A 221,190-nucleotide genomic window follows, 5' to 3' on the forward strand; every position below is an offset into this window, starting at 1 on the left:
CTGCTGGATGAGGAACAGAGGAGAAGTGAAATCGACAAGACAAGGGTTATTTTACTGTGTGTATATGTGTACAGAATTTTCAATCCAAAGGGAAGGCACTTTGCGTCTCCTTCACTTCCTACCGACCAAGTAAAGTTTTGTTTCCCCTAAATTTTGATAAGTGGCTCCTTTTTCGTTTTGCTGAATCGTGTTTTAGTTCTACTTCATATATAACAATATTACTGCGTTGTGTAGACTTTCCTGAAAACGTTTTCAGAATCATAGAAACGGTGAATTTTCGGATACGCGTGCCGAATAGCTTCAAGAAAGAGAGGTCGCATCAAATCAAGAGAATTGTCTTCACAAATATTAATCTAATTGCTCGATATTATTGTTGGGAAAGAAATATAATCAATGATGAACAGTGAAGACAAAAATAAGCCCGCTGCTGATCTGATAGAATGTATCTTTTAGCCCCTATGTGATAGTTTAGATTGAACAGAGAGAAAATATTGTAGTCGAGGGAGAGTCTGATATGAAATACGACTTAAACGCAAACTTCAAGCTAAATCTTTGTTATTCCTATTTCAGTTATGACTCTAGAAAACCGGTGGATGAATTTAGTTTATTTCATCCCTTTTGATTAATTCCTTTTCCCTTTTGATTAATTCCTTTTGATCGATTGCAACTAAGTTCAAGCGAAGTAGTGCCTCGCAATGACACCATAGATGCAAGGATAAACATGAGAATGGTTTTGGTGATTTGCAGCGCTCACCAAATTATTTTTTCACCCGGTGAACTGACATTTTAAAGCGCCTTGCAAACCCGATCAAACTCCTCGCGCCTACTAAGCAGCTATGAACATGTTACTTAGCTATGAGAATTCTTCATTCTTCTCACAACACATCTCCTATACAATTCGCTCTTTGAAGAGGCGCCATCCATTCAGTGCTTTTATGCTTTAACTTGTCACCTTGAGCGGGAACAATGCAGAAAATGCTGAATATTTGCATCTCTTTATATACACAGCAACGAAGTCTTTTACTCACACAGATAACTGCATAAGATGGAAACTTTTCCCTTTCCACCCTGTTTCACAGAACTTTGACAACTCAGCACTGACCCTTCTCAAAATCCACTTCACAAGCCACCTTCAGTCATTCTGGGCGGCCCTAGGGGAGAATCAGTGATCGCGGCAGAAACATCTTATGATCAGAACCCGATATCACAGTGCTGAGAATTATGCGAATCATCGCTTGACATTTCATGTCATGTAGACCGCGCAGGGAAATTCCATTCGCATTTAATATTTCTAGTTCTTAGGGGCCGGATCCTGCGGCCCTCAGTGAGGCAAAACTCTCCTGGATTTCAGCAATGAAAACTGAAGGGTGGACCCCATTATTAGTTATAGAAATTATTTTTCCCAGGGCCAACTGTTCAGGACTAGCTAGATCAGAAAGGCTTGTCACTAAAGCCCTGGCAGTCTGTGGTGCATTGTAAAGTATCTGAGGAAGAGGTTTGGATCATTTTAGCTCTCATATATTCCCCATGGAATTTCCTCCTTCGGCATGCAAAAGCGTTGTTCAACAACTGGATTCATTTGTAATCATTTTCTTTAATGAAGGAGTGACGCCAGTAGGGTGACCAGATGTCCCGATTTTATAGGGACAGTCCCAATATTTGGGGCTTTTTCTTATATATGCTCCTGTTACCCCCCACCCCCTGTCCCAATTTTTCACACTTGCTGTCTAGTCACCCAAGACGCCAGGGACTTGTGAACAGTGGAGTTCAGATGTGATGCACCCCTTGTTCGAGATCTTTTTTATGAGCTGGAATATATCCCCTTCACTAGCGAGCGAGCTTGGTGGACATATTTGCACTCTGTCCCCATGCAGTGTCTCTATGCATTTTCTGTAGCTAGCGCGGACACAGGCTGTACGTGGAAACCGTCCATATAGCACAGTTTAAAACACTGCTGGTATTTTATATGCAGCAACATTGTACAGCTGTAATATGAACGTACGGAGCACAAGAAATCCACTGGCTCGGGGGCTGATTTGTTTCCCTGGTGTCAGTTTGATGGCACAGTGCCAACATGAAAGAGAGAAAAGGGGGTTGGAGAATTCTTTAAAAGCCCAGCGCTCCTAATGCCAAAGGCTTAAACACACCTCTGAAAAAGGCTGCATCCTTCAGCGTAATCTCCTGCCCCGATAAGCACTAACAAAGCACATCGAGGAGTATGCGAATTTGATGAAGCAATAAACCGAAAACAGGGTCATTAAACTGACAAAGCTCTGAACATATTGGATCCCAAAACGCACAACAGCCCCTGGCCCTCGAGCTCTGCGGGAACGCACGCTGTCTCCACGGCGAGCAGATTTCATCCCCCAAAGCGCCGACAACACGCGCTTCCCTGGAGGACTGGTACTTTGGATCCAGTTTGTGCCTCGACTTTGGGGGACAGGGGCGGGTAGAACTGTGCTCAGCCAAAAGAGGGGAAGGCAGCGATCTCCACGCCCGCTCAGGAGGGATAGGGGAATAATACTCGCTGTATCTCCTGCCTTGCTATAAAGCGGGACAGGTAATACCAAGCCACTGAGGATGGGAGAGGGTGGAAAAACCTCGTGGCCTCCTCGAGGAAAACGCACACACCGTGACGTTTAAAATAAAGCCCAGGGTATGACTTTACTCAGTACAATCAAAGGTATGGACTAGTTATGAGGGATCAATGTGCTGAATCCAGCCAGCACCTGGGTTTAGGGGGCGAACAGCTGTTAGCCCGACAGGGCGAGCTAGGATACCTTTACAATTTCTTGTTCTTGGGGGAATTTCGTAGTCAGGTTATTCAAAGGCATTTTGGTGTGGTTTTATTTTATCTTGCGTTTGACTCTCAGAATGAAATCCAGGGTGTGCTCGCTGAGCTATTCCTTTAATCCACACATCACCTCCAACAACAGCATTCAACAGCTCTAGAGGACTAGCCCGTCAATCGCAATCGTTAGGGACCTGTAAGCCACCAAGCTAGAGTCGTCTATTGTGTGAATGGGTCAAAAACGCGACAATGTATAGGGCGGAGGAACAGGAAGTGGGGGTACCCAGAACTCTTGCGAGAAGTAATTCACTGGCCAAGAACTGTAGTCAATGGTCGCATTGTAGCTATTTTGGGTTTATGGTTTTATTAATGGTTGCATTGCATCGGAATAGCTGCAAACGTGGTATTCAACCCTTGCCAAAGCAAGGGACTCCTTCTGAGGCTAGCAGCCCCCTTAACTTTGTGGGGGGCAACTTGCGTGAGTAGGGATTACGCGAACGAATAAGGGTTTGCAGGCTCAGATCCGTTCTCCTTAAAACCCCTGCATTTGCCAAGTCCTGCAGCAGGTTTGACCAAGGTACAAAGAAGTCACGTTAGTGCCTCAAGGTGACAGGGAGTCAGTGTCCCATCTTGTCTCAGGACCCGAGGTCTTCTCGGCTCACTGGATCATGTGGCCTCAGTCAGGCGCAAACGTGTTACTGATCTATTTTAACCACTTACCCCCCTTCCAGGAACTGGGGTTCTTAATGGAGATGCTGCACAGCGAATGGAGCCATAATAGCCCGATGCCAAAAATGAAACCGGAGACAAAGGGACTGAAAAGATTTCTGTAGCTAAATTCGGTTACACAGCCTGGGCCAAATCCAGCCCTGGTGTAAATCAGTGTAGGGCTGAATGCGATCTCTCACTAGCACTCACGGGACGCAATGGCACTGGGGGGGAGCAGGCGACCCTCAGTCCTGTGTGGTGATCTCCCTCATCTCCCAGGACTCTCTGCAACATCTTTCAGGATCGGGCCCGCACCTGCTACTTCCCCCCCCCCCCGTCACCCTTCTGCTTTTACCTTTGACTCTTCCCTTACCCTGACGTGGACACCTTTCCAGTGGACAAGCGTTAAACAAACACACACGTGTCTCTCTAACCCGAGCGAGTAAATTTGCAGCTGCCCAGCTCCTCTCAGCAAGTAGCGTTTCGGCGCTTCCTGCCTATTTGGTCCTGTCTGATGTTATTTGCTCGATCTCTGAAAACATCGAGGGGCGAAATAAAGGATCCCTGGCTGCCAGGGGCCGCTCAAACCCGGCCTCTCAGGTTAGCCTGCTCTGGGCTTTAATCAACATCATTCCAGGGCAGAAATGAAGCAGAATCCGCTGCGTGATCTTGCTGGAGTTGCCTGGGATGCCCCAGTCACCCGAGCCAGAATGAGAGCGCCCCACTGAAAACAAACCCCAGGTGTGCCGAGGGCCCAGCGGATGCTATCTATGGGACATTCCGATTGGGGTGGTGCGGCATCGGAGCTACATAATCGGAGGGGTCGCTTGCACATCTCTTCTGATACCCCACCATTACAATGAATTGTATTTATCTTTGTTGGGAGGCAAATCAGGAACGGGTTTTAACACTCGTGTAATAGACCTACAGTTTGTATGCCTGCAAATTGGAAATAAATGCAATCGAGAACGAATCCCCGCACCCCTTTCCCCTGTGGGCTTCCCATGGTACAACAAATAGACATGAAGGTGGGCAGGGGAATTCGTATGTATTTTAATACAAAGTTTTCCTTGTCAAATCCTGGCCATGTTGTTAATTGTATAAATAAGGTTATTTATTACTGGACCGCTCCTAGTTTGCTAGGCGATCTTGCTATATGCTTCAACACAAGACACTCGGGAGTACAACCAGAGACATGTCTTGGGGGCTTTACCGCAAATAACCTAAACAGGACCCCAGTGAGTACCATGATGTGGGATTTGTGTCGGCTTATAACTCCCAGTTATCAGTGCGCATTCTCCCTGTCTCTCTCTTTGCGCACATCACCATTGTGAGCAAGCTGCACAACCCACACACACCAATACACACATCACAAAGACCCTCCTTTCAAACTTTTCGCGCCTGTCAAAGAGACATTCCCGTTTGGTTTCAATGCAGCGTTCCCCAGGGACAAAATTGAAGCATTATTAGCGCCGGATTATTTATTACGATCCCCCCCCCCCCAGGCTGAGCAAGTCCCGAGTTTATTAATGACTAGATCGAGCGAGGTGCCGAGCTCCGAAGCCGCATCGCAGAACTCGGGGAGCCCAACGCGCTCAGGATCGGGCCCAAGTGCAAAGCCTTTTTCTCTTCGGAGCCTTTCACGTGCGAGGCTGGACAAACAGTTTGACCGAAAAGTTGCAAAACGCTGATTGCGGGTGGAACGAAATCCTCGTTTGCTTCTCTTGGTTGTGGCGCGTCTTCAGACTTCTTGCTATATTTCCTACTCAGGGCAAAGTTGATCCCACTGGAATCAACTGGAATTTCACCCTAAAGGTCTGTGGTTATAAGATGTGACAACTGATCTTTGCACGGCTCAGCCAAGGGGTTCAGATCAAAAATACAGGATTGGGTAAAAGCAAGAAGGATTCATTTAACCCGCAGCCTGACACCGGCGTGAACTGACTGGACCAACAAGCCGCTGTCTTCTCTCCTGCATTGATAAGAAAAACAAAATGTTATTAGCAAATCCTGCTCTGTGCCTCGGGCTAACGAGCACAGAATACAAAAGCAGACTTTGGCTCCGATTGTGTTCGGAAAATGAGATCTGTGCTCACGCTGGAGAGCTAGCTGAACGGAGCCTGACATTACCAAATAGCTCTGCCCCGCAGGAGTCAAACAAACCACCTTCCGCCAGGCTGAACTGCGGCTGTGGGGAGCCGGGGGGGGGGGTATGTTAGCGATGGAATAGCGGACGGTGTGGGAGGCTCGCCTTGCCTCTGTCCCCTGCAGTGCGGGGGGCCAGGGCTTGCCACCTCCCCAGAGCTATTGGGAGTAGATCCCAGGGGCCTGCTCTGAAATTCTGGGCCAGATCCTGGGCTCGTTCTTCAGCCCGCAGGGGGAATTTCCACTGATGAGCTGGGGTGTGATCTCGGCCAAGGGGAGACTGGTTTGACCGAGGAAGGGCTGCAGCGCCGAGCCCCCTCACCTCAAGGGAGGATCTGGCTCTCGCCCCTCATTCTGGCGGAGGGGAGGGAGGGGAAGCAGAATTGAGCTGCCTGCCAGAAGTGCAGCCGGGTCAGCCTTGGGCTTGGGGAGCTGCTCTGGTTGGGACTCCCACTCCCCAGCCCCTCCAAGCCAGGGGGTCGTCTCAAGACCCTCTCCTTACCTGCAACACCCCACCGCCGATGCCTGTGATCCCTGGGTGTGAAACCCGGCAGGCTGCTCCCGGGTTAGCTAGTGATCTAGGCTGTTGGCCATTACCACGCGCTTCGATAGCTGGATTTCTGGGCGGTGGAATCATGTATTCATTGCCACGAATGGGACTGGTGGGGGCAGGGGACCCACCCCCGGGACTCTCTCGGAGATGCTCCGTTCTGCCCCCCCCCCCTCCCCCGCCCCCTAGGCTTTGTTTGCAAGGTAAAAATAACTGTTTTAAAGCCCTCGGTGGTCAAGCCGGAGAAGAAAAGGAGGAACCGTGGGTTAGCCGGCCCTGTGGAATTTATGGCTCCCCCTCAAGCACAGACACGATAAGGAGTTAAAATAACATCTTGGAGCTTTTCAAGCTGGCTGCCCCCGGGGCTTTGATGTAGATTAAGTTGCAGAATAAGCCAATACTTTTATCCTTGGGTTTAGGGTTGTTTAAATACACGCCGCTAGGAGCGGAGCAGAAGGCGAGCGTTTGCTCGCAGTGGGCTCGGTTGCAAATGTGTGCACACGAAATACTTAATGAGAATGTGGCTGAGTTTCACTTCGCTAAAATCACGCAGAGTGGCAGGCAGCATAAGCTCCGACATCAGCTTTTCATTGTCCTTACAGAGAAGTACACACGTCCCCGCTCCCCTTTTCTTCAGTCAGCCCAAATGCCAGTGTTTTGCTCGCTCGGCCCTACAGTAAAATGTGGGGTTACTTGAGATGCCCGTCGTCTCTGGAGGGAATTTGCCAGGCTACGCATTAAATAACTTCTCTTTCCACGGGGGTGGCCAAGGGGGGCGCTTGCTCGGTGGAGATGAAAGGTGTGTTCTCTAGACTCTCTGTGAGTGCATAGGAAGCAAAAACATCAGTCACAGGGGTTGCTCCCAAATAAGAAGGCACTGCCCATGAATTTAGTCCTAAAGCCAGACTGTCGTCCCCTTTAATCAGCCCTCCACTGCACGTTTGGCTTAATAAGGCGTCATGCTCTGCTCCAGTTTGCACCCTAAGTCGATCGACTTCAGTGGAATCCCTTCGGATTTACACCAGGATTCGGAGGCCCGCTCCCATTGAAATCATTGGCACAAACCCCACTGATTCCGCTGGTGCAGAGCCCGGCTCCAACCTGGTCGAAGCGGGCTCTTGCTCTGGGCTGAGAGTGTGGTCTGGTGAAACTGCCGGGAGCGGGTGAGAATGAAACGAGCGAACCTGCTCTTCCCTGTGGCAGTTTGACGAAAGCCGGTCAGTTTCACACCCCGAAAGAGGGACTCCTGAAATGCAGGACAAGTTGGGCCCCCAAGCCCTCTCTTTAGGGATTGCTAGAGCAATTCACAACAGCAGTGACTAGCCCCCAGGATCGCCCACCCGCCTGTCGTCCGCAGACCTGTGCCTACAGCCCAAGGCCCGCTGCCCAGACCGTCTTCACCTCCATGCAAAGGGCCACTCCACCCTCCTTCCGATCCGGCAGGACTGGGGTCAAAGGGAAGCCATGGCTTCCTATGTTAGCAAAGCACCCAAGTCAGGGGACCCGAACCCCCGGACTCCGGGAACGACACAGTGTTCGGTATTACCATGGTGCTGTTCATCCCTATGGCACGGCTTTACAAAGGTGTCGAGAACGTTTTCACCCCCCTTTTACGCATGGGGAAACCGAGGCACGGAGAGACGATATAACTCGTAGGGCATCGCTAGCGGTAGGGCTGACAGTACAGCTCCTAATGAAGCCCCACTCCGCGGCGAACGGGAAGTGCAGGGGCTCTCTGGTGACTGGCGCGCAGGGTACTTTTGCTAGTGGCTTTATATTGACTCCATTCCTCAGGAAAAAGTGAAATTCCAGCTCTAAAGTGGTTTGTAAGCACCTAGAGCACTATCCTCTGCAAACTGCCAGGGTAGCCTTCTCTCGGACGAATTGAATCATTATGACTCAATTAATTAACTGTTGTCTTTAGTATGCATCCGATGAAGTGAGCTGTAGCTCACGAAAGCTCATGCTCAAATAAACTGGCTAGTCTCTAAGGTGCCACAAGTCCTCCTTTTCTATTTTCCACACTGCCTTCCATAGCAAGAGACTTTGCGGTGCCTTCTCTGCAACCGCATCTTGCTTGGCAGCATCTCCCGCTATGTCCAGCTAAAGACCAGAGGCGCTGGAACTAGGGGTGTTGGAGCACCCCCCGGCTTGAAGCGGTTGCCATCATATACAGGGCTCATAGTCTGGTTCAATGGGGCCACTGTACAAATTGTTCCAGCATCCCTGCTAAAGACCCAGTTCTACAACTCCTTACTCGAAGGGAAGGAATAAACCTACTCCCATGAGTATGGATTGCGGGCTTGAGTAAAGGTTTGTAGGACTGGGGCTTGTATAAGACCATGATTTTATTTGTCATTTAAACACCATTGCACTGCCCAGGTACTGTAGGAATAATAATTAGAACCACTACTAGTACCAGAAATTATTCCTATTAAGACAGTATCCTAATTCTTATGTGACTTTAATGGGAACAGGCTCAGGCTCACTAAGAATTATAGCAGTAGCTAATAGTGGATGCTATAGCCAAAGTAGTAACATGTTTAAATTACAACCTCTTGATTTAACTGGCTCATAATGATCCAGAATCATCTTCTAGGATGAAATTTTCCATGCTTCCTCTCTCCTCCCAAGTCTTTCTTTCTTTCTTTCTTTCTTTCTTTCTTTCTTTCTTTCTTTCTTTCTTTCTTTCTTTCTTTCTTTCTTGGCTACATGAAGATGAAAATAAACAAAATCAAACCCTTCTTATGGGGTCCAAACCTGCTCTCACTGGAACCAAAGGAAACTTTCCCATTGACTTCAATGGGAGCAGGGTCAGACCTCTGTTTCCTTTTCTAAACAGGGGATTTCCAGGCAGTTCTATCATCTGAGGTAATGTGCCCATCTAGGCACGAGCACACCTGTGAGGTAGGTAAAGCAGTTATTTCTCCATTTTACACATCTGGAGAACTGAGGCAGAGACTCTTATCCAAGGCCCCAGAAAGAGTGAGGGGCACAACTAACCTTAGAATTCAGATGTATTGAATCCAAGGGGCTGGTTCTGTCTCTGGCCCATGCTGCCCTCCTCAGGCTAAGTTGGCTGAACTCTACATTCAGACAAAGCAGGGCCTCAGCCCTCAGTAAAATATGGTTTTAGATCCCAGAGTATGACAATTTGAAAATGCCGTTTGGAGAGTCCTGGGCTTGATCCTGCACTTTGTGTGCATCTAACTTAGAATAAGAGTTACTTATATCCTGTAAGGGGAGAGTAAGGTCCTGACAAATCAAGTAAGAAAGAATTCCCAGCCCTTATTTAGCCTGTGAAAAAACTGGGAAAACAGATTGTGCAAGTGACTTGCTCAAGTTCTCACAGTGGCAGAGCAAAAAACCCCAGACCCAGGGAGTTCCAGTCCCCCAGTCCACTGTCCATACCACTGAGACAAGGCTGGTTCTATGCAGAAAACTCAGCTGAATAATCACAGAATCATAGAATATCAGGGTTGGAAGAGACCTCAGGAGATCATCTAGTTCAACCCCCTGCTCAAAGTAGGACCAATCCCCAACTAAATCATCCCAGCCAGGGCTTTGCAAGCCTGACCTTAATAAACCTATAGAGCCAAATACTGTCCAGAGTTACCCCCGAGATAGGTATAAGTGGGACTGAGGGCAGAATTTGTCCCATATCAATTAATCATAGCAAAGAGAGTGAAGCAAATGGGCCATCTTGACTATCACATTAAGTAGCCATGTTGAATTTGGACAAAAAGCCCCAAGGCAGAGCTATTTAAAATCATTCTTTTTTCTTTTATTGCATTCAGTTACAGGATTTTAAAATACCAATATTGATTATTGAGGCCAATGGACCTTACTTGGGTAGGGATAGGGGGAGCAGGATGCCAGGTTTTTGTGAGGATTAACTGTTAAGTTTGTACAAAACTTTAGATATGCAAAATGCTGTATAAACCATATATACATGACTACAACTATACCGTTTTGCAGGGCTATCCCGGGACAGAAAAACTAAAAAAGTGATCTTAGGGCGCCACCTACTGTCCAACATTAAAACAATGCCTGGGGGGTGCCCTGGCTTTTCCTCTGCTTTAACCCTAGCATAGAATAAAAGCGTAACTATAATTAACTGCGACTCCTCATGGACATTTCATGTCGTTTGACAGTATTTTAACATTCACAAGCTATGAATTTAGCCCATCATTTTAGGCTTGATGTAGATTCTGAAATGCCTTGCCTCTGGTATAGATGCCATGACTTTTTTCTTCATGGCTATGTCAAAAAGGGAGGTATATCCATTTGAGGGGTGAGTGGACCCTCTCTTGTGGATGATGATTTTACAACTGTCTACAAAAGTAGGCAAAAGTCTGGCTAATTTGACCAGGGTCACTTGGTACTGCCCCCTAGCAGAAAAATAAAAACAAATCAATTGGATCACAGCAGCACCTAGGAGCCTCAGTCATGAAGGTTGGGGGTAGTGTTGAGTGTATCTTGCACTTCAGTTTAGTTTGTTATCCTATTTTCTATTTTGTTCTTTGCTTCATAATGGTTTTTTAAACCTTGGGGGGAACATATGATGTTTTTTATGGTAGCAGATCCAATTAATTTTTAAGCCTTTGTTATCATTCTTTTGGCTGCGGCAGGATCACTGCTGTTCAAATGCTTTCTTAGTTTAATGGTTCTTCTAAAGTTTTCAGTGCGCTCTCTCTCATCTTTCTAGCAGGGACTTTCACTAGAATGATGGTTCCATATGCTTTATTGGTGTCCCATAATCCTCTGGGCAGCTCCACTGATCCTTATTTAAAGATATAAAGCCCATTCTGTATAAAACTTAGCCATTTCAGGTACTTATATGACCCTCTTCACATCAGTAGCCGAGAGCCTCACAATCCTTAATGTATTCATCCTCATAACAACCTTGTGATGTAGGGAAGTGATATCCTTATTTAACACATGGGGAACTGAGGCACAGAGGGGTTACAACCAACTAGCTCCAGGTCACACAGGAAAGCTGTGGAAGAGCAAGAAAGTGAATCGTGATCTCCTAAGTGCTAGGCTAGTGTCCTAATTATTGGACCAGTTTACCTCTCATCCCTGGCATTTTATTTTGTTTTCCCTTATTAAGGAGAAATTTCTTTGCCATTCTATTATCTTCTGAGGTGAAATGCAGGAAAAATGCACTAGAAACAAAATCATATATTACTCCCTCCTCATCCCAGAAGCCCCGAGAGGCATTAGGAATTATTCCACTAACATTTTAGCTGCACACAGTACCTGTCTCCGTATCAGATTTCAGTGTTTTGACACTCATGTAATGAATCTTCTCTGGTCAATGTTGTGCACCTCCATGTCGCTGTATAACACCCAACATGTTTAACACCAAGGTTAACATTATTTTGAGAGAGAGAGAGAGAGAATTGTAAAACAGCCATTTAAAAGGGGCTATATTGTGGTTTTGCACAAGCCTGTGAATGGGCTGGCATTTTGCTGTGCTGAACCAGGAACATCCAGGGAAGGAATTTTGACTCTAAGAGCCATTATTCCCTTTCGAAGCCCCCTTACTCCAGCTCTGCTCCTCTCCAGCCATTCCTCACATCTGGAGGTGGGAATAGCAAATACACAACACCAACTTACTGCTGTGTGCCCAGATCTCAGATTCAGGTAGCCCAAGATTTGTAAGGGAGGTTCTAAATTGCCCTATCTTCAGTGGAGGACAGAATCTTACCCGGTATCTTTGTACACACACATGTGTGCTATATGCTGCAGGCAACATGAATGGCATGCGCGACATGTACAGTTCATCCATAGAGCTCTAAAACTCAGAATGGCCAAAAACCCTGTCCAAATGGCCCCTCTCTCTGTGGAAGGCTCACAACCCTTTCTTTTCATCTGCTTTTAAGATGTGTGTTCAACCATGCTAAACAGTGCCGTCCCTTTTCTGAGTATTTTGAAATTATTCATATTTCCATATACGGGGTAAAAAAGCCCGTTTGAAAGACACCAAGCATGTTTGTTTTTTCCAGAAACAAAAGAAAAATATACTTGAAGAAAGTTTATTGCTACATTTGCATTTCAAAGGTAGGATTTTATATCTGGTATACAACATTGCCATCTGATAATTCAGTAATAAATGTTAACCAAGATATGTAATGCATTATTGCTGTACAAGAACAGATTTATTAATCATTGTCAGGAGTTTGTTAGTAAATAGCAGCTTAATTTATGGGATACCATTTAATCAAAATAATGATACACCTACTGAAGTTACCAAAGAAAGTGCTGAATGTGGTTAACAACTCCTGTAGGGCAGAAAGAGAAAAATGGTTAAAAAAGCATATTCTCCTCTTGATTCACTGGGAGTTATGCACACATCTCTGGTTAGCATTCCTAGAAGTTGCGCCAACACATCTCATATCATCAACAGGAAAATAATATATCTCCAAATCTATATGAAGAACAATCACCTCAGGATTTTTCTCATAGCAAATCTGGAAAGGAGATAGAGAGGTATATTCTCATCTCAGTGTAGTGGGATTTGTACATGTAACTCTCATTAAAACTCCTGGGAGTTGAATGGTTGCTGAATCACAGAGATGAGATTATGCCCCTAAAATAGCCTCATTAAAAATGAAGTGTGTCCATCTGGCCAAGGTATAAGAACCCAAGCTGTACGTCTAACACGAAATGTAAAGGAATGAAAAGATTCAAAATTAAATGATCCGAAATACTCAAAACCATATTAGGTTCTTGGCAATAACGACCAACATTTTCCAACACAGGTGCTTAAAGTTAGATCTTTAAATCAAGTGGCCTGATTGGCAAAGGTGCTGTGTACTCTCAATCCTCATTAACTTCAGTGGGAGCTGTGTGTGAGAAACACTGCTGAAAAACCAGAGCGCTAGGATTTAGATGCCTGACTTTAAAGCACGCAAGTTTGAAAATGCCTTAAGATTTTCATGTTTGCTTACAATGCAGCATATAGTAGTTTGAATGCAATGCCTTGATTAAACACAGCTTCCATAAAGCTGTTACTGGAAGGTTTTCAGTTGTAGATGCGTCAAAAAGTCATGGATCAAAAATACATACTGCTTCTGGCTTGTGATAAATGCATTTTCTGGATTTAAAATGATGAATTTGAATAAAGGTTCCCTTCACGGTATGAGATGATGGAATTGCCTGTAAGAAATGCTAATATAGCAGCAGCTAATAATCTGTTTACTTATAGTGGTGACATAAAACATTAATCATATACAGAGCTTATATGAATTTCTAGGTAAAGTCCAGAAACTGGATTATTTTTTGAACTGAGAATCTTCATCCTGGGATGGATCAGTGGATGGAAGGCATTCATTTTCCCTGCTCACAGGTGGTCTGGTTTTGGAATTGGAAGGGCGTGTAAAAATATTGCTCTCCATATTTTGATAGACCTATATATTAGGAAGGGAAAGTAAGTTATATAAGTTATTGGTTGCTCTAAACACCACAGAGTACATTAGCATCCGGTTTTCCCTCACAATACTGAATTTGCATGTCTAAATTCAGTTTAACAATACTGGCAAAATAGCAAGTACTACAGTACTGAATACCAGCTGTAAAGTTGAATGCAGTGCAGCTACAGTACAGGAGAGTAAATCTTTGCTAAGCACTCTCTTGTAAAGTTAATAACCATCTAAGACCATATTTTTAAAACTAGTTGTCTAAGTTGTGCCTGCCAAATGTGTGCAACTGCATTTATTAATTTACTGCAGTTACTAAAGAACTAGTTATAATAAAGCCACATGTGAATTTTGTGCATGAAAATGGATGCGTGCTCATGTTTGAGCAGATGCAGCTTAGCTGCCAGCATCTTGAACATTTTGCTCTCAATAACGTTAAATTGTTTGGGGGAAAAAAATCCATTTTCCAAACCCTGAGGTCAAATTCAAATCCTGCGGAGAAAGTGATCTGACCCCCATCTGACAAACAGGAGCATTTAGCCCCAAATTCAGCAAAACACTGAAGCATGTACTTAAGGATGTCCTTAAGTCCTATTGACATGAGAAACTTGAAGAAAATCAGTCTCTGGGAATGCAGAGATCTAGTAATACAATTAAATATTTCAAGGGGCTGTGCGTAAGAGCTGGGTTTGGGTATTCCCTTGCACAAACACATTGGCCTCCGTGACCATGATCCATTACATACCTTCCTGACTTTTGTTTTGGAGGTAAGGCAGAATAGATTCTCCATGACCGTTTAGCAGAGCTAGGCCTGGACTGGAGATCTGCCATGCCCCATATTAAAGGTTCAATCCCACAAGGTGCTGAGGACTTTGGCCTCAGTGCAGAAAACCACTTCAGCATGTGATTAATTTTAAGCACCTGAATGGTCCCATTGGCTTCAACAGGACTAGTTACATGCTTAAAGTTAAGCATGTGCTGATGTATTTTGCTGGATCAGAGCTAGAATGCTCAACTCCGGATTGAGTTGCAGGATTGATCCCTACTACATGCTTTCCCTTCAGATTTTCCAATGAGGCCATAGGAATAGGACAGAACTTGGCCTCATAGTTGTACACAATAAACAGGTCAAGCATACGCAGTGTTGTTGTAGCCATGTTGGCCCCAGGATATCAGAGAAAGAAGCTTGAAAGCTGGTCTCTCTCACCAATGGAAGCTGGTCTAATAAAATATATTTCCTCGCCCATCTTGTCTCATGGGCCAGGTGTACATTTATTTGATATTACTGGCTTTTCTTTACCTTTGACCCTGGCACCTGTGAAGACTGAGGCCAGATCTACTCTCACAGCACCTCCTGCATCTCTGGAGGGGTGAAGTCAGCCCACAAGTGGTCTTCCAAAAACCCCTGCTTTCAATGGAGGAGGACTGGGTCATGACTGACCTCTCACCCCGCATCCCCACTGCTCTGGTGGAAGGCAGAAGGGGGTTGCCCTTTGAATCACCTCCTCCTTAACTTCACCCAACACACAGAGGAGAGGATCCCTGCTGCAACCGTGCTAGTAGCATGCATTACCTTATAAGATGAGTGCACTGGTGATTCACATGGTGTGAACACTGAAAATGATTAGTGATTACATGTAATTCTCGAGGTTTAATCTCTAGTAATGGTCATTTATAACAGTGTTACCTATTGCACACAGTTTCCTAGCAATCAGTATCACACAGGTTATCTATAATTCTATTCAAGTTCTTATAGTACCCTCATCGCTGCAGAATCTGAGCACCTTCCAGAAGTGCCGTAAGTGACACGAGTAGCATTTGTCACATGTATAAGACAACAAACACATCAAGAAAATACTGGGGAAGCCACAACACATTGAGGGCTTGCTCATAACAGCCAGAAAATATGCTAGATGGTCTGTAACAGTGTTGAACCTTGCTGCCATCTGAATTCAGCCTGTGAGAGCGCATCCAGGCTATTTTTCAGCAAAAATGTGGAATAGGAGAATAAACATTCAGCCCCTGTGGGAAATTCTTCCCCAGAAGGAAAAATATCTCAGCTGATAAAAGGTGTGAGGGCAAAAAATGTCTTTTTTAGTTCAACAGTGGATTTTTGTCTCTGGACTTCAATGCAACCCTCCTTCAAAAGCTCATGTGCAACATACAAACCCCAGCCCCTTTGTACAGTTCATCCCCATTTGGAAGCTGGCCCTCAGTGATGACAGTATGCGCACTCTACTGAGCATGCTCAGTGAGTCTACTGAGAACTACAAAAGGAGAAGGGACACTATTGGGTTAAATTAACGACTACTGTCAGCCTACTGCTCCAGGAAGGCTTAAGGCAGAAGCAGCAAGGTTAATTTATAATCAGTATAAAGCTTATCAAGGACATGTCATCCTTGAAATTTGTTTGGCCTGCTAAGTGCAGGAAGCCAGCTGGGAACCTATGGCTTTGAAAGGCGTTAGTTCGTCTTTTCACTGGGATAACTTTTTTGGTAGGGAAAATAAGCTCCACTAGGATCCTCCATATTCCTATTTGTCAGCGTCAGGATGACACATCTCCATCTAAGGAGGGTGGACTATTGCTCCATCCAGACCCTGTCAACATTAGTTCTACTGGCAGAGGGGGGGTCATTTGAGAATGACATAAGGCTCTCCCTCCTCCAGGACTTTAAGCATGTTGCACCCACAACACTCCTAGCCCCTGACAGACCCTGCAATATGTCCCAACTCAGATCCCCACATAGAGCAGCCATCAGCATCACCAGTAGACCACAAAGCCAGCTGCATTAGCTTTTACAAAAGGGGAACTAGTTTCTGTGGGCACAGAGAGACAGTTAGTGACCTTCCTGCATTGAACTGGAGAAACAGGCAGGAAAGAGGAAGTCCCTATGCCCCAGGCGGGCACACAAAATGTCCCTGTGTCCCAGAGCAACACACAAAAAATTCTGCAAAATGGATTCCTCCTACATCTCAGCTCAGCCCTCTGTGAATGGCTCAGCTAAAGGAAGAAACCAGCTCCATGACATGATGGGGTGTCCCTGGGGATCATTTCTAATTAAGTGGGTAAGCAATAGGAGCCATCATTTCCAAACACCTTATTATGGACTCTAAAGATACATTTAAAATTCAGAGCTGCAAAACAGAGCATTTTCTGTGTTTGCATGATTGCATACCGCTCCTTCTGCATCAGCCAGCTGCCGTGCTAAAAGGGAACGCAGCTGTGAAAAGGAAGGTCTTTTTCTAGCATCTAGAGCCCAACAGGACTGCATTACAAAGTATCTGCAGGAACAAAAGAAGAAATATGTGACAGTTTCCAAAGAAAATGTATCAATGGTTAAATACTATGATAATTGACGTTACAGAAATGCCAAAGATCAACAGACTGTATTATGGAGTATCAGAAAGATATTGATAAAGAATTAAGGCTTGATTTATCTGTTCAGAAAGATAAATAAAAAGAATGAGAGTGCACACATTAAACTCTGTAGTTCACCCCTTGAAGTCAATGTCAAATCTCCTGGTGGACTTCACGGGGGCCAGGATTTCACCCTGGGTTGTTAGTTACTTATCATGTTACATATCACTTATCATGTGAGATCTTAGCAATGTTAACATGATTCAATAGGTCTACCCTCCACATTGGGAATAGTAGGAGAACATTTCCCCCCTAAGAAATGGTGGACAGTGTCTATGGGGCTGATCCTGCCCCCACTTTAAGTGAATGTCATAGTCATATAATCTCCATAGGGATCTTTATGGAGCATAACCGTGCAAAAGTCTTTGTGGAATTTATATGAAATCCACACAGAGTCTTCACAGGAGTCCATGAAGTGTTTATAATCTCTGCAGAAGTCCTTTGAGAATTTATAAGGTCAACATAAATCCTTGTGGGGCTTACAAGTTCCGCAGAAATCCCTGCTGGGCTCATAAACATTGTAATGTATATATGCAACTTCCCAGGCATTACAATATCTACAGGCAGAGCCTGAAGACATTGCAATGCCCATAGCTTTGCAATACGTGTACCTGGCCTCATGGATATCAACATGTCTACAGGCTTTTCCTGGTAAATGTCAAAAGGTCTGCAACGGGGTGCCCAGAGAAACCAAAATCCTTCCCTTTCTTTCTGCTCAATGTCTTGCAGCCCCTCTGCCTTCTCCCCTCTCTCCATTTTTGTCCCCTAGGACTCCTCCCCTTTGGCAGAGCACACAGACACAGGTATTTGCAGGGTGTAATCTCCATGGAATTTGAATATCCACACCAGACTCCATGTTGATTGTAATGCTCACACTGAGAAGCACAAGAGTTACAATGCCCCTGCATCTCCTGTCTCCTGCTCCCACCCAAACCCTTTTGTGTTATCACTCGCCTCTTCTAAAGGCACCAACATCTCCCTGGAATTGAATTGGACACAGCTGGGTTCAGTAAAAAAAAGAAGAGAAAGTTCATGAGATCTTTATTTAGTATCTAACATGGATTTTGTGTAACCCTTCATATAGAAAATAAACGCTCCTGCATGAATGGAGCTGAAGATGCTGAAATACCAACCCAAGGGAAGTTTTATGAGAATGTAAGGACCAAATGAAAACAGGTAGTAAACTGGTCTTTTCAAACAAGTGCAATGTTCACTGCTGATCATGATACTATAATAATTTCTGCTTCTGGACAAACGCTACATTAACAAATATCCTGCACCAGAGTTAGAGAAAGATGTGGTTTTGCCTGGAATACCTCTGTTAGGCAGGGTAGAGGGCAAAGGAGTGGAATAAATATAAATATAGCATTAAGAAAAATAACTACTTGATTAACAATTAATCCCCACCCTACACAGTACCTAGAACATACACTTACATTTCTTCTGTAGCATAAAATGGCTGGTCCATTTTAAATCCACTTTGAATGAGTTTGTAGAAGTTTGAATCAACCTGAATTCCAGGATAAGGATTCACACCTATGAAAAATATTGTGGAAATATTAGCATACAGGAGGCTAGGGAAAAGTGGTGCTCTTCTGTTGTGATATAGAACATACCGAGAGAGAATATTTCCCACAGTAATATTCCATAAGACCAGACATCACTCTTAATTGTGTATATCCTGTCAAATAAGCTTTCAGGAGCCATCCATTTGACTGGTAACCGAGCCTGTACAAAGAGATGGAAAAGGAGCTTGATTATTATTTTCTACACACAGTATGGCCGACTCCTTAGAGCGCTCACTGCCCACGTACAATCAAAGTCAGACTGTAGACAGAAAAATAGAGACTCATTTTAAATAGCTGCTGCAAACAGCTCATCGAGCTGTAGGTGAGGCTTCTGTATGACAGGTTCTAAGATTGTTTGCCTTCCGTGGGCTACATTGTCAGAGTCCTTACTTTGCTATGCAGGAGATTAAGGCCCCCTCTTACTCCTCTTCTTGGTCTTGCTTACTGTGATGCTGGCCATGAAGAGGAGAGATGGGGCTACTCACTATGAGCAAGCTGAAAGATGGGGAGTGGAGAAGGCAGGAAGTGGGAGGAGCTCTGGTTTGACAGACTACTCACTGACCTGAGTAGCCAGTGGGGCACACATATGGACTGGGGTGAAGTAACTTGCTCCAGCCCCAGAACAATGGGGAATCAGGAGGGGAGCTGTGAGTCTCTGACACAGTTTGTTCCCTGGCCTGCTCCTGGGCTAGTGCAGCTGTGTGCTGCCCCTCACTCAGGGCAGGTTGTAAGGTTACAATCTAGCTCCATATAAATAGAAAGCTGATCAACAAAGTCCTGTGAGTGGTTTGCTTGGCATCCTCCATGCCTGGTGTCACGGGGTCATCGGGTCAATGCTCTGGAACTACTCCACACGAAGCCAGTCAGGACTCTGGGGGAGCATGCCTCCACTCTCTGAGCATATTGTCACCAGGGCAAGAAGCTTACACAGCTTCGACCTTCCAGGATCTGACCTCGGAGCATTCACCATCCCCTTTCTCCCCGTGTGCTTCCCGCAGCGAGTCTGCCCAGGTGGGGCTCCTAGGGAAGCCAGAAGGCCCTGCACCCCAACTCCGCAGTCAGCAGTGACTCTCAGCCACCATGTAGAACAGAATGGTTTATTAGTTGAAAGGAACACAGTGTAGAACAGAACTTGCTATCAAAGAAATCAATGACTTTCAGCCAAGTCCATCTTGGGGAGTCCTCGGCCAGATGCCCTGTACTCCCCCTCTTCCAGTCCTCCAAGCAGACTGCCCAGCTTCCAGTGATCCGACCTCTGACACCCCCGTTGCTCCTCCTCCTTCTCTTTGTTCTGCTTCCCAGGCAAAAGGTGTCACCTGGTCACACACCCTCCTGGGTCTGAGGTTACGAAGGGCACTGCCATAGCATATGTGCAGACCACTGAGCAGCCTCACCTGCCCTGAGGGCCTCAGCAAAAATCACACACCCAATTCCCACCACCGAAGCATTGGTGCAGTACACAGGGAAACGGAGGTACACACCGTATCAGTATAGGACAGTATACTATCACATGCAACGTAACAAGATGAGTAAGACCCCACTCATCACACCTGGCAAACCTCATCCAAGTCCTCCTTCTCACACAGATCAAAGGAATCACCCTGGGTGCCCCTACGAATTCGTAAGTGTGGCCTCAGAACTTTTGTTTTCTACCCTTACTCATCCCTGTCCCCAAAAGCCTCCCCAAGCCTTTACATTAGTCTAAAATAATACATTCATTAACAGAGCAGGCTCTAATTATCCCCCCCACTCCCCAAAAATTCCTACTTCGGAGCTCATGCTGAAATCAACGGTAACACAGCCTGAATTCTGTTCTAAGATCTTGCTTCCCTCTCTCTGGTCACCCTTCTTCTCTAGTATATGAAACTGAATGGGTTTTATAAAGTGCTGGTTATGCCACAGTGACTTAGATACAGTGACTTCCCTGGAGCTATTCTGTTTCGCACCAGCCGAGGATCTGCCCCACAGTGTCATATTCTTAAATTAACTAAAAAGAAAAGGAGTACTTGTGGCACCTTAGAGACTAACCAATTTATTTGAGCATAAGCTTTCGTGAGCTACAGCTCACTTCATCGGATGCATACTGTGGAAAGTATAGAAGATCTTTTTATACACACAAAGCATGAAAAAATGGATGTTTACCACTACAAAAGGTTTTCTCTCTCCCCACCCCACTCTCCTGCTGGTAATAGCTTATCTAAAGTGATCACTCTCCTTACAATGTGTATGATAATCAAGGTGGGCCATTTCCAGCACAAATCCAGGGTTTAACAAGAGCGTCGGGGGGGGGGGGGGTAGGAAAAAACAAGGGGAAATAGGTTACCTTGCATAATGACTTAGCCACTCCCAGTCTCTATTCAAGCCTAAGTTAATTGTATCCAGTTTGCAAATGAATTCCAATTCAACAGTCTCTCGCTGGAGTCTGGTTTTGAAGTTTTTTTGTTGTAATATCGCAACTTTCATGTCTGTAATTGCGTGACCAGAGAGATTGAAGTGTTCTCTGACTGGTTTATGAATGTTATAATTCTTGACATCTGATTTGTGTCCATTTATTCTTTTATGTAGAGACTGTCCAGTTTGACCAATGTACATGGCAGAGGGGCATTGCTGGCACATGAAGGCATATATCACATTGGTGGATGTGCAGGTGAACGAGCCTCTGATAGTGTGGCTGATGTTATTAGGCCCTGTGATGGTGTCCCCTGAATAGATATGTGGGCACAGTTGGCAACGGGCTTTGTTGCAAGGATAGGTTCCTGGGTTAGTGGTTCTGTTGTGTGGTATGTGGTTGTTGGTGAGTATTTGCTTCAGGTTGGGGGGCTGTCTGTAGGCAAGGACTGGCCTGTCTCCCAAGATTTGTGAGAGTGTTGGGTCATCCTTCAGGATAGGTTGTAGATCCTTAATAATGCGTTGGAGGGGTTTTAGTTGGGGGCTGAAGGTGACGGCTAGTGGCGTTCTGTTATTTTCTTTGTTAGGCCTGTCCTGTAGTAGGTGACTTCTGGGAACTCTTCTGGCTCTATCAATCTGTTTCTTCACTTCCACAGGTGGGTATTGTAGTTGTAAGAATGCTTGATAGAGATCTTGTAGGTGTTTGTCTCTGTCTGAGGGATTAACCTATCCTGAAGGATGACCCAACACTCTTAGAAAAATAGTGTTCTAATAAGAACACTTCAATCTCTCTGGTCACGCAATCACAGACATGAAGGTCGCTATCTTAAAACAAAAAAACTTCAAATCCAGACTCCAGCGAGAAACTGCTGAATTGGAATTCATTTGCAAATTGGATACTATTAATTTAGGCTTAAATAGAGACTGGGAGTGGCTAAGTCATTATGCAAGGTAGCCTGTTTCCCTTTGTTTTTTCCTACAAACCCACCCCCCAGACGCTCTTGTTAAACCCTGGATTTGTGCTGGAAATGGCCCACCTTGATTATCATACACATTGTAAGGAGAGTGATCACTTTAGATAAGCTATTACCAGCAGAAGAGTGGGGTGGGGGGAGAGAAAACCTTTTGTAGTGGTAAACACCCATTTTTTCATGCTTTGTGCGTATAAAAAGATCTTCTACACTTTTCACGGCATGCATCCGATGAAGTGAGCTGTAGCTCACGAAAGCTCATGCTCAAATAAATGGGTTAGTCTCTAAGGTGCCACAAGTCCTCCTTTTCTTTTTGCGAATACAGACTAACACGGCTGTTACTCTGAAACCTTAAATTAACTAATGTTTAGATTACGATACAAACATTTGCAGGGTCCAGCCCAAATCTGAGTAGGCTAATACCAAATCTACTATCTTCATTTGCCAAGGCTAGGAAACTCTTTCAGTGACACCGTGAGGTTACACTCCTGTACGTCCAGCTACACGTATAACTACCAGCTAGTACAGCGATCCCGCTGTATATGCATTTATCAGCTCAGCAGGTCCGTATAGTTTTTACAATTATGTGAAAAAACGTAAAGTAGGCGTGAGCTTACGTTGCCTCTGATGACGTAGTTAGAATCATTCATTATATCTCTAGCTAGGCCAAAGTCACATATTTTCACTACTTTTCCACAGGTCACTAATACATTTCTGGCAGCCAGGTCTCTGTGAATGCACTGTAAAAAAAGAACCGGTTAGTGCCGTGCATTGTTTTACAACAGATGGAAGTTGTTATTCATTGTTTTTGGCTTCATCTGCAAAATCTTGCACCTTTCCCTGCTCAAACAACTTTATCTGCATTCATGGGAAAGTGAAATAACTTGGTTTTGCAAGGCTAATATGTGTAGTGGAAGACAGGATGTCAGAACTAACGTCATAGTTACTAGCTGTTTATGGAATAATATTACTTGTTTATTATGAGGAATAGGAGAAGGCTGAGATTAGACTGAATGGCTTATTTGGATCTCTCCCTAGCAACTATCATTTCAGAGGGAAAAAAAACAACAGCAGAAATACAGTTTGCTTATACACTGGATAAACCTAAACCTTCAAAGGGCACCAGAATGCTAATACATAGCTTGAGCCACAGACATTTTCTGTTTGATAGCTAGAGCCCACCCCCCACTCCTCTTCACTTCTGCAAACAGAAGAAACTGTAGCCTGTATATCTGGGCTGGGAGTGGGAGAGGGGACTGTGGTAAGGGGTGAGCATTGGAAACTAGCTATTCTCCACGGCATAATCCACTACTCCCCACAGACCCAATCTGTAGTAGTGTGGATAGGTTCATTCTCTATGCTGTGGAGACACAGACACAACCTGAGGTTTGGTTTTATAGTCAGAAGTATAACATGGCAACATGGCTTCTATAGAAGTGGTCAGGCTGAAGTCTGCAAGGTGCCCTAGTGGCTGGGGAACAACGAGTAGGCTTAGGTCCTCACAACAAAGGTCTTTGTTGCTCCAGCAGATCTCCCAGGATATCTGTATGGTTCATCAAGAATTCATGGGTTTAAGAAGCTGAATCCCTGACCCCTTCCACTGATGCAAACTTTGCCCTGTGACAGGAGAATGAGGCATTTCCAATCTCCCTTAGGAAGGAGGACATAGCCCTTTAAACTCTACTTAATCTTATTGGAGATCAGTAGTGGATTAATGTACAGGCCTATGGGGCCCGTGCCCAGGGTCCCCAGGCAATTTGGGGCCCTCTGCAGGAGTGGGAGAACCTGTGTAGAAGTGGGGGGTGCACCAGTGCCAGAACTGTGTCCCTGCTCCTCCTCTTTCCCCATGTCCCCACCCCCTGGCCAGGCCAGAAGCCAGAGCCAGGTGGGAGGCTGGGGTGCCCAAGAGCAGCCCCTGGCCTGTGTCCCCACCCTCTGGGGTGCACCAATCAGGACTGGAGGAGGATCTGGGGCTCCCCACAGTGGCCCAAAGCTCCCTGGGTGGCTTTTACCATAGCCTGGCTCTGGCTTCTGCCCTAGCCAGGGGGTGGAGCCTCAGGGGGAAGAGGAGGAGCAGGGGTCAGGGCCCCATGATGAGGAGGCTCTGGGGGCAAATTTTCTTTGTGCCCAGGACCCAGTAAATCATGATGGATCATGCCCAGAGTACAGGGGTGCTGGAACAATTTGTATAGTGGGGGGTGCTGAAAGCCACTGGACCAAACCATTAACCCTGCATATGATGGAAACCACTTCAAGCCAGGGGGTGCAGCAGGACCCCCAGCACCCCTAGTTCAAGCACCTATGCCAGAGTCTGCTATCTAGTTTCTTAGAGAGGAGAGATTGAACTGCAGTAAGTAGAGAGAGGGTGTGTTTAATGACAGAGAGCAACGTATTGCTATTCAGGACCTATTCTATATCCTGAGATCAAGGGGATTTCATTGAAAACACAGCAAAAGCATCAAACCTCACATTCTTACAATGAAGATCCTCCTTGGAGTTTACTGAACTGGAGGTGGGGCCAGTACAATGACAATTTAAACAGTTTATTTGCTTATATCCCTAAATCAGGCACTTTTGAACCAATGTTAAAAGGCAGAGGAAATTTGGAACTATAGTTCTAAATGATCTGTTGATGTAAATTGGTGCCTCTCCAGATTTCAGTGGAGCCACACTGGCCTACATCAGCACAGAACTAGGCCCACAGTTTGCTACCTCAAATTGAATTATATTTACTGAGGGTCCAGTTCTGCCATATTTATTCACACTGAGTAGTACCTTATTTCTCAAGTATTCCCATTGGTCACTGAATTTAAGTGATCATGCTCTCCTAGATGAGACCAACAGGTTTACTCAAGGATTAAGACTACTCCTTGTGAGATGAATTGGGCCCTAATTGGTTTTTTTTCTTAAAATACAGAACTCAGAGATTCAAGAAATGATTTTCAATTGACTTTAATTTGGCCAAAAAGCAGAGGTGGCTGGGATTGCCTAAGCTGAATTTGTAAATTAAGAGCTAAAGTGGAAGATTATAGTTGTGTATAGGTTGATTATACTGATTGCAAAAACAAAAGCAGATAGACACAGTGAGTGAGATCCTGCACTGGCCAAAGAAATATACACACTGAGCAAGTGGCAACACCCTTGCCTACTGCTGGCTGCCTGTGGGGAGTATCTTCTGTTATTCCTACAAGCACGCAGATGTAGTTATATTTAGACTTTGAATTCTAGGAGACATGTCATGGCTACCTCCACCCTCCTCCCATGGCTACCTCCGCCCTTCCCTCTTACTCCCATACAAGGCATGGCCAAACCTTGAGGGACAGAGAGGGTGGGTTGAGCATGTGTGTTTCGCGTTAGCACGGACAGGATACAGACTGATATTTCTGCACCTGCAATAGCACCTTGTGTCTTGGGAGAAGAGGGGCAGAGGGCAAGAAAATCTTGCATTGTCCTGAGGGAAGCAGAAGAAGGGAGAAGAAAGGCGTTGTGCAGTACAGTGCTAAAGAGACTGTAGGTGCGAAACCAGCAGTGTGCATCCAGCGCAAATCGCTGCAGGGTGGGCAAATATCTGGTTCACCCCACCTTGTGAAATGGTGAACAAGCAGAAAAAGGGGCCATGGTGTGAGCAGAGAGTGAATGTTACAACTTCTTTTAATCAGATTCCAGACCCCAACCTCAAGTGCACAATTGCCATCTTGTTAATTAACAGTTAACTCCTCCAATCTCAGGCACCACTGGGAACTTGTCTTAAATTGGCGATGTTGATGAATAGGATAGAGAACAGACCTAACACTTGTTTAGGGGCATATTTCTTTTCCTTCTGCGAATGCTCATCTTCCTCTCCATTTAACCAGAGCAAAGATTTAGCTCCTGGGGTGAGTGACAAACTACCTTCACACCTGCTTTTGCTCCATGTGGAATGATGCAGGACGGGCCCCAAAAGGGAGCTGTGAAGCCATAATTGTTCCTGGGAGAGGGAGGAGTGATTCTCGTTTCCATACTTTCCCTTGACTGATTAGCTTACATAGCTATATATTGCTACTGTATAGTGTAGGACTTATAATTTGCTACTTTAAGTAGGGCTAGATTGTACCCTGAGACAATGTGCTCATGGAGGTGAATAAGGAGGAGTAAGAACTCCCTTTTATGCCCCTATATGGCCTTCTCTGACCTGGGGTCCAGATGCACAGGACCGTGGGTGCTGTATGTCAGCTATTGCCCTCCCAAAGCAGGTGGGCAGGGAGTAGGTGGAGAGTAGGCAGAGCCCTGGCTCTGCCCCATAACACACCAGCCATCTAGCTGAACCCCTAACACACAGCTGAGGATATTATAATCTGCTGCCAGTACAGATCAGCAGCAAATCCATACTCCTCCAGAGCAAGGGGGAAGCAAGGAGAAATTGTGCCTCAGGAGGGTGTCTCTGGGTCACAACGTACTCCTGGGCTACCCCTGAGGAAGTGTCACACACCGTGGCACATTAGATACTGGGCCAATGGGGCCCGTGCCCAGGGGCCCTGGCCAACTAGGGTCCCCCTGAAAAATGTGCGCTCCTGTGCCCCAACCCACTCGCCTCACTCCCCAGCAGAAGCGCCAGGCGGACGGAGTGGGGCAAGCCCCCACTCCCCAGAAAGAGTGGTGGGAGGGAGGGCTGGGGGGACTGCAGGCAGAAGGAGTGTGGAGGGGCCCCCATTTGCTCTGGTCCAGGGCCCCACAAAACAGTAATCTGCCTCTAATCACACATGCATCAGCCCTGGCTCACACACAGTCAAGCCTTAAAGCATAATCTAGGAGTATTTTATTTTGGTTATTTAAAAACCTGTAATAAAGATATGGTTTAAACCTCTCACTTCACAGCTCTCTATCTCAGACAGCCTGCTGCTAATTTGATCTGTCTTTCTATTCTTTACACTCTAAACATTGTTCACAGGTTAAACATACCGATTTTGACTCAAGAAACTCCATTCCTTTGGCAACTTGATACGAGAAGCAGAGAAGATCCTCAAAGGTGAGCATATTGAAGTCCTCCTCTTCATACACTTCATACACCCTTCCATTGATATATTTAATTTCTTCTGTAAAACATAAGCAGACCTTGGGCTTGTGACTACCTGGGGACACTCGGGAAAGTGAAGATGAATTAACTGAAGGTGTGAAGCTAAAGTGCAGGAGTTCAAGTGCAGTAAACCTCTGGGTGGACACATTCATTCAGAAGTAAAGTAAGGCAAAGTTTCTGAAGCTTAATCCCCTTCTCCATTTATCTCAATAAATCATTACAATTGGCTTGTCTGATACAGTATCAAGAAGCATAATCAGTGCATTGTGCACTTATTCTTCTCACACAGATTAGGGGAAAGAGTCACGTGTAGATGTCTTCAAAGTCCAGTACCACTTTTATTGCTATTATTTCTATAACTGCTAATAAATACATAAAATAATTGTAAGCAAAATCCTGAGATCCTTACTAAACATTGGCTTAGTCCCTATACTAGCAAATTCCTATTGACTTCGATAAGAGCAGATCAAGAGCTAAGGCTTCAGTCAAAACTACAGCTAAACTAATGCATGTAAAATACAATTTGTGACTTTACTTTTATTGTTACTGGCAAAATTATGAGCTCCTCTCTCTTTCTCACTCTCATGCACATATGCACACACACACTTACACTTACAGAGGTGATACTGGTGTGATAGATGTGCAGCTTATGTGATAAAATGCATTTTTCTTACATCTATTACCATTTTACCTGTTCTCTGCCAACTAGTCCATCTCTGCTGGAACTATAGGCCTTGTCTATAGGAGAAGGCTGCACTCGATTAAATTAAGTAATTTTTTAAACCAATTTAGTTAAGCCAGTGCAATACCCTGGGTGGACTCTTCATTTGGTTAAAGTATGGCTTACTTCTGATTAGTTTAAACTGATTCCTAATCAATTTAAAAATAAACTCAAATAAGAGTGGCAATCCAGTCTTTTGCAGCAGTTTATGTAATTTTCCTGCAGAAAAGAACCTGGGGATTACAGAGGACGAGAAGCTGGATATGAGTCAGCAGTGTGCCCTTGTTGCCAAGAAGGCTAATGGCATATAGGGCTGCTTTAATAGGAGCATCGCCAGCAGATCAAGGGAAGTGATTATTCCCCTCTATTCTGCACTGGTGAGGCCACATTCGGAATATTGCGTCCAGTTTTTGTCCCCCCACTACAGAAGGGATGTGGACAAATTGGAGAGAGAGTCCAGCAGAGGGCAACAAAAATTATTAGGGGGCTGGGGCACATGACTTATGAGGAGAGGCTGAGGGAACTGGGGTTATTTAGTCTGCAGAAGAGAAGAGTGAGGGGGGATTTGATAGCAGCCTTCAACTACCTGAAGGGGGGTTCCAAAGAGGATGGAGCTTGGCAGTTTTCAGTGGTGGCAGATGGCAAAACAAGGAGCAATGGTCTCAAGTTGCAGTGGGAGAGGTCTAGGTTGGATATTAGGAAACACTATTTCACTAGGAGGGTGGTGAAGCACTGGAATGGGTTACCTAGGGAGGTGGTGAAATCTCCATCCTTAGAGGTTTCTAAGGCCTGCCTTGACAAAGCCCTGGCTGGGATGATTTAGTTGGTGTTGGTCCTGCTTCGAGCAGGGGATTGGACCAGATGACCTCCTGAGGTCTCTTCCAACCCTGATATTCTATGATTCTAAGTCAGTTTTCACACCTTTAGTTAAACCTATGCAACTTTCTCACATTCATGAGGCCAAATTCCAATATTCCAAATCTCTGAAACAGGCCTTTAAAAAAAAATCAATCTGCCATAAAAATGTTTCCGTCTTTCCAACCATGTATGGAATTGCTGTTCCCACTCCAAAAATAAAGTAAAATAAAGTAAAATAAAATAAAATAAAATAAAATAAAAATCTGTCCCTACATTTTTACTATAATCTAGATCTATTGATTTCTCTCTATTTATATACACATCTCTAATACAAAGAAAGCAACTTTGCTTTTTTACAATTGTTACTCAGAAGAAAATGCTTAATTTCTCACCTTCCTCTGAATATAATGTAATCCTGTTTGATCCAGAGGTCAAATCTGAGTCTTGCCTCAGTTGCATTCCTCCAAAGTCATCCATTCTACATAATGAAATATATGACACATTTGTTAATGTAGTCCCCTGTCTGGAGTAGGGGGCATATTTAAAAAATTTGCATACTTCAAATAAAATCATAATCTAAATGTGAACTGCTTTGTAATGAAAAGGGCATCAGTTACTGCCATTACAACCTTTGGCACGGAATCATTACTTATTGTACATCTAGCATGACCCTTTAAAATGCCAAAATCCACAGAAGGGGTTTCATGATGCTTGCAGTGCAATCAGAAGACCTGCAGCAGAAAGAGGACCGTTTTTTAGCCAATTCCCAGTGGGTTTCTTCCTGCAGAGAACCAAAGATTGGCGTGTGATGAGCCTAGAACTCACTGGTGTTCTTTGTTCAAGGACACTCCTCAATTCACTCCTTAAGCGAGATTTGTTTTGTTTACATACTGGCCCCCATCCATAGCTCTTCAAAGGAATTACGTGAGTTTACAGCAGTTGAGGATCAGGCTCAACATTTCGCTTTGCAAAGTGTTCCGGGACACGAGCTTGCAGGGTGTTGTATCAGTGCACACGCTTAACTGATAATAGGTTACTTATCATTCAACCTGTTACTGAACATTTTACCTGGGGTTTCGATCCAAGTGGAAATTGTGGTAAAAGCTGAAATTGTGCTGTTTGAAGATATCTGTCCACGTCCGGTGAAATATTTCTCTTTTGTTCCTTAAGTAGTTCAGCAGGTCACCATAGCAACAGTATTCAAAAATCAAGTAAACTGGTCCTGAGATAGTTTATAGAATGAATATCTATTACTGTCCAGGTACTGGATGTACTGAAGCAATCTTTCTGGGGGGAAGGAGCACCTCTATATCCCTGATGAAGCCCTAAGGAACCCACATTTTCTCCCAGTGTATGGTCTATATTAAATGCCTGAACCTTCTACAGTTTCCATATAAATAATGGATACTGATGGATATGAGGCAAACATCTCAGAAAATTTGCCTGGCTGACATTGCCAGATGTGTATCATCAAAGGTGGACTGGGGAGCACTGAAGGGGAACAAAGATCCCTCCCAAAAATGTTACCAGAGGAGCACTAGCACTAGTGACTAAAGGCCAGATTTTTAAAGGTATGTAGGCACCTAGTGGGATTTTCAAAGGCATGTGGGCACCTAACACCCATTGAAATCAATGAGTTTTAGGCACCTCAGTTTTAGGCAACAATGAGTTTTAGGCATCTTTAAAAATCTGTCCCTTAGTGTACAGGACTGGAAGGTGCCATCCATGAAGCTTATCATCCACACAAGGCGGAGTAGGCACAAAAGATGAGGTAGAGTCCATCTGTTTTTGGGAAATGACATAGTGGATTTTGGGGGGATGGCAAAGAACCTGGTTTTCCCCTAAAGCCCAGACCCCTTCCTCTGAGAGTTTGAGAGACTTCCTGGGACTTTGGACATATACACTTCTCCCTCAAACTGCCTGCTGGAGAGAAAAGAGAAAAATCTGCAGCTTTTCATATTACTTTACCCACACGTTTGGGGCCCTGCTTAACAGTATTTTTTGTTTTGGCAAACTGAGTTACTGTTGTTTGATTTAAGCCGTTTTCATTCATAGTATTTTATTATTTTGTCCGTACACTCTAGTAATCAACTCTGTTCTAAGACAATCTAGAACGAAGGTGCCGACATATGTGGGCATACTCATTGGTGGGGCATTTAGAGTATATTTACACAGCACTTGGGAGCAAGCCGCTTGACCTGGGTTGACAGACTTGGGCTAGCAGGGCTTGCTCTCAAAATAGCTGTGTAGACAGTGCTTTGAAGTTGCAGCTCGGGCTGGACTCAGGCTCTGAATCCCCCCTATCCTCCCAGGCTCAGTCTCAAAGCTAATCGCAGTGATCTATTTAACTGCCCTCCTTTTCTTTTCACGACAGAATTATTGTTCCTATGACCTGGGGAAATTAAATTTCATTGTTATTATTATTATTTCTGCCTTAAAATACCACCCATGGCTCAAATCTTTCCTATTTTTCAGTGTGATGGATGTAACAAATCAATTACAAATACAAACACCAGGTAGAATCTTGGCCCTGCTCACACTATATAGCTTCCTTATCCTCTCTGTGTTCACTAGTACGACTACATTACTTAAATTGTAAGCTATCTGGGGGCAGGGATCATCTTTTGATTCTGTGTTTGTACAACAGCTAGCACAATGGGATCCTGGTCTATGACTGGAGCTCCTGGGCACCACCACAATACAAACAATAAAGAACAACAGTAAACCACAATCTCTGCCCTCTTATTTTTTCCATCCTCACTCTTTTCTTCTGTTCACTCCCCTCTTTACTTTTTCTTTCTCTTCCCTTCTCTGTTTCACTCACTCCTCATCCTTCATTCCACTCTCTTATTTTCATTTCATTTTTTTACCCCCTCCACTTTCTTTCCTTTCCTGTCAGTCCATCAGGCTACCTAGTCTTCTTTGCCTCTGAGTGTTGGTCTTCAAACAGTTTTTGTACCAATGTAACTATTTTGGTGATTTTCTACTGCAAAAAATAAATAGGTACAACCCCCCAGTGTGGACATAGTTATATTGATATAAAGGTGCCTTATGCCATATTTGCTTCTTCCCCTTTCCTTACAGGAATTAACTGTTCCAGTATAAACACATTCATCCCAGTATAACTGCATCCACAGGAGGTGGGCTGTGCTATTTTAATTATACCAACTGTACCAGTATAGTTAAAGTAGTACAATTTTTGCGTGTAGACAAGCCCTTAGATTCTCTTTCGTTTTACCCTCACTTTATTTTCTGCATCTGGGCCACTGCATAGCACAACACTGGAAATAACAAACTAACCATGGGATTTGGGATTTATCAGTGTTCACAGATGCTTCATATTGCTGCTAATGGCCGATTTTTGAGGTATTTGTATTCCATTCAGAAGTCTTCTTTACATTGATTTAGGTTAGTATATTTCAATGTGGTGTTTATTACCTGACATGGTGCAAGCCCCTAATAGATTCACAATGTTTTCATGGCTTCCAATATGAGTCATCATTTTGAGCTCTGACATTAGAGCATCTTCTTCAGAAGGGTCAGATTTTTCTGTAAATACAACAGCAACACAAACTTAGAAAAATATTTACAGGCTAGACTTTGAAACCTAAAAAGTTTCGGTTCTGTGCGGCATAGAAAGCTTTCCTTTTAGATTAATCCCATTGATATAAAGCTGTGACTGTGTAGAAAATTGTTCTAAAGAGTAATACTTTAAGATAAATAGATATTCTATCTGCTATCTATCACAGCTGGAACTCTCTCTCTCTCTCTCTGTGTTTGTGTTCTAGCTACAAGCTTTGTGAGATGATTTTGTGGTCTTGAAAAACAGATATTATGAAAGTGATAAAATAAAGAACGGTTGGCAGGTTCTGAGAAGTAGCCAGAATTTGCTTTAAATATGAGACAGGGAGACAGATATAGAACCAAATTCCTTTCTAAGTTTATATTGCTATAACATTGAAACACGTTCAGTAGGGGTACTTTGGATTTAAACTGTTGTAACTGTGAGCAGAATTTGGCCCATAATTTTTCCATATTGTCTCTCCTGATTCAAAACTGGATCATGCAATTTCGAGGAAACCATAGCTTACAACTTAAACTGATATGGAATTGTCTCAGTTACAATATAGAGAAGCAGTACAACTACTGACTCATAACTTATTTCTCATTTATGCAATTCCCTGCACTCAGATTGGGTGAGGGAGTCTGTGTCTATGATTTCTCATCCACCATAAAGTGTACCAATAATTGCATTCCGATTCCAATAATTGTTAGCAAATTAGTGTACCATCATTTCAATAATGACTTTATGTCTGTTTTTCAATAAATGCAGAATCATTATGCAAACTCACCTCACCTAACTCTAGATAATAAATAAATTTTAATTTATTAATTTAATTACTCTTAGTTGGAGAGAGAGGAACTAATAACTCCTCATTTTGCAAGAGAAGGGGAGGTATTGGATGGGTAAGAAACTGAGGCAGACATGTCTGTTTTGAAGGCAGTAGTCCGTGGAGATGAGGGAACCATAGTAGCCAATCAGAGAGTAAGGGTGAGAAAATGGAAAGTATATTTCAGTGTAACAACAAAATGAAGGTGTTTTCTGTTCACTCAGTAAAAATGGTACCCTGTGCTGATAAACATCTCCTTTGCATCAGAGTTCATTTAGCCCAAAATAATGTCCCATTACCTCATGAACAGGAAGCACTCTCTCTATATCAATCAAATATAGAAAGAACTTTAAAAAAGTTACTAGAGCTAAAACTTTGCCCTACCACAGCATGAAGGGGGATGAATTGCATGGCAGAGCTGGTTTCTCCAGTGGGAGAGCCCTCCTAGAATTCAAAGGTGGGAAGCGCTCTCAGGACTGGCCTTGTGGGAAGCCCTCTCAGGGCTGACACTACCTGTCAGTTAAGCCCTGCCTTCTTTTCTGGATGGAGTACATGTTTCCACCTCTGAATGCCATATATGGCAGTTGGGGTACTGGGTGACCATATCACAGGAGGCAGGACCTCACTACATCCCACTGGTTTGATGGGGACAAGTTCTTTACAGCTGTGGAACAGCTGAGAAACTAAATGGCCTGCAGAGCAGGGAAGACAAGACCCAGCTGGGTAATGCAGACTAAGACAGCATCTGTGAGTAGCAGGTCCAAAACAGAGCTGTTAACTAAGCTGCCTCCAAATCCCCAAGTCACCAGAGCTGGCCAGCCGCATTGGGAAGAAAAGGATGTAACCTATGAAAGGATGCTGCAGCAGGTATGCAACCTTTGCCATGTGGGAGGCCCAGGAGTCCTTCCCTGGAGGGTGAATGCCTCCCAGTGCCTCCCTGGAGTGGCAGAGTTCTACCCTTTCCCATACTATTGGTTGTGCCTTAGAGACACACTCTAGAACTTAGTTAATACATGGAATAAACTACAAAATGCAGCAATAAGAATATGCAAAAGGAATAATTTTTAGAGCTAAGTAAGTATTGAAGTATAGAAGGATTTAAGGGAATTGATTTAGAGGGGCTTCTGGTGCTGTTTCTACTTTAAAACACAAACAGTAAATCACTGCTTGTGAGAGTAGTATCTTTCTTTTGATTTACTGTACCTTTTAGCATTTTGACTGCAACTTGGACTGAAACTCCAGTTTTACTAATTCCATAAGCCGTAGCATTCACCACTTTTCCAAAGGCACCAGAGCCAAGTGCCTGCCCTACAAGACAAAATTAGTTAAGGTGATTTCTAGTTTAGTGCAATGCAAACTAATACGGTGATTTCATGGTTTACATAGCAGATTGCTCACCAAATTCCAGATTTTCCCTTGGAAACTCCCACTTGAGATCATATTCAAATTCACTGAAATCAATGTAGATGTACTCATTATCTGAAGGACCAACTATCTGTATCATTTGCATTTGGCTTTCATATCTAAATTGCTTCAGAAATGGAAAAATTGTATTAGTCCAACAGAGAAATAGATTTCCAAGAGAGGGGAGTGGAGAGCATTCATTTAAGTTTTTTGCTTTTACCTTTCTGTATTTATGAAAAATAAATATAAGCAAAACAGTTATAAATGGAAGGCAAAATCCAGTAGTTGCATAGAATGAAACATTATCTTGGAGGGAAAAAACAGCTCCTGTAATTTAAAAAGATACATGTTATTAAACAATGAATCAGAACTGGAATGTAATGTCAAGTTACGAGGAACAGAGTGAAATCTGTCGTGTGTGTATTATCTCCACTATTTTCCATTCCCTTTTGGCCTGAGAATTGCCAATGGGAATTACAGGTGGTCAACATCTCTCAGGGAGCCAGATCATGCCCTTCAAAACTTGGTACATGAGTAAGATCCTCTGTATGTGGATCGACCAACTCCCATATGAAGGAGGGTTCAGTTGCCTCTGCAATAGAGGTGACCCAAGGTGCAAAGATGTATGCAGAGGGAGGGGCAGGGTCTAGGTGGCCCAGAACTGGGTGAGGGTGGAGCTGGGAGAATACACATTCTTCCCCCTTTCCACCACACAGCTTATCATGTCTGTGATGGGAAGATACTTTTAATGAGGCCCCCTGCAGCCTGGGGAGTCCCTGGTAATGTCGCTATGCTGCCAGGTAGCAAAGAAAATGCTGGGGACTAGGAGCCAGAGTGAAGGCAAAAGATCTCCACATAGATGCACCTGATCTCCTTTGGATCCCTGGTCGGCACCATGATCCATTCCACATGGGACAGACTGACAGCCCAAAGTGGAATGAACTGGGAGGAAGCCCTAAGAGGATAGTCATAAATATTTCTTCCCCTGAGCCCCCTCTTGTTGATTCTACTGCAGGAAGAGGTGTTTAATGGAAGTACCCCCATTGACTTCAACTGTCTTTGGGTCAGGCCTCAATTGGCACTGTAAATGAGTTGTATTCTTAACAAAACAAGATGGGCAATACTTATAAACTGGATAAGTCTGAAACTTATTTTCATTCAAAAAGTGAATGTTATATGACTCTTTAACCCCTTGGGCATCATTGTTCAACCAGATGCCATCATGGCATGTTGCCCAGATTCCTGTGAATCTAAAGACAAGCAGCCAAACAAATAAGAAGTCATTCCAAGGTTCACTGCATAACCCCTGCCTCAATGCAGATATAATAGAGCCACCAGTTAACTGAGGACCAATTACACCAAACCTGCTTAGAGTATTGCTCTGCTATTGCCCAGTTAACAACATAATGCCAAAATGACCAAGTCTAAGTTTTTCATCATACAGATAAATACATCCTTGCCCATTCAGAAAATTAACACCAGCATACAGTGTGTGCCATCCATACAGTATACTCCAGTGTAAACTAGTTATGTTTGACACATGCTTACATAAATTCATTGTTCATTAAATTCAAAATATTAGACCTTAGAAGACTGGATTCATAATCCTTAAATGTATTCTACACATGTTCTCATAGACAGTCCAGCCTACGTACACCACTAATCAGTGCAGATGTTATCACTACCAGGCTGGGTGTCACAAAGACAAATTAAAATGACTCAGTAACTAATGGTATTAAAATCGGAATTCCCTGCCTTTTCCTTGTTATATTTTTATGGTTTTAAGACACTCAAGGTGAAAGTATGTGACCTTCTCTCACAAAAGCAGGCTGACTCTGCTACCTTCTACTCTTTCTTCTATGTCTACTTCCTTTTTTACTATAGCTGCACAATGCCTTCTGAAGGTCAAAATTGAGCAACTTTAATATCCTTTATGACACTATGTAGTGTGTATGTGAAATGGTACCAGGTAATATCTATCACTCATGGTCAATACATGTACTGAATTAAGACAATATCTTGTCTCTTCAAGTCAAAGGAAATCTTTATGTTCAAACTGAATAAATTAAAAATTTGCCCTCTTCCTAAATAACACTGCATGTTATTTTCTGTAGCTCAAATATTTTTCCTTATGCAATACCTATGGGCTGTAGATCTTTAGTCTCAGAGAAGACATCTGAACAGAACATGACCTGATAGCCACATTGCTTCTTCTTTGAAATCATACATAAAAGGAGGATCTCATATATTTCCATAAGCAAAAGGGACTGCACATCAATTTGTAACTTAATTTCCCGGTATAGCTTACTCATAGGAATAAAAAGCAGGCCTCTAGATTCACAGGGCGTGATTCTGCAGCTGACTTTAATGGAGGAGTAGTCTGCTTTGGGACTGCTAGATTTGATCCCAAACGTTATATCACTGAACTTAAGAAAAAGATCATGCCAGAAGAGACACAAATTTTACCCACAATTCCACTCACAGCCTGTGTGGAATCCTATATTTTATTTGCAAAGAATGTTCAGATATGAACTAAAAATATAGACGATGACACAGTTTTCTCTTTGTAGTCTTTAATTAACTTGAGATGGCCTGCACTGTCTCAGTAGCGGTACAGTACCTTGTTGGTTAATGAATCTCTTTGCACAGGATGAGCCAACAGAATTGTTTGCACAGCACTCAACAGAAAAGCCTATCACTTTGTCCTGTATAACTAAAATGCTGCTGGAATGCCAGGACCCGAAGGTTTCCCTCTCATGTGTGTCACTCCAAATCCCTTCTGTGATTTCTTCTGTACAACTAAAAAGAAATGAGGTCCAGTTATGATTGTTACAACTTGCACAGGGTTTTGGGGAGGCCAAATCATGAGAGGTGGCTGATGTTCATGCTAGAGAGGAGAGTATTGCTCGGCTTGATTTTCACTATATTATTATACATGATGATATATACAGCTACATACATTATACATGTGTACATTAGGTAGATAGATAGATAGATAGATAGATAGATAGATAGATAGATAGATAGATTAGATAGTCCAAAGCATACTGCGAAGAGTTACAAAGTGATCTCACTAAACTGGGTGACTAGGCAACAAAATGGCAGATGAAATTCAATGTCAATCAATGCAAAGTAATGCACCTTGGAAAACATAATCCCAACTATACATATAAAATGATGGGTCTAAATTAGCTGTTACAACTCAAGAAAGAGATCTTGGAGTCATTGTGGATAGTTCCCTGAAAACATCCACTCAGTGTCCAGTGGCAGTCAAAAAAGCCAACAGAATGTTGGGAATCATAAGGAAAGGGATTGCTAATAAGACAGAAAATATCGTATTGCCGCTATATAAATCCACAGTACGCCCACATCTTGAATACCGGGTGCAGATCTGGTCGCCTCATATCAAAAAAGATCTATTGGAACTGGAAAAGGTACAAAAAGGGCAACAAAAATGATTGGGGTATGGAACAACTTCCATATGAGGAGAGATTAATAAGAGTGTAGTAGTACATACACAACTTTCTTCCTGGGTATCTACCAGTCACTTTAACATCTGAGAGTTAGCAATTCTTGAATTGGCAGAGGGCTAGTCAGATCACAAAACAAAATTTATAATGGGACTTTGATGTTTTCCCTGGCAAATCCACTGCTCCTGATACTTTGATTCATTAGGATCACTAAATGCACCAAGGGAAGCTTATATGGAATCCAGTATTCATACTGGGACAATGTGCAATTAAATTAATGTCTAACTATTGCTATAGACACATCTGTGTTTATTTCAATATAAAGAGCTTCAGATACACATGCTTATGGGCCTGATGTTGCTTCTATTAAAATCAAGGAAAAACTCTAATTTAGTCTGATTCATCCCTGTACTAGACTATTATTTTACATGTACCCAGTGGTGAGCTGGAGCCAGTTCACACCGGTCCACTAGAACCGGTTGTTAAATTTAGAAGCCCTTTTAGAACCGGTTGTTCCGTGAGGGACAAAAGTGGCACCTTAGACACTGACTCCATGGGTGCTCCAGGGCTGGAGAAGCCAAGGGGAAAATTTGGTGGGTGCAGAGCACCCACCTGCAGCTCCCCGCCCCACCCCTGGCCCCAGCTCACCTCCACTCCGCCTCCGCCTCCTCCCCTGAACGCGCCGCCCCGCTCTGCTTCTCCGCCCCCCCCAGGCTTCCCGCGAATCGGCTGTTCGTGCGGGAAGCTGGGGCGGGTTGAGAAGCAGGCAGCGGCTTCACACTTGGGCCCAGGGAGGCGGAAGCAGAGCGGAGGTGAGCTGGGGCGGGGGGTGCGAGGAGGGCTGGCCGCGCCGCAGCAGGTAACTGGGGGGGGGAGGGGGGCTGTGCAGGGGAACCGCTCCCTGCCCCAGCTCACCTCCGCCTCCTTGGGCCTGAGCGCGAAGCCGCCACCTGCTTCTCAGCCCTCCCCGGCTTCCTGCCGAACAGCTGATTCACAGGAAGCCGGTGGTGGTGGGGGGGGGGCAGAGAAGCAGAGTGGGGCGGTGTGTTTAGGGGCGGAGGTGGAGCGGAGGTGAGCTGGGGCCAGGCGCGGGGTGGGGAGCTGCCGGTGGGTGCTCTGCACCCACCAAATTTTCCCCGTGGGTGCTCCAGCCCCGGAGCGCCCACGGAGTCAGCACCTACGGCGCCACTTTTGATGTGATCAGTGGGGGGAGCGGCCGCTCCCCCACTCCACTCTAGCTACGCTCCCCCACCCCTAGGAGCCGGAGGGACCTGCCAGATGCTTCCTGGGAGCTGCCCCAGGTAAGCACAGCCAGGACTTCCCACCTCGCCCCCCGGCAGGTCCCTCTGGCTCTTAGGGGTGGGGTGGGTACCCACTACGGTGGCCCACGAGACCCTCCCGCCCGGTTCTGGGGGCAGTCAGGGGACAGGGGAGGGGGTGGATGGGGCAGGGGTCCTGCGGGAGGCATCAAGGAACACGGGTGGTTGGATGGGTCAGGAGTCCCGGGGGGGCTGGGGTGGGCCATGACCCCCTCGTGGGGTGAGGAGGGAACCGGTTGTTAAGATTTTGGCAGCTCATCACTGCATGTACCTCAAAGTTCATCTTACAGTATCCTAGTCACTGGCTAGTCTTTTTTAGGCAAAGAAACATCACAGATAAGATCATAGAAATTTTTAAAAAGGACAGAAAATGTCTGTATTTACTTAGAAGAATCGGGTCCTAGACATTTCCTCCAGGTCCAAGATGGTGCAGGGTAACTATCACAGAAGCAAGAAATATCTTTTGATGTTGACTGTATTGTTACTTCAGGTCTCCCTGTAACAAACATAGCACAATACTTTAGTCAATAATACAGTTATGTCTATAGGGTTACACCCAGGGGGGCTGGAACAATTTGTATAGTGGGGCTGCTGAGAGCCACTGAACCAAACTCTAAACCCTGTATATGATGGAAACCACTTCAAGCCAGGCAGTGCAGCAGCGCCCCCAACGCCCCTAGTTCCAACCCCTATGGTTACACCACACCCAAAATGATTAAAATCTACTGCGGTATTTATAAAGCATCCCATCACCGGGGGCCACGTTTATCTCCACAGCACCCCTGTGAGGTAGGTGAGTACTGTTATTTCCTTTGTATGTATAACGGAATGGAGACAGAGGTCTTGAAGTAATTGACCCAAGGTCTCACAGTGAATCAGTGGTAGAGCGAGGATTAAAACTCAGAACTTCCTGACTGCCAACCCCAACACGATCATTCCTCCAAACTATGCTCCACATGAAAAGGCAAATTCTGATGGCCTGGCTCCCAGTGAAGAGCATTTCTTTTGTTGACAGTTAATGTAAAGCACTGACATGACATGACTAACACGTAGCAAAGCTGAGATGACTGAGAATGTTCAGCAAAAGATATTGGATGCAGCACATAACTCATGACAGTGCAGCACTGACAGGTACTAAATGTTCATGGGTTTGTGATGGTCAGCGCTTGTTGGAAGTGTCACGGGATAAGTCCCTTCTTAATGCAGAGGGGGGCGGGGTAGGGGAGCCCAGGCCCTGTCACTCCACTGGGATCTGGCACCCAAGAGCACCTTAACGCTGCCTTCCTTGGGCCACTTCTTACCCTTTACTCTACTGGCCAAGTTTTGCAGTTTGTAGCAAATAGGTATTGGAAAAATGGTACTAACTGCCCCTCCTGTCTGTCTGGGTGCAACCAGTAGGCACCCCTTTTTCAAGAATGGCTTTTGCAGCATCCTGTCTCAGGAGCTCCCTGCCTTGTTAGTCCCCTTCTAAGCTGTCTGCCTTTCTTTTAAGCTCCACCTCCATCTGGAGCATGCTCTGCAGGTGAGGCTGGGAGGGGGTCATCTGGACCCAGAGTTGCTCTTTAACATCTTTAGTTCTAGGGCAGGGTTATATACCCCATCACAGGGTTCTGGGATGAATTTCGTGAACTCGTGAATTGCATAAAGAAGCCACAAGCAGGGCATCTAACAGCCAAGGCTGGCATCAAGGGCTATTCACACCCCCACAGTCTAAACTGCGAGGCAATGTCGACATACCAGAAGCACATGATAGCAGCTGCTACATGACGAGCGTGAAAAAATTCTGACAAGAGTTTATGTTATTTTACCCCTCCCACTTTTTTAAACCTTTCCCATTTTGATTACCTCTATCATTGCAGTAATATTTTCAGGACAGGTAGCAAGTTTTCAGTATTTCACTGGGACTCAAACTATCTGAGGGTCGGTCTACACTGCAATCCGAGGTGTGCATGTGGCTCAAGTAGGCCTACCCGTGCTAGCTTTGATCTAGCTAGCCTGACGAAAAATTGTAGTGAAGAGCTGGGGTCCGTGCCACTGTGTCTTCATTGTTCTTTTTCGCCGCGCTGGCTAGCACAGGTATGCCCACCTGAGCTGTATTCACACCTCCAATTGCAATGTAGATGTACCCTTACTGTACTCCAAAATCTGCAATATGCAAGTAAAAAAAAAAATCTCCCAAATAGGTGGTAGAAAGAAAAACAGGCTTGTTTATGAGATGCACAAATAAAAACAGTTACATGGGAGACATTAGGAAACAGAAGACATTAGCAAGCCACCTTACTATTGGTTAAATCTCAAAATTCCCACTTACCCACCCTTTTTCCCGCTTAAAAAGTTTGCTTTTTTGTATTGTCTAATGTATTTGACATCTAGTTATAGTTCACTCTTACTATCTGAAAAATTCCTGATCTACAAGGTGATAAATTGTAACTTTTTTTTTTAGGAGGATGAAAGAGGGGTGGGAAAGAAACAACATATTGCGTGAATTCCTGGCCCCATTGAAGTTAATGGCAAAAATTCAACTGATTGATTTCAAAGGGATCAGGATTTCTCACCCATAGATTTAATCAAACCTGTGCATTTTTTACTTACGTTTCACATACAACATCATTGTTTTATTCACATACGTATCATCATTTTCTGCATAGAATACATATTCCCCAGACTGATACTTATGATCACAGAACCTTGAAGAAATGCTGTTGAGAAAAGGAGGTAAAATGCTTAAGCACATTTACAGATTAAATGTAGTCAAGATTCAAATATTTTTTTAAAAATCAAGTTGTTAACAAAGAATCCAAAATAAAAATTTTCTGAATAAAGAAATGTAAAACCAATCTCCAGACATAACACTATGTCTCCAGACATAACTCCATTCACTATGTGCTGTAATGAAAGGAAATGGGAGTGATTCCCAAATCTGTTCATTTGATTGTTTTATTTTTGTCTGGATTGTTGCCAGATTTGAGAGGGAACTTTTGCTGGTTCATCAGTGTTAGAAGAGTGCTTAAGGGAGATGCTTGAGAACCCCTGCTTTAGGGTACAGATGTCCTGACTTAAGGGAATAAGGTTTGTTGGCTAGAAGAGTTTCAATCAGTGAATAGGGGTAAAGAGGGCAGGCATATGAGGAAAATCTGTAACAGTCAGAAGAGAAGAAACAGCCAGAATCAGCAGGTAGGTGTACAGGAGAAAGAGACAGTCAGCCCTGAAAAAGAAACCTAGAGAGGGGGAAAAAACTAAGTAGCTTTTATTAGACAAGACACATAACACAGAGTTATGAAGCCAGCCCATCCATATGTGGTTCTAAAGCAAGAAAATTCACACTGAAGAGAAGTGTCATTTTGCCTGCTTACTGAGACCAAGATTTCCAGTAGTGATTATTGATTTTGAGTGCCTCAGTTGTAGAGTGCTCAACTGGGACACCTTCAAGACCGTATAGGTGGTAGAAAGAAAAACAGATTTGTTTATGAGATGTCTAGGTGCTCAGCACTTTCTAAAAATCAAGCCCTCTTTAGAGTGTCTCCAGTTGGGCACCCAAACATCGATGCATCAAGAATCACTAGTCACTGGAAAGAAAGAAGAAGAGCCTTTTAAGAGTCATTTCTTTGGTGTCCGCATGTAAGTACAAGGAAAGGTGAGAGAACGAGATGTACATGAGAGCATTTGCCTTCATGGAATTGATTCACAAGGAAGTGAAAGGCAGCAGTGTGCTAAGCACAGAGATATGGTTTGTTTTATAAAGAGAGAACAGAAAATGGAAAGTCTGAAAGAACCTGTTGTTGCTCTTAGCACTTAGAGGAACTAAAGATGGTGCCAAATTTTTTATAGCTTGAAATTAAATGTTAAGGAGCAAAGTTCATAGTACAAATTTACTATAAAATGCAATAAGGAGGAACAACTTGAAAAGGAAATAACAGAAATCAAAAAAGGAAATAAAATCAATAAAAAGGATATGAAAGGAGCAAAGTAGAAGTGATGGGAAAGATGATTACTCAACCATAAACCAAAACATGCAAAGCTGAAAAAAGAAATCAAACAGGGTGCTATAGAAGGTGAGTGCATATTTATTTTTTAATATATTTACTTTTCTGTCCATTGAACCCATCTGCAAAATGGGTACAATAATAATACTTAACTACCTGCCTTCCTACAGGGGCATTGTGTTGGCTGAAATCTGTACAGTGCTTTGAAAATCTAAAGCACTAAGTATAACTATCTGGGACACTGTAAATGAAAACTTTTTAAAAACAACATTTAAACAAAACTGATTCCCTGGGTTCTGTGCATGGAGCACCTGGGCAGCTATGTCCTGTAATTGATAAAGCTTGACTAGGACTCAGTTACAAGAATCTTGCCTGAGGTGACTACGGGGTGAACAAGCAAAGACAGGCCTGCAAAAGACAGAAAAGGGTGGGCTTTTCACAGAACTTGGAGATGGTGGTCACCACTCTGGATTATGATAGCAACATGCATTTCCATGCTGAAAAAGCAATCTAGAGTGACTTCTATATTCCTGAGATTAAGTGGTGACTTCACCCTCCTGTATATCGGAGTTACCCAAACCATCTCACAGTTCCTCAAAAATCCTATTTTTGGCCCTTTACTCTTATCTGGGTTGAACCAACTGTCTGTCCTCCAAACACAACAGTCTGCCAGACAATCAGACAGCTAGGAGACAGTCTGCAATAGCTGGAAAGTAAATAAGCTGAGTATCATCAGCATGTAAGTGGTATCTCTTGGACAAGGATGAGTAAATGCTCATGACTACCTTTAGCAAGCTCATCTCCAGAAATTATCTTAACCACTGATCAGATCAGATCAGAAGAACAGATCAGCCTACTCACACCAGGGACTGCAGATTAGTCACCAAGACCCAGTAAACAACTCTACCAAAGTCTGCTGACAAAATGAACGCTATCAACAAAAACAGATCTCTTGCCTCCATTGCCAGGACAAGATCATTTACCAGGCTGATCTGTGCTGTCTCTGCACCATATGAAGGTCTGACTCCAAATAACCAACCTGATTCAGATGAATAGCCAAGTCTGTTACAAAATAGGACCAAAAAGGCTTAAGACTAAAGTGAAGTGTAACAAAATGATAAAGAAAGCAAAGCTAAAAAGTGAAAGCAAGATTGCAACAGAGTTTTAAGCAAAAAATTAAATGTTTTAAGAATATGAGGAACAAGAAATCAGCACAGGAGCATTATGTCCTCAGACCTGGCAGAGGCCATGCATAGACAAGAGTAGTTAACATTGCTAAAACGTTAACTTTTTGCCTGACTTTTCACAAAGTTAGAGGTTAGACTGCTGTATGACTTTAGTTTGCAATGTTGAAAGGAAACACAGAAGGAAATTAGATAATGATATCAAGAAATTAGCCTGGAGAATGGATACATCGTTAGGACTAGACAGAATCCATGCCAGAACTTTATTATAGGAAGTAGCAGAAAAAATAGTTAACAAATTTTTTTCAAAACCTCTTTTGTAACATGGGAAAAATCTGTGAATTGGACAGCTAGTAAAATGTCTGTAATGTAGTCAAGACCTAAGGGATCTATTAATGGTCTAGGAAATTACATGCCAATAAGCTTGGCTTTAGCTGCCTGAAAGATACTGGGAACACGAGCTAAGAATGGAATAAGACTAAGGGAACACCTAAAAGGTTATAATTTAGTCATGGATGATTGGAATGGGTTCATAAAAAGAGAATTATGTCTAAGATCAAGAAACTGAGTTTTCCGTGGATATAACAAAATAATTGAAAGAGGTATGTTATGTGCATAATTTAGGAAAGGATTTGTTATAACACACAAGACTAATCAAATGGATAACACTAGATATTTACCCGAGTTGCTCTTGAAGACTCAAGTAATATTCCAGAACACTTTGGTAACACTGCTTTACCACTATATCGGTCTATTTATATTTAAAAAATAACAGTTAACTTAAAAACAAAAACCACACTCTACACGTTAAAAGAAAAAAATGAACAAATACTTCTGTTTAAGAGATAAAAAATAAAATAAGTATTTGTACAAATTATAACAGACAAATATTCAGAATAGTTAAGTACCTGTATCCATCCGCATTGTATCTTTGCTCACAAGGAAATGATTTTTGGGAAAAAATCCATATACATCTAATTGGTGGGTATGCTTTCAGTTTAATTTCAAAACAAAACTTTTCCAACAGATCAATCTCAAAATCTTCTCTTGAGTCAGTCACATTTATAAATCCCTTTTCTGTAAACAAAATATTAAAATTCTATTATAAAAGCTGCCATCTAATGAAGGAATTTTGAAAATGTGCACATTTTTATTCTCATTTATTATTGCAAATTATAAATGCATTGGTCATAAAATCACTCTGTTTATCTACAAAAAGATTAGGTGTGATACTGGGTGATAACATGCAGGTTTTGTCCTGATGTTCCACTCCAGTCTATGTGTAAATGCTCTGTCTTTGAATGAACCAATCTGATTGGCTTGGTTAATAAAAGACTCAAAGACCTTTAAAAATACAGGAACTCATCCATCTTTCTGCCTCGCACCTCATTTTGAATCAATTACAGTGATCATCCCATGTAAATTTCTTTCACTCAATTGCAAATACTTATTCCAAATGTTAATAACTTAAGATTTATAAAATATAAAGTAATACATCACTGCTAGTTTAAGCATCTCTTGATGGCTGCTGTCATTTCTTACCTGCAGAGGGTTGACTTTGAAAAGATAAAACAAAATATATATCTACTTCTTTGTTTGTTCATTAATACAGTATATATATAAAATGAAAAATAGAAAAGGAACCTTAAAATGTATTAAAATCATCAATTTTAAAAAAAAATCTACATCTCACAGGGCCTGCTCCAAAGTTCACAGAAATCAATGGAAGCCTTTCTAGTGACATCAGTGGGCTTAGGATCAGGTCCATAAAGATTAAAAAAAAATGTGACTTGTAGTAAATAGTGCTGGTTTGGGCTTTTCTTTTTAAATAGTTTTCTTCTGGCCAAATCCACATGCTCTGTAAAGCACAGTTTTCTCTAGATGAAGTCCTCATTTAGCAAATAATATGGTGGAAATTCCCACATAAACCATAAAAATGGACAATGCTTTAAAACAAGAAATGCTTCCTTTTGTGTGAATTCTCCAATTTTTGCGAGCTATACACGTCTTGGCTGTACAAATGGGACCAAGGGAAGTATTTTTCATCTTTTCAGGTGGAAAGTCATTTAAAGTTATGTTGTGAGCACCATTCAAAGAGATTGGGTCTAACGGCTAATTCCATACTGTCCACAAGTACCTTGAAATAAAGTGATGCCATTTCTCTACAAAAGAACATAAACAAAACAGTTTTTCCTATTACAGCTGAAAGAAAGGAGTGCAAGAGTGAGTGATCTGATCTTCACAGCAGGTTTTGGATTTCTATTCAAAATGTATTAAGAGTAATTATATTATTTAGGGGCCGTGGGAGTCAAGTTGAAACTCCTAAGTCTGAATCTGATTTTTTTCTTGTTTCTGTAATTATTTTTCCTTTGAACCTGGTATTCAGCAGCTAGAACCATTTATTTGAAAATAGCTCCTCTCTCCTTGTACAAAGACTGGATAATGCGCAGAATTCTTTATCCAATGCCAATAAAACAAAATAGCATCAGTGTCAGGTAAAATCCAGAAACTGGATGTGAGAATAACAGACATGAAGAACTCTGTGGCTTTGGTGAATGGCCTGGTTTCTGCTGTGTTTAAAAACCCCTCTACCACACTTGACAATCTGAGAATAAGGATAAAATTAAAAGTGAGATTAGCAGGCGTACTTGAAAAGGAGCAGAGAGATGGCAATTTATGCTGTTTGGCTGAAGTATTTTCTTCTTACAATAATACTGCGCATATCTACTTTGAGACTACCAGGAAGGAAATCTATCCACCTCATTCGTCTACAAATTGAATCAGTCAGGGATGACTCTCCAGTGTGAAGAATGGGAACATTACATTTAAACAAGCTCCATAGTTTAAATTTGGGCTCCAAGGATGCAGTCTTTCTAGGCTATCCCCCAGCCTTGAAGAAGACGAAGAGAGACTTATCTCATCTGAAAGCAGCAGCTTCAGAAGCTGGGTTTGAATTTTGACTTCCTTTACTCAGAAACTTTGTGTACAACAAAGTGGCCAGTCTATTGTATTTAGTTACCATGATATAGGAAAATGTTCTGCTCAGTAAAAGACTGAAGCTGAATGTGAGCATTTCGGAAATTGAGAACTTCCATTTCAATGACTCCTTATTTCTCATCTCAGGATCATAGGCTTGTTTCATTTGTTATAGTATCTTCCTTTTGGGGGAAAGGATTGCTGATGATGGCATTTGGGATTAATTGCTAACTTTTGAAATTACTAATTTTGAAATGATTATGGTTTTTTCATTGGCCTGAAGGCATGCAAGCCTCGTTGGAAGCCACACAAACTGAACGGGCTGATGTGCCTTTGCTTTGCCTTGGATTTTCTTTTCTTTCTTTTTTTTTATTGTCAAGTTTTATGTGCAATTTTATATGATATTCCCCTATAATACCCTGAAGGTGGGAGTTAACTAGCCCAAGCAAGAACCTAGCAGCTAGAGCTGGGCAAATGATGGAGTTTTTTTTGATTCACTGGCAATTTCAAAGAATAAGAAATAAAATAAATTTCAAATTGAACCATGAATAACATTTTTCAATAGTTTTGGTAAATTGAAATGGAAAAAAAAATTGTTTTAGGTCAAGCAACACATTTTTCCTTCCCAAACCAAAACGTTCTGTTTCAATTTTAAGCATTTTTTTTCTACATTTTAAATTAAGAAAAAATAAAATTAAAGAAAATTTGAAAACAAGTCATTTCCAATAGGAAAATACACACATTTCATTTTGAAAACCTCAAACTGAAACATTTCAGGTTTTCCTGACTTTGATTTGATTTATTTATTTTACTTTTATTTTCGTTGCTTGAAACAATTTGACAGAATCAATAGGAACCCACAACATGTTTCAGTGTTGCCAAATCTGCATTTTTCTGCTGAAAAAAAGTTTTGGTCAAAAAAATATCATCCAGTTCTACTAGCAGCATCTAGCTACTACCGTAGGGTTTTCCATGGTGTCCATTACTGTAGTATCTAAGGGTATTTCTGCACTTTAAAGAAAAACCTGCAGCAGCGAGTTTCAGAGCTCAATTGATTTGGGCTTGTGGGCCTCAGGCTACGGGGCTAAAAATTGTCATGTAGACATTCCCACTTGGCTTGGATCCCATGCTCCAAGGCTTCCCCCCTCACCAGGTTTCAGAGCCCTGGGCTCCATCCCCAGTGGACATGTTTACACTGCTAGTTTTAGCCCTTTAGCCCGAGCCCTTCAAGCCCAAGTCAATTGAGCAGGGCTCTGAAACTCAGTGCTGAAGGTTTTTCTTTGCAGTGGAGACATGCCCTAAGCCCTCTAGTATGTCACTCTGGCCAGTTATATCATGGCTAGCTAGTCATAATCACATTGTAGTTAATTTAATAAGAAGAAAATTTGGATTTTACCTAAAAGTTAGTATTTGTTTTCTGTGACATAACTGGGGCATGTTTATTAAACTATAAAGAAGAAGGTTCAATTCTTTCCCAGATTTACTCTTTCACAAATCATTTTATCCACCATTTTACTCATAATTTTCATTCTGTAGTCAGTCCCTTCAAGCAAGGCTCTATGAGGGAAAGCCGTCAACCTCATGCCTTTGTTAATGGGTTCTGTGAGAGAGTCCACCACTGTATGCTTGTAATAACTGGATTTCATTCCTGTGCATGTAGATTATACTTGGTACGGATTCGAGTAAACTAAGTTATGTATTAGGGCAACTAGTATGTAAAATAAATGATAACTGGCTAGTGCTCTGGAGCAGGACGTAAGGGGACATGAGGGCTCCTGAGCTGGCTATCTGCATCATGAGTAGCAGTGTGGGAGGGAGAGCAGGCTCCACATACATGACATGTCCCTCCCTTGCATGGGGGAGCAAAAAGGGACAGGCAGTGGGTGGTAAAGGCCCAGCTCACTTTACTCCCTCCCCAAAGCAACAGGGACTCACTCTCTCTGGATCACAGTCTCCCCCTGGGCTTCTCCAGAGTGAGCACAACAATGCATTGCTCCTTACTGTGGGCTCATGGGAAAGCCACCATTCAGCCCAATAAAATGACCTGATGTTTGAAGAGCATCACTTAAAAGCACTTTATAATGTTTACGAACTATGGGCAAAATGTTGTATATTATGTATATTTGCTAGCACAAATTATTACATATTAAGCTACATATTTAACAAGAAAAACAGGAATAAAATATTGCATAAATACAATGTGACCAAGTTACTGTTGCTTTAGAAACCTTAACTTTTGCATATTCTGGCTTTTTAAATTTTAACTGGACAACCTGAATTTTAATTTAAAATTTATCTCCTGTATTTGTTAGAAGGTCAACAGCATAATTCCAAAGGATGGTTGGCCAAATGTGCACAGAAAGCTTTATTTACAGGAAACTTTGGGTATCTAGAAACCCTCTGGATATGTCCAATATTTTACATCCCCAGCCTCCCTTTGAAATGGTTGCAGTTGCCATCTTGAATTATTTTGTTTCTGGAAATACTGTTGCAAGGATGACAACACTGTGTAGGCTAGACTTCAAATTAATGTTATGGTGGTGTCACTCCCAGAAGTACTGGCCTTGAGGAGTAATGCAAATAACCTGGGAGCAGGTGTGATTGTGGGGTCCCTGCAGGGATATGGATAAAATCTCCATTTTCAACTTTAACTTCAAGTAGAAACAGGATTTTTCATAATAATTGTAAACATACTGTATACACATGCAAGCAAACAACTGAATGACTAAAAGAAAAATATGGCACAAAGTTAACAACATGAATCTGAATTACCTAAGACTGTAACCAAAGTTGTTTTATTTGGATGTTCTGTGGAAGAACAGGTGTAATGTCCACTATCACTTCTTCCCATTGATGAGGCAAATGCATAGACAATCCGTACCATAGAGGAGTCTTCTTGATAGTCTGTTTCTTCAAACCAGTGCCCCTAGTTTTTAATAAAGTTTGTATTTAATATTGCGTGGCACTCTCCATTATGACTTATGTGAAAAGAATCGTGCTCTATTACCTGCTGTAATTCTCTGTTTTCAAAATGCCATTTCAATCTGAAACTATAGATTTTATAAAAAGCTCTACATCTTATCAGAAATGGTTCCCCAACTTTAAGAAGGAGTTCTGGTGAAGATCCTCCAAGTTTTTCATTTAGATCTGCAAAATGAAAACACACCAGTGAAACAACAAATGAAATAATTTTCCCCAGAGTAAACTGTAATTTATTTCAACTTTTCCTTCCTTCCCACACCCCATTTTCACATTTGTAAGCATCCATAGTTTTTGCATCTATTATTGTATTGGTAATGATAGCAGACTATTTTTCCAGATTTATAACTAACATTCAAATGAATTATAATAGTCTAACATTTAAATAAATAAAACCAAATTCTGTCCTGACTTTCAAATCCAGCAATAAGCCGGTATTCACACAGGGTGCAATTCAGCAAAGAATTAAGCCAATCAAAGTAAGTTTATTAAAAAAACCCTGAATATCAGTATTACAAAAAAAAATTAAAATGATTTTTTATTAAAAGTAGATGTTAAAGATTTGTGTGAAAAAATAGCAGTTACTGATGAAATGTAAAATAACACAACAATTTGTTTTTAAATGTACTATGAATAGGGCCCTACCAAATTCACAGCCATGACAAACACGTCATGGGCTGTGAAATCTGGTCTCCCCCTGTGAAATCTGTATAGTATAGGGTAAAAGCACACAAAAGACCAGATTTCACAGGAGAGACCAGCGTTTCTCAAACTGGGGGTACTGACCCAAAAGGGAATTGCAAGGGGGTTGCAAGGTTATTTTAGGGGCCTGGGTAGAGGGTGGAGTCCCCCTTCAGGGAGGCTAGCCCCCAGCTCCACCCCTTCTGCCCCCGACCCCCCGCAGCTGGAGCCCCAAGACCCCCTGCCCCCTCCCCCATGGCTGGAGCTACAAGCCACACCTCCACCTGCCTGGAAGAGCCCCGAGGTCCCCACTGCCCGGATGAGGCCCGAGTCCTTCCCCTTTCCCCGCTTGCCTGGAGAAGACCCGGGCCAGCCACAGCCACACATCCCCTCTCCTCCCCAGGCCCCAAGCCACCCAGGAAAAACCACAGCATCTCTTCCCGAAGAAGAACCTGTGCTTTCATTACGCCCCATGCAGGTTCCGGGATGGCTGAAGAGGAGGTATCTGCTACTTAGCTTCCTGGCTTCATCAGTAATCTCTCTGGTGTCCAGGAAGATTACTGATGAACCTGGGAAGCTGAATAGCACATACTGCCTCCTTAGCCACCCCAGAACCTGCATGGGGCATACTAAAGCAAAAACATCACCCGCCAAACCTGCAATCGGGTGTCCGGCGGCAGCATCCCCTGGTCTATTATACCTGCTGCCCATCTTGAGGGAGGTTGTGGTATTGCCACCCTTACTTCTGTGCTGCTTTTAGAGCTGGGTGGCCAGAGAGCAGTGACTGCTGGCCAGGTTCCCAGCTCTGAAGGCAGCGCCCTGCCAGCAGCGGCGTAGAAGTAAGGGTGGCAATACCAGACCATACCCTCCTTACTTCTGCATGGCTGCTGGCAGTGGCTCTGCCTTCAGAGCTGGGCTTCCTGCCAGCAGCCGCCGATCTCCAGCTGCCCAGCCACGCAGCTGGAGATCGGCGGCTGCTGGCAGGAAGCCCAGCTCTGAAGGCAGAGCCACTGCCACTGGGCAGCTGGAGATCGGCGGCTGCTGGCAGGAAGCCCAGCTCTGAAGGCAGAGCCACTGCCAGCAGCCATGCAGAAGTAAGGAGGGTATGGTCTGGTATTGCCACCCTTACTTCTACGCCGCTGCCCAGCAGCAGCACAGAAGTAAAGGCAGCAGCACCGCAACCCCCCCGACAATAACCTTGCGACCCCCCCAACTCCTTTTTGGGTCAGGACCCCTACAATTACAACACTGTGAAATCTGAGATTTAAATAGCTGGAATCATGAAATTTATTATTTTTAAAATCCCATGACCATGAAATTGACCAAAATGGACTGTGAATTTGCTAGGGCCCCAACTATAAATAAGCATTATAATTTAGGAGATAAATATGAGACAGAAATATAGCAGCATTACATTAGTTTTGCCCAGTAATGTACCTCTAAACATATTTATTCCAGTGGTGACAAATTTACAGCCCAGTCTTGCAAACCTTACTGAAGTGAATAGTGCAATTAACATCAATGGCAGGATTAGGCCCCTATTTAAATAAATCTTACAGTTATGTTACCTATTGTATACAGCTTGGTGCATTCTCTGCCCAGCTCATTAGTTGCGCAGCACTGTATGTCTGTTTGAAATAATGTATTTGCTGAAAATCCACGTGGCACCTCCTGTACTCCATATACTTCCCCACTTCTTTTACTGTCTTTATGATTTGTACTGGTGCAACTGTAATTACACATACATCTATTTACTGAATCATTTGGTTAATCTCAAACAGATATCCAAGTCGTAAGAAAATGTGAACAATAGTAGGGAAACTGGCATATTCTGTAGTTGAATAAAAGGAACTAGAAAATGTGGAGATTATAAACCAAACACAAGGGCAATGGAACTAGGGAAATTATAAGCAGAATGAGCTGATATTACCTAAATACCCTATTCGTGCTTATACTGGTAGATGTAAACATTTGTAATTTTCTGAGTGAAATTCTGGCTCCTTTGAAGTTAATGGCAAAACTCAATGAGCCCAGGATTTCACCCTACATCTCTGGAACTGCACTGAACCCAGAATGTTGGACTATGAGCAGGGCCGGCCCACAACATTTTGGTACCTGAAGCAGGGAGCTTAAATGATGCCCCCTTGCCCCCTCGCTTGGACAAAACTTTGAAAGGTCTCAGTTTTGCCTTCTTCCTGTTCTACTCCTCTCATGGTACTGCTCTGCTACCTACCCCAATAAAGGAGAACTAACAACTTAAAATGCCTTGTTCAAAAATTTTAAGTAACATTTAACTTTCAAACACCTGAACAGCAAATGTAACTTTTCTTGTCTGCATAGTAAACACTGGCATTTTTATCTGTTTGAATAATCAAAGTGGTGCTTTCCCTGCCTTCTTGATTGCAAAGATTTGAACTGCTTCCCGAAGGTCCACAGTCTGGGCCAGCTCATGCTCTATTGAGATGGTTGCAAGGCCAACCAGCCTCTCCTGTGTCATTGTGGAGCATAGATGTGTTTTTATTAACTTCAGCATGGAGAATCTGTGTTCTCCGCTGGCAACTGTTCCAGGAAGTGTGAGAAGTATGCGCAGAGCAACAAAAGCATTTGGAAAGAGGGTGGTCATCTTATTTGTGCACATATATTCCAGAACAGCCTTTGGAGTTGATCCTGCTGAAATGTATCTTGAAAGGGCTTTCAGTTCATCACCTAAATCACTCGCATCAATATCGCGCATGTCATCATGTGTCAACACTGTCTCTAGTGCCCTGCATTGCTGGTGTGGGTCTTCAGGTACAGTGAGGAGTTTTGGAATATCATACAACATCCCAAATATACTGCTGTGTTCTTTGAGCTGCATGAAACGTTCTTCAACTGACTGTATTGCACAATCTAGCATCTGGTTAAAGAATTCAACTTTGAATTGTTGTTTGGGGTCTCTTATGGGATTATCCCGAGCCAAGTAATCAAAATGTCTTCTTCTTCGGTGACTCTTGTACTCTTGAATGGGTGGGAAAATAGCTTCAGTGTGAAGTTCCTCTGCTAACTTCTGTGCACTCTTCAGAACATTTTGAAATCCCTCATCTGACCGGTAAGACTGTAGGTATGACTTTGCTTTGTCCAGTTGTTCCATTCCAGATATATCAAGGTCAACACCTTGGAGTATCTTGCTCACAACATTTATTTCAAACAGTGTGCCATGCCAGAACACTAAGCCACAGAAATTTGAAGTTATCTATGTTTCTGGTGATTCCATTTCCCTCTGCCACTGTTCTCCCATGAACAGTTCCTGTCATAGCATTATCCTCCATAATGGCAACTATGGCATCATCTATCTTCCCAATTTGGAATTTGATAGGCTTCATCGCCTCCACTCGACTTTCCCATCGTGTGGCACTCAGTGGTTTCAGTGTCAGAGAGGATATTCTCAGATGTCGCTTCAAAATTTGCCATCAATGAGTTGATGCAGAGAAAAATACATAGATGCTTTGAATTACATTAAAAAATTCAGCAGCCTCACTAGAAGCTGATGCTGCATCACTGACCACCAAGTTCAATGAATGAGAACTGAATGGGACAAAAAAAGCTCGAGGGTTTAACTCTCGTATCCGTGTCTGCACTCCTTTGTTCTTTCTTCTCATGTTGGCACTTGTATCTTAGCCCTGACCTCTCATGTCAGCTATCACAATTCCCGTATCTTCCAGCTTTTTAAGAAGCACGTTTGTCATACCCGTTCCTGTAGTATCACCAATGTCAATAAATTCTAGAAAATGCTCTCTGACAGTCACCATTGCAGGGACATTTTCACTAGGTTCTGTTGTTGTTACAAAACCCACCATTAAATCATTTGTTCCGTATGGATGATGTCAGGTGTGCAGTCCAAAATAATAGAGTAATATCTTGCTGACTTCAGATCTGCCACAATCTTGTTTGACTTTTGTTGCCAGTAATGGTATGATCTCATTTTGAATTGTTTTTCCAAGGTAGTGGTGTGTATACATTTCTTGGGTGGTGACTCTTCTTAGATGCTCCTGGAGTACAGCATCAAACTCAGCCATCAGCTCCACAATTTTAAGGAAGCTTCCATTGTTTGGCACATACAGCTGATCTGAAGTGCCACGCAGTGCTAGGTTTTGGGTAGCAAGCATTCTCACAATGGCAATGAGCCTTTTCAGAACATTTTGCCAGTAAAGAGATTCTGATGCAATCTTCTCTTGATGCTGATCATCTATGGTGGCCTTTAATCTTAGTCTCATCTCAAGCTCTTTCCACCCGTGGAATGCTCTCTGGTGATTTGCTGCCTTCTCATGACATACCAGATTTCTAGCCAGATTTTTCCAGTCCTTTGTTCCTGTAGTACTCAATGTGGCTGGAACATTAGACTCGAAGAGTTTGCAACAAAAACAGTATGCAGCATTCTGGGGTTTTGAGTACATAAGCCATGGCCTCTCGTCACCATTGGGGATTTCACGCCAGTAATGTGTTGAATGGAAACTTCTATTTTCATGGTCTTTGGGGAACATGAAGTTTTTCACTTGCTGTGGCCCATGCAGTACAAGGAAGTCCATCAGGCTACTGCTCAAGTGGGCCCACAGTCCTGGATTATCTAGACTTAAGGAACTAAACTCAGCAGCAGCTGTTTCTTGTGCCTCCACCACACTCTTCTCTGATCTACACTTTTCTTCAGGAATGTGCATGGTTCCATCCATTTGAGATGGAGATATGGACGCTGCAGTAGCTGCCAGGTCACCTGCACTCTGACTAACTGGAAGATCAGTCATCTTCTCACCACTCACATCCTCACTGGGGCCGGAAGGCTCACTGTGAACATTTGTGTCTATGTATCTCAGGAGAGCTCCTTCCTGCTCAGATAGAAAAGCTGCCTTTGCTTTCTTTCTTTTTCTGAATGCTGCCCCAGAGGGGCGTTTTCTTCTTTCGCTCATGACGGCTGTTATGTGCCAGCTATAGTGGCTCTCAACACTCAATTAAAGGAGAGAAATAAGCAGGCTGGTAGCAGGGCCTGAGTGAGGGAAGATATCAGCACCTTAAGGGCCTAACTGGCTCCTACTACTTCAGTTGACTGCCTGTTCTTCTCAAGTGGGTTCAGGGAAGCAGCAGGAAACAGGAAGCTCCCTGAGAAGCTGGTGTTAATCAGTCCAGGCTCCTGGGGGTGCTAGAGAGGTACATAAGAGGCTCCTCCTCCTCCTCTCTCTCCCTGCAGCTCCTGCTGCTTTCTGTTATTCCCTCTCACCTTTTCTCCTGCCTGCCTGCCATGTCTCTTGTGCCTCCTTCCTCCAGCACAGCACTCCACCATCTCTGTGCATCTAGAGCAGAGAGAATACATATGCACCAACAGCAGACACAATTTTCTACACTCTGGGTCCTAGTGGCACGCCCCACAGTCTGGCATCTGAGGCGGCCTCCTCAGTTCGCCTCATGGTAAAGCCAGCCCTGACTATGAGCCTCTACGACTTGAGCTAGAAGACACAGTCCTGGTAGTCTGAAGGCTGCTGAAGACTCATAAATCCCTGTGTGGTTCAGGCACTCGAGAGGGAGAGAAATCCACACTATCACACGTGCACCCTGTATGAAAACATACTGAATGTTGAATTTACTTATGCATGACCTGATATGTTTCTTGGAACATATTCATGTTGCCAGTAGAACCATGTATCATACATAAAACTTAAAGCTACAAGGAAAGGCAAACTTAGATATAAAATTTCTAATTACACTCTTCCCACCTTCAACCCCCATTCATTCTCAAAATAGCTAGGTTTTAGTGAAATGGAAAATAGAGGGCTATGGGGTATAAATATATTTAACTCATTAGCTATGTCAAGTGAAAATGCTTAGATTTGGGCCAAAATTTTCCAACTAGGGTGCCTAAAGTTTCGAAAAGTATACATTGGCCCAATTTTCCAAGAATACACCGCAACTCATACAAAAATGTGAATTCACCTATTGCACTCATATGCACTTAGTTTTTGCATGTAGTTTTTTAAGGACACTGTGTGTGTGTGAAATTTTATGGGAGCATCCACTACATTCTCTTTTGAAAATCTGACTCCACAATTCTCCTTCAGTTGTTCAGGTTCAATCACAGCAAAAATAAATACATCATGCTGTATAAAGCCTATTGGCTTAGGAAGACATCAAGACTTACACCTTAAAATTCAGTAAACAAAAAAAAAGGTAGCATTATATGCACGATACCTGTCATCAGGTGTTCTGCAAAATAACCATTCAATATCTGATTTAGGGTAGCTTTCGGATATGCAGTTTATAATGGTCAAGTTTTCACTTTTTATGAAATAGGGCTTCCTTGGTTTACCTATTAAAAGTAATGCAAATATTTTCAGACATGCTGCAATATTTTGAAAACATCATTATCCATCTTTCTAATGTGTAGGACACTTTGAGCACTTGTGAACTGGGAGGCTATATGCTTTGTGTCTGAGTTATAGATTTATAAAACAAACCAGTCTGTCACTTTAAATAATCTTGACAGACTTCCTGACATAAGAATCCAACACTGATTTAGACATATATGTAAGCAGTAGCCAGTCAACTTTTCTTGTTAGGAGCAGAAAAATGACAGCAGGTGTCAGACTGAGATGGCTGATTGTATTACGCATAAACAAAGTACAAGAAGAAACCAGAAGGCAAAAAATCTACCCTCGGATACCTATACTTCCAACAACAGCAATAACTTCAATGAGAGCAATGCGCAGGCATTCAAGAACAAAATTTGGTCTTCGGATATTTGAGCTTTGCCACACCACATATTTAGGATGTTAACAACATTAGGCCAAATTGTTTTGCTCAGTTCATAATATATTACGTCACTTTGTTTGTTATAATATTTTTTCAAGTGGTTTTAACGCTTGAGGAAAGTAAAGAACTGTTTGTCTAAGGTCCTCGTTTGTATAAGCTCTTCAACCTTGACCTGGTAAATGTGTCACCTCTCTGACTTCAAGGAATTGCCTGTAGGAATCAGAGAGTAATCTGGGGCCTGATTTTCAGAGGTGTTGAACACCTTTATCTTTCATTCACTTCATCTGGAGTTATGAGTCCTCGTACCTCTGAAAATCAGCTCCTGAGTCTATTTTCCTGAAACCCTTGAAGAATCGACTGAGACTGCACGGAGGAGTGCCACTTCTCACCAACTCATTTCATATACACAGTGGAAAAGCAATAAATGATAATGACTTTCAGTCATTAATGACTTCACCACCATAAATCTGTAACCTAGAAGTGTAAAGTTCCATAAACCATTACCAATCCCCTGAGCCCACCAGCTTCCCAATTTGGACTATGCTTGAAAGTTTATTGCACCAAAACTGATATTGACTTCACTTAAAACTGAAAACACTGATTTTGTTTTAAATTCAACTGTGATTATGAAGTTAACTTTTCTGACGAGAAGACTGACTGTTGCTCCTGATTCGTACTTTAGGTATCTTAAAGGCAATGTGCAAAGGGAAAAATTGGGCTCACGCATTTTGTTGTTGTTCGCTTGTGTCTTTATAATCTGTACAGAAGGCCTGGATGGTTTTTTAGCTGCATGATTTTAATATTAGAAACGTAAGTTCTGTTTAGCGTGGAAAACTCTGACGACTGGAGAACAAGTGAAATTACAACAAAAGTCTGACAACAAAACTAGGGAAGAATGGAGTTGATATTCCTGCTATTTCTATGACAAAAAACCAAGCAGAAAAAAATTCTTAAAAACAACAGCAAAACCTGTTAGATCCTCTTTCTTGTAGACAGAGCTGTTAGTGCCACCTATTATAAAGGTTGCCTGACACTACCGATTATAAGATCCTGTTGCTTGTAAGGCTATGTCTACACTACTGCCTATGCTGGCAAAGTGTATGTCGCTCAGGGCTGGGAATATTCCACCCTTCTGAGCAACGTGAATTACGCAGACATAAGCGCTAGTGCGCACAACGCTACGTTGGCGGGAGAGCTTTTTACGTCGATGGGAGAATTCTGCCCCAGGCTGATTTTTTTTATTTCAGCCCGAACAGTTTGGTCATTTCTAAGAACGAGGCCAGGGAACTCTACACTGGGGGTTTGTCCATTTTTGTTAAAAAGTGACTTTTTAAAAAAAAGCTTTAATGCCCCGACGCCTGGGAGTCTTGACTTGAAATTTGGTGGGTGTGCCAGGGGTCTGCCTTTTGCCACTCCTGTGAAAATCTACCTATATTTGGCCAAGTTATAATCCTATGAAAAATCCCAGTTCACACAAGCTGAGTGGAGACTACAGTTTACAGTTAAAATCTCTGAAGATTCTGTCTTCACTGAGCACGCTTCAGCCTCTCACAGTTCCTTGTGAGTGCACATGGACCATCCTCACAGAGTGACTGAGCATGCTGCAGGCCAGGGTTACAGGGGTGAAGCCAGTCTTTCCCTATAATGGCTCCTGCGAGGTGCTGAGAGTACTGAAAATGAGAGCCGGGAACCTGTCTCTCTAGTTCTCTTAGTGACCCCTCTGCTGCACCCAGGAAACACAGAGTAGGAAAGAATCTGACCTGAATATAAAGGGGGCCAAGAGCCCACCCAGGGAGTAGGGAAAGGAGTAGATTGAGACAAGGAGCCTGGTGAGACTGGGGCAAGTCATTTAAACCAAACTTTTCACAGGTGGTCACTAAACTGTGTGTTTCTGGGTGCCCATCTGTTGGATCATATTAAAGAAGTTCTGTATTAAAATCACAAATGAGTTTGATTCCCCATAGTTTAAATTCCAGGGTATTACTAATTAAGAGGTCTCTTGGGTTTTGGTACTGTTTCTCTCCCTCTATGTGTGAAACTTGCAAGCTGCTAATTGTGTTTGTACATCCTAAGATAGAGTCTGTTCTCAAAGCAATTCTTTGTAACCACAACTACTCGCACAGAGAGAGACTCAAAGCAATACTCTGTAACAACAGAAACAGCACCCAGAGACTCCCCGCCCTTTTGTTATATTCATCTCACTTTGTAAACAATTGTGATTAAAATAGAGATAGAGGATCTATGTGGATGGATGCTTGGTGTGGATAATAACTGAATGATCAGGGAGGTGCCAGCCTAAGAATCCAGTGTCCATCGGCTGAAGAAGGCGTCAAGTGGAAATAACCAGAGGACCCCCAGAGGGCAGACTGGAATCCACCCAACAGCCTCAAGAATGGGAGAACCAAAGAACAAGATAACATCTGGCAGCACGGAGCTATCAGGAATGTGCCATCTGCTGATTGATTCAGCAACAGCATGACGAAGCAATTCCCAAAGACTGGCATAGGAAGAAATTCCTATAAAAATGTACTCTAGAAAGTGAGAACTTTGGGGTCTGATTCTGCAAACCAACTTCCAGGAGCATCAGATGTACATCTGACAAGGCCCTGATCCCTCCTCATGTCCAGGCCACCTGGCCAGTGGCTTGGCATGAGCAACTCTAAGGCTGGTAACTATGATAACAACCTTGCAGAACCTGTGTGTGTATGAATGAATGTGTGAATAAATATGAGATTGAATGGAATGTTATAGCTATAACTAACTGCTTACTATGATTCTTTCTGTATTCACAATAAATGTGCCTTTTCCCCTTTAATAAGATCCTGCTGGTTTTTATTTTTTTATTTTATTGGTATAACACATCTTGAGAGCCTGGGATCTGACTTGCAGAAGTGTGGAGCACTCACAGTTGCAAATGAAATCAGTGGGAGCTATATTTTGAACATGTAAAGCACCATGTAATGTTGAGAACCCTGAAAAATCAGGTTGTAAATTTCTCAAATTAGGCACCCAAAATTAGTGGATGCTTTTGATCTTGATCTTTCTGTGCCTCTGTTCCCCGTCTGTGAAATGCGGATAATACTCCCCCAACTCACAGGGGTGTTGTGAAAATAAATTAACATTTGTTACTCACTCAGATACTATAGTGAAGACAGAAAAGCCCATGCGGAAATTAGTAATTCTATATTCAGAGCAGCATTTGAATAGTATAAATAAAGCCTGGGGCCACTTTTACAATGAGAATAACAAATACTGAATAGCTGTTCATTAAGTGAGCACTATCCATCTTGGGTACTGAATGAGGAAGGGGACCTATAGAAAAATAGGGGATCATGTAATTAAGGACTGTACCATAGTGCATTTGCACAGGGGGGGCAAATTAAGGTTATACAGGCAACTTTCAAACTGGCATTTCCTAACTTTTGAGTGCTTGATTTTGCAATCTTAATAATGTTCTTTTAATATAGTTTGTTTGTTTGGGGTTTGTGTGTGTGGGTGTGCGAGCGCGCACATGTGCGTAATACGTAACAAAGAATGAGAAATGAGCACAAGCCCCATTTAAAAATAATCTTTTGCATGTCATCTTTAACAACACGTAGTGACTCAGAACCGTTTTAACCTTCACAATGAACCAAGGAAAACAAGGCAGCCATACATGAAATAAGTGACAAGAAAAATAGCCCACAATACAAGAACTGAAAGAGAGGGAGGAGAGGCAATTGAGGAAGGGAGAAGTCTCATGGAGTGTAGAATTGACAGAATTTTACTGCTTAAAGAGGGTTTGGTCATATACAGGCTTCAGCCTCCCCCTTCTCACGCTATGGATAGATTGATTCCCTTGGTTTGACACATACTTACTTCTTATGAGAACTGTAAACATTATTGTGCAGTTATTGTTTTCACTATGCACTGCAAGGGTGTATTTTCCAGCTTGAGTTTCTTTTATTTTTGAAAAGGCCAGCGAAACAACATATCTGTAAAACAGAAAATACATTAGAGAACATTCATGTCAGATGAAGCAGCAGCTCTCAGCCAGGGGTCCAAGGCCCCCTGGGGGGCTTTGAGCAAGTTTCAGGGAGTCCGCCAAGTAAGGCTGGTATTAGATTCATTGGGGTCCAGGGCAGAAAGCCAAAGCCACACTGCCCTCAGCCCCGCCACCTGGGGCTAAAGCTGAAGCCTGAGCAGCTTAGCTTTGGGGGGCCCCCCTGGGACATGGGGCTCTGTGCAATTGCCCTGCTTGCTATCCCCTAATGCAGGCCCTGGCTTTTATATGCAGAAAAACAACTATTGTGGCACAGGTGGCTGTGGAGTTTTTATGGCATGTTGGGGTGGGGCTCAGAAAGGAAAAGGTTGAGAACCCCTGAAACAGAGGGGAGTGGGCTGAAGAATACACTGGCATTACGCTTAACCCATACAACCAGAATTCTAGGCTCGTGGTACTTAACACACATGCAGTACATTCAATCTCCAAAGTGCTTTCATAGACAATGGCCCTGATTCATGTAATCATCCCTATTCAGGACTGCACTTAAGCACTCATCCCAAGTGGGATTCAAAGTTCTGCTTAAGTACTGTCCTGAATAGGATAGACTAGTGTGTGCTCAAGTACTTTCCTGAATCGGGGCCCACGCAACAGGATTCCCATGGAGATTTCCTCGCCAAGAGGCCACCCCATGGGTTTCACCCTGCAGGGGAATCATCTACACTAGGCCTCTGGTCCTACCCCAGCTATTCTCAACTCTCTGGGTGGAAGTATGGACTTGTGGCTAGAACACAGTCAAGAGAATTAGGGTGGTATTCTGGCTCTGATGATGATCTGCAGTGTAACCTTGGGCAAGGCATTGCATTAACCTTTTTATGCCTTGGTTTCTTTGACTTGAGCACTGTGATGCTTGAACTGATGAATGTTTGTAAAGTCTGTTGTGATCCTCAGATGTAACGTGCTATACAAATGCAAAGAATCACTATATTGTAAACTATAAAGCCAGAGTTCATTGCTTTCCTCATGCATATTTGTATAAACAGCTATAATTAACATGCAGTTTAGTGATGATGATAATAATTAAGATAGATAGGTTTAGGAATATAACAAGTAATGTGAAAAGAAATGATAAATAAGCTCTCTCATATGGAAAATATCCCATTTGCATGCTCTAATGGAAGTATCCCATTTAGGTTTTTTGATTCAGTACAGCCCTTTACCTACCGGTTTTCTGAATCCAGTGAGGGTTTGCAGTCAGCCTGGTTCTCTTTGAAGACCCAAAGGCATGAAATGGTCTCTGAAATATTCATGATCACTTTTAATTCAATGTCTCCAAACACGTCAACTTCCACACTTTTTGCTGTTTCATAGACATTCTCTGTGCTTTGAGAACTCAAATCACAACCAAGATCTTCCGAAATACTAGGCATCTGCATTGCAATAAAACAGATTGCTATGTCTAATGGTGGTAACTGGGTTTTTCAGATTTAAACATTTAAAAGGACGCTCACCTATTAAAAAATACTTCACTCTATTAAAAATATGCCTACACCTATTGATAACACATACCTATGCATAGTAATTATAAACAAAAGTAATCTTAATACTATACTTTCATTCTTGTTTCCCTCTTCAATTTAGCTCTGATACCTAGTCATCAAATATGTTTAATTCTGCCGAAAGAACAAATGCAGGAAGATCTGTGCTATACTAACAAGTTTTACTTTCTGGGCTGACAGCATAGTTAGTAGCAGTTCAATCAGTAATGTGCTACTTTCTCCTAATGATTAAGGCCATGTCTACACTACAAGCTTTGGTTGAGACAAGTCACATTGGCATAAAGCTGCCAGAGCTTATCAGTCATATGTGCGCACACTTGGATCCTTGTATAATGCTGGGCACGTTCACCAGGAGTGCTTGTGTTGATGCACAGTGCAGTGCACCATGGGCAGGTATCCCAGTGTGCAAACTGCCACCAACCAGTGCACTCTTTTGGGGTATTTTGGCAATGCACGGTGGGGCAGAAATGAGTTGTGCAGGGCTAACTGTGAGCAAAGGGTCAACTTCCCAGCATGCAACTGTCTGTATCACATAATGTCATCTATAGCCCATAAGTTTTGTGTCTTTTTTTAAAAGTCCGATGAACCCGCATAGCCCTCCTCGCTGTCCTTCATCTCTGATGGAAGCATGGAGCCTGCACAGCTCTGCAGTATTGTCATAAGCATTGAAAGCACAAGATACATGATCCTTCAGTATTTGCAGAGCCGTAAAAGGAACGGAATCAGCGTGGAACCTGACAATTTCTTGGAGGACACAGAGCGAGAGCCAATTCAAGGTTATTGGTGGTGTTCATGAAGCAGCTGTAGATTGTGGAATCTTGGGCTTCTGGGCCCAAGAAATGAGCACTGACTAGTGGGATCGCATTGTGATGCAGGTTTCGGATGATGAGCAGTGGCTGCAGAACTTCCGGATGTGCAAGGCTACGTTCCCAGACCTGTGTGCCAAGCTCGCCCCAGCCTTCCAGTGCATGAACACCTGAACGAGAGCTGCACTGACAGTGGAGAAGCAAGTGGTGATCATACTGTGGAAACTTGCAGTGCCAGATTGCTACTGGTCAGTGAGAAATCATTTTGAGTAGGAAAATCCACTATGGGGGCCATTGTCATGCAAGTGCGGAGGTTCATTCAATCTTCTACTGCTATGCAGGACTGTAACTCTTGACAATGTTCAAAACATAGTGGATGGATTTGTAGTAATGGGGTTTCCAAACCGTAATGGAGCAATAGGCAACACATATTTTTTGCACCAGACCACCTTGCCACAGAATACATCAACAGAAAGGGCTACTTTTCTATGGTTATGCAAGCACTGGTGGATCACCAAGGATGCTTCACTGACATCAGTGTTGGCTGGTCAGAGATGGTGCATGATGCTTGCATCTTTAAGAATACAGGACTATTTAGAAAGCTACAAGCAGAAACTTTCTTTCCCGACCAACAGATTACAACTGGCAATATTGAAATGCAAATAGTGATCTTGGGGAATCCAGCCTGCACCTCTGTCCCCTGGTACAATGGCCACCTTGACAGCACCAAAGAACAATTCAACTTCCAGCTCAGCAGGTGCAGAATGACAATTGAATGAGCTTTTGGTAGACCGAAGGGACACAGTGTTGTTTACTCACAAGATAGGATCTCAGGGAAAAAAACATCCCAATGGTTATAGCTGCCTGATGTGACCTGCATAATATTTATGAAGCAAAGGGGGAAAAGTTGCCACCAGAGTGGAGGGCAGAGGTGGAACAGCTGTCTGCTGAGTTTGAACAGAAAGACGCGAGGGCTATTAGAAGAGCTCAACGCGGAGCTATATAGATCAGGGCGGCTTTGAAAGACCAGTTTAACAGTGAGCCACAGTAATACATTGTGGTGTATTGTGCACTACCTGGCCCTTATGGTTTGGGGCCTGTTAAGAACTGTGTGGTGCTTGATGTACATCTGTGAATATAACACTGACAATGCACCCATTAATCTGACAGTACACTGATTAGTATACTGTGTTTATCACTGATCCTATGAGTTGGGTCACACTGTACAGTAACAAGGAAGTGGGTGCTTTCAAAACTGCTGGGTGCTCAGCAGCATACGTTGAGCACTAATAAAGATAAATTATTTTCCAGATAATATAATTTTATTCAGTAACAAAACCAGGGCAAAGCAAAATCTGTGCAATGTAAAAGCAAATACATTAAAAACTTAATAAAATAATGGAACAGAACTTAAAAAGGGAATGAACATTCATGTCCATTTTACCTACACATACAGCAACTGTGGCTTTCACAGGTCAGTGTATGTGAAGCGGTGGTTGTCCTTCATGTCCCGCTGGAAGGCATGCTAGGGGTAGGGCAGCAGCCCGTGAAGCCACATGGAAAGTTGAGGGGGCTGTAGGGAGGTGCTGTAATGGAGTTTTTCATGGGCTGCGAAGGGAGTCGAGCCTGTGATTTTTGAACCTGTAGCTCCACAAGAGCCTGCAGCATCTGTCTTTGCTGCTGGAGAAGCCCCATTATGTCCTGGTGCATCTCCCTCTCCTTTTCACGCTGGGACTCCTGGGCCTTTCTCCTGTCCACACTTTCCTTCCTCAGGCTGTCTGCCATGTTCACCCTCCAGGCCTTTTGCTCACAGTCTGATGCAGCATTGGCTTGCAGGATCTCACTGAACATGTCATCCCAAGTCCTCTTCTTTCTCCTTATCTGGCTCAATCATTCTGCGGATGAGTGTGGGGAATTCCTCAAGGCCACAATGGCAGCAGCTGCAGATAAAAGAGGTACAGTCACAATGTAAATTGAAAGTTAAGATTCAGAACTCCCTTCCCTTGCTCCCCTAAAGCTTTAAACAAGACAGGCTTATTGACTCTTCTGCTTGGGATTGATTGTGCACAGCACCATGCACAGCACCACCCATGGTGACTGTGGTCCACCAAGGGTGAGGGAAATGAAGAGGGAATTGCTTGATTGAGTGAAACTATGAATACAGGGCACTGGCACTGAATACTGGCACCATTTTCCACAGGCGGTGGTGATTTTAGCTGATATCTCACCCCTGAGGGTAACAAAGGCACAGAGAGGACAGCTGCTGCCCATTTTCCGCTAGCCTGTGTATTGCAATGGTGCCTGCTGAGGTTATCGCTGACTGGTGTAGGAAAGTGTCCTATCGGGGAGGAAGAAATAAGGCTGCCATCCCTGGAAACCTTTGGCAGAGGACTGCAGAGTACCTCCATGAAAGTTTCATCGAGATCTCTCAGGAGAATGCAAGGGACACCTCTCTGTACCTAAACAAACTGCTGCACACACACCGCCCCCCGGCTTAACTCTGGAGGGGAATAAAAAGCAGATAACATGCTACCCATGAGTGGTGGGTATAGAGGCTTGGAAGAAATGCCGGTATAAGAAGCACCCCCTTTGGAGGTGCATCAGCCTGCCACCTTTGGAGTGCCGCTAGAAATTCCTGAGAAGTGGAGGGCCACAGGCATCTGGACTGTGGCCCATCCTGCACTCTGCCCCGAGGCCCCGCTGCCACTCAGCCTCTTCCCCCGTGGCCCCTCCCATGCTGCGCCTCTTCCCCTCGAGGCCTCACCCACCCTCCGCCTCTTCCCACCCTTGCTTTGCCTCTCTCCCTGTCACTTGCCCTTAAGACAAGAGAGGGCAAAAAGAAACAAGCAGCAGGCGGCTCTAGGAGGGGCCGGAGAGAAGTGAGCAGCAGGTAGGGGAAGGGGACCTCGAGGGAAGAGGCAGAGTGGGGGTGGGGCCCTGAGGGAAGAGGCGGAATGGGGGCAGGAAGAGGCCAAGCAGGAGCAGGGCCTCAGAGCAAAGTGAGGATGGAGTGTGAGCGGGGTCTCGGGGTGGAGTGGTGAGCGGGGCCAATCCCACCTCTAGGGAACTTCTGGCACTTGTGCCCCCCTTCACCAAATGCAAGAGTCACGCGCTGCCTCTCTCAGTTTGTACTGCTACCTCTCCTAGTACACGTAAATTCATGAAAAGTTGATAGCTGTGTCCTGTTAAGTTGTGGGTACCATCACCGTAATGGGAAATAAATGTACACACCTACCCGAGGATCTGCCTTTGCATCAGGCTCGCCCAAGCTCGACTGCTAGGACTGACTGGACTGCGGTACAGAGTCTCAAACAGGTCCTGGCTCGCAGCATAGCTGGACTCGCCGGTTGCACGTCCCCCATACTCCTCTTCCTCCTCCACCTGCTCCTTGTCCTCACTGTTCATGCCAGGGGCCTGTGACTTGGGCTCCTTGGAAGTATTCATGGTGGTGTGTGGGACAGTAGTGGGGTCTCTGCCAAGTACAGCATGCAGCTCTTTGTAAAAGTGGTAGGTCTGTGTCTCGGCATCAGATTGACTGTTGGTCTCCCTGGACTTCTGATATGCCTGACACAGTTCCTTGGCTTTCACGTGGCACTGCTGCTGATCCCTGTCATACCCCTTCTCCAGCATCCCCTGTGCAATCTGCTCAGACCTGTCCATGTTTCTGTAGCTGTGCTTGCAAAGCCTCTTTTCCCCACAGGCCTAGGAGATCCAATATCTCCTATCTACTCTAGGCAAGAGCACGTCTGACATGTGTAGCCAGCATGGCCAGCTGGGCAGTTGCGCACAACAGTGAAGAGCTACTAGGTGTGCTTGCCACGCTGGACCACCAGGAGAAAGCATTTAAAAAAATTCACAGAGTTTTAAAGGGATAGGGGCCTTATGGTCTCCGTGACCCCGGGGCAGTAAAGTTCACAATTGTGGCTGGAGCGGTCAGCATCGGGCAGTGTGGGAAAGCTACCGAGGACGGTTAGGATCCACACAGGTAACACAGTGTCTACATTCGTTCTGCGCCATCCTCAGTACATCAACCATGGCTCAGTGCTTCTGGAGAAGGTGGTGTTACTGCATTGCTGTAACGTGGCACTTACATCGGTGGGAGACAAATTGAAGTGTAGACACATGCACAACAACTAGGTCAACACAAGGTGGCTTACTTCGACCTTACTTTGTAGTGTAACCCAAGGCTAAGATCACACATCACTCAAGCTTTCACTCCAGATTTCACCTACCTTTAGGTATTTCCATGGATAAAAGCACTGCACGACCATCCTTTTCCTTCAGGCCTCTACTGCAAACCCAAGGCAAGGAAATCTCTTAGCACCATGCTGTGTGTCATTCTGTATATTGCTGGAGTTCTGTTCCACGCTTTGTACCGTACCAAGGAACAGACTATACACTATGACCTTCCTTATCATGCATTTACTCACTTTTGTCTATCGGGAAAGGTGCCAGGACTCAAGCAATTTTTTTACATTCATAACTGACGTGGCAAGCCCAGAGGTGCCGGGGCTACAAACTGCCAAGCCTGGAGGTGCTGGGGCTCAGTCTTGGCAAGCCCCAGCACAAATTAAGCCCTGACTAAAGGAGTACCTCAAATGGAAAAACAAATATTCTACACTGGTTCAGAAAGCCAGTGAAGAATAGTTGAGCCTTTAGGCTCAGCCTGAGTAAAAGGGTGGCATGTAACTACTCCATTCTAAGAGCAGCCCTAAGATTTCTTTCTGCTTGGGGTGGGGTGGGGTGGAGTGTGTGTGAAAGTAAATAACTCACTGCAGCACATCGAAGGGTGCATGTTATGTCCTTCCATTGTGCCTGACCAATTACTGTTCCCAGTGAGGGATGGAGGGGAACAGGGGGTGAAGCCAAGTTTCCATCCAAATGCCTGTCCATCTCTTCCACTTCCCTGCCCATTTGCCAGTGGGGAGTAGCTAGAGAAACCTCCTTATTCTGCTCAGCAAAATAAAATGGCACAGTCTAGCCCTACAAGACTTGAATTTACTAAATGGGATTATCACATTAACAATTAGCTGACTGATATGGAAAAGTATGTGACATAAGCAGCAGAACATGAATACCGATGGGATATTGTAGAAAGCACCATGTATACAGTTGAGAACATACAATTACAGAAATTGGATTACCATCCCAGAGAAACCCTTGGTAATCTTCATAAAAATGTGTGCTATCTGATTTCCTTGTGGCAGGAGGAAGTGGACATTCTTCATGTTCTCGCATTCAGAAGGACATGTTGCTGCAATTTTGAGTGTTCCGTTTTTGGTACCCAGCACTGGAAAATCATGGACCTTCTTGTTTGTGTACTTCTGGGTGTGGCACAACTATCCATTTATTTGTCCAAGAATTAAAAGAGTGTATAGGATTGTCTCTGTAATTAAGTCTCTAAAAGAAATAATAGGTTTCAGTTGCACAGGGTCTGTTGTTGACCTTCAAGCCCTCCAATAACTCAGCACTGGAAGGGAAAATTGAGCTTTGATTCACACATCGACCTTTGATGCCGTAGTCCCTGTCCAAATTATTTGCCTTTCTAACTGTACACTTCCTTTTCTTTATACATTTCAAAATATACTCAGAGGTGAATAATTTAGGCCAAATTATGTGAGACAATCTCATAGTAATGATCAAAAGTTACATTTTAGATATTTATCTTATTTCTAGTTCAAAAATATTAAACTCAGCATGGATTTCAAAGCTTCTTTCTCTACTAATATTTTTCCTAATCTCGGATAAGGAATTTTTATTTTATTTTATTTTATTTTTTGTGGTTGGCTATTCATTCACTGTTAGCTTACCTCCGGAAATTCTGATGACTCCAGTGTTCTTGAATCTTTACTCTGCTGGTTGATTAACATGCACGTAATCTCCGATATATGTTGTCTTGTGGCAGAAGTGAGAGTCATTGCTGTAACAGCAAGAACTGCAAAACCAAAATGGAAAACAAATACTGTCATCTACATGGGGATAATCATGATTTTAATGAAAACAGGATGCAACAAAACCTATAGAGAGAGGCAAAAGTCCATGTACTTACCTGCACTTGCACAATCTGATTTTATACTTGCGAACTGGGTGGCTGCCTGACTGCCTCCTATGGATCATGTGCCACATCTTCTAGTTCTCTTAGATGTCAGAATCTCTTAAAGGGTCATGCTGTCTATGCCTCAGCAGCATCAGGTCAGAATCTCTCAGCTGCCAGCTAATGTTCCAACTTGCCTGTTGTCACCAAGATGCTTTGTCTGTCACCCAGGAACCCAGGGTGCTCCTGCTCAGAGCAGCAGCAAAGTGCAGCCCCATACATGTCCTCATCCCACTCCCAGCTCACCCATAGAATCCTGCCCAGCAATTCTCATTCTTGCTGCACTAGCCAGGGCAGTACTTAGCCCTACATAGAAAGTGAGGAATTTCCTTACTCTTTATGACTTACATTTCTACTTATAATATTAAAGATAGGATAAAATGATCATAAGCCACATTATGTCCCAGTCTGTGAGCAACCCCTGGGCAGCCATGCCAAGGCAGAGGGGAGAGCAAGAAGCTTCCCCTACTTACACAGCCTCTCCCAGTAGCTGTCCCTGTGCTCCCTGCATTCTGGGGAGTAAAGGGACCATTGCTTCTGCTTTTCCTGGGTTCCGGATGCTGGAAAGGGGGCAGGGAATGGTGAGAAGGAGGTAAGGCCCTGGTTTTCCCCTCCCCAACCTCACAGTGGCCCATAGAGTCTGGCAATGGCACTAAGGGTTAACATCCTGATTCATTCCAATGGATCGAGCAAATTATACTCTCCATGTGCCCAAGGAGTAGCATGGGAAAGATTCTGCTTGCTGTGAGGTATAATCTCTTTCGTGCTCTTGCTGGTGTGGTGTGGCTCTGCACTCGCCCCATGCCCGGTCATGGCTTTAAAAAACCACAATCTAGCCCTATAGGTGTAATACAGTAACCCAAGACCTAAGCATGCACAGAAACAAGAAAAAGAGAAGTAAAAATAAGGAACTAACTCAGAGGAGTGATCTGTGTGTGATTTTGATAAGCTCCTCAAGTCAGCCTTCAACTGTATAAATAAGAATGGGATCCCAAAATAACATCATAGAGCTGTTCTTTCAAAATACTTAAAAAGCTTCGGCCACATTGTTTACATTGCTTCTTAAGGTGGTGGGACTTGAAGCAAGAGTCTAAAGATAAAGAAGGAAAAATTTAGGCTCGATATTAGGAAAATGCAGTCAGAGTAAGAATAACTGAGCAGTGAAACAGAAAATCAAGGCAGGTGATGGAGGCACCAAAATTGCAGATAGTCCAAGACAGATTAGATCAGTGGTTCTCAATCTTTCCAGACTATGTACCCCTTTCAGGAGTCTGATTTGCCTTGCATACCCCAATTTCACCTCACTTAAGAACTATGTGCTTACAAAACCAGACATAAAAATACAGAAGTGTCACAGCACACTATTACTGGAAAATGGCTTCCTTTCTCATTTTTACCATAACATTATAAATCGATTCAAATATAAACATTGTACTTACATTTCAGTGTTTAGTATACCGAGCAGTTCAAACAAGTCATTGTCTGTATGAAATTTTAGTTTGTACTGACAGCAGTATTGCTTTTGAGGTATCCTGTTGTAAAACTAGGCAAATATCTTGAGGAGTTGATGTACCCCCTGGGACAGTCCTGATATTTGGGGCTTTTTCTTATATAGTCACCTATGACCCCCCACCCTGTCCCGATTTTGCACACTTGCTGTCCGGTAACCCTACCTCTGCATACCCTGTGGGGTACACATATCTCTGAGAACCACTGGTTTAGATAAGGCATTAATGGGAATTTATAATTTTTTTCTCCTTTGTCATTTTCATTTACGTGTTTATAAATTCTGTTTGGTCATGCTGGTAACCTCATGTGATAACCTATGTCCATCTATCTTGGAAATGTGATACCTGTACAACTTCCTCAGGTGCTTTGCTATTTCAGGATCTCTCATTGGCAGTTTCCACAAAATTCCTCTCTATCATCCTTGCTCTGCACTTGTTTTTTGTATGTTCTTTCTTTTCATTTCATATCAGGGATCCTCCTTACAGACCTAAAGCTGGATCCTCAACATAAACCAACATTACTTCATTGACTTCAAGGGAGCTACACCAGTTTATACTAGCTGGGAATCTGACCCCAAATGCTCAACCCATCCATCCTTCTAATCACTTTCTTGGTTCAGCTGTTTAATCCAAACAATGGCCATTCACCTTCTAAGGTTGAGCCAAATTCATCCCTTGACTTTGAAGAGTTTGCTCACAGCAATAAACGCTGGTAGGGTATAGCCCCTTGAATAATAGCAAATATTTAGAGATTTAAGCAGGGCTGGCTTAATCTTTTGTGGACCCTGACACCCAGATCATGGCCCTGCCCCCTGCTTCACCCACACTCTGCCCTGCCTGCCACTCACATGGGAGTGGGGGTGGGGGTGGAGAACAGCAAGCAGAGGGAAGAGGAGACAGGGCAGAGAGGAGGGAGCAGTGAGTGGGGGCTCAGGGGGAAGAGTAGGAGCAAGGGTGGGGCCTTGGGAGGAAGAGACTGAGCTGAGGAGGGGCCTCAGGGTGGAGCTCAGGTGGAGTGGGGTGCTGCAGCCCCTTCTGCATGTGGGCTCAGACCCATGGTGCCGTTGGCACCATTTTAAACTGGATTTAAGCAATGGAGAAAATACTTTCAGCTGAGATTTACACAGAAATGGAGGTATACAATGGCCCAAATTCAAGCAGAGACAGAGGGAAACCAAATGCTAGATGAGCAGAGACAGACCAGGTCTGTGAAGTAGAATAGGCAGGAGCAAGTCCAAAAAGATTTAAAAAAAATAAGGAAGGCAATTTTGAACTGGATCTTGAAATCAATGGGGAGTAAATGCAGTTGTTTTGAGATGAGAAGAAACATAGCCTATACATGTGAAAAGGCAGCCAACAGTTTTCTACAAAGTCTGGAACATGGAAAGAAAATGAAGGTGCTGAGGTGGAGACAAGGCAGGAAATAACGCTTGCAATCACATTTTCAACTTTCCTCCAACTCTCTTCTTCACTCCTAGTTTGCCTACACTGTTCGTAGTTTGGCATTGTGGTATCTGGCAACTACAATACCGGATAATGATCGCTTTCCGCTAGTCATTCACACTCCCAATATCCCAGAGTAGGAACTGTAGAGAGAGAAAACACTCATCTGGAACTTTGTGTAAAGAATCCTGAGTAAGGATAATCATACCTGGTAAAGCTGAATTGTAATGGTATAAAGAACAGAATGGAAATAAAACACTGTCCCAGAAACTATGCCTGTGTTATTTATTTATTCATTTCCATTCAAAACTGTGTAAGAATAAATGCAGAGGGTGAAATCCTAGTCTCATTGAAGTCCATGGTAAAACTTTCATTAATTTCAGTGCGGTCAAGATTTCACCCAACATTTAAATTGCAATCCTGCAATGTGGTTCTTAAAGTACATACCTGGGAAAATGCTGCTAAAAGTCAAGTACCAGGTAGCAAATTAAACTGCTAATATCCAGGGCAAAGACCTTGCTTTTTGGGGCAGATATTGAATTGAGAAGCTACTTTTCTGCTAGTTAAGCATTAAGCAGATTGTTGATCCACAAGAATTATATGTTAGATTTTATTTTCAAACCAGGAGTGGGTTTAGCTAAAGTAACAGAGGAAAAATTATTATATTCCCAGACAAAGTCATTCTGAAGTTTGCAAACTACACTAGTGTCATATCCAGGAAGAACAGCCATGAAACTCAAGCTTTCTAGAGAATGAAGGGGTAATAGCTTCATAGACTCATAGGTCAGAAGGGAACACTGATCATTTAGTCTGACTTCCTGCACATTGCAGGCCACAGAACCTCACCCACCCACTCCTGAAATAGACCCCTAACCTCTGGCTGAGTTACTGAAGACCTCAAATCATGGTTTAAAGACTTCAAGTTACAGAGAATTCATCATTTACACTAATGTTCCTATTCAAAGTGAGAGGAATGCACCTTATGTTTATATGTAACTAAAACAGAGATTGTGGATTATAAAGTGACATCAGATCTTGCCCCTGAAACATAGGATTTGTTTTTTTCAGTGGTAGCAGAAAGAAGAATTTTATTGAGTTAGGTTTGACATACGTTTGCCAGAAGATGGTACTGCCTTATAAATCTGAATGTTTGTACAGATTCTTGTCAATGAAATAATAATAATTAATAAAGTGACAGCTATGATCTCACAGATGGTCATCTGGCACTTCGAATTCCAGGGTCTACGCACTATGCTACCTGACAAAAACTGAAATGTCATACACAGATAAAGCAGCCTTAAGTTTAATGTTAGGAATTACTTATTGAATGTGAATTTCAGGAATAGCACACTGTTTCTGGTTCATTGACCATAAAATATTATTCAAGGTCTTAGGACACAAGACTTCTCTATTTTACTTTCTTTATCAGTTGCTAGCCTGCAGCGATTGTTTTTGCAGTTTTCAATATATTATAGGTGGTGGTGGTAGTGGTGACTCCTATATTTAAATTATCTAACATTTTCCATTATAAAGAATTCTTACCAGGAGCAGATGGTATTCACCCAAGAGTTCTGAAAGAACTCAGATATAAAATTGCAGAACTACTAACTGTGATATGTAAACTATCGCTCAAATCAGCGTCTGTACCAGATGACTGGAGGATAGCTAACATTATACCAATTTTTTAAAAAGGCTCCAGAGGCTATCCTGGCAATTACAGGCCAGTAAAACTAGCTTCAGTACTAGGCAAACTGGTTGAAACTGTAGTAAAGAACAGAATTATCAGATATATAGATGAACGTGATATGTTGGGGAAGAATCAACATGGCTTTTGTAAAGGAAAGTCATGCCTCACAAAACTATTAACATTCTTTGAGGGGGTCAACAAACATGTGGAGAAGGGTAATTCAGTGGATCTCTAGTGTACTTTCAGAAAGCCTTTGACAAGGTCCCTCACCAAATGCTCTTACGCAAAGTAAGCTGTCTTGAGATAAGAGGGAAGGTCCTCTTATGGATCAGTAACTGCTTGAAAGACAGGAAACAAAGGGTACGAATAAATGGTCAGTTTTCAGAATGGAGAGCGGTAAATAGTGGTGTCCCCCAGGTATCTGTACTGGGACCAATGCTGTTCAACATATTCATAAATGATCTGGGAAAAGGGGTAAATAGTGAGGTGGCAAAATTTGGAGAGGATACAAAATTTCTCAGAATAGTTAAGTACAAAGCAGATTGCAAGGAATTACAGAGAGAGCTGGCAAAACTGGATGACTGGGTAACAAAATGGCAGATGAAATTTATTGTTGATAAATGCAAAATAATGCACATTGGAAAACATAACCCCAACAATATATCTACAAAATGATGGAGTCTAAATTATCTGTTACCACTCAAGAAAAAGGTCTTGGAATCACTGTGGATAGTTCTCTGAAAATATCCACTCAATATGCAGCAGTGGCCAAAAAAGCTAACAGAATGTTAGGAACCATTAGGAAATGGATAGTTAATAAGACAGTAAAAATAGCTTAATGACACTATATAAATCCATAGTACACCCACACCTGGAATACTGCATGCAGTTCTGGTCAACACATCTCAGAATGGTATCTTAGAATTGGAATAGGTACAGAGAAGGACAACAAAAATGATTAAGGGTATGGAACAGCTTCCATATAAAGAAGGATTAAAAAGACTGGGTCCGTTCAGTTTAGAAAAGAGATAACAAAAAGGGGATATAATAGAGATGTGTAAAATGATGAATGATGTGGAGAAAGTGAATAGGGAAGTGCTATTTACTCCTTTATATAACACAAGAACCAGGGGTCACCCAATGAAACTAATAAGAAGCAGATTTAAATCAAACACAAGGAAGTACTTCTTCACATAGTCAAACTGAGGAACTCGTTGTCAGGGGATGTTGTGAAGGCCAGAACTATAACTGGTTTAAAAAAAGAACTGGGTAAGTTCCATCAACGGCTATTAGCCAAGATGATCAGAGATGCAACCTCATGCTCGGGGTGTCCCTAGCATCTGACTATCAGAAGCTGGAAGTGGACAAGAGGGGATGGCTCAATCAATAATTGCCCTGATCTGTTCATTCCCTCTGAAGCATCTAACATTGGCCACTGTCTGAAGACAGGATACAGGCTAGATGGGCCATTGGTGACCTTTCTTTGAGAAGCTCTATAATTGTCATTGTTTGCAACAGGCTTTGATTGTCAGCAGGGGGAATGCCCTTGGGTTAACAAAGTGCCTTTTCTTTGTCCCATGAAATTCTAGTTATCTTTTGCTGAGGCATAAACTGTTAAAAATTGCCCTTTCCCATCTCTTGCTTGTGTCCTTCAGGAAAAAACTGGAAGCTTGCCAAAATAATAACAGAACACACAAACATTCTAAAGTGCCAGGCTCACACCACTGCCAAAGCAGCAGCAGTCACTGGACTGGGGACACCTGGGAGCTGCCCAACCAGCTGTAGCAGGGGAGGAGGAGCAGATAAAAGAAAAGAAAAGAACCCTGTCGCAGATACACTATGGTGCAGTCATGACCACATAATATTTTTCCCACAGGACACTTGCCCCATTCAGCGCACAGGATGAATGCACCAGGGGGCTGAATTAAGGCTGCATGGGCCACCCTAGATGTGGCATTTTCTAACTTTTCAGTGCTTGACCTTGCAACCCAAGTAACATTTTAAAAACATTTTAAAACCCAGTTTGCTGTATGTAGATTAATATGGATCCTCTTAGTAATGCGGACACTCTTTCAAGGCTGCCTACATAAGCCTACCTATAGACTGGAATTACACTAAACATTCTTTCCAGCACAACCTGCACCCATAAAGAGTACAGAAGCAGAGAAGTTAGAGGAAGGTGGTTACAGGGAATTGTCAAAAAAAGTCTTTGGTCCAGTAACACACTTAATGGAAGTATACGTGGGAGGCAAAGACTCGTGCAGCTTAGTTACACTCTAGTTACTTTGAAAACTAAAAGGTGTGCAGTGAAAATAGATGGGTGGGAAGTTTCAAACTTTTCCAGTAATGACACAGTACTGGCAACCTCAAACATTCAAAAATCAGGAGTCAGGCTGGGGCTTTAAGAAAAATACCAAATATCCTATCAGAGTTAGCTATACTGATAACCCAATCAATCATAGATTCATAGATTCCAAGGCCAGAAGGGACTATTGTACTACAGGTCAGACTAGATGATCACACAGACCATAGAACTTCCCCAAAATAATTTGTGCAGCCAATCTCATGATTTTTTGAGACCTGATTCATGAGGTGGTCTGGCTCATTCTTTTTGATCTTTTGCGTTGGCAGTACTGATATGGTCTCCTATCTAATGGCCAGGTACTATTATTGGCTCTGTATTCTGAGCACAGGAACTGCTCCTCCTACTGTCTCTCGAGGTGCAAGCCACCCAGAGCGATGGTGAGGAAGGGTCCATTGCCCCTTGTCTTAAACTCAAGCCAGTGTAGCTGCCCAGCTTCAGAGAGCGGTGCACATGATATCATTAATAGTTCAGTGCATATGCTTCCCCGGGGGCAATATACCTCTAACGCCCCCTCTCTCCACCGATGCATGGCCGTGCTTGTGTGTGGCTCCTTTGAATTTTCTTCTCAGATCCATTTAACTACCCATCTCTCTTGGTTCTTATACCACACCCATCAATGTAATGTTATTTAAATAGCTCCATTGTTCCAGAGGAATATATCTGTCTCCACGGATACCTTCATATTAGGATATTTTTTACATTACAGAATTATATTGTGTTTGAACATTATTGTAAATAATCAGGTTAGATGACATGAGTATGATGCTGCTGACCACAACTTTGCCGATCACTGTAGGCCAGGACAAATCACGTTTAGCACTGTAGTAGCCCCAGGGTTTAAATCATGATAATTAATCATGGTTAGTTGACATGACAGCGAGCATGATTATTTTTGGTGTACACTGACAAGTCTGTCATGGGCAACACCATGTCATTTAACTCAATTGATTATAATCATGTTCAAACATGATCAACTTTTGAAATGTAGACAAGCCCATAGAGTGAAGTAGTCCTTGAGGTAAATTGGAACAATCCCATGGAGAGCTTTGCAAAGGAGCACTGAAACTTTGAATCTGAATCAGGATTTAACAGGAAGCCAGTGAAAAGCGGAGCGCATGCGGTAATATCATCTGAGGAGCCTATGCTACTGAATCAATAGGCTGCTGTGTCCTGAACAAAAACAGAATTAAACTCTGAAACCAAACAAAAAGATTGGCAGTTTCATTCCTCGAAACAGTGTATTGAAACTTCATTTATTTTCTTTCAACCAAAATAATTCTTTGCATTTGCTTAGGCTTTTTTTTCAGTTGGGACCAGTCTCCACATAACACATATTATTTGGGACATTCATTCTAGACTAGGCAATATATTGTCAAGTCTTCTCAGTGCTCTTGGTGCCTCTCGCTATTTTAGCTCTGTGAGACCTTCCCCAGACACTTAGATTATACCTGAAACAAAATGCCCAGCTTCTAGAAAATGTATGATCTATCTCCTAGCTCTTTGGCATGCAAACTTCACTCTGCTTCATTTTACTTCCCTACTTTACCCTTTACTACTGGGAGAAGCAAAGAAGAGGGAAAGCAAGGGAGTAGGGCTTGCTCAACTATATATGCAGAGCCATCCTCCAATTGCAGAGAAGATTAGCTCACAGTTTCTTTGGTGGTGAGGAGAGAGAGGCAGGTGGATGCACCCTATTACTGCTTCATAAAAGCAGCAGTCTGCATCCACAGCATTTTTGCTGAAGATCTTCCCCAATTCCTTGGTGTAATGGTGGAACTAGTGGCAGTACCCCCTCTTACCACTAGGTGGAGATCCTGCCCTGCTTCTTGGAGGTATTGAGGCAGAAGGAAGGCTTCCTTCCTCCATCTTCTTCCTGCACCAACCTACCCATTGAATTCTCAGCAGGATTTGGTCCATGCTGTTCAATGTGAGACTATTTCGCTGCAGTCACAGATCTGTACACGCAACAAGGTTCAGAACATAAAACAATAAATAACGAAAACAAGCTAGCATACATGTAATTCTGTACAGGAGGACTCCCAAGTCACAAATTTGATAGAACAAATGATGGTTCAGATTGTGAAGACAAGAAATGATAAAAGTCTTAGATAAGCATCTCACCTTCATGAACAGTACAAGTTAGGTCTGGTAAGCATGAACTCCCTTTTGAAGCTTCTGAAGTGCTGAGCTTGGAGTCTGAACAGAAATAATTCAGCCCCCTTTCCCGAATGGGTGTCAAAATAAATCCAATAATGTGGTGTCCTTTTTATTTGGTAAAAACAATGAGGAGTCCTTGTGGCACCTTAGAGATTAACAAATTTATTTGGGCATAAGCGTTCATGGGCTAAAATCCACTTCATCATCAATTTACATCTTTGCACTCCTTTAGCATGCAAGTAAAACCTACTTGGACTGTCTTACACACTATGGGCTAAATTCAGCCCTGGAGAAAGCAGGCACAACAGTCATTGAAAGATACACCCACTTACTCTCAGGCTGACACATTGGGTAAAACCCTAGCCCCTTTGCAGTGAATGGGAGTTTTGCCCTCAGTTTTAGTGGGTCCAGGATTTCACCTATTACATTTTTCCCCATGCTAACTTTGATCTCTTTCAATTAAGTTGTTTATGTAACATGCAAACTATTCCTTACACCCTATAATCAAATTCCCTTTCCATATTTCCTTTATGGGATTTGCTTCAGACAGAGCAATGTGTATTGAATATATATGAATTCATTTGATGTCTTTGAATTTATGGGTAGTTTCACAGCTCACAACTAGTTTAACTAGTTCTCTCTCTAATTACAAGCTAAGGATTTGCATTCCATTTTTCTTAACAAAAATTACTTGTAAATGCTTTCTTAAGCCTCGTCTATGCAAAATTTATGCACCAAATTAACTAAATCACTGATTACACAAATAACTAAAAACTAGTTAAATAGGTGCACAAACTGTGTAGACATGCTCATCGACTATAAATTCTTCTGGGCAGCATCTTGAACAACAGGGCCTCTGGACACTACAATAATATAAATATTACATCACCAGAATATTGATTTAAAACCTGGAAACCAGACCCATTTCTAATTTTCTCTTTCACATTGGTGTTTTTGGTTAACAGCTCTATTTCAATCATCCTCTGGTTTTTATTCAAAGATATCAATCTTAAACTATTATCCCTTTTTGGAAGGATCCCCAAGGCTGAAAGAAAATTCCAGATTAGCACTATAATTTCTGAAGAAACAAAAAATGTTATTTTTGGAGCCAGGATAAATAAACTAAGTGCAGCAGCAATAAATATTCAGCAAGTGCATTCATCTTCTTGCCTATTCTGTTGGACTTTACTATCCCATTCTTGAAGAGGTACTACATCAGTCTGATAAACAAAGTAACAAATCTCTCTTGGCTGTTCTGATAATAAACATCTCCAGTTTGTCCAATCCATTGTGCCTTCATCTAGGCCTGAATCTAAAAGATCTCTCCTTAGGATACATGAAGGAGAAGCAACAGCTTCTGTCCAGCCTACTTCAGGAACACCATTTTCAGCCCTCCCCACAACACCTGCTCAGAGAAAATGACTGTCACACCTGTAACAAGTATATCAAAGCTCTGCTCACCAATCAGTTTTCAATCTTCCTAAAATTTCTTCTCATCCTCCATTGTGCATCATCAGCTGTGGGGGAAGAGGAATGTACTCCTTCACCTCCCCATCCTACGACATCACTTCTAACTCATTATCAGTCTCCTCTTCCTGATCACCATTTGCAAGAATTTGGCCTCCACCTACTGAGCCTTACCTTTTCTTAGCACCCTGGGAATAGATTTCATCAATTTTTATTTCTCGTTTTTTACTTTTTACTGTTGTACCTTCCTTAGTTAGAAAAGGCTGGTTAATGGTCATGTATAAGCTTAATCATAGCCAGATTCATAGGGATTTTAGATAAGTGATCCCATTTTGGGATTTGCATTATATTCTTTTGTCAGTGGCACCTGTTTTCTAAATTTTTTTGTTTCAATTGTACACCTGGCTTGGTGCCAGGACACCTGGATCCTTTGTCTGCTCTGCCATTGACTCACTGTGAATCCATGGGCAAGTCACTTTGCCTCTCTGTGCCTCAGTTTTCCTCTCTGGGACAATGAGAATAATGATGACACAAAGATCAATAGTGTTTCTCTTGTGATACCACTGCATATGCTGCTGAAACTCTTACTGGCTTTTTTTGCTGTCATCTTGCATTACAAATGTGTATCTAATTTGCTGTTTGTCACTCCTATTCCTGTTTCATCATTTATGCTGTCCAGGTTTCTTTTTCCCATTGAATGAATTTATGTGTTGGATTATTTTGTATCTATTAATTAGCTTTCCATTTTTCTGCCTCTCTTTCCAATATTTCCAGCTACATAGGATTTGCCATAGCTCTGGTAACAGTAGCTGATTTTCATGAGCGAATGTATGCCTTTGTGATCAGCTCAGCCACTTCTTTCTTAAATTCTTTCAGAACTCTTGGACAAATACATAGATTCCTAGGCCAGAAGGGATTATTGTGCTCATCTAGTCTGACCTCCTGTATAACACGGGCCATAGAACTTCCCCACAATAATTCCTGGTGCAGATCTTTTAGCAAAACATCCAATCTGGATTTAAAACATTGCCTGTGATAGAGAATCCACCCCGAGCCTTGGTCATTTGTTCCAATGGTTAATTACCCTCACTGATAAAAATGTACACTTTATTTCCAATCTGATGTTCTTTTTATCCAAACTTTCATTTACCTTTCACCTTGCTAAGATACTTGTCCTTCAGTCCCTGTGATTCTGCATCTTAAATATTATGAAGTACATTTCTCAAACTACCATACTGTTATTTTCCTTGTGGGAGTTGAGTGCATATCATGCTCCTATTTAAATAAATGGCAAAACTTCTCTTGACTACAGTGGAAGCATGTTGGACGCATGGGCCCCGATACTGCAATGAGCTCTGTGCAGGTAGACTCCTGTGCCCACATGAAGCCCTGTTGCTGTCAGTGCTCTTCCAGCAGCACTCTATGGCTTGACAACTATTTTCAATTCACTTTAATTTATAAACATTTGGACTGCTGAAAAGTTCCTTGTTTGGAAAGTAGGTTAAACGTGGCAGAAAGGGCCACCAACCAGTCCTGAAGTAGTTCAACATTTTGTCTCTTTCACCAACAAAAAATAGTCAAATAAAAGATATTACCTCACCCACCTTCTCTCTCTAATATCCTGGGACCGACACAGCTACAACAACACTGCAAACAAGAAATAGTAACTTGCCAGTTGGTGGAAGGATTTAAAGAGTGACTTTTTCTTCTTTAGACACTTACTCTCCATAACCCCATAACTGCTGCCATTCATATTCCATCCTCACAGGATTCCTTATTTTTGTCCCCCATATTAACCAGTCCCTTACTGCACCTTGATCCAGGGACCTAGAGTATTGTGTGTGTGGGTGTGCGCGTGCTGAAGTCCCAGATGGGACTGGGAGTTGGTAAATGGCTGTGACAGACATAACCAAAAAAGGCCAACTAGCCAATCATCATGTGGCTTTGGACCATCAGTGTTCTTGGCTATATACAGTGATTTGCTTATGGAAATTGAACATGTGACCATTCCATGAAAACCATGCAATTTATTCAGTTAAAAACCAAAGTATGTTTATAAACCCACTAGCTTCACCTGATAATACGAGAATTTTTGCACTGTTTATTAAAAGGATATCAAAAATACCCTTCAGGTTTACACACTGAGGGCTCAGTCCTGTTACAAGAATAGTTCCACTGTTGTTAATGGAGCTACTAACTTCTTGTGAGTATGAAGTACTCAGATGAGGAAGCGCTGCAGGGTCTGGGCCATAATAACTTGCCTCCAAAGAGAAAAGTTTCCATGAAATAGAGAAATGAAAACACAAGAATGTATATGTCACTGACAGCTACTGAAGAAATGATACTCTTTGTCACCCTAGTACCGTATACATTTCCCGTCTGAATTAAAACATAATTTCCACTACAGCTGGTTTCCTTGTGTTCTGGTTGTTGGGGGGAGGAGGAGCCTGTCGGCAAGTTAAGAAGAGCTATGCTAAAAAGTGTAAAAGAGGTAAAAATGAATCAATAAAATATTTAAAATAATAATAGGTTTTGTGCTAATGTACCACTGCATGCCATGTATGGTAATGAGCCAGATAACTGTGAAAAAAATTGCAACTATAAAATAATTTTATAAATGTAAAATTAAATGTGTTCACACCATAAAGGAACACACTGTAACCCAATCAGTATTTGTCCAAAACATACTTATATCTCATATATCACAAAAATCTTACTTACACAATTAAACCTATACTGTAAAAATAAGTGTAATTACTGTTCTACTTTACAACACATACAAATCAATTGGGTGGGGGGTGTTTGCTTTTTTAAGCAGCGTGATTTCCAAGGATGTACCCTAGAAAAGGCAACAGATATTTCTTTACTATCCTAGCTGGACCTGAACTGGGTGGAAGACATCCACACATTAGCTATCCTGTCTTTTTTAACCTTTTGGCTTCCATGAAGTGTGTCAGGAAGAAGAAGATTCTATCCTTCAAACATAATGTCCCTGTTAGATCTTAGGGTTACAGAGACCAACAGTCCCTAGTCCAGTATTTTGCATTGTGCTTCTATTTTGATTCCTGTAGCACCTCTGTGGGAGGATATGTCAAGGAACTGAGGAACAGTGTTAAACACAAAGTGAATCAAAAGCTGGGTCTTCCTTGCCCACTCAGAAATACAAGAGATGTTCTTGGCGGTGGCCTAGTTTTGCTGAGTCCTGCTTTCCTCTTAATTTTGATCACTGCAACTGAAAAGTCCTTGATCTCTTCCATTGCTGTTTTGTGAGCCTGCAATTGGTTGTTAGTCTTCTTTGTTACCCTCTACAGCTCTTCCATTTTTTTTTTTGTTCTGGAAATTCTTTTTCACAACCTGGCTCTCCCATTTAATTATCTCTGACATTAGCATTACTCTCATGTCCATGGATTTTTGAGTGAACATTTCCACGAGGTGTTTGAGAGAGTTTTCTTAGTTACTGGTTGCTTCAACTTGGTAGAGCAAAATGGCAGCAAAGACAACAGTAACTGAGTGAATGGGTCTAAATGATACTGCTCTTGCTATTTTATATTCAGCTCTTTTGAAAGTTATATTCTGCATATACATACAGATCTCTACATACCCTAAATAAGAGTAGACTAGGATAGTTTATTAATCCTGTGCCTTGATTCAGCCCTGGATATACCATCTCCCTTTGGTAGTAGAAAGTCCACTCAGTGCACCAGTGCAAGGAACCTGCAATCTCTCCCATTGAGGTCTCCACTGTTGATGAGCACAGATCCAGAACATAAGGCCAGTGGCCAGGGACAGGAGCCTGTCGATGGTAGCTAGTTATATGCTGAATTAGTGCATCCCCTGACTATCTTCCAAATGACTATCTGCTTGAAAGTTGGGCAAACTTTGGTACCCCAAAATGAAAATGCTAGGGTCCATCTTCAAAAGAAATACAGCATGGACAGACCAAGCTCGGTTTTATTCAGTTGCAAAAATCCAAATAATCCTTTTTACACTCAGGAATCTTCATCTCAGAAATAATATTTCTTAAATTTTTGATCCATAAAATATTTGATAATATATGACAAAGCAAAGATACATTGTGATCCTGTAGATCCCACTGTGTTTCACCATGTAAGCAGAGCATGTACTAGTCTTGTACAAAGAATTTGCTTGGCTTGTGTAAAGGTTTAACATGCTTCAGGAGAGAATGTAGTCAGGATAAAACATGATTCTGCCTCTTGGATGTTCACTCATTTACCATGTCTGGCAGTGGCATGGGTCTGTGTCTGAACATGCTCTGGAGTGTTTTATCCGTTGGTTTATAAGAAGGTAATCTTTGCGTTGCAGTGAGACTGACAAATTCTGGAGAAAACTAGGTCCCAAATAATTCTGTTATCTGTTTAAAAAATAGAAATGAAATCTCCAGTCTCAGACTTCTCTGGTAATCCCGTACAGGAATGTTACACACTTCAGTTTTGTTTTCTATAGGTTTCATGATATGTATGTCAGTGTTATTGTCTTTTAGCTTTTGCAGAATCAGAGAAACTGCTGTCCCACCTGGAGCTTTTTAGGGCCTGAATTTGCAGTTCTTACTCATGCAAAATGTCCATTAACATCATTGCAAGACTGGGAACTAAATCAGTAACTCACTTGCCTGGATTTGTGCAAATGAAGCTAATTTCACCCCAGATAATATTACCTTTAACCACATGTGTCTAATCTGGTTGCGATTGCCAAAAAAGCAGTAAGGGGAGGAGCTTTTATTTGTCATAAAACAAACAAGTTTTGGTTCATAATGCTCCCAGGCTTCCTTTCCAAATTCTTGCTGCCTGGTTATTGCAGCAACGAACACACATAGGACACTCTTTGTTCAGAGATTTCTGCAACTGCAGATATATGAAGTAAAGATAGAGTGGGAGTCTTAACTTTATATTTTCCTTTTCATCTTAGTTTTAGAGAGTCTCTGTTGGGTAAATACAGCTGGGTAAATACAGTTTTATGATAACATTTTTATATCAGCCGGATAAAGTCTGTCAGACCTGGACCTGCTACGTTATTGGTTTTCAGTTCAAACTTCTGAGTAATAATGAAGAACCTTTACAAAGTCTTGGGAAATGGCTACTTCAATTTTAAGAATCTCATTATCACTCACTAACGTCATAATTCCTACTCTAAAAATGACATCTTTTTTAAAAAAACCCACATTTTTATATGTATGGAGATAACGATCCCCAGTGAAAATCCTGCTGTACTTCTGAACCGACAAATCATATATCTGCACAATTAGTCATGGTACACAATAGAGATAATGACAGGTTTCAGAGTAGTAGCCGTGTTAGTCTGTATTCGCAAAAAGAAAAGGAGTACTTGTGGCACCTTATAGACGAACAAATTTATTTGAGCATAAGCTTTCGTGAGCTACAGCTCACTTCATCAGATGCATTCAGAAAATACACTGAATGCATCCGACGAAGTGAGCTGTAGCTCACGAAAGCTTATGCTCAAATAAATTTGTTAGTCTCTAAGGTACCACAAGTACTCCTTTTCTTCATAGAGATAATAATACTCCCATTCTCTTACCCTTTGTCCATCTTGTTTTCAGGGCACAGAATGTCTCTCACTATCTGTTTGTACAGCACCTAACTCAATGGGACCCTGATCCCAGTGGGGGTCTGTAGGTGTTACAGTAATACAGATAATAACAATTAATAGTAACACTGTGGTTAGTTTTTAAAGCGCTGTGTAAGACTAACAGCCCAGAATTGGATGCTATGCTAACTCTGATTCCCACAAAGATTACTGTACTTTGTTTACATCCTTTGCTTTTCTAGAATAAAATGCACCAAAATCTAAGCCTGACAGGTTTTGCTTAGTGCTCATTTCATTAGAGTCATTTGCAGCAGGAGGTCATAAAATAATCCTTTTCATTTCTATTGTGCCTTCCCTTGGCAGATCTCAAATAGGTTTACAAACATTAATGAACCATCCCTAATAACAGCTCTGGAAGGCAGGTAAGTTTTATTATCCACTTTTTACAGTTGGGGAAACAAAATCATGAAATGACTTTCCCAGTCATACAGCAGGGCTGTGGCAGAGCCAGAAAAAAAAAGCACACCTCTCTCATGATTCACAATCCTGAATTTTGTAACAACTAGATCAAGCTCACCTCAAGCAAGGAAAGTTTATTTCAGAGACAAAGGAAAGTAGCTTGGAAGCATCTCACCTACAGTAAATGTGGTCTCCACTTCTCCTAACATTAAAACATTTGGAATAATTTTTTAAAATGGGAAACCAAGTCTTTAAAAACTAAAAGCTTTGCAATAGCAATGAATCAGGCAGAAGTTGCTACATTTTAATATGATGTATTCTTCCATTTACACCCTAGAACAAAAATGCGAAACAACACAATTTACTCTAAAACACCACCAAGTAACCCACAAATGCAATATTAAGTCTTACTCTGCCATGGTATTCCATACAAGGTTTAGCTAAGAAATTGCCCCATATTGCTTAAAACAATCCAAATAAGTCAGTATTAGCATTCTTTACACTGGAAAACAACCACTTTGTCATTAAGTCTGAAATCTTTCCTTGTATATGAGATGAATTTGGGTGCACTGAGAGTAAAAGCTGAAAGATGGGGAAAGGGGAGATTGTGAAGGTGGAGAGGACAGGGAGAGAGAACAGTATTCAAGGAATAGAAGAAAGGAGGGAAAGAGAATGAGAGGGAGGTCAAAGGAGGTGGGCAGGAAAGAATGAGTGAAAGAGCCATGGAAGGGGAAAGAGAAGAGAAGCAGGAGGGGATAGACGGAGGGAGAGAGTGGTCATGCAGCAGTGAGAGAAAAAAAGGAGAAAGGAATCAGATAATAGTAAGGGAGGACTGGAGGAGGCTTTGTGCTGTGTGTGCCCTTACCAAGCAGCTGAAGAGGGCTGCCGCTGGAGCAGGTGCTGGGTTGGTGTGGTCTCATGGTTGCTGGTGCCGGAGACTCTCCTGCCTGACTGGAGCCTGCAGTCCCCAGGCCCAACTGAGTGAAACTGAGCGCAGCAGGTGGCTCTCTTAAGGGTGCGCGTCAGTGACCACAAACCTTTACACCATGAAACCACTTCTTCAAAAGCTGAGGGCCCAAGAACGTATACAACTGAGACCTGCACCCAAAGGAAATGGCTGTGAGAGGGGGAATAAAGGGCCTCTTTGAGGGACAGGGAGCCTCTTCCTTCTGTTGCAAGGATCATTGCAGAAGGAGCTGTATTATGTGAACCAGACTAGATATCTGTTAGTGCCACTGTATTTCTCTCTCTTGTGTTCCCTTAAACCTTAGCTCACAAGTGTTGATAAAAAATATACCAGGGCAGGTTGGACAGAGCTGACTTTTGGCCATTTAATTACAATCCAATTTTTGAAGCAAATGCAGTTTCTGCTGCTCAGTCTATGGCTGAAAGTCCGCGTAATTTGTTGGTATCTTTAGGGAGGTGCATCATTCAAGCTGTGATAACAATCCGAAAGAGGAAGATTCAAAGCAAAAATCCGAGCAAGATTCTAAATGTCTCATGGAAATACACAGCAACATATGTCATCACAAGAGGGAGAAAACTTTAAAACTGAGTGAGAGCAGCCCTCTCCTGATGATTAAGACTTTGTTCGTCAGAATCTATCAGCTGACCTGCTCAGTTTAAAACTCTTAATGAGAAGTTTCTGGTCTTGTGTTTCTGTCATAAATATAAAGGGAAGGGTAACCACCTTTCTGTATACAGTGCTATAAAATCCCTCCTGGCCAGAGGCAATGTCCTGTTACCTGTAAAGGGTTAAGAAGCTCAGCTAACCTGGCTGGCACCTGACCCAAAGGACCAATAAGGGAACAAGATACTTTCAAATCTTGGCAGGGGAGGAAGGCTTTTGTTTGTGCTCTTTGTTTACGTGTTTGTTCTCTCTTGGGACTGAGAGAGGTCAGACAGAAATCCATCTTCTCCAACCCATCCTAATCCAAGTCTCCAATATTGCAACCAGTATAGGTAAGCCAGGCAAGGTGGATTAGTTTATCTTTTGTTTTATGTGAATTTTCCCTGTGTTAAGAGGGAGGTTTATTCCTGTTTTCTGTAACTTTAAGGTTTTGCCCAGAGGGGAATCCTCTGTGTTTGGAATCTGAATACCCTGTAATGTATTTTCCATCCTGATTTTACGGAGGTGATTCCTTTACCTTTTCTATAATTAAAATTCTTCTTTTTAGAACCTGACTGATTTTTCATTGTTCTTAAGATCCAAGGGTTTGGGTCTGTGTTCGCCTGTACAAATTGGTGAGGATTATTATCAAAACTGCCCCAGGAAAGGGGGTGTAGAGGTTGGGGGGATATTTTGTGGGAAGACGTCTCCAAGTGGTCTCTTTCCCTGTTCTTTTTTAAAACGCTTGGTGGTGGCAGCATACTGTTCAAGGCCAAGGCAAAGTTTGTACTTTGGGGAAGTTTTTAACCTAAGCTGGTAAGAATAAGCTTAGGCGGGTCTTTCATGCAGGTCCCCACATCTATACCCTAGAGTTCAGAGTGGGGAAGGAACCCTGACAGTTTCTAATAGCTGGAACAGGAGTAAAGCAGCAGTTTGTGTGGGTGGGTATAGGAAGCTATTAATTTCCACAGGAAAGCTCAAACATAGCTACAGCAGCTGTGAGGACCTAGTGTGGCTTGCTTTACAGCTTGTTTGTCTAGACTACAAAAAAAGATCACCTGACTTGCCCACTCTCACAGTGAGTTAGTGAGTCATTCTATATAAAAGTGGAGGGCCCTCACTGTTAGCCTATCCTGGTCCTCTGCTCTAGTCTCTAAATTACACCCCCATATCTTTCTTCACATATGCATTTGATGTTGTAGCTCAATTATTCCTGTAATTTTTCACATCCATTGGCAATGGCTGGAAAGATGGAGTTTGGCTCATTAAAGCTGCTTGCCTCAGGTAGGGTGCCCATATCATCACTCATTGGAGTGAGAGGGGGTGGTGTAGTTCCAGAACTTCTCATTATTCTTCATTTTATTCTTCGTATTTTATTGATTATTTATGAAGCACTAACAATATGTTTGGCACTGTACAAGAAACAAAATACAGACAATCCCTGCCCCAAAGAGCTTGCAGTCTAAGCAAGACAGACTCAGTGTAGTTAGGATGCTCTATGAAACCCAGCAGAAGCAATGACTAGGATTTTTTGTTATTAATATTGGTTGAATAATTTCTTATGGGCATCATGGAAAATGAACCTTTAGGAAGGATTTAAATGAAAAGAGTGTAGTAGCTTGATGGACCAAATCTGGGAAGGCATTTTACACATTGAGGATTGCATAGAAAATGTCACAAAGACAATTGCAGAAGTGAATGAATAGAGCATTGAGGTTGATGTCACTGGCAAAGCAGAGCCAGCAATGTGATAAAAAGACTAGCTTGGAGATGTAGGCCAGGCCAGTTATGTTGGGTTTTGATGTTGAAATGAAAACAAGTTTAAACACGATGTGATGGGAAATGGGAAGCTGCAGAGATCTGAAGAGGAGTGAAGGAGATAATCAGATGAGTGTGAAAGAAAAAGTTCCCTAAAGCAGGAAAGAAAATATAGGATTCCTGGGAACTTAAAGAAGGTATTGCAAACTGAGGAACACCACTATGGATTATGACTAAGGCCATGAGTTTCTCACAGAGGTCACAGATTCCATGACTTTCCGTGACCTCTGTGATTTCTGCAGTGGCCAGTGCGCCTGGCTCAGGGGCAGCTCAGGCAGCCCCTGCACCAGGCACACTGGCCACTGCTGAGGAAGTCTTGGGCCACCGCGCCCTCGCGCCCAGCAGAGAGTTTGGGTGTGGGAAGGGGCTGAGGCTGGGGGTTGGGACACAGGACTGGGTGAGACGGGCTCTGGGCGGCGGTCCCCGGAAGTGGTGACATTCCCCTTGCTCAGCTGCTAGGCAGAGGCATGGCCAGGCAGCTCCGCATGCTACCTCTACCCAGAGCGCTAGCTTCGCAGCTCCCATTGGCCAGGAACCGTGGCCAATGGGAGGGGCAGAAGCGGTGCCTGCAGGTGGAGGCAGCGCGCAGCAAAGCTGCCTGGCCACGCCTCCGCCTAGCAGCTAAGTGTGGGGGATGTCGCCGCTTATGGGGAGCCCCCCCCAGGTAAACACTGCCCAGAGCCTGCCTCACCCCATCCCATGCCCCACCCCCCTACCCCCTCCTACAGCCAAACTCTGCTGCTGCTGCAGGGAAGGCGCAGAGCCAGGTAGGGAGCCTGCCGGTCCTGCCAATCCCACCTCCAGCACCAGCGGGGGTCCCGGGCCACGCACCACCGCCCGCACTCCTCAAGCAGCCGGGCCGTCCTCCCCCAGCACCCACGGGGTCCCCAGGCAGCCCCCCCCCAAGTTTTATTCACTGGTATTTTTAGTAAAAGACATGGACTAAAACGTAGCCTTAATTATGACAACAAACTTTTATGGTGTTCACCTCCTCTACCCCAACACATTCATAGAATCATAGAACTGTAGGACTAGAAGGGACCTCAATAGGTCATCTAGTCCGGTTCCCTACACTGAGGCAGGACTAAGTATTATTTTCTAGACCATCCCAGACCTTCAAAGACAGAGATTCCACACTTTCCCTAAGACTGTAATTTGTTCCAGTGCTTAACTGCACTTACAGGTAGGGTGTTCTTCCTAAATTTTCCTTGATGCAATTTAAGCCCATTGCTTCTTGTCCCACCCTCATTGGATAAGGAGAACAATTTGTCATGCTCCTTTTTATAACAACCTTTCATGTATCTGAGTCTATCATCATTCCTCCCGCCTTTATTTGAAGACTATCATCATTCCTCCCACTCCTTTATTCTTCTCTAGACTAAACCACTCCAGTTTTTTCAATCTCTCCTCATAGGTAATGTTTTCTAGAACTTTAATCATATTTGTTGCTCTCCTCTGGACTTTCTCCAATTTGTCCACATCTTTCCTGAAGTGTGGTTCCCAGAACTGGACAGAATACTCCAATTGAGGCCTTATTAGTGCTGAGTAGAGTGGAAGGATTACTTCTCATGTCTTGCTTACAACACTTGTGCTAATACATCCCAGAATGATGTCCGTTCTTTCTGCAACTGTATTACGTTGTCGACTCACATTTAGTTTGTGATCCACTGTAACCCGCAGATCCTTTTCTGCAGTACTCCTTCCTAGGCAGTCATTTCCCATTTTGTATTTGTGCAATTGATTATTCCTTCCTAAGTAGAGTACTTTGCATTTGTCCTTATTGAATTTCTCCCGTATTTATTTCAGACAATTTCTTCAGTGAGTCAAGATCAATTTGAATTCTAATCTTGTCCTCCAAAGCAATTGCAACCCCTCCCAGCTTGGTATTGTCTGCAGACTTTATAAGTATACTCTCTAAGCCAGTGGTTTTAAACCTTTTTTCATTTGCGGACCCCTAAAAAACTTTGAATGGAGGTGTGGACCCCTTTGGAAACCTTAGACAATCTGCGGACCCTCAGGAATCCAACAGTTGAAAACCACTGTTTTGTGGGTAATGACAACCTTTTGCAGACTTTTAGACATAGTCTGCAGATCCCCAGGGGTCCGCGGACCACAAGTGAAAACCACTGCTCTAAGCCATTATCCAAATCATTCATGAAGCTATTCAGAGAACTGGACCCAGGACAGATACTGTGGGACCCCACTTGATATGTCCTTCCAATTTGACTGTGAACCACTGATAACTACTCTCTGTTTTCCAGCCACTTGTGTACTCATCATATAGAAGGTTTGTCGAGGCCAGGGGTTCTCACAACACATTTTTGGTAGCTGCTCTGACAATTTTTTCTTAAATACTTAATTAACTTTAGGAAAAACAAATAAATATGCACATATCCATGCCCAAATCATAGCAATTTATTTATGTAGGGGTTTTTTACAGATTCAATAATAAAAAGAATGTACAGTTGTCTTTAATCTTTATTGGATGTAAACAGAATAGAAACACAAATAAGGTGCTTTGCATGTTTTGCTCTTCTTGGTTGATTTTTTAAAAAAATTTGCTAGCTAGTAAGTCTGCTACGGTGAAAAGTGATATTTGTTAATATCACTTTTCACAGCAGACTTACTCATCCCTGGCAAGCTGGGAGACAAATTAAACCCTGGATGGGAAAGTAGGTAAGGAGGGCCGGGGCAATGAGGGGCTGGAAGAGGTAGCGGGGGATGTGGGGGGTGAGTCTGGGGCTGGATCCTGGGGTCCTGCTGCACAACTGAGGGATGGAAGATGCAGCAGGGACCAGGGATGATGTGGTGGGAATGAGCCCAGGGCCCAAAGCCCTGGGGCTGGGGGATGAAGCCAACTGTCGCATGGCCAGATCCTGCTGCCCACCACCCCAGGGCTGAAGCCCAAAATCCAAGCCCCACTGCCCCTAGGAAGGTGGGGAGCTCACAGTGGTCACCTGCTCCTACAGTGTTTGTGGCTCCAGAAGGGGGCAGGGACCAACCCCCACTGGTGGCTCCAGGGGAGAGGCCGCTGCTTCCCCCCCGCACCTCACAATCACCACCCAGGAGCCTGAGGCTGTAAGAAAAGTACCTGGTGGCCACATGAGGCCACTGTGGCCGCATTTGAGAAATACTGGTCTAGGCTTTTACTCCAGTTTGCTTATGAGAAGGTCAAGTGAGACAGGATCAAGAACCTTACTGAAGTCAAGATACTTCACATCTACTGCTTCCCCACATCCAGAAGACTTGTTACCCTGTTGAAGAAGGATATTAGGTTGGTTTGACATGATTTGTTCTTGACAAATCCATGTTGACTGTTATCACCTTATTATATTCTATGTGCTTACACATTGATTATTTGTTCCATTGTCTTTCTGGGTACCAAAGTTAAACTGATTGATTACTGGGTTGTCCTGATTTCCTTTTTATAAGCAGGAGCTATATTTGTCCTTTCCCAGTCTTCTGGGACCTCTCCTGTCCTCCGCTATTTCTACCGTCTTACACAAATTCTCAAAGATAATTGCTAATGGCTCAGAGATCTCTTCAGCCAGGTCCCAGTGTATTTTGTCAGGCCCTACTGAGTTGAAGACATCTAACTCTTAACTTGTTCTTTCCCTATTTTAGCCTCAGATCATACCCCATTTACACTGATGTTCACTATGTTAGTTATCCAGCCACTGCTAACCTTTTTGGTGTAAACTGATACAAAAACGGTGTTTTTAAAACTTCAGCCATTGCTGTGTTTTCTGTTATTGACTTTCCCTTCTCATTGACTAATGGGCCTAGTCTGTCCTTGGTTCTAATGTATTTCTAAAATGTTTTCTTGGTACCCTTTTTGTCCCTATTAGTTTAATTTCATTTTGTGTCTTGGCGTGTCTAATTTTGTCCCTACATGCTTGGGCAAGATGCAGAGGATTTTATTGATTCCTCGCCTTTTTGTGGTTGGCTTATCAGTTTATGAAGAATCAGACTTCATGGCTGGTGATTCAGTTGCTTGTTTATCAGAAGTCTCAGTGTGTATGTTTATGAGTAAACCATATTCTGGAAGGTTTTTCTTTTGTCAGGTTAGTTCATATTTAATGACTAAAAATGAATAAATAAAAACCCAGTTCATTTGGCTTATGTACATGTAGATGTATTGAACAGGAGACAGAGGACTTCCATCCTAATATGTCCAATAGTAAAGCACTTTCCTGAGTGAACTAGTAAATGGTATCTGTTTTTTGAACACATACATGCTAGAACTAAAATTGGATTTTTCATTGGGAAAACTGATTTTGTTACCACATCACACAATCACTCTATTTCTTTTATATCAGAGTATGGCTTCTCTTCACTGCAACAGCTAACTGGAGTTAGCCTTGCTTGAGTGAGAGCAGCCAAACTGCAAAACAACACTCAAGATACACAGAATGATGTAGTTAGCAGCATAGAGTGGATTAGCAGCTGACAAGTTGTGCTATCTCAAAGTGTAACCTGAAGCTGCACCTCCATTGCATTACTAGCTTAAGCATCAGGTGCACTCGAGTGCCGAGTGTTTTTGTCTTTTCCCGAGGTGGTTAGGGGCCTCCTGGAGACAGGAGTCCTGTGCAAGTACACTTAGCACACATTTGTTAATCTGGGCCTGGGACAGCTTGCTCAAGTTTAAAGCATCACTTAACTCAAACTAAAGATATTTATGTGTGGACTGGAGATAGGTAAGGGGTAACACTCAAGCTAATATTTCAGTGAAGGGAAGCCCTTAGGGATAACCCCCATCCCCTCCAAAAACCCCATAGGAACCTGTTACAGCAGATTGTAACCAGTCATCTATCTAGTCCAGTATCCTGCCTGTGATGGTGGTCAGTATCAGATTCTTTAGAATATACAAGATTCCCTCTAACAGAATAACTAGTCCATAGCAGAAATTTCTCCCAAACTTCAGGCAATTAGTTGTTTATACCCTGAAGGAAGAGGGTATATACCTCTCATTACAAAAATAAATAAAAAGTTTGTTAAAATCCTGTCTAACATAAGTGTGGATGTTCTCATTATCCATATAAATGTCCAATCTTCTTTTAACCCTACAAAATTATTGAGCTTGATTGTACTTTGTAATGGTATAACCCCAGGTTAAACACACGTTGTGTAAAAAAATATTTCCTTTTATCGGTTAAAAAGGTTTTGTCATTCATTTTTAGTGTGTGTCCCTTGATATTGTGTTGTAAGAAAGAGTACAAATGAGTGCTTGATTTACTTTCTCCATACCATTAATTATATTGTAAATAATATATCTATGATGTCCCTTCTATCATGTACTGTTTCTGCTAAACTAAGCAGTCTTGATCTTTTCAACCCTCTCATTATTTTAGATGCCTGTATTTGGACACCCTTTGATTTGGTGATCTCTTTTTTGAGATCTGGGTCACCTGAGCTGAATACAGTAGTTAGGATTTTGAATCACAGATGTAGATGTATTCAGCCAGGTGGATACTGATGTAGTAATTTTATACTTAACTAAAAAAAGATACCAAATGGCCTGTGTGCAAATGTTATCAGACTCTCTAATCAGACCTATCACCAAATCACACTCTTCCACTGCTTCAGTGAGATGTTGGGCGGCGAAGTCACCACATGAGCCTATAAGAGATTGATCCCTAAATGTCAATGCCATTTAGAGGTGACATTGGTAACAGAACGTAGCAATGTGAAATACCCAATCCAAAATATTTGCTAGAACATTTTAAGAGGTTGGAGTCCTTTCCCAGCACTGAATAAAAGCTACACTGTCATTGTAGAGTCAAAATGACACTCCTCCTGGAGCCTGGCTTTAACAACAAAATTGTAAACCCAAAATAACACAACACAATCCCCAACCTGTGCCTTCTCCTTAAGTTGGTAGGTCTGTCTAAGCTTTCTCCTTGGGTTCTTTCCCTTAGGTCCTGTCTGTCATAAACCCGAGCTAATCACATCTTTCTTATTATATTCAGGATAGAATCTAATTAATCACAACTGCCCCATAGAGTCGGTAGCAATTAAACTGCAACTCCCAGTCAGGTTCCAATACCTGCTAACAAGGCAGAGACACCTATCTACGGTCATGCAGTGGATAGTCATTTAAGGTAAAAGATGTTTGCACATCCTTCTGCAAACTCAAACCTTGTCACAGGAGCTCCATGTACTCAAAAAGCCATAGTGCAAAAACGCTTAGGGCCTGGAGAAAGCTATTTTCTCTAATGATTCCAGCGTGAGTGAAATCTGTCAGAACCCACGAGGTCATATGCCTGACTCAGGATGTTATTTCCATTACTCATTCTCTGTGGTTCAATCATAAAGTTACAGCTCTGTTAGAAATTTGATGTCTTGCTGAAAGTACCCCATGGCGTAATGCTGTTCATAATGGTTTTCTATATACTCCTGAACAACAGGAGAATCTCCCTCTGTTGAGGGGAGCCTCATCTGTCCTGATCTGACTCACAGTGGTAGGCTGGTTTCCCCAAATAGATACGGAAATCCCACAGCTTCTGAGATGGGAATCTCTGAAAACTCCCTAGAACAGAGGTGGGCAAACTACAGCCCGCGGGACCGTCCTGCCCAGCCCGAGCTCCTGGCCTGGGAGGTTAACCCCTGGCCTCTCCCCTGCTGTTCTCCCTCCCCCGCAGCCATGCGGCGCAATGCTCTGGGCGGCGGGGCTGCAGAGCCTGGCCTGACCCGGTGCTCTGTGCTGCCCAGAGCAGTGTGGCACGGCTGCCTGTCCTGGTGCAGCCACGCTGCCAGACACTGGTGCTTCAGGCAGTGTGGTAAGGGGGCAGGGAGGGGGTTGGATAGAGGGCAGGGGAGTTCAGGGGGTGGTTAGGGGCGTGGGATCCGGGGGCAGTGAGGGGACCGAGAGCAGGGGGTGGTGGATGGGGCAGAGGTCCCTGGGGGGCCGTCAGGGAACGGGGGTGGCTGGACGGGGCAGGAGTCCCGGGGGGGCCGTCAGGGGGTGAGAAGTGTGGGGGTCAGATAGGAGGCAGGGGCCGGGCCATGCCTGGCTGTTTGCAGAGGTACAGCCTCCCCTAACTGGCCTTCCATACAATTTCAGAAACCCGCCGTGGCCCTCAGGCCAAAAAGTTTGCCCGCCCCTGCCCTAGAAGCTGGTTAAAATGAATGACATCCCACTCCAATACAACTGGGTTAGCCAACTTGTACTGCTCCCCAACAGACAACTTTATCCTTCCATTTGGACATGGTCTAACATCCCCATGGATGTACACTATGTAGATTACCTTACCAGCGAGCGTGTGGTACTCTGGCACTACCTGGTGTTCTCAGACCAGGGACTGGTTGCAGTGGGAGCTGACCGAGATGTCATTGTTTGAATGAGGACTCTAGTGGACACCAGTGAGCTGCAAATCTCAGAGAGCAGGTGTGTTTGTGGTTGCATTCCACAAAGGGACATTTGCAGGGACTATGATGATATATATAATAAGCAAATAATAGAACCTTGACTCCTTGGGTAGGATGGGTCTGGATCTTGCCCATCTTTCTGACCAACCTCTTCAACCAAGCAATTCATTTGCTCTCCCTTGGTTTGCAACCACCTGAAGAAGTCATATCAATAATGCTAATTGCTAGAACTGTGGTCTGAGGTTTCATTTTAAAACAGCTTTTAAAAAAGTTTTTGAAGTCTTTATATGATGAGGGAGTATTTTGATTTGTTTCAATGTGACATTTAAAATCCCACTCATTTTTGAAATTCTCTTTTCATACGAACTGTCAAAGCATCTTGATGGCAGCCCCTGATTTTCTATTTTTTATAATAATGAGTCTAAGCAAGACAAAAAGGAATCTTAATTCCATAGTAAATGTTTTTCTTACCAAAATAATACTCATGGCGCTTAAAAATATGGGGATTCTTCTGCTATATATATATATATATATATATATATATATATATATATATATATATATATAATTGCAAGGATTGTGTCACAAACGGTGGAGACAGTCTGAATGAGGAAGATTTTAAAAAAATCTTGAGATTGCAAATGACTCATTGAAAACCCACATAACAAAATTCTCCATCCCTAGAATCTTTAAACACACCTTTAAAATGGCAGGTTTGCCGAGTCTCACTCATCCAAAGGGAGAATCCCTTATTTTGCATTAATTTTAAGTCAGTTTTCAAACATCTGTGAAGAAGGAATTTGCTTGTTTTTCAGCAGGGAATTTACGGTTATGCTTTTGGAAATCTTTTCTGAATCCTGTCATAAAACTCAAAATGAGGGTGTGTCCAAACCCCCACCTTTCGTCTACAAAGGAGAACACACATTGCAGAAACTGCCTCACAATATTATTTAGTATTTACACAATGTCATAGTTGTACATGGTGTTTTCAGGCAATTAAGAAATGACAGGTCCCTGGCAGAAGATTTTAATTTAAATAGAGAAAACACAGCAAGGGTTGGCTGTAAGGAAATGGGGAAGAATGGGAGGGGGGTTACATCATCAGTGAAAGAACATGAGATATTCTCATTGTTATATACATATTGTATTAGTTCCTTTAAAAATAATATATTAGAATTTGAGGACAGTATCTACAAGACTAACAAAGGGCCGCTGGTTAAAATGGGGAGTTCTGATTAAAAACTGATATCATGACGCAATATGTGGTAGCCTACTGAGTTAGAACAGACAATAGTACAAGATGGATATAAATAACAATGAAAGACAAAGTGGGTGAGGTAGTATCTTTTATTGGACCAACGTGTTGGTGAGAGAGGCAAGATGCAGAGCTATGTGTGGCTCAAAAGCTTCTCTCTCATCAACAGAAGTTGGTCCAATAAAAGATATTACTTCACCCTCCTGGTCTAATATCCTGGGACCAACATGGCTACACTGCACACAAATAATGTAATTTACATATACATTTAAAGTTATCATCAGGATATATTTTTCTTCACACCATATACTGTATAAAAATACCAAATATTTAGCCATACCTGCGTATCATGGAAAATTGAAAACCCTGGATTTTCTTGTTGAATTACTCTGCTATCATCATACTATGCCTCATTTTCTGTCACTTGGTAATAATTCTAAATTTAATGCTTTTACCATCTGTGCCATTTGAGGGGTCCAATCCTACACCCCTCACCTCACCCGCCTCATTTGAGGTCAATGGGAGTACTCACAAATTCATAATTTTAAAGCCGGAAGTGTGGCCAAGTCAGCCTCTCTCCTGTCTTGTCTGGTGGAATACAAGCGAAGAAAATTGGTAACATGGTACACTTTCTTTGAGTCTGCATAGTTTAAAAGAGGGTTTAGTTACAGAACACAGTAGAGATATCACAGAGAGTTTTTCCCCCTAAATGCATTTTGAATCAGTGCCATGTTTGACGGTGATGGGTGAAATCCTGGCCCCATTGAAGTAAATTGTAAAATTCCAGTGGCGTCAGCCGGGTATTTCCCATTTACTTCAACAATTTCACATGTTATGTCAACAAACCATCAGACCGAAGCTGTGTCTTAAACCATTACTTAGCTAGCTACTAGTAAGCCTTTGCGGAAAGGTGGTGGAGCATGAGAATCTAGTCTGACCTCCCAGATATCAGCACAGGCCAGAGACTCACCCACAGGCGTGATGGCTGCGGCACCCCTCCCTGACACGGCAAGCGCCCCCCTGGTTTGTTTGTTTGCCCTGCACGAGCACCCTGGGGCCATCTATAAAACCAGGGTGAGGAGGTTGGCCGATGGAGTCTCCTGCGACTGCGGGGCCTATTTCCGCTCCTCTGTCCGTTCACGCCTCCGAGCGGAGTTCCTCTGGGCGGCATCCACCGACTCCCTTGACGCCTTTGCGGAGCGGTGGGCGCTGTCCGGGGTTCTCTGCTCGGTGTCCCCGTCCGGTTCCCTTCGTTTGACCCTTTGACCGCACTCCCGTCCCTGTTTTTTTCCATTAGTTGTCCCCCGTAATTAGTTGGTTCTCCAGGCCCTGTGGATCTCCCCCTTAGGCTGTGGGGGGATCCTTTTGTAGTGGACGAGCTCTGCCCGCCCACGTCCTGGATTCCCAATAGGACGAGCACCCTGGGGCCATCTATAAAACCAGGGTGAGGAGGTCGGCCGATGGAGTCTCCTGCGACTGCGGGGCCTATTTCCGCTCCTCTGTCCGTTCACGCCTCCGAGCGGAGTTCCTCTGGGCGGCGTCCACCGACTCCCTTGACGCCTTTGCGGAGCGGTGGGCGCTGTCCGGGGTTCTCTGCTCGGTGTCCCCGTCCGGTTCCCTTCGTTTGACCCTTTGACCGCACTCCCGTCCCTGTTTTTTTCATTAGTTGTCCCCCGTAATTAGTTGGTTCTCCAGGCCCTGTGGATCTCCCCCTTAGGCTGTGGGGGGATCCTTTTGTAGTGGACGAGCTCTGCCCGCCCACGTCCTGGATTCCCAATAGGACGAGCACCCTGGGGCTGATCAATGGCTAGTCCTTCTCTCCTGCGCGGGGGGGGGGACGGGGGGCTTTGCAGCCCCCATGGAGGAGGCGTGAACACAGCCCTGCACAACCGCCAGCCTCTGAGCCAAGCCAGGCGCAGCTCCTCGCTTGCGAGGGCCTTGGAGGCTTTCACATGGTTCCCCTCGCAGCTCGGGCTGCGGCCTCTTGGGCGGTGTTTCCAGCAGCCACGAGACGGCCGGGGGTGCCCGGGGGAGGGCCCGTGTCCCGGGGCTGCGGCTGCCACACGGGGGGAGATGGGCCCGGCGAGCGGCGCGGGCCCCTTCCCCACGCCCTGCGCGCGCGGGACCCTCTGCCCGGGTCCCCCAGCCCCTCGCTGGTCCCGGATTACCCAGAACGCCCTTCTCCCGCGCATGCGTGGCGGGGCGTCCGCTCAGGAAGAGGAAAATGGAATAAACAAGCCCCGGGCCGGGCCCATTGACGAGCCGCCTCCGCGTCTCCCCTCCGGCGGGCTGAGCCGCGCGGCCCCTTTAAGAGAAGCACAATCGCGCCCCCGGCTCCCCCCTTCTGGAGTCGGAGCCCCGGGTGACGGCGGCGGCGGCTCCCGCGGCCCCTCCCCATGGTGCTGAGGCTGGCGGCGTTGCCATGAACAGCGGCGGCCTCCCCTGCCCGGCCCCGGTGGCGGGGGTCGGGGCGGCGGGGGTCCCGGGCCCGGCCCCCGGCGCGGGGCTGAAGCTGAAGTTCTGCCGCTACTACGCCAAGGACAAGACCTGCTTCTACGGGGAGGAGTGCCAGTTCCTGCACGAGGAGCCCGGCGCCGCCCCCGCCTGCCCCGGGCCCCCGCCCGCCCTCGGGGGGCTCCCGCTAGGCCTGCCCGGCCCCAGCGCCCCCGCCGCCGGGCCCGGCTACCCGCACGGGGCAGCCCCCGGAGCGGCGGCGGCGGCGGGGCCTAAGAAGGCTGAGCTGGGGGGCAGCCACGGCGCCGGCGGAGGAGGAGGCGGCGGCGGCGGGGGGCTGGATGGACCGCGGCTGGCGAGTGAGTGCGGGCGAGGGAAGGAGACGACGGCCCAGCCCCGGCAACAGGGCCGAGTCCCGGCTGGTGGGAACTGGCAGGGACAGGGCCGGGCAGCCCGTCCTGCCCCCGGGCGGCGGAGGGGGCTGGGGATGCTGGGAAAGGTGCCCTGCTTCCCCCACCGCGGATACAGGGAGAGAAGGAGGATAGGGTGCTGGTTAGAGAGGCAGGAGATGGGGATACCAGGGAGGGTGCCCACCTCCACGCTGGGTAGAGCTGCAGGGAGGAGATGGAGATCTCAGGGATGGTATCCCCTGTGGATGTTGGTTAGGGAAGCAGGGGGGTGATGGGGGTTACCAGGAAGGGTCTCCTCCGTGGATGCTGGTTAGGTATGCAGTGCGTTTGGTGGGTGGCAGAGATGCGTGAATGCCCTTTGGGAAAGCACCTAGCATGCTGTGAGTAATACCAGAAGCAAATACTAAACTGTAACGGCGATGGCTGAGGCTGGTGGTTGGGGAGATTCAGTGCAAGTAGCTCGGCACTGTGTAAAAGGAAACTGGTTTAATTTGTTCAGAGATACTTTGAAATGACCTGCTGCTTTGAAGTGACCTGCTGCTTTTCATACCTTTTTCCTCTCTACACTATCCCCCCAAAACCACCAATTTGCTGGTCCATGTGTAGGTGCACAAAACTTCTAATCTCTTTTGATGGTGCCTCAATTCCCAGTTTTTCATACACCTCTACCTCGATATAAAGTGACACGATATAATACGAATTCGTATATAACGCAGTAAAGCAGTGCTCGGGGGGAGGCGGGGCTGCGTGCTCCGGTGGATCAAAGCAAGTTCAATATAACGCGGTTTCACCTATAACGCGGTAAGTTTTTTTGGCTCCCTAGGACAGCGTTATATTGGGGTAGAGGTGTATCTGGAATCTGTTAAATTGTGTGGTGTGTTTTTTTTTTTTTTTTTTTTTTACTAATTAACAGAAGCTTACTCAATTACTTTCTGGCTGACATCAGGGAGATCCAAAAGTGTGTAGGCAAAACAGGGAGCCTGAGTACACCAGCAGGTAAAGTGTTTTTGTATCAGAGTCAAAACAGGATATTCAAAACTTTCTGCTAAAGGTTCTGCTGGAAGAGAGATTAGCATGAAGAAGCTATTTGACTAGTAGCTTTGTAGGGTAGTCAAGATGGGACAATTTTTAAATGAGATTATTTTGATGGGAATCTTAAATTTCTCAACTGATACACTCATAGTATAGCCCTTCATCCTCAGATGGCATTACTTTTTTTTTTTTTTTTTAAAGTATTTCAGATTAAGTCCCCTTTCTCACTCCTCTTCCTCCTTCTCCTCAAACAAGTGAGAATTGCAAGTGTCTGGGTTCCATATTAAGCTGAGTTACTGTCAGTGATGCATTTGCTATACTTGAGCTTTATTAGCTGTGTGCTTGCGACTTGCAGAAAACTAGCTTTGTAAATGACTTGGTCTGTAGTTGCAGCAGCACTCAGCATAGCAAAATCTTCTTAGCTGTGGAGGCTTTTTAAAAAAGGTTGTCATGCCCTTTTAAATTAGTACACTACATTTGGTTGCATTATGGGTTTGTGGCATAAGCTTAATGTTTGTTTGCATGAAGTAACTTCTAACTATCTAATGTTTTTTCATGGTACTTTTCTGAAATTCAGATAGCGATGGACGGTATAGATATAGCTGACAGATGGCAAGTTTGTTCATGGTATTAGACCTCTCTACTAATGAACTTTGTTGCTTTTGTATCTCTAACGGTAAATTACAACAATTATAACAATAAATTATTACTATGGTGAGCCTGTTCCTTTGAGCAGTATATCTAGGTAGTTAATGTGAGATTGACAAACATAGGAATGTAACACTGTCATGTGTACTTTTACAGGAGGAGAGGGTAGCACCATCTATGGTTAAGATTGCCCAACATTTTCCCGTATAAGACCCTGTTTCAATTTCTTATAATTTTGCCAAACTTGAACTGGTGGAACTGAAATTTTTGAAGCCAGTTGTTAACTTAGTTTGAATTTTTTTTGGAAAGTTTTTCAGCAAAAATGGTTCAGCCATTTGTCAGAACAAAGTTGGGGGAAAAATACACTGTTTTTCCAATGTTCAGAAAATTCTTACGTCCTTTTGCTAAGAAGCACTTGTGCGGCCAGGCTTGGAGCCGGAGTTGAAATTTGGCAGGAGGGTTTCCTTTACGTCCGAGAGATGTCTCTTTTTTGCTGTTCCTGTGAGGGGGAAGAAACGCCAAGTTATAAGCCTTTAAAAATTTCGCTGTGCATATGTTCAGTATGGACTTGAGAATTTACCAGCTAAATTCTCTGAAGATTTTGTCTGTACTGAGCATGCTCTAGCTCAGGGCACGGGGACTGAATAGGACTTTCCTGGTAGTTGCAACTCCCTGCTCCTGTGGCCCCAGACACAGGAACTGAGAGCTGGCAGACTTGTTTCTATGCCCTCATTGCTTCTCCTGCTGAGTCCCAGGCAATGTGGAGAAGGAAGCCACCTGGTTCAAATGCAGGAGCACAGAATGGGCAGTGCTAATTGAATGATCTGCTATTCAGTAGCTTATTTACTACACACACTAAAACTCTCCTCTGAATACAGAATTATTAATTTGCTAATGGGCATTTCTGCCTCGCTCATCCGTATAGTATCTGAAATCATAACCAATGTTTGTTTCTTTTCGCAACACCCCTGTGAGGTGAGGGAGTATATCCCCATTTCACAGATGGGGAGCTGAGGTGTAGAGAGATCAAGGTCACAAGCATCCACTAATTTTGGGTGCCTAATTTGAGAAACCTAGGATCTGATTTTTCAGGTGGAAACTTCTTAAGTGCTTTATTTGTTCAAAATACAGTTCCCACTGATTTTAACTGCATCTGTTAGGTCCACACTACCCTCCTTCTGTCAGTGGTGTGCTGCCTCACCAGGAGCACCTCCACTGACTGAAGAGGAGCAGTGTTGGGGGGCTGAAAGCTCGGGCTCTCAGCCCCACACAGCTCCCCGCAGGGAACCCAGCTGCCTCCCGGGCTTCTCACCTCCCCATTCCCCTACGGGAGCAGGGAGCTAGGGGCAGCTGGGGTCTAGCTGCCCGGCTTTCTTGTTGGTTTCAAGGCTTCATGGAGCCCTGAAATTGAGAAGACAGCAAAGAGCCAATGTAAGTAACCCAGCATCTACACAGACACTGCGTCATCCTAACTACACCATCATAAGCCCTATACCTCTTGTGGAAGTGGCGTTATTATGTCGGTGTAGTAGGGCATTTACTTTGGTGGGGCAAGGCTGTGGTGTGTACACTGACATATTTAGGTCGATGTAAGCTGTTTTATATCAACCTAACTGTGTAGTGTAGACCAGGCCTAGGTGTCCTTTTCCTTCTTAACCCTATTCTGGTCTTGTCCTCTCAATACTCCTTTTTCCTTGTCTTTATTCTTTATCAAGAAAATCCTTCCTTGAATTCTCTGTAGGACACTTCCGGTTAAAAAATAGAAGTAGAACAAAATTTAACTTGCCCACAACACTTGAGATAGTAGTGCTGCTCTAGGTCCCTCCATTGCAGCACTGGTTGATAATTCAGACTGTCTATGATCTGAAGGTGGGAAGGGGCATGGAGACCGGGATCACAACAGGTTGGCCTGATAGTCATAATGCTGCTGCTCTTACAGTCAGCAAACTACACGTTTTCAAGCTTACTGTGATGATAGTAGTAAGCAGCTGCTGCCACAGTAGACGCAACACTACAACAACACTGTAGGGACCATGCATACAGTCACTTCGAACAAACTAAGCCAGTTCAAGAAATTCTGCTCTCTTAGGTGAGACCTACAATTTAGGTTTTGTAATATTGGTTAGAGAAATTTGTTCATAATATCTGTTTTTTAAAAAAGGTATTGAAGACTTAAGCATCACCATTGTTTTGAAACAACATACAGTAGTTAAGAGACTCAGAAAGACAAACTGACCAGAAAGCTAGCTCTTTAAAAAACAAACAAAAAAAACCCCCCAAAAACAAAACTTGGAGTATAATATTCTAATGCAGTGGTTTTCAGACTGTGGTCTGTGGGCCCTGGGCATCTGCAGACTATGTCTAAGGTTTCCAAAGGACTCTATTTGAAATGTAGGGGTCAGCAAATTAAAAAAGGTTGAAAACCCACTATTCTAATGTATTGTAACAGAATGGAGCATTATTTTAAATATGTAATTTTTACCTTTGAAACTATTTTTATATTGCATCTTACCTGCCATTATATTGCAGTGCACCATATTAAAGTTAAGATTTCATTTTACCCAACACATTCTGCATATTGTGTCTAATTTGCAGTAAACATAGTTTTTAGTGGAGAAATTCTGGGATGGGGGAAGAGGAATAATGAGTTAAGATTTTGCCATATTAGTGGATGCCAGTGGTGAGAGATCCAGGATGAGATGTCAGAGAGATGGGTAGAAATGCAGGATTGGATAGAGACTACTAAGGAGTGCAGTGGTAGACTTGCGAAACATCAGTTTAGAGAATGGTAGCTTTAAAAACTGTGAGTGTATGACATTGTGCAAAGGAAAAAATGGAATGAAAGAAAGAGAAGACCAAAGATGGGGGCCAGTTCTGTAGTAATGTATGGCACTATAACTTGGTGTAATGGGATTAAAATTAAGAGGGAAAAATTTAGGATGATCAGGAGAAACATCTGGGCAGTGAGATGATCTGGCTTCCAAGGGAAGTGGTGGAAGCTCCATTTCCTTCAAGATACAAAAGTAGATCATGATGCTAGGTGTACATCTAGACTGCATTCTTAGCCTGGACTCTACTCAGTTTTGAGCCCAAACCTCTCTTCAGTGTACACACATCAGTCTGACTCAGGTCAACAAGCACGCAGGATCCAGTCTTAGGACCCTTGGTGTGGGGGGGAGGGGTGCATCAGAGCCCAAATCCCACTGTGACTCAGGTTCAAACCTTGTCATTTTGCAGTCTGGATGCAGTTCAAGCTGCAGACCTGAGGTCAGAAGGACCTTGTATAGACCTGTTAGCAGGGATGTGAGACCCAGATCCAGCAATTGTAGGCTAAGGTTTACAGTGCTGTGTGGACACTCAACTGAGGGCTTGGAAACAGCATGTTACCAAGCCTGGGTCCCACAGACATGGGCTTAGCGTGCAGTATAGACATACCTTAGAAAAGTCTAGTCGAAAACCATCGTACGCTGCTGCTAAGATAGGCTAGGCTGTGTGTATTTTAGTACAATCTGTAAGGAGTTAAAGGAGGACTAATTGCATTGCCTTTGTGTTGTGTGGCTGAATTTCTGAGTCATATTTCTGCTTTGTACTTTCACTGATTTCAGAAGAGTAAATCTTTTTAGTCACCTAGTTAAAGCAATCTGTTCCTCAGCATTCTTCACTGAGAATTCAGTGTTGGAAATGAAATACAAACTTACAAGAATCAGGCCCTGGTCATAGATTGTACAAACTACAGTCTGGTTGGATGTTTTGAGTGCTTACATATCATAAATATGAACCAACTCTGTATGGTTAATGGGTGTCCCTCCTCACCATAAGGACAGGAAAATACCAATAGTAATCTTAAGTAGCAGAACATTTTTACTGTCTTCCCTCCGAAAAGAAAAAAAAATATTAGCCTTTAGATACTCTCACTTAAGAATTTTGTATATTCTTAATAGTCCTCTGTTACTTTCTTTTCATCAGAATTTTGATGCAGAATATCATGAAGAGACAGTGTTTGGAAAGCACTTGGAGAGAACATATTTTGAAGGTCTGAGGATTGAAAGTAATTGCTGTGGAGTGAGTGTTATCACCATTTTAGTGTTGAGGTGTTGCTGGTTTTGTAAAAATAAAAAGGAAGAAATTACATGTGCTCCAAGGAGTTTGCAGTCTAGATTAGACATATCTATGGTATGCACATTTTGCAATATTGAACAGGAAGATTAGCTCTCCTATTAGTAGTAGTGGTAGGGTATAGTTTGCTTATTTTATGTGTTTCTGTTTTTTCCCTTTTTGTTTGTAAATAAATTCCTGATCACTAAGTTGGAGTGTTTGTAATAAAGGCAATTAGTTTTAGTCTTGACTTGAGAAATGCTATATTAAAAACAGGCATAGAAGGGGTATCAGAGTTAAAAGCTTAAAACAGTGGTAGTGACAATACATAGAATCACTTGCTACATAATATAAAGCACATAACTTGTACTTTGAGATCCATTAAATAGTGCACAAATGTTGATTTTTAACTCAGGTTTATGATTGTTGTTTTTAGATAGAAGAAATGTCACTACAAAATAAAGTAGGTCAAATGTAAGCCCTACAAATATCATAATATTTTAATGAAGCTAAAAGCAGTTTTCCTAAGTTTTAAATGACATCTCTCTCACACAGATTTTGTGTCTGCTGCAAAAATAGATCTGGTTTTTTTACACTGCAATAGCTATCTCTGTAAGATTCAAGAGGAGACAAGCCACTGTAGTTTTTATCTCACAGTAGCTAGTTGAGTTCATAGATTCATAGATATTTAGGTCAGAAGGGACCATTATGATCATCTAGTCTGACCTCCTGCACAATGCAGGCCACAGAATTTCACCCACCACTCCTAAAAAAGACCTCACACCTATATCTGTGCTATTGAAGTCCTCAAATTGTAGTTTGAAGACCTCAAGGAGCAGAGAATCCTCCAGCAAGTGACCCGTGCCCCATGCTACAGAGGAAGGCGAAAAACCTCCAGGGCCTTCCAATCTGCCCTGGAGGAAAATTCCTTCCCGACCCCAAATATGGCGATCAGCTAAACCCTGAGCATATGGGCAAGATTTGAACCCTTGGGGCAGGGTGGGGGAAGAGGGTTAATTTTGACTAGCCTACATTGAAGTTAAAATCTACCTGTTCCTTATCTCCAACAGGATTTTGAATCTAGATAGCCATCTCATTGTAAAAACACACCTTTTATTACAGACATAGCTATAATTTAGGATTTTAAGCAGTGATGGCAACATACAAGGTTCAATCTGGGTATTACTTTTTCAGAAGTCTGTGATATGCTGTGCTGAAAAAATTAGGAACAAAGATAATATTCCATGTTTGAATAACAGAGATGTTTAACTCTTATTTAATGCTGATATGTAGTAAACACTTGAGAAAGGTTGTCCTAGTTAAAGATTAATGATCAATGATTTATTGATTTGATTAATCTGTAAGAAAGCTCTCTCTCTAAATATGAGACCTCGAGCAAAGCCAGGGAAGACCAAATTTTACATTTCTGTTATTTTTAAGATATAAAAAACAAGCAGAAAAATCTCCCAAACATTTGTGTCAGACCACATTTACACCACATAAAGAAGCATAATAAGGGCACAAACCCAACTCTTTAGGCTTACCTATCAGGTCCCATTTTAAGCATTGTTTCATAGTTATGCAGCTCATGAAAAGCAGAGCTTTCTGTTAAGCAGGTGTACTTGGAACTGCTCTTAACTTCTTTCAGTAATCCTGGAGTAAGAGAGAGGGAAATTTGACCATATTGCCTGTTAGTGTTTATATTAGACTTGCCCTTCATTTTCCAACATTGCATGTGATTTAGCCAGCTGAAAGTCACTCACTGACTCTTCTCAAAGTTTGGTATGTCTAGGCATTTATACAAGGCTCATCACTCCAATTTCCAAACACCTAAGTTGTGACTAAATCCTTCGTAACTGAAAATATTGGCATTACTCTTTTTAAAATAAAAAAGCTTTTACTGTCCTTTGTTCTCCTGTTGTGCATGTAGTCAAGAGTCTCTGTTTCCTGCTGTGGCAGTGGAAGAAGTATACTAGAGGAGACTTTTATTCTTTATTTCAGTTATCAAGCTCAACTGCTGTGCTATCATAAGCAAGAAATTGCTTGATGGTTTTCTTTTTAAAAGTAGAAAAATGTGTTCTATGATTCTTTCTAAACTTGCCTTCCTTCTTTTGTTTCCAGCATTACCAAAAGTAAAAAATATGTTTTGGATTCTCCAAGCCACTTAAAAATATGTTCTGTTTTATTAGGGCTGGCCAGCGATTTAAAAAAAAAAACAAAAAAACCTCAGTTAATCACACTGTTAAACAATAATAGAATACCATTTATTTAAATGGTTTTGGATGTTTTCTACATTTTCACATGTACATTGATTTCAATTACAACACAGAATACAAAGTGTACAGTGCTCACTTTATATTTATTTTTATTACAAGTATTTGCACTGTAAAAAACAAAATAAATAGTATTTTTCAATTCACCTAATACAATTGCTGTAGTTCAATCCCGTTATCATGAAAGTTGAACTTACAAATGTAGAATTAGTTGTACAAAACAACTGCATTCAAAAATAAAACAATGTAAAATTGTAGCGCCTGCGAGTCCACTCAGTCCTACTTTTTGTTCCGCCAATTGCTCAGACAAACAAGTTTGTTTACATTTGCAGGCGAGAATGCTGCCCATTTCTTGTGTACAGTGTCACCTGAAAGTGAGAACAGGTGTTCTCATGGCACTGTTGTAGCTGGCTTTGCAAGATATTTACATGCTGGATGTGCTAAAGATTCATACGTCCGCTCATGCTTCAGCCACCATTCCAGGGGACATGCTTTCATGCTGATGATGGGTTCTGCTTGATAACAGTCCAAAGCAGTGTGGACTGACGCATGTTCGTTTTCATGATCTGAGTCAGATGGCACCAGCAGAAGGTGAATTTTTTTTTTTTTTTTGGTGGTTCGGGTTCTGTAGTTTCCGCATTGGAGTGTTGCTCTTTTAAGACTTCTGAAAGCATGCTCCACACCTTGTCCATCTCAGATTTTGGAAGGCACTTCAGATTCTTAAACCTTGGGTCGAGTGCTGTAGCTATCTTTAGAAATCTCACGTTGGTACCTTCTTTCCATTTTGTGAAATCTGCAGTGAAAGTATTCTTAAAATGAACATGTGCCGAGTCATCATCCGAGACTGCTATAACATGAAATATATGGCGGAATGTGGGTAAAACAGAGCAGGGGACGTACAATTCTTTCCCAGAGAGTTCAGTCACAAATTTAATTAACACATTTTTTTTAATGAGCAACATCATGGAAGCATATCCTCTGGAATGGTGACTGAAGCATGAAGGGGCATACGAATGTTTGCATATCTGGCATGTAAACACCTTGCAATTTTGGCTACAAAAGTGCCTTCCAAATGCCTGTTCTCACTTTCTGGTGACATTGTAAATAACAAGAAGGCAGCATTATCTCCTGTACATGTAAACAAACTTGTTTGTCTTAAGGATTGGCTGAACAAGAAGTAGCACTGAGGGGCCTTGTAGGCTCTGAAGTTTTACATTGTTTTGTTTTTGAGTGCAGTTAAGTAACTAAAAAAGTCTACATTTGTAAGTTGCACTTTCAGGACAGAGATTGTACTACAGATTGTATGAGGTGAATTGAAAAATATGATTTCTTTTATCATTTTTACAGTGCAAATATTTGATTTCAATTACAACACAATACAGTACATATGAAAATATAGAAAAACATCAGAAATATTTAATACATTTTAATTGGTATTCTGTTTAATAGTGCAATTAAAACTGATTAATCATGATTGATTTTTTTAATCACAACTAATTTTTTTGAGTTAATTGTGTGAGTTAACTGCGATTAATTGAGAGCCCTATTTTTTATATCTGTTGTTTGCATTAAATGTTTCCTTCCTTTTTTATGCTAAAATCTTAGTTTGCTCATCATTCTCAATTTCTGCTGATTTTGAATGAAAGAGAAACGCAGTCTGCTATTCCCCTACTTGTCACATCCATCTTTGCTACTCAAACTAGTCTAGCTAATTCTTTCACTGTTGTGGGGAAATCACTAGTCTCTCAGGGTAAGATCATCTTGAGACTGTTTAACCTCACTTTCCTGAAGCATAAATAGTGCTAACACAAGACAAATGGATGTATTTCTCCTGTAAGACAACTTTATCCAATTTCAGAACTTTCCCACCACCCTAAAACAGTAAACAATTAATCTAAACTAATTAAAAAGTATACTTTTGGGAACTAGAACAGTACTGGAAATGCTATTTTAATGGTACTGAAAGCTGAAGAATTTGAAAGTATACTTATGAATTTTAGTTATACAGAAAAGATCAAGATGGGCAATTTGAATGCAGAAGCTAATGTAGTTCAATAAATGTGTGTCAATAAAAATTCAAAGTGGCAACTCTAAAATCTGTTCAAAGGTGTGTCCTAGGCCTGTTACGCATGCATCTCAGACACCTACTTTCCCATTACTCAACACTCTTTATCCTTGGTGAAATCCAGGTGCTTCCAGCGCAAGAGCTTTCTTTAGGCTGGCCGTGATACACAGTTACAAAAGTGATTTTAACAGTTGTGGCCTTCCTCAGAGGGGGAAAAAAATCTGTAGCTTGTCTGAATAATTAGTTATCAGAAAAAAAGTCAGAGGAGAAAAAGCTGTTAACAGAGATTTGTGGTCTTCCAGATAATAGACCAAGTGGCAACTGCCTCATCTATTTAGGTGATTATCAAGCACCCATTGCTGTAGAAACTGTTTCCCCAAAAAATAATCTTATAGAAGACATGGTCAGACAAAGTGGTCTCGGTTTCTCTTGGCTTCTAGAAAGGTGTCTGGAAACTTTTTTCCCTCTTCTTTTACTGTATGTCTATGTGAGCTGCATCTTGTCCCTTTCTATCTTTCTTTTCTTAGTCATTGCTGTTGATGTGGGAAGGCTATGTTAAAGAAATGAATCCCGGGTTTTATTCTGAAGGCAGGGAAGCCAGGGTTCATTTTTCACCTCCGGAATATAATTCCATAGCCTCAAGCCATTATCTTGAGAACTCTTGTCCTCTACTCTAATGAGTTTAACCCTGGAGGTTATTCATTGAATCATTCCTGTGGAACATGACTGTTAAGTTGTTCTACTAACTAATTTGGTACAGTGCAGTGGAAGGGCGTATGGATGAGGACTGCCACCTTGAAATCAGCATGTTTCTTTGTGGGGAGCCAATGTAGTGAGCAGAGCACCCCAGTCGTGTGCTCTCAGTGGCTGGTGATGCGTGGGACGTGGGTTATTGTGCTTTGGTCCTGTTAGGATCTTTTAAAGGTCAGTGTAATTTCTTTAGTACAATCAGGTGCAGTCACCTAGCAAGGAAGTTATGAAGTCATGAACAGTCGGCCAGATCATTACTCTACAAAAGAGGCTTGTTCTTCTAGGTACAGAAACGAGAATATTTTGGAGCAGCTACAGCTCTTTTGAGTGTCCAGAAACACCAAGGGGTCTAGGAAATCACCCAGACTACAGAATCACATGGCATTTTGAGGTAGACTCTCACTGAGAGATGCTGTGGTGGACAGCTCTTCAAAATGTTTTCATGATGCAATTTTTAGCCCTGCAGCCCAAGGCCACAGCTGGCCCAGGTCAGCTGACTCAGGCTTGGGCTGCAGGGCTAAAAATTACTGTGTAGACATTTGGGCTCAGGCTGGAGCCTGAGCTCTGGGACCCTCCACCCTCATAGGGTCCCAGAACTCAGGTTCCAGTTCCAGCCCAATCACTCCAGTGATTTTTCTGCCCAAAAGACTAAGCCTTGCAAGCCCAAGTCAGCTGATGAGTTTATACAGTGTATCTTGGAATGGCAACTGTTCTTGAAACTTTGGAAGTTGCTAATGGCCTTCACCAGTCAGGAAGGATATGGATTTAACTTGTATAGTGTAGCATAAAGCTGCAGCAGTACCTCAGTTTCCAATACTGACTGAAATTCAAGCAGAGACGACCCCTGATTCCAGGGCAGCAGACACCTCAGTGCAAACCTAAGCAATTCTGAATGAAAAATAACATGAAAACAACTAATTGTCACTAAACAGAGCCTCAAATTTCCATCTTGAAAAAACTATCCAGTGAATGTTTGTACATCTGGGTATAGTGCTTAGATTATCCACAAATACAAAGTTTGTTTTTAAATCAGAAGATGCAGATATTGCTGATTATGCACTAACCCAAATTTAGGTGAATAATTTTTAAGAATACAGTTTAGACATTAGCAACCAAGTATGCAGATACATCACTCATGAAAAGTTACACAGAGTTGATTGTGGAAAGCACATATACCAATAAGTGAAGATTGTCTCTCAGTAATTGAGAATTTAGGGTAGGTTGTCCATTTGGAAAATACAATCCATGAGGAGAGTATTTCAGTTACTTTCCCCACAGTGCTTCTTATCGGCACTCCAGCTCATCCTTCCTGGTATTGCAGATGTCGGTGATATGTTCTGTGTAGATGTCCCTTGACCATCTGATGGTCTCTGACACCATGAGTTGCTGCATCAGCCAAGCGTAGCGTTGACCAATTCTGCAGTCCGGCAACATTTGCTTGTTACTGGGGTCCCATGCGCCCAGGGCTCTGATGATCCGTGTGTCTCTCTGAATCTGGTAACCCTTAGCTCTCAAGGTGTCAGCCAGAGGGGCGTATTTCTCCACCTTTCGAGCTGACCCTTCCTAGTCCTAGTTGGATCCTGACTAACAAGGTGTGGCAACAGTATTTGATAGCTCTGCAGTTTTCAGTGTTCTCATTACAGTAGGTCCACAGAATGGAATAGTCTTGTTCCAGTATTCTGAATTCACACTTCCCACCTAAACAGCTATGGGCGAGTGAGGTAAGAACATGGCCAAACTGCAGATGGAGGAGTAGTAGTTCTGGGGCCTCATAAGAACTCCCTCTTGGCTGTTCTTCTGGAGTTGTGGAAGAAGACCTAGAATGTGCTGCAGATGCAGATATGGCTCTGCCTCCCTGTTCCTTTAGTCCTTAAATTTAAGATTCAAAACTGACTTGAAAATTTCATGTAATTTTTAATGACCACATATAGTTGGGGTCTCTAACATCTGTAATACACCTCTCCTGAAAAACGCTTAAGTAGCAGGCTAAATGCTAATGTCATGTCGGGATTAGTTTAATTAAGGGCATGTCTTCACTGCGAAGTTATCTTGCGATAGCTCAATTGTTCCCCTTAACTTGTTCCCTCTGTTCACACACAACCTGACATTCAAATGCTGTGATGCCATAACTTAAGTTGGCTGGCTCAAATGGGGATATAGGCTGAAGTGTGAGTGAGCGCAACTTGTCAGTTGCTAACTGGATGTGGTTAGTGCTGCTGCTGGTCTAATGCTGCCTTTGTTTCTTCTGAAAAAGTTTTCCTGCTATCTATCTGTTCTAGTCTGGAAGCAGGGAAGTTACCAACCAGTTCATGCAGCCTGCTTTGGCATTCAAAACCCTACATTCACATGTGGGTGTGAATACCAGCAACTGCAATCCTTCAGCTTGGTACAGAGATCCATTTGATTCTGTTTGACAGTGGTGACTAAGACGACTTGGTAGCATGCTACCAACTGGCTGGAGGCTGATACCAAGGTTCAAGTAGCACTGTTGTGGTACAGATCTTTCCTCCGAGTTGGATCTGTGCCTTATATTCACACATTTATGCTTTATGGAGGGTTTCTTTACTGAAACATACTTTCCATAGAACCATAAAATCTTGATTCTTTGATGTTTGATTAGTGTGTTTTAGCTCTTCATGAAATTACTATATTTTTTTATTCTTAAAAATCTTTGTTGCACTGTAGTGGCAAATTTATATAGGTACAGTTGAAGTATTTTATTATAAGCCCTTGTTTCTAGACACTGAACTTTCTTAAAATATGCCTTGGGAATTAAATCTTTCATGCTTGTTCTTAGCCTAGAAGAACTTTTTGGCAACTTTGAATAACATTGTCTAACCACTTTTGAAAAACAAGATAATGAAAAGTTTAAGGAAATGTAGAATGTCTATGCTGTAAGATGTTGTTTGAGTTCTTCCCCACACATCATTTTAAGTTGTTAACTTGCTGTGAATGTTGCCATCAAGAGGAATGAATACATTGTTTAAAAAATAGTTTGAGAAATAAATTATTGAACACGTTGAGAACTTCTTACTATGTATGCAAGATCATTACTTTCTTTTCTTTTTTTAAAAAAACTTCCTTTCCTGATGCTCCAACCACATTACTTCCTATTCTGATACCATTACTTGTTCCTTCCTCTTTCCACATTTTTTGCGCTCCTCCTCCCTGCGTTCAAGGCTATGCACAGCTCTGCCCTGCCTACCTCTCTGCTATAATTTCATATTGTGCACACACGCCTTATTTACCATCCTCAATCTAACTGCTCCTTTCATTATATGTACCAATATGTTTTCTTTGTTGCTTCTCCTAGGAATGCAAGTCTAAATATAGACATATATTTCATTGGCAAGAAACAGGTAGACTTGCTAAACTAAAATCATCTGAAACATTTTTCCTTTTTCTTTTAGTTCCTGGAATAGATGGCGGTGGTTTAGCTGATGCTAGTCTCACAGATTCCTACTTTAGTACCAGCTTCATTGGTGTTAATGGATTTGGAAGTCCTGCTGAAGCAAAATATCCCGTGATGCAGGTAATATTAGCAGTGAACTGTATCAATTTGCACTAGGTCTGACAGCCATTGTTGTGCCAAGAACTGAAAACAGTTAAGTGGCAGGAGCAACAGAAAACTAACTTGCCTTTCTACAACTGTTTTTCTACCTGTTAGAGTACATTTGGCTTTCCCAGTTCATCTAACAGGGTGGAAACAGAACAACCTTGTTCATTCCTTTGTGTTGTAATTATCTTTATTAGCAGTTTTGTTTAACTTATGTTCCTTTAGTTTTTCACTTTATAGTATTGTATATTGTGATAGACCCAGGCCAGTTGGGTACAGCAGAGTAGTAGAAGGCACATATACTGGCCACTGAATAAACAGTTTTCTGTTCCCTGACTGACCAGAGCAGGGGCTGCTCCAGGCTAGGGTGGACACCTGACTCCAATTAACCTGCAAAGAGTCAGGTGAGGCCATTAAGCTAATGTGAACACCTGACTCTAAGGCCCCTCTGATACTATAAAAGGGCTCACTCTGGTTAGGCCGAGGAGAGGAAGTGCGACTGAAGGGCTGGGTAATGAAGACATCGTCATGCCACTGGAAAGAGAGCCCTAAGGTAAGGGTGAAGGAGAGAGAAGCAGGAAAGCTGTGCGGAAGTGGCCCAGGGAAATGTAGCAACTCTGGCAGTGAAAGGTTGGCTGCCAACAGCTGCTCCCATTAGGGTCCCTGGGCCGGAACCCAGAGAAGAGGGTGGGCCCAGGTTCCCCCCAACCCACTACTACAGAAACACGTCCTGGGAGGGGAAGACAGGTCCCTGTCAGGACAGGAGGCTAAACTGTTCTGGAATAAGCCCATAGGGACAACAGAGACTGTGGGAGTTCTCACCAACCTCCTTGCTTATGAGGAAAAGGGCTCAGTAGACTGTAACCCTGGCCCTAGAGAGAGAAGGGCTATGTGGAGTGAGCCTCTGAGGCTAACATAAACTGCCTGGAAGCACAGGACCCATGGGGACAAAATCAGAGCTCTGCCACAACATATATAATATTATATTACAGTGGAGTCGCATCATACGTGCATTTAACTTACGTGAATTCAACTATATGTGCTTGGCCAAAAAAAAAAGAAAAATAACAATAACTCGCGGCGGTGGAGTACTGTACAGGAGTCGACGGGAGAGCGCTCGGGGGTTGATGCATCCTGTCTAGACTAGACGCAATAAATCGACCCTTGCTGGATCGATCGCTGCCTGCCGATCCAAGTGAGCGTCTTGCCACGCTGAGTGAGATTCTAGTGTTTTAAAGATGCGTATTTTTCGTACAACATGGCCCCTAAACGCAAGCCAACTACTTCATCTGGTGCTCAGCCGAAGAAACAGCGATCTGCTCCAAAGTTGGAGGAAAAACTGGCTGTGTTGGACTTATTGAGAGATGGTATGTCGGTCTCCAACGTGGCGCATAAATATGGCCACAACAAATCTAGCATCCATGCCATCAAGATTCGAGAGAGAAATTTGTCAAGCCATAGCATCAAGTGCTCCAATAACTGCTAAGGTGAGCCAGGTGCATGATAAGACTTTAGTGAAGACTGAAAAGGCATTAAATTTATGGCTGGAAGACATGAACCGTAAACGGGTGCCTATCGATGGTAACATGTTGCAAGAAAAGACTCTTAGCCTCTACACGCTGTTTATACCTCCCACCGAAGACGGACAGCTTTCTGATGAGAAGGAATTCAAAGCCAGCCAAGGTTGGCTTAACAGTTTTAGGAACCACTTCAACCTCAAAAATGTGCAGACTACTGGTGAAGCTGCATCTGCCAATGAAGAGACAGCAAAAGCCTACCCCTAACAATTAAAGAAAATCATAGAAGAAAAAGGCTATCTTCGGAACAAGTTTTTAATGCTGTTGAGACTGGGCTCTTCTGGAAAAGAAATGCTCAACTGCACTTACACTTCGAAATCAGAAAGACAAGCCTCTGGCTTCAAAGCAGCTAAAGACTGTGTGACTGTGTTGTTATGTGGCAGTGCGGCTGGGCATTCAGTAAAGGTGGGCTTGCTCTACAGGGCTGCAAATCCCCATGTTCTAAAAGGCAAGAACAAAAATCTCCTGCCTGTGTTCTGGCAATCAAATAAAAAGGCTTGGTTGACATCAGCATTATTTCTGGATTGGTTCCACAAGTGTTTCATTACAGTGGTCAAGCGGTACCTCGAAGAGAAAGGACTTGACTTTAAAGTGTTGCTGATCATAGACAATGCTCCTGGCCATCCTGAGGCACTCCAGTTTGCGCAAAACGACATTGAAGTAGTCTTTCTCCCTTTTTTATTCTTCCATCTATCTCTCTCTCTCTCTTTTTGACTATACGTGATTTTCACCTTACGTGCTGACTTTAGAACCAAGCCCCCGTATAAGATGCGACTCCACTGTATATTAAATCCTCTTGTGACTTATGGTCAAAATATACTGCAATCTTAACTAACTGTCCAGGTTTCTTTTTAGGGCCCCCCCTTATTTGTGTCTATCACATTTGAATTGGTATGACTAACTTTTTTCAGCCTTTTTACTCAAAACTATAAAATATTTTTAATTGAAATACATTTTAATGTCCTTAAGCCTCTGAAATGGTGTGAACTGTTAAAGTAACAGTATACTAATAGCTTGACTTATGTAAACTCTCAGGTAAACATCTATCACACTCTATCTATGTGCATTGCCCACAGAATATAAACTAATTAAGTGACCTCCATTTGCTATGTAATTTTTTGGAATAGATTTTATTTTATAGCAAATATAGGTGTCCATTATATGTTAATGTATACAATATAACAGTCATATAATACAGTCTGTTGGAAAGGGCTGCTCATCTTACTTTGAAGCATAAATATATGGATCTGCTAGTAAATGCAGTAATAACCTCATAAAATAAAGCACTCTAACCCCCAATCCATCCTCTCTTTAAAAACCTGAGGGAAGATGGTCTATCTATGGGCTTGGAAGGCTAATAAATCCAGATTTTGGGTGACCAGGAGCAGCGAGTGCTTTCTCATGAAGAAAGCCCTGACAGCAGCTTTTTCTTATTTTATATCAAGGGAACTCCAGTTCATAAGGCTCCTTTGAGGTCTGGTATGATGCATATAAAAATAACCAGCGAAGGGTGGGAAAGAATTAGGTGTTCCCTTTCTTCCTTCTTTTTCATGTATGATATGAAAAAGGCTATATCACTTATTTTAAATGGGGTTGGAGGATGCATAACTTGCTGTGTCTAATTTTTTTATTACTGGTAGCCATGCATGAGATGAAAATTGCCCATCTTGACCTCAGATCTCAAGGTGAGTTGGTAGGACTGGAAATTAGAAAATCATTTTCCTATCTCTGAAGAAATTTGAGCTAGATAGCATTGAGTTAAACATGGAACTATGCAACATACCCATCAAAGTTTTGCATTTTTTGGACTCTGATCTTTAACAGCAACATCTTCCTTGTAGAATACACAACCCTTGTTATAATTTCATACTTCTTTCAGAAACATAGCACTTCATGCACTTAACCTGGCTGCCCAGGCAAATGCTGAATATTTGGTAATGTTGCTAAGGTTGTAATTCAGGTTTTGTGGGTTACTGTGCGAAAAATTAATGTGTTGTGTGTAGTGTTTTCTTATCTGTTGAAGGCAGAAGAAAGTTCCTTGTGAAGATGGGGAGTCTTGTTGCTGAAAACATGCTCGGTGGACATTAAGCTTACTGTTAAGAAGTGTCCTATAAGTTGACATTTTCTTGGTTTTAGGGTTTGATTTGGAAGATGTTGTACTTAATCAATAAAATGAAGTTTCTGTCTGTAAAGTATGTCTCTGGAATATATGAACACAAATACACAAAAATTATAGGTGGAGCTACCAGCCCCACCTATTAAGGTTGCCTGACACATCTCATTATAAGAGTGCATTTTCAGTTGCTTATAACTTTGCCAAATTTTAATTATTTGGGCTGCAATTTTCCATGCTGATTGTCTGCCTCAGAATGATTTTTCTTTTAAAAAGGTTGCCCAGAAAATTTCATTTGTTTCCAAGAACAAGAGTAGGAATATATTCTTGTAACCTTTTCTTTTAACAACTTTACTGCCCTTGTGCTTTGGAGCAGGGACTCGAAATTTGGTAGGCTGGTGGCCATTGTGTCAAGGATATACTTCTTTCTGTCCCTGTGAAAATCTGCCTAAATTGGAGCAAGTTATAAGACTTTGAAAATCGCAGTTTGCACATGCTCAGTATAGACTTCTTAGATTTTAGTAGCTAAATTTCCTGAAGATTCCATCCACATTGGGCATGCTCTGGCCCAAGGCAGTGTGGAGCTTTCCCTGCATTTGCTGCACTGGGCTGCTATAAACTCTGCTGGGTCCAGGTTGGGTAGAAGAACTGAGAACTCCCTCCTGTGCTCTGAACCCCCGCCCTCTGCTAGGCCCAAGCAGCATGGAGGAGGAAGCTGCCTGATTTATGTACAGAGGGGACAAGAGCTGGACATGTGGGGATAGACTGAGTAGATGGACATGGAGGCTGTGACTGAAGGCTGATAGAGAAACTGGAGGCATGGCAAGAAGGTGAGGTGAGGCCAATCTGACGAGGAACTGGAGTATGGGAGGAGAACTGGGACTGGCTAGGCAAAGAGACTAGGGCAACAGGATGATGACACTGAGATTGGACAAGAAGCTTGGGGAGTGAGATTGGGAACATGGACTGCGGCACCAGCGACTGGAGGCCAGGGGAACTGGGAATGGCTGAATAAAATGACTGGGATTAGGACTTGCTGGGCAAGGAGGTGGATGAAAAGCCTGAGGAGTGGAGACTGGGAAGAGGAACTGGTTGAAGAAGACCACAGGCTTGGGAAAAGGACAGATTTCAGGGGGTGGAGCAGAAGAGTCTGTGCTCACTAGAGCATGCTTTCTTCTAGAACCTGGAATGGAACCCAAGACTACTAAATCTTACCATTCTTCTGCTGTCTGTGAAGCTCACTGGCAGTGTCCCATAACCCTTTAGTGCTGGTGCACATAGAAGATGACTGCCTACTACTGCAGTCAGTTACTCTGTTAGCTCAAGGCTGTGTGGTGTATCTAAAGGTTCCACCCCTTCCGGTGAGCCATGCGAGACTGAGAATGATGAAACATGATGGAATTTTTTTTTTTTCTGTTGGTTCTTTTTAGAACCTAGGTAATTACTCACACACACATCTGTTAAAAGAACATTATTAAGGGGGCAAACATCAAGCACTCAATGGTAAGGAAATACCAGAATTAAGGTTGCCTGTGCCTTAATTTAGTTCCTTTGTGCGTATGTATTGTGATACTGTTTTCAATTACCTGGTCACAGAGTCCCCGTCTCCTTCAGTGTGCAGAATAAGCATCTGTTCAATATTTTGTTTACTCATTCATGTTCAATGTGTGGCCCCCAGGCCTTATTTACCATACACCCATTCAAACCTTCCTCTGAAAACAATCATTTGCTCATGGGCTTTTCTGTGGAGCTTATCACTATAGCATTGGAGTGCTTCAGAAGTATTAATAAAATGTATTTACACAACACTCCTGTGGGTATTGATCCCCATTTTACAAGTGGCAAACTGAGACAGAGATTAATGTCAAAAGGAGTCCACTAATTTTGGGTGCCCAACTTGAGAAACCTACTACCAGATTTTTCAGCATACTTCTCATTATATAGCACTTCATGTTCAAAGCACACTTCACACTGACTTCAGTTACAGTTGAGAGTGCTCAGCATTTCTGCAAATCAGACACCAGGGTCCTAAGTCAGAAAATGGAAACTCCCATTTAGTGACCACCTTTGAAAAGTTTGGTTTAAGTAACTTAACTACCTTATATGGGAACTCTGTTGTAGAGGCAGTGATAGAAACCTATGCTCCATAGTAGCATTCAGTCTCTCTTACCATGAGACCATTCTTTCTTTTCCTGCAGTCTGCTGCCTCGTTCATGAGACACCTTTCCAACTGAAACGGCTACTACAGACAGCAGCCTCCTTCACTACACAGCCCTGATTCATCCCTACAGCAGGCCTGTCTTGTACACTGAATGGGGCAGGGGTCCTGTGGAAAAACTAGTTTGTGATCCTGTAATTAAAGACTGTATCATAATGCATACACTCCAGAGGGGCACATTAAGATGGTACAGACAACCTAAATTTTTCTTTGAGTTCTTGCACACATCCATTCCACTTAGATACGCACGTGCCAGTGCACTGAAGCCAGAGAACTTTTCCCCATAGCAGTATCCACTGGGGCAGTGCATGTGCGCTCTGCACACTTGTGGTACTAGCCAAGGCTGTGAAGGGTCAGAGCAGCCCTGCCACCCCTTGCTCCACTCCAGTTCTGTATCATACCCTATGGTCGGTAGTCAGCGTGTGTGAGCTGCTCACCTTTTTTTTTTCGTTCTCTCTTTAGGAAAAGTTTTCTAGAGGTTTTTTTTAATTGTAAATAGTTACTTTTCTATAGTTTTAATGGTACTCATTTGCAAAAGATGACTTGGTTTTTGTCTTATTGTTCTTTGAGCTTTTCTGTATGGGGGTCATGCCTAAATTCCCATGGGTTAAGTGTTGTTCTGGCTGTAACTAATCTGTCAGTCAGCGAGCCTAACTCCTTCAGTTTAAGGTGTGTGGGAGAAGAAAATGTGAGATATAAGTGCCCTCTCTGTAGGGGGGTTAAGATCAGGACTGAGAAGTTGAGGGAAGTTCAGTGTCAAGATATCCTGGTGGAAGCAGCTTTGTGCTCAGTTTTGGAACCCAGGTGTTCAGTATGCAGGAATTTGGACTGTACTCCATCTTAGAACATTCTACCAGGCTTGGCAGCATCCCCGTGCTGAAGAGATTCAGAGAGATGACACTCTTCTCTGTCTCATATCATGTAAACAGCAGCAGAAGTCTAGCACTTTGACCTCTTCCAGCCAGAAAAAGCCCTCTTCATCTTCAAGTCTTCCAACAGACTTTCACAAGAAGACCACTACCAGGTTAGAGCTAAGCCAGGTCCCACTAGGAACTCCCCCATATCACATTCTGGCGATTTAGAGTTGTCAGCTCTGGCACCTTATGTGGTACCATCCAATGTAGGCCTTGGATTTATTGTACACCTGCAATACCTCAATAGATACATAAAGAGTTTTGTATGGTTACCTTAGCATCTATTGTCCCTAGACCCAAAAGACTAGTTCACTGCTCTCAGCTTAAAGGATTCCTTCTTCTATGTGGGTGTTTACCAGAGCCACAGGAGCTTCTTAAAAGTCATAGATGTTATTACAAGCTTATGGTCCTCCCATTGAGTCTGCACAAAGTGCATGGCAGTAGTTGCAGAATATCTCATGAAGGTAGAGGTCCCGGTGTACCCATATCTGGGTGGTTGTTTTGAGATCTGTCCAGACAGCAAATAATAGTGGCCATTGAGAAGATCCGGTCCCTCTTTCAGTCACTGGAACTGTTGATCAACAAGGACAAATCAGTTTCCCCCTCTCCCGAGAATCAAATTCATAGGAACAGTTCTCAGCTCAACCACAGCAATCACATATTACCTCAAGCTAGGATTTCAGGTGATATGGGACCTATACAAAGACTTCAGGCATATTCTTGTACAACAGTGAGGAATTGCTTGAAACTTCTAGGTCACATGACAGCTTGTTCTTACAAGAATCAGTATCCAGACTTTACCTCAGTCATGTGGAGTGTCTATCTACTATCCTTCTCATCATCTGCTGGGCATGCTGACTCAGATATCCACAAGTGTTTTGTCATCCCTGGACTGGTGGATGGACTCTGCCAATGTATGCAACAGTGTTTCTTTTGCCCCAACTCTGCCCTCTGTGACCGTGGTCAAGGATGATTTTCAGACTCAAGTTCTCTCCCTCACATGAATGGTTGAGAGCTTCAAGCTATCCACTTGGCTGGTGAAGTGTTTCTTCCCCATATCAAAGGTAGTTCTGCTCAGGTGCTCATGGACAATACAGCTGTGATGTTCCATCTAAACAAGCCTGGACGTGTCACGTATGACCCTGTTTGCCAAGAGGCGATAAACCTTTGGTCTTTCTGCATCAGGAATGAGATTACTCTCAAAGCATCTCACTTTCCTGGGTCTCAGAACTGTCTGGTTTCTCAGACTGAACATGGCAAAGTCTATTTTTCAGATCTTCAGAATGCCAGAAATAAGCCTATTCGCCACCTGATGGAATAGGAAGAATCCCCAGTTCTGTTCAAGGTCAGGTCACAGCCTGGGATGTGTGTCAGATGCATTTCTACTATCCTGGAAGGGGAAACTTCATTACATTTTTTTCTCCCATCACTATGGTGTCAAGAGTTGTGAGCAAACTCAGACAGGATGCCACCACCAGTCTCGCCCAGCTAGCATTGGTTCTTAGACCTCTTGAGCCTTTCTATTCAAAATTTCATACCTCTCTCTCAGGCTCGGACATAGTGTCACAGAACCATGGTCAGATGCTGCATCCCAACCCTCTCAGCCTACATCTGACTGCTTGGATGTTCAGTGGGTAGCTCCCCAGGACGTGATCTGTTAAGTTGGAGTGCAAAATGTTCTTTTTAAATAGCAAAAAACCCTCCACCAGATAGAGAACCTCTTCTGGTTTTTTTTTGGTTTTTTTTGAGGTAAGTATGTTTGGTCCCAGCAGAATGATACCTCTTTCACAGGCTCCTATTCATATTATCCTGGATTACTGGCTTCACCTAAAGAAAAAAGGATTCTGTCAGTTAACTGCCAGAGGAACCTTCAGGGATCTCCATGCCCTCTCCTCCTGTGGAGGAAAGATCCGTTTTTCCAATCCTATGACTGTTAAGTTCTTGAAAGGTTTGGACAGGCTCTTCCCAAGTATTAGGAACCCAGCAATATGATGGGATCTGAATTTGGTTCTTTCAGTTTTAATGGAGCCCCCTCTTGAAACTATAGCTGTGTCCTCATTTTCTCCTGTCTCTCTAGCATTCCTGGTGGCTGTTACTTTGGCCAGGAGGGTAGTAAAACTTCAGGCTTTGGTGGCTGACCATCCTTTATATGGTGTTTTATAAAAGAGAAAGTGAGTTTGTATCCACACCCCAAAATTTTCACTTAACTGGTGTCGGAACTTCATCTAAATCAGACTCTGTGCTCACCAATCTTTTTTCAAAACCTTTTCCACCAAAAAAAAATAGGAGAAATCCGTACTTTGCGGGGGCATAAGCCTTTTATTGGGACAAGGACAAAAGAGTTTAGAATTTCTCTTCAGTAATTTGTCTCCTTGCTGACAGGATGAAGGGGCAGCCTTTCACTTCGAAGAGGATTTCTTCCTGCATCTCCTCCTATATTTATCTATGCTACAATATTGCTAAGGTTCCCCAATCTCAGTGAATTCTAGCCCATTCTACAAGAGCACAAATATTGGCTGCTTTCTTGGCTTGCATTCCCACCAGTGAGATTTGCAGGGCTGCAACTTGGTCATCTGTTTAGACCTTCACCACTCATTATGCTCTCTCCAATGCCTCAAGAAATGACGTTAGATTTGGGAGAATGGTGTTGTAGGCCTTGTTTAGGTAGACTCCAACACTCTTCTCTCATCTGGAACTGCTTGTGAGCCATCTAAAGTGGAATGGACATCTGCAAGAACTCAAAGGAAAACACGGTTACCTAAGTGTTTGGTAAATGTGCAAAGTCTCAAAGAACATGTCCATTTCATGACTACCCCTCCTTCCCCTCTACGTTGGTGTCACAGCAAATTCTAACTTCTGGTGTGAAGGAAACGAGGGGCATTGGTACTACTCTGCTCCTTTGCACTCTAAGCCGGCAGCATGCCTGTGCAGAGGGTGTATGTGCTGCCCTGATGGGTACTGGTATGGGAAAAAGTTTTCCTGCTTTGGTGCACTAGCGTGCACACACACCTAAAATGGAATGGACATGTGCAACACATCTCAAAGAACAAGAGTTATCAGACAGGTATGTAACTTTTTTTCTTGCATTTCCTAACTTTTGACGACTTGACTTTAAGATTGCAATGTTATTTTAATGGTGTGTGTGTATAATATATATATAAAAATGTATTGTGGGGCATGAAGAGGGAAGGCAGGAGAGAACTGGTTAATAAGGATAAAGGAAGCCAAAGTAGAGGAGAGGCCTGCTTCCAGGATAAAGGGGTAGTTGACTGGCTGAGCTCTTGCAGAACTCATTTTAATACTGCTGAGATTTGATTTAATTGTGTATATATTGTATGTTAGGGCACAGAGAGCCTTGGATAGGCATCTTTATTAATTTAAGTCTAGATAAATAGATAAAAAGTAAATAAAGGATAGAGAGGAAGGGAGGGTAGAATGGTAAATACCATAGAAAGCAGCGATCTTCCAGAAAACACCATCCTAGCCACTATGGATGTAGACGCCCTCTACTCCAACATTCCATACAAAGATGGACTATAAGCCATCAGGAATAATATCCCCGATAATGTCACAGCAAACGTGGTGGCTGAACTTCGTGACTTTGTCCTCACCCACAACTATTTCAGATTTGGGGACAATTTATACCTTCAAGTCAGCGGGACTGCATGGCCCCACAGTATGCCAACATTTTTATGACTGACTTAGAACAACACTTCCTCAGCTCTCGTCCCCTAACGCCCCTACTCTGTTTGTGCTACATTGATGACATCTTCATCATCTGGACACATGTGAAGGAGGCCTTTGAGGAATTCCACCAGAATTTTAACAATTTCCACCCCACCATCAACCTCAGCCCGGACCAGTCCACACAGGAGATTCACTTCCTAGACACTACAGTGCTAATAAGCGATGGTCACATAAACACCACCCTATACTGGAAACCTACTGACTACTATACGTACCTACATGCCTCCACTTTCATCCAGACCACATCACACGATCCATTGTTTACAGCCAGCTCTAAGATACAACCGTATTTGCTCCAGTCCCTTAGAGAGAGACAAACACATACAGGATCTCTATCAAGCATTCGTAAAACGACAGTACCCACCTGGTGAAGTGAAGAAACAGATTGACAGAGCCAGAAAGGTACCCAGAAGTCACCTACTACAAGACAGGCCCAACAAAGAAAATAACAGAACGCCACTAGCTGTCACCTACAGCCCCCAACTAAAACTTCTCCAGCACATCATCAAGGATCTACTACCTATCCTGAAGGACAATCCCTCACTATCGCAGACCTTGGGAGACAGGACAGTCCTCACTTAAAGACGGCCCCCCCAAACCTGACGCAAATACTCACCAGCAACTACACGCAACACAACAAAAACACTAACCCAGAAAACAAACCCTGCAACAAATCCCAGTGACAACTCTGTATTCAAGGCACACCATCATTGGACCTAACCACATCAGTCACACTATCAGTGGCTCATTAACCTGCACATCTACCAATGTGATATATACCATCATGTGCCAGCAATGCCCCTCTGCCATGTACATTGGCCAAACCAGACAGTTTCTACGCAAAAGAATAAATGGACACAAATCAGACGTCAAGAATTATAACATTCAAAAACCAGTAGGAAAACACTTCCATTTCCCTGGTCACTCAATAACAGACTTAAAAGTGGCAATTCTTCCACTCAAAAAACTTCAAAAACCGACTCCAATGAGAAACTGCAGAACTGGAATTAATTTGCAAACTGGACACCATCAAATTAGGCCTGAATAAAGACTGGGAGTGGGTGGGTTATTACAAAAACTAATTTCCCCATACTAATTTTTCCCTACTGTTACTCACTCCTTCTTGTCTGTTTGAAATAGGCCACCCGCATTACCACGACAAAAGTGATTTTTCCTCCCTTGGTATTCTACTGTTAATTGAATTGTCTCATTAGCGCTGACCCCCCACTTGATAAGGCAACTCCCATCTTTTCATGTACTGTGTATATATACCTACTAGTGTATTTTCCATTCCGTGCATCTGATGAAGTGGGTTCTAGCCCACGAAAGCTCATGCCCAAATAAATGTGTTAGTCTCTGAGGTGCCACAAGGACTCCTTGTTGTTTTTGCTGATACAGACTAACACGGCTACCGCTCTGAAATAGAAAGCAGTGAGGGTGAGGCTAGTAGAAAGATCCAGTGAGGGAAGAGTAAGGAGAGGATTGGGACAAACAGTTAGTAGAGGGGAAAGAATGTCACAGTGAAAATCTGAGGAATGGGAGTCCAAAGGCCTCAGCAGTATCATAGAATCATAGAATATCAGGGTTGGAAGGGACCCCAGAAGGTCATCTAGTCCAACCCCCTGCTCGAAGCAGGACCAATTCCCAGTTAAATCATCCCAGCCAGGGCTTTGTCAAGCCTGACCTTAAAAACCTCTAAGGAGGGAGATTCTACCACCTCCCTAGGTAACGCATTCCAGTATTTCACCACCCTCTTAGTGAAAAAGTTTTTCCTAATATCCAATCTAAACCTCCCCCACTGCAACTTGAAGGCTGAGGCTGAGGCTGCAAGGGTGTGCTGTGGCTGCTGTTTCCAGTTTTTCCTCATTCATCCCGCTCTACAGATTGTCTGCTTGCCCTTTCATCAGCACCTGACTCTGTGCCGCCTTTCACACTGCCTTCCCTTTAGATGAGATGTAAGTAGGGGCAGAGTTGTGCTGTTCCTTGACAGTGAAGAAACAGTAAAAGTATACTAATTTTCTGAATGATACTTACATTTCCCTTTTGTAATTTAATTGCTGTATATTCAGATAACCACACTGACTATTCTGAAAAACTTTCTTCAGTGTATAAAAGATTAACGGTTAAGATTAGATTAACGGTTAAGACTTTAAAAAAAATTTAAATCTGTACTTATCTAAATGAGTATCCTGACTTTCAAAAATGAGAGCCCTGTAGCTTCCATTAGAGGTAGTGCTCAGAGCAAGTTGGAAGATAGTAAGAACACTATTGGCAGGTCTATGCTACTGCTTTCATAAGGAATTTTTCAGAAAAAGCTCAGTGTAGACAAGACCCTGGATGTTGCATGTGATGATGGCTCTTGCTCTGACAACAGTTTTCCATTTAGATTTGAACAGAGGCAACATACTCATATCACTTAAGCAAAAAGAATAGCCATCAGTTTTGGGGTTGACTTTGAACTAGTTCTTTGTGACACATCCGGGACCATAGCAACGGAATATTGTGTATTGAAGCGGCCAGCAATGGATTAGGGATATGTATGGAACTGAGCCACCTCCATGTGGCATTGGGGAAGGGATTTTGTTTTTTGTTTGACTTTGGTTTCGACAGAGTTGTCTGCGTGCGTGAGCTTCTTTGTGGTGAGGATCATGAGATGTATAGGAGTCTGAAGCTGTTGTATGTGTATACAGTGCTGCAAATTCAAACCTCTCCCAGGCTAACTGCCTAAATCTAATTTGACAAGAATTGTTCAGTTTTTCAATATTTTCTCTTATGCTCCCCTGTTTGTAGAGTCTCGGCATGTGTGTGTTTGGGTAAGTTTTCTATAAGTGAGTTTTCTGATAAAAGGAACCGAAGAGAGTGATCAAGTAGCCCAACTCTTAATCCAGAAACAGTTTAGTCTTTAACAAAGACCATGTGCATGTCCATGCACAATACCAAGTCCAAGCAATAGTGCATGTCCAGAGTGTTTAAACCAAGGCTACTAAGTCATGGACTTAAATCACTTGTTAAAAGACCATGCTCATTGATAGATGTGAGCAACAAAGCATAGCTTTTTCAGGCAGTGAAATTCTGATTTGTCATTTTTATGCTTTAATAAATACACCTTTATAGTAATAAATTACCTTTATAGTTTCACAGAGTTTAAGGCCACAAGAGACTATTAGATCATCCAGTCTGGCCTCTTTCTTGTATACTACAAGGCATTACATTTTACTTGGTCATTCCTGTATTAGAGCTCAATAACTGCTATGTTTGACTAAATACAGCATTAATAGATTTATTAATGTTTGGATTTTATTATTAGAAAAAACTGTGCAAAACCACTACAGAAAGCATGTTAATATATTCTTAAAAATAGTAAAACTATTAGCTTTGATTCATAAAGCAAGATAGGTTTAGTGTCTAGCTCTTCTGAGGTAGGTTGGTGGAAAGTGCAAATCACTTTGTATTAACTGGATACCTATTCAACTCCAGTTGTCTTCTCAGACTTCTGGAAACATCTGTTGTGGCCACACTCAGATGCTGATTGTAGTCACTTCTCTACTAACATGACATCATTTCATAGACCTAGTTAATTCCATGTTAATAACGTGTTTATCCTTACAATAAGTGAAATATAAGCTTGTATTTATTATAACAACTCCCATTCTGATGGATCTCAGCGCTATTTCCAAACTAAAAAATAAACGCTGAGATCGTTCAGCCAGCACTAAAATATGGGAGGAGGCATCTACATCAGCATCTATGTACAAAGTCTTTTTTTTTTTTAAAGTAGAAAAATAACATCTCAATCAAATTTATAGGTGGAAATTTAGATCTGAAGAATACAATTTATGCAAGTTGAAAGTTGGGCACCATAACAGAGTTAATACTTAAACACTTCCAAAAGCTCTGCTACAGAAGACAAGATGTTGCTACTTCACGGGTATTGATGCTTCAGTCTCTTTTCACAGTCATTTTTAGGGCTGGAGATAAGCCATTCTAAAGTACATTTTTGCTCAGATACACTGTTCCCTGATTGAAATACACCAGACCCTCACTAGAACGCACGTCTATATAGCGCGAAGTCACATATAACACGGTCGCGGCCATGGATCCCAAATTTAATTACTTTAAGTGCAATTCATTTTAACGCGGTCCCGCGCATGGATCCCAATCTGGCGTTCTAGCAAGGGTCCGGTATAATAGAAGTTACTACCCTGCCACTTAGATGCACTTTTATGAAGTAGTAAATTTGATTTGTAAAAAGTAGCCACTCCTTCAGTAGTAGAGGGTAACATTTAAATTTGATAAATTAATTTTGCTCCATTGTCATCCTTGTTTTACCGCCTATCTTGTTCACCTTGGATTTTTGTCTGCAAATCTGCTTTTTGCCTTTGTATGCCACTTCCTCAACTCCACCATGGCTGAATACTCATCTATGCTCTCCCCTTTCTCCTGGGTCTGAGAACAGAGTGACATTCTAGCCAGTCCCAGAAAATGAATCACTGGGCAACTACCCAGTATCTTAGCAGCCTAATCCAGACTGTAGTTAAGTAACAACTCTGTAAAAGTGTTTTGGGATATAGTTTGTGTGAAAGAGAATATAAAACAGTCACTGACTTGTGAGTCGAGGAAGTAGGAAAGCTAATCTTTCTGTTACATTGGTGAACAAAAAACAGACAGTGGATGAATATGACCTGTTGAAGCAAATTTGTTAGGCCTGGTGAATTACAAAGGCCTGGTCAGTTCTTCCGAACGTCACAAACTGAATATATTGAAACTTGGAGTCAAATATTTTGCCTGCTTAATACTATGTAATAAAATAGGCACTGGTGCATGCACTAACAGCCCCCCTAGCTGCTCCCCTCCCTTCAGTTTCCCCTTATAACTAGAGGGGTGTTAGCAGACCACTTTACCTTGAATGGTCCCTTGAAATATGTGTTAACTACTTACGGTAAATAATCTGTTCCACCTTGTATTTAGCTGCGATACTCTGGCCATGTCTACACTACAAATTACTTGGGTATAATTTGCGTTGTTCACGGCTGTGAATAATACACACCCCATGAGCGACATAAGTTATAATGATCTGAGCGCCAGTGTGGACAGAGCTCTGTCAGTGGGAGAGCTTCTGCTGACATAGCTACCTCCTCTCGCAGAGGCAGGAGTTATTAAGCCAGTGGGACATCTCTCTCCCGTCATCTTAGAGTGTATTCGTGAGAAGTGCTACAATGGCACAGTTGCATTGGTGCCGCTGTAGCATAGACATAGCCTCTGAGTCCCTTTCCCAGACCTGAAGAAGAGCCCTGTGTAACCTCAAACAGAAGCTGGTTCAATAAAAGGTATTACCTCACCCACCTTGTCTCTCTGATATCCTGGGACCAACTTGGGTACAGCAACATTGCACATGTGAATCCTACTCTGACACTTTCAAAGACATGAATTGCGTAATGCATCAACATCTTGAACTGACTTTTTTGTGGGAGGAGGATCAATTTATTTCCATGACAAACTTAGTAAGCAATGGTTCTTGAGCTAGGCAGTCAAAATTTTAAAATGTAAATTAAAAAAAAAATTCTAAAAACTTTTTTTTAATTAAACTTTTATCCATCCCAGCAAGTGCTGTGGGATGTAGATTTGACTGAGGCCTGGTCTGCATTAGTGGGGGAGGAAATCAATCTAAGTTACGCAACTTCAGCTACGTGAATAACACAGCTGAAGTCGACAGACATATATCAACTTACCTTGGTGTCCTCACCGTAGTGAGTTGACTGCTGCCGCTCCTTCGTCGACTCTGCCTGCGCCTCTCGCGGTGGTGGAGTACAGGAGTCGACAGGAGAGCGCTTGGGGGTCGATTTATTGCGTCCAGACTAGATGCGATAAATCGACCCCTGCGGGATCGATCACCGCCTGCCAATCTGGCGTGTAGTGTAGACATACCCTTTATGTGACTTTATTATGACCTTGATGTTTGAGGCTTTTTAAGGGAGTAATTCTAGGACATGCAACTAGATACACATAACTAAATGGCTATCTTCTGGCACAGATTGACCAAATTAATTGGTGTAAAATGAAAAAGCAAAATGGACTTTCTAAGGACCTTAGTCTGTTTCAGATACAAGCTTGAAGGACCTCTTTTACACTGAGCTTATGAGGATTTTTGCTGGGTTAAGTAGGAAGGTATGGGGAAAGATAACTGGTTAAGCTGGAACTTGGACATTACTTAAAAAGTGGTGGTGGAACCTCTTGCCTTGTTTCTACCAGCAGGATTTGTAGCCAGACTCTGAGAAATAGACTGATGGGATAATCATTGCCAAGATCATGTTTCTTTCCTCGTTTGGAGATCAGTACCAATTTGCGCTCCCCCAACCCCCCCAAGTTTCTGTGCTCTCTCTAGTGTTCCATGATGCAACAAAAATAATAGTTTCAGCAAAGATTTTATTTCTGTTTTCTTTAGTATGATGGGATGCTTGACGTGTGTCATCTAACCTGTTCTGGCTTTTTTCCTGATTCCTTTGCCTGCGTGCTCACACAGAGGGTACAGATGATATCTTGCATTCCATTAATGAGTTTCAGCAAAGCCAGGGTGCACCTCATGTGGTTTATACAGGTGGACGCTTAATCAGTTAGCCCTGAGGCATACCACTGGCCCAAATCCATTAGGAGAGAGGAATCTATAGAAGATGCCAGAGTGGCAATTGATCCAGAAATTCAACCATCAGTGGGGCTCATCTTTTATGCACTTCCTTAAGAAAGTCAGTATGGTTTTGTTACTTACCAAAAGACCGGTGTGGCTGTTTTGTTCCGTTCCTACCCAATGCCAAGAACTAAGATGCTGAAACTAACCAGTTGAACCAGTTCCGATGAAGTGAGCTGTAGCTCACGAAAGCTCATGCTCAAATAAATTGGTTAGTCTCTAAGGTGCCACAAGTCCTCCTTTTCTTTTTGTGAATACAGACTAACACGGCTGTTACTCTGAAACCAGTTGAACTAGGTTGCAGAAAAGGATTCCTCAAGCCAAGGGGTGGTACCAGGTATCACATTGCATAGACTATCAAACAAAAATCTGTCTCTTTCTACAGCATTTGGCTTTTGCATTCTATATCATTAGATATTATAAATACCACTGCTACTCTTCAGAGGCAGGTAACTAAAGTACTTTATGGTGGAAGGAATTGTACTTTAGACACCAGAATTATATACACTATCTTAGGCAGAATTACAAGGATAATCTAATACAGGAACAGGAGATATTTCTCAACTTGCTAAAAGCAGTTTTGAGTGAAGCTGAAAAGTGTTGAGTAAGAATGTCTGAAGTGTTACATTACTGGTCAGATGTACTCTATCTGTGTTCTTGTAATGTTGTTGCTCTTGAGGTGGAGGTAGAAGGACAGGTGTTATGTTATGTTCTCTGTATTTGGGAAACAGGTTAACTTAGTCCCAAACCTGCAAAGTGTGCCTGATATTGTGGTGATAAATACATTTTATAAATTCATTGCGGGCGTTAGTCTGTGGAAAGGAGTTGGCTTTCACTGATTAATAACCCTTTATTGTGAGTTGGACTTCAGCTCTTCAGCAATATGACACACCCACAGAATCAAAACCATTACCAGCAGCTTGTTTGTTTAAAGGTCTTGAAAGAGGTGGTGACACTGGTAGACCAGGTGCCAGCTCATGCCTTAATTGAATTCTGGCAAATACATAGCTGAAGTCAGCCTGGTTCACCTGTGTATTAATATTAATAATAGGTATTAGAATTCTAAGAATGTGTTAAGAGGTTAGACTGTGTTTGAATGCTTGTGAGTTGCTGCACGCATTACTCTCACTTATAACATCTGTATCCCATATTATGAGGTAATATTTAAGTAGGTGTCTCGTAAGCCTCTTCCATTGTGTAAATCACCAGACAGGAGAGAGATTTTAACTAGTGCAGAATGCTGGTTTCCAACAGAAGGTGTTATGTCCTGTCTGACAAAGAAGGCCCATTGACACCAGATGGACAAGAGTAGAACATTAAAGAGGACAAAAGACTACTGTTTACTCTTCTCTCTCCTACCTCCACCCCTCAATAAAGATGAGTCTTGCAAGTGAATTCCTCCCATCAGCTGAATTTGCAGCTCAAAGGAGAAGGGGGGAAGGGAATAAAAGCCCCTAACTAGGAGGAACTGTATCTCATTTGCTGCTTGGACTCTGGGGGCAAGGTTTCTAGGCATAAGCAAGGGATCCCCAACTGCTTAGCCTGGGTTAGCCCTAAAGGACAGATAGAGCTTGCTTATTATAGAAGCTTCTATTACCTTTTGAAACTTAAGACTGTAACTTATTTGTGTGTGTGTGTATATATATGTATATGCTTTAACCTTGTAAGTGATTCTCTTGCTTTCTCTTCCTATTTAATAAATCTTTAGGTAGTTGGTTGTAGGATTGGTTACTAGCCTTGTCTTTGGTGTGAGATCTAAAGTGCAGTTGACCCTGGTGTGAGTGACTGGTCTGTTGGGATGGGGAATAACCTGAATATTGCGGTGTTTCATGATGTAAGGGACTGTCTATGACAAAGGCAGGCTTATCTGTGTGGCAAGACAGAGAGGGGACTGGATGTGACGTCATGTTAAGGCGGTTATAGTGCCTGAGGTGTTTACACTTGATATTTGGTTGGTGAAATCTAAGTATTGAAGTCACAACCAATTTGGGGTTGTGCCTCTTCCCTGAGGTGATACACTCATACTCTTGAACCACTGCAGGGCAGCTTGACAGAGGTTATGTGGGTATGTGTGTGGAGATTCATAGGGATGGAGTAGGGGAAGGGGTAGTAACATAATAGGTCCCATGACAACAGAATGTTTGATGCTGGAGCATCCCAACAGAATGCAGTACGTGGAATTGAGTGAGATTAGCATGGCAACTAACTGAGTTCACTGAGAGGGTCACATCTAAAGTTGCTATCTGGTAATGTTCCTCAATGGTTTTACTAAGTACTCCATAATTTAGTGTTTATTTTATTATTTCTTTGTATGGCATCATATGCATAAGTTAGTTTTAAAAGCTTGTCTTACAATAGAACTTCCGAGTTATGAGCACCAGAGTTACGAACTGACCAGTCAGCCACACGCCACATTTGGAACCGGAAGTACACGGTCAGGCAGCAGCAGAGTACTGTCTTTCTTTCTCCTCTTCTCCTCCCTTTCCTCCCCCCCCCCGCCAAAAAAAATAAAGCAAATACAGTACAGTACCGTGTTAAATATAAACTACTAAAAAAATAAAGGTAAAGCACCATTTTTCTTCTTCATACTAAAGTTTCAAAGTTGTATTAAATCAATGTTCAGCTGTAAACTTTTGAAAGAACAACTCGAACATTTTGTTCAGTTACGAGCATTTCAGTTCAGTTACGAACATTACCAACAACCTCCATTCCTGAGGTGTTCGTAACTCTGAGGTCCTACTGTACTTATTTTACAAAACCTGTTTCCATTCTTCTTTACTATAACTGAAGCATTTGTATGTTTTTGCTGAAGTGAGTGTTAAAGTTCTGCAGGGACTTCTAATTTCAGTTGCTTTATGGAAAGTGGTGAGAATCTTTTCGCATTGCAGATGTATATTTCTAATAACAGTACAGGGAGGAGGCAGCTCTCAAACTGCCATTTGTCATCTTCCCTTCGTTTTAGGCCCCACCCTGAAAATATTGACCTATGTGGCCAAAGAGCTGAGTTGGGGTGAAGTTCTTGCTTAGCAAGATTCCTGCCCTTACTGCATAGGAGCGGGGCTCAGCCTGATAATGATTGAAAAAGTTGAAGAGAGCCACTGCTGCCCTTTAAACATGTTGCACAGCCACAGGAAAATCATATAGTTTTCCTGAAAGCCCCACTATGCTTGGTAATTCTTTGGGTTCCATCATTCAAAAGATGCCACCAAATGCTATACTAATTTGACAGTTCTTCACAGGGGAAGAGTCTCATATGATGATAGTGGCAAATAATGGGGAGAGGAGGAGGAGTCCTGGGAGTGCAGCATTAAGGAATCTTCAAGTAATAAAAGCCACGGCCTTCTCTAACATTTTGAGAAACTATAGGAAAAAGGAGGAGAACCTTAGATACAGTAGGGCCTCCTAATCTATAAGTAGTTGGTGTAGATAATGCTGTTTTTCATACACACTTGTTTTGTGTGTTGTGGTTTTCATTAGAATTGTTTTCTCTCATTTGCTCAACATTTTTTGTTAACTACCAATCAGAATCTGTGTAGAGCAATTTATTAAATTGGAAATAAACACCTATCCTCTTCTTACCCTGAGACAATGGCCATCAGGATGTTAATCTTCTAATTAGTATTAATAAAGTCTTAAGATTAGCTCGTATGTCTTCAGCCTTAATAGCTTCATTTTATGCGTGCAATTTTTGTTTTTCACTTTTTGCAGAGGATGACAAATAGCAGCAGTTCTCCTAGTCTCCTCAATGACAGTGCCAAGCAGTATGCAGGCCATGGTAAGAACTTTTAAAGAAATATGTTTAAAGGTATGTTCAAAAGCTATCTTTATGGGAAAAAAATAGTTTCAAGGGAGTTAGTCCTCCCTTTAATCTGATTTAGAGGTGATAGAATATTTTTTTATTACTGTGTATTCCAAACCAAATTACTAGTGAACTTTCTAACTCTCAGCTTGCCTTTCATTTAAAGGGAAAAACTTAGAAATATAGTTGTTTGAAATAAATGAAATTACATATGTAATTTTTTTTACCTTTAAATTTTCGATGCACATATTCACACATTTTTGTCTGTTTTATTTACAAATTGAACTAAATTTATCGTTTCATGTTTTTCATATTTTTTTTCCCACAGCCAAGGTATAATAGGCTATTTGGTATGAAACTCCTGGTAACAGAGGACAGGAACTTGGCACTAACAGAATCTAATGAATTTTGGATCTTGAGTTCTGTGGCATATGCCAAATAACTTGGAGCTTGGAATTTAAAATTTCTACACAGCATGTTTTAAGTAATACCTTGCCCCTTTCACACTTTCTTCTTTCATATTACTTGGGAACATTCCATCCATCCATACAAAAAATGACTATATTTTATAGGCCTATCTTTGTGTTATGAAGCTGCTAATGCATTTTCTACTTAAAAATCATTATTAGTTATGTCAACGTCTGGAAGATCCCAAGGTGTTTGAAATGCTGTCAGTTAAGGAAAATATTTTTACTTTTAACTTGAGCAAATTTAGTGTTTAACTCCAGTGAGAGAATACTGAACCTCACAATATTCTTTTTAGTTACTTCTTAGAATATAACAACACTTTAGATTTCTTCAGATGATCTGCTTAGTCCTGTATCAATATTTAACTTCTTTAAGAAGTGGCTCCCACTTCCAATTGGCAAAAACATACATTTAAAGTATGGCCCTCCTCTAAAAGGGGCTACAAAAGTGGTGTTGTGGAGCTCCGTGTTTGTGTTAGATGCCACAGCAAATTCACTTGTCCGTTTACAAGTAAAATAACAAACAAAAAAACCCCTATCTTAATGATTAGTCATAAGAACAGCCACACTGGGTCAGACCAACGGTCCATCTTACCCAGTATCCTGTCTTTTGACAGTGGCCAATGCCAGGTGCCCCAGAGGGAATGAACAGAACAGGGAATCATCAAGTGATCCATCCCCTGTTGCTCATTCCCAGCTTCTGACAAACAGAGGCTAGGGATACCATCCCTGCTCATCCTGGCTAATAGCCATGGAAGGACCTATCCTTCATGAATTTATCTAGTTTTTTTGAACCATGTTATAGTCTTGGCCTTCACAACATCCTCTGGCAAGGATGCCACAGGTTGACTGTGCGTTGTGTGAAAAAATACTTCCTTTTGTTTGTTTTAAACCTGCTGCCTATTAATTTCACTTGGTGACCCCTAGCTCTTGTGTTATGAGAAGGAGAAGTAACAGTACCTTATTTACTTTCTCCACACCAGTCATGATTTTACAGACCTCAATCATATCCCCCCTTAGTAGTCTCTTTTCCAAGCTGAAAAGTCCCAGTCTTGTTAATCTCTCCTCATATGGAAGATGTTCCATACCCCTAATTATTTTTGTTGCCCTTTTTCTGAGCCTTTTTCAATTCCAGTATATCTTTTTTGAGATGGGACAACCATATCTGTATGCAGTATTCAAGATGTCAGCGTACCATGGATTTATATGGGCGTACTATGGACTTATCGTGCAAATGCAACCTTAGATTTGAAAGTCAGGTGGCTGTTTCCTCCTTGTGCTTCATTTCTAGTAATAATTATTTTACAGAGCAGATTTTGTCCTGAATTATACTTCTACACTCCGATTGAAAATAGTTAATTGTTCAAGATGATGGAGTTTTGCTGGTGTAAATGAGATTTAAGTTTTAGGTGTAAAATATCCACCATTGAGGGCAATACACGAAGAGGGGAAAAAACAGACTGACTTTTGGTTTGCTAGACTGGCTGTGTAAACTGAACAGACTCTTTAAGAAATTGAGAGAGAACTTCCAGTTCCCTTTTTGAGGCACACTTTAGAATAGAACTGCACTTTGAAGGCATACTGACCATGGTCAAAGAGATTCGGGTTTACAGAAAACATTTTTAAACATTAGTGTGTTAGCAGATGGCATCCACTAGGCAATTAGGAGACATCCATATTTTTAATCTATGAATTAATCTGGAGTTTCCTGTTTAAATAGTGACTGTGGTGATTGAGATCCAGATTATGGTACTTATGATCTGGAGGCAAAGTGTAGGGACAGGGAGAAATAATAATTTATTTGTAAAATCTTCATCTTGACTGCCTCTAGGTCCTGATTAAATTTCTAAATAAAAAGTTGGCAAAACAGACAACAACCATAATGTTTGCAGAATTAAGTGGTATGGAGTACAGCACATAATTATTTAAACTGGCAATGGGTAACTTTTTAAATTCTTCTTTTAATTGTGTACCCATGCACAGTCTAATGAACTGCTATGCTTTTAGCAGTTCTGACTTTAAAATTAGCTTTAATTCTGAATGGATAAACCTTTTTTCGCCTTTTTCCAGTGACATTTAAAATTATTTGAACTTTTTTTCAAAATAGTTTGTGCTGATAATATATAGTAGTAACGATGTTTCTAACATTCTTTTACAGACCCACTGACTTCACCAGCTTCATCCTTGTTTAATGACTTTGCTGCCCTCAGTTTATCTCAAAGGAGAAAGGTAGGCAACACCTAAACTCTAGAAGGTGGCATATCTGTAACTGACAAAAGAAGAATGGAGGGTAGGACAGAGGGAACCCAAGAAATTAGATTGTTTTAAACGGGTATGACTCTTTTGGTGTCACATTTGTTATTTTCTATTTCATTACATAAAGAAGTTAGATGATATCTTTAAGATGTGCTATTGCAGACCAGCCTGTTGCTGCTAATATGAAATATTCCAGGCACATATTTCAGACTGCATTTATAAGAATACTTTGAACATGAGTGTCAAGGACCTGCCCCTTGAACTCTAAAATAAACTGTTTTTATGGTGCTGAGAACAGAGGCTTGCAGGTGTTCATCTTGGGCCTTCACAGCCTCAGGTTCTGTGATAAGATCTTCAAATGGAGGATGGGTCCTGAACCTCAGTGATTCTTGCAGAATTCATTAGTTTGAAAAAATGTAAACATCTAGAAGATCAGAAAGTTTTTTTCTGTAAACCAGGGTTACACCAGAGTTCCATCTGTTCTGTGTAATCTGCAGCTGTTTGTTAGAAAGGCAACCCAACTTGTCCCAAATAGTAGTCAAAATGTACTTTCACTGACCAATTTCACATCTTTTTCCTAATATCAAGCCACCTACATGAGCATTAATTTCCCCCAAGTGAGTGGTACGCTGTCTTGCAAGCACGCTACTTCAGCATGCTTGTGCTTTCTCCTGTAGCTCTAACCATGTACTGAAAGTTGTGGGTTCTTTGCATAGTTCCTGCAGGTAAGGATTGAAATGAAAGCTACCATAATTGGCCCACCAAATAAGTGTTCCTTGAAATAAAATGATGTTACAGATTGTCTATTTCCTAATATTGGATATAGTTTGGCATTATGAATTGTCCCTGTTCCTTAATGCCAGCTGTCACGCTCTAACAGCTTGCTTTAAATGCTGCATATAATCTTACACTTTTCACTACTTGCTGAAAGTGGTGAGAATGAAAATATACACACAACAATAAAAATTAAATATGTAGAAGGAGCATATCATCATGTATAGGTATACTATAAGGCCAACTGGCTACGGTGCTATATGTTGTTTAATTGACCTACCTATAATTAATCTCATTTGTCCAGGCTGGTAATGTAATGTTTCAAATACAAAGCAAAACCTGAAATAGCTATAAATTCCTAGCTTGTTCCTGTTTTTCCATGAATAATCAAAGCTCTAAACCCATAGTCACAAAAATGGTATCTTTGACAGAAAGAGTGGCTTATGCAAACTGACTCATAATTCACTTTTACAACTAATTTAGCACTTCTGTTAATTGGAATACAAACTGGAAACCTCTGAAATGTTACTAATTGAGTATACATTGTAGCTGCTACTTCTTAATGTCGATTCATGAAGAAGAAGGTTATCCATTGACTTCAGTCTGCAGAGAATACAAATGCAGATGGCTATGGATTTGTTTTCTAAATACTGTTAATATTCTGAAATGCATATTTTTGTATTATTGGGGTTTGTGTAGCTTGCAGTTCATGTCAACGGGTCACCTGTAAGGTGAATTGCAGAGCTTTTGACAGTTTGAAATATATTGATTTGGGATATTAAATGGTTTGTATAGACCTGAGTTCATATGCACTTACAATTTGAACATAGCTATTTGAAAAAATCTCTTTACTTGCCAAGAACCCAAGTTGAGGGTTTTGTTTTTGTCCTGAAAGCGCTTAAAAACAGTTGTCTAAAACCAGCATTTCCTGCATTATCACTGACTTGGAAGACAAATATAACACCCTGAATAGGGTCTTGGTAAGTGAGTAAAGGAGAAATTGCTTTTCAGGTATTTTGTTTAAAAGTTAGCAATTTGGAATCTTAAAATACTCAACTATTTAAAAAAGCTTTGCATCTTACCTCTCCGAAAGAGGGAAATTTGAGTAGTATTGAATTCATAAAGTTTTCTGTAAAAGATTTATTAAATAGCTGACTTTGACAAGGAAATTCAGAGTTTATTCCGTCTGAAAAAAATCTTATTGTGCCTAGATATTGCTGATCATATGATCCTATCAGAGTCCTCAGAACAGTGGGTGATCCTATACTACTTATGAGCTGCAATACTTGGTTACAACAAAGTAAGTTAAGGATGGACTTGGTAACCTTAACTATGAATTTCCTTGCTTTTTGTGTAGGCAGACAGTGTTTGGAAGTATAGGTTTGTGTGCTTGGGGCTATTTGAGGTGCTTATAATATTTAGGGCGTTAAAAACATTATATGTTTTTAAACATCTTGTAATCAGTCAGCTACAGATTGGCTTTAAAAAAATTAACCCAACTTCTTAATTTTACATGAACATTCTAAAAATTACCTTCAAATGGCCTTTGATAAATGCATTCTTGGAACTGTAAAATCTTTCCTTTCACCCATCAAATAATTATTAGAATGCTGCACTACAATTTTAAGTTACAGTAAATCTAAGAATACAAATTTAAGAAATTTTACAGGATACTGAAAAGGAAAAATTCATATGAGCTGAACACTTCTGTGGGTGCAGTCTATGTGGTGGTTCTGACAACCCTAAACCTCTCTGAATGTCATAACCCTAAATGCAATTAGGTAGCTACTTGAAAATTTCTTATGGCAATTTTTCTCTTACAAACTACGTACACAAATAATAAATTTGTGGTGCATGATAACAAGAGCCGGGATATTCAATATTAGATTAACACTCTGTCCTTAACTTAATGCTGTTGTACCTTTTTTGTCATCTTCCAAAATGCATAATACCAGTTGCTAAGGATGGAGTGTCATCCTGAACTTGGATTCCTTGGAGTTTAACGTTTTGTCTCAACATTAATATATTGAAATACTTTCTTTTTAGAAAGATTATATTTTAAATTAGCATAAATTATTATTTCTCTCAGCCTGGAAAAGCTCTTTGGATTAATTCTGGTTCCTTTGGTAATTGGTTTTGATAGCTCATAAAATATGTATGGTATAATTGATTGTAATCACCGATGCTAAGGGGATGGCACTTTTATAGGTTTAAAGAAAAACGCATAGTGACATTTTTATGTAAACTGGTTCTGAGACTGTTACCACCAATCCAGACTTATGGTTACCACTTACCTTCACCAGTCAGCCTGGAAGGTCCACAAATACCATTCTTTGCTTTTTTATTTATTTGTTCATACCTTCAAACCCACTGGAACTGAACTGTCCTCAATGGTTCCCAATAATTTTCTTGGTTTTATTTCCACTTTTGAATGGCTCTTTATCTGAGTCAGAACTAGAGAAGATCTCTATGGGTACATCTACATTGTGCTAAAAGATCTGTGGCATGGCTGCCGCTGGCTCGGGTCAGCTGACTTGGGCTTGAGGGGCTATAAAATTGCAAGGTAGGTGTTCAGACTTGGGCTGGAGCCCAGGCTATGAGACCCTGGAAGGGGGTTGGGTCTCGGAGCCCGGGCCCCAGCCCAAGCTCAGATGTCTACATTGTGATTTATAGCCCCAGAGCTTGAACCCCGCAAGCTCGAGTCAGTTGACCTGAGCTCTGAGACTCAGTACTGTGGGTTATTTTTATTGCTGTGTAGATATACCCTGCGGAAGTGATAATTGTTCATGTGATGACAGCTGTTGGTACAGTGGTTGGAATGAGGGAACCATCCTGTGATTCCGTTTGGCCATGCTATTGGGATGTTTCTGTGCTGCTTGTACTAGTCTCTCTACATATACCACAAGCTGTATAACAAGAGTTCTAGTCCTTCAGAATCTCTCTTCACTGGCCCTGGATGACTAGAAGTTAGGAACAAAAGATTTTCTCCAAATTGGACTGAACAGTGGAAGATATTGGAGAGGTTATCTGGATTGAGATTCATCAGAAACAAACTACTTATTCAAATTTGGTGCATCTTCGTGCTTAGCTAGTCTATTAGAGTATTCTTTACATGAAGAGGTGAACTTTGCCTAAACCATTCCAAATTTCCTCTGGAATATTTGTGTCTCCCAGAACAAGACCTAATTTCCACTTTAGTCCTGCTCATGCCATGTTTCTACAGTTGCTGACAGCAGTAGTGTATTTTGGCACCTTCTGTTCTTACTGTGTTCTATACAGCTTTCCACTAGTATGTGTACACTGCCTTGAAACCATTAGTGACTCAGTCTTGCAGGGTGCTGAACACTCTGGCTCCAACCCAGCAAAACACTTAGTCACATGCTTAACTTGAAGCAGTGACTTCAGTCGTATTTAAATGGGACTAAGGACTTATCATGTGGTTAAAGATAATACATACCAACATCCTCTGCTGAATTGGGGCCAGCACCTTGAGGCATTGAGTCGTTCCGTAGCAAGCACTCACCTGGGAATTCTCTTTATCTTTTTTCAGCTAAAAAAAATAAACTCCTCTCATTTTGTTCTTTGTCATGTAAACTCATTTCTTAAACTGTAAAACTTAGTTGACTGATATGAAATTAAATAGAATTCCATACAAAGTCTATTAAGCACTCAAAAGTGAAGTTTCAACAAGCAACCTTTGCTCTGCTATCTTGTGCATATGTATTACAGTAGTCTTTGAGATCACATACTATACGTAAAGTAGCATTTCTTCTATAATTCAATTTTTTCCATATTTACCTTAGTTAACTGTCATCATGGATCTGTTCCTTCTCTGTGTTGTTCCAGTTTTATGCATGTGTTCTTTTTTGAATCCACTTATACTTTTGGCCAACACCACATCCCACGGCAATGAGTTCCAAGCTTAGTGGTGAGTTGTTTCCTCTTGTTTGTATTAAGCCTACTGCCTATTACTTTTATCGGGTGACCCTAGGTTTTTATGTTGTGTGAAAGGGTAAATAACGCTTTTCTATTCACTTTTTTCCTCACCATTCAGGATTTTATGGACCTCTGTTACTTCACCCCCACAGTTTCTTTTCTGAGCTGAGCAGCTCTAAACTTTAGTCTTTCCTTGTATGGAAGCTGTTCCATTCCCTTAGTCATCTTTGTTGCTCTTCCCTGAACCTTTTCCAGTTCCACTATATCCTTTTTGAGACAGGGCAACCACAGCTAGACACAGAATTGATTCTGTGGGTGCACCACGCATTCATAAGTGGCATTATGACATTTTCTGTATTATTTCTTTACCTTCCGTAATAATTCCTGTCATATTGTTAGCCTTTTTGACTGCTGTTGCGCCTTGAATGGAAGTTTTCAGAGAATTATCCACAGTGATTCCAAGATCGTTTTTGGTTGGTAATAGCTAATTTAGAACCTCTCGGATATCTTAACTCAGGTTAAGATAATATTAAGAATGTATTATGTTCCCAACAAACTATCAAGAATTAATGAAAATTGGTTTCCTCTTTTGCTGGGAAAAATGCAATGAAAAGGACACACTATTATGTAGGTAGTGTAATGCACTGAAACATCTTCCTTTTGGCCACTACTAAAACAAGCCATAATTCTTCAATTTACAGCATATAGACATGGGGGACTATGTGCTTGTCACCGTTATAGGACTAGCTGCACCTCTGTTCCCATTCTTGTCTGAGTCTCCCCATCTTTCCCCCAGGTATAAGGGCTCTTGTCCTTCCCTGTCTTGGAATGGAATTTTGCAGTGCTTCCACTCTTAGATTGGGATACCCATGTATTCAACCAAGTATTACCATGCAAAGTTCACAGACCTGTGACCAGTGAGATTGACCAACTTCTTTAAATCCAAATATTTTATTCAGCGGTAGGAACAAAACTTTAGAGATAAAGATTTCAAAACCGCCTACGTGCATATTTAATCTCCTCTAATCTTGTGCTTCTCTGCAAGCTAAGTAAGATGTTTCTCTCTTGAGTTACAGGTAGGTAATCTGGTTTTAAATTGAACAGAGACAAAACCGGACATGGTTTTGTTCAGTATCTGACAGGGGAATGCTGTTTTGAAGAGCACACTATGCAACTCTTCTGGCCCGATCTCGCACACATGGTGCATGCGAGATCACACTGGTGGTTGCAGGGCAGCGTCCTCCCGTGCACCCTGCATGCCGACAGGGGCGGGCTCACTCCATTCCCACAACTACTGGAATGTCCAGTATTCTGAGAATGTGAGAGTGGCCACCCTAATTACAGTAAAAGAACAGAACCAACTTGCATTCTTGTAAAGGCAAGGTGGATGAGATAATATCTTCTATTCGACCAACTTCTGTTGGTGAAAGAAACAGGCTTTTGAGCTACGCAAAGCACTTCTTCAGCATTCTTGTAGAAAGTCAACTCTCCTTCCCTCTGTGTCTCTGGCCCCAATTACCACATTGCTCAATGTTCTTTGGTACAGGGATGTGGTGTGATGTCTTCCCCAAGTCAGTCAGCAAGTCTGAACCAGAAGGAGAGAAAAGTCACTCTAGGAGAATATTCCCATCCATGTTCCATTGTTCAGACAGTGAAATCCATTCAGCCTTAATGGTTTGCAGTCACTGGTCTTATGACTGTATGTAACCACGTGGGAGTGTGTTGAAACTGTCTGCTCCCCTCTGACATTCTAACACACCATCTCAGAAATCCAGTACATAAACCACATTTAGGGGTAGATCAGTACTCATTACCAAGCAACCCCACATTTGTGTCATCACTCATTGTAATTTTCAGGATTGTGGGGCTACAGAGAAGACTTCAGATCATTACTGGACTAAACTTTTCTTTTAAACATGAAGTTTACATTGTGCAATTATACCATACTTTTGCAATAATAAAATGTTGTTGTTAAACAGTTACGCAATCACTTGCTTGTTTCTATAAAGGTTATTGCACAAATGTGGAAACAAGATTATCCTCCAACAAAGAGTTAGAATAAAGTTTTTCTTTACTGTGGAGAAACTGACTTATTTACTACAAGGCGTGTATCAAGACTGCTGTGCTATTTGGTCTCCTTTTTACAGTGTTATGGAACTCTGTTATTCAGTTTTCAGTTGTTCAGTAGAGTTCCACAGAATTGATATTTACTAATTAACAGACCTGACTTGATATTTTCTTTCTTCTTGTGTAAGTGTGGTGTGTTCTTAAATACTTTTTTTATTCAGGTTTAATTTGATTTATGGGTAGGTGGGCACCCTACATTATTTCATGAAGCTAAACTATTTCAAAATTACATTTACTTATAGAAAGTTTCAGAAACTGATGACGTGTATAAGTTCATCAAGATAAAATGCTTATTCCTCTAACTATATGAAAGAACAAACTTCTAGCTCTCATCTTAACTAGTAACTTAAAAAATATCTTATTGCTTGTTTTGTTATTTATACCTAAATAAAGTCAGTATATCTTATGACTGGAGTAACTTTAATAACTTAGTCTTTCTGTGAGACATACCTTAGGAAAAGGATAATTTAATAGGTTTGTCCGCACTCATCAGCTACATATCTTTGCTACCAGGCACACAGTCTTCTATAGCTACAATTCAAGGGCTGAGGTAATTAAACCTCAAAGCAACTTTGCTGTACATCTAGATGGCTATTGTGTATTTGCAAGATTTCTCTTATACCTATGTTAGGTCTAATACATATGTAGTATGCTGTGTAAGAATGACTTGCTATGAACTCTTCATATGTCTGTAATGGAACATGAAGAGGGAAAGATCTTGTAGCCTTCCATACATGATATAAGATACTACACTTGTATTTAAAATGACAGGAAGAATGTCATCATTGAGGAAGAGCTACTGTATAGAGATGCATGAACACGGGGCGGAGTAAAGGTTGCATATGAATCCTTAACCTTATTATTCCCTGCATTTTGAGTGCTTCATTATGCATCTTTAACTTTTTCAAAATTTTTATATATAATATTCTAGGGTTTTTAAAACGAAAACCCAAATTTCACTTTCCTAGACGTCTAAAGTCTACTTTCTTATTAAAAAAAACATATAATTGTATGTGTAAATTCCGTTATCTGGAACTGTTTGGTTACACACCGCCATAATGCTGTGTTCTGTGCACTATAAGACATCATAAAAGAGGCCCTTAAACTTAAGAAATTTACAGCTTAGTAATGCACTTTTTGCCTCCCTCAGCTATGGAGTTCCCAAGGTACGTTTCTAAGCATGGTTCTTTGCTTCAAATCTTAAGCCTTGTCTACACTTAGAAGCTTTGCTCATGCAGCTCTGCCAGCAAGACCAGCAAAAAAGTACTTTTTTGCCAGTATCACTGCATCTACAGTAAGGCTTTTGCCAGCATAGCTATGTAAAAAAATACAAATAAAAATCAAACCTCTAACTGATATAACTGCTGTTAAACTTTTGAGCATAGACTGACCTAAGAGTGCATCAGCTTTCTCTTACTCCTTTGGAGTTTGTAAGGTCTGCAGGGACTCTTACACTGTGCAGCCACCAGCCAACACTTGCCTGCGCTGTGTTCCTGTGTTGTGAATTGAAACAAAATGCAGAATGTCCTCTTTCAGCAGCATGCACTGTTCACATTTGTAACTCAGATCAAAACCCGTTTTCATGCAGTACTCCAAAGCACATCCCTCGAATGACTGTTATTTCTGTACCAAACTGAAAGTATCAGTAATTTTTTATAATACAAGAACTGTTTTTCACTTGCCCTCAAATAACTCAACCATTTTTTGATCACTTTCCCAAGTCATTTTCAGCCAGTGAAAGTTTCATCTTAAAAGGTGAAAATTTAAGAATGTTATGAGCAAATGAAAATAGGAGTTAGCATTGAAACTTGTATGCAGTCTTAATCCTAGTGACAACATTGTAAATGTCAGCATGCTCCACCTCTGTAACAGATGAGCTCTGAACTGTGTGCTGAAGGTAAAGCGATTCTTCTTCTGGTTTCCCACTGAGGGCAGTTAATTCCAGAGCCTAAGGCCCATTGCTGAAAACCACTGTTTCCAGCCCTCAGAAGTTCAAATATAGGGACGATAGGCAAGAGTGCTTGATTGATTTGAATGGTGTTCGTGGAACATGAAGGGAGAGAGAGAGCTCTTAGAACTAGGATCCAAACCACATTGGCTTTTATGGATCCATATCAGCAACTTGAATTTCACCTGAAAGAGATTGGGAAACAGTGCTGTACCCAGGATGTTCCGGGCCCAGTTAAGACTCAAATATGGGCATCCTTGCCTCCCACCGTCACCTCTCCCCCCAACCCTAAAATCACGTTACATACTCTTACAAAGTCTTCTCTAAAGCAATCTTATTAACTCATCCTAGTCTGTCCACCTTGCTTCTGAGTTCTCTCTAGAAATAATTGCCAGATTGCATACCCTTTCCTGCCCCATAGGTGTTCTTAGTGATTTAATTTTAGCTTGCTGAAATTCCTTTGATTAGTTGCCACAGGTAAAAGAAGACAGCAAGATATATGCAATGCTATTTCTGTTATGGATATTCTTATCTAAAGATCTTTTTAGAATGTAACTAAGTAGTTCAGTGGGTGCTTTTGTTTCTAAGTCATCCTTGAAGATTTGCTTGCAAAAACTGGCAGAGAGCTCAGTTTCATTGTCAAAACTCTCAGGGTTTAAAACCACAAGGGTAGCTGCTTGCTAAGTTTTGAGTGTGGCTCTTCAAGTTGTCACTGCTGAGACTTTTCAGTTACTCCTCTTTTAAAAGAAAGCAAACGTTTTTCCCACTTCGTACTTATGCAGTCTATCATCCAGTTGTGTTAATACTGTCTAAAATGGAGTTGAAAACCTTGCATTCAAAACTTTCAAGATCTAATGACCTTTCTTTTCATCCTTTGCAAGTTCATCTGGCATTACTTTCCCCTTTGAGATAGTTTCTCTTTGACCTGTGTGGATAATCCTAATGTTTCAGACTGTGAATCAACAGCTTCCTTACATGCAACAAACCCAGGAGACTATAATTCTGTTAAAGCATCTTGCAGGCCACCAAGTAAACCATTACCCGTTTTAATGTCAAGATCTGAATTCTGCAATTTTTTGCTCACAGCATTAATTTTTGACCAGATGTTTTTGCTGAGATGCAGAATACTAAGAAAACAAAAACCTCTGTGTAATGTTTATTTGCAATCTATCAATGTCTAAGTACTGGCATAAGATTGTTTGAAGCTTTGATCTTGTCTAGCACATTGCCTCTACCCATGCTGATCATCTTGTGTACTTTGACATTTTAATGTTATGCTAATATGCTTTTTCTACATATCCCAACCACTGGTAGAAATGGAAAACAGAGTATACAATCTTTGAACAATTCCAAAAAAAAAAAATAAAACAACTTGGAACAATCATTGCAGCTGCTTCTCCTCCAATAAGATTCAGTGAATGGGTAGCATGTAGGACGAAAGACTCGTTTTGATTTGCCCACTGAATTCAGTTTTGAACAGCATTGTGTGCTACAGCCATTAGCTCTGTTCTCGTTGCTTTGTCCCCTTCAATCAGCTGGATCTAAATAGGTTTTTTTAGCTCTTCTAAATAACTTCCATAATATCCTCCCTAGTTTTGGTGTGGATGTCAATTAAATCTATAACATTCGCAATAACCTTTTGCTCTGTCTTTCAAAACCTCTGCATACATAAACACCTGAGACATTTGTTCCATCAGGAGAGGTCTGAAATGCAATAAAACATAATAGAGACGTAATCAGGTTTATTAACCTTGTAAAAAATAGCCTGCCATACTTTTCTTATGATCCTACTAAAATTCATTTTGAATTCAGTTTCCGTATGTCACCTTTGTGGCACAAGCTTTAATAGCTTTCACACGGTCTTGCAACACACTATCCATACCTTGCAAGCAATTCCAGTAAATGTAAAAAATTACCATTACAAGAAATTGTCTAAGTTCTCGCTTGAACCTCTCAAAGCTTAACATCTCTCACCTAAATACAGCAGAATATCCAAGAGATGAGAGTATTGTGCCACATGCCCTTCTGCATCCTGTAGCAGGTTTACATACCTTTTTCAATTGTGCAGTCCTTTTCCAGCTGTTCTGCAAGTTCCATCCAGCAAGTGATTTGCCTCTATATATTCCTTCAGATGTTCATGTTGGCATTCTCACTTGCTATAAGGAAAAGTTTGGGTGCACAGTTTTGTGGTTCATAAAGGAAGATGAGGAATTTAGCTGAAAAAGCAAACAAGTAAAATGTAACAAGGAGGCAAGCATCTAACTGTACATTAATGAAGATCACTGGCAATTAACATTAGTAGTATTAGCAAAGACTCACCATTTTAATAGTTGCCTTGTTTTAAATTAACAGGATTGTTTTCTGCAAAAAAATAGTGAACAGAATCTGTCACTTGTGGCTAAGTAGCCAGATCTACCTTGTCAGAGTTCAAATTCTTCCCCACGCTTTCAATAATCGAACCAATTTCAGCATCCACATCCATAACTATTGCACTAACAAACAGGCAACTTTCTGTCCCAGACTCAAACTCTAGGGCTCAACTATTCAATGCCAAGCTCTGTGCCAGAATCAGATGTTCCAGCACTCAATGAGCCTGAGAAATCCAAATCAACATCCTCACTAGCTAAGGAAGGTCTAAAAGTGTAAGTAGCAGAAACATCCGATGATTGTTCACCAGGAACATGGCCAAACTTTTCACTTTTCAAGAAACTATGTAGACCACTTGCACTTTTCTGATCTTTTTTCAAAGGCCTGCTGCAGCTTGCACTTTTGAGCACCATTTTTGTGCTTGTAGGTATTCATGGTGGAAATCACTGTTGACCATAAGAATTCACCCACCAAGCTCTTCGTGAATGAATTGCTAGCATTGGAAATGACTGAGTGTGTGAAAGGTCTAGCTAATATTTCTGTGAAGCTCTGAGAAATCGGGTCAAAGGTCATATGTCTGTGAAACTCAGGGCTAAAACAGGTGAAACTAAGCCAGAGCTCAGGAATGCAGATATAAGGTCAGTTGAGAGCAAGTGACGGAAGCAGTTGTAGAAAAGGCTAGGGCACCATGACAGAAGAGAAGAGTGAGAAGTTTAAAAAAAAAAAAAAGTGGGGGGGCTGAGGCACCTTTATGGTACTAGGTCTGATCCTCTGGAACTGATCCTTTGCACGCCTCTGCTAGGGAAGACATCCCCTTAATAGTTGGCATGCAGGACGAAGGATGGTGCATTCTATAGCAACTCTACTACTAAGTAGTGTTCAATTATAGCTCCATGTGGAACATATTAGTTACTGGTAATGTTCATTTGAAGTGTGTGCTTGTAGTCCAGATAACAAATCATGGTTTACTGAATGAAAATAACATAGTGTTTATGGCTGTCCTGAAGAGAGGAGGAAGGAGGTGTTTTATGGATTGTGGGATAATGAGTTGTTCAGAGCGCTTTTGTGTACTCTAGCAGGTTATGGGTTGTCACATCGTGTTTAATGGTCAGTTTTTAGGAGGCAACACAGGAAAAGCTAGTTCTGTCCCAGTAGACTAACAGCATGGCTCAGTATCTTCAAATTCTTCTTTGGTAGCTCTCCACCACTAATCTCTGCCTAATCTCTGTTGAGGCATAATCTGTTCCCATTCTAGTGTATGTATAAAAATAACCCTTCAAAAATATCTATGTAAAACAAAAATACATATTTGAACTACTTTCCTTGAAATACAATGCTGTCCCAAAATCTGTATTCTCTACCCACTGATAACTGTTGTGTACTGCATCTTCTCTACCCACCATAGTCAAATGTTTCTATGACTGATTTAGACTGTAAGATCCTTGGAACAGGAAGTGTATTACATCTCTAAAATGCTGTGTGCTCATCAATGGTATAATAAATGCATTTCAGAAAATGAGTAAATTCTTTCCACACACAAATAAATGTTACGCTTAGATTTTCCAAAATTACCTATGGAATACGTTTCACAATGGTAGCTGTGATAGTCTGTATCAGCAAAAAAAAATGAGGAGTACTTGTGGCACCTTAGAGACCAACAAATTTATTTGGGCATAAGTCAGCGGCACTGCTATGGGTACTCGCATGACCTCACAGTATGCCAACATTTTTATGGCTGACTTAGAACAACGCTTCCTCAGCTCTCGTTCCCTAACGCCCCTATTCTACTTGTGCTACATTGATGACATCTTCATCATCTGCACCCATGGAAAAGAAGCCCTTGAGAAATTCCACCATGATTTCAACAATTTCCATCCCACCATCAACCTCAGCCTGGACCAGTCCACACAAAAGATCCACTTCCTAGACATTACAGTGCTAATAAGCGATGGTCACATAAACACCACCCTATACCGGAAACCTACTGACCGCTATACTTACCTACATGCCTCCAGCTTTCATCCAGACCACATCACACCATCCATTGTGTACAGCCAAGCTCTAAGATACAACCACATTTGCTCCAACCCCTCAGACAGAGACAAACACCTACAAGATCTCTATCAAGTGTTCTTACAACTAAAGAACAATACCCACCTGCTGAAGTGAAGAAACAGATTGACAGAGCCAGAAGAATACCCAGAAATCACCTACTCCAGACAGGCCCAATAAAGAAAGTAACAGAATGCTACTAGCCATCACCTTCAGCCCCAAACTAAAACCTCTCTAGTGCAACATCAAGGATCTACAACCTATCCTGAAGGATGATCCCTCACTCACATATCTTGGGAGACAGGCCAGTCCTCGCTTACAGACAGCCACCCTCTCCTCCCCAACCTGAAGCAAAAACTCACCAACAGCCACACACCACACAACAAAAACACTAACCCAGGAACCTATCCTTGCAACAAAGCCCGTTGCCGACTCTGTCCACATATCTATTCAAGAGACACTATCATAGGGCCTAATCACATCAGCCACACCCTCAGAGGCTCATTCCCCTGCACATCTACCAAAGTGATATATACCATCATGTGCCAGCAATGCCTCTCTGCCATGTACATTGGCCAAACCGGACAGTCTCTACGCAAAAGAATAAATGGACACAAATCAGATGTCAAGAATTATACCATTCAAAAACCAGTCGGAGAACACTTCAACCTCCCTGGTCACTCAATTTCAGACCTAAAAGTCGCAATTCTCCAACAAAAAACTTCAAAAACAGACTCCAATGAGAAACTGCAGAATTGGAATTCATTTGCAAATTGGACACCATTAACTTAAGCTTGAATAAAGACTGGGAGTGGATGAGTCATTACACAAAGTAAAAACTACTTCCCCATGCTAATTTCAAATACAACAAGCAGTCCATCTAGCAGAATAAAATGGACAAGTTAATAGACTTGCTAGAGTTCTCTGGAACTCTATATTGGATGAATGGGGAGCAAGTAACAGGCTGGCATCGGGAAACGTTTCTAGAGCACATGGTGATTCAAGATTGCTCATCTGTCAGAGTGTTTTGGTGTGAAGACGTTTCTTAGAACTTTCTGATGCTTCTCAAGATTGTTTACCAAGTCAGTATTTAAATGTCAGTTGTCTTCCTAAAACGTACAGACATTATACAGATGTCAAAGTTTAGAAAAAGTCTTGCTGAGCAGTTCTTTACCTGATGGAGTCTTTCTTTCAGACAGTCGTCTTTATATTCATCCAAGGGAATTGCCCTTGCATCAAGCAGCTCTTGAGCTGTATTGGGCAGGTTAAATCATACTTCATAGGATGTCATAGCTTCAGAGAAGACATTATCAAGATGACTTGTTTTCCTAGAAGCTTATGAGTGGCTGTTTTGTCCTTGCCTTTGATCCAAGACATAATCTGCTACCTGTGGTAGCAAACAAAATTACAGAGAGTAAGAATATGGCAATCTTGGTTTTCCTGTCCTGACTACTCAGTAGATTTACTAACCTTATCAGCTCTCCCTACAGAAATTCCTTTCTTCCAGTTTCCTATAGACTCGGCTGTACATCCTGACCTGGATGTGCTTTCATTGATGGAATAGTTTGAGGGTGAACTTGGGATATTTAGATGTGAGTTACTCAAAACTTGTATCCAGTCTTTTTATTAAAATGTTGACAGGGCTTTTATGTCTGTCTTACATTGCAGAAGTTCGGGTTCTTGGGTAAAAAAAAATTTTGAGTGACTCAAGCATGTCTGTATGGCATGGCAAGCCAGAGTGAATTTACCACACATCATCTTGCTGCATGCTGACTCTGTGGACACTGCTAAACTGCAGTGAATGTCTAAGGTCTAGTCCACTGTCCAGGACTTCTACTGTGCTGTTGAAGTGCCTATATGGTGAATTATTGCACAGCAAGCTGGTGCGCTGTAGATTCAGACCCTGGCTTGCCATGCAGTAACTCACCATGTAGACAAGCTCTAAGTCAGTTTTGAAAATTGGATATAGGCCGGTGGTTCTCAAACTTTTGTGTTGGTGACCACTTTCACATAGCAAGTCTCTGAGTGTGACCCTCCTTATAAATTAAAAACCCTATATATATATAATTTAACACCATTATAAATGCTGGATGCAAAGCAGGGTTTGGGGTGGAGGCTGACAGCTTGTGACTCCTCAGAATAACCTCGTGACCCCCTGAGGGGTCCCGACCCCCAGTTTGAGAACCCCTGATGTAGGCTGTTAAATCACTTGGGCGCTTTTGAGAATCTTATCTCTAGTGCAAGATCTAAGTTTTATTACATGCAGATGTCTTTTAATTCCTGAGCCTTGTTAGGAACGCTATGAATTAGGGGGATCTTATCAGTCCAGACTGGATTCTATATTGCTTGTAGCATACAACTGGCCTATGGGGTGTGTGTGTGTGTGTGTGTGTGTGTTTTTGGTTGTGACCCCTCATAAAACCTGGATTCAGTTTCAGTGTAGTGCTCTGGAATCTGAATCTAGTTGTAAAGGAAACAGCCTTCCTCTGGTTTAACTGCTTGGCTCAGTTTCTCTTTTGTTTTAGTTTTCCTTTTCAAAATATTTATATTTATAGATCACCTTTCATTTTGAAGGATCCATAAGCCTTTCATAAATATATGTGAGCTTCAACACTGAGGAGAGTGGATGGTTGGGACATAGTACTTGATATAGCAGTGAAGGCCGAGGTGCTAGTTTGGTCAAGGACATTGAGACAAACCCATCATGAAAAATACAGTAAAATTTTCAATATTTATGCAGAGAAAAGACATATTTTGTCTCGCCCAAAAGATCCTGTATTGAGTATACCTTACCAGAAATTCAGACATTGCTCTTTCCAGTCTCCCAAATGGACAACTGATCATTAGCATTACTGTAATGCACTCATACTCAAAATGTGGGGAGACTGTTGTCCTGTCATCACACAGTTTATATATTTCCATTTAGAGACATTGCAGAAGCCACTTACTCTCCTTTTGTACGTCAAGGATTCAAATTACTTGATCTTTAAGCAGCTTTATATCTTTATAACTTGAAGGTCAAAGTTGGGATCCTTCATCTTCTACTCTTAGTTAACTTGAACTATTTTTCTCAGAAGCAAGAATGTGAGGAGGCCAAATGCTGGAATTATTATTCAAGCAAAATGCCAACTGAATTCTGTAGGTATTTAGACTGGCTAAAAGTGTGACTCATAGGTTGTCAGGTGAACCCCCCCCATAAACAGAGGCTCCTTTTGCAGCCTTCTGTGATAGTCTGGTTAAACTCATCTTACAGTGTTGGTGGCTTTGCATGAACAGGGGGAATCTCCTTCAATGAAGTTCTCATTTTGTCTAGCAAGGAACAATCTTTACTATGCATGTCCAGTTGTAAGCCGTTCAGTTTCCTAGAGAGACTAGTTACGTAGGTTTCTGCATGAAGGGGAGTAAGTTTTTAGTTTATCTCCATCTATACAGGATCACAGTAAAACCTCCCTACATTTGCCAGTTGATACCGATTTCAGTAGATACCCCAAAAGGAAGACTTTTTATGAATAAGGATGAACTCTCTCCATGGTTTTTAAGAGTTCATATTACAAGTATAGAAGGAAGTAACAAAGGGAACCCAGGAGAGTTGATCCATATCCGTGCCATATCTCCTATCCGTGAAGTCATTACACGGGACCATGTATAACAGACATGCTGGTCTGATTCCAGACAGTTTCATATTTCTTCGTGTAACAAGTATTCAGAACGATTTGGGTATTTTAATGTAGAATGACTCTTGCTACAAGCTTGCTTTAGAGAGGAGACTATTGAAAAGTTTACATCCTTCATTCTGTGTGGGTAAAATATTCTAAAATAGATTAGCTGCTCTTTCCCTCCCTTTCATTGTCATGATTTTACCATAGCAGAACATCCTTTGATCATTTTGGAAGTTTAAAGCAGGTTCTTATCAAAATCCTAGACTTCTAACATTCTTCACATTCAGGCGACAACCTATTACCCAAACTAGAAGTCTTCTGAAAGCTGTTTTAGAACTGTTCAGTGACCAGTGTGAGATTTAAGTAATTGGTGGTCTCAATCCAGATCCTAGTGGCCAAGCAGCGCATTAAGACCCGTACTCATAGGTGTGGAAATTTATTCCCCAACTGATTGGTAGCAGCAGTAAAGAAGCCATGTTCTAAGTAAGTCTAAACTCTGAACTGTGTCCCTGCTGGTATTTGCTCTCTAGGCTAGGATACATTGATATGACATCATGGGGAAGTTTGCAGTGCCCTTGTGCTTTGCCTGTTTTTTTGGGTAAAGGGTTTCAGTTTCCAGAGCTCTTTTCATAAAAATTCAATGAAATGCTTTAAAGTCCATCTACTGGTTTTCATAATCAGGGTACTAGGGTTGTCTGTATTGTTGAGTCACAACCACCTTTTGCATGTTTGCTTTTTTAAAAAACGCATGGTTTGCTTTCTTGAGTGACTGGAGTCCATTTCACATATTCTTCCATTATTGTATTTCATGTCTGTCTTCATCTAGGAAGATAGTTGGAATTAGTCTTCTGACTATTAATTTGGACAGGTGGAAGACCTTTTGTCTAGTTCCATGAGTTCTGTTGTAAATGGCTTCAAAATTGTCTTATGTTTTGAAATTTCCTTTAAGGCCCCATTCTTTTTTTCTTTCAAGAAAGAGCTGTGGCAGCCTTGAACGTAAATATTTGTTTTGCCTTTGAATGTTTTTTCATTAAGCTGATTTCCTGTTGCTTGATGGATGCCTTTGACCCTTCCCAAGGAAAGTGTCGGAGTTCAGTATCATGATGTGGTTGAAGGTATGTGCTAGAGGAATATAGGTTGGAAGGTACCATGGGTCTCTGTCTAAAACCTCTGCACTTGTTCTGCCACAACAGTGTCTGCTTTGTGGGATAAAAACAGGGAGTGTCAATGGAAGAGTTTTGCAAAACATAATTTTTCATTTTTATGAAATTCACCAAACTGTATGCACAGACTTCAGTGGCTGACTTCTGTTGCAATGGTTTGCTTACAAATACTCTACCTCTGCCTTAGTTGTTTTCCTTTCCTTTCCAAGGCGTTGTTAGTTAGAGCCTCATAGTCGGGATTGAAGGGAAACAGTCTCAGATAAATTTTACTTGCAAATTGTTTCCTATTCCACCAATCCAGAGATCATCCTGAGATGTTCTACCTATTTTAGCTTAGTTCTAGACTGAGGGATGTTAGGAGTGGCCTGGTTTCTCTCCTTCTTTTTCGTAGCCAAGGAAGTATCGACTGGGGATGCTGGAGGAGAGGATAGTTCCGGTGGGATCAAAGGCACGAAAATCAAAGAACGCTATTGGCTGTCTGGCTGACAGGTGTAAAACAGGAGTACCCATCAATATGGTTTGGTGGAACAGAGTCACAGAAAACAATTTTCAGGTAAAATTACTTTTTACTAGTCACTTTTCAGTATCTTGGATGCTTTATTTTACATTTTTAAAAAAATGTTGGAAACAGTTACTCAAAGCAGGGGTTGAAATTGGGCCAGAAGCTCAAACAATAAAATAAGTGTAGTTGCCCCCAGGACAAATGCTCTCTGGCATTTTATTGTCTGTCCCCGCTCCCATTCAGAGGTTTGGTTTTGTTTGTTTGTTTACTGTTCTAATTTGTGGAGGAGATAACAGACTTGCATTCTTTCTAACCTATTAAAATAAGACACCATACTTTACATTTCTGAGTGAGGTACATTTCTGATGGAAAGAGTTTAGTTATATCCATCGCAAACATCTAATATTGTAGGCTTTTTTGCATTGAATATTAAAGTAGAAAAGTTTAAATGCACAAAAGTCAGAAAACTTCACAATTTAACTTTGCTATTTGAACCTTCTAAATTTCCTGGCTGTCTTGTGCATTTAAATTGTCAAATTCAACATTGTATTAATAGTTCCTCCTCTTCTTCTTCCCCCCCATCCCCCTGAATTACCATCAACTCAGTTTTTAAGAGAGGAGAGATTGTGCAGTGTTGAAGGTTATGATTGTATAAACTTGATAAAGTTAGAACTGAAAAGAGGTACTTAGAATGGAATGATCGTATTAACCTTAACTATTGTGTTGTAACTAGAGTTACCACCTGGTTGGTATTTGACCAGCCTGGCTTTTTTTATGAATTTGCCAGTAAAATAATTTAATCTGACAGTTTTTTTAATGTAGAACTAAAGATTTCCATTATTATCACAATACACTAGGATATCTAATGTTAAAAGTTTGTGTCCAGCTAAAAATGCTGCAGTGTTCCCACTTACACAGTTTAAGTAAGAAAATGATGTTATCATTATCTTATCTGTGTGTTATCTCGCTAGATACTCAAGTTGCTCTTGAAGAGGCCAGTGTTACTGAGTTGCCTTGTGGTTGTGGAGGGCGAGGGGTGCCATTTTTTTGTATTTCAGAAGTGGTAACCCTAGGTGTAATTCCTATTGCTTAAAACTTCCGTAACACTTGCGATTAATGTTTGCTCTGAGAACAGTCTTCTACCTCACAGTGGTGTTGAGGTATTATTTTCCTATTTGAGTTAGAAAGATAAAGGTTAAATGACTTGCTTAAGGCATGCAGTGAATCAGTGGTAGAGGTGGAATTAGAACTCTGAAGCTCTCAGGCTTTTGTTCAATATATCAGTCTGTTTTGTGACTCGTAGGGGCACAAACCGCACATAATTCACTAGGGGCCACCTGCTAGGTGAGAGGAAGAGGGGGAATGGCAGAATTCCCATCCCCAAACTCAACAGGGAAAGGCAAGGAAGGAGTTGCCCGCTCTTTCTCCCTCCTGCTCCTGCAGTTGCCACCTCTTCTCCTTTTCCATTGTAATTTAGTTTGGGATTTTCATCTGGTCCATTTGCCCAGCTCTAGAGTAAGAAAGCTAAAAATGCTATGGGGGAGGCAGTGGACTAGAAACCTAAATATTCAGGCCTCCTCCTTGCCACCCTTCTGTTCTAAGTTTTTCCCTCCTGAATTGTAAAGGAGTGAGGTTCTTTGGTCCTAGTAGTGCCCCCAGGTCTTTGAGTTTAAATTGGCAATAGGCTGGGACTGCAGTGTGGGTCAAGGGGCTTGGAAGGGCAGAGGAACAATATCCCATAAATCCAAGTTCCTTACTACACATAGCCAGGGCCAGTGCAACAGTTGGTTATTAATGTGGCACATAAGACGTGAGGCTGTGTATTCTACAGTGTGCTTTCCTGCTTGAAGATACTTTCTTTGAGAGAGAGAAAGAGCGAGAGCACTCTTTGTGGATGACGAAGGGAAGACTATTCCAGGTGTAGAGGGCAGAATACATGAATCAGAGCAGGAAGATGAGACAAAAGGAGTTGTATGGTGAAAAGCATAGGGAAGGAAAGAGAAAAATGGAGAGATGAGCAGAGACTTTAGGTGAGAGCAAAATTGTATAGGGCCTTCTAGGTGGAGAATGAAAAGCTGAATTTCAGCTTTGGTTGAATTCTATAACAAGATTGTTCCTTATATATGTTGAAGTTCTAGTGAGTTTTTGTGAGGGTGACTTTGAAAGTACCGATATTAAACTTTTCTGTTTTAACACAAGGGGGAGAAGAGAAAATTATTCTTAAAAAAATAGAAACTAACTGTTAAATCACAAATAGGCAATAGTAATTGGGCAAGTTTGGTTCCTGAAATTACCTTTAAATTAACATGTTGAAACTGAGATTTCAAGTTGACTGTGTCCTAATTCAGCATGTCCATAATCCACAAATAAGGTTGATGCCTTACCAACATTTTGAAGATATGTAGTTCAAAAATAGCTTTTCTGGTCTGAAAATAGTGTAGGATGATTAAACAGTAGTGACTAGGGAGGGCATTTAGTGGTTACTGGAGGTGTTGAAAGCCTGTGCTGAAGCTAAAGTTCTTATCTTAGCCTCTTAACTCCCTGGAAGAACTCAGCCTCAAGTCATAATTGCTAATATAATTTATGAAAATATAATATACCGTTAAGGTGACTTGTACATTCAAATGGACATAGGGGTTTATTTGCAGGTTTTTCTTATCTGTTGAAGATCTATAACTAATACAAACCAGGATTCCAGCTTAACATTCCAATAACTTTTCATTTTGGTATTCTTAAAGTTCACATACTCATTTGAATGTACAGCCATTGAAATACCTGATTCGGATTGTGGAAACAGGATTAAATTTATTTGAAAGGTGCAACATAAGTGCTATCTTTAATATGTTGCTATGGTCAGAAAAGCAGCTGAAAGAGGACAGAAACTATTTAATATGGTCATGAATACACAAGGGTCAGATCAATTTTATGTTAGTGGCAGTAAGCTTATGCTACTTCTTACAGCTGTAAGCATTGCACAGTCAACACTGTTGTGCAGAAAGTGAGCTGGATTCTATTCAATTTTGTGCTTCAAAAGGTTACTAAATTCCTTTTCAGGACTAAATTCTACCCTCAGTTACAAAACATCCATGGCTACTTCAGTTCTGTCCCTTGTGTGTATGCAGAAAGTAGGGTGTATTATTACATGATCACACAACACGCATGCAGTAATATGAAATACTGTGTAAAATGGTAAGAAAAGGTTCAGTTTAAACATACAGCTCAACATACCTGTAACTGTTTTTTTGGGGGGAGGAGCAATACTATAATTCATGGTAAGAGTGATCTGCAGAAGAAATGGGTAGAGTCCATTTAATTTAGGAGAGATGTGTTGTTTGTTTCTATTAAACAGCCTAAACAGGCATTCTGCACAAATGGGGTGGTGGGGAGAGGTTTGTTTTTAATGTCCCTTGCAACCTCCAGTCTCAGGCTGGCTGCTCTGATGTTCCAGAGTGTTTAATTCTCAGATGTCATAATTATCAAAAAACTCAAATGGAATAGCAAGCACCTGCATAGGGACTTGGGTAAGTGAGGTTCATTATTGGGTACACCTGTCTGTTTTTAAAGATTACTTGGAATATAAAAACCATTTTGAAAAGCATGCCATAAAGGGAGATAACTGCCTCGAATAGCATGGGTACAGTGTAATGGAGTTCTTTCCGAACAGTGACCTTAAAGGATTATTCAGTTTGGGATGTTTGAACAGATCAGCATGAATTTGGAGGTGGTGGGTAGGAGTAGTAGTAACAATAATAAAAAAGATCAAAAAGGCTTTACTTCAGATTTTTAACAAGGTAAGTACATTCGACCGCATACTTCTGAAATAAATGGAATCTATATCTGCTTTGATCTGATAGGATTTGTGCATGGAGCTAATATAGCCATGCAGTACACCAGCCACAGCCTTTTAAAGGCACAACCCATATTTCTACAGCTATTTTTTACTATGCATACAGGAGACAAATTTGTTAAAGTATTCCTTTTGAACAATGTAGTTTTTTACTACCTGCTGCAATAGATTTGATTTAAATTAAATGTTGTCTCCCTTCTGGCCTGGTGCAGTAGGCTGTAACTGACTTCTTGGTGCAGAAAGTGAGGTGGTAGCACCAGAATGTTCTCATGTTCACACCGCACCATGCTATATTTATCAGTCTGCTAGGGGGGAAATCTACAGTGTTCATTAACGACAACATATGTGTACATTTTACATTCAGTTAAGTTTCTGTTGAACACTGTTTCTGTGTCCCCACTTTAGACTTTTGAAACTGGCCTTTGTCATAGAAAATCTGACACACACAAAATCCTCATTTATTGTCTGAACTATTTTACAGCTAGTCAGAATAAAGCATTAGAAAATACACAGTTGGGAACTATTCTGCACTAGCAGGGGGATGGACAATAAGAGAGGAATGGTCTTGAGGATAAGACATTGGCCAGGAGCTCTGGATTCAGTTTTCTGCTCTGCTACCTATTGGACAAATCACTTAAATGGTGGTGTTGGCTTACTTTTAGTGCTTGATTGAAATTTCAGAACTACAGCCAGTACTTCATGGGTTTGTTTGTTTTTTAAAAGTCACACTGTTCCATTACTTTATCCATACTCTTTGAGCAGCAGACATCCCTTGTAGATGATCATAATGGTCCCTTCAGGCCTTAAAGTCTGAGTCTGTTAGGTTCTCTAAATATATTCAGTAAATGGCTTTGTGAATCTTTTCTTCTACCTTCCTGTCACTGTTCAAGGAAACTGCATCTGCATGCCCTCTACCCCTGCTTCCCCCTCCTCCCTGGTCCATTAAGGGCATCCACTGTAGACTCCTGGCTCCTCAGCCATCACCTCTCCTGTGCAGAGACTCACTTCTGTTTCCCTCCTGACCCAGGGGATCTTTTCAGGGATTGGTTCTTGGCCATACATTATTTAATACTTTTATCAATGCCTGGAAGAAAACACAAAATCATCACTGATAACATTTGCGGATTACACAAAAATTGGTGGAGTGGTAAATAATGAGGAAGAATTCACTGTTTCAGAGTGATCTGGATTGCTTGGTAAGCTGGGCATAAGCAAATATGTGTTTTAATACAGCTAAATGGAAAAGTATACATCTAGGAACAAAGAATATAGGCCTTGCTTATGAAGTGGGGGACTATATCCTGGGAAGTAGTTACTCTGAAAAAGATTTGGTGGTGGAGGTGGATAAGCAGCTGAAAATGAGCTCCCAGTGTGACTCTGTGGCCGAAAGAGCTAATGTGATCCTATGATATAAACGGTAGAATCTTGAGTAGGAGAAGAGACGTTATTTTACCTTTTTTCAGCACTGGTGCAACTTTTGGTTTAGTACTGTGTCCAGTTCTGGTGCCCAAAATTGAAGAAGGATGTTGAGAAACTGGAGAAAGTTCAGAGAAGAGTCACGATAATGAGTAAAGGATTAGAAAACATGCCTTATAATGTCAGACTTTCGTTTAACAAAGAGAAGGTTAAGGGATGACTTGATTTACAGTCTGTAGGTATCTACATGGAATTTAATAGTGGGCTCTTCCGTCTAGCAGAGAAAGGTATAACAGAACCCAGTGGCTGGAAGTTGAAGCTAAACAAATTCAGACTAGAAATAGGCATACATTTTTAACGGTGAGAGTAATTAACTGCTGGAATAATTTATGAAGGGTCATGGTGGCTTCTCCATCACTGGCAATTTTTAAATCAAGATTGGATGCTTTTCTAAAAGTATTATTTATTTATTTATTTATTTTTTATTCTAAAAGATTGGATGCTTTTTTAGGAATTATTCTGGGGTAGTCTTATGGCCTGTACTATACAGGAGGACAGACTAGATGATCACAGTGTTCCCTTTTGGCCTTAGAATCTCTGGAGCAAGCACATTTATTCTTAAGGTGAAAGCATAAGAGAAAATATACTAAAAACAGGAAAAGAAGCTACACGCATGCTAAAAAGCTTACCCCCAACTCGAGCACAAGGGTCTGGTAGGTGTCAGTCCTTCAAACCCTTTTTTGCAAGGATTGTGACTCCTTCTTGGACAGCAGGTCCTATCTGCTTGCTGGATCAGAAAGAAGGCCCTGGGGTAGTTTAAAATCAAGCTGTTTTATCCAAAAGGCCTTCCTTTGTCTTTTGGTTTGTGGAGAATCCAGTTTGACCTAATATGTGAGCTGCCCCAGAGGTGATACCTCTCTGAGGCAGAACTACAACCTGACTGGTTTGCCTTAATCAGCATCCACTATTTTTAGTTCCTGGGGGAGCTGTGGTAGCCCTCCCTCTGGGAGTACAACACAATCCTACATATAAACCCTTTGTTTAAAACAATGGACCCCAAATATACTTGAACTTAATTCAGTAAGGTTTCCCAAGGATATGTAGGAAATTGCCGTTGTCACGCTGCTCTTTCTTGCTTCTAGGTTACTCTTACTCTGATTGACTAGCAATTTTAGCCCCAATTTTTGAGTTTGTTTAATCTGAGGCAAAGCGTTATTGAAATAATATGCTTTGCAAACCACTGCCTTAATCTTGTGGATGCAAGATAGCATCTTTAATTACCTTCTTCTTTACAGCATTGTCCTCTCTTCTGATTATAGGTTTTGTTTTGTTTTTTAATGATTATCAAAAAAACCTAGGTGTTTAGAAGCTGGTAAAATTCCTTGTGCTACTATTTCTAAATTTAAAAACTTTGAACTTGCAAGAGAGAAGCTAGCAGTAAAGAGCTCCCCCTTCTCCCAACAGGTTTCTTAATGTGCTGGTGGTGTGGATAAGTAGCTGAACATGAGCTCTGTGTGCCTCTGCTTACACAATTCTTATAAGAAATTCAGAACCTATTAAAATTTTTCAAAAAAGTATCTCAGAAATGTGGTTAGGAATACCTCTTTCTTTCTGAACATGTTAACGCCAAATACATGTTGGTTACTCACAATCTAAAGGATGTTATTCAATCCAACTTCTGTCAGAAAACTCGGTAAAGTTCCACTCAGAAAACAGTAAAAATGACTTTGTGAGTTTCTGTATTGTGTGTTAGAGATTTTCATGTCAAATATGTTGAATTGCTGATCCTGCACCCTCTGCCAGGATTCAGAGGGTCAAACTGGGTTCTTTGTGGTTTTGCACATGACCACAAAAAAAAAGGACACTGCTTTCTGTGGAGTATCATAAGTGTAACAGACTGGAATGAAGTAAATTTTCTTTGTGTCTAAGAAAGTAAGTCTCCCCTCACTTTCAGTTAGGAAAAGACTTAAACGAAAGTGCAACAAGCCTGTCTTAAACCAAAATAAATGTTCTCTGCCTTTTTCAGCAGTTTAAATGGTTCTAAAAATCACACCTTAAATTAAACCATTGCAATTTCCACATGTAGTCAAGGGTGAAGTGTCCCTTCAGAGTGGAATCATTCTTATTTCAGTATAGTGTGTTAAACTAATCCACATAAAACTGTAGTGATGCACTTGTTTTCTTTCTGACTATTTAAAGCAATCCCATCCCCTTTTGGGCTGAAAACTCTTGACTTGGGCTTATTATTGACTCAGACTTAATCAAAAGTTTCTTAAAATTTAATTTGGTGTTTTGAGTTGCCAGAGTTTGACAAGGATGTTTTTTCAGGTATAAGAACCTTCTTGGGCACTTACTTAGAGCATTAATAACTGATTTCTTAATCTTTCATTCAAAATTAGCATATACCTGGTAGTTGGCATTGAGTACATTTTGTGAAGTTTGGAAAAGAACACTGAAATGAATAGCAAGCATAGACAAGTAACAGTGATATGTCACTTTCTTGACCATTTTGAATGTGCAGCCTGTCTATGTTAAACATGTAGTCATATATCTAAAAGCCAGAAAATGAAATAAAATTTCATTGATTTCAAGTGATTACAAATTAAAGATGCACATGTAACAAGGAACTCGGACGCAGAAAAATCACACTAATGTAATGTGGCACTATAGCTGAGAGCTTACACATTCAGGAAATTTGTCTGTTCTTAAAAGCTTTTGTCAACTGGTGTGTAACATGGCAGTTAAGCGAGCTCTGGGAACTAAACGTCCGATTTCCTGATCATGATGTTATATTAAATTATTAAAAAATATTGCTTGTTTGTGACTGTGTAGAACGTTTTACTGTTATAAACCATTATAATCAGAATTTTAACCTACTTGTTTTTCTGATCAATGGGTATGGAGCCAGGTGGGTTAGAAATTGGAAGCATGTTTAAATCCTCAAATCTCTTCTTTGACCAGCATAGAAGAGGCAGGTGAGTGAGTGAGTGACTAAAAAGGCCAATAGGATATTGCTATTCATCAAGCGATATAATGTCAAATCAAGGGTATTTTTTTGCAGTTTCATTATAAAGTACTATTTAGATTATATATGGAGAATAGCATCCAGATGCAGCCACCTAATTTGGATAAACTGAAGTATTCATAGAGTGACAAAAGTGGGAACATTCGGAGTAGAATTTCATTTTAAAATGTTTGAACCTACTGGTTGCTGTTATACAGACCAGAACTTGGGTACCTAAATTTGTGTAATATATTTAGGAATTTACAGTGGTATGATTTTATAGACAGTAGAATGGGCTTCCATTTGAGCTGAGGGAGTTAAGTATTAATCACTTGTGGGTTTTTGGAAGTTGCCCACTTTTTAGGAGGCAGTAGGGAATTTTTGCTGATCAGAGTTTCTTGGATGCATTTTTGGTTTTGACTGCATTTTGTTTTTGTTCATTGAAGGACAGGTGTTTTAATTTCACAAAATGTTTTGACATGGTAGAATTTTCATCACAGTATTGTAGACATGAAGGGTTCATGATCTGCTTGTAACTGTAAACTATTTTTCTATGGACTTTATCATTCTTTGAGATGATGCAATTTAATTTGATTCTACAAGCTTTTCACCTGTTTTCAGACACTGTTTGAATGATGTTGCTTGATGAATTTACAGTAGTAGTATTGTATTTGAAAACTCTTTTTCCCCTCAGTGCATCCTCTTTCTCTTCACTTTCTGCAGTCTCTTCATCTAACTGACTACATGCATGTTTGCCTGATCTTACTTCAGGCTGTTAAAGACCATATTTCATTCTACAGTTATTCCTCTACCTAAAACGTTCAGGTGTCTGTCTAGAACTTTCCCTTTGCGTTTAAATGCATTTAAAATTGCCGGTTATAATTAACTTTCATTTTATTTTCCTGTCTTGGTTTAGATTTTATTGATTTTTTTTTGTTACCCAGACTTTACAACTCCTTTAGCATCATAGATGAACACCTTTGTACCCTTATGAGTCCAGGTATTTTAATTCTCCTGTCTGCACTTTTGGTTGTGACTAAAATAGGACAGTTCTCTATTGACTGTGCTTCAGATTTAATATTCACACATATGCACAAATTGACTCCTACCTAAAACAGATTATTTTTTGGTATGAATTTATCTTGGTCATAGGGCTGGAATGTAGGAATGCAACAGAGCTCCATTCCAAATCCGTTGCTGGCTGTTGGACTATTTTTTGTGATTTTAAATTTTTGAGTATTATCTATCTTGTTGCAGTGTCCAGATTTAGCCTTCCTTTCTAGTAGTTTCAAATATTATATTCCACAGTGTGGCTGAAGTGTCTAACTGGAGGCTCATTTCTTTTAATTTATTTGTAATACCAGAAGCATTTAAAACAATGTTTTCAATAATTTTCTTCAGCGTCCATCTTTGTTGTCATGTCTTCCATCTAATGTGTGTGAAATGAACAAATGATTTTCTTTGGGACTTGGTTTTCTCACTTTTGTGGAAAAGTGTACAACTTAGTAACTTAACTAATCTAAATTATAAAACTCATAATCTTTTATTTCAACTACCTAAAAAAGTATGGTCCATACCTCATTTAATTGCTGTGAGGGTGTGGGTTTTTTAGTTTTGTTTTTTGTCAACCATTACCTTGTCAACAGCCTGCTGTCCATTCAAAGTTCTGCTGCTAACGTATTCTTTCTGATTTTTTCACTCTTTTTACCTCTTTTATTCAGGCAATTGTAGCAGTTCCCTTTGAATTTGAGAATGTATACTTAAATTTGCCAACTAACACTTAATGATCTTCAGGTTATACACCTCTGCTTGTAGAATTTTGTTCATTTTTATTTTTATTTTCTACTCTTAACTTCACATGTTTTCTGTCCACTTAAGTTTATTTTAGATGGATATCCTGTAGTGTACTTTATGCCCATCTAGAACCAGTTTATATTTTTTTCTCCTATGAAAAACATACTTTTTTAAAATGCAAGTTCAAAACCAATAATTTTAATTGTTTTAAAGAAAGTGTTCAAATGCCTTGCTTACTTCAGGGTGTTCAACTGTTGCCTGTTGTAGGGGACAATCTTGGTTCGAGCGATCATGAGCTAATTCAGTTCACACTGAATGGAAGGATTAACAAAAATAAATCTGCAACTAGGGTTTTTGATTTCAAAAGGGCTGACTTTCAAAAATTAAGGAAATTAGTTAGGGAAGTGGATTGGACTGAAGAATTTATGGATCTAAAGGCAGAGGAAGCCTGGGATTACTTTAAATCAGAGCTGCAGAAGCTATCGTAAGCCTGCATCCCCAGAAAGGGGAAAAAATTCATAGGCAGGAGTTGTAGACCACGCTGGACGAGCAAGCATCTCAGAGAGGTGATTAAGGAAAAGCAGAACGCATACAGGGAGTGGAAGATGAGAGGGGTCAGCAAGGAAAGCTACCTTATTGAAGTCAGAACATGTAGGGATAAAGTGAGACAGGCTTAAAGTCAAGTAGAGCTGGACCTTGCAAAAGGAATTAAAACCAATAGTAAAAGGTTCTATAGCCCTATAAATAAGAAGAAAACAAAGAAAGAAGAAGTGGGACCGCTAAACACTGAGGATGGAGTGGAGGTCAAGGATAATCTAGGCATGGCCCAATATCTAAACAAATACTTTGCCTCAGCCTTTAATAAGGCTAAAGAGGATCTTGGGGATAATGGTAGCATGACAAATGGGAATGAGGATATGGAGGTAGATATTACCATATCTGAGGTAGAAGCGAAACTTGAACAGCTTAATGGGACTAAATCAGGGGCCCCAGATAATCTTCATCCAAGAATATCAAAGGAATTGGCACATGAAATTAAGAATTTTTAATGAATCTGTAAACTCAGGGGTTGTACCGTATGATTGGAGAATTGCTAACATAGTTCCTATTTTTAAGAAAGGAAAAAAAAGTGATCCGGGTAATTATAGGCCTGTTAGTTTGACATCTGTAGTATGTAAGGTCGTGGAAAAAATTTTAAAGGAGAAAGTAGTTAAGGACATTGAGGTCGATGGTAAATGGGACAGAATGCAACATGGTTTTACAAAAGGTAGATCATGCCAAGCCAACCTGATCTCCTTCTTTGAGAAAGCAGCAGAATTTTTAGACAAAGGAAACGCAGTGGATCTAATTTACCTAGATTTCAGTAGGGCGTTTGATACCGTGCCACATGGGGAATTATTAGTTAAATTGGAAAAGATGGGGATCAATATGAAAATTGAAAGGTGGATAAGGAATTGGTTAATAGGGAGACTACAGCGGGTCCTACTAAAAGGTGAACTGTCAGGCTGGAGGGAGGTTACCAGGGGATCGGTTTTGGGACCAGTCTTATTTAATCTTTTTATTACTGACCTCGGCACAAGAAGTGGGAGTGTGCTAATAAAGTTTGCTGATGGTACAAAGCTGGGAGGTATTGCCAATTTAGAGAAGGACCGGGAAATCATACAGGAAGATTTGGATGACCTTGTAAACTGGAGTAATTGTAATAGGATGAAATTTAATAGTGAGAAGTGTAAGGTTATGCATTTAGGGATTAATAACAAGAATTTTAGTTATAAGCTGGGGACGCATCAATTAGAAGTAACGGAGGAGGAGAAGGACCTCGGAGTATTGGTTGATCATAGGATGACTATGAGCCATCAATGTGATATGGCCGTGAAAAAAAGCTAATGCAGTCTTGGGATGCATCAGGCAAGGTATTTCCAGAAGAGATAAGGAGGTTTTAGTACCATTATACAAGGCACTGGTGAGACCTCACCTGGAATAGTGTGTGCAGTTCTGGTCTCCTATGTTTAAGAAGGATGAATTCAAACTGGAACAGGTACAGAGAAGGGCTACTAGGATGATTTGTGGAATGGAAAACCTGTCTTATGAAAGGAGACTCAAGGAGCTTGGCTTGTTTAGCCTAACTAAAAGAAGGTTGAGGGGAGATATGATTGGTCTCTATAAATATACCTGAGGGATAAATACTGGAGAGGGAGAGGAATTATTTAAGCTCAGTACCAATGTGGACATAAGAACAAATGGATATAAACTGGTCATTGGGAAGTTTAGACTTGTAATTAGATGAAGGTTTCTAACCATCAGAGGAGTGAAGTTTTGGAATAGCCTTCCAAGGGAAGCAGTGGGGGCAAAAGACCTATTTGGCTTTAAGATTAAACTCGATAAGTTTATAGAGGAGATGGTATGGGATAACATGATTTTTGGTAATTTATTGATCTTTAACTATTCATGGTAAATAGGCCTAATAGCCTGTGATGGGATGGGATCTGAGTTACTACAGAAAATTCTTTCCTGGGTATCAGGCTGGTGAATCTTGCCCATATGCTCAGGGTTTAGCTGATCGCCATATTTGGGGTCGGGAAGGAATTTTCCTCCAGGGCAGATTGGAAGAGGCCCTGGAGGTTTTTCGCCTTCCTCTGTAGCATGAGGCAGAGGTCACTTGCTGGAGGATTCTCTGCTCCTTGAAGTCTTTAAACCACGATTTGAGGACTTCAGTAGCTCAGACATAGGTAAGAGGTTTTTCGCATGAGTGGGTGGGTGAGATTCTGTGGCCTGCGTTGTGCAGGAGGTCGGACTAGGTGATCATAATGGTCCCTTCTGACCTTAGTATCTATGAATCTATATTGTCTATGGTGTAGCAACTAGCAGTTTGTTAAAGATGCTATGTAAATGGAGTAAATAACTTAGTCTATGTCTACACTGGAGACCTTACAGCTGTTGCTGTAAGATCTGTTGTGTAGCTGCTCTGTGCCAACGGGAGAGATCTTTCCTGTCAACATAATTAAACCACACCCGAGAGGTGGTAGCTATGTTGGCGGGAAAAGCTCTCCTGCTGGCATAGTGCTGTGCACGCTACCACTTATGTCAGCAAAACTTATGGCCCTCAGCAGTGTGGTTTTTTTACACCCTTGAGTGATATAAGTTTTGCCAACGTAAGTGGTAGTGTAGACATGGCCTAAATCAGAAGGGAGCTGTACTTCCCCAAAAAAAGAAACACACAAACCTGTTTGAAACAGAGAAAGAAATGACCTTTCTTTAGTAGAAGTGGTTTTTACAACTTAAATTTGAAACTCTTTCTCAGTTCTGAGGTACTTTCAGCAGTCTAGTTCCCTAAAATACTTCAGTGTAGTGCCAATCTGTGCAGCGATGTTAGGGCTTTCCCATTACAAAGTCTGTTCTCAAAAGGTCCATAATACTAAAATATAAGAGATTTTTGAGAAATCTTTTGCAAAGATGTTCTATAAATTCATAACTCAGATGTTCATAAGGCTAGCACAATAATGCTACTTAAGATGTAAGGTAGAAGGTAACTTTAAAATCTGTTTATGCAATGTAGTTTTCTATATCTATTCAGACAAGCTGTATGCAAATCTTTAAAATGTCCCCTACCCTCTGATATACTTGCTTAGAAAGTTTTTTGAGCTTAATAGGCATTATCTATATTTTCACACTTGAAATAAACATTAACTTACTGTATTTGATTTTTAAACAGACACCAAATCCTACTGCAAGTGAGTTTATTCCAAAAGGTGGATCAACTTCCAGGCTGAATAATGTGTCTCAGTCAAGTATGTCTGCCTTCTCTCAAGCCTTGTTCTCTCACCCTTCCATGGGAAGTCCTGCTACTGCTGGACTAGCTCCAGGTAAGTTGGGAATAATGATTTGTAGTATAGCTATTTATATTTAATCTACATGTCAAATTTAACCCCATTTAAAACTAGGAGTAAAGTTTTCAGTGTATAGTATATTCCTGGTTTAGCTCTTAATTTAAAATCCTTAGTGCCAATAATAGTACAATATCTTGAAATAACTTTCCTACTAATTTACTACTACAGTACACCCTCTCTATAATGCCCTTCATAATAACAAACCTTCAGATATAATGAACGTGGTCCCTGGATCCCACCTTGAGCCCCACCACTGCGACAGGGCTGGAGGAGTTATTGCCTCCCCTTCCCCCCCACTGTGGGTCTCTTTTGTTATAGCTTGGGTGTACTGTATACAATAAATGCTTTTTATTTCTAGGATAGGTATTGTGGATGTAATAATACATTGACACTTAAGCCTTGTCTACACTAAAGGGAAAAGTAAATCCGACTCCCCTTACTTTTCTTGATATGGTGGAGTATAGGAGTCAACGGGAGAGCAATCGGCAGTCGATTTAGCAGGTCTTCCCTAGACCCGCTAAATTGACGGCCAATGCATCGATCACTGCAAAGTCGATCCTCTGGTAAGTGTAGACAAGCCCTAAGATTAAAGCTAAAGATTTAAGAAAATTCTTACTTTCTTTAGTGTTAGAAAATAAGATTTAAAATCACTTGGCTTTTTAAAAATTAATTCTACTGATACCGTTTGTCTTATTGTGTAATCTCAGTTTGCAACCCATAGTTAGGGTTCTGTTTCCAATTATTTTCAGTTTTAAAAACTCCTATAAAAATGTGTTCCATGCAAATCGTGGAATTCAAAGGTGTTCTGGAAATAAAAACAGTTAGAAAATTTCAAGCAATTTGCACATTAGTTTTCCAAAGTTTGATAAAGCAAAGATATATTTTACTAGTTTCTAATTTTTGATAAAAAGCACATATGGGAATACTTGGACAATTTGAATATATACAAATCAGCAAGTCTGGATAACATACATCCCAGGTCTTTAAGGGAATTTGCTAATGTACATTCTTGAACCCCTGACCATTGCTTTTGACAAGTCATAGAGAACTAGGGAAGTACTAGAGCAGAGGTGGGCAAACTATGGCCTGGGGACCACATCCAACCCTCCAGACATTTTAATCCGGCCCTCGAGCTCCCGCCGGGAAGTGGGGTCTGGGGCTTGCTCCCCTCTGGCACTCCAGCCAGGGAGTGGGATCAGGGTCTTGCCCCACTCCGCACGGCTTCTGGAAGCAGTGGCATGTCCTCCCTCCAGTCCCTATACATAGGGGCAGCCAGGGAGCTCCACATGCTGACCCCACCCCAGACACCGCCCCCGCAGCTCCCATTGGCCCGGGAACCGCAGCCAGTGGGAGCTGCAGGGGCGGCGCCTGCTCACAGGGCAGCGCACAGAGCTGCCTGGCTGTGCCTCCATGTAGGAGCCAGAGGAGGACATGCCACTGATTCTGGGAGCTGCTGGAGGTAAGCATCGCCCGGAGTCCGCCCCCCTGCCCCTCTCGCATGCCCCTGCCCCAGTCCTGATTTCCCCCTCCCGCCCTCTTAACCCCTCGGTCCCAGCCCGGAGCACCCTCCTGCACCCCCAACTCTTCATCCCCACCCCAGAGCCCGCACCTCCAGCTGGAGCCCTCCTGCACCCCCAACCCCCAATTTTGTGAGCATTCATGGTCCGCCATACAATTTCCATAACCAGATGTGGCGCTCTGGCCAAAAAGTTTGCCCACCCCTGTACTAGAGGAATCAAAAAGAGCAATTGTTGGACATAATGCTCAGTCTTGACAGTTGCTGTCTGGCAAAACTAACTTCAGTCCTTCGTAAAATAATGGAAGAACTGTCTGTAACTATTTAGAAGAGAACAGAAAAATAAACACTAAATAGCACAGCTTTGCAAAGAACAAATCATGTTGAGAAAATTGTTATTTTTGTTGATCAAATTAACATAAGTGACGGATGACATAATGCAATAATTATATGTGAACTTTAGTAAGGTATAAAGTGCCATGCAGTCTGACTGGAAAACTGTCTTTTTGGTATGCATATGAACATTGTCATCTGGATTGAAAATTACCTGAAAGATTTAGTTGTACATAAAGATTTGTCTACACTAGGAAATTAGGTCGAATTTATAGAAGTTGGTTTTGTAGAAAGCGTTTTTATACAGTCGATTGTAGCTACCCACGCAAATGCTCTAAGTGTATGTAGTTGGCGGAGTGCGTCCAAAGTACTGAGGCCAACCATCAACTTCCGGAGCATTGCACCATGGGTAGCTATCCCATAGTTCCCGCAGTCTCCACTGCCCATTTGAATTCTGGGTAGAAGTCCCAATGCCTGATGGGGCTAAAACACTGTCACAGGTGGTTCTGGGTACATATCGTCAGGCCCCCCTTCCCTCCCTCCGTGAAAGCAATGGCAGACAATCGTTTTGCGCCTTTTTTCCTGGGTTACCTGTGCAGATGCCATACCCTGGCAAGCATGGAGCCCGCTCAGCTAACCATCACCATATGTCTCCTGGGTGCTGGCAGGCGCAGTACTGCATTGCTACACAGCAGCAGCTTATTGCCTTTTGGCAGCAGACAGTGCAGTATGGGTGCTCTTTTAACCGACCTCGATGAGGTCGGGGCGCCTGGGTAAACATGGGAGTGACTCAGCCAGGTCATTACCCTTTTGAGTTTCATCTCATGGCAATTCAGTCCTACCGGCAGTCCTACTGCACCGTCTTTTAATGAGCAGCCAGGAGATGATGATGGCTAGCAGTCATACTGCACTGTCTTCCGCTGAGCACCCAGGAGATGATGATGGCTGTCTTCCGCTGAGCACCCAGGAGATGATGATGGCTAGCGGACGTACTGCACAGTCTGCTGCCAGCAAGATGCATAAAGGTAGATGAAGTGGATCAAACCAAAAAATAGACCAGATTTGTTTTTGTATTCATTTTCTCCCTCCCTCCCTCCGTGAAATCAATGGCCTGCTAAACCCAGTTTTGAGCTCTATCCTTGAGGTTTTGAGTTCTATCCTTGAGGGGGCCATTCTGTTTCTCGCAAAGCCACCCCCTTTGTTGATTTTAATTCTCTGTAAGCCAACCCTGTAAGCCATGTTGTCAGTCGCCCCTCCCTCCGTCAGAGCAACGGCAAACAATCGTTTTGTGCCATTTTCCCTGGATTGCCAGAGTAGGAGCAGACGCCATAGTACAGCAAGCATGGAGCCCGTTCAGCTCACCACACCAGTTATGACCATTGTAAACACCTCGCGCATTATCGTGCAGTTCATGCAGAATCAGCACCTGAAAAACCAGACAAGGAGGCGACGGAAGGGCGGTGATGAGGACATGAACACACTTTTCTCTAAAACCGCGTTCCCCCTGCAGTTTGGAGATCATGGTGTTAATGGGGCAGGGTCATGCCTTGGAACACCAATTCTGGGCCTGAGAAACAAGCACAGAGTGGTGGGACCACATAGTGTTGCAGGTCTGGGATGATTCCCAGTGGCTCCAAAACTTTTGCATGCATAAGGGCACTTTCATGGACCTTTGTGACTTGCTTTCCCCTGCCCTGAAGCTCAAGAATACCAAGATGAGAGCAGCCCTCACAGTTCACAAGCAAGTGGCAATAGCCCTGTGGAAGCTTGCAATGCCAGACAGCTACCACTCAGTCAGGAATCAATTTGGAGTGGGCAAATCTACTCTGGGGGTTGCTGTGATGCAAGTAGCCAATGCAATCATTGAGCTGCTTCTATCAAAGGTAGTGACTCTGGGAAATGTGCATGTCATACTAGTGGCTTTGCTGCAATGGGATTCCCAAACTATGGTGGGGCTATAGACGGAACACATATCCCTATCTTGGGACCGGACCACCAGGGTAGCCAGTACATAAACTGCAAGGGGTACTTTTCAATGGTGCTGCAAGCACTATTGGATCACAAGGGACGTTTCACCAACATCAGCGTGGGATGGCTGGGAAAGGTCCATGACGCTCGCGTCTTCAGGAACTCTGGTCTGTTTAAATGGCTGCAGGAAGGGATTTACTTCCCAGACGAGAAAATAACTGTTGGGGATGTTGAAATGCCTAGTTATCCTTGGGGACCCAGCCTACCCCTTAATGCCCTGGCTCATGAAGCCATACACAGGCATCCTGGACAGTACTAAGGAGCTGTTCAACTATAGTCTGAGCAAGTGCAGAATGGTGGTAGTGTGTGCATTTGGATGTTTAAAGGGTCGCTGGCGCAGTTTACTGACTCGCTCAGACCTCCGCGAAATCAACATTCCCATTGTTATTCCTGCTGGCTGTGTGCTCCACAATCTCTGTGAGAGTAGGGGGGAGACTTTTATGACAGGGTGGGAGGTTGATGCAAATCGCCTGGCTGCTGAATACGCGCATCCAGACACCAGGACAGTTAGAACACAGCAGGAAGCGCTGCGCATCAGAGAAGCTTTGAAAACCAGTTTCATGATTGGCCAGGGTACTGTGTGACACTTCTGTTTGTTTCTCCTTGATGAAAACCCGCCCCCTTGGTTGCCTCTAAATTCCCTGTAAGCCACCTGCCCTCCCCCTTCGATCACAGCTTGCTTGCAAAGGAAATAGTCACTATCATTTAAAAAACATGTATTCTTTATCAATTGATTATAAAAATAGGGAGATAACTCACAAGGTAGCCCAGGTGGGGTGTGGGAGGAGGGAAGGAAAAAGCTACTTGTTGAATGACAGCCTTCTGTTGCTTGGGCTGTCCACTGGGGTGAAGTGGTCAGGTGCCCGGAGTGCCCCCCCCCCCGCATTCTTGGGCATCTGGGTGAGGAGGCTATGGAACTTGGGGAGGAGAGAGGGCGGTTAAGCAGGGGCTGCAGCAGCAGTCTGTGATCCTCCTGCCATTCATGAACCTCCACCAGATGCCAGAGCATGTCCGTTTGATTCCACAGTAGCCCCAGCGGTGCCTCATGCCTCCTCTGATCTTCCTGCCGCCACCTCTCCTCACGTTCATCGGCCACTGTCCTGTACTCTGCTATTGTGTCCCTCCACAAAGCTCTGTCAGTGCCAGATGACTGCATGAGCTCAGAGAACATTTCATCGCGTGTGCTTTTTTTTTCGACGCCTTATCTGAGATAGCCTTTGGGACGGAGGACGGCGGCTTGAAACACTTGCAGCTGCTGGAGGAAAAAAAGGGAGTGAAGTATTTAAAAAGATACATTTTACAGAACAATGGCTATACTCTTTCACAGTGAACAACACTATTCACATTACATAGCACATGTGATTTTGGTACAAGGTCACATTTTGCATCTTATATTGAGTGCCTGCAGCTTTGGTGTTAGAGGTCACGCAAGCAGGGCCGGGCAATAGAATTCGGCTTGCAGGCGGCCATGGTAAGCCATAGTCTTTTGGCTTCTGCAACCTTCATAACAGCAGCACCCTCCTTTCCCATACCAAGCAAAGCCCTTCAGTTGGCCATTTAGTGCTGCGGTTTTCCTGTTAAAGTGCAGCAGCAGAAACCAAACTAACCCACTCCCCCCATCCAATTCTCTGGGATGATTGCTTTTCCCCTCCCCCCACCGCCTGGCTGGTATCAGGGAAGATCCCTCAGGCATGGCGGAGAGTACCCCATCATCGGTCTCCCATCATCGGAGTCCACGGGCAGGGGTGGGGTAGTGGTGGCGCCCCAGCGCCCCCCCTTCCCCCCAAATTGCATGCAGCTCAGCATAGAAGCAGCATGTCTGGGGCTCTGTCCTGGAGCGTCCATTTGATTCTTTGGTTTTCTGGTATGCTTGTCTGAGCTCCTTAAGTTTCACGCGGCACTGTGTTGCATCCCTGATGTAGCCTCTGTCCCTCATGGCCTCTGAGATTTTTTGAAATGTTTTGGCATTTCGTCTTTTGGTGCGTAGTCCAGCGATCAGATCTAGTACCTCCCATTCGGTCCATGCTGGAGCTCTTTTTCGATTCTGGGACTGCATGGTTACCTGTGCTGATGAGCTTTGCATGGTCACCTGTCCTGATGAGCTTGCCTGGCCACACAGGACATGAGATTCAAAAGTTCCCGGGGCTTTTCCTGTACACCCGGCCAGTGCATCCGAGTTCAGAGTGCTGTCCAGAGCAGTCACAATGGTGCACTGTGGGATAGCTCCCAGAGGCCAATACCTTCAAATTGCGTCCACACTAACCCTAATTCGAAACGGCGATGTCAATTTCAGCACTAATCCCCTTGTTGGGGAGAAGTACAGAAATCGGTTTTAAGAGCCCTTTATGTTGAAAAAATGGCTTCGTTGTGTGGACGGGTGCAGGGTTAATTCGGTTTTAATGCTGCTAAATCCGACATAAACTCGTAGTGTAGACCAGCAAAATACAATAAATGATCATCTGCTTTGGGAACTGTCTAGTGGGGGTGCTATAGGATCCTTCATGGTCCTCCTTTAACATCTCTTTTAGTAATATTTGAAGGGGGAAGCACCAGCATTGAGGGCAGAGAAATTAGAAATATGAGTAGAACATGAACACAGATTATGCCTAAATCTCGGAAAGGGATTCCATAATAAATACTTAGCAGATACCAGTGCTGAAAAAGATCTAGTCCAAGGTTTTAAAATATGAACCTAACATTAGACGTCTAGCCTCCTTATTGAGATTTCTAAGTGGCATGATGCTTCAAAAGTGCTTATCTGTCAACAACTCCTGTTGTCCATTCAAGGGGAGGTGCTTGGTGCTCCTCACCTCTGAAAATTTGGTCACTTTTGTAAGCGCCTGAATAAGAGTATAGAAGCTTGACTTTAGGTTCCTATTTTTGAAAATCTTGGTCTTAGGTCATACTGGACAGCAAGTTACAGAAAATGAACTCTGTTGTGAAATTGATAAAATAAGGAATGATTTCTGAGTAGCACACTTAGAAACAAGTTACAAACTAAGTTGCTAATGGTCTCTTTATGCCCTGTTGGAGCTTCATTTAAAATGTTGCAAACTGTTCCCTGGCATGTCATATAAGAAATATGCTCACAAATTGGAGGGAACTCAGAAAAAAGCAACAAAAGTTAAATATGTATGGGCTGGCTTTTTTAAATCAGGGAATGTTTGTTTTTTCATGTATAGCTTAGCTGAAAAGCAACTAAGTTGTATATGTGTTGTCTGGGGGAAGAGAATATAACTTTCAAAAGGTATGTGAAGGATTTAAATGTTGAAGAATTCATTAGGATCATTCAGTGAGGTGGCATTAGGAGCAAAAGTGTTCCAGGTGGGATGAGGAAATGAACTAGCAGTGATTGCTGTTAAACTTTGAAAGAGAAGTCTCCATTGTTTGAATCGCTGAACACTAAAGTGGATAAAGCATTCTGTAGGGAACAGTCCTGCATTTGCTCATCCCTTGAGGATGGAAAAAGACGACCAAATAGATTCTTCTCTTTTTTTAAAATTTTTGATTCTGAGATTTCCCTTGCTTTAAGAAATGTAAAACAAAAACCTATTTTATATATGACATTTGAAAGAATTTGTTCCCAAAATGGTATAAATGTCCCTTGAAATCTGCATTTATTTACTCAGTCTTTATCAACACTGGATGAAGAAAACCTCTGCAACTGATTTTTAAGCAAAACCATTGAGAATGTAGTGACAGCCAAAATCAAACAGATCACATTTGTCAATTCCTGGCTGCTTCACAACTTCTGTACTGGTGTGCGCCATGGAGACAAGACTAATAGAGCTTCAAGGTTACCTACTCATGACTACATCATGATGCAGGCTACATCTTAGCACCTACACTACTTGATCTCTGCAGCTTTCAACATAGGCAGTGGTGAGCTGGAGCCGGTTCGCACCAGTTCACTAGAACCGGTTGTTAAATGTAGAAGCTCTTTTAGAACCGGTTGTCCCGTGAGGATACCAGTTGTCCCGGTTCTAAAAGGGCTTCTAAATTTAACAACCGGCCAAAAGTGGCACCTTTAGGCTCTGACTCCGTGGGTGTTCCGGGGCTGGAGCACCCACAGGGAAAATTTGGTGGGTGCAGAGCACCCACCGGCAGTACCCCGCCCTGCCCTGTGCTCGGCCTCAACTCACCTCTGCTCCACCTCCTCCCCTGAATGTGCCGCCCTGTTCTGCCCTCCCCCGACCCCCTCCCCCCCAGCTTCCCGCGAATCAGCTGTTGGCACGGGAAGCCTGGGAGGGCTGAGAAGCAAGCGGCGGCTTCGCGCTCAGGCCCAGGGAGGGGGAGCGGAGGTGAGCTGGGGTGGCGGGGCGTGAGGAGGGCAGCCCACGCCGCAGCAGGTAACCCGTGGGGGGGGGGCGCAGGGGAACCACTCCTCATGGGACAGGAGTTCTGGGGGGCAGGGGTGGGCCACGACCCCCTCGCGGGGTGAGGAGGGAACCAGTTGTTAAGATTTTGACAGCTCATCACTGAACATAGATGCTGAAATGTAGTGCCACAAAATGCATGTAGCTGGAGAAAACTGCTGAACTGCAATGGTTCCAGTTATTCCTCCCCAGTGGGACCTAGAAAATGATGATGAGCAGCTGCTGTTCTTCATAAACTCTCCCCTGCAGAGTTCCACAAGTAAATATCCTGGACCAGCCTTCTTTTCAGTGTCTACATGAGGCGACTTAGAGTTGGTAATATGCCACAGACCCCGTTGCCTCCAGTATGTTCATGACACTCGGCTGTATAGCTCATTTCCGGAGGCAACCAATGCCATCACAAAGATGTCAGAGATCAGTAGCTGGGTGGAGAACAGCTGGTTCAAACTCATTCTGGACAAGACCAAAATGATGCTGGTCAAAAAGGGGAAGTGCTTTGAAGAATTAGCCAGGATGTTATCCTCCCCTTCACTGAAGGCTTTTTTCAATTCATCAAAGTGGTGCAACGTCTCATAGCCCTGTTCTGACTCTTCACTAAGCCTAGATGAACCACATAGCATCAGTTGTGAAAATCTTCTTTCACTTCTAGCTTGCTTAAAATAATGTTGCTCAGACAAGAATCTGGCCAGTGATTGATGCATTTGTCATCTCCAGTCTAAATTTCTGCAACTTCCTCTTTCTGGGGCTGAAGGTGAAAACAATGTAGAGGCTTCCAGCTCAAGCAGAATGTAGCAGCCTGCCTTTCAATGAGCCAGGGCTCTGCAAATACCTCACCCCGTGCTCCAGTTCCTCCACTGTTTTCCAATCTGGTTTTGTTGACAGTTCAAGACCCGTGATCTTCAAAGCCATCAAATGGGTAAGAACCGGGACCTTGAACTGACAACAGAACCATGTTCAGTGCTAGTAGGGGGAACGCAGAGGTGATGTGCTCGCAGTAGCCTGTTCTGTTGAAACTGTCTCTCCATCCTTGACCTACCAAGACAACTGAACACCTCTGAGGAAATGAAATGTACAAAGCCCAAGATTAAGGGTATGTTTATACTGCACTCAGGAGAGGTGATTCCAGCTTGCATAGGTGTACCTGAGTTAGGCTTTGATCAAGTAACAATAGCAGTGTAGCTGCAGGGGCATTGGTACAGGCTTGCCTCCTGAGTACAACCGTGCCTAGGACCCTGGGTACATAACTCATGCAGCTAGTCCATGCTGCCATCCATGGTGCAGCAGCTATTCTGCTGTTTGGTCTATCTGGATCAGAGGTAGGCAACTATGGCCCACAGGCCACATCCGGCCTGCGGGACCATCCTACCCAGCCCCTGAGCTCCTGGCCCGGGACGTTAGCCTCCAGCCCCTCCTCCGCTGTTCCCCCTCCTCCCGCAGCCTCAGCTCACTGCTCCACCAGCACAATGCTCTGGGTGGCAGAGCAGCAAGCTCCTGGGGCAGCGCAGCTGCAGAGCCTGGCCTAACCCGGTGCTCTGTGCTGCCTGGCTGCCTGTCCTGGTGCAGCTGCGACGCCAGTCACAGGTGCTCCAGGCAGCACGGTAAGGAGGCAAGGAGCAGGGGGTTGGACAGAGGGGCAGGGGAGTTCGCAGGGCGGGACGGTCAGGGGGCGGGGGTGTAGATAGGGGGCGGGACGGTCAGGGGCGGTGGTGTGGATAGGGGGCGGGATGGGCAGGGAGCAGGGTGATTGAATGGGGGCAGTCAGGAAGGAGGAGGGGGTTGTATGGGCAGCAGGGGGCCATCAGGGAACAGGGAGGGGTGGATGGGGCAGGAGTCCCCAAGGGACAGGGGGGCTGTCAGGGAGCGAGAAGTGAGGGGGAGGAGTGGGGAGTTGGATAGGGAGCGGGGGGTTGGGCCATGCCTCGCTGTTTGGGGAGGCACAGCCTCCCCTAACCGGCCCTCCATACAATTTCAGAAACCCAATGTGGCCCTCAGGCCAAAAAGTTTGCCTTACCCAAGCTAGCTTTTATCTAGATCAGGGATGTCCACATAAGTTGCAGTGTGGGACAGCAGGAGAAAGTGTTCTCTGTTGAAGGGGTTTGACTGTGGGCTGAGCTCTGAAAGGAGGTCAGATTAATCTCTCTTGACCACCTGTAAGGTATGATGCCACACCCTACAGTTTGAGAGCTTTCCGAACATACCAGAAGGGTACAGGTGAGGGAGAAGAAAAGAAAGAATAAAATTATTTATATTCCAAGCAAAACCATCTCATAGCAGGAAAGGAAGAAGAGCAGAAGACTATAAATGCACTAGGTTCCTAGTGCATGCAGATCTAATTACCTTGCACGCATTTAGCTACTGTGGTAATGGGCACTGTGGGAAAACTCTCTAAGATAAAAAGAAATGTCTGCTGCAACAGCTTTAAATACAGAAAAAACCTTTTGCAAATTATTTTATTTTAAAACTTCTATAACATTCAGTAATTTAGAATATCTGTGAAGCTTTTAACAATTTTATATTTATACAGTGTTTTTGTTTGATCTCTGGAAAAAGAAGGTGAATGCCTCAATTGCTGGACACATCACTAATGTTTTTCTTTAGCTTTAGGCTGTGGTTATGGTGAGTGCCAGTGTAAATTTGTGGACGAGAGGAAAAAAATTGGTGGAAAATCTTTTTGTGGTGCTTTAAAACAATTGCACCACTTTTTAAAAGATCACGTGTTGTAGACTAGCTAAACTGCATCTGCATTATTAAGTAGTACTAATTAAAGGCTGGATTGTACAAGCATTGACTGACAAACTTCCATTGACTTCAGGGAGTTTTAGCGCCAGGTCTCAAATGAAGAATACATTAAAACCAACATTTTTTTGTCCCAGTGTATCCATATGAATTCTCAAAGTCAAAAGGCACTTTGCTTTTAATGAAAATATTTAAATGCGAACAATAGAGCTTTAAAGCATTCATCCCATGAATTATGTGAGCCTGGAGTGAATTGTAATACAAAAGGAAGATAAAATCAATATTTCATTGCCTGCTCTTTTTTTTTTTTACTGTTGTGGTATAAAATTAGTCTTTCTATTTAAAAAAAAAAAAAAAAAGTAGCTTTGTGACAAGAATATGAATGAAGAAAATGTCTCTTAATTTGAACTACTGTAACTTGGGTAGCAATTCTTTGAAACTTGTACAACTACTAATATGAGATTCAATTAAGCAAGCCAGTAAAGGCACGCTTTTCATGGCTCTAGCGTGCAAAGTTAACATTGTGCTCCACTGTCTTTTAATAAAAAGAAAAGGAGTACTTGTGGCACCTTAGAGACTAACAAATTTATTTGAGCATGAGCTTTCGTGAGCTATAGCTCACTTTAGCGGATGCATTCAGTGGTGCCACAAGTACTCCTTTTCTTTTTCCGAATACAAACTAACACGGCTGCTACTCTGAAACCTGTCTCTTAATACTAAGCAGTTGTGGGTGTAGGAGTTAATACTTGCAGAATTCCAGCTTTTTAATCAAGTACTTTGTATAAAAGTCAATGTTAAATTTTATGGTTACAATATTTAAATATTGTCGTAGCCTTTTTTAGATTAGTATCAACAATTCAGCAATTTGTGAATATGCTTTAAGTGTGCTGGCTTTTCTTTGTTCAATCCTGTCACTTCCCTTTTCTTCATTTACCACGAAACTTGGAAAATGTAAAACAATGTAAGAAGTGAAAGTTTGACAGTAACAGGCACTTTTTGATTTCATGTGTGAATATTAACTCCTACCTCATCAAGTGATGTATAGCTCCTACTTCCACTCCAGTTCACAAATCCATAAGGAACCTGTGTGGGTACTGTACTTATAAATACCGGGAAAGAGATTTAGCAGCTGAAAATAAGGGGGAGTGTTAGTAGCATGTGACCAGTCAGCTCTTTTGCAGACTTCCAGTGGTCCACTGATCAGTTTGCAAATAGTTACATTAGTCGATACATTCTGAAATCTGTGCCTCTCACCAAGAAGTATAGGTTAGCAAAGCATACATGGATCATATTTCAAATGTGACTGATAATGAAGCCAGATAAGCTCTTTCTCACTTATGGTTTACTTCACCAGGAGACCTGACTGATGCATTTGAGTATAGTGTGCGAGAGGATGAGAGGATGATGATGGGCAGAGATGAAAATTGGAAGCTCTCTCCCCAGCTTTCTCCATTATCAGATAAGATCTGTTTCTCCCACTGAGGATGGAAAAAAAACAGCTTGACAGCAGCTTCTTCAAAGCTTGTATCTTGGTGCTCCTACCAGTTAATCACTCACAGCGCTCAGACCTTTAAACTCTCCAATAGAGGAGATGGAAATGGCTTTACTATTTTCTTACTATGGTTGGTGGCAGGTTTGTGTAAAGATCAAGGGTAGAATACGGCATTTATGAAACCTTTAGAGATTGTGCACCCCCCTAATCACATGGATGAGCGCTTACCCTGTAAATAGGTGTGATGAAGCCAGTGGTTCTAGTTATGGGAACAGAGGCTCCACAGTCTGTCTTGTTGCTTATTCAGTGCCTTTATTGTTGTTGTCAGTGTCAGTCAATGGGAAGATATGCTAACTGATTTCTATAATTCATTGTTTTTTCCTCTATCCTCTTTTCTGTTTCTTTTCTTACCTCCACATTTCCTTTCTTGCAGCACCTCCTGGTGTCTGCTTTTCCCAGCAAGCTTTATTTCTACCCTCTTTTCCATGTCACTAATTGTTGACATTAGTGTCTTAATTTAGAAAAAAAAACAAAAACACCTCAGTTAAGTTAGTGATGGCCAGGGGAGTTCATACCCTTGAGTCCTAGGTTCAGACAGTCTGCATACTCACATTGGCAGCACTGCATCAGTTGCATTGCTTACATTGGGAATTTCTTTGCTACCCTGAAGGCTGGAAACATTTTTTTTTATAAATGAAAGTTTAAATGATGTAAAATTTGAATTTGCAATGCAAGCCTTAAATCCATCAAATGTGCTATATATTTGACACTCCTAGCCTACTGGAATCATCCACAGAACCAAAAGCAAGTTGCAAGTCTCTTGCAACAAACAGGTCTGCTGTTCCAGCAGGATAAAAAGAAACTCTGATTTAAAAAAAAACCCTTCCTATCTCCAATCGTTTTACTCAACATGTGCATTGGCAAAATAGACTACTATTACATTAAGGGGGCTTGATATGATAGAGTTTCCGTGTTTCCAGGCTGGATAGTCTGACCTCCAATTTATTCCTTCAAGCTGTCAGAAGTTCTTCAAAAGATACCCAAACTCCTGAAACCTAAATGCAGGGCTGAACTTCATGCGCATTTGAAATTTTGACTAATAAGCATAATACAGTATACAAAATTGTATAATGATATTACTCCCTTTCTCTTGTTTCCCTTCCCTCCTCTCTTTTGCTTTGCTAAACAAACGTAACTTTCTAAACATTAGATGTATTTATTTGACTACTGCAAATGGAAATATATCTTGTTAACATTTAAAAATGGATGAAACTATACCTATAACCATAGCTGGGTGGTACATGGCTTTATTGGCCCCAGGAGAATGGTTTTGAGAAACTTGCAACAGATGTTCATAGCATACTTTAAACACAGACCCTAGACTATATTTGTACCCAAACCAGCAAGGTATACAGTACAATATAACTTTTTTTCCTGTTTACAGATATTCTATATTAAACTTCACCACATAAAGCAGTCTTAGACATTATTTCATTAAGTGGTGGCTGCTGCTTTTTCCAATCTATAATTTAATTCAATTAGTTCTTTTTCAGTAAACTCTTTGAAGCAATTACTTTGGTATAGTTTTGGATCACTCAGTAATAAATGCTTTTAATTAATACATAATCGTCAAACATTTTATGGCATAAAATAACTGAAATAGGATAGAAGAGACACACTCTAATCTTTCCTTGGTTTAAAGAATTGTGTAGTGGAATTCATAAAATTCATTCTTATTTTGTAGGCCATTATTTTATTGGCTTTCCTTCCATATTTGACTTGGTATATTGTTTCCTATTAAATCATTATCTCCTCTCCACGTTAAAGTGGGAGAAAATACAGAATCTTCGTATCTGCTCTCTTGTTAAAATTAGTTTTTAATATAATATGCAGTAATTGTTTAACCACTAGAGCGATTGAATAGTGGTTAAACAAACAATTACGGCATATTATATTAAAAGACTAATTTTAACAAGAGAGCAGATATGAAGGTTCTGTATTTTCTATATATCTATATATAAAGGATGCAAAGACAATGAACTGGTAGACTTTACCTCAGCAGTGGAGGAAAAATGCATAAGAAAATGTATTAAAGATAAATATGTTTTGGAATTTGGGAAAGTTGCAAGATTGTTTCAGGGTTTTTGTGAAAGATAAGAGAAATGTCAATCTTTCTGAGGAAATCTGCCAATTTTGTTGACAGAAAGAAATAGACCTAACTTATTATGCATGTCTTTTGAGCTATCTAAAAATTCTTTGCTAGAACCAAAGCTAGAGTGCAAATTGAGCAAATAACTTTAATAGTACCATCAGAATATACTTGTTTCAGATGAAATTTTAGCCATTTTCAAAACCAAGAAAGTTTACATTATTCCACAGCGTAACATCTCTTTTAATTTTTTTTTATCAAAGTCACCAAAAGTTACATTTATATCCATTAACATATTTGGTAGGTATACAGAATTGAGACGTTGGCTGCATTTTACATGGTAGAATCTATATTCACTTTTGTAGCTAGTCATATTGATTGGTAAATATAGGTGGTACTATGGTACAGTTTTGCAGAGAGGATATTTAAGTCTGGAAAGGCTAACTTTAGACATATTAGAAAATGTTAAAGTTGTTTCCGATGGGGAAAACTGCGTGCCTAAAGTGAGAAATATTAAAAGGAACACTATAATACCAGCCTGTCTTGTATCTAACCTGCTCACCCAGATGTGTATGTTCTATCTGTAACCCAGGGGGTTTTCTTACAAATGAGGTAGTTGGGGCCAATAGAATAAACTCCTGAAATTATTTTTGTAGGCTGACACTCACTCCTATGCTGTCTGAAAATGCTATACTATCTGAAAATGTCAAACTAATCTTGGATGAATTTTTTTAGATTCCTAATGAATTTAAGGATATTTGGGAACAGGGAATATTCATATCTTAGATCTCTGTCTGCAATATTCTTGAATGAGAAGTTGCTCAATAACTAAAGTATGAATGTAACGTAGGGTGCCCCTGTCTATTCCAGTTGCAGCACTAAAGTGCTCATCAGCCCTGAGATTCTAAAGTTGTTTATAGGACTTGGACATTAGGGTGCGGTTGAGGGCTTTGGCTGGGGGTGCAGGCTATGGGGTGGGGCCGGGGATGAGGGGTTTCGGTTGAAGGAGGGGGCTCTGGGCTGGAACCGAGTGGGGTGGAGTGTAGGAGGGGGTGCGGGCTCCAGCTGGGGGTGTGGGCTCTGGGGTGGGACCAGGGAGGAGGGCTTTGTGGTGTGGGAGGTGACTCCGGGCTGGGGCAGGGGGTTGGGGTATGGGAGGAGGTGCAGGGTCCTGGTGGCCGCTTACTGCGGCTCTCAGGAAGCGACCACCAGGTCCCTGCAGCCCCTAGGTGCATGGATGGACAGGTAGGCTCCGCGCATCATGCCTGCAGGTGCCACCCCCACAGCTGCCATTGGCAGGGAGCCTGCCTTAGCCCCAGGCCCCTGCTGCGCCACCAACTGGAGCCACCAGGGTCCCTTTTCAACCAGGAATTCTGGTCAAAAACCAGATGCCTGGCAAGTTTGGCAACCCTGTTGGATATCCAGTTACCATGGATTTTAATGCGTATTGGACATTCAGGTCCCTTGGCAGCTTTGAAAATGTCAGCCCAAATCTATACTAGTTCTCAATCTGGAAAGAGTTACCATATCGATATTTATTAGATTAATTTTCCAATCAACAAGAGATCACTTTTTATTTGGTCACCTTAGGAAAAGGAATAACTTTTCTTTAGGGACTTATTCGTCATAGTATGTAGTTCATAAGCAGTCTGTGAATTATCAGAAATATACATTTCTTAGTACTGCTTTAAATTGAAAAACTTTCCTGATTGTTTACTTGACTACCTTGTGTAAAAATTAGTGTTAATATATATTGACACATTTTCATTCCCTATATTATCTGCACACAACTAAACCAGTTCTGCCCCTACAAGCATGCCAATAACTTGGTTATTTCTTTGTCTTTGCAAGTCTCCTCTGCTCTCAGTCCCATCTCCCTGTTGACATATTGTATTCCATGTGCCATCTTAATTCCTCCTCCTACATCTAGGCCACGTGTTCTCCAGTCCCCCAGCACAACTGTCCTGGTCTCCTTTTAAAAGAAGCAAAGATTCTGGCTGTTGTGTGTCTGTCCTCTTCCTGGGAAAAATGTGTCTTCTCCAGCTGTACTGCTACTTTGTCCCCTTAATGCTTCATAAAGAAATAGTGGTGCTTATGCCTTTCTGCTCCCTGCCTTCCTGCAGAGGGAACTTGCAGCTTCCTGGCCCTTCTCACCTATCAAAATTTCATTTCACCTTGAGCAAGTTGATGAGGTAGATTTTGTTTCAAGCTTTGAGTTAGTCTTTACATTTCCACAAAGCAAAAATTTGTTGAAGAAAATTTTCTTGTCTTCTTAAGGAATGTCACTGTCTGCAGGATCTTCTCCTCTTCACTCCCCTAAAATTACTCCTCACACATCTCCTGCTCCTAGAAGAAGAAGTCATACTCCAAACCCAGCAAATTATATGGTGCCTACTAGTGCCTCTACTCCTGTTACTAATGCTGTCTCCCAGCCTCCATCTACTGGCCAGGTGATTCAGAAGGAAACTGTGGGTGGAACAACGTATTTCTACACTGATACAACTCCAGCCCCTCTCACAGGAATGGTATGTTTGTTTTGATACCCTCGTAACATTTTTGACCATATCTGAGCTTTTTCATAAAATGAAGATGTTTGAGAGATGTTTAAACTTGCTACTAATTTGTATTCTATTGCAACTTGGCACAGAAGCTGTTACTTGGACACTTTCTCTTGCCAAATCTTAATTTTGAGTGGTATTATTCAAGTGATATGAGAGCGCTATGGGGCAGTTTTTTTCCTTTGCTGTTTCTGACTGTTCTATTTCTGCACTCCTGTGCTGAATCTGTTACGTTCTGCACCACCCCCCCAAAAAGGGCGTATTGGGACTCATGAAAAATTGAAACTAGGAGTAGGTTACTGAGTTGTTATCATGCAGATACTAAAATGCTGTGATGATGGGGGAGAGGGTAGTCACATAAGACCCTAAATAGTTGCATAATGTGGGTAATATTCAAAGGCAAACTGGAACTTACAATTTTGTGCAGAATTCTAGTAAATGGTTGACTAGAGAGGAAGTGTTCCGATGACCACTCCGAATATGCTTTTTTGTTTTACTGAGTCTGGTATGTTATATGTACAGAAGACTTCTTGATGAAATTTCCATTAATTTAAAAGTTGTAACTAAGCAGAGGAATTGTAAGGAAAGACAGTAGGAAAAATTCATGGATAATTAAAAGGGTACTGTCAACTCAAAAATCACATTGTCTGAATAGTTTAATAGTGTTAAATTTACAAGTAACACCTAAGATTATTATAACTGAAAGAGATATGAGAAAACATATCTGTATTTTGCTTGTTTCCATTTGTGTGGGCTTTTTCACACAACAGCAAGAAGAAAACATTTTTTTTAAAATTGTTAAACTCCAAGAATAATAATCTTTCATTTCTGCAAAATAAAGAGAAACTTGCATTTACAGATGGGAAAGAAGGACAGTTAGTGTTAGATGATTTAAAAATCATCTAAAGTTGCATTGGTTGTGAATGTCACATTAGAAAATTATAGAGAATGCAAGAAGTACATTCATAGCACATGTTCCATTTTGAGGATTTTGTTAAGTCAGCGGGTCAAAAAGTGCTCAGAATAAACACATATCAAAATCAGATTTTTCCAAATTCTAAAGGAAACAAGTCTTAAATAATCTTTTATTTTTTCCCTTTTAGGTATTTCCAAACTATCACATTTACCCTCCTACTGCACCTCATGTTGCTTATATGCAGCCAAAAGCAAATGCACCTTCCTTCTTCATGGCAGATGAACTCAGACAGGTAGGCTGTCATAGTGTTGAAGTAGAAATGATTCAAATATCTTAATATATTCTTAAAGAGAGTTGGGCAACCACAAACAACGAAAGGGAAATAAGCACATTAAAACCACTGAGACAGTTATCTTCATTCCAGACTTAAAAATGTAATCACGTTACAGAAATAGAGGTACCACAGAAAACAAAATTACAAGTACTTATAACTGTAATACCTTCTGCATGCCATATGTTTTTATCAAGAAAGTTTACTTGAAGAGAAATGTATTATTGTAAATCTTTTAGAATTTCTGTACATGCTAAACATTTTGTGAGGCATTGGGGTTTTATTTTAAATTTGATTAGAATACAGCTAACTGAAATTTTATTTATTTATTAACTGAAAGTTTATTTCACTAGGAGGGTGGTGAAGCACTGGAATGGGTTACCTTGGGAGGTGGTGGAATCTCCATCCTTAGAGGTTTTTAAGGCCTGGTTTGACAAAGCCTTGGCTGGGATGATTTAGTTGGTGTTGGTCCTGCTTTGAGCAGGGGATTGGACTAGATGACCTCCTGAGGTCTCTTCTAACGCGAATATTCTGTGATTCTATTCTATGATTTTATGAAATGGAAGTATAATCAAGAAAATGTTGATTTTATGTGGATTTATTTATATACAGAGTATGTAGTTCTATTTCTTTAGTATATTTAAATGTATTATGAAGTTGGCTGTAAAGTTAACTGCCTCAGCATTTTCAGCATACCTGTTAGCCTTCTGGGGCAGGATACTGAGCACCCCTGGAGTTGCTCTGACTTGTTATGGTGTCTCTTGGTATTATGCCCCTGCCTTTTTCATGCTCCTTTTACAGCTCCTTTCTTCCACATGACACTTCTTTTTTTAAAAAAAGAAAAAAAAGTCTCCATTGTAACCTCCTTCTGATGAGAAGCAGTAGTCCTGAGGCAGCCTCCCTTTTGTGCAGGTTCTACCTGTGGGGAGAGTCCATAGATTCAAGCCCTAATTTTTCCAAGCTGGTGATGTGAGTTCTCCTAAAAAGTCAACTAGCTATTCTACTATGGAAACCTGGCCCTTCCTAGGTATTATGCTGTAAATTTAGCAAAGATGATAAACTAAATTATGTTCTGTACTGTAAGGCTACATAATTTGTTCCTCAGGAGCTGATCAACCGACATTTAATAACAATGGCTCAGATTGATCAAGCAGATATCCCTGGTAAGTAACTAGAAAGTTAGTCATAATTGTCTGTGATTATTCTAAGCTAAGTCTTGTTTGCTCTCACAACCGCATAGCACTACTAACTTCGTTAAAAATAAATTTATATTAACAGCATGTTTTGACAAAACTGTTCCTGAATTTAATTTTTTATGAAGTGTATGACTTGGTCTGATTATACTAGAGCTGTTAATAACAGATGTCATTGTTTTAATACTTTGCCCCTTCAAAGTACTTTACAAACATGAGGTCTCTACTGTTCACTGTTTCTTCTGCATATTTTCTTTTCTTTATTTTAAAATTCTTTAGCTGACTGTCTGTTTTTCTGTTTAACACCATATATCTGTGCTTAAAAAGTACGCAGTTCTTAACTTCATTGAGCAGATTTCCCTTTTAGATCCTGTCCACAATCCACATTGTAACTGATTTTTGTATCCAGTAAGTGGCATGGTTGGCTCTAAGCATGGTTTGTTTTCACACATTCTATTGGGTGACTACAGCAGCTAAGGCCTACTTTTTCAAAAGTGAATATGGATGCAGATCATCAGGACAAGGACTTTTAAACCCATCAACTTGACTATGTTTCTAGCCTTCAGCTTTGGGGACTGTGGGTATGTCTACACTTAAAATGCTACAGCGGCACACCTGCAACACTTCAGTTTAGACACTACCTATGCTAACGGGAGGGGTTCTTCTGCAGTCCTTTCCTTGTTATTAAAATATCCTGACAGGCATTGGATGAAGGAATATTTAGGGTGCCACTTCACTACCAAGAAATAGGGGAACTGTTCTAGAAGCTTATCTGTATAAAATCAGACCAAGGAAGTATTTTAATGAGGAAAAACAAGTAAAATTCCACAGGTTTAGTAATAAGCATTTATTGTGATACTTTAGAGGAACTTTTTGTACTTTTGAGAAATTCTTCCTAAATAAAGGCATTCAAACAACATCCACAGTATTTGTTACTGCTCAAAGGTATTTGCTTTTTAATGAGAACTTTCTCCCTAGCATCCCCTCCCCCAGCGTCTGCTTGATACTAATGGTCCTCAGTGCTTGCGAAGTCCATCAATCTGTTGTCTTGTCCTTTTTTTGCTGCGTGTATAAATACAGGATTGACTTCACTAAATGATTTAAACAAGGGAAAATGAGTTGAGGGAGTAAAACCTTGTTTAAACTCAGTGCCTTTACTAGTTAGGCCTTATCTGCATGGAGACTTAGTTCACAGCAAGCCAGGGTGTAAATCTAGAGCATATTAGCCTGCCCCACGCTAACTGCATGTTTGGACCTTGCTACTGCACTCTAAAGTTTCATAGTGCATTTTGACATATGCCATTTGAAACAAGTGTATGTCAAAGCTCACTTCAGAACTTTTAGTGCACAATAGAAGGGTCCACATGGCCACTTAGTGCTCAGCAGGCTCATATGCTAAATGTTCACACCCTGGCTTGCCACTCACTAAGTCTCCATGTAGACAAGCCTTGGTAAATGTGGGTTTATGTTTAGAAGACTTTGTTTTTACAAGACACTCTCGACTGGTAAGATAGATTGTGTTTTAAAATGCTAGTTAACATGATTTTAGACAGATTTTGCACCTAGTGTAGATTGGGGAAGTTGTGTTTAAAAATGCAGTTGCTCATCATGGTCAGTCTTTTGGAGAACCTATTGTTGACCGCAGTCAGCTAACATGGTTTTTATGCAGTTTGTCCTGTCTAGGTGCAAAGTTGGGACTAAAATACAAGTGTTAGCACTTTAAATGATGCACTATAAAACACAGTCTAGCTTCCTAGTCTGGACTGTCCTCTTAGATGTCTTATTATCTGTCCTGTTCCCCTCACTCTCCAAATAAAATAGTGTATTCATTCTGAACACTGACAGTGTCTGTCTTTGCTGTTCTCTGCTGCTGTCATAACGGAAGTCAAGAGTTGACTCGGGGCTTCATATTCACAAGGCTTGTGTGGTATTGGGGATTATCCATGTCCCTTCATATCTTCATCCTCAGTAGCTGCAAGAAAGAGTAAATTTTCGAGGCAGACCAAAAGATAACAATTTGTTGGGCAGCTACCAATGTACTGCTCCCCACTATTTATGGATGAATTGGTTTAATATTAGAATGACGCTGATACTTCATGGCACACAGGGCTTTTACTTCTCTTGTTTACTTTTAGTATGGCAAGATTATTTTTCAGAAAGCAGATATATCTGTTATCCAAAAATATCTCACAAGAAACCATATTTGTGCCAAAGATAGAATTATGAATTTTTACTTTTTTTGTTGCATGTATCTCAGACACAGCACAAAGTATTGTTTGACATCTTAATAGTCAAATTTTCTTTACTACTGTAATATTGATTTTACAAATGCAATTAGTGTCTAATATATTTCTATAAACTGCTTTAGCAGTCCCTACAGAAGTTGACAGCTACCACAGCCTTTTCCCTTTAGAACCACTGCCACCACCCAATCGGATACAGAAAACAAGCAACTTTGGGTACATTACATCATGCTACAAAGCTGTAAATAGCAAAGATGATCTGCCATATTGCCTTCGGAGGATACATGGTGAGGGAAATCATAAGTTGTCATCTTTTTAAACGTCAATGCTACCTATATTTAAGCCTAAAACATTTGCACTTCTATAATACTACGCATAAATCTTAAATTGGCTTTGAAATGAATCATTCTGTTGGAATAAGAGAGCAAAGTTTGGCCTAGATAACAGTCCATAGTGTTGGAAATGAGCAAGCAAAGTTTTATATTGGTGTGCCTCTGTTGGTGGCAGCTCAGTACTTTCAGAACAGATACCAACGTTTTTTTAAACAAATCTAATGGAGCCTAAAATCACTGAATAAACGTAATTAAACTGTGTGGGTTTTTATTCTCTTCTCAGGTTTCCGTCTTGTTAACACAAAGTGCATGGTATTGGTTGACATGTGGAAAAAAATTCAACACTCAAATATTGTAACTCTGCGTGAAGTGTTTACCACTAAAGCATTTGGAGAACATTGTAAGTTTCCAGGAATTAAACTGTTGAGGTAATTTTGAGGGTATTAGGGCAGTGCTTCTCACCTTTTTGGGTTGAGGACCCATTTATAAACTTTGGCCTGTCATGACACAGAGATCTCCCAAGACGCAATGACATCCCCCCTTCCACTGGTGGGAGTGGGAATTCAGAGCTAAGATTCCAGATGCTCCGCAATGGAATTGGAGGAGTGGCAGTGAGCTGACACCGCCAAAAAACAGCCCCTCCAAACCTATGGTATCAGAGGACACAGGGTGGGAGGGGGATTTGGGGACTTGGGGGTGTAGTGAAGAAGGGGTTGCAGGTTCGGAGGTGCTGGAGAAGGAGTTGGAGGGGCAGATGGGTGTGGGTGCAATGGTGGACTGAGTGAGGATATGAGCATAGTGGAGCCCGGGGACACATTCCCCACACATGGCCCTTGTGGGGCAGAGGGTAAAAGGGTGGAGTGGGGATTTGTCATCTTTGGGATAAAGTGGCAATCTGTGGGAAGGAGTTGGGGGCAGAAGGGGCTGGTGGTGCAGTCGGGGAAGTGCTGGGTAGCTGGTGGCCCTGGTGGGTGATATGATGGGGGTATTCGTCTGGTTGTGGAAGGAGGGGTACATCAGGCAGCCCAGGATGGGGAATGGAAGACAGGCAGTACACCTTCCAGTGGGGAGGGGGAGTACATCAAGTGGCCAGTAGTTACCAGAGAATGTGACCCCTACCGCTCCCTCACAGCTACTGTCTCGCAGAGCTGCCTGGGCTCAGCTGTCTACTCCGGGCATTAAGATTTCTGGACCTACAGCACCTCTTAGGTTTGGCCTGTCTCCCCTAGTGAGGGGCCAGCCGGGACAAATTTGTGCGAGTGGCATTGTGACCTGGCACACGGAATCGCAGCTATCACACATTCAAATTTGGCCTTGCTGGCCCCCCCATCGTCAGGGATGGGGGAGGGGCAACTAGGGCAAACTTGAGCAACTCTGTGCACCAGATCACAACATTCGGAGTGTGGAGCTGAGTTCAGCCAGCCCCACAACCTTTTGATGCATTCTGGCAACCCGCTTTTGGGTCGTGAGCTATGGGCTGAGAAACCCTGTATTAGAGTTAATAATTGTTGTCACTTGCACATCTTTTTATTTTTAAGCTCTTGTGTTTGCATACGATTTTCATGCTGGAGGAGAGACTATGATGAGCAGACACTTTAATGACCCTAGTGCTGATGGCTATTTCACTAAAAGGAAATGGGGTAAGGAAAATGCATTCAACTCACTTTAGAAATTATTTCAGATATCTGAGGTGTAAAGTTAGTTGGGCAGAGAAATAGGTAAGTTCAGCTTAATAATTTTTCAGTTAGTCAGATATTAGGTATATTGTAAGTACCACAGGACAATGGTCTTTACCTCTCTTTTCCTAGTTTATTTGTAAAGTTCCTAGCACCCTGTAGGTGTTATATGAAAATAAATGCATGGGAAGTATTTTAAATAATAGACTGAACCAGTTGAGCAATGATTATTTTCCTAATTTCATACAACTTCTGACTTTACATCAGCAAAAATGGAAGAAAATGCACAAGAAACTTGAGTAAGGGGGCTACAACAGACATGCCAAACCTGCAAAAAAATACGCAGAAATTGGGCTTGTTTTTGGCCTAATTGGCTTGTGAGTTGCTTGTTGGCTAGTTTTTGGCTTGTAGCTTGCTGCTTGTTGCCCTTTTTTTTTTTTTTTTTTAAAATCGGCTCCTGGCAAGTAGGGGCCGGGTGGGGAGAGAGTCAGGGGTGCACAGCAGGCCACCACAGTCCCAGACTGCACGCCAGGGGGGATCTAGTCACGTAGAATGTTGGGGTTCTTAGGGATTGGCTTGTTTTGGCCTTGTTTTTGAAATGGGATTAGCTTGGTTTTTGGCTTATTGTGAAAGTTGGGTGCTGCTTTACTGCGTGAAAGTTGGCAACTGTAGGCCACAACAACTTTTTGGCAGTATGGTCTACGAGATTGTACATGTGACTGGGAATCAGCTCTCCTGAGCTCTAATCCCAGCTCTATTATTGGGTGGCATTTGGCAAGTTACTTACCAGTGGGATTTTCAAAGCACAAATAACAGGTGCTTAACTACCATCTACAGTCATTGTGCAATTTGTGTCTTTGAAAATCTCCCCCTTAGTCTCTGTAATTTGAGAGGTCCCCCTTGGTAAAATGGGGATTCTTACTTGCTCACAAAGGTGTTATGAAGGCTAATTAGGTAATAACATTTGTATGGTGCTTTGAAAAGGTAAAGCTAGAGTTAGTAAGAACAGGAAACAAATTTAAAATCTCTGCACATTTAATATTCCTAGATATATTTTTTCCTTCATACTGTATCTACTGATCCACGTTCTGAGAACTGCAAGCTGTGCCATAGAATCTGTTACTTTTTAGAAAAGAAATCAGTGGTTAGGGATTTCATAGCTCAAAGTGGCCACTAATTGGCTCTGAGAGCAATTCTGTAAATAGACTCACAGACTCTTCCCAAGCCTGCTCTTCTTACATCTGCCTGTTGAAACTGGAACCACTAGTTTTGGACTTGTTAGTTTATTGTAAATGTTTCTATTTAAATTTGACTTAGTTGTTTAAATCAGGACCTAGTGGATCTTCAGTGTATGAAAGTTGCAAGCCTTTAAAAGATGCAATTCAAAATGATCACCAAATAGTCCCCATTATCTTTTCATATAGTTCTCAAGTATGAAATTAAAACTTGATTTGCAGAATCATCATGACTGATGGTGATGTGCCAAAGGGAAAGAACTCCTCTTGATTTTCGGATTCCATGATAAGTTTCCAGGCCTAGCAGTTAAGAAAAAGAGCAGTCCTAAACCAAATGAACTTAATATGGAATTAGTGAGAGAGAATAAACATGGAACTACTGCTATTTTAGTCACTTTTCAGAGTAGGACTGAATTTCTGAATGTCTCCCACATGTATTTTTTCTATTAACATTTCAATCTATCTTTCTCATGTTTTCTTTCCATCATCTACTTCTCTCAGAGTATCGTACACCATAGATAAGACATAGCTATGGGTGATACTCTTGAAACAAGAAGGGGGCTCTGTTTCTTTTTTTAAACAGAAACTAGGTGTTCTGTACAATTAAGTAGAATATTGTTATAACAAAACTAAAGTTGTTTTTCAGGAAGGTATTTAAAGTAATTCCACCACAGCTAGAGCAGCTTTCAGTACCTGCAGCATCTAGTCCTTACTATTGAACTCTGCAGAACAGCCACTTCAAAGTCTGTTCCAGCTTTTGCATGGTGTTGTTTAGATGAGGCTAGTCAGATGGCCATTTTTGCCAGGGCATTCCTTCAGATATTTCTTCTGGTCCATCTTTGAGTTACCTACTGCTTTCTAGTCTACAAGAGTGGGCATCAATGAGCAAATTGAGAGAGAAAATAAGATTGTGTGCCTATAATTTGAATTCCCAGGCTTGACTACCTTCACAGATTCCTTGCCCACCCCTCATTAGAGTTTCTTGGCTGTCTGCCTGCCTGGAAGAGACTCCCAAGAGAAGCAGGGGGTATATGGAAGAAGAGATTTCCTTTCTATAAATTCCCAAAGAGCACGCTGCAGTATGAGGCCCTGAATGGTGCTATTACTTTTAAAGGTTTAGAATCCCTACAGAGTGACATACAACTTGGTGTGAATCTGTGGAAATAGTGAATTAAGAGAATTTGGTTTCAGGTATGCAACCTTATTTGTCTCGGTCTTATCAGTTAGCAAAGCTAGTTTTTGACAGTTAAATGAAAAGAATTGTGGTTACATAGCTGTTTCACATGTCACTTTCTGGTGTCAGTGTGGTCAGTCTTTTTTTATTTTGCTATGTCATCTGCAAATACTGTTCCAGAATTTTTTGGAAGGGATGTGGTATAAAGCTTTCTCATTACAGGTGGGGGGGGGGCCCTAACAACGATGGTTTATTTTTGTACTGAACACCTGTACTTTATTTCCTAATTTTTTAAAAAAAATTTCCCTGTACTGTCTTTTATTCCATAAAATATCTTCTGTTTCTGGTAGTATACTGTGATAATCCAATGTTGTTTTTGATGTATTTTACAATGTGGATAAGATTTAAGGATGAAGCATGTACGTTTTTCAACAGACAAAGCATTCTGTTTGTTTAGAATCCATTTATTTGTACAATTCCAGTTTCTTTGAATCTTGCTGCTTGTTTTGTCTATCAATTTTTATTCCCAAGAAGGGAATTTGTCATCTTTCCATGAGATAGTTATTGTTCTGGAGTTTCTGGTAGAGCATTTTTTTCTTTTTTTTATTAGTGATATTAATGTATTGAAATATTACAAGACATGACAATGTGTCACATCTCTTTTTACACCAGCTGAAACTCCTCTTACTGTAGAAACCTGGCCTCAAAAGTACCTTAAACTGTTACTCTGCCTGAATGAATTATAATCAATTAATAGAAATTAAGTATCAGATTGTTATAAAAAACTACACAAAAATTGTACATATTTTAAATAATTTGCTAAAGTAAACACCAGCAATATTAGAAATAATTTTTTTTGGCAGCATTGGATGGCATTTCTTTAAAATCGATTTCCTAGATCAATACTACTTTAGTTTGGGGAGGGGGGGGACCGAAGACAAGCAAGCCTTCTATATACATCTTCCAATCAATGCATTAAAAAGTTCTGTGTTATCCATGCTTATTAACAAACCCCTCAAAGGCTCTGAACATTAGTTTTCAGTGCTACAGATTACTTTTCTGAATACAGCCGTTTTTCAGCAAAGACACACAAGCCCCTTTTTGACGTATAGGCAGGAATCTGTTTACGCCATAAGAACATAATTTGGAACTGAATCCATCTTTTCCATCCCTGCCTCAGAATCGTTCTCCAGAATATAGTCTACTTTAAACTGTTTCTAGTCCTCACAACTGAGGACCTTGAAAACATGAACATTATAAGTTGATGTGAATATAGCCTTTCTGTATCAACAAACAGGCAGAAACAAATAGCTCTGAGAGGTATAAACTGCACCTTTATCGCAATAGCAAGTTGATACTGAAATCTAAAGAAAGCACTCTAAATGGAAACTAACTATTTCACTGCTGCTGATTGTTTAGCAGAAATATCTAGCTGACTAGATTGTTTCGCGATCCAAAACTGCCTTTGTGACTGCCCAGGAGTTAGAAGTCCCAACTCTCTCCTGAAACCTCCGTATCCCTAACAACTTTTGTGAAATGCAGTTATTCATTAACCGTACAAAAATTCTGCAGTATATTGATTGACAGTGTAAAAATAACTGAATTCAATAACCAGTTGCAGAGGGTCTACTGTATTCATTGTACTTTCATATTGGATTTGTTGAAAAACTCACTTTTTTTAAAATTTAAATTAAACTGCTGCAGAAAATCCATACCACAGTACTATGGAATGTAGGCGCAGCTTGTGGGGGAGGGAAGGGAGAAGAATGGGTGCAACAGGCAGGGCCGGCTCCAGGCACCAGCTTTCCAAGCAGGTGCTTGGGGTGGCATTGAGAATGGGGCTGCAGTCCGTGTCCCGCAGCGGCAATTCGGCGGCAGCTCCACCGCAGAGGCTTTTGGGCAGCAGCTCCGCCTCTCTTCCGGGCGCGGTGGCAATTCGGCAGCTACTGCTTGGGGCAGCAAAATTGGTAGAGCCTCCTCTGGCAACAGGGCCTTTGTATATAGGCAGAAGGTGCATCATCCTCACAGTAAGGGAGAACTTGGTTTTTATTGTCCCTGTTCAAGCTGTGAATTGTAGTACCTCTCTCAAACAACTAGTTAAATAAGATCAAGGAGCATCTATTGACAAAGAGTAAGCATTGAATTTAAAAAGAGCATAATCTTGGCAGGCTAGAATATGATCCGGTGACTTCTGATTGTCTGAAGTTTTTCTCTAATCCAAAATCAATTTAGCTCACGTTTCATTAGCATGCATCCAAGACAATGTTTCTGAGTCACAGCTACATTTACTTGCATGTGGGGGACCCTTCTGGCAGTGGGACCACTTCCGTTGTCTGATGGGGAGCATATTGCTCTTGATCAAGGGTTTACTTTAAAGTTTGTTCCACTGACATCCTCATAGCGCAGAATTATAAAACTAGGAGGATGGGCTTTTACTTATAACAAGAAATGGCTCGCTTATGTAAGAATTGTCATCCTGAAAATATTTCTAATCTCTTCAGTCATTCATGACGTGCTGAAGTCTTTTAGGTCGTGGCCTTGTGAAAGATGACAGTGGAATTATGTTGCAGAATACCAGGAATAGGTTAATTCTTTTCTGGTGTTTGCTCTGTAGAGAGGGGATGTAATCTAAAATTTTGCCTGCTACAGTTGTTGATTCTAGTCTTTTGTGTTTTACTGCAGGATGTAGTGACATAGGCACACCTTTTCATTACCGGGTGTTGGACCTCTGTGGAACTCCCTGCCCTTGGTATAAAGCTCTTCTGTTTGCGTCCATTCGGTTTGATCATTTTTTGGAATTTTTTTGACCTGCTCCTCATGAGTTTTATCCCACTATTATCAACTTTCTGGAAAAGTGCTTAGCTCTGTTTACTCAAGTGATCACCACTTAGGTCACCTGGGCTGGCCTAGCTCAGATGCGAGTGACCGCACTGCAAAGCCATAATCGGGTGCATCTACTCAACATCATACAGACTGGGGTTGCACTCTGTCATGCTTTCTGGAGTGGTTAACAACTGTGCATGCCAGCCTCAGGGCAGACTGTCAAAAAGGCACCCCAAACTGGTGGTATATTCTATAATTAGATTTCACCAAACAGGTAACAAATATGAACTCCTGAATCACTGTAACAGTCTTACCATGGAGTTCCAGACAGTTCCCTTGGGCATTTCGATCTATCTTGCCATCCAAGCAAGCAGAACTTAGTGATAAATGGTCACTTGCACCAAAAATCATAAAATATTCAGGTTGCCCCCAGTCCCAAGAGACCAGTCACTTACCCCGGATCAATTTGTACTTTAGATCTCACACCAAAAGCAATGCTGGTAGCCAATCCTATAGTAAACTAACTAAGGATTTATTAACGAGGAAAAAGAAGAGTTATATACAGGTTAAAGCAGGCAACATACAAGCACAAAAGAGTCAGTCTGTGGTTCCAAAAGGTGACAGAGATGGAGTAGTCCATCCACTGAATGTCGTTTTAGACTAACCCAGGTTAACCCTGAGAATCTCTACTTTTTGTTTCTTTGCTCCAGCCCTGGTAAGAGTCCAAACAGCATAAGAGAGATTCAGTTTCTCCTTGTCAAGGATTTTAATCCTCTCCACACCAGAGTCCAAACTGATGGGATGAGTTTATGTGTAGGTCTCCCCTTCCTGGAAGGAGTTAGGAATGCATCAACAGGGACTCTTTCTTTCAGTGCTACCCAATATCTCATTTGCCTTCTGTGGGCCATCTTGTACACAGAACAAGCCCTTTACTTGTGCCCTTGTTGCCAAGAAGGCCAATGGCATTTTGGGATGTATAAGTAAGGGCATAGCGAGCAGATCGAGGGACGTGATCGTTCCCCTCTATTCGACATTGGTGAGGCCTCATCTAGAGTACTGTGTCCAGTTTTGGGCCCCACACTTCAAGAAGGATGTGGATAAATTGGAGAGAGTCCAGCGAAGGGCAACAAAAATGATTAGGGGACTGGAACACATGAGTTATGAGGAGAGGCTGGGGGAGCTGGGATTGTTTAGCCTGCAGAAGAGAAGAATGAGGGGGGATTTGATAGCTGCTTTCAACTACCTGAAAGGGGGTTCCAAAGAGGATGGCTCTAGACTGTTCTCAATGGTAGCAGATGACAGAACGAGGAGTAAGGGTCTCAAGTTGCAGTGGGGGAGGTTTAGGTTGGATATTAGGAAAAACTTTTTCACTAAGAGGGTGGTGAAACACTGGAATGCGTTACCTAGGGAGGTGGTAGAATCTCCTTCCTTAGAGGTTTTTAAGGTCAGGCTTGACAAAGCCCTGGCTGGGATGATTTAACTGGGAATTGGTCCTGCTTCGAGCAGGGGGTTGGACTAGATGACCTTCTGGGGTCCCTTCCAACCCTGATATTCTATGATTCTACTTTAATTAGTTACTTTAACAAGCCCTTTAATTAGTGCTTCTTTTCCTGTTTGGTGAATTACACAATTACAGAGGTTTACAATTCAAAGTAACTTTTCACTGTGGGCCAGTGGTGAGCAAACTTTTCCAGTTGTGCTCCCCCCACCCCCGTACCATTAACGTTGTCTGTCCATGACCCCCTCCACTACTACACAGTCAAGGCTTCTTCAGCGGCAGCGCTTGGACTGAAGGCAGAGCTGGGGATGGAACTGTGGTTGGGAAAGGAGTGGGGGCTAGAGGTGAAGCTGGGCTGGGGGCGGAGAAGGAATGAGGCCAGAACTGGGCTGGGGTTCGGGGTGGAATGAGGTTGGGGGCGGATCTGACATGCAGGCGGAGCAGGCCTGGAGGCTGAATGGGGTTGAAGGCAGAGCTGGTCTGGGACCAGAGCAGAGCTGGAAGTGTGTCGCTCTATCCCTGCCCCACATGGAGGCTGGCCCGGGCCCTGTCACACTCTTCTCCAACTGTTCCTCCACTCCCCCAGGGGGTGTGCACCCCACAGTTCGGGGACCACTGCCATGAGCTCTAGAGATTATAAGTGAGATCAATATATGCAGCATCCAACAAGCATTTTATAAAAGTCTAAACACATTCTTATCAACTTAACATCTAAAATATATTTTAGATGTTGCTAACACATAGGTAAGCAAGACTGGTTTCCAGCTATGCATTTGTAAGTGTTTAGTGAGGCTTGGGGCCTTGGCATGAGCTGGGACCTAGTCTGCCAGTGTGTCACATTCGTGTGAGTTGCTAGGACTTCTGGAGACACATCCCATCATTCTTAGCACTGCAGAAAGCTAAACTGCTCTGATTCTTTTGCAGTGCATTGTGGGACAACGTGTCCGTCTTTCTCTGCACATGGAGGGAATTGTGGGAAAGCATTGGAAGACTGTCAGCACTTGAGTGGGCTAGTCTGTGTCATGACTGCAAAGTGGGCAGGTTACCAGCCCAAGTGAAAGCAGCACTCTGTCTTTATCTTATAGCCCCAGAAAAGCCAGCTAGCATGGGTTGAAAGCACCTCCAAACTTGGGTCAGAGGTTTTTGTGGCGTAGGAGGCTGGGCTAGAAACACTCATACGAGACCAGATTAACTCGGCAGTGGAAATGTAGACTGTCTGTCCTGTAGCTTGAGCATTCTGGTGCAGGGACTGTCTTCCTTAGTGCATGCATTTACAGTTCAAATTCAACAAGATTCTGATCCTCGATTGTGTTACTACCGTAATACTACTAATGAGGGCTAATTAATACTACTAATGAGGGAATATGCCAGGAGTCTGAGTGTTTCAACTGATTTGCATTGCATTCATTTATATTAATGTTTTGTTTGTCGTAGCTATGAATCTTTATTTCTCACAGTATTCTAAGGGTATGTCTTCACTACCTGCCGGATCGGCAGGCAGCGATCGATCCAGCGGGGATCGATTTATTGCGTCTAGTCTAGATGCGATAAATCGATCCCTGAGCGCTCTCCTGTCGACTTCTGTACTCCAGCGCCACGAGAGGCACAGACAGAGTTGATGGGGTAGCGGCAGCAGTCGACTCACGGTGGTGAAGACACCACGGTAAGTCGATCTAAGTACGTCGACTTCAACTATGTTATTCATGTAGCTGAAGTTGCGTAACTTAGTTCGATTTCTCCCCCCACCCCAGCGTAGACCAGGGCTAACATAGACTAAAACTAAATACTCAATAACATTTTGTGCTATTTTCTCTGTAGTCTGTCTTATTGGGGAAGGAGAGATGATTGCTGTAAACAGTCTGAGTGATCAGTTTAACATTGAGAGTTTGTCTTGAGCTACTTTAGATCTGTCTGACACCCTGCTCTCCCCTTCTCCCCTCCCCCCCGCCCCTCCCTCCCCAAAAGTGCATATCCGATCAGTAACTGCTTAAGTCGCTAACTGGCACAGAAAACTCCAGCTTTCTAGTGCAGAAATAAAGTTTGGTATTTTAGTTGAGTAATCACTCCTTGATCTTTTTTACCTTCTCAGCATATGTTGAGCACTCTTTCATTAGTGTTTTCTGTATCAAAAGGCAAATATTGCTCCCACTGTGATACTTAGATTGTAAGCCCCTTGGGGCAGGGACTGTTTTGTTTCTGTACAGAGCCTCACACAATGGATTTCTGGCCTATGTCTACGGCTCCTAAGTGCTACAGTGATGCAAATAATTGCAGTTTTCCAAGAAGATAAACATTTGGCTGTGCTTTTCCTTTGCATATAACAAAAATTACATTTGATTCTAGTGTTTGTTTATTAAACAGATGTAATAGTCACTGTCTTAAAGGGTCCCTTTAAGACAGTGACTATTACATCTGTTTAATAAACAAACACTAGAATCAAATGTAATTTTTGTTATATGCAAAGGAAAAGCACAGCCAAATGCATATGCATATCGCATCTGCTGCAGTTCACCGTATCTAAACGAGTATATAATGAAATAAAGTGCAGGTGTGAGTGACAGAGCCTTGCCCAATAAGGCAACAAACGTCCTGTCACCCTGACATGAAACAGTGATAGATATGAAGAGGGGATATTTTAAAAATGTGTGCAAAGCGAGACTACTGGTGTAAAGTTTGTGGAGGATTATTCACATACTGATTCATCAGCAGGGCAATAAAGCTAAAATTAAATCATTGGGAGCCTCCATGTGGTGTGCCAGAGTTCTGTGGGTTAGAAGAGGAAGTGTCTTGTCCTTCAAAATCTGAACCAAAGGAACCTTCACCACCAAGAGTGAACTAAAGATAAAGATGTTAACAGAAATGAAAGCAAGACACATTCCTCTCCTCTCTCTCTGGCCTTCCCACAACCCCCCAAACAGTAACATTTCATCTGGAATCATCTATAGCAATGTGCTTTACTTTTCAACAGTGGCTGTTAACTACAGTCTTGAGCAATTTCCCAGAAATGTTGACGCATTCCTGGGGAAAACCAACAAATTGACATTTTATATGGAAAAGGATGAAGATACTTGTAAATTTCTCAGCATTGAGGCACATATGTAAGAGCACTGTTGAATCAGGGCCTTACTAAGAGGAGCCACAGTGATGACCCTGATAGTCCCAAAACAAACACCAATGAAACGTCTGAAAAGAGCAAACTTGATTTCCTAGTCAAATTTAGTTCTAGTACTCCTTTTCTGGAAGCATTGTTTCCACCGTAGCCGCACACACAGCTACATCTTTTAGTTGCAGAGTGTCTTCAGTATTAACAACCCGCCCCTCTGATTTTTTTTTTTTTTTTTGTAGTCTCCCTATTTCTAGTCATTATTTTAGGTCAGTCATTAAAATCAACCACTAAGATCTGCACTCTGTGTATTTTGCTGTTCTAGAAGCATGGCTTTTGGGCTATGATTTGGAAATGGATTGAAATCAGTTTGCTTTTCCATGGCCCACTGAACTGTAGTAATGACTGAATTACTAGTGATTTGAGTCACAATGAAAGAAATGATCTGGGGTAATAAGGCTCAGCATTCCAATTCTGTTGAACAATACAATCTTTCATTCTTATTTCCCGAATGAAATTTGAAATGAGCTTGTTTGTTTATCTTGTCTGTACACTCTGAGATTGGGGGAGGGGTTAATTTATACTCCTTTCTATTCTTTATATGGCATAAAATGGTACCAGTTGCAGATAAGCAGTAGTTATTGTGTTATATGCCTTTTGTTTTGGAACGTTTTTGGTTTCTGCTTTTTGAGTATCGTGCTGCATCAGCAATCAGACTGCAGCAGTCAGTTTTTTAAACCTATTGCCTTTTTGCACTGAATTTTCATCCTAACTTTTAAAATGACTTAATTCTCATGAATTTGAATCAAAAGTTACAGTACTTATTGGAGGAGTTGTCACCGGTTTGAAGATCTATTTTGACCATTCAAAATTATCCATTTAAAAGGGTGGTGGCGCTTTTTAAGTAAGCGCGCGCGTCTGTGCCGCAGCCAAGGAGTGGGGTGCCCGCCTGCTGTACGCGTGCTTGTACTAGCCTGCCAAAAAGGGTAGTGGAGCTGCTGTAGCCTGGGCGACGGCAGCATGCCTCGCCGCTCCAGGTACGTACCCACAGGGTTACCGTGGATTTGTACTCTGGGCAGCTACAGTGCTGCCCCTGCCCATTCTACAGCCCCTACACCCCTCCTGTTAGCAGGCTAGCTCAGATGTGAGCTAGAAGGAGCGTGTATGCAAGCTGGGAGTCGCACTTCTGGTTCATAGTGTAGACGTAGCCTTAAAGTAGAATGAAAGTGAGGTACGTTGGTCAATTCTTCATTTCAAAATACGTTAACTTAAATATTACATACGATCCTTGAAGTTAAAGTTGGCTGCGTTTTGTTTGTTCATTGATACTATAATATTTTGCTTTTAGGTCAGCATGATGGTCCTCTGCCCCGGCAGCATGCTGGGTTACTGCCAGAGTCTCTTATTTGGGCATATATTGTGCAGCTCAGCTCTGCGTTGAGGACCATTCATACAGCAGGATTAGCATGTCGAGTTATGGATCCAACAAAGATTCTAGTAACGGGCAAAACAAGGTAATGGAAAACAGCCTTTTCAAATTAGATTGTTGACTATTAAGATCTGTGTGCAATGATAGCTTTTAATTACATTCCTCTGCCAGATATGGGGAAACAACCTAATAATTTGACTAAAATGTTTTGTGTTGGCCCAAGACTAATGACGTGATAAAAGTTTGATGCTCAAAATCAAGTTTTACTAAACTAAGTTTAGAAGAATTTACATCTTGCGTGCTGCTTACTGGATGTTTTCAGAAGGCATGTTTGTGGATCTAACCATTTAAGTTCTTACCTAGAAAGCTTTCAGCTGCAGCATATGTTTTAATAAAAAAAAAATTCTTAGTAAGCTAATTGGCAGCAGGAGAGCTTAGATGACTTTTTTGAAATCTTACCCTGTATTTTTATATGATAAATGTCAGAAAAAAACTAATCAACAGAGAGAAAATCTTACCAAATCTCTTCCCTATTTCCTGTTTGTTTCAAAGGTTACGAGTGAATTGTGTTGGAGTCTTTGATGTTTTAACATTCGATAACAGTCAGAATAATCCACTGGCACTAATGGCTCAGTTTCAGGTAGGATGATAGTGCCATGCTTGCTTTATAATAGGTTGATTTCTGTTAGATAATATGTACCAGGAAAAACTTAATTCCATTTGAAACATTAATTTTCATTAAGGCCTAGACATTTTACATTTTTAGGCTTCAGTGTATATATATTTTAACTATCTTTGGTATTGTCATATCTTTTCCTCCTAAAGCTGTCTAAATTTATTTGTGATTTGTATATATGAGCTGTCATTTTGTTACTCTTGAAACTTCTGAAATAAGATAGCTCTTATATATTGACAACAAGCAAAGCATAGGGCAGCTTACTTTGCAAAACCACAAAAATCAGAATTGGTTGGAAATGAGATTCCTTTTTAAAAGAAGGAAAAATCTTTTAAATTTAATATGAAAACTTGAGTGAATACTGGGAAACAAATTTAGGATGTGATGTGCGCATGAAGCTGCTACAGAATTGGGCTTGTGTCGTTTATGGTTTTAATAGAAAATGAGATCAATGAACAGTTAATGGTTTAGTTGTACTTTTGTTTCTGCTTTCCATTTTCATGCTATTATAGCCAGAATAGTTCAGAAGTAAATGTGTATCTAAGAGCAAGATAGCTTAACAAATTTTTTTTTAAATTTGTACTTGCACTCACTCGCCTCTTCTTTCCCCTCCCCCGTCCTTAAATGGGCTCACTGTGGGATGACTTCTCTTCCCATTTCCAACAGTTATACACTCCACATACTTCCTGCATTAGGAAGACTCCCTTTAGAGTCAATGAGTGCTATGCCATAATTCTCTGGAGGGTTACTTTCCCTAACTCCCCCTTGCTGCTGACTACTGTCTTCAGAGCATTTTCATCTCCTGACAGCTTTGGGAGTGTAAGACCACAGTAGGAAATTGGACTTAATTTGTTTTCATTAAACAAGCTTAGTCACTGAGAGAATTGCTTATTTATACATACATAGTAATAAATGGGAAGTTTGAATAAGCTGGTTTCTGCCTGGCTAAAGCTCAAGACTTCTCAGAAATGTAGCAGCTTTCTGTTCGTGTTAGAGTAAACCGCTCTCAATTTACTTTACCAGTGTACATTAACTTGTTTCTTATTTCTTCTTAGCTGGATATCTCTTGTTGTATGTTCTTTGTAATCAGCAGAAAAGAAATGGCTAATAAAATTGATTATCTATTCAGCCCTTTTTATTCTGATTATAGCTTTTCTTCAAAAAAACCTTGTCTGGTGGACCTGCAACACATAAGCATTGCTTTCAACTTATGACTAATTGCCCAGTAACCTGAGGATGCTAGTAGGCAAGAGTTGCCTGACTGGCATTTCTTTTAGACCCTTGTGGACAATGCAGGGAGATGTGACCAAGATGTAACCAGAATTGTTCTATTTGTCACCAGTTCATTCACTCTGCTGGGGTGGGATGTTGAAGGGGGTGGATAGAGAGAAGACACCTCCTTCTTCTAAAACTTCTGATCTCCACAAGAAAGGATCTTTCCCTTCTCGAGATAGAATTCTGCCCTGGCACTCTTCGTTTGTTAAAATTTAAATTGCAAATAGAAATAGGCAGTTGAATGTTAAGTGTTAATAAAGATGCATATAATTCCTACCAGTTGCTACTAATACAGTCTTCTGTTTTGTGCACACTAAACATATCTTGAAAAATTCTATTGATAGTGTGGGCTTTAAAAGCATTTAGTTTAGATACTCATTTTAAAAAAAAAAATAAAATAACTATTGCAAGTACTTTTAAAAAGTGCCATAGTAAAGTTGTTTGTTTTTTTCTATTAGCAAGCAGATCTGATCTCACTAGGAAAAGTTGTGTTGGCGTTGGCTTGCAATTCTTTGTCGGGAATTCAGAGAGAAAATTTGCAGAAAGCTATGGAACTGGTGACAATCAACTATTCCTCTGATCTGAAGAATCTGATTTTGTAAGTTCATAGTATGGATTGAAGCATATTTTTGTTGCCGCTTTTTAAGTTGAAGGAAATTTGTTAGTAGCAAAACACAAATGCAAGATAATATATAGCCGAAGGTACCAATGAATAGTTCATATTTTCAGACACAAATAAGAGTTAAATTCTGTACAGTGTCTAAGATCATTTCAAATTAAAAGAACAGCATTAAAAAGTGGTACTGAATTGTCATCTTAGTAGGTTAAAAGGGCCAACAAAATACATTATTACCCTTGCTATTCAGAGACAACTTTTATATATTTTCTACAGTATATGTAGTAAATATGAACTCCCATATTCCCTCAGTAAGTGGTGTTTAAGGTGTTCTGACCAAAATATCATAAAATCTTCTTTCAAGAGTCAGAAATAGCATATGAATAATTGGATTTGCATTAAGATCTTAACTTTTGTGTTCTACCTCTTTATACAAACTACAGGCACACTTTAGTTCCTGAAACTGTCCGTTTTTTTATTAATAGGGTTGCTGCCTTTCTGACCAGAGAGATAGGATTTGTTTTTTTGTGTTCATAAATGTAGTCACTGTTTTCCTCACCCACCCCTACAGTCAGAGAGAGAGAAATGGGAGTATTTGTCCCCTGCTCCTCATTTGAAAAAACATCACTTGAAAATTTACAATCTGCATATATCTCCTACTTTTAATCCTGCCCTTTCTGGCATTGATCTACTTCTGCACTGCCATGTGAGTACTCTTTAGCATACTGAGTGCTTTCTCTCAATGATTGACTGGAAACACAGCATATAGGTAAGTTACAAAGAACATTTTCTCTGCTGCTTCAGTACTGCTGCTTGACATTTATATAAGAAGACATAGTGGCAGCTTCAGAGCCAGATGCATGTTTAGTGCTCAAAATAGCATTTGAAGCAGAAAATAGGATCTGGTTAAAACAATATGGTGGCATCTCTCTTTAAATGTGATGTGTTCAATTACTCTGTTTGGTTTTTTTGGTAGGTATTTGCTGACTGACCAAAATAGGCTTCGCAGTGTAAACGATATCATGCCTATGATTGGTGCACGATTCTATACTCAACTGGATGCTGCTCAAATGAGAAATGATGTTATAGAGGAAGACCTTGCAAAGGTAAATCATTCAGTGGTAAAAGGTTGAACATAAGTATCCTACGGGGGGTAGATCTACAATTTATAAAGTTGAACCCTGTTCTTGTTGAGCTCTAGGTGAGTTTTGTCATTGACTTTTTGAGAACTAGAATTTAGTGCTAAATAAGAAATTCTAATAATATTGAAATAAATACCTCAATTACTGATGTCTTTGGGGACAGCCCAAGCATTTGACTGACCTGGGTGCTGGTTGTATAGTCTTAACAAGTCAGAGCTTGAGGTCTCCCTAACTGATTGTAAACCTAAAAGCCTGGTGGCCACTTCTCTGAGAGGTGGTCAGTGCATGATGGTGGCATTTTAACGTGGGTTTTAGTGGAAGCACCATCATTCTACGGAACCAACAGGCTTAGGAGAAGCTAAAAGACATTCTATGTGCATTGAACTCCTTACCTTATAGAATGAAGATTGCTTTTCTGATTGAGTAGATATGATCTGCAGTACATCAAAACATTTTCAATAGTTTGTATTAGAAATAGGCACAAACAAATACTACCTTTGTTTGATTCCTCAGATTCCATTACTCTTCTCCTTACCCCATATTAACTCCTGTTCAAACAAATGAAAAATAGAGCTATCTGCTGTCACCCTCGCATCAACTAAATCAGTTGCTCATACTGTTCAAATTCAGTCAAGACATGTATTGCTAAGTAGATCTTCTGGAAGTTGTATAGCTTCCAGAAGAAGTGTACTTTCCTGTTACTATATAATACTGCTATAGAGAGGGTTTGACTCTTCCTACTTTGACTACAAATCCCCAACAAGATTCAGACCAAGATACATGGTAGGAGGCTTTCGCTGCTTCCCTCTCATGTGACAAAACATGGAATAACTCAAATCTTCAGTCAAAGTGGGATATTAAGGTTTTAAGGGCTTAAATCATGCCTTTATGTCCTGTTTCCCTTAATCCCATTGCCCATACTGAGGTTTTAAAAGGTGACCATATAGCCTAGTGGAAAGAGCACTGAACCAGGAAATCTGGGTTCTGTTCCTGGCTCTCACTGGCCTTCTGGGTGCTTCCCTCTTTGTGCTTTGGTTTCCTCATCTGTAAAATGGGGATAATAAAACTGACTACCTGTGTAAAGCATTTTGAGATCTACAGATAAAAGTTGCTATGTAGTCATTAGGCATTATTATTTTTTTAATGTATATATTCTGCATGCAAAACCTTGTAGCTGGACAAAGTAGGAGGCTGCACTGCCACTCCATAATCTGAAATTAATACAGTTACAGGAGCAATACAAACTGCTCCGCAGTATTCCAGGAGCCTGAGGAGTATAAATCTTGTTGTCCCTTTTCTTCTTGTCTTTCAAATCAAGCTGTCACACTAATGTATTACAGGATGACTTCATTTGCCAAGTTTAGGACCCAGTTCTGCCAACGTTACTCATGTTGAGTAGTAAATTACTTCAGGAGTAATCCTACTGAAATCAGTGGCACTGTGTGTGGAGTAAGCTGCTATGCCACATGAGTGTGGATGACAGTAACTAGGTCTTGAGATGCTTTATAATGGCACATTATTAGAATCTTTTTTCCTTCTGGAAGCCTGATTTGAACAGCCTCTATTTAAACAAAATATGCATGTATTCAGAATGTGTTATAAACTAGGATACAGGCAGAACAATTTTTTTCTCTCAGACTTGACATGGAGATGGAAAGCAGTGTGTGAAATGGATTATCAGCTGTCTGTGTCATTAAAAAAAAACAAACCCAAATTGCAGAGGTTCTATACTTTATGCTGATTTTGTTGCTGTCTTTGTTTGGGATGGTGTCAGGATTTTAGCTCCTTTAGTTATACGCATTTGTTTATAGCTTTCCTTTTGAACAGATGTACTTTGTGTCTAAAGTGGTCTTGGATCTGATACTTATTATGCATTTGGATTGCAATCTGATTTACCAGTATTAGCAAACGCCTTTTACTAATGGTGGCCGGCAAAAACAAAAAAAGTGAGAAGAAAACAAAACAATCCAAATTGAATGTCCAGGTAACCAAGATAAGAGGGGCATGAAGCAACTAGGAAATTTAGCATTTTCCTCTTCCGTCTGATGTCTAGACCCTGCTCCTGCTCCATCTTAAAACCCAATATACTTTTTTAAAGTATCCACCCTCTGGTATCCTAAACAAATGGGGTAGCTGGAGTCTGCATTGGTGTTCCATGAGGCAATGAAGCTGATAGTCTAGCCCTTTCTGGGGCAGAAACATGGCCTGGGTGCTGGCCAGACTGGAGATTTGCAAAGGAAGAAAATGAAGCACAAAGATCAATAACGCTGACTTTGGGTATGCAGTGCAATGTATTGATGAATCTATTTCTAGAAAATGTAAACCATCTTCATCAAAATTAATCTGATGGGTCTTTGCAATTTTGTTACACAAGATCAGTTTTGCTGCATTGAGGCTTTTGTGTGCACCCGTGTCTAAGTTTTGTGTTTCTTCCCAACTTTGAACTAATCATACATTTCTTGTGTTATAGGAGGTGCAGAATGGAAGGTTGTTTAGGCTTCTAGCAAAATTGGGAACAATCAATGAGAGGCCAGAGTAAGAGATGCAATGCTTTTTTTCATAGTACAATATATAAAATCCAGTTTATAATTCAAGATTTCTACCCTCACAGATATGATCTGAATAATCCTATCTCCAGTTATGCCTCTGAAGAAGTAAGAAGTAAAAACACCTTGAGGCAATGAGTTAGGCTATTTTAATCAGAATTTTAACTTAAAGAAAAGAAAAATATTCCTATCTGAACATATATATTTGTGTTTCTTTACCATATATTTAGCATATATATTGTATTTGAGGTTTATTATGCTTGAGAGCACATATACAAGGCTATGGCTTACCTCAATATGTAATTATAGTAAAGTGTTTCAGAAGAGTTTGAATGGGGCATAGTTTTGTGCCGATTATCTGTCTGCTGCTAATATGAAACAATGTACTTTTCACTGGCCTATTTTCAAAATCACTTAAATAGACTGTTAGGTAACTGCAGATTTGAGTTACAATATAACTAGTTTTTAGCATTCGTCTGGTAACTTTGATGGTTTTCCTCCCAATCCCTTTCCTGCAAGCTTTTAGTAAACATTTAACTTCAGGTACTTTAGCTGAGGAACTATGGATAAAGCTTCTTGTATCTTTGTGATAGGAAGAAAACACTACTACTTGGTAGTAGGTTATCTAAGCTCCGCTACATAATGAGACAGTATTTATCTTGAAGAGTTAATGAGCAAATATCTTTTTAACTCCTTGATTGTTAATGTGAAGCTTTGTTTTGCACCAGATTTCAGAAAGACCCAACTTGGTCAGAAACTGGAGACCGATATCTACTGAAGCTCTTTCGGGATCATCTTTTCCATCAGGTGACAGAAGCGGGCACTCCTTGGATTGACCTCAGTCACATTATCTCATGTCTTAACAAGGTAACCTGTATCTGTGTTCTTTCTTTAAAGAATGATTTGGTGAAGCTTTCACTCATGTGACATTCCATGGTTGAAAGAAAATGGATGCGTCACTGACAGACTAATTCTGTTGATTTAGTTGATATTTTTCTAATCTGTGTGAGAACAGATTATCCAGTAAATTAGCATGTAACCTTTCATGGATATTTTAATTAGAAGTACTGCTATGTTATTGTTAAAACTGGGAATTCATTAGAGTGGTGTACAGTGGCCCCTTTTTGTCATGCTAAAGGATAACCAAGAGGGACCTTAAAAGTCCTGTAATCAGCCCCTAGAGTATGATTCTCCTGGCACAGGTACAGTGGAAGACCTCAATAAGGCTGTCTTCTGAAGATGCCCTCACACACCCTGCTGTTGGGGGTTTGCCAGGGCAGGGCTGGGGGCGACAGGGTTGTATCTGGAGGGGTACCACAGCATGCAGTGCTGCATGGATTCCAGGCAGCATTGTGGCACATAGGGGCACCCCAGGGAGATTTCTGTAACATAGACGCAATGGCTTGTCTAAATTGTGCCAGAGTCCTTTCCAGCCCCCAGAGCAGCTCAGCAGTAGTAGGGTGCATAATTGGTTTAAAGAGGCCACTTGCAGTATTCTAAGATTTTAGTTGCGTCACTGGCAAAACTTTAGTTGAGCACTCTCATGAATGGCAGCAGAGGCATATCTTTCTGTCCCGCTCCGTAAACGAAATAAAAAAGTAACAGACTTACTTTTTCCCTGCAGCTTGTACTTCAACTTTGCAGATGTTTTACCAAACTTTAGCAATCCAAAACCACCTTTCTTTTCCAGAGAAGCTTGACCATACTCAGATCCTTAGATACTAGCAACTACTAATTAACTTCAGCCAAAACTTCTCCCTAAATTATTGGTGGCTCTTAATCTGGCCACTGGATTATTTCCTTAATCTCCTTTTACTTTTAATTTTGTTTTGTTAGTCTCTTTAAATCCTGATTTAAAGGGATTTATGAGGCTAAATAAAGGAGACTGGGGGAGTGTGTGCTAATGGCCAGGTGAAAATTAAAGGCATGTATGCTGATGCTCAAACAGGAGGTGAAGAGCTACAGCAATTTTGGGGGGATGTAATTCTGTAAGTCAGGGGAAAGAATATATTGCAGAATATTGTGTGCTAGAAACTTTTGTGGCTTATGCTCAAAACAAATGGTTAGTTCTAGGGTTGTGGACCCATAATGCAAAGAATCACTATCTAGGGCTGAAGGACCTCAATATCTTGGCAGTAAAGGCACTCTAAAAAAAGCATTCTTAAACTTCAGAAAGCAGCATGTTGGAAAACGGATCCTAGTAAAATGGGGTATCTGGCTTTCATACTTTGCTCTTGAAATGTCATTGTTAGATTCAGACTTATTCAAGTATCATAAGGGGAAGGAACTTCTATATCCGAGTGCGACATTTCTGTGCACCTATTTACCTAAGGACCAGCGGAAGAAAGCCACATGTAGTCAGGTACATGGTCAATAGCATGGCTTTGTTTGTTATTGATCTGCAGTGTTTCAAATCCAGTAGGATACCTCAGATTACGCGTATACAGCACTTGAACAATAGGTAGAAGATCTTACATTGCACTTATAGTTGGTACTCTTTGTCTTCAAACTGGTTTCTTTTTTTGAAAATTAATCCTAATAACACCCTAGGAGAAGTGTTGCGGGGTGGTGGAGGCAGTATTATACCCATTTTACAGAAATAGAAAACAAATCAGTCTCTCTGCATTAGTTTGCCTGAAGCCTCACACAACAGTGAGGCTAGAATTCGGGAGGTTCTAGCTTTTATTGCTGTGAGTTCAGATCAGTATGCTGCACCTCTTTCTACAAGATGTTTTCTATCTTACAGTGTTGCTCCTGAGAACATCCAATTAAACAAGAACTCGGTGGCTAACCTAGTTCTCCTTTTCCTCTATTCAATCAGGCATAACAGTACATTTATCTGTTTCCATAGCACTCATTACCATATTATCTACAAATCTACTAGTACCCCCATCATCCCCTGGGGTATGTTTCCAAAGTGTTGCTCTATATACCGTAATACAGACAGTGAAGCCTGTGTTTGGACAAGAGTTTGTGGTATAAAACAAATGTTGAAGATCCCTTAAACTATTTTCAAAAGAAAGCAGCACCCATTGTACTTAGCAAAGAATCTGCAAGTTACAAATTAATGAACACCTTTTGCAGTGTAGAAATTGTGTACTCTTTGTAAAATATAAAGTTCCCCTAGAGATTTCTACACCACTTGCTGGTAGAAATATCATAAAATATTAGTGACACAAGCTGTGGGGAAGCCAGTTGAGAATGTATGTTAGTTTATTTCCATGTTGCTTCAATGCTAGTTTAATCGGTAGAAGAAAAACTTGAGACGTTGGTTGGGAAAAAAGTTTGTTTTTCTTCTGACTGACTGACAGCCTGTATTAACTGTCTGTCAGAGATCAAAATTAGATAATGTCTGCATTCTAGACTGAGAAAAAGGATACCGCCTAACAAAACTTCAGCTAGTTAATTTTGTTCCCACCTTCACTGGCCACTAGCCAGTTTGAATTCAGAAGTTAAAGTTTCAGCTATTACAGAGCACAGGACTAGGCAGCCAAAATTGCTCAGATGCTGATACTTCCTGTAGTTTTGTTTAAAATGGCCGAAGATCCATCCCTCCTAACTGGTCCATTTGATGAACATGTCCCGTAACTTGCACAGAAATTCAGTGATGTGGCTCAGGCCTATCTAGAGATTATCCCTCCCTAGCTTGCTTGGTTGTTTTAAGGGGGAGTGGTATTTCAGAAGGGTTGGACCAAGTTCCCTTCTTCTTCTGCAATGTTTTTTTAACTTGTGGTTCTTGACCATTAATCTGATGCAGGGTCAGATTTGAGTTGACTAATCACAGGTTTGAAAATGTTTAACAGGTTGTATATGTTGAAAGAGAAAAACCTTGCCCTTTCTGTGAATCACACTCTCACAAGCTTGCTAAAAACCTCATAGGTTTTGTGTTTAAGAAAATGATTGTACTGCCATTTGTCACATTTTATCTTTTGCATTCTTGTTACAGTTAGATGCTGGTGTGCCAGAAAAAATAAGCCTCATTTCCAGAGACGAGAAGAGTGTCCTTGTGGTAACTTACAGCGATTTAAAACGCTGCTTTGAAAATACTTTTCAAGAACTAATTGCAGCCGCAAATGGTCAGTTGTAGTATTTGCTGAAAGCATGCAGGACATTGCTGAGGAACTTAACCAATAGCAAATTGCACTACAGCTGAATTATTGTTGTCATCTCATTTCACATTTGGGAAACAAACAGGAGATGAGCAAAGCTGCTTGCACTTCAGTCAGGTACACTGTTACTTGAAGGGAAGAATGTTTCATTTATCCTAGAGCTATGGCTGCCATTGGAGGCTTTATCTGTGAAGAATTTATTTTAGATTAAGGAACACATCAGGTGCATGATGTTCCTGCTTTTATTTTTTCCACTTGTATATGCACTAATTTTAATTTTTTTAAGACTTTTCTGATCTCTGATGTTTTGCCACATTGTATACTTATTAAGGGAAACTCTTTGCAAGGACATTTCTGGGATACATTTTTGTCACTGAGGATATTGCTCAATTTATTCATTTTGATATTATTTGCACCCAGAATAGCATAAAGGACCAGGGAAATAATTTCATAGAAATTGTGCTCTATAAATGAGAGTTTAGTTTGTAATCTCTGTAAAAGTGTGTTGTATGCGAGCTCTGTATGCCACCCACAGTTAGTTAACAAACCAACCAGAAGATGCATATTTAAAAAAAAAAAAAAATCAAGTATCAGTGAATTGACATGTATAAAATCCCCTCTCATTTAAGCCTTGTCTAAGCAACGTGACAAAATAGCAACCTTTGAAACACCTATAATTTAAGGGGCATATCAAATTTGCTCTAAACACAACCAACGCCTTTAAAAACTGTTTGTATGTTTTCCTGCTAGTCAGCTGCATTTACATTTATGCAATTTTTTTAACAGAATTTTTTTAAAGAAATTGTGTTAAATGCCTGAAGTTTCAGGAGTGTATTACTTTAGGTTATTTACAGTATAATTTTTGTATAAAGTTCTGTTCTTTGAACCACAGCTTTATTATGGTACTCTACACTGGATACAGAAACAAAGACACTGTTAAGAAGATTAACTAAACACAGCAGTTGTCTGGCATCAAGAGCTTTTGAAGTTTTACAACCTGAATCTGGAGGGATAATGATCTGCTGTGCCTTTGCAGTCACTGCTTAGCCCAAAGTAATATTACTTTTGATAATACTCAACACATGAATATTCCTGAAGTAATTCAGTCTGGAATTTTCCTCCTCAATTAACTTTCTAATATTTGGACATGCAGTTGTGTCTCCAAACTTGGGTATTCCTGGGATTTATAGTAAAAGATAAACAGCTACACTTTGATATTGAAGACTGCCAAATATGTAGGAATTTCCTTTCGTAAAGCAGTAGTGAAGACTGTATCTATCCTTTCCCAGCACTGAATATTTTAATAGCACTGGGTGCTCACCATGAAGAAAATGTGGAAACTCAAAAGGTCAGGACAGACTCTAAGCACTTGCAGCTGATGTTACTGACATCAATTTTAATAATTCTCAATATTTGTAGTTTTCAGAGAAGTTTTTAATATTTCTCTGTTCACTTTTATAAGCTTTAAAATGATTCTCCGCCTTGAGACTTGCATCAAGAAAAGCAACTCTTTTCACATCGGAAGCTCTGAAGACTAGGGACCGTGCTTTACATATTTTAGAAAATGTGGTTGAGTCCGCATTTGGTAGCATCAGTTGTTGAGTTTAAAAATCAATTATTGTTGCATTTGATCTGAATGAATTTTAAAAGGAACATAACGTTTAATATTCAAAGGATAACAATTGCCACAATATTGTTCTTTTTAATGTAAAAGGAACGGGAACTTTGAGAAGTGAACATGCAAAACAGTCTTTTATCATTAGCTCATGTATTTGAGGAAGAGCAGCTGTCTTTTATATGTTTTTTGACAAATCATATTGTAATTCTTTTGTACAAAAAAGAAGTACTTGTATTCTAGAAGAAATATGAAATGCTTAATTTATAAGCGGGCTGAGGTTTTTTCCGGTATTGTTTTCTTTGAAAATGAAAGGGGATCATCTGTTCAGTTGTGGGGTTTGGGAACCTTTGGAAAATTTAATTTGTGGACCAATATTTTGTGAAAGTTAAGGCAGGGGTAAAATAGGGCTTGAATTCTCATCCTTCCTAGACCAGCAAACCATCCTCTGTGAGACAAGTCTAGAATGCAAACTTGCATGTATTTACATAATTCAGTTTGCTTCAGCCCCTAGTAACCTCAGGACTTGGTTTAAAAAAAAAAAGGAGACAGCTATTAAGTTTTCATAAGTAACTGTCAGCCAGAAAACATTTGGTGTCAGGTAATACATAAAACAAATAATTGTTGAGCTTTGTTTTCTATTTATTTCATTTGGTCCATATTTGGGAATGATTTGAACAGTCTGAAGTTCTGCTTGGGTGTTTTTGGGGAGAGCCCTTCTACCGCATTTTAATTCCATTAAGAAGGTTGTCCTAAAGTTATAATCTCTCTTCCATTCCGAAGAAGAGCTGTATGTGTATATTTTTAAAAAAAAACAAAAACCACCCAGGACATACCCTTCCATGTGCGAAATTATTGTGATCTTCCTATCTTTACAGCTAAAAGCACAGAAAGGGCAACCTTTGAAATCATGTGATGTTGGTCATTTTAATTTTTGTACCTGTTTTAAATTCTGTCTGTGTATTTACTACACTGTAAAAGTTTTTTGGGGGGTACCTATGTTTTGGTTTTTTTGGTTTGTCCCCTGTTTCAGTAATTCAGATGTCAACAGCTTCCCCTAAAAAGCACCAGTATGTTAAGTTCTGTCATGATCCCAATATATGTTATCCATCTTTAATCCTGTTTTCATTCTTCATGTGTACAGCAGTATTTTTAATAAAGAATACCAGAAATAACGTAGCCTTCTTTTGAGCATGCTAAGTGCTGTAGTTGGGTAGTGCTTTTCACATATTAAGTATTGGAAGTATATTGCATTCCATCATATCCCTTTTGTATTTCAGTCTGTAAATGACTCCAGCACAGGGTTGTAACAGTCATGACTTGCAAACTGCGTTTAATGTTTATCACTTACAGTAACTCACATGGCCTACGATTTCTAGATACTGTGCTAGACATAGTAATGTGCATTTCCTTAACTTCCAAGACAAAGTAGTAGCTCCTTTTTGCTTGTATTAAATCAGGTCCACATTACTAGATTAGCCCTAATTCTGAGAAACTGTATTAAAAATACCTTTACATCCATGTTTATTGAGCTCTCTTGTCCAATGACACATATGTATGTTAGCTTCTCTGAAAATTACACATGGGATAACTGACCTCTTTGATGCCCAGAATTATTTGTTCTGTATTGTTAACCAGCA

The 221,190-nt window shown here is 41.6% G+C and overlaps 2 protein-coding genes across 4 annotated transcripts; one reads left to right on the forward strand and one right to left on the reverse strand.

Moving 5' to 3' along the window:
- Positions 1-12,380: 12,380 nt before the first annotated feature.
- FLT3 (fms related receptor tyrosine kinase 3) lies at positions 12,381-87,781 on the reverse strand. Its single transcript, XM_084617271.1, has 24 exons — positions 87,714-87,781; positions 69,914-70,038; positions 62,963-63,168; positions 61,615-61,730; positions 57,196-57,313; positions 52,551-52,711; positions 50,330-50,469; positions 50,095-50,248; positions 45,255-45,423; positions 41,772-41,878; positions 39,564-39,675; positions 37,011-37,189; positions 34,611-34,717; positions 34,385-34,517; positions 34,190-34,294; positions 32,034-32,144; positions 29,664-29,817; positions 28,988-29,073; positions 26,902-27,035; positions 22,581-22,703; positions 18,653-18,764; positions 18,473-18,572; positions 16,795-16,900; positions 12,381-13,609 (listed from the first exon to the last, which is right to left on the reverse strand). The coding sequence occupies exons 1-24, from the start codon at positions 87,766-87,768 to the stop codon at positions 13,475-13,477; spliced, it is 3,048 nt and encodes a 1,015-aa protein (XP_084473397.1). The 5' UTR covers positions 87,769-87,781; the 3' UTR covers positions 12,381-13,474.
- Positions 87,782-98,432: 10,651 nt separating this feature from the next.
- Positions 98,433-220,097, forward strand: PAN3 (poly(A) specific ribonuclease subunit PAN3). 3 transcript variants are annotated; one of them, XM_084631810.1, is made up of 19 exons: positions 98,433-101,711; positions 116,036-116,157; positions 137,141-137,207; positions 139,857-139,927; positions 158,372-158,533; positions 172,256-172,406; positions 189,338-189,585; positions 190,722-190,826; positions 191,971-192,028; positions 194,430-194,588; positions 194,917-195,033; positions 196,172-196,273; positions 207,491-207,656; positions 208,124-208,211; positions 209,981-210,120; positions 211,115-211,244; positions 213,751-213,815; positions 214,555-214,693; positions 217,773-220,097. In XM_084631810.1, the coding sequence occupies exons 1-19, from the start codon at positions 101,321-101,323 to the stop codon at positions 217,911-217,913; spliced, it is 2,622 nt and encodes an 873-aa protein (XP_084487936.1). In that variant the 5' UTR covers positions 98,433-101,320; the 3' UTR covers positions 217,914-220,097. The 3 variants fall into 3 exon arrangements, with proteins under 3 accessions (XP_084487936.1, XP_084487935.1, XP_084487937.1); XM_084631809.1 differs by having other exon boundaries at positions 98,591-101,711; positions 194,427-194,588; XM_084631811.1 differs by lacking the exon at positions 158,372-158,533 and having other exon boundaries at positions 98,592-101,711; positions 194,427-194,588.
- Positions 220,098-221,190: the final 1,093 nt, after the last annotated feature.

This window comes from Lepidochelys olivacea (assembly GCF_965140295.1).
Source record: "Lepidochelys olivacea isolate rLepOli2 genome assembly, chromosome: 1".
Taxonomy (NCBI): domain Eukaryota; kingdom Metazoa; phylum Chordata; order Testudines; family Cheloniidae; genus Lepidochelys; species Lepidochelys olivacea.

Coding starts and splice junctions, on each gene's coding strand:
- FLT3 (XM_084617271.1), bottom strand. CDS start 87,768: ATGAGACCACACCAACCCAGCACCTGCTCCAGCGGCAGCCCTCTTCAG. Junction 39,676..41,771: donor AATGATGTTGTATGTGAAAC/GTAAGTAAAAAA, acceptor TGTTTGTTACAG/GGAGACCTGAAGTAACAATA. Junction 34,718..37,010: donor GAGATTCATTAACCAACAAG/GTACTGTACCGC, acceptor TTTAAATTACAG/GAGCTGTTTTTTCCCTCCAA.
- PAN3 (XM_084631809.1), top strand. CDS start 101,321: ATGAACAGCGGCGGCCTCCCCTGCCCGGCCCCGGTGGCGGGGGTCGGG. Junction 172,407..189,337: donor TACTGCTGGACTAGCTCCAG/GTAAGTTGGGAA, acceptor TGTCTTCTTAAG/GAATGTCACTGTCTGCAGGA. Junction 214,694..217,772: donor TTATCTCATGTCTTAACAAG/GTAACCTGTATC, acceptor TTCTTGTTACAG/TTAGATGCTGGTGTGCCAGA.